The 254,992-nt window shown below is 33.2% G+C and overlaps 23 protein-coding genes, 1 long non-coding RNA gene and 2 pseudogenes across 31 annotated transcripts in view; 15 read left to right on the forward strand and 11 right to left on the reverse strand.

Annotated features, from left to right (window-relative positions):
* LOC128191964 (toll-like receptor 4) overlaps nt 1–2,104 on the forward strand; it is a 2,986-nt gene extending 882 nt beyond the window's left edge. Inside the window, exon 1 of the mRNA XM_052864384.1 lies at nt 1–2,104. This exon is cut by the window's left edge and continues 882 nt beyond it. Within this exon, the coding sequence (XP_052720344.1) occupies nt 1–1,328 (1,328 nt within the window). The 3' untranslated portion in view covers nt 1,329–2,104.
* Nucleotides 2,105–2,334: 230 nt separating this feature from the next.
* LOC128191885 (toll-like receptor 4) lies at nt 2,335–5,317 on the forward strand. Its single transcript, XM_052864276.1, has one exon. The coding sequence runs from the start codon at nt 2,545–2,547 to the stop codon at nt 4,678–4,680; it is 2,136 nt and encodes a 711-aa protein (XP_052720236.1). The 5' UTR covers nt 2,335–2,544; the 3' UTR covers nt 4,681–5,317.
* A 10,200-nt stretch (nt 5,318–15,517) lies between these two features.
* On the forward strand, nt 15,518–17,669 carry LOC128192045 (toll-like receptor 4). Its single transcript, XM_052864496.1, has one exon. The coding sequence runs from the start codon at nt 15,518–15,520 to the stop codon at nt 17,645–17,647; it is 2,130 nt and encodes a 709-aa protein (XP_052720456.1). The 3' UTR covers nt 17,648–17,669.
* A 5,141-nt stretch (nt 17,670–22,810) lies between these two features.
* Nucleotides 22,811–25,782, forward strand: LOC128156014 (toll-like receptor 4). Its single transcript, XM_052817971.1, has one exon. It carries the CDS (start codon nt 22,843–22,845, stop codon nt 24,937–24,939), a length of 2,097 nt encoding a protein of 698 aa, XP_052673931.1. The 5' UTR covers nt 22,811–22,842; the 3' UTR covers nt 24,940–25,782.
* Nucleotides 25,783–29,939: 4,157 nt separating this feature from the next.
* LOC128163837 (uncharacterized) lies at nt 29,940–43,224 on the forward strand. The gene is made up of 5 exons (XR_008240872.1): nt 29,940–30,452; nt 30,659–30,822; nt 31,459–31,601; nt 32,991–33,107; nt 42,337–43,224. It is a non-coding gene; the product is annotated as an uncharacterized LOC128163837 (long non-coding RNA).
* LOC128163827 (myomesin-1-like) lies at nt 40,266–42,160 on the forward strand (annotated as a pseudogene).
* Nucleotides 43,225–60,557: 17,333 nt separating the features above from the next.
* On the forward strand, nt 60,558–63,212 carry LOC128166553 (toll-like receptor 4). Its single transcript, XM_052831806.1, has one exon. It carries the CDS (start codon nt 60,579–60,581, stop codon nt 62,646–62,648), a length of 2,070 nt encoding a protein of 689 aa, XP_052687766.1. The 5' UTR covers nt 60,558–60,578; the 3' UTR covers nt 62,649–63,212.
* Nucleotides 63,213–63,415: 203 nt separating this feature from the next.
* On the reverse strand, nt 63,416–74,502 carry LOC128157015 (condensin-2 complex subunit H2-like). The gene is made up of 20 exons (XM_052819367.1): nt 74,396–74,502; nt 72,966–73,099; nt 72,733–72,834; nt 72,462–72,517; nt 71,885–71,966; nt 71,361–71,429; nt 71,088–71,167; nt 70,776–70,915; nt 70,429–70,545; nt 70,099–70,187; nt 69,724–69,789; nt 69,223–69,292; nt 68,961–69,077; nt 68,221–68,345; nt 67,814–67,862; nt 67,600–67,737; nt 67,352–67,419; nt 65,749–65,850; nt 65,009–65,155; nt 63,416–64,172 (listed from the first exon to the last, which is right to left on the reverse strand). The coding sequence occupies exons 2-20, from the start codon at nt 73,089–73,091 to the stop codon at nt 64,029–64,031; spliced, it is 1,887 nt and encodes a 628-aa protein (XP_052675327.1). The 5' UTR covers nt 73,092–73,099; nt 74,396–74,502; the 3' UTR covers nt 63,416–64,028.
* A 227-nt stretch (nt 74,503–74,729) lies between these two features.
* LOC128157000 (lipase maturation factor 2-like) lies at nt 74,730–98,350 on the forward strand. Of its 2 annotated transcripts, none has more exons than XM_052819348.1 (16): nt 74,730–74,885; nt 76,293–76,346; nt 76,742–76,944; nt 77,255–77,283; nt 77,440–77,633; nt 78,065–78,090; nt 78,419–78,571; nt 89,055–89,166; nt 89,337–89,477; nt 89,688–89,793; nt 90,167–90,263; nt 91,148–91,263; nt 93,433–93,557; nt 94,079–94,298; nt 95,093–95,204; nt 95,500–98,350. In XM_052819348.1, the coding sequence occupies exons 1-16, from the start codon at nt 74,792–74,794 to the stop codon at nt 95,650–95,652; spliced, it is 1,935 nt and encodes a 644-aa protein (XP_052675308.1). In that variant the 5' UTR covers nt 74,730–74,791; the 3' UTR covers nt 95,653–98,350. The 2 variants fall into 2 exon arrangements, with proteins under 2 accessions (XP_052675308.1, XP_052675316.1); XM_052819356.1 differs by lacking the exon at nt 91,148–91,263 and adding an exon at nt 92,732–92,847.
* Nucleotides 80,091–91,226, reverse strand: LOC128156962 (malignant fibrous histiocytoma-amplified sequence 1 homolog). Of its 4 annotated transcripts, none has more exons than XM_052819324.1 (3): nt 91,095–91,226; nt 83,681–84,038; nt 80,091–83,422 (listed from the first exon to the last, which is right to left on the reverse strand). In XM_052819324.1, exons 1-3 carry the CDS (start codon nt 91,128–91,130, stop codon nt 80,427–80,429), a joined length of 3,390 nt encoding a protein of 1,129 aa, XP_052675284.1. In that variant the 5' UTR covers nt 91,131–91,226; the 3' UTR covers nt 80,091–80,426. The 4 variants fall into 4 exon arrangements, with proteins under 4 accessions (XP_052675284.1, XP_052675291.1, XP_052675268.1 ...); XM_052819331.1 differs by lacking the exon at nt 91,095–91,226 and adding an exon at nt 87,376–87,648; XM_052819308.1 differs by lacking the exon at nt 91,095–91,226 and adding an exon at nt 86,534–86,855.
* A 404-nt stretch (nt 98,351–98,754) lies between the features above and the next one.
* Nucleotides 98,755–111,966, reverse strand: LOC128156990 (uncharacterized). Its single transcript, XM_052819338.1, has 3 exons — nt 111,862–111,966; nt 111,019–111,152; nt 98,755–101,817 (listed from the first exon to the last, which is right to left on the reverse strand). Exons 2-3 carry the CDS (start codon nt 111,134–111,136, stop codon nt 99,971–99,973), a joined length of 1,965 nt encoding a protein of 654 aa, XP_052675298.1. The 5' UTR covers nt 111,137–111,152; nt 111,862–111,966; the 3' UTR covers nt 98,755–99,970.
* A 280-nt stretch (nt 111,967–112,246) lies between these two features.
* LOC128157025 (uncharacterized) lies at nt 112,247–116,781 on the forward strand. The gene is made up of 6 exons (XM_052819378.1): nt 112,247–112,809; nt 113,910–114,073; nt 114,210–114,388; nt 114,762–114,897; nt 115,516–115,645; nt 116,506–116,781. The coding sequence occupies exons 1-6, from the start codon at nt 112,434–112,436 to the stop codon at nt 116,667–116,669; spliced, it is 1,149 nt and encodes a 382-aa protein (XP_052675338.1). The 5' UTR covers nt 112,247–112,433; the 3' UTR covers nt 116,670–116,781.
* Nucleotides 116,782–121,000: 4,219 nt separating this feature from the next.
* LOC128165921 (uncharacterized) lies at nt 121,001–127,224 on the forward strand. The gene is made up of 6 exons (XM_052830862.1): nt 121,001–121,410; nt 122,217–122,380; nt 125,764–125,942; nt 126,052–126,187; nt 126,419–126,548; nt 126,922–127,224. The coding sequence occupies exons 1-6, from the start codon at nt 121,026–121,028 to the stop codon at nt 127,083–127,085; spliced, it is 1,158 nt and encodes a 385-aa protein (XP_052686822.1). The 5' UTR covers nt 121,001–121,025; the 3' UTR covers nt 127,086–127,224.
* Nucleotides 127,225–132,905: 5,681 nt separating this feature from the next.
* Nucleotides 132,906–146,047, forward strand: LOC128168111 (membrane-associated tyrosine- and threonine-specific cdc2-inhibitory kinase-like). The gene is made up of 16 exons (XM_052834219.1): nt 132,906–133,163; nt 134,607–134,742; nt 135,227–135,324; nt 135,710–135,792; nt 135,889–136,014; nt 136,592–136,667; nt 136,874–136,996; nt 137,103–137,197; nt 137,711–137,817; nt 137,977–138,080; nt 139,494–139,535; nt 140,799–140,973; nt 141,329–141,428; nt 141,759–141,863; nt 142,367–142,511; nt 144,804–146,047. The coding sequence occupies exons 1-16, from the start codon at nt 133,089–133,091 to the stop codon at nt 144,831–144,833; spliced, it is 1,620 nt and encodes a 539-aa protein (XP_052690179.1). The 5' UTR covers nt 132,906–133,088; the 3' UTR covers nt 144,834–146,047.
* On the reverse strand, nt 145,670–163,125 carry LOC128168099 (transcription elongation factor SPT5-like). The gene is made up of 25 exons (XM_052834207.1): nt 163,022–163,125; nt 162,388–162,461; nt 161,903–162,040; nt 161,326–161,416; nt 161,075–161,210; nt 160,668–160,799; nt 160,449–160,548; nt 160,226–160,360; nt 159,963–160,079; nt 159,661–159,759; nt 159,034–159,098; nt 157,750–157,855; nt 157,573–157,648; nt 157,114–157,424; nt 156,591–156,688; nt 156,319–156,388; nt 156,085–156,210; nt 155,818–155,943; nt 155,483–155,693; nt 155,234–155,339; nt 154,870–155,097; nt 154,434–154,624; nt 149,375–149,619; nt 149,038–149,133; nt 145,670–148,921 (listed from the first exon to the last, which is right to left on the reverse strand). The coding sequence occupies exons 2-25, from the start codon at nt 162,457–162,459 to the stop codon at nt 148,784–148,786; spliced, it is 3,213 nt and encodes a 1,070-aa protein (XP_052690167.1). The 5' UTR covers nt 162,460–162,461; nt 163,022–163,125; the 3' UTR covers nt 145,670–148,783.
* Nucleotides 163,126–164,098: 973 nt separating this feature from the next.
* LOC128168078 (zinc finger CCCH domain-containing protein 6-like) lies at nt 164,099–179,132 on the forward strand. Of its 4 annotated transcripts, none has more exons than XM_052834195.1 (15): nt 164,099–164,221; nt 166,785–167,489; nt 168,339–168,520; nt 168,686–168,900; nt 173,341–173,440; nt 173,767–173,979; nt 174,177–174,284; nt 174,414–174,524; nt 174,613–174,688; nt 174,931–175,099; nt 175,224–175,720; nt 175,811–176,032; nt 176,196–176,284; nt 176,419–176,543; nt 176,792–179,132. In XM_052834195.1, exons 2-15 carry the CDS (start codon nt 166,817–166,819, stop codon nt 178,137–178,139), a joined length of 4,128 nt encoding a protein of 1,375 aa, XP_052690155.1. In that variant the 5' UTR covers nt 164,099–164,221; nt 166,785–166,816; the 3' UTR covers nt 178,140–179,132. The 4 variants fall into 4 exon arrangements, with proteins under 4 accessions (XP_052690155.1, XP_052690133.1, XP_052690148.1 ...); XM_052834173.1 differs by lacking the exon at nt 164,099–164,221 and adding an exon at nt 164,504–164,688; XM_052834188.1 differs by lacking the exon at nt 164,099–164,221 and adding an exon at nt 164,727–164,912.
* A 158-nt stretch (nt 179,133–179,290) lies between these two features.
* LOC128165546 (zinc finger CCHC domain-containing protein 17-like) lies at nt 179,291–181,994 on the forward strand. The gene is made up of 8 exons (XM_052830193.1): nt 179,291–179,482; nt 179,588–179,645; nt 179,861–179,961; nt 180,268–180,347; nt 180,588–180,688; nt 180,986–181,113; nt 181,463–181,549; nt 181,881–181,994. The coding sequence occupies exons 1-8, from the start codon at nt 179,375–179,377 to the stop codon at nt 181,938–181,940; spliced, it is 723 nt and encodes a 240-aa protein (XP_052686153.1). The 5' UTR covers nt 179,291–179,374; the 3' UTR covers nt 181,941–181,994.
* A 1,448-nt stretch (nt 181,995–183,442) lies between these two features.
* LOC128165538 (gamma-secretase subunit Aph-1-like) lies at nt 183,443–186,541 on the reverse strand. Its single transcript, XM_052830180.1, has 6 exons — nt 186,292–186,541; nt 185,975–186,118; nt 185,045–185,139; nt 184,378–184,500; nt 184,112–184,239; nt 183,443–183,757 (listed from the first exon to the last, which is right to left on the reverse strand). Exons 1-6 carry the CDS (start codon nt 186,402–186,404, stop codon nt 183,578–183,580), a joined length of 783 nt encoding a protein of 260 aa, XP_052686140.1. The 5' UTR covers nt 186,405–186,541; the 3' UTR covers nt 183,443–183,577.
* Nucleotides 186,542–186,764: 223 nt separating this feature from the next.
* On the forward strand, nt 186,765–192,510 carry LOC128162440 (F-box only protein 40-like). Its single transcript, XM_052825658.1, has 4 exons — nt 186,765–186,871; nt 188,214–189,829; nt 190,890–191,040; nt 191,316–192,510. Exons 1-4 carry the CDS (start codon nt 186,859–186,861, stop codon nt 191,348–191,350), a joined length of 1,815 nt encoding a protein of 604 aa, XP_052681618.1. The 5' UTR covers nt 186,765–186,858; the 3' UTR covers nt 191,351–192,510.
* A 2,432-nt stretch (nt 192,511–194,942) lies between these two features.
* Nucleotides 194,943–199,364, reverse strand: LOC128183041 (sulfotransferase 6B1-like). The gene is made up of 6 exons (XM_052851863.1): nt 199,164–199,364; nt 196,500–196,709; nt 196,107–196,355; nt 195,615–195,718; nt 195,348–195,507; nt 194,943–195,237 (listed from the first exon to the last, which is right to left on the reverse strand). The coding sequence occupies exons 1-6, from the start codon at nt 199,165–199,167 to the stop codon at nt 195,131–195,133; spliced, it is 834 nt and encodes a 277-aa protein (XP_052707823.1). The 5' UTR covers nt 199,168–199,364; the 3' UTR covers nt 194,943–195,130.
* A 13,372-nt stretch (nt 199,365–212,736) lies between these two features.
* On the reverse strand, nt 212,737–217,517 carry LOC128183030 (uncharacterized). Its single transcript, XM_052851823.1, has 2 exons — nt 217,264–217,517; nt 212,737–215,514 (listed from the first exon to the last, which is right to left on the reverse strand). The coding sequence occupies exon 2, from the start codon at nt 215,491–215,493 to the stop codon at nt 214,153–214,155; it is 1,341 nt and encodes a 446-aa protein (XP_052707783.1). The 5' UTR covers nt 215,494–215,514; nt 217,264–217,517; the 3' UTR covers nt 212,737–214,152.
* Nucleotides 217,518–218,324: 807 nt separating this feature from the next.
* On the reverse strand, nt 218,325–222,734 carry LOC128183038 (sulfotransferase 6B1-like). Its single transcript, XM_052851849.1, has 6 exons — nt 222,480–222,734; nt 220,543–220,752; nt 220,084–220,404; nt 219,057–219,160; nt 218,796–218,955; nt 218,325–218,689 (listed from the first exon to the last, which is right to left on the reverse strand). Exons 1-6 carry the CDS (start codon nt 222,481–222,483, stop codon nt 218,583–218,585), a joined length of 906 nt encoding a protein of 301 aa, XP_052707809.1. The 5' UTR covers nt 222,484–222,734; the 3' UTR covers nt 218,325–218,582.
* Nucleotides 222,735–224,005: 1,271 nt separating this feature from the next.
* Nucleotides 224,006–228,227, reverse strand: LOC128183032 (sulfotransferase 1A2-like). The gene is made up of 6 exons (XM_052851836.1): nt 228,190–228,227; nt 225,891–226,100; nt 225,423–225,743; nt 225,151–225,254; nt 224,883–225,042; nt 224,006–224,766 (listed from the first exon to the last, which is right to left on the reverse strand). The coding sequence occupies exons 1-6, from the start codon at nt 228,203–228,205 to the stop codon at nt 224,660–224,662; spliced, it is 918 nt and encodes a 305-aa protein (XP_052707796.1). The 5' UTR covers nt 228,206–228,227; the 3' UTR covers nt 224,006–224,659.
* Nucleotides 228,228–233,715: 5,488 nt separating this feature from the next.
* On the reverse strand, nt 233,716–236,572 carry LOC128183048 (sulfotransferase 1A2-like; annotated as a pseudogene).
* A 3,870-nt stretch (nt 236,573–240,442) lies between these two features.
* On the forward strand, nt 240,443–243,642 carry LOC128164748 (uncharacterized). The gene is made up of 5 exons (XM_052828745.1): nt 240,443–240,791; nt 241,711–241,792; nt 242,270–242,419; nt 242,597–242,691; nt 243,455–243,642. The coding sequence occupies exons 1-5, from the start codon at nt 240,516–240,518 to the stop codon at nt 243,521–243,523; spliced, it is 672 nt and encodes a 223-aa protein (XP_052684705.1). The 5' UTR covers nt 240,443–240,515; the 3' UTR covers nt 243,524–243,642.
* Nucleotides 243,643–243,921: 279 nt separating this feature from the next.
* LOC128164758 (ras-related and estrogen-regulated growth inhibitor-like) lies at nt 243,922–250,365 on the reverse strand. Its single transcript, XM_052828754.1, has 5 exons — nt 250,159–250,365; nt 249,696–250,062; nt 246,563–246,619; nt 245,848–245,921; nt 243,922–244,654 (listed from the first exon to the last, which is right to left on the reverse strand). The coding sequence occupies exons 2-5, from the start codon at nt 249,787–249,789 to the stop codon at nt 244,229–244,231; spliced, it is 651 nt and encodes a 216-aa protein (XP_052684714.1). The 5' UTR covers nt 249,790–250,062; nt 250,159–250,365; the 3' UTR covers nt 243,922–244,228.
* Between the last annotated feature and the right edge of the window lie 4,627 nt (nt 250,366–254,992).

Raw genomic sequence — 254,992 nt, forward strand, 5'->3', positions numbered from 1 at the left:
ACCTCGACAAGCTGATAGCCACAGGCATGATAGCCGGAACAAACTGCATTCCATTGTTAAGCACAAGAAACACTAGCAAGCTAAGTTACATTGATATTTCCAGAGATGGATATTACCGATGGATCGGTCCAATTCGTGTTAATGCAACTTTAAACAATGTTACAACTCTCAATTTGTCACACAACCAATGCAGTTATATCAACGACAGTTTTTTTGACAGTTTAACAAAACTTAAAACTTTAGATATTAGCTTCAACTACCTAGGAGCTTACTTTCATCAAGAAAACAAAAGCGGAAATGTGCTCAAAGGATTGACCAACCTGGAAAATTTATATTTGCAGTACAATAAAATCAGTTACCTTCCAAAGAAACTTCTAAAGTATAATAAGGGGATAAAGAAATTAGTAATTAGCAATAACGCTATTGACAAGTGGACGCTAGATATAAGTCACCTCGACAGGTTGACCTTTATTGACTGTTCTCACAACAAACTTGGGCATCTTCCCGACTCAGTTACAAAGAAATTAGATGAGTTACGTAAAGATCACAATGTCACTGTAGATTTTCATCACAATAGAATTGCTTGCACCTGTGACAACTTGCAATTTCTAAACTGGCTTTTCACAACAAAAGTAATGGTAACTTTGTCTGCAGGATGCACTGGCTATGACGGAAATATAACCCAGGCATTTTCATATTTACTTGAAGAATGTAGCAAGGACCATAGCGTAAAGGATTGGCTGTATCCTGTTCAGACTATTTGTCTTCTCTTCATTCTATTTGTCATCGCCGTTGTTATTTACAAGAAACGTTGGGCACTCATCTATCGCTGGTACTTGTTTCGTCTTCGACGAAAAGGATACACCCCAATCGGAGGATGCGATGAGGGTTATCAGTTTGACGCTTTTCTGTCTTTTGCTGACGAAGACAGAGCATTTGTTGAAAGAGTGGTGTCAGAACTAGAGGAAAATTCAGAGCTTCATTTCAAGGTGTGTGTCCATTATAGAGATTTTACTCCAGGAAAATCCATTAACAAAAATATAGTTTCGGCTGTCCATTCCAGCAAAAAGACAATTATATTTATTTCACGTGCCTATCTTAAAAGTCAGTGGTGTAAATATGAATTACAAATGGCAATAACAGAGGAAAGACACATGGATCGCAGATTGATAATAATGGTCGTGCTTGAAGATATTCCACACAATCAACTTTCTCTTGAGGTTCTACAATACTACAAAAAGAATAGTTACATTGTTAAACCGAAAAACGAACAAGAACTGAACTTCTTTTGGAAAACTTTGAAAGGCGTCGTTGCAAACGATTTATGAATGACTATCTAAAGTTTGTTGTTATTCTAAGAGTTTAAAGCATGTACTAGTACTAGTTTTTGAAAACGTGTTTTGTGAATATGATTTGATTTTCTTTTTCAATTATTATAAAATAGCTTTGAAAAGGTTCTTCATAAAAAAAAATGAAATAAAGAGTGAAAGAATTACAGTTTGAAAACTAAATAGAAATTAACAATTTAACTTTGACAACAAACTGTTTCATTCCAAATTTCCTTTAAAATGATTCTACATTTTACCAAGTTCTTTAACATAATTTAAAATATTTGATAATGAGAATGTTATAAATATATATTGAGCTATTAAAGATTAATTTTGTTTAGCAATGTTTCCGGAAGATAACAACAAAAAAACTAACTTTTGTTATAAAATAATATATCTTTAGTGGAGGGAAATAGAAAAAGTTAATCAAATTTTCTTTTGCATTAATCTTTGTCAAAATTTATCTTCCTCGATTAATAAAAAGATATTCTAGTATTAATGATTTGGTAATTGGAGTTTGGACCGTGTAGTAATTTTTAAAAACTTCATATCTGTGTGGTATAAACTCAAAGCTAAGCCACATGTCATTGGTCATTTCAAGATTGTTTTGTTACTTGAACATTAAAAAGTAAATCAAATAAAGTTTTTATCCCCTAAAATTCACTTTATAGCGACGCTTTGTTGAGTTTAGTTGCAAGTATACATATTTTCACCACGAAGATGTTCCAACTTTGGACATCATTCATGTATATCAAAAGTAAAATGGCATGCAGTGATCTTTTCGTTGCTTTATTTTCGTCATATCAAATTGTTCTGGTGACAATATTTCCCTTAAGAGGCGACAATTTGGAATATCTACTGAAAGGTGGATTTGTTCCTCATGATTGTCTTTTACGTGCAAATTCATCTATAGGGGAAATAGACGCTACTCTCTGTAATTGTCATTTGATTCAGTTTGACTGAAAAAGAAAAGGAAGTCGTAAACCTATCATTCCTTTCTTAAGACATCAGTAATTTGACACAATAAGCTCACTATGAGTACTTATTTCCTTGTCACTTGTTTATTTTCTGTCTTCCTGCAGTGGAAACATCAATGTAAAATCCCCATTAAATCAGAAATTATATTAAGCAAAAACAAGGAAAACCAGTTTCCTGTGAGCTCTTGTAGTGATACAATTTGTTTAATGTGAGCCGTATTTGGAACAGTGATTACAACATGTTTTTTTACCAGCGCAAGTTTACCATTTCATTCATTTCTTTTTTGTATGTTTTTTTAAATATCAACGGAGGGATTTCTCATGAAAGTGATGTATACACCTTAGATTACAATTCAGATGAAGTGCACGTGAATTGTAGTGAAAAAGATTGTATTCTTCAGGAAAACATTACAAGCTTTACATGCCACCATAGAAACGAATCGTGTTTGGATGACATTTGCTTGAAACCACATAAAACATTGCAAAGATTGGATTTATCAAGAAACAGCTTTAAAAATATTCCCAGAGGCTGCTTTAGTACCCTTTCTTCCCTTGAAATTCTAATAATATCAAACAACGAAAAGCTAGGATTGGCAAATTTGTACAATGCCGCATACGGGCTCAATAAAACAAACATTAAGGAACTTTATGCCAACAATATCAACCAAGTCGGGATTACCTACCCGTTTCCAAGAAATATATCATTGTTGCTACAAAACACCTCGCTTCAAAAACTACAATTGAACTACAACGAAATCCAAACAGCAGAAACTGGCTCCATTTACAACTTGCCCAGATCGCTAGAAGATATTTCAGTCAGAGGAAATCGACTTGAAATCGGACTCATATTTATAGAACTCGTTTGGTTTAAAAATCTTAACCGATTGGACATCAGTTTCCAATGCTCAACTCGAGAATATCGCTCTAGATCACTAAGAAGTGTGCGTTTTAAAGACGATTTCAGTAACCACACAAACGATAAGGATTGTCCAAACATCACTACTGCTATAAATGTTCTCCAGATGCTTCCGTCTAATCTTACCAAATTAATAGCAACAGGCCTAATATCTGGACGAAATTGCATTCCATTGTTGAGTACAAGAAACTCTAGCAAGCTAAGTTACATTGACATTTCCAGAGATGGATATTACCGATGGATTGGTCCTATTCGTGTAAATCCAAACTGGAACAATGTTACGACGCTCAACCTGTCACACAACCAATGCAGTTATATCAAAGATAACTTTTTTGACAATTTAAATAAACTAAAATATTTGGATATTAGCTTTAACTACCTGGGAGCTTACTTTTATCAAGAAAACAAAAGCGAAAATGTGCTCAACGGACTGATCAATCTGAGAAAATTAGATTTGCAGTACAATAAAATTAGTTACCTCCCTGAGAAACTTTTAAAGAATAACAAAGGGATAAAAGATTTAGTAATTAGCAACAATGCCATTGTCAAATGGACGCTAGATATTAGTCACCTCGACAGGTTGACCTTTATTGACTGTTCTCACAACAAACTTGGGCATCTTCCCGACTCAGTTACAAAGAAATTGGATGAGTTACGTAAAGATCACAATGTCACTGTAGATTTTCATCACAATAAAGTTGCTTGCACCTGTGACAACTTGCAATTTCTGAAATGGCTTTTCACAACACAAGTAATGGTTATTTTATCTGTTACTTTATCTGCAGAGTGCACTGGCTATGACGGAAATATAACCCAGGCATATTCATATTTACTTGAAGAATGTAGCAAGGACCATAGCGTAAGGAATTGGCTGTATCCCGTTCAAACTATTTGTCTTCTCTTCATTTTAACTGTCATCGCCGTTGTTATTTACAAGAAACGTTGGGCACTCATCTATCGCTGGTACTTGTTTCGTCTTCGACGAAAAGGATACACCCCAATCGGAGGATGCGATGAGGGTTATCAGTTTGACGCGTTTCTGTCCTTTGCCGACGAAGACAGAGCGTTCGTCGAAAGAGTGGTGTCAGAACTAGAGGAAAATTCAGAGCATCATTTCAAGGTGTGTGTCCATTATAGAGATTTTACTCCAGGAAAATCCATTTCTAAAAATATAGTTTCGGCTGTCCATTCCAGCATAAAGACAATTATATTTATTTCACGTGCCTATCTTAAAAGTCAGTGGTGTAAATATGAATTACAAATGGCGATAACAGAGGAGAGACACATGGATCGCAGATTGATAATAATGGTCGTGCTTGAAGATATTCCACACAATCAACTTTCTCTTGAGGTTCTACAATACTACAAAAAGAATAGTTACATTGTTAAACCGAAAAACGAACAAGAACTGAACCTCTTTTGGAAAACTTTGAAAGGCGTCGTTGCAAACGATTTATGAATGACTATCTAAAGTTTGTTGTTATTCTAAGAGTTTAAAGCATATACTAGTACTAGTTTTTGAAAACGTGTTTTGTTTATATGATTTGATTTTCTTTTTCAAGTATTATAAAATAGCTTTGAAAAGGTTCTTCATATAAAAATAAAATAAAGTGAAAGAATTACAGTTTGAAAACTAAATAGAAATTAACAATTTAACTTTGACAACAAACTGTTTCATTCCAAATTTCCTTTAAAATGATTCTACATTTTACCAAGTTCTTTAACATAATTTAAAATATTTGATAATGAGAATGTTATAAATATATATTGAGCTATTAAAGATTAATTTTGTTTAGCAATGTTTCCGGAAGATAACAACAAAAAAACTAACTTTTGTTATAAAATAATATATTTTTAGTGGAGGGAAATAGAAAAAGTTAATCAAATTTTCTTTTGCATTAATCTTTGTCAAAATTCATCTTCCTCGATTAATAAATAGATATTCTAGTATTAATGATTTGGTAATTGGAGTTTGGACCGTGTAGTAATTTTAAAAACTTCATATCTGTGTGCTTTGGAATAAACCCAAAACTAAGCCACATGTCGGGTTTGGTAATAGCACAGAAAAAAAAATAGTTGTCGGACAAGAGCAAGTTGGTAAGCCGAGGCGCTTCAGTATGAGATCTTAACGAAAATTTTGTATCTTAAACATATTTTTCCGATTTGCTGTGTATATATCAGTGTAAGAAAATTGATCATTATGTGAATGAATCAATATAGGAATATTTTTGCAATGTCCAATAAGCTCAAATAATTGGATACCAGCTAATCTAGTTTCTTTTTCAAAAATGAAAACCGAACTTGAAACATTGGAAATGATAAGCACGGGAGAAAATTCTCAATTCCTTCAATTTTTTTGAACTACAAGTTCTATAAAACCTGACACTTAGCATTAATTATCTAATAATATAAAAAACTTAAACATCAACCTATAGGAAGGCTCTAAATTATAAACTGTTCTAACCATACATTTGTTTTACTTCCTGAACACTGCAATTGAACCTAGTTACAACCGCACTTTACTACAAAATCCGCGCTGCAATAAATTACAATAAAGTAATTTGAAAACTTTCAAACATATACTATCAGAAAAAAGAAACTGTGCATTCTTTAATATATGAAAAAACAGTAAAAGATTACAATGAACACATTTTATTTTTTATAATACTGTTAACATGTATTCGTAACAATATTTCATAACACATAAATGTCAACGTCGAATAACGTCAATTTCAGCACACTCGAAAGTCACTGTTATTTGAATTTGAATCAACAAAATTAATTACGCGTGTGACCACCATTTGCGTTCACGCATGCTTGACAGCGACGCCTCATTGATGCCACTAAAGTGTTCAGAAATGCTTGAGGGATGTTGTTCCAGATGTTGGTTAAAGCCTGGCCTAAATCAGCCAATGTCACTGGCTGATTTGGTAAACGGCGTAAACGTCTTTCCATTTCATCCCAGACGTGCTCGATCGGCGACAAATCGGGGGAAACAGCTGGCCAAGGCAAGACATCGACATTCTGTTGAACAAACAAGTCCCTGACTGCACGTGCAACGTGTGGCCTTGCGTTGTCTTGCTGCAGAGTGATGTGATTTTCATGTCTCTGTATGAAGGGTATCACATGACGCTGAATAATTTCATCTGGATAGCGTACACCGGTGAGATTTCCATTGACAATTTGTAGAGGGGTCCTTCCATGTGCGATATTCCACCCCACACCATAACGCTACCTCCACCAAATTGTCGACGTTGCACAACACAAGCGTCCTGGTAACGCTCCCCAACGCGACGATACACCCTACAACGACCGTCACTGCTTTCCAAATGAAATCTGGATTCATCAGTGAACAGAATATTTGCCCAGTCCTGTATTCTGAATCGCAGATGTCGTGTGCACCACGCTAGTCTGGCGATACGATGACGTTGAAGCAGTACTGGGCGCACCGCTGGACGTCTTGGTCTGATGTTTTGCTCGCGCAGACGATTACGAAAAGTTCTTGGCCTAATTGGTCGAAGCCCTGGAATGCTAAGGGCAGTCAAACTTGCTGTCTGGAAACGATTTCTCAGATGCACAAGTCTAATGTGGTTGTCCAGTTGACGTGACGTTACACGAGGTCGCCCTGAGTGCGGTCGATCCTGGGTGTTGCCAGATTGTTCAAAACGTCTCCATAATGACTGGATGGTGTTCCGATGAACTCCAAAGTGTCTTGCTACAGTGTTTTGTGCCATTCCAGCTTGCAGCATCCCAACAGCACGATTACGTTGGTTTTCGTTGAGTCTTGGCATGACATAGAGGTAGATTTTGTTGAAACTAAAGTGATTTCCTTAACAAAAAAAGTATAAGCAAATCCTTTACAGTTCTTATTCCAAACAGTATTGGCCCGTAAAATTCGTGCGTACAAATTCTTCAATAAACAGCAGGTGCTCACTAACCATGAAAAAGTCCGTGCACCCGGACGGTTACCATCCGATATTGTCAAACACAATACCATTATCGATTGTTTAAATTTTATAAATACAAACAATAGATATAGAAAAATTATACTAAATTTTATAATGCACAGTTTCTTTTTTCCGCTAGTATATCATAAATGATTGAAACTAAATTTAATTTTACAATGGGTTTAACGAAGAAAAGCGAATAACTGCCATAAAATGCCGACAGTCTAATTTCTATATAGAAATATTTCAAAATGTAGGGTCCATTCTTGAATGACGAAAACCAATGCAACCCTTCTGTATGACCCTCCTTGTAATGAAAAGGGCGTCAATATAAATTGAAATCCTAGTTGTAGTTAGATTGATGAAAAAGCGCTCCACTACATTAACTTTTTATTGTCTGGACAGTGCTGTGCGCTTCTCGTGCAAATTCTTCACGGAGCGAAACTCTCATGAAACGTTATGTACGATACGCTTATCATCCGGTACAACGTTGCAGAAGTTTTAATGTTATATGTACATTTAACTTCGATAACTATTGTCAGTGCTCTTTAAAAAATTCTGATTGCCGGAAAAAATCAAATATGATATAAATCAATCGTCTTCGTAAAAATAAACTTAAACGGCAAAATAAAAATTTAAAAAATCCATAAATTAATTTTGCTGGATTTATTTGAATTGCATGATGTATTCTCTAGTCTATCCTCTTTTTTTAAAGACAGTTTTAATGTCTATTACCATTTAAAATTATAATATACATGTACTATATAATGTGTGGTGTTAGTTTTATTGTCCATAACAGAAATTCGTTGATGATTTAGAAATTAAATCTCTCTACTGTGTAATAACTGCTTCACACTATATATCTGCATGTATTTTGGTGATACCATACATCAAATAATTCTATAACTCATCTTTTAATGTTCATACTCAAATTTATTATTATTTTTTTTACCTTTTTTTGAAAGGGTAGGTAGGGACAATCGTTGAAAGTATTGTTTTGGCAAATCGTAGAGTCTTTTCTTAATGGTTGTTTAATAAGAATGATATTTTTTATCAGATAGACATAAAATATAAAATATTAATAAAAGAAAGATAACTGTGAGTTCAGGGTTGTCCCACTACAGAATATTTAGGTTGTATGAAAGACTTCCATTATGCCACATACTTTCTACTGAAAGAAACAAATCAAATATAATTTCATATTTTTCTCTTTTCAATAATTTTTATCGAGCCCTTTGTATATTATATATACAATAAAACATGTTCAAATTAATAATTGTTATCTTACAGCATAGGGCAATAAGACTATATCTACAAATCTGTAAGTTATGAGTTCAAATCCCACTGGAGCTAATATGATAATTTTAAATCTTTCCAAATACTTTAAAACATATTTTTGGTCAAATATCGTAAAATTTGAAAAATTAAAAAATAAGCGGGGAAACTTTATCGATAATGATGTACTTTTATTCATATCAATATCGACCAGTGTCCCATATCATCTCAATATTTTTAAAATTCCTTTTACAGGTGTTGTAGACACAAGTTCAAACAAAGACTTTGGTCTATCAAGTGATTTTTTAACTATGCTTTTTTGACTAAAATATGGTAAATTGGCAATTTAAAAATGAAATTTTGTATTAAAAAAAATTAAAAAAACAAAAAAACCTTGAGTTAAACGTCACCTAACCTAACCAGCGCTCATTGACCATATTTAGTCTCTAAGGTGCATTTCCTCATTTTCTGTCTCAAACTTAGCATAGCACCAAATCCTGGTCTAGACTGAAAAGACGATACATGCACACCATAAAAGTCAACATAAGACCTTTTAATCTATTTTCAGAAATAGTGTTTCCGTTTCTTCTGATTGCATCGATATTCTGAAAAAGAGATATGACATTAGATATGTATTTTATCCAATTGTCTTATCTATTAACATATACTAGCAGATATGATTGTTTTGAACTCCTCCTAGGTTTAAACAGAAAGTATCATATGGATCTTTCTTAAGTACTGGAAAAAATTAAAACACAAGGCTTTTTATGAAAAGAAAGTTCTACTATTAGATAAGCTTGTTTAAAGGGGCATGGTCACGATTTTGGTAAAGATTATTTTTCCAATTTTAATGTTTGAAATGCTTCAGTAGGGCATTTTTAATAGGCAATCAAAATTTGAATGTTATTCGTTGAGTTATAAGCGATTTACAGAACTAACAATTATTTGCTATGTAAACAAACCTTTTGTTTACATTTTGAATGTTGAAGCGAAAATTCCAGTTTTAGACCTAAAATGAATGTGTTAAATGTTAGGAACTGTTTATTTATGCATAACATGAATAAGAAGCTAGACAAATCAGTTTGAACAAGATGTTTTACTGGTATATTGAACCTATGTAAACAAAAACAGGACACAAGCCTTGTTTACATGACAAAGAATTGTGAGCCTTGTATCTTGTTTGTTTCTCTACGACTGACCCTCAAATTTGATTCCATCATTAGAAATGCATTACTAAATCATTGTAAATTAAAAAAAAAACAGAAAAACAGAATTTGACCAAAATCGTGACCATGCCCCTTTAAAGCTGAAAGGAATACTTAAATAGGCATTATTTCCCTTTTATCTCCGACAACCGTCATATTATTTGTCGATTTCTATTGTTCTGCTAATCGCATCAAACCCCCTATAAAGAGCCGAGAGCACTGTTCGTGCATCGCGGCATTCAGAAATTTCATACACCCGATCACGTTACCTTCGACGACACACGTGTTCGATGTGCATGCAAAGTAAGGCAACACTGTTTGTGTAAAATAATACGACTTCCTTAAATTCTTCCAAAAAATAAAAAAGAAATCTTATTGACGCAAGCGTCAAACGGGCCGCAAAAATACACATGTAATCGTTGTTTGAATCATCATTCGTTGTTAACATAAAAATACAGAACGAAGAAGAAAATAACGAGTTGGTTGTACTAATTTAATGGTAGATTTTGATTTTAATTATTATATTTTCAGTAACACGTTTTGAAATTTAACATTTTACTATAATTATTAAGAATAGAGTTCGTTACTGTTAGCATTTCTTATGGTAGTTGTATGAACATTGCTTTAGTATGAATTAAGTAATGGAGAACACATTGATTTGTACATTATTTTAATACAAAGTTCAATTCATTATTATTCTCTTGGAAATTATTTATTTCAAACCATCTTAATTTTTTGGTGGATTGTATTGAATTAAAACCCAATGCATTAGTTTATATAATTTCAAGGGACCACATAATAAAATAGAAATGGATTAAGATAAAGGTACATGTAAGATCATGCTAATCCGGTAGAATCTGTTCAACTTTAAAGGTAAAAATAAGCCGGAAATTTTTTTTCCTAAATGGAAATATAAATTTTATCTACACTACAGTTTATGAAAATAATCATGGTTATTTCAAAAGAATTAAAATTCTGCTACAGTTATTGCCGAGATCAAAGAGATGCCGCGGACATTTTTCTCTAATATACCACGAACGACATCAGTAAATTATCAGATCAGAAATACCTATTTGTCTCGCACTGATCATGAAAGTACAACTTCAAACCGTAAACAGTTTTAAAACCATGTCAATTTCAGGTAATAGTTCCAGTCAAAACGATATGTATTGCCTCAAATGTTTATTTTTAAGGGATCAATGCGGCTGTTCCTAGGACCTCCCTAGCACATTTTTACTGCGTGTTTTTACATAAAATATATAACGTGTAGTAGTAATAATCATATTAAATTGCCCTTAAAATATTAGGAATATAACTCAAAGATATTTTATAAATAAGTGAAGAGATTTAAAAACCAAAGAAAAATTCTGTCTTCTGCATGTGATTCCTTTGATCGATACACATGTAAACATTACTAACAAAACCATTGGGGTTACACGGAACAGCCGTCAAAATGACCTAGATTGTCTCTCTATAGGAGAAACGATCTGTAGAAATACTGGGCTGTTAGTAGAATAGAAATAAAGTTCTTGTTAACGTGAATGTTGCAGGATAACCTCTTCGGTCTCGAAATGTTGTTTGAAATGTAAAAGCCTCGGCTACGCCTCGGCTTTAATATTTCAAAACAACATTTCTCGACCTCGGAGGTTATTCTGCAACATTCACGAAAACTCGAACTTTATTTCTCAAATAAATCAAGTTAGCTCGAATTTTCAGGTCCATTCAAATTTTCAGTTCTTTCATATTATTGCGTAAATAATTGATATGGATGTCATTTCATGATAATGTTCTACTACAAAGTACATGGCAATATAATATATTCACACACAAAGTCATTATATTTGACACAGCACATAGAAATTCAAATACATCATTTATATAAAATTTCATGCCACTCAGGTCATTAGTATTTCAGGTCTTTAGTATGTCCCGTATACCGATACAATGAACAACTCCGAAATTTTCCGAATACATTATAGTCTCGATAAAACGCGTCTAACACGACAGTCTATGACAAAATTTTCATTCACGAGTAAAACAAAAAAATATGTAATATTTTTTAAAAGGCAAAAAACATATTTCTACGTGCAAATTAACTTTTAATTGATAATAATATTCATTCATTTAAAGCTATACACGCTATAATTTGCGTCAATTTTGAATAAAGGGGAAAATGTATGTGTTTGATTACTAATAAAAGTTACCTTTATGCTGTTAATTATAATGCTCAATTCGATGTCGTAACACATATATCAAATATTAAACAATAAAAAATATTTATTTTCCTGCCAGGAAAGTAATGCCTCCTCGTGAATATCAATCGATCACGTGATATCGACAGCTAAATTTAGTCTATCATACCACAACTGGTGAAGGGTCAACATCTTCATAATTGTGATAGTTTCACAAAGGAAAAGATATTTTCAGTAAAGCATAAATTTGTCCGAAATACGAGTACAAACAAAAGAAAAAAATACAAGCCTGTGAGTAGATATGAATACTTCCTTTAAAAAATGACGTAGACCTGTGTTTTTCCCCTATGTGCTATTTATAGATCCTATAAGTTTTAATGCAGAAGTAAGGGTATCGTGAATGACAAATGTATTTTACTCATTATACATGTATGTTTTTCAAATTAACAACTGTTAAGCATATTAAAAATCAAGTTGGATATTTAATTAGGCAAACAATAACGATCATCTAGTTCTCCGCGGACATGCACAATGAGGTCGGTTTCGCTCTTCCTTCATCAATATTCATGAAAAGGTATATTTTCCTGGCAGGAAAATAAACAATTAAAAATCTATATCTTTGTAACGAGATGGAATTCACCATTGTAATTTACAGATTAAGGATAACTTTTATAAGTAGACAAACACATGCGTTTTCACTGTCATTCAAAATTGACGTAAATTATAGCGTGTATAGCTTTAAAAAAAAACTATCCCGCAGAAACGCAGTTAAAATAAAATAACGGACCGCCTCCTGGCAGCCCGTAATAAATTTTGTAATTAATTGGTTGTTGTTTTCTTTATTCTTTATTACATGTACAAAATTTTACTACAATGTGTAGTTCATGCATTTAGAAGTCCGTGCAACCTAATTCCTCGATCGGAAAGCAACCGACTGTAACTTTCTCAACCGGTTTATGTACCCGAGTGGCAGTAGAGGAACGATCGAAATTAAGATGGCAACCAAATGCTTTTATGAATTCATGTCAGCTTTAAGGAGGCTGGATGGTCAACACATTTCTCTTCAGATCTGCGTTAAACTTTTTAAATTCAAATATCGGCATTCAAATTTGAACCATGAACTAAACTTTAACAGATCTCTTTGTCAAAAGGAGGTAAATAGAGCCTTAAATGGCCCCAACCACCGAACCCTCTTCACACTGACATGAATTCATAAAAGCATTTGGTCGCCGTATTAGTTTCGATCGCTCATCTACTGTCACAGGGGTGTATTGTAGAGCCAAGAGAGATAACTGTTAATGCTTATGATACCCAGTAATGATACACAGTACATTATGAATTTACAATTCATTCAAATAAATGAATAACACTGAATATTTTTGCATACAAAACTATTAAGTAGTTTGATGGATATTGAATTAACTCAATATTCAAAGAAATATACAATCATAACATGGATTTCTCAATGTAAAATGCGTACTAAAACTTTGTAATAAAGATATTTCATAGCCTAATTAAGTGATTGACATTGGACAGAAGATGTGGTTGAAGCAAAAATTCTTTTAAAAAATTATAAACATCCATATGTTTTATATTCTTTTTTATTTTAAGACTTTAAAAACCTCTCTTTTTCTCTTCGTTTGACAGTAATTATTGTTCACAAAAAAGGATAAGTTTCCTTGGGCATTTAGCTTCCTAAACTTGAACCAAAGCATTTAAAAATATTACAGCCATGTGTCCATTTTTTAACTAGAAATTTCTCAAAATTAAATTGTGTTACTTATCATTTATGACGGACTCTTCTTAAGTTGTCAAAATAAAAAATTCTGTTTCAATAAAATTTGTTTTTTACTGGGACAGTAAGATTCGTTATGGTTTTTTTTCCTGTCACGTTAAAATTCTTCACAGCAGGAATATCAGCATCGTCGGAACCCACGGGTTTTCTATCCGTTACACTGCTTTTGAGAGCAGTGTAACTGATAGAAAACCCGTGGGTTCCAATGGTGGAATATCAGGTAGAGAATTACTTGCTTATGACTTTACATAGTGATAAAAAAACTCAAAACTTCCTTGTCGAACAAGATACTGTTTGTCAAGCTACATGTAAGTCAGAAAATGCAAAGTCAAAATTTGCAGGTAAAGTGTTTGGTTTGAATATGCAAGATAAAATATGAGGGCTTATTTTTTCAAATACTTTGTTTAAACAGGGAACTGTTTGAGTGTCTGTTGAATTTATTATGACCTTGGGGTCCTAGCTGCGCGGGCAAATACAGGATATCCATGAGTTTTTGAAGTGGGAATTTTAATTTAATTTGAGAGCTCACCACTTGAGTAATCACTCAGAAACAAATGTATAACTTTTTGTTGCGTTTAATCATTAGAAAACAGATTATACATTGGATTTCAATATGAATGTAACGTTTGATGAAATGATTAACATATTGTGTTTTAACATGTTTTTAGTAAAGTTTTTAATTTAATAAAAGCAACGCAACTTAGTAGAATGTTTATTGAAAACTTATCATTTGAGCATTCACTAAGAAGCAGACAAAATAAGGTTTAAAGATTTTTATAACGTTATACATCATTATTGTAAATAATACCATTTATGTAAATTGTGATATGTTATATATGCCAGTACCAAAAAATACTAGTCGTCTTTAACTGTTTACAGCAGCCAATCACAGTGCGGCATTTTGTCGTACGATGTTTAAACTACGTCATTTTATCTGTCAACAAGTTTTTTTTAACAAATGATCTAATTGAAATGTAATGTCGATGAAATGCTTCCACACGTTGTCAAGGAAACTAATAGCTTTTAAAGTAACTAGGTAACTTTTTCTTCTCATATTAAAAGTCAAATATACCAACTCTTAGTTGTTTAGATGGCAGAGTTCTTCTTTCATCATGTCAACTGGTGTTTGAATAATAAACGTCAACTTTTCTTGTATTTGTATGGTACATGCAATATCTATCAAAGAAAACATGATTTGAAAAGATTTCTGCCATAAAGTTGTACAATATATAGAAAATGTTAATATTTCTTTTATTATTTTTTTTTTTTGGCCATTTGGTTTTTCTATCATATCATTTTTTCCCTTTAAAGATTTCTTTAGGGCAAACATTTTTCAAATTTTTACGCCGGTTTTGAATATTCTTCATAATGCTAATGAAAATGAGAGTATTACGCAAATGATATATTTTAAACTTTTTGTAATTTTCTCAATGTATTTAAAATAAAAAGGCAAAAAGGTAGCCAATTTTCAATAACCTGATAGTAAACTTTTTGAAATCCAATCATAAACAAGATTACGAAAGGATGATTGGCACAGCAGCCAGATTTTGATAGATTTACTGACTAAAAATATCGAAAGTGCACAACACTGGGTTGACATAGTAAACTGTTTGGGCTAAATAATGTTGCCAAATTGCACAAATACGGATTTACTGTATATAATGAAATGGTAGATTTATTGATTCTGGAATTTAATAAAATTAAGTCTCGTAATTTTTCCTTAATGTTAATTAATTATATTTGTCCTGTTATAGTAGAAAATTACAAATTCAACTAAATATGTCGCTATATATACACAAACAAGGAAAAACTACTTTCAAATCTATACACTTAAAGATTGCTGCAATTTTGGCAGTATTTGGAACAGTGATTGAGAGGAAACATGCTTTTTTTCCAGGGCCAGCTCAACCTTTTATGCGTCGCGTTTGCTTGTGTAACGATTTTTATCAGCAGTGGAATTTCAGATCATGTGAACTGCGCCTTGAACTATACTGAATTTGGAGTAAAAATGACATATAGTGAAAACGATCTCTGTGTTCTTAAGGACAATACTACAAGCTTTACTTGTAACAGCTTGAACAAGGAAAGAAGTCGTATATGTTTATGGAACCTTTGTTTAAAACCGCATGAAACATTGCAAACATTGGATCTATCAAGAAACCACTTTAAAGATATTCCCAAAGGATGTTTCAGTGAATTTCCATCTCTTGAAATTCTAACCATATCAAACAACGACCAGTTAGGGTTCAACAATTTATATAATGCAATGTATAAGCTAAATCAGACGAATATTCAAATGATTTACGCCAACAATATTAATCAAGTAGGTGTGACCTATCCATTTCCCAAAAACATTTCATTGCTTCTCAACAATACATCGCTTCGAAAACTACATTTGAACTACAACGAAATTCAAACACTTGAAAGTGGCTCTATTTACTATTTGCCCAGAACCTTAGAAGAAATTTCCGTCCGTGGAAATCGACTTGAAATCGGACTCATTTTTTTCGAGCTGGTATGGCTTATAAAACTTACTCTATTGGACATCAGTTTTCAATGCTCAACCTTAGAATACCGTTCTAGATCGAGAAGAAATGTACAATATATCGACGACTTTGATAACACAAACTATGAGAAATGTCTAAACGACATAAGCTATGTAAATGCTCTCAAAGTGCTTCCGTCTAACCTCACAACATTGATTGCCACGGGCTTGTTATCCGGACCAAATTGCATTCCAATGTTAAGTACAAGAAGGAATAGTAAGCTTAGTCATATTGACATTTCAATGGATGGATATTTCAAATGGGTCGGTCCTATAAGCGTCGATCCAAATTTCAACATTATAACCACGGTCAATTTGTCACACAACCAATGCCAATTTATCAAGGATGGATTTTTTGACAATTTGACACACCTTGAAAATTTAGATATCAGCTACAATTATCTGGGCGATTATTTTTATCGAATTGAGAGTGAAAATGTGTTCAGCGGTCTGAAACATTTAAAGAAATTAGATATGAGAAAAAGTAATATTAGGTACCTTCCGAAAACACTTTTAAAGCATAATAAGTGGATAGAGAGTTTAGTACTTAGCGATAATGCTATGGATGAATGGACGCTAGATATAAGCACCCTGGACAGCTTGTCATATGTTGACTGTTCTCTCAACAAACTAGTGACCTTTCCAGAGTATGTCACAGAGAGATTGGATATGCTAAGTAAAGATCATAATGTCACTGTAGATTTTCATCACAATAAAATTCTATGTACCTGTGAAAACCTGCATTTTCTACAATGGCTTTTCACGACTCGAGTAATGGTTCGTTTATCAGCAGCATGTACCGGATATAACGGAAATATAACCCAAGCATATAAATATTTATCCAAAGAATGTAGAAAGGACAATAGCGTAAGGGAATGGCTGTATCCAGTTCAAACTATTTGCCTTCTCTTTATTCTATCTGCCATTGCCATGGTTGTGTACAAAAAACGATGGACACTCATCTATCGCTGGTATTTGTTTCGTCTGAGACAAAAAGGATACACTCCCATCGGAGGATGCGATGAGGGTTATCACTTTGACGCGTTTCTGTCTTTTGCTGACGAAGACAGACCATTCGTCGAAAGAGTGGTGACAGAGTTGGAGGAAAATTCAGAGGTTCATTTCAAAGTGTGTATCCATTATAGAGATTTCACTCCAGGAAAATCCATTTCCAAGAACATAGTATCAAGTGTCCATTCCAGTAGAAAAACAATCGTATTCATGTCACGTGCCTATCTCAGAAGTCAGTGGTGTAAATATGAATTACAAATGGCGATAACAAAGGAGAGGCACATGGATCGCAGATTGATAATAATGGTCGTGCTTGAAGATATTCCACATAATCAACTTTCTCTTGAGGTTCTACAATACTACAAAAAGAATAGTTACATTGTTAAACCGAAAAACGAACAAGAACTGAACCTCTTTTGGAAAACTTTGAAAGGCGTCATTGCAAATGATTTATGAATGACTTCCTTGATATTCCACAATCTACAAACCGTGTTTTTTAAAAACTCAAATCCACATTTCTTCTTCTTAAGTTTAAGTGAAGTTTTTTGGCAAACTCATTTTCTAAAACTTTCTAATAAAGTTTTGTCTTCAATGATTATCTATTATCTTCCTGAGAGAGAGAGAGAGAGAGAGAGAGAGAGAGAGAGAGAGAGAGTTACTTTATCTATTACTTGAGTTATGACGAGGGAGAAATAGAGAGAGGGGGGGTTAGGATAAGTACCCTTTATTAGAGAATCTATCCATACGTGTTACCTGGCCTTTTTCAAATTGTATCAATCGGTTAGAAAGATTTTTTTAAAAACGTTGATTCACAGAATGACAATGGGTAATATTATTAAATACAACACAAGAAAGTCTAAAAAAAATTTAAAAAGAAATCTAGATCGTTTGGAACAAAATTTCAACAAACCAATGGCAAGATCAGCAGAAAATCTAAATTTTTATTATTTGTAAGAAACTACAGAAAGAAGGACAGTTCAGCTATTGAAATAGTTTATTTTGCTTAAAATTTACTCTATTTATTACTCTAGAGTTACAGAGAGAGAGAGAGAGAGAGAGAGAGAGAGAGAGAGAGAGAGAGAGAGAGGATGGGTTAGGATAAGTACTCTTCTTTCGACATTTTTTTTACAAAGACAGTAGAGAAGGATACAAGTACACACAGCTTACAATGTAACAAATTGTTTCTTAAAGTATAAGAATATAGGCTTAAGTCGCATATACTATGTATTACCCATATAACTTATTTACAAATGTACCTGTACATTACTTGTAAAAGGAAATTATATAAAGTCAGGGGAGAAGAGATGAAAAAAAAAAATTCTTGGTGAAAAGTGCGGGGTGTTAGTTATTTATGATGAAACCTATTAAATCTAATTAATTTAACGAATATTTCATAAAAATAAGTCACATATTTTTTGTGCCAGTGCCTCTCAAACTATGAAAATCTACAATATTTAAGCAAAATATATATCTCTACAGATATTCTGTTTTTGTCATATTTACAAATGCGCTGAAATTAAGTTTTTATGACTTCTTTATATCTTCTTGCAAAAATGTACTGCTTTGTTATTAAAATTAAAAGATTGTGCACTTTATACAAAGAACTAATTTCTGCCCCTGTGTTTAATAACGTTAAAAAAAACCTATATCACAAAGATATTTTAATAACATAAAATTAATATGCTAGTTACAGACATTTTCACATCATCGATTATTTCTCGTGCTTCTATTACGTCACGGATATGGACCATTTCCCGCATTTTCTCAAAAGTGTGAAAATTTCATCAATTTTTCTTCGTATGTTCTTCATATTCAATAGTAGAAGTATAGAGCGCGATATTGCTCCAAAACCATTATACATATATTATTATTTGTCTTATTTTGCATATCATATTAAAAATTGTGTTGGAGCAAGCATGCGCTTGATGTTCCCTTTTCAAAAAACTGATAGGAAATCCTCTATTCTTGGCTAAAATACATACTTTTTGGGAAACAAGCTATTTATTAACATATCATATTTCTATTGTGACTTCGATTAGACAATTTATCTTTATAAACCTGAAATAAATATATATTTACCCATCTTTTGGTAAGTTTCTAAATCTCTATTCATAACTTTGAATATTGGGACATAAAAACACTTTACCCCGCACATAGTTCTTTCTCTCTTTATATTTTCCAAATGAAATAGAGTTTTTGTCAAATGTCACTTGCATTTCAAATTTCCTTAGCAACCACTCCTCGCATAGTTCCCAAAGTTTTTTAACACAATAGCAGTCTACAAAAAGGTTCTCAAAAGTCTCATGAGTTCTTTTACAAAATTAGCTGACTGTGGATTCTTTAACTTTAATATTGTGAAGAAAATCATTTGTTGGTATTATTCTATGTAAAATTTGAAATTGTGACCATTTACGTTTTGACTCTTTGTAGTTTAGAATGGAAATTCAAATATTTTGCTCCAGTCTTTGATGTTAAAAATAAACCTCTTTTTAGCCATTTATATACAGATGAAGTTGGCTCTCTTTTCTCCTTAAAGCTGAACACCGCTCGTAAATATGCACCGTCACAAAGATACCTGGTATATAAACCCTTCGATTTCGTTACACCCGATTGCACACCTGAACCTCGTGGCCGACATGTAGTATTCCTTTTGTGGTCTTTAGATTTTATGCATTTTTTTCTTATCTTATGTTCATTTTCTGTTCGTAAATAATGCATTGACCAATTTATTTGATGTTAGTATTCTCCTGGCTTCAAAAAGTGCGTAAAAATTTGATAATTTCATCGCGACCGGGTAACACGGCGAGGCAAAATGTACGTCCACACAGGTGAGACCTCTACAGCGAAGTACTTTGAACTGTTTAGAGGTCTGTCCCTTATATAAGGGTTGTAGGGACAGCAGTGATTAAAGAGAAATATGGCGGACAGTGCCTATTTACGAGCGGTGTTCAGCTTTAATCAGTTCATTATGCATGTCTGTGCAACTTTTTTATTTGTGAAGATGATATTTATGTCACTCGGGTCGGACTTAAATTTGATTTCATTTATGTTGTTTTCAACTAATCTTTCAAATATTCCTTTAAGCTAGCATTTTCAATGAAATTTGTTTTACCGTTCTGATTTTCTCGTTGTGTCTAGAATAAGAAAGACACCATCATTATAAAAAACATCTTGTATATGTATAAAACCAGCATTAAAATAGTGATTTAGAAAAAAAAAACTGTTATTAACTTTTATTTATGGGTTGAGTCAAATGTTTTCAAATGGAACATTCGTAATTTTTTGTCTAGTTGCATTTACAACTAAAATCCAGCTCTTAAAAACTTCTTTCCAAAAGATTTTTTTATTTTTACGTATATTAGACGTAAAGTCCATACTTAAACCCATAATATTTTAATTTTTGTCTGTAATTCTGCCTCTAAAAGAATTACCCATTTTGTGTCTGAGAATTCATTCTTTAAATCCAACAAGATTTTAGAACTGAGCTCAATTCTCTAAAATCAATCATTTTAAAACCACAATATCTATATTCCAGTATAATAGTGTTTCTTTATACTATGTGAATTTTACTTCCCCATAAAAATTGGTAAATTAACAGATTTTAAAAAGTTTCTGTGAAATAGTAGTCTGGGTTAGGTAAAGTGAGTACCAAATGGTTTAATTTTGGCTGAATCAATGTTTTTATCACTGAAGTTTTACCAATTGGGGTGAGTTTCCTTAATTACCATTGGTTTAAAATCTTTTTAAATTTCTGACAGTTTGGGCTCATAGGTATTGCTAGACATCTCATTTAAAGTTACAGAAAATCTAATTCCTAATAAATCAAAGGTTGAGTTATTCCAATTTGGTTTCCAACTTGTGTGGTTAAATAAATCTCTTGGAAAATTTCTTACTCCCAATCCAAACAATTTTAGTTTTTGTGTAAGTAATTTCAGTCCTGATTAGTCTGCAAAATAATCTAAAACTTTTAAACTACCATCCACTGACTCGGAAGAACCATATAAAATAAGAGAGGTGTCATCAGCATATTGAGAAAGTTTAAATTCTATTCCATCTAATAGAGATTCCTCTTATATCCCTATTATGTCTTATTAAAATCCCAAAAAATCTCCGCGCATGATAAAAAGAGATATTGAAAAATGAGATCATGCACCTTGTCTACAGCCCCTTTGAAGATAATACTGTCAGAATTATCATGTGTTTTATAAATAAATTTCCTAGTATCAAATGCGCTTTCGAAGTCAATAACCATTAATAAGCCTTGTATTCTATGTCGATCAGTATAATGCATCAAATCATATATGAGTCTTATATTGTCTCCAATAAATCTTCCTTTGTTAAACTAGTTTTGTCTTTATTTATTAATTTGTCTAATAATGACTTAATTCTATTAGCAATCCACTCTAATGCTATTTTGTAAACAACATTTAGGAGACTTAATGGACGCCATTTTTTAATGGAACTGTTTTTGTTTTCCAGCTATTGGCAAGCAAGTTATAATTCCGAACTTATTTGATTTTTGTAAAGTGCAATAGTTCATTTGAGTTATCAATTGCTCCCTAGTTTAAGATCCAATGTTGAAAAATTCACCCGTTTATCCGTCAGATCCTGGACTTTTATCATTCTTCATGTTTAATTTAAAATTTAAAACAAATGTGTTTGTTATAAGGCCGTCAATATTTTCTGATACTCCTTTGTTTAGTTAAGGAATATCAAAGTTTTCAGTTTTTCATGTATATTTATCCTTTGTTGTATAAAGATTCTCATAGAATTTCTTTGTTTCACTTAAAATTTCTTGTTGATTTCTAATTATTGACCCATTCTGCTTCTCAATAACCAATATTTGTTTATAAGTATAGTTTCTTAACTCCAAATTAGCGAAACATTTTGTTGGTTTCTTCCCAGTCTATCCAATTTGCTTTTGATTGTATACCTTGACCTTTTAATCTAGTAGTCTTAATTTCTTCCCATTATTTACTAGTATGTTTATCCTCAAGTTGTTGAATAGAATCTTGTGTCATATTTTGTTATAAATTTAAAATTTCCTTTTTAAGCATTTCTTCTCTTTCAAGAGTTTTTATTTTTAACTGTAAGTTGAGTATGAAATAGTTTTGCTCTTATATCCATAAGTAATTTATCTGAAAACAATTGGTCGCAAAGATAAACTGAATACATGTATTATCATCTGCTTTTTACTTGAAATTGAAATACAAAAAACATTTTGTATCATTTTACGATGCTACATTAAGTGTTTGTATTATTTAGATTTAATTTATAAACATGCAGAAAGAAGTACAATAACCACATGTGTTACAATAGTTGACTTTACCAGAATGTTACTCTATCCGTTACCACAGAGTTATAACGTCATGAAAATATCCCTTATCAACCCTTAGAAAAAAAAACAACAGACTTTAGGCATTTTATTTTCTTCCGGTTATAAGTTTGTATAAACAAAATAGATGTATCAAACATGTTTAATTAAAGTAGAATGACAGCGACAAAATGTCCTTATTACTTGCTTTCTATTCATACTTCCCCAATATAAAACTAAGGAATATAAAAGAAATTCTGCCGTTTTCAGCATTTTATTGGGTAATCTGAAAACAAACACCAACAGAAAATATCAATCTTAATTTTTTTCTGATAATATGTTGGGACTAACTGATGTTTTCCTATGTGTCTGTTGCCTTTTTGCCAATATCACCATAACGTCATGTTTTTGTAACGTTACATATAATTCAACAGATGTAATTGTGAAATGTGATAACGCTAATACATCTAACGTACCAAAGAATGTAACGATTCTGTTTTGTAATAACAACAAGGATGATTGTAACGCGAGATTGTTTTGTAATCGTGATTTTAAAAAATTGCGTTTCATCGACATATCAAAAAATAGTCTACAATATTTACCACAAGGGTGTTTTTCTTCGTTTGTGGATTTGGAACACTTAATTATATCAAACAATCAACAGCTGGGTTTTGATAACATGTATAACGCGTTCCACGGACTTAACAAGACCAAGATAAAACAAATTCATGCCAGTAATGTCAACCAAGTTACTGTCATCTACCCTTATCCGAGGAACATATCAACTCTTCTAACAAAAACCTCACTCAAAACCTTTCATCTTGCATACAACGAAATTCAAACTTTAGAAAGCGGGTCCTTTTATTTGTTACCAATGACTTTGCAAGACCTATCTATTCGTGGAAATCGATTTGAATGGAATCCAGTTTTTTTAGAAATTGCCAGCCTGAAAAGCCTTCAGAAGCTCGACATCAGTTATCAATGTTCAACACGTAGGTATCGTCAGAGAACACGACGACATATTGATCTGGAAAGAAACATCACAAACCAAACTAAAGAAGACTGCAAAGATAAAACACTAGGGGACCTTTTTCGTGTGGTTCCACCAAGTCTTACAACCTTAATCGCAACGGGCTTGATATCCGAATACTCTTGCATTCCGCGTTTTGGCATTTCAAGGCAGAGTAAGCTTGAGTACATAGACATTTCCCAAGCAGGATACAATACTTGGATAGGTCCTATTGATGTTCATCCCGTGTTTAATAATATAAGAGAGTTAGATTTGTCAAACAACCAATGTCATTTTATCGAAACTGGCTTTTTTCGTAATTTAACTCACCTTACAACTCTTAACTTAAACTACAATGTACTTGGTCCATTCATGTCATTTACAAAAATATCAGCATCTGTTTTCCATGGGCTTAAATCTTTAAAATGTTTGTGGATGACAAACAACTTTATAAAGCATCTCGATAAAAACATGTTGAAGGACAACATTTACTTAGAGGAGCTTCACATAAATAAAAACGAGATTGAATCATGGACTTTAGATATCAGCCATCTGAAATACCTAACACTAATCGATTGTTCCCGAAATAAACTCACCACTCTTCCCAAATCAGTCAGAGATTCGTTGGATGCGATTAGCAAGAACAAAACAGTAATGGTGAATCTTAAATATAATAAAATTATATGTACATGCAAAAATTTGAATTTTCTTGACTGGATGTTTAAAACCCGGGTCAGAGTAATACTCCCGGAGGGTTTTCAATGTGTTGGTTTTAAAGGTAATATATCATATGGCTATAACTATCTAAAGAAAGAATGTGGTAAGGAAAACAGCGTTAAAGAGTGGCTGTATCTTGTTCAGACAATTTGTCTTCTCTTCATTCTATGTGTCATCGCTCTTGTTGTTTACAAGAAACGTTGGACACTCATCTATCGGTGGTATATGTTTCGTCTAAAACGAAAACGATACACTCCAATCGGAGGATGCGCTGGTGGTTATCAGTTTGACGCGTTTCTGTCTTTTGCTGACGAAGACAGACCATTTGTTGACAGAGTGATAGATGAGTTGGAGGGAAATCCGGAGGTTAAACTTAATGTTTGTGTTCATTTCAGAGACTTTATACCTGGAAAATCTATTTCAAGGAACATTGTCACATCGATTCATTCGAGTAAGAAGACAATTGTGTTCATGTCACGTGCCTATCTCAAAAGTGATTGGTGCAAATACGAATTGCGAATGGCTATCACAGAAGAGAGCCACATGAATCGTGAAGTTGTCATAATGACAGTGCTTGAAGATATTCCCCATAAAGAACTTTCTCTGGATGTCCTGCAGTATTATAAGAAGAACAGTTACATTATCAAACCCAACACAGAGGAAGAATTAAAACTGTACCTGAAAGTGTTAGAAAAACTTGTTAATTAATGTAAAATATTCTTCTAATGTGTTTTGATTACCTTTATTTTACAATGCTTACATTGATTTGCTGGGGTTTTTTTGATAAGAGATAGAATTACTTCTGATGAACTGGAATTTATAAAAAAAATTATAATACAGTAATCAGACTAAATAATAGATTGTCCCATTTTGGTTTGATCTCAGTTCAAACAAGTTATAAGAGAAACACAAGGAAATAAAAAAAAATGATGAAAAATCAGTACGAAAATCGATTTATTTAAATATAATGATTTAAAGGTAAAAACTTTATTAACAGTGTGCAAAGAAATATTACTTTTCCCCGAAAATTCCTTTAAGAGTACATAACTGTATAAGGAAACGTGTATTGTATCTGTTTCGAATGTTGAATATATCATATCTTATTAAATGGAAAGAGCTGCGGTTTCTTGTAAAATAAATCATTTTCTTATCATAAAAAGTGCTCTTATTATGAATTATTAAAAAAAACGTATAGAAAAGTGAACAAGGAAACAAGTTTAATGCCTTACTTTTCCTCGAATGCTGTTTCAATTAATTTTATAAAAAGGAAATTTTTCTCAAAGCATAAATAACATTTGTTAACGGTATAATTTAAGAGGTCGCTTTATTACCCTTGTGCAAAGGAAAAAATAGGGGAAGGGGGGAATCTCAAAACGACGTACGGATTTATGGAAATAAAAGTAAATAAAGTTAACCAAAAAACTTATTTAAATCGGAAGAGTTTAACAGCATAAATTACTTTTTGTTTAAGAAACTACATTAGACAAACTTAACCCTCTTTAAGTAACAAGTTACATAGTGTGTGATTGTGTGTGTGATTGTGTGTGTGTGTGTGCGTTCGTAAACACTGGCAAATGAGAGCCGACGTCAAGTTACACAGCAACAACTGAGAACACAAAATTCAAGTGAGGACAAAAATCTGGTCCTCAGTTGAATTTCACCTTAGAAATGCTTAAAATCATGCCATAAACCATATATGTGAAAATTGGTGCATGGACCAGTTGGAAGTATTTTTCCGTTTTGTGTATGTTGTGTGTGTATAATTATCAGCCCGTCAGCATGGCGGTATACACACCACGAAGGGTAACACGCATGCGCGGGTTAAAACGGAAGTTTACATTCTATCTGGATCATTTAAGCGCTTGAAAACATACAGATATCAAGGACGATCAATGTCGCGTAAAAAGATAAAGGTAAGTATTATTTGTTTTGGTTTTTAAAAAATATTTTATAGTGTGTGTTATTTAAATATGTTAAGGAATTTATTCAACAAACGGAAATTTACATCCATACTTGTTTTTTCGATTAAATTGAATCATACCTTCAGTTACAAATACAGTGCAAGAAGCCGTGTATGATCGATACAAACTGGTATAATGGTAAATTATTTCCAACAGTATAAGTCAGTATTTACTTAAAATCGTTAATATTATACATGTACATAAACCATCACATACAATTTCATACAACTAACTAAAGACGTCACAACAAAAATTGCTCATTATCCTCTATAGGCATCAATATTAACAGCCATTGTCTTTGCAGGATGATCATTGTATTCATTTATTACATACAGACGATGTGCAATTTTCAGAGCAATATTAATTAATGTGTTATCAAACGAAAAGCTAGATATGCACAATAAATGTGCCATACAAATATTAATTGCATGGCGTTAAAGAAAATATCCAATGGCATGTAAACATGAAATCAGCAAGTACTGGGGACGTGTAAAGGAAAATAAAAGCAATAATTTCATTTTAATTAAGAAGTTGCTAACCTAGCTATTATGACATGAAAACGTGTTATAACCATTATAGTTTTTGAAGTAGTTTGTACTATGTAAACACAATATATCAACATCATTTTCCCCCAACACCCCTCCCTTAAGTAAATTTTAGATCCGCGCCTGTTTGCATATCATTACATCATGCAACTTATATATGAAAAAATATGATATCCCAGAAAGTTGTCCTTTTTTAAATGAAAATATATCAACGAATCAATTTAAGCTATAAATGCACAATCAATATAACATACCAATCGCAAGGCGTAAAAGATTATTAAATGAAAAGATACCAACGAATTTAATACACACATATAAATATAAAGACTCAACAAAAAAACCCACATTGTAACCGCTGGCAATTGGAAAAAAATGAAGGCATTACAATTAGCGTCAATTATCAAAATTTAATTATGTAATGACTATAAGTATCCATCATCATATTTTTTGAGAAATATATCGTTGTGTATGATTTTAATTTTTGTGATTGATTATTTGTGGTGTATCTTCTCGTCTGAGGCTTTAACTAGGGTTTTAATGCGTACAGTTTTTTTTAAACACAATTTAAATAAATCATGACTTACCTTTAATGTTACAGTTTAATTTATATTACGTTTAATAATATTGCTGTTTTCATTTTTATCTGTCTAAACATTTGCATAAATATAATAACATGTGCTTTAATAAATTATATTATGCCAGGCGCGGATTCCACTAAAAAAATAAGGCCGTGAAGGATCGTAGCGGCTACGTGGGGCTACGTACATGTACATGTAGCAGCTACGCTGTTGAACAGAAATCTAGACAAGCCGCTACGTGGATATACCTAGCTTACATTTTTAATGCTAAGCATCAAACTCGAAATTGCTCCCTCAGTTACCACTTTGTACCAAACTTGATATTTATCCTATTTAGTTATATTTAGTTCATATGATAAGTTATTATGAATTTTAACTTGTACTGTACGTTATATTTCCGCTTGAAATTAACAAAATATGTCGGTTTATTAAGTGGTTGGCTGAATTTAAAGACCTAGCGGCTAGGCTGGTAGCCTATAGTAATGTTCAATATACCTAGATATCCATATATATCCATATCCATATGTTCATTCGCCCTAAAACGCGTTCGCCCTTTGACGCCGTTCGCTCTAATTTCCGTTCGCCCTGAAATGTGTTCGCTCAAGGCCCGTTTGCAATATTAAAATATAATTTTAAAGCGATTTTTTGTAAATAAAGTTTCAAATTATATAAAATAAAAAACCGCATTCAGTGGATTCAACACATATTATAGTGTCCAGATTAACCTACGTGTAGCTGCATGGCCAACTTAGAAGATTAATTATTAATTATAAATAAGATTCTTTTGATAAGATTAGGGCTATAAAAACTTTTATTCTGAATCAAAAAAGCCGCTGCTCGTATCCTCATTGGATTAAATTGTTTTCAAAACAAAGCGAACATATAGAAAAAAGCTTTCCATAATTTTCAGTTTAAATTATTAACCATTAATTAACATTATCCACTGTTAAAATAATTACGTCTTAAACATTTAAAAAAAGAATACTTTGATTTCAGTTAAAGTCAGTTATTTAAAGAAAATTTAGTTTTACTGAACAATTGTAAACATTGTTAACGGAATTAAAAACATAACATCGATGATAAATGTTGGATGAAAAAGATAGAAAAATGAAAACTTCTTTATTTTCTTTAACTGACTTTAATTGAAATCACAGTATTATTTTTTTTTTAAATGTTTAAGACGTAATTATTTCAACATTGACAAGCAAAAAAAAAAACACGTTAAAATGCCTATTTTGTTGATTTGCACCCCCTCCTCCCTCGAACGAACCCGATACCTTTTTTGCGCATGCGTTAAGGATCATCAAAATGGCGAAAGTTGACTGCTTGTCATCTTTCCAACTAGTAAACACTACGTACGAAACACCTTACAATACCTTTTGCAGCTAGAGCCGTTGGAAGGTATTTATCCTTATGTTTGCCTGTGTGAAGGGAGGTTTAATCTATTTTTGCCGAAACGATCGATTCGGTAGGGGTACCATCCTGTCATGGGTCCTGCATGAAGTCCACTCGTTGACGTTGAGAGGATGTACCCAATCCTTCGTCGTTTTTAAACCCTCTCTCTCTCTCTCTCCCTCTCTCTCTCTCTCTCTCTCTTTCTGCTTTTGACGAAGCTCCCACTGGACACATTGAAACATTGAATGTTGTGATGCTCTAACCGTCAGGATTTGTTATACACAAATCCTTGGTGTAAATTAAAAAATAATGTTTGAAAAAAATTAATTTTTAGCTAAAGAAGAAACCCATTTTCACAATAATGAGGCTTATTGTTATTTCTTGCATAAACCCTTGACAAAAGTTGAGCTCATGAGACAGTTATTACACCATCATTAAAAATAAAACACCCAATGAAATCGCAGCGTCTATTTGTTCTTTACATTGTTAAAGTTTAAAGGCCGAACATTTTACAAACGCCCCCTTTTTTACCTATACAAACTTCAAAATGATGCCGATTGTCAATCAAGTTTGAACGATAGCACCCATTTCAATGGACGTGATCGTCCGAGCGTGACCTGGCCAGGTCCGCTGATTTCTGTTTGCTAGCAATTAACAACGTTATCTTCCATCACGTATAAAAAAGGGGAATTAAAATTGAACTTTTAACATTACCGGTATAAACATTGTTTTATAGAAAATAAAAGTCAGTACGGTAATTGAAAATATGCAATTTATATTTGTATGTGACCTACTAAATTCCACGAAGATGCATAAGCAGTTCCATAACATGTAAAAAAAAAAAAAAAAAGAAAAAAAAATTTAAACAATCTTATGAGCTACTAAAGCTGTATTTACTGGAAATACACTCAACTAGAACTTTTTGCACGAAAACGTCACTAAATGGAAAACGAACTCCAATAATACTGTCATCGTAAAAGGGCTGAATTTACATTCCACATTCCTAATATATAGTGGTTTGAATTCTTATACAATTATATTTATTAAAATTGACTTCCTAAACAATGTCAAGTGCTAAACACAATGTACTGAGTTACATTTTTAGAGCAGAATTAATTTAATGATTTTTTTAGATTGTACTTTACACACGTGTAATTCGGACAATGCATAACATTTCCATAAAAAATTGCTTCATATCATTAGAACAACAACATATTCAAACTAAGACCAATTCTGACTGATTAATTATTAATATTATTAGTCCCCTACAGGTTTTCACCGGAGGGGACTATAGCTTTCCTCTGCGTCCGACAGTCCGTCCGTCTATCTGTCTGTCCCACTTCAGTTTTCCATACTTTTTTTCTTTATGTGTTTGAGGAATAATATGAAATTTGCTGAACAGCTTCAAAATGTCAAACTACAGATCAAGATTACACTTTTGTAGCGTCTGGTTGACATATTTTCGAGAATTTTTTAATGTTCGGGTTCGATATTCTTCATAACAGTGCATTGTTTTCACATTTTCCACAAACCGGTAGGGGACGTGTATTGCTTATGCAATACTCTCAGAATGCTTGTTTCCTGTGTATTAATTCGCTTCTTGTGTTTAATGATTAGCAGCGTTCACGACCGCTGGTAGACTGCAAGCCCCGGAGGCTTCTACACCTCTAGAAATTAAGCCCCGCCCTCACCTGAGATTTACCACGCGGTAAAAATGTGCAGCCTTTAAGGACAGTCAAATGGTATAAACATTATTATGTTCCCCCACCCATAACTACTATTTAGACTCATCTATAAAAGTTATCTAACAGTTTCTTGTTATTCGACAGAATGATAAGGGTTTTTTTCTGTTTACTTTTATGATCATCAGTTTAAAATTTGTGATTATACACAGAGAAAACTGTTTTATAAACTACTGGGATTTACTATAATCTCTCAATCTTTGCAGTGTGGAAAACAGTAAACAAACAAAATAATGGATGTGCTTTAGCATATTGAAAACCATGTCAAGAAAAGATCGAAAAAGAGTTAATCCCATTGAAGAGTCAAGGAAATGGAGTGAAAAGAATATTGATCCACCAGGATTTAATATAAGTTTATTTGAGAACAAAGGTAAGGAAAAATTTTTGAATTGCCCTAAATTAAACTTCTGAATTTTGTTTGGAGACCAATCTAGTTGGTATTATTCCTCTATTGTGAGTTAAATATTTCATGAATCCTATTACTTTTGCGTGCTTCATGGTTATCAACAGGTATTACTCCATATTATCAATAAATTCTGCTATATGGCCCGCTGATAGCTGCACAAATATATATACATTAAATTTAAAACCAAGGAACTTCATTTTCCAAGGAAGTACATGCGTAATATTGAATAAAAAATTCAGTTGACTACTGTGGATTCATCATTGTGGAAGAACATTTTCGGTATTAAAATTTTCACAGAAGATGTTCCTAAATTAGTTTAAATAGTCCAAAACCATGTGGAACTTTTTGTGTGCAATAAATATACAATTTTTGCATGGGTGGAACTGTAGCTCTACGGTCTGTCAACCTGAATTTCACGTGGAGCTACTGTTCTGCAAAAATACAAAAATTTTCTTTTGTACAAATTCTTTGACATGATATCAGTGCAATTCATCTAATAGTATATACATGTACATATGACAATAACATATAAATTGAAATCAACAATTTCTTTATAATTTCCATGTATAGCTTCCTGTACGCTTATATTATGTATTATAGGCAGAGGAGTCAGAACAACTGTCCGCAGAAATGCAGGCGACTTTTTGTTAGTGTATACAGGAAAGGTTATAACAAAGAAGGAAGGTGAGAACTTGGAAGAAGGGTTCTCATCTGGCTACAGATTTTGTTTACAGAGATTTGTGGTAAGTGTCTAGATTCTCATATGAAATACTTTTTTGTTTTCTTACGTACCTAAATATATGGATATTGGTTTAATGCCAGGTCATGGCTTAATCAAGTATAGCTAAACATATTTGGCTGGTTTTATGGTGGTAGTCAAGGGTTCCAGCAGTTGGAAAATTCAACATTCAAAGATTTTAGAAAAGTGAACACCTTGTACTAATTATTTGTATGGACTAAATAATGTTGTCACAGAAATAGCTGTCATTTCTCTTATGGTAATTAATTTAAAACATATTTTTCCATCACTGAATCTCGCAAAGACAAATGAATCTATTTACAACTTTTTTTACATCATCCCAGAGGGAAGTCAAATTACATACTTTATTCCTGTGCACTGTTTGAATCCTAAATAAAAATCCCCTATCTGTTATACTACTCTGGCTCCAATTGATGACTATCTCAGATCATTAGCTTCAATTAATCTATATATTGATAAACTAGTTCCATTTCTACATCACTCTAACTCTATAAAAATCTAAATGGGCCTAAAGAAAAAATAGGTTTGTTTCCGCTTTCCCAACCGACCCTGAAAAATACTGCCATCTCAAAACTTTTTTTTTGCCATTTTTCAGTGAGGGTGTTAAATTTTCGGTTTTTTTTCAGATCATCTATTTTTTAAAAATTGAGTCAGAGAAACGTTTGGACAAGTCTGTTTATTGCATCAATGTTGAAAAAACGCTTGAAATTAAAAATGGCAGGACATTCTGCAAACAATAGCACCCATGCAAGGCTCCGATTATCAAAAGCTAACTCATAAAACTTGACCACTCTAGACGTTAATTTGCTTCATTCTTAATTACCCTAACACGTACAGCTTGAATTGTCTGAATAACGCATTCTAAAATCACTATAATAATTACAACTAATACCCTAAAATTTACTCCTCATCACATACATGAAGAAACATCACAACTACTAGTATACAACAGTCTGCATAATATTATAATGAGAGTGTTGTGTTGTGCAGTACTATGCTTATATATAATAATCAGGAATTATTTGCATGCACTTGCTTCTTGTTTGTGTGACAGAGAAAGAAAAAATATAAAAACATTGTCATCTATCTGAAATGCATGTTAGGCCTTACAGTACTTATTAATAAGTACTGTAAGGCCTAACATGCATTTCTGATAGATGTATATATTTTTAAATGTTTAACATGTCTTAAAAAAAATTAATCTGTAATAGTTTACACAAGCCTATATTATTATTATATCTTTGATTTAAACAAAGGCTCTATCCAACTTTTTACTAAAGAAAATGAGTTCATGTAGTATTATAAACATATATTTTGGTATGAATCTTTTAGTAATTAATGGAAGCAATTAATTTAACTCGATCATTTATAGTGTTGATGCATCAGAAGAAGATGGTAGATTGGGAAGGCTTGTGAACCATGGGAGCAAGAAAGAGATCAACTGCAAAATGAAATTAATAGGGGAAGTGCTATGTCTTTTTGGAACCAGGTATTTACAAAATAATTTTGCCTGTTTACCGTGTACTAGGCTTACTGGTACTGAATTAATTATCATGATTAGGCCAACATTTTTTTTATTTTTAAGTTTATGAACCCAAAAGTTTTAAGTCCCATAGGAGGAGAAAATGAAAACAAAAAAATATTTTTTCAATACATTATCAACATTATTCTGTCATGTACATTATATAAGTTTCACTGAAAAGATTTCTTATAACTGTGGTATTTCTCAACTTGGTAAACATATTGAGTAAACATATATGGAAACAGGCTCTGTATATTGTTGAAGCACATTGTCAAATTTTTGTGGGGTTGAAATTTCGTTGTTTTATAGCAAAATAATGTTTTATTGAGATTTAATTTCGTCATTTTAAGAATATCTTAAATGTTAACTATCTGGTTTAAAATTCTCATCTCCCCCTTGGCAGATTTAGTGTAATTCATATAATGCCATATAGCATGCAGTTATTGTTCTTGAAAAAACACAGTAGTGTTTATAATGGCAACAGCAATACAGCATCACTTTAAAGTATGTCACAACAAATACCGAAAATAAATTTCTCTTCAGCTCATCCTGTAGGTGCAGGAAGTAATAGATAACTTGAGATACATGGTAAAAACTGCCAAATGTATATATCTTCCTCAAACTAATTTTTCTGGATTCGTGCAATAAAAGCATGCAAGTATCACTTTGCGCCACCGTTACTGTGAATAAGCTGAATAAAATGAACAATTTGATTGGATGCCCTGAAAAGTCATTATTAATAAGCAAGTTATGTTGAAGCTAAATCTGCCTAGGGGGAGGTGAGAATAATGAATCCGACATTTGGCTAGCGAAGATGCTATGTCTTCCATGTTATGGTATTTTGATATCATTTCAAACTGGTCTAAAGTGGTAACAATTAAAATGTTAACAATATATCAACTCAATTTTTTTATCGGTAAATTATAGTATGTGTAGTAACATTGATGTCCATTCTAAAGGGGCATTATGTTGCATGAAATTTGATTGTATTATTTGACAAACAGTAACCAATCATAATGAATGTCTTATACAGAAATATGTTCACTAATTTTGAATTGAATTAAATCAAAATTGATCTAGAATGAACCGAATATCAAAATTAATTTTGTCGTGAATTGTAATGCATTTGTATCATGATATTTCACCCCTATTGTCCTTATACATGTTATACCCTGTCAACAAGTGTATAATGAAATGTACTTATTTAAATAATTTAAAGTAATTGGTTACAAAACTTTAGTTGACTATCAAATTTTACTATTATTCACAACAGAGATATATATGAGGGAGAAGAGCTATTATATGACTATGGACTCAAGTTTTATCCATGGAATTCTAAGGTAAAGTGAAAATTTGCTTTTAAAAGTTGGATTTTGATAACTTATAGGTAAATCCTCCATCACGAGGAAGCGGGTGTCTGGCATATTCTTTAAAAATAAATAGTCAGATTTTGTATTATTCATTGAATGCAAATCAATTTATTTAGGAGAAAACAAAACCTAGTAAGTCTAGCTTAAATTGTAATATTACAGTGGTCTTTATTACTGACAACATTCCTTTTTAGCTCACCGAGACGAAGTCAAGGGGAGCTTATGCTATACCCCCGGCGTCAGCGTCCGGACCTGGTTAAAGTTTTTGTTGCAGGTCCTGTATCTAAGCTATTACTTGTCCTATCTTCACTAAACTTGCATGGATGATGCATATTGACCTACTTATGGACCTGAAAGACTCGGATGCTGAATCTTGGTCCTAAATTACAGATGCTGAAGGAGGTTAAGGTTTTTGGAGCAGGTTAAAGTTTTTGTTGCAGGTGCCCTTTGATAGCAATATCTAAGTTACTGCTGGTCAGTACTTCACCAAACTTGCATGGATGGTGTGTCTTATGATACTGATGCACCAGACAGGCTTGAATGCTGAATCTGAGCTATAGGTTTCAGATGCTGGAAGTGGTTAAGGTTTTAAGAGCTGGTTAAAGTTTTTGTTGCAGGTGCCCTCTGAAGATAATTTCTTAGTTACTACTGGTCCTTACTTCACCAAACTTGTATGGTTGGTGCGTCTTATGATACTGATGCACCTGACAGGCTTGAATGCTGAATCTGAGCCATAGGTTTTTGGAGCTGGTTAAAGTTTTTTGAGCAGGTGCCCTCTAATGTTATGTCTTAGCTACGCCTATAGTCATAACTTCATCAAACTTGTGTGGATGGTGCGTCTTATTATACTGATGCACCTGAATGGCTTGAATGCTGAATCTGAGCCATAGGTTTCGGATGCTGGAGGAGGTTAAGGTTTTAAAAGCTGGTTAAAGTTCTTGAAACAGGTGCCCTCTGATGATGATACAGTACAGGCAACGCGGATCCCGTATTGGCCCGCGTTACCGTCACGGTATTTTTATCGGTCCCGCGATACACCATCGCGGGTTTTGATCGCGGTATGGTTTGCGACCGTGATGACACCGCGACGGTGTGATTTACCGTTATTCCTGCTACTGCTTGTTGTTGTTACAGTGTACTTTACCTGTACTGTACATTACAGGCAATGCGGGTCGCGTAAATCCACGTCAAATATGCTACTTCAGATTTAAGCATTAACAGCTGCATTGTAAAACAATTCTGGTCCATATTATTATAAAATTAATAAATTATAATTATGAAATAGAATTTCATGAAATCGGAAACTACATTCGAATTACAACATAACATGATTATTACGCTGTTTAATTTTGTGATGTGTAAGTAAGAACACATATCTTTGTATTTGACGTGCTTATTTCAGTTATTATTTCTATTAGTTGAAAATCCTGTTTTTATAACAATCTTAAAATTGAATATTTTCATTAGATGAATTCGTATCAATGCAGAGCATTTTCATCTTCTCATTTTATAAGTTGACACGCATAGCGCCGTAAACTGTCAATACATGTGTATGCTTTAAATTGAGAAAGAAATGGGCAAATGTCAGGAATCAACTAACAAATCTATTTTTCCATTCAATAATAAAATCATCATTCATATATAAAGTTGGTGCTGCGTTAAAGCACATGGAATCATAACGTGTTATGTCAGCATGCGTTTCCTGTGTATACATATAAAGTTTAAGTCACGATCATTTTCTGTGTATACATGTAGTGATTAACAAACTCAGGGTAGAAAACGACATGCCTTGAGGGTTTTCACACCTATTCACGACAAAAGAAAAAGTCTATATCGCGTACGGCTTTGTCTAATCGCACAACACCTTACAGGAGAGAGAGAGAGAGAGAGAGAGAGAGAGAGAGAGAGAGAGAGAGAGAGAGAGAGAGAGAGAGAGAGAGAGAGGCGTTTAGGCATAATTTAACGTACACTTATGTGAAATATACTAATATCCAATACTAAATATTCATAAAATTAGTATTCATAAAAGAATATGGTACACTGTGATTGAATCCATCATGCAATTTTAGATTTGAGTCCACGTGCTGCACCTGTCAATCAAATCAGTCCGCTAGCTCTACCACGTGTTCCCTCCATGATAAAGTTTCGTTCTATTAGTTTTATTTTTAATAAAGAAAATAAGAAGTATGTCTAACAGTTAAGTTTTTTTACAATGTTCGTGATGCATGATATACTGTGTTTGGAAAGTTTAATTCGTTGTGTTTTTTCTCTATCTCTCCTTTAGTTTATAATGGAGGTTTTTTGCGGGAAGGAACATCTTAAACACGTTTAGCGGTTGAAGAACGCAGTTAAATAAATCAATTATTTGATATAACTATTAGTAAAATTGTTTGATATGCATGTAGAATTCTTCTTGGTCAATCGTTACACAACTTATCTACCTGCCTCATTCCTGTGTATTCTGTGCGTTCTAGCGTAGAGTGATTTCCTGTCAGTGCGATGGTTTCACACCTTTGTGTAAAACAATTGGGATTAAAGTCAAATAAAGTTAACTTCGACAGTCATAAAGCTTTGTGGTGGTAGTGGGGGGGGGGGGGGGGGGGGGAGGGGGGAGGGGGGGTTAGGTTACGGAAACGGGTTTACATATTTGTAGTAGCTTTATATTCAATAAGATTACATGTACATGCACACATAAAATGATATCAATACATTTACTGAAATGTTCAAATGTTTTTTTATCGGCATGAAATACTTTCAAAACATGTTCTTAATTTCTTTGAAATGTGTAAGAACATAAGAACGGTTTAACAACATTTCCTCTTAAAAAAAAATTATCGTTATTCTGTTAAGAGAGAGAGAGGGGGGGGGGGGGCTCGGTCGCGAGCGAACGCTAACCTCCGTCACGGCGGGTAGCTGGTACACCATCACAACATGACAAGGGATACCCACAATATCTTTCGATTACATAATTTTATGCAACTCGGGGTATCTCTAAGGCTCCTTACTCTCTATTTGTTATAATTCAGTTCAGAGAGATACACGTTAATTTGATTTTTCGCATCAAGATGGGGCGTATTCGAAGGTGGCAAAAAAGTTGATGTGGAATGGAGAGGCTGGTAGACACTCGGTATCTTCCATCTCTCGCAGCTTGGCCCTCATGTCCTGCTCACATCCAGCATGCAAGACCACAGCTCGATCGACTTCCTCAGGCCGGCCCCACTGAACGTCATACTCATTTCCACACTGAATATTCAAGTCAGACTGAGTCTTGAAGAACACACGGCTTCGCACTTAAAGATTGTCGTCGCAAACGTAACGCACTAGATAGTGGGAATCCTCGCGCAATGACACTTATAGGAACGCAACACAAATTCACTAAAACGTGAATTCACAAAAAATTGTTCTTTACACTAGAAGACCTTGTAAGAAATGAACGGAACGTGCTAAAAATACCGGGCTGGTAATTTTATAGGAAGCCCTAATTTTTAAACACTTGCTCATCATTAGTTGACACGCATGGACTTCAACAACAAACTTTATAAATGTAGGCGGACCAATTAATTGTTAAGAAAAACACAATCACACTGCGTACACATTTATAATTTTATTGGCAATTAAAATCAGTTCATGATAATTTTTAATTCAACGACCTTCTTAAAATATGATAATGGATTCGAAAATATTTTATTTGCAATTGCTGGACAAGTATTAAATTAAATACTTTAATAATTTATTTAATAGCTATGAAATAAAAGAAAAAGACTACAAGTATTTCGATTATAATCTCTGTCAAAATCTGGTTAAATATCGTCATTAAATAGAAAGAAACATGCAATTTATTTTTCATTCGGGGAGATAACTCCCGCTTGTATACGATACTTTTTTCAGCGATAATTTTACCGTGGCGGGGACAGGTAGATGATGAGTTTACCGTGATGGGAACGCGGTATACCTGTCTCACCTGGCCGATCACCTCGATGTGTTTATACCGTGACGGGGCGCGGGAAACACGGGATCCGCGTTGCCTGTACTGTATCTTAGTTATTACTTGTCCTAACTTCACCAGACTTCCATGGATGGTGCGTTTTATGATACTGATGCACGGGACAGGCTTGATCAATGCTGAGTCTGTCTAGCCATAGGTTTCGGATGCTGGATAAGGTTAAGTTTTTTTTAACAGGTCACATGTTACATAGATAATAGTACTATTTCAAACTTATATAGTTGATTAAACTGTAATATGAAAGAATCGCAGAGGAAGCTTCAGATGCAGAGCTTGATCTCCATTATCAAGGATGCTAAAAAATATATCTTAGTTATTACAGGTCCTAACTTCACCAAACTTGACTGAATGGCATCTTATAATACAGATGCACATGATAGGCATGAATGCTGAATCTGAGCCTTAGGTTGCAGATGCTGGAGGAGGTTAAGGTTTTATTGCTGGTGCCCTCTGATGATGATATCTTAGTTATTACTGGTCCTAACTTCACCAAACTTGCATTGGTGATGCGTCTTATGATACTGATGCACCTGACAGGCTTGAATGCTGAATCTGAGCCATAGGTTACGGATGCTGGATGAGGTGTAGTTTTTTGGAACAGGTCACATGTGTAATAGATGATAGCTTGCATAGTTGATTTAACTATATTATAAATGAAACGCAGAGGTTGCTTCAGATGCAGAGCCTGATCTCCATTATCAACGATGTTAAAGAAATCTCCTACCTCAATTAAACCTGCTTGATAGAAAGATGAGGTTGTTGTTAAATGATATAACATGATTCCTATGATTAAGTATTGTATGATATGAAACACTATTGTTTAATATGATACAATATATCATATGTTATATTGTAAAAAGTTATATGATACAATATAATATTGTATCAATTTTTTTGATATTTTATGATATGATATTGTATCATGATATTGTTCTGTATAGTATTGTATTTTATGATACATTCTACTACAGTTATTGCCGAGATCAAAGAGATGCCGCGGACATTATTCTTCAATATACCACGAACGTCTCGAGTAAATTATCAGATCAGAAATACCTATTTGTCTCGCACTGATCATGGAAGTACAACTTCAAACCATAAAAAGTTTTAAAACCATGTCAATTTCACGTGTTGGTTCCAGTCAAAACAATGTGTATTGCCTCAAATCTTTATTTTTAAGAGATCAATGCGGCTGTTCCTAGGACCTCCCTGGCACATTTTCACTGCGTGTTTTTACATAAAATATATAACGTGTAGTAGTAATAATCGTATTAAATAGCCCTTAAAATATTAGGAATGTGATTCAAAGATATTTAATAAATAAGTGAATTTCAAGAGTATTAAATTCCTAAGAAAAAGTCTGTCGTCTGCATGTGATTCCTTTGATCGATGCAAATGTAAACATTACTAACAAAATCGTTGGGGTTACACGGAACAGCCGTCAAAATGACCTAGATCATCTCTCTATAGGAGAAACGATCTGTAGAAATACTGGGCTGTTAGTAGAATAGAAATAAAGTTCTTGTTTTCGTGAATGTTGCAGGATAACCTCCTCGGTCTCGAAATGTTGTTTGAAATATAAAAGCCTCGGCTAGCGCCTCGGCTTTTATATTTCAAAACAACATTTCTCGACCTCGGAGGTTATTCTGCAACATTCATGAAAACTCGTACTTTATTTCTTAATCCATGAATATCCAAGATCATAAAGTATGATTTTCATATAATATGATAAACTTTTAAGGTGGTCTCATAAAGGTGATGTCTCATAAGGGTGCATGATGCCTCGTCTCGGTGAGCTTTGTAATCTGTGATTACCTATGTTTTTATATTCTAGGAACATCTGCATTTTTTGCAGAATTATTGGTTTTTTCGTATTGTTTTACTTTTAAATTTATTTACTAACCAGTGAGATGCCCCTAATTCAAACGAGAGGGGGATATACTGTTTTATCCATCTGCTGTTTGTTCATCTGTATGTTGGTAACACATTTCTGTCACATTCTTCTTAAATTGGCAACTATTATTTATACAGTTGCTTGAGATTTTAACACACTAATTGTATAGGCATATGACATACATGTATGGTGGGAGTCGTTTTTGTACAAATTAGATGTCACTTTCCTATGAAATGACAAATGTATTCTTAGACTTGAATTTAAAATAAATTTTCAATACAGTTTTCTCAGAAATTGCTCATCGCAGATGCGAGAGATTTTAACACATGTACTCTTTGTTTAGTGGTAGGCATTCCATTTAATGGGATTCATTTTTGAGCACATCTAATGTCCACTTTCTGTTACATTATGACTGTGTTTATTTTGTATATATTCACATCAGGGTGGGGTATAACTAGTGAGTACAGTGTATTGACTCGCAGATTTCTTGTTGTTTTAGACAAACCATCTGCCCCTAAGGGACCATTCAGTGTGTCCAATCTCACTGCTTCATCTGCTGACTTGAATGGAAGCCAACAACAAAAGATAACGGTTCTCCAGTCACAGGCTATGTTATTGAGTCCAGACCTAGCACCAGAGCAAGATGGAGCAAAGTGGCCAAGATGGATGACAACACCACCAAATACTCTCCCAAAGACCTCATTGACTATCTGTTCAGGGTGTCTGCTGTTAATGAGGAGGGACAAGTCTCACCACTAGAGACCAAAGAACCTGTGAGATTTAAGAGGAAGATAGGTAAGAGCTTACATATGTTGAAATGTATGATTAAGTGTGTAAGATAATGTATGATTACTGGTTAAATATCTTTGTTTCTCTTTAGATGTTCTATCTTCACCAAGACAAGTCAAAGTGTCTAAACTTGGTACCGATTTTGTGACACTGGATTGGAAATCACTGTCTTCAGATGGAGGCTCCAAGGTGACAGGGTATGTGGTGAAGCAGAAGAGAGGCTCTGATGGTGACTGGGAGGAGGTGGTCACTCTAAAGGCCATTGAGACGTCTTACAAGGTCCCCAAACTTGATGAAGACCAAGAGTATTTCTTTTCTATAACTGCCCTGAACCAGAACGGACAAGGAGAAACCTATGAACTGGACACGTCTGTTGTTCCAAAGAGACCTCCAGGTAAACTTGAGCTAAAACTCATTGTTTAAGCACTTCATACACTGTATTTACAAAGCTTAGTGTATGAATAAGGCTAACCAAAGTTTTGTATTTACATGATCTTTGATTAGGTCTGCCTGACTCTGCCATCAAAAGCACTGGGTTTATTTAGTCTGTAACAATGCCATTTCATGAAAACGTTTTCAATACACATCATGTATTTTGAGTTCTTTGATTTTTTTCTGTTGTTGAGATTTCTTTTCAAATGCATATAAAAAAATGTATTTTATGTGCATTTTCAGAAAAAGCGTCGCCACCGGTTGGTCCAGTCATACTCTCAGACATTCAGAAAACCTCTTTGGTGTTAGCCTGGAAACCCAGCAAGAATGATGGCAGATCTCCTCTAACAGCTTACTATATTGAAATGAGGGACCCTAATAATGGATCCTGGTCTGCAGTCACCAAAGTGACCCCAGACATCACCAGCTACTGTTTCTTATGATTTTGTTTTAAGATTGTCTAGAAATGGTGTTTGGAACTGGAGATGAAGAAGATCCCCCAAGCAAAGAACTTAAAAAGCAAAGAGGTATTTGTCTGAATTAAAACAGAAAGTAAATGAAAAACTAAAGTATAAGCTTCTGCCATACAAAATAGCCACGCAGAGAGTAATGCATGTTTATGTATTTTTGAAGCTGGGTTTTATGTCAATATGTTATTTGATTAAGGCAGTTGAACTTGTAAGTTGTAATTTGTTGTGTTACTTCCAGGTTTTAAAAGAATAAGTGGAAAAAGAAAACCTAATGAACAGCAGCTGAGAAAGCAGCAGTTAAGAGGCAAATGGGCCAGTTTTTAAATCTAAGGACCCTGCCAAAAAACATGACTGTGACCTGGCTCTTCAAAAAGAAGAGAGTTTGAAATATTGAACCTGGAAACAAGTCAAAGACTTTGTTAGAAATACAAACTTGAAGCTACTTAAACAGTAGGATTCAAAAATGAAATGTATGAAGTTTTTAGTGTAAATTGACTTGTTTCTATAATGAAAAGAAATTTTATAATATTCAGAACTAGAGACAGATCAGAAATGTAGTATATGTGCATTGATTTACTTGTTAGTTTTCTAGAGAGAGAGACAGAGGAGCTTTTGCTTTTGCTTTAAAAGTAATTTTTAGTATCTTTATAATGATTTTGAATATTCATTGTAATAGTGGTTGTCTTATGAAGAAATTTTTATGACAAGTAAAATAAGGCTGTAAGTTCAGCTGTTAGCCTTCATGATACACATAAACCTGATAAAAGCCTTTTTATAGTGACAGACTTGGTGTCTCATGTATATCATGTTGGACTGCCTAGTGACATGAATGCTAAAAAATTGATGAAAATAATGCCAGATCTTAGCTGTTATATACATGTATTTAATGATCTTTCCATATGAAATATTTACTACATATATGTACAATATCCTTAAGGATTTAACCATTTCATGCTCTGTTTTGCATGTACATGAAGTTAAAATGAAGGTGAATTTGGAATGATAAAGATCTACAGCAAGAGCGTAGTTGGCTAAGCTATTGTTAATTACGGTAAATGAATTCAGTCAATGTTATCTATTTTATATTAAGAATGAATTTGCTATGCTTAGTGTTCAATTAGCTCTTGTTTATATAAGAAATGTTATTAAAGTTGTATTTTGCCATTTAGTGTGATTTTCGTTTTGATTTCTTTTTCGGTCATTCTTTTTAAAACTAGTAAAGAGATGCATTTATTTATAATAATTTTTTGGTATAATAAAGTTTTGGGGATATTATAAGGAATCACCTTGTCTGTCCGTCTGTCTGTGCAATCATTTAGGTCCATATCTTTCTAATGGAGGAACATTACAATTCCCCACTTCACACAAAGGTTGCTTACAACCTGAGGGTGTGTTGTGATCTTGACCCAAGGTCATTTGTGCAAGTACAAGATCACTGGAAAGAAAATTGTATAATTTGTGTCTGGTCTTTATCTTTCTTATGGAAAAACAAGGGAAGTCCCTACTCCATAAAAAGATTGCATATGACCTGAGGGTGTGTCATGATCTTGACCCAAGGTCGTTTGTGCAAGTTGAAGGTCACTCCAAAAAATTGCATAATTCATGTCTAGGCCATATATTTTGTAATGGATAATGATTAGAAGCTGAAACTTGGCACATGGATTGCCTGTGACCTGAACATATCTCATGACCTTGAGCTTTTCTCATTTGTGGTTCAATGTTACTGGAAGGAAAATGGTGTATCCATTAATTAAAACTTTTTGATCAAGACGAGTAAATTCTTCATTAATACATTAGGCTTTTAATACCCCGCAACTTTGGTAAATCATATTTACCGAGTTTCTTCCCATATTGAAACTGCCGTTACTATTCCATAACATTATATGATTGCCTAAAATGTCCTGCTTTTGTTACTATACCCCAGGGGTGCGTTTTACTACAGAACTAGCGACTAAGTCGTAAATCTGTTAAGTCTCACAAAATGAATCTCGACAAATGGAATTGTTACGTTAACACTCCTGTCAAACAGTTTCAATATTTTAGGTACAGTGTATTTTTTTCTGGCATTAACTTAAAATTCTAAATAAATTTTGCATTATGTGCATTTTTAATTTTGGTCATATTTTTTAAGTTCTTTTGTTAAGCGCAGCCTTTTATATTTTTGTGTAGAACAGCAAAAAAAAAATTCATAGCGGGAGTTATCATTTGTGAGCTTGCTCAAAGTATCGCTAATTTAACATGAAACTGTCATGCGATCAACTATATATCAATGCGTAAATTACAAGAAATTTAGAGATTACGTAATAAAATTTGTATTGTTTATAGGCAGATGACGACCTATTACAGACTCTAGTCTCGTAAGTTTTGCCCCACGTTTTAATCTAAGTTAAAGGAAATCTTTTATGAAAATATAAATATTTACAAACATGTACATGTATTATGAAAAAAAGTACTTGGGCTTACAAGATAGTGCAGATGCCCATTGGTTTAATCACAAAATGCAATTTTTAAATTTCTATTTAGATTCACTTCTATAAATTCAATTGCAAACCTCTAGGCTCTTCTGTGGATTAAAAACTGTAACAGTATTAATAATAATAACCACATTTTAATGTGCATGGTCACAGCTCGGCTGGGTAAAGATCAAATAACCATTTTTTAGGCAAAATTCTTTTTGCCTGTGTGTGTATGTGCAATGAAGTCCTCATTTGTCCGCGTGTGTATCAAATTGGCCTTATTTGACTGTGAGTATATTAAAGTCCCCATTTGACAATTTGTGTATCAGTTTGAGCTCCACCCATGACTCCATGAGTGATCATAAAGTTACGCATGTTTATGTCAAACGAATTAAATCGACGCTGTCGATCAAACCGGTACTTAAAATGCCTGTACATGTTGTACATGTACTTTTCCAGCACACAATAGAAAAACTATTCCGGAAAAATAAGTTAACTATAGGACCAAAAGATAAGCCATGGTTTGATTCAGCTTTGCGTAATGAAATTACATGTATAATAAGAAAAATCTTCTAAACGTCAACAACAACAACCCCCCCCCCGTCATTTGCAAAAGAAATTAAAGATTTTCTACACATTGAGGTTTTTAAATTCTTACTTCCATGCAGTGTAATAACACATTGCCTTGATTAATATAGCAGGGGTATGTTGTTTACATCGATTTCTCATTGCTCATTTTGAGAGCCTGTTTTCTACATGTATATGAGCGCATTTATTTTAATGTTTCAAGTTTTCGTAAATATGGTTAATGAAACAGTTACATTAATCATTCACATCCATGGAATAAATTGAAACAGCCGTGCGTTCATTTGTTTTTTATTTAAAAAGTGCAAAATCTTGTGTGCGTGTCTCTATTAGGTGCCTTGTTTACGAATTTCAACCCGTCTTGCCCTCAAGAATAACAATCACGTGCACGTGATTCAACTCTATTCACATTCACGCTTTTAGCATACCTATTCCACATCGTGATCGAAAATCAAATCACGTATGTCTCGTCAAAATCCTTTTTGTGGGTGCAGTTTGATGCATTGGACAAGGAGGACCCTATCAAATATTGGTACTGCCAGTTCAAGTCTGGAGCACGCTTAGTGAGCAGCTGTGCGCATGTTGCATAAGTACGCATGCTGCATCAGTACTGTGGTACACAGAAATTCAGAGACATGCAATGTACTTCAGAGTCAAATTATGCCCGTTAGTTTTCTGGACTGTACCTACACTGATTTTTTAGAAGTGATAATACTGATATTCAATTACAATTTTTTAAAACGATTTATTCCCTATACAAAGAGCGTAGTTCAATTTAGCCGCATATTTGTCGGAACACTCAGATTTTTCAAAATTATATGCTTAATAAAATAAATTCTAGAAATTCACGGAAGTATAATAAGATCTAATTATCTCTAAAGAAAAAGGGGTTCTGTAAACTATGGAAAATATTGTATCCATTGTCAGGCGTTCTGTTTACATCTTCGATTTGCATTTTAAGCGTACAATTTAATCCAACGAATTATTTGCCGTTAAATAATTTCAAAGACATCTCGTAAGTCAAGCAGTAAAAACAAAATCTAAATTTCTATTATACTCTGTCGGTCTCAAGCTTAAAAAAGGTGAGGTGGGTTTTAGATTGCTTTCTTTGGTATCACTTAAAGAAATGATACATGTATACACCTCGAACACACGCTAAATACTCATGCATACTTTTCGCACGCTCGAATGACGCCCCGCCTTTTTATTCAAATAATACAATGACCTACATAGCCGTAACGGCTAAGTTTGCACTGAAGTATACAATTTTTGTGATCGGCTTCGGTCGATCACAGTGCATCCGGCAAACTTAACTATCTGCGCATACATAACGTCTCGCGCTACTTTATTAACTATATGCTATGTCAGCTTCGTATTAATCCTTATTCGATACTTTTATAACTAAGAAACATTATTTTGATGCATTTATCTTGACATTTAAACATTAATCAATTTACACAAAACATTTATCAAGTTATACACAATGATTCAGAATTTCACTAAATGTTTATATTTCTTTCCATGCGTAAGCCGAAGCACGACCTTGCTATTTCGGACCCCCCCCCCCCCCCCCAAAAAAAAATATAAAAAATATTGGCGTTTAAAAAAGGGAAAAGATCGCAGTGTTTAGAGGATTCATTCTTTGCAAAGAAATTCGTGTATGAAAAGACATTGTAAGAAAACTATGATTTTTGTTATGTTATTATACAGCATAACATTTAAGCCGCATTATGTTCTTTAATAATTCTTTTATAAGACACTAAGTTCAAAATAAGAATAAGATTTAAAAAAAACCAACATGAATCCAAAGGAAGGAGGATCGCTCTTCTGCCTTCGACTTTCACTCTTTCTTGTATACTCGAGCTTTGCGGTCGCATCTTTGCAATATCGCAAATTCATACCCGCATGAATCACCAAAGTAAGCATTTTATTGTTTAAGTTAAGGTGGTATGAGGCACCTGGCGATATTAATGTGAATAAAAGTACATTATAATCAAAATGCTTTCATCGGTTTAGAATTTTTAAATTGTACAATATTTGCCAATACGTTAATTAAATTTTTTTGGAAAGGTAAAAATTGTAAAAGCCTCGAAGGATACGAACTCATGACGTACAGATTCGCAACCGACGCTTTAATTGATTGTGCTAAGCTGTTAGGTACATACTTGTGAAAGAAAAATTATATAGAATTAAATTGAATTTTTTGTTTATTTCGATAGGAAGCACGTCGCAATATGGAGGTGTTCCATACCACCTTAAAAGAAAGATGTAAATATAACCACGCGGGTTATGTATTTTTTCTCCAATGTCGCTTCCTTCATTCCCGCGTAAATCATCAAAGACAGCATTATATTGTTTAAGTGAAAATAATTAGCAGAGATTTTTTAAGAAATATATAATTTTGAATTTGGAGGCATCTGCCCCCCCCCCCCCCCACACACACACACACACACATACTTTGTAAAAAAATGGTATACATTTGGAAATGAACAAAATAAGCACTATAATGCAAGTTTGAGTAACTTTCAGACCCGATTGGCGAATTATGTTTTTTTTGCTTGTGAATTGTGAAGTCTGCCCCCCCCCCCCCCCTCCACACAATTTCAAAAAAAAAACGATGCTACGTGCCTGAGCTGTGTGTATATTTTTTACCGTAATTTAATGTGTTTTTCAGTTATGTACTCACGAAGCGATTGGTAGTGGACTTTGGTTACTAAATTTGAGACATACTGATTCTCAGTTGGCAGTGTGTGTACGTATATTAAAGTCCTCATTTGACGGTATATGTATCAATTTGACCTCATTTGAGAGTGCATATATATATAAGAGTTTTCATTTTGACGGTACATTCTCTAAAAAATTTACGTTCGATCTCCGTGCGTTCAGTCGAGCGTCGCTAACCGTGCGCTCTCCGTTCACAAAGCGCTCGCGCTTACCGTTCATAAGGCGTTCACCATTCGCTCATCGTGCGTTCAACTTGTGTTCTCAAATCGTTCACTCAAAGTTTATTAGTCATTGTCATTCGGAACTCCGAAGTGAAAAGATCGTTCTCAGAAAAAAAAGAAGATATGAAAACACTTGTATGCACGCGATGAAATCAAATTGAATTAATTCAGCGAGATCATCAGAAGCTGGAGTAACTATTGTAAAAACTAAAAACTTAAACCTACTACGAATTGTGCCGATGTCATATAACATCAAAGCCTGCCTTCAAAATACGCTAAATGTACATGTATCCGGGAATCGTTACACGATTGACGAGGTACATTGTTTTGTTTTTATCTTCATAATGCTTTATTTACATTATCATCTGCAATACAAATGAATGTAAAATGAATCAAGTTTTCCAGTATGTCCAAGATCCCAGCGTGTTGTTAATTTTTAATAAATATGACGCAATAAAGAACACGTAAAATAAAAAGCCTTGAAAAAGATACAATATTTTTATAATTTATATTAAAGAATGATATATGTTTAAGTATATTTTCATATACAATAATATGCAATGCAGTTTTAAGATATTTTTAATAGCTCGCAAACATATATCGGTAAATAAAATGGGTTTTTTTCCCGCGATCTTGTCTTTATTTACTTCTTTGATATAATTCAAGGCCCGATTTAAAAAATAATTCTCATAAAGAATTTAAAGTACAATACATGTATTAAATTTATATTTTCTAATATTTAATGTATAGTCTAAAAATGTGCTTCTTTTTAAAAATTGTTCCCTCCCACGACAGGAGAGAGATAAAGAAAGAGAGAAAGGTGTAAATGGAATTTAACACAAACGAACATGTATATCAATTACACTATCTCATCACAATTCATAAAATTTCAGTTTACATAAAATTAATCGTTTAATGATAATGCTTAAATTCAATCAATTAGTTACAGGCAAGTCCACGTACTCCAGTCAATCAAAATCAGTTGTTCATTCCACAACAAATTACCACGTGCTGTATGAAGTACGAGAGACACTAAAAAATACATAGAAAATGTCGCTGTCTGCAATTTATCCACCAACATACACATATAATCAGAAGTCGATTCTCTCATGTATGTTACTTTGGTATTATCTACTGTGCATATTTCTAAATTTTCAAAATTTGTATTTTGAACGTAAACTTCCATATAAGCAATGTATAAATTGACCTTCAAAGGTTTTTGCATGAAAAATGGCCTTAAAAACGCAGTTTGAAAACAAAGTGCGTTGATTTCGTCCCAAATTTTACGCACTTTGAAAAAAATTTTCATTGTGCTTAATTTTTTCAAAGTGCGTTGCCACAAACCAACGAACCGGAAGGAGGGGGTACACTAAGTTACATCTAAAGATGTTACTAATGCAACAACTCGTGCCGAGCAAAACTGTTGAATTTGTCTTTAAAGAACATTACTTGGAAATAATACTTGAGGAAGATGCTGCATAGAAGATGTAGCTATTTCTTTATAAGACAATACCATATACACTGATCAGGGTTTTCAGCTGTGGGGCTACATTTCAGTAACGACACTTTATTTCTTAAATTTCATTTCATAATATGTATAATTTACTCCAATGGCTCTTATTATCCAAAGAAATGAGTTGTAAGTAAACGCATTTGAAGTAATTGCATTGTTAAAAGTGAACTGAGAAATACAAGATGATTTTTTTAATGATAGGAACTAACATTGCGTCCACATATCATGTTGCTCAAACAACGACTATGACATAGTTTATTCTAACTTTACACGTTACGTGTATTGACTACAGAACCAAAGCGATGCATGAGAAAAAAATAACAAGTGGCTTGAAGTCATTGACCAGAACGGAAACTGACATGCTTTTTGTAAAGACTGAGACCAATGCCAGTTCTATATTTCAACGATATATTTACAAAGAAGTGTTCTTGTACGTATAAGCTGAATACTGTGGAATCATTGTATAATTACTATAGTACATATGGTGATGTGCTAATAGCTGGTGACTTAAATAGTAGTTGCTACCAATCATCCGGAACCTCAAACGAATGAAAGCACCTGGCCTAAACAAGATCACGTACGAACATATCATCTTCGGTGGAGAATTAGCAACCCAGGTCGTTGTCAAACTATTTAACGAAATCGTCATCCAAGGTAGTGTGACCCAGGGAAAAAGTATAATTCGATCGGTATTCGTTTTACAAGATTTATTAAAACTCCGCAAACTTATTACACTATTCCGCGAGGTCGGGAGTCGGTGATACGGGCGCCTTAACCGTCGCTCTCCAACTGCCGAATAATTGAAAATGGCAACCAATTACATATAGATAACAAAACATTTTTAACAAAAGATAATAATAGAAAAGTAAATATAGAGCGTTACTTCAAATTAACGGACTACTAAGATAAACTGTGAGTCAATTAGGGGTGTCCGGATCAAAGTCACTCAACGCCAGTGACAGGGGAAAAGGTGTCATGTCCAACGGGAACATTTCACACGGTGATAGAAGAATCCCTTTTTCTTGGAAGAAGGGCTTTATAGTCCCCTTATTCAATGGAGCAGACAAACCAAAAACTTCATGTAATAGTTACAGACCGGTCGCTTTATTATCGTGTTTCCTCAAAATATTCGAAAGTGTTCTCAACAACAGTATAAAACAACATATTATTGACTCCAGTCTGTTTCCTTGTACGCAACAACAGGGATTTCAGGGAAAACTCGGCTGCTTAACAGCCTCCTTTAATTTACATGAAACTATTTATCAAAACCTGGAACAAGGAAATCGTGTGTATGTCATCTTTCTGGACAGTACCAAACCTTTCGATTCTGTGTGGAGGCATGGGCTCCTAGTTAAGCTCTTTAACATGGGTATAAAGGGACAATTGTGGTCTATTCTACATAACTGTAATAACGACACTTGTAAATCAAACACAGTCTAGATGGTTTCCAGTGCAACAAGGTGTTAGATAAGGGGGTGTTTTGTCGACCTTTTTCTATCTAGTATACATTAACGACTTGATTTTAGCTCTTGAGCAGTCATCTTAGAACACAGGGATACTTAATATTACAAGTAACTGTCCTTAATTGGCTGATGACATCTCGTGCATTTGTTTAACGCCACGATCACTACAGAACATGCTTAATATCGCTTATGAATACACTACAAAGTGGCGGTTTAACTTTAACGCGTCAAAATCGTGCGTCCTCGAATTTCACCCCAACTAACGGAAACCAAATTTGGATCATTTGTGGTATTTAGTCAATGACACGATTTCCCCAAGACACATATAACAACTTAGGTATTCTAGTGAACAACAAGTGTAACTTCTCTGACCGCATCAATTCTGCTTGCCGCAAGGGTAATAATACCTTTTACGCACTTTCAGATATTGGTTCTCCCTACCTTAATCCACTGACAATAGCACATATATACAAAACTGTAGTAATACCCTCTATGCTTTACGGATGCGAGCTTTGGAACAACTTGTCAGCGAAAAATACTCAGCGGTTACACGTATTCCAACACTCGGTGTGTAAAACGGCGCAAACAAGGTCCGATATTTGCGAAAGCCTCTTTGGTGTGTACCCCATCAGTTCTGAAATTGACAAAAGAAAGCTCATCTTCTTGGGATGACTTTGTCTTCTAAACTACGAGATTCTAGCAAACAGGATTTTCTTAACCCGCCATTTCTCCTTCCTAGAAAACCTATCTTAATATCAACTTGGATTTATACCGACATTCTGATTTTGCTGACAGAATATAACCTCCAAGAATTTTTACAACAGTGGTTGGATACTGGAACATTTCCCAATAAGCAAACCTGGAAAATAATCGTGAATCAAGCATTTAATCAACGTCACAGAACTCTCCGACAATCCCGCATTTCCGCTGATCCCGGATTCTCACGATTTTTAGCTATATTCCAAGACAAGGATCCAGCTAAGTTTTCAAATTGGCGTTTTCCTACAAATTGCTAAGAAATCTCTCAGTGTAAATTTATCTGCAAATTAATTTCGGATCAACCTTACAAAAACCTAGATACATGTCAATTATGTGGCGCCATACTTTATGATTTCTTCACTCATGTAACATGTTCCTGTTCTGTAACCTACATGTACGCAATCCGTAATGCCTGGTGGTCAGAGATCTCGAACTTATTTAGTGTCTATCTCTGCAGCGAACTCTGTGCTCTCTCATACGATGACCTTTTTAAAGCGCTAAGCATAGCTCAGCGCTTTATTGTCGTTAGACTTCTATTTCCGGTGCAAGGAATAACTGCCCTCTATGAGCAGAAATATACATCATTTAAACTGGTAAGAGGTATAGGGAACCAGTTATCTGGGTAACGGAAATGGCCGAGTAGATACGATTGGTTTGCGGGGCTTACGTACATCAGCACGGGATGCTACGCGGTGATGAAAAAATATAGTGCGTATTCAGAAGCTAAAATATAGAAAAATAAAATCGATTCTTTGCAAGAAAATGTCAAAAACTGTGATAAATTACTGTTCAAAAGGTATAATTCGTGATTTTAACATATCTTTTCTCAGGCAAGTATCCATATACAAGTCGTGTTCAGCTTTAATTCACATCATCTTAAGAAAGTAACATATCTTTAAAAAAATCTGGCCTTCGATACTTTAAATTGATATTCATTAAACATAAACCAAAATTTCAATAAGGCTCATTTCCGTCTACGCTTGCACACAGTAAATTTTCTTAGAACTAAGCTAGGTTAGCGCTTTTCAGTACTTTCAGTACTTTGATTTTGATACTCCTCGGTCGCAAAACGTGTGCGCATTTAGATGAAAATGACACAAGCAATTTCCAAAAACTCAATTATCATCTAGTGCTAGACTGTGCCTCGCTCTACTATCGAACCCTGTATCACGAATCGTCCGCTGACAACGTCAGCAACTCGAACAAATCTCAGAAATGTATTTATTTACTTATTTACATACTGTGTGTAGATATATATATATATATATATATATATATATATATATATATATATATATATATATATATATATATATATATATATATATATATATATATAATAGTTGTATATAGATTAACCTAATATATTGTATGATGTTATATTACTAATATATTTTTGATATGCATGTGTTAACAATCTCTGGAAAGAGGAAATAAAGAATGAATGAATTTACTAAGATTGCATTGGATCATGTTTGTCGTATAAATAGGACTTCGTACACAAACTGCAATCTATCAACGTTGTTTTACAATAATGTAAAATAATACTTTCATCAGTCATTGTAATAAAAACAAAATAATATATAGACAGTTGATTAATACAGTGCAAGAAAAGTAACAAATACGCCGTAAATCATCTTCTAACGAGTACTGTAATTACATAGTCAAACTAATACACATCAAATGAGGACTTTGATACACACTGTCAACAGAGGTCAAATTGATACACATACCGTCAAATGGGGACTTTAATATACACACTGTCAACCGAGGTCATATTGATACACACACCGTCAAATGGGGACTTTGATATACACACCGTCAAATGAGGACTTTGATATACACACTGTCAACCGAGATCATATTGATACACACACCGTCAAATGGGGACTTTGATATACACACTGTCAACAGAGGTCATATTGATACACACACCGTCAAATGGGGACTAAAACAAACGAATGCTGAACGAATGAAGAACGAACAGACTGTGAACGGTATCTGAACGCTAAACGGAATTTGGTGAACAATGATTATACGGAGCGCGCGAACGAAGAACAGACTCTAGCGCTTGGGACGGTGAACGTACGATAAACGCTAGATGAACGTTTGATTTGGAATACATAGGGTGTTTTAATTGATTGTACATATGTTATAATTATGAATAGATAGATAAATAGTATTTAAGAGGGCTGGATGGTAGTGGCCATTTTTAGACTTTATTAATTTCCTAGGAAGAAGAGCTATGTATAAAGATATAGAAAAATATTAAAATTTTAAAGCTAAAATATATGGATTTTTTTTTTTACTAAATGATAGTTTACAACAGAACAAATCATATCTAAAAACTAAAGGAAGATCTGACCACCCAGCCTTCTTGATAAGACATATATTAAGCATCAATATTGTTGTCAGCAGGCATTTATACTACAAAAATATACAAATTACCACCTGAGATTTTAACCTCGACACCAAAGACACGATTTGATTCATGACAAGGTGTTTCTTTGACTGAATACATGAGATGGGTTTTTTTTAAATCAAAAATGCAACACCTTCCTTACCAATGAAACAAACGTTGTTAGCAGTGCTATCAGTATTGTTATCCACTTTTACAATACTAAAATAGTTTTTGTGTATTGAATCAAAATACATTTTGACATTTTGAATGTCTTTCAACTTGTGTTCTGTTACAATAGCAACATCGCATTGTGTGTCATCTAAGAGATTTGACAGACATATTGTAGACGACATAGCGCCCCTTACATTCCAAGACATAATGCGCATAGTATGAGAGGATACAATATACAGGCAAAGAAGTAATGCAGGAAACACAAGTGTTACTAAATATCTACCCATAGTTGTAATATAACAATGTCTAAGGAGATTGTTTTATAACAGTTAGTCTCGATAATCGTTTTTTTTCCGTAACGACTGGCGGACCAATCACGGTCGCGTATTTCACGTCGGTTTTCACTACGGGAGTTTGACTCGTCATCATCACAATCGCGCGCGTTCCAACGGGCTTCCCAGTCTCGGTTACTGAGCCACTTGCGACACCTTACCCCCGAAGGCCAAACGTCTCTATTCTGTCTGCCGGGCCAAGTATAACGTTGATCTTAGCGGTCAGCTGTGATCGGGTAGATCGGGGTTTGAATAGAATCATGTGCGTAACTTTGACACATTTGCTTTCAATGTAGTTAAATATTCCATCCTTTGTTGATTCACTATTAATAACGGAGAGGAAATACCTCGCATTTCGTTTGTAGTTGACCCCTTTAAATACGTCGTTTTTATTGCTAGATTGAACACTATCATTAAGATGAACGGAATGCAGGTTAACATCAGCTGACAGAGCACTGCGAACTTGATGTTGCTGTGGCTGTGTTTGTGTTTTTCGGGTACCGTGTTTTTCAGTCTTGGGTGGATGCTTTAACTGATTTCCGTGATCAGTGCATGGTTTACTTTTACTCGTGGGGATTTTGGGATTTTGCGCATTTCGGCAGTTTTAATACGATTTAATTTATCGTCACCAATGGGCAAATGTGGAGGGTACTCGGTAGATTGCTTTGGTTAAACGAGGTTGGACTTGATGTAGTCCGAGGTGCACTATTTGTGTCTACTCTGAATGGTGAGGATGGAGCGAGGGTTTCCGTTTGTTGACTGGCTAATACGCTTGCATATGATTTCAGTAGAGGCTGGGTGGTCAGATCTTCCTTTAGTTTTTAGATATGATTTGTACTTTTGTAAATTATCATTTAGTAAAAAAAAAAGCCATATATTTTAGCTTTAAAATTTTAATATTTTTCTATATCTTTATACATAGCTCTTCTTCCTAGAAGATTAATAAGGTCTAAAAATAGCCACTACCATCCAGCCCTCTTAAATGCGATTTATCTATCTTTTCATAATTATAACATATGTACAATCAATTAAAACGCCCGATGTATTCCAAATCAATCGTTCATCTAGCGTTTATCGTACGTTCACCGTCCCAAGCGCTAGAGTCTGTCCTTCGTTCGCGCGCTCCGTATAATCATTGTTCACTAAGCGCTCACCAAATTCCGTTTAGCATTCATATACCGTTCACAGTCTGTTCGTTCTTCATTCGTTCAGCATTCGTTTGTTTTAGTCCCCATTTGACGGTGTGTGTATCAATATGACCTCTGTTGACAGTGTGTATATCAAAGTCCCCATTTGACGGTGTGTGTATCAATATGATCTCGGTCGACAGTGTGTATATCAAAGTCCTCATTTGACGGTGTGTATATCAAGGTCCCCATTTGAAGGTATGTGTATCAATTTGACCTCTGTTGACGGTGTGTATATCAAAGTCCCCATTTGACGGTATGTGTATCAATATGACCTCGGTTGACAGTGTGTATATTAAAGTCCCCATTTGACGGTATGTATATCAATATGACCTCTGTTGACAGTGTGTATCAAAGTCCTCATTTGATGTGTATTAGTTTGACTATGTAATTACAGTACTCGTTAGTAGATGATTTACGGCGTATTTGTTACTTTTCTTGCACTGTATTAATCAACTGTCTATATATTATTTTGTTTTTATGACTGATGAAAGTATTATTTGATATTATTGTAAAACAACGTTGATAGATTGCAGTTTGTGCGTACGAATAAAGTCCTATTTATACGACAAACATGATCCAATGCAATCTTAGTAAATGACATACTAGTAGGTGTTTACATATCATTTTTTAGAAAGAAATGATTTTATCAAGAATAGGTGTCAATAGTTCTGTCAAAATATACAGATATATAATGTTTTCAAAATTTGCGTTGATAAGTAAAAAGATTGGAAGGCCAGTAAAATTCTATTGTTTTTACTTTTATTTTTCATAGAATATTTAAAACTCGGATATCATGACAGATCAAAATTTTGCATTTTGACTATAATTACTTTTGCGAAAATAGAGGTCAAACCGAGAAAACTTAAGTCATTTCATTGACATACACTAGCTGTATATAAAACCATTGGTTTTATTTAAAAGTGTTAGTATTTCACGGAAAGCAACGCATTTAATTTTTATTTGTTTGTTTATTTTGCTCAAAGACAGATACGTTGCTCGCACTTTGTCTCATTTATAAGACATGGCCAATATTAAAAGTACAACTAATAAAAGGCCAAATAACTCCACAGAAAGTCTCGTTCCTGTAATGTTCTCAGTTACCACTGTGTATAAGGTGTCCTCAATTGATCTTGTGTATCTTGTGGTCTTTAGTAGGCAGGATGTATCTGAACCGGAAATCCTCACTTGCAGGTGTTTTGTCTTATTATTAAATACTTGTGAAATCAAAATTTCAAATAGCACATGTCAATAGTAATAGTAAAATAAATACGTAGCAGAAAAATCATTGCAAAATACCAGCTAGAAAAGGGGGTTCCCATTCGCCTGTGTTACGTTAGAGGACCCAACTTGAAGGTTCTTACGCGTATGTGTGTGTGTGTGTGTGTGTGCGTGTGCGGATTTCTTTTTATCTAAATAGTTATTAATCTATAAAGATTGAGACTTTTCAGTTAAAAAGGATTTTAAGAATACTAGTATTTCAATTTCTGCTATGCAATTTGTGATTGGTTACTTTAACGTGATAGACTTTAAATGCTGCGATATGATCTATCGGCATGCCATTAAAGGAAAATCTTTTATTATACATGATATAATAATTACTTGTACTAGTATTCGTTTAAAGTTAGCAATTATTGATGGACATTTGAATAAAAGTTCATTAATTCAGTGGCTACTTAATGTGTGTCAGTTTAAACTGCATGGAATACAAATTACTGTAAAGGGTTCCAACCCATTTTCTATTGAAATATTGTCAATAAAAGTCATGCCGATGATGGACCAACTTCAACTTGGAAACCTAAGTATGAACATAACTATTGTTGCAATTGGACGCAAAAACCAAAGCGTGGACTAAGTGGTGATGAGACGTGTAAATTTCAGATAAAAATAATTTTAGAATAGATCGTTTGGCAAAGTTTGTCAGGAAATCGACCACTTATTTGACAATTTAACAAAACAAGACACTCATTGGTCACTTCACTCACCAGAGCAATGACAGCTATGATCGATAAAATCAGATTTTGAGAGTCAAATAAAAAACACCTGGATAATGTAGTCTATTTAAAAAATTTCAATTTTTTTATCCTTGATATTATGTTTATCATTGAGTCCCTTTAGTAACAGGACGGTTTAATAGTCACATCACAAATTGATCATTGTAATTCTCAAAAAGATCTAAATCAAATAGGATATAAAACTACAGCAAACTTGTAAAGCCCAAGAATTGTACAGGGGTTAAAGTCTGAACAAATTTAAAGATACTAGTATTTCAATACAATATTTCAGTACATGATCTATGTTTGCATGAACTTGAGCTTTCATTTCAGGTGAGCTAAACAGTTGGTCCTTAGGATATATTGTTGTTTAAAAAAATGTTGGGCATTCATCTATCGCTGGTACTTGTTTCGTCTACGAGAAAACAATACACTACAATCGAAGAATGCAATGATTTATATCAGTTTGATGCATTTTTTTGTCTTTTGCTGACGAAGACTAAAGTCTCAGAAGATTTGGAGGGAAATCCGGAGATTAATTTTAACGTTCGGTTCATTTCATTTCAAGAAGCATCGTCATATCAATTCATAGTATGACTATTGTGTTCATGTCACGTGCCTATCTCAAAAGTGATTGGTACAAATACGAATTGCAAATGGCTATCACAGAGGAGCCATTCGTAGGTGAACTGAAAGGTAATAATGACAGTGCTTGAGAATATTCACCAAAAAGAACTTTCTCTGGAGGTCCTGCAGTATTACCAAAAGAACAGTTTAATCAACAAACCTAACACGGAGGAAGAATTAAATCTGTACTGGAAAATGATCGAAAAATTGTTTTTAATTTTTAACAATTATATATGAAATACTGTAAAGCGGTAAAGTTATAGACGATTGCATGAGTAAAGCCTGTTAATGTACGTGCGATTTAATTATAAAGAGGGGAAACAGCTTTCAGTTGTAAGATCTTTAAATCCTGCCTATCTGATTGTGTATGAAAGTACAATGTATACATGAAAATATCGTGTTAAATAATAACATACCTATTTATAAATCTAATTTTTTTACATGTCCAAAATAGGGAATTAAAGCAGGAAAATATTTATGAAGGAAAAATAAAAAAACAAACCACACATATTTCCTTGCACTACAAACCTTAAGCTTTTGTTATATTTCACAAATTAAAGCCTTTGGCACAGGAAATGAGATGACCATTATTTTGTTTAATTTAGGATTAAACAGCAAGAGGATATGATCTTCACGGGTCACATGATCAAATCCTGTCAAGACCGAAGAGCTTCTCAAAATATTTGATCACGTATATACCGACTAAGTTCATATCCTAAAGGACTTCATAACATTGCCATTAATTTCTTATCTTTGCATTTGAGAAAAGCAAATACGTAGTTCAAAATTATTAAAATCCATTGTTATGTTTAAAATAATGCATCAGGCAAACGATTTGCGCAAGGAGTACTCATTATGGCGATGTTAAAGGTCATACAGAATTGAACTTTTCTACTATTCTAAAGGTTCATTTAACGAAACATTTCCAAATGTAAATATAAAGAATTGAACCTCCATAGGCTCATCATCGTTGATACCCAAAGACGATTGCGTCTTTTACTTAAACGCGCTGATAGGTAGATATTAAACTTAAACTTTGACACAATATACTTTTGGCAATAACCTAATACCGTTATTTAATGAAGAAAATATGAATATTTTTGTTTTAAATTTTGATCATTTACTTCGCAGATCTCTTCGTCTTTTAAAAAAATGTGACGATCACGATCATTAATTTCTCTTAATGATTAATACTGAAATCACAATTAAGTATTGTAACAGTTACTGAATCTATTTCAAGGTTTATTTGACACGTTATTTCATTTGCATAACAAATGCATTTGGTTACATTGGTAAAATTGATCTCCTTATTTTCGTTCAGTTGAATTGACTCAGACTACGACATTGCTACATGATGTCAAGAAACTTTTATTTACAGATTTTAGCTGAGATATTATTTCTTGAACAATAATCATGAATTTTTTCATATTGTTTTCTCGACTGATTTTCAAATCATAAACAAAATATTCCTATTGTGTTTTATGTGGTATTCAAAACAGTCATGAAAATAAACTAAATCTACTAGTTAATCGGTCGGAACAAGTTGGAATAACCGATTATTCTCTTTCTCTGAATTTACAGACTGCCAGTAAACTAAACTAAAATTTCTTTCAGAATCAATTCATTTCATTTTGTAATGCATGAGAAAAGATAACATCTGTTGTTCAGTGCTACTGAATTTATTCAATAAAATATGTTAATTTAAATAAAATTAAATAGAACATATCTGGAAGATAATAACGATACGTTTAAACTGAGAACCAAAACACGTTGATGATTTCAGAAATGGAATCTACCCTGTCGATTATTATACATGTGTCTACTATCAGAGCATTAGTATTATTTTATCTAATAAAGGAAGATTTGTAAATTATATATCTAATTAATAATGAATTTGGTTGTTCCTTGATGTATAAATTATATTAAACCAATTCCCAAAATAATTCACAGGAAACTCGTCAATTCGTGAAAAGAAACACTTGCTCTTAGCAATCCGAGGAAATCGTTTACCATCATAAACTGGAAACATCAAATTGGTTGTTTAAAAATGTTTAGATTACCGTCGGTTGTTTTCATATTCACCAAAGTTGCTTCGGTGGCCTGTTTTTGCAACATCACATACAATTCATCCGATGTAGTTGTGACTTGTAATACATTTTTTAATGCGTCTGTTATACCTAAAAATGTTACAGTGCTGAATTGCCACGTCAACAAGGTCGTCTGCAACCCAAGTGTGTTTTGTAACCGGGATTTCGAAAAAATGCGCGCCATCAACATTTCACACAACAACTTGGAAAATATACCAATGGGTTGCTTTTCATCGTTTTCAAATTTAGAATGGTTAACAATATCAAACAATGCAAAACTGGGTTTACATAACTTGTTTCATGCAGCCTACGGAATCGACAGGACCAAAATTAAACATATTTTTGCAAGCAATATCAACCGCGTTCAGGTTACTATTCCATTTCCGAGGAATATTTCAACATTGCTTACAAAGACTTCACTCCAAACTTTTCATATTGCATACAACGATATTAAGACTATGGAACAAGGTGGCATCTACTTCTGGCCAAGGACATTGCTAGAACTATCTGTTCGCGGAAACCGATTTGATTTAGATTACTATATGTTAGAAATTGTCAACCTCAACAAGTTACGGAAACTTGACTTTAGTGAGCAATGTTCAACGCGTAGATACTTTTATGGAATACGACGACACACTTATTTGGAGATAGATATGAACAACAAAACCGGCCATTACTGCAAAGATATAACTGTAGGATACCTAGTTCATGTGACTTCATTAAGTCTTAAAACCTTAATCGCAACAGGCATGGTATGGGGGACTCCTTGCATTCCGCGTTTGAACATTGCAAATCACAGTCAACTAGAACACATAGACTTTTCCAGGGGTGAATATTATGAGTGGATAGGTCCCATTGATGTTAATCCTCAATTCAACAGCATAAAAACATTTGACTTATCACACAGCCAATGCCGTTTTATCAAGAATGGTTTTTTCAAGAACTTAACACAGCTTACAACACTAAACATCAGCTATAATTTACTTGGTCCTTTCATGGCCACAAATGAGGCAAAAAAAGTTTTCCAAGGGCTCAAATCTTTAAAATATTTGAAGATGACAAACAACTTTATAAATCATCTCCACAAAAACCTGCTGAAGGATAGCATGTTTTTAGAGGAGCTTTACATTGGCAGTAACGAGATAGAGTCATGGACTTTAGATATAAGTCATCTGAAGTTTTTAACTTTAATTGATTGTTCCGGCAATAAACTCGCAACTCTTCCGAAATCAGTCAGAGATAGGCTGGACACAACAAGTCAAAACAAAACGGTAAAAGTGAATCTTCTTCATAATAAGATTTTATGTTCTTGCGAAAACTTGGATTTTCTAGAATGGTTGTTTACATCGAAGGTGGATATTTTAAAAACTGAAGAATGTACGGGTATTAAAGGCAACATAACATATGGGTATCAGTATCTGAAGGAAGAATGTGGTAAGGACCAACGAGAATGGCTGTATCCTGTTCAGACTATTTGTCTTCTCTTCATTCTGTCTGTCATCGCTCTTGTTGTATACAAGAAACGTTGGGCACTCATCTATCGCTGGTACTTGTTTCGTCTCAGACGGAAACGATACATTCCAATTGGGGGATGCAATGATGGCTATCAGTTTGACGCGTTTCTGTCTTTTGCTGACGAAGACAGACCATTCGTTGACAGAGTGTTAGAGGAGTTAGAGGGAAATCCGGAGCTTAGACTTAACGTTTGCGTTCATTTCAGAGACTTTATTCCTGGAAAATCTATTTCAAGGAACATTGTCTCGGCGATTCATTCCAGTAAGAAGACAATTGTGTTCATGTCACACGCCTATCTTAAAAGTGATTGGTGCAAATACGAATTGCGAATGGCTATCACAGAAGAAAGCCACATGAATCGTGAAGTTGTCATAATGACAGTGCTTGAAGATATTCCCCAAAAAGAACTTTCTCTGGAGGTCCTGCAGTATTACAAGAAGAACAGTTACATTAACAAACCTAACACGGAGGAAGAACTAAAACTGTATTGGAAAATATTAGAAAAATTGTTGTAAATTCCTGACATTTTTATATTAAGTAAGATACTTTAAAACATGTAAGCCTTACATGTGTAATGCCTGTATAAAGTATGTGCAATTTGAGTTATGATGACAGAAAGATAGAAAACCTTGGAGAGTTAAAAGCGTTGTATGATCTTTAAATCCTACTACGCATATCTGCTTGTGTGAAAGAAGTACGATTTACAAGAGCATACCACATAAATTAATAAAATACCAATAAATTGAATTTTTTTTAAAAAAGGAAAAAAAGTTCAAGTAGGAAATTTTAAACAAGAAAATAATTTACGAAGGGAGAATAAATTTCCTTACACTACAAACTTCCGTCATATTTTACAAAAGCTGTTAGAACAGGAAATAACATAACCATTAATCAGTTGTAGTTTAATTATGAAATTAAAAACCAAGTTCAAAAGTTAACTGCGATATGAACTTGATGGGTCACACGATCAAATCATATGTGAAGCCCGAACAGCTTCTCATACATTAAGTTCATATCCCAATGAACTTAATAACATAGCTGTTTATTTCTTATATTTAAATTTGAGAAAGGCAAATAGTTAAGATAACGATCATGTTTTTATGTTTACAATGATCCAACAGTCAAACGAATAGCGTGTGCGGTAATCATTGTGGCGTTGTTAAAAGGTTCACACAGAATTGAACTTTTTTGCTATTCTATAGGTTCATATAAGGAATTTGCAAATGTAAAAATAAATTGAACCTTTTTGCTTTTTATAAGGAAACATAAAAACAGAAGAAAATAAATGACTAAGTATGACTTTATATTTCTTTCAATCATATACAAACACATTTAGTGATCTTTTCTCAGACAATAACCCAAAAATAACATGCACATTTGAAATCATAGTAAAAGAAAAAATTACAATCTTTCATTGACTATTCACTATGCTGTAAACTCCAAATTACCGGTAAACATGATGAATCAATATCAGCGTAAAATCGCGAGAGGAACATCTCTTTGATTATAAAATCTCACTTTTATTTTTCTGACAGACGTAAAACTAATAAAACTATGAAACAAATCTGGTGTTTGCGATTTCATATGCTCTTGATTTGACGCAATACAGTCGAATTGCGAAATAAAGTACTCGAAAAAGAAATCTACAGTAGAATATATTCATCTTTGTCAATGTGTAGTAAGAAAAGCAGTAAATTTACAATAAAAAGATTGTATTAAGTGAATTATCAATCAATTTTATCAATCGTCAAAGAAAGTTTTTAGATTATTTTTTTTCAAACAGGTAAAAATGGGTATAAAGATGATCACAGAAATTGCTGAAAGTTTCCTTTTAAAATTCTGTCAGGCAGAAAACACAGTATTTTTCCTGACTAAAACACAACTCCTTGATTCCATTATCCTTTGTCAGCTATGGATGGGGCTTGATATTCCTCCAAATGTTCAAAGTGTCTTTTTGTGGACAGCAAGTGTAATTCAAACCTGTCCATACCGACCTCTAAATCACCTTTGCTAACAATTTCCACATTTCCTGTGTTGGCCTGTCAAAACATAAACAACTTTATTGTAATTCTCATTTAAGGTGATTCATTAACCATACATATTTATAAAAGTAAAAGAAAAAAAAGCCATATCCCACATAGACTTTTGCATGTCTGATTTCCTTACCTTTTGCCATCAGTTGCACCGAATTGAAAACCTGTTACTCTGGACACGCAGTAATACATTGACAAAATCAATAAATTCTAAACCCTTTTTCATGTTTTCTTTTAGTTGCAATGTATCATATTATGTTTCACATCGCATTCTTGATAAGTACCGAATCAGCGAAGTATGTATCGTCCCAGCCCTATTATATCAGGAATCTGTACAGCAAAATACTTTAAATCATAAATAAGTCAGAGGCAAACATAGAATTGGTGCTGAAGAATACATGTTAGATGTAAACGATAAAAAATATGGTGAACAAGGATAATCCTCTCCTTTTCTGAGTCATATTCAGTTTTATCATCACTGACTACAATTCAAAAATTCTTAGGAATTATTTTCTTCATGGACTGCCTTCATCAGTACTTTTTCAAAGACTGGACATTACTTTTATTGTGTTGACTTCCCCAAAAAGAGGAATTGTGATATCCAATTGCAAGACAAAGTCCAGAAAAAAAATGATACTATAATGCTTAATGAATATAAATGTACTATAACGTTTAATGAATATAAATGTACTATAATGCTTAATGAATATAAATGTACATGTAGTGGTTACATCCCGATGTCATCTTCAATGTCAATGGCTCCTGATCTCAGGAAAAAGAAGTTATTGTGGTAATTTCATCTACACCAACACAGTTTGGCAATCAAGAGAAGCCATACTTACCAGCATGAGGGAAGCTAGAAATATCCTGGAGATTTCATAGGTCTTCTTGGCTTTGACCACCTCCTTGAATGCAGTGTTGGACTCCTTCTTTAAGGATCCAATCAGCAGACTTCCATATTTGTTTATATCAAACGGATCATGGGTGTCCTGATGGAATAAAAGATAAACTTTTATGACAGAAATACATGTGTCACAATGTACAGAAAAACACGCTTATAATGAAGTGCCAGTTACAGGCGTTTTCGCTTCGCTATAAATGTAATTTGTTATATCTGTCAAGTTTACAAAATGTAATAAAGTCATGGGGAATGAAAGTTACTTCATTTTAAGTACAAATACGTAGACAAAAGACAACTATACTTTAAATCAGTCAGTACATGATCATGTACGATAAGTCAACACAGGCACTTATTTTTATTATAATTGGGACATACCTTCCCACCTATTAGAGTAAATAAAATATTTGGGTACTCCTCTTATTCTTCAAAATACCAACCAGGTCAGGATGAAATTGAAACAAAATTTAGAGGGGAAATACCCATGGTATTCTGAGTACCAACTGATGTAACATCAAAGCAAATTAAAAACTGTTGTCATGATAATCTTAACAAATATTGGTTTTCCTTTAGTTAATAGTACTTTAGTCTTGTGATTAAAAAATTCGGTCTTTTATAAATAATGAATCAGAATTAGTAGAGTGAGTGTATTTTTATGTAATATATATTGACTGGATTGCTGACCTCCTCCTCTAGTTTGGGGAGGACCCTCTCCTCCCACTCAGACACCCTCCGAGACAACTCTGTCATCTTGACATACTCCTGGGCACTGGCCATGTACTGCTCCTGTTCACAAAAGAAATTCTTTTCTCATTTCCAATCATCATTGATCATTGACTCAAGTCATTATTTAAATACATTAATATCTCATTAAAATTAGGTCACCTATGAATAATTTAATTCTGGTTTTAACGCAATTTCTGATTGGCTAAAAAATTGTTTAATATTGTATAAAGAATGTTGCCTTTCACAGTTAAAGGGGAAGGAAAGTCAAAAACATAATTTATTTATTTTAATAAATTGGTGTAAATTATCACGTGGTCATGCTGTTTTGAAAATAAAATACGTAATTAAGCCTTAATTAACATTTGAAGTTGGAGATATCGTATTTTCTGGAGGCTGACATGATGTAGAACTCTTTTGTATTAAAAACCAAAAAAATTAATTATTTTGACGTCACACCATCTATTCCGGTTTGGTTTACATATACAAATGAATGTACACAGTGCTCTGAATATAATTAACACTGGTTTATGCCTTTCTGTTACTCAAGTAATCGACTAAACAAAATTGATAATGTTTGAGTTCACACGTCAATCTAAAGAACGTCAATCTAAAGAATAAATACATGTATCATTGTATACATAAATATATGCATTTTTATAAGTAAATGCATGGCAGCTGTTAATCTGCTATCATTCAAAGTTGAAAACGACCTCGATTAAATTTTCTAAATTCAAGTCAAATTCTTTGCTTACTGAAATTTAAATTAAGCGATCGATTTTCTTGATTTATTCATTGTTCCGGGGTTTTTAATGAAAATAAATACCATTTACAATTATAGTAGATTTATTGTACAACATATTTTTAGTTTCCTTCCCCTTTAAACTAACGTCAAAACATATTAATCCACCTGTGTTATGTTTGAATTTTGTACAATTTGATGTCATTTTAAATGTCAAATGACTGTTTCTCTACAACTACATCTACAACTAATTACAAACAATTAAATTATATGCAATGAATTCAATATTTATTAGTTTTATACGATATAAAATGGTTTGGGACAGTAATTAAGTATGCTTTTTTATAAACTGCTTTGTGGTTTAAAGGATAAACTGCCCCAAAACATTTTATATTGTATAAAACAAATAAATATTGAATTCATTCCTTAAATCAAATGTTTGCCCTCTGCTGAAAACAGTGTTAAATCTATTGACTTTTAAAAAATTCTGAGAATGTAAATACTAATATTTACGTTGGTAATCTTTGGATGAATTGGTTGGACGAAAGCAATTAATTGACATATAAAGGTTAAATTAGATCCAATATTCTCTTACATATTTGTTATTCTGTAGGACAAATGGACTTAACATCTGACTTACTGTAAAATTCATTGCAAATCCATGAATAAATGTTGGGGTTTTTTCAACTTGAGAAAGTATATTGTTATTTTGAACTCTGACATAATTTCAGTGAGTGCTGAGCATTGTTGTTATAGAGAATAAAGCATTGGATTCTTAAATATTTTAAACTTATCTAATTCAGCAGATTAAAGAGGACTCACCACATGTTGTTTGACAAGGTCTTCATAGTCATTAATTATAATACCCTTATTAAACGAGGCACTGAAACCTGAAAAAACAGTATGTTCTGCAAACTTAAAAAAAAAAGCATCATAAAGTTTTTAAAAAAAAATATGCTCATTCTCCTTCAAAAATATAAAAATTATTCAGTAGTTTATCAGTTCTTTTTAAATTACATTATAAATTGCATTTGTTGATTGTCTGCCACATGTATAAATCCCTTCCTAACCATTATGTTCCGAGGACCCTGTCACTGCAGAGAATGGGGCATCATCCACTGCAGAATTAATGGCGTCAAACAGCCGATCCTCATTCATCTGCGGCAACAAGATATCGGCCGCATCATTGCCACTATCTTCATGGAAATCTGTGTTAAAATAAACAGTCAATGTATTGAAATTCTGGACATATGTAATTCTTTTCTCATTCTTTAAAATTCTCACCTTCTTGCTCCTCTTGTTCCTCTGTGAATTCCTCCTCCACATAAGCCATCTGAAAATACAGTGAAAATATAAATTCAAATGAAAATATAAATCCCTCTATGAGAAATGAACATTTGATATCATGATTGAAAAAAGTAACTTTTAAAAGGTGAATGCTGCTACCAAAATACTAAGATTTCAGAGTTAAGAATAGTACAGTCAAGCAAAGAATCCATTAACAACAGGAAAGTTTTTCTCATGTGTTTGCAATCTGGGACATCATGATTTCTTTTTTTTTTTTTTGGGGGGGGGGGGGGTTCCAGTTTTTATGGAAGTGTGTTTAATACAATATTTCCTGAATTATAACTACATGTATAATATCAAGCAGTGTCTATCATATATATCTAACATCAATTGCATAGATCTACCTTCACTTTGCTCTCTTTCCTTGATAGGGCCTGTCTTCTTTTGTATTCGGTCCAAAATGGTTTGTCCAGCTCTGGAAATGAAACCACTTTCAGAGGATTCTTTGGGTATTTCTCCACATTTGTGACTACAATACAAAAGTTAAGTTTAATGGTTTACTTCTGTACATACACTCAGAAATGTTTTTGTGTGTAAAAGATTTCCCAACACATATTTCAAACCACTTTGATATACTTTTGACAGAATACAAAGCTAAATGTTACAGTTTTTTCTGATTGGAATATCTGCTACAGTGGGTTTTATTTTAATAGTAGAAGTTTTTTATATTCCCATACTTATTTTAAAAACTATCTTCTTTTTTTTAAAGGATTTGGTTCTTTGTGTGTGCTTAAGGTGGAATGGGACATTTGTCGATACTATTAATGCTGAATAAAGTACATTAAAACTGAAATACTTTCACTGATTTAGAATTTTACTCTTTAAACCCTAAAAATAGCTTTTAAAATTATTTGGAGAGGTAAAAATTGTAAAACCCTCAGCGGGATTCGAACTAATGACTTACAGATTTGTAGTAAACCCTCCAACCCACTGTGCTAGGCTGTTAGGTGACAATATTGGTAAAGAAACTACTTACATGTATGTAATTACACTTTGTTTTATTGTTTATTTTGATAAACAATACGTCACAACATGGAAGTGTCCCATACCACCTTAAAAGTGAAATGTGGTAAAGCCTACATACATGTTTGACAAACAAACTGGGTCAGGGGACATAATTTCTTGATCTCTGGCTGCCTTTTCCTTTTTCTCTTGTTTGAAAGTCTATCATCAACATTTTCTGGGATCTTGAATGTCTTCCCTGTAGAAAAAGATATGTGATTTAACTTAGATTTACAATAAATTCAGATACAATCACTTTTTTACTTTAAACCTCCATTCATCTACAGCTTATCTTTATCCCATCATATATATTTTGTTTCTGACTTGAATGCATTGATATTCACCTCTTTTGACATTCCTCTCAGCAGTATGACCTGGTTCATGAGGGTCAATCATTTTCCAGTGATCAATGATCTGTCAAGAATTTAAATGCAAGTGTACATAATACAGGTTCACCACTCTATTGCGTTAAAAGAATTCCTTGCTGATTTTTTTATATTTACAAATCTAAATGCAATCAGGATGCTTTAATTTTCTACTTAAAAAACTAAGCATCACAAATATTTATTTGTTTCAATAAATTAACTTCACATCACAAATTTGCATTCCTTATTGCCAACCCCTTATCCCCCCCCCCCCCCCCCCCCCTATGATTTGGAAAAGTTGTGATACTATACGAAGAAATAAACTTTAAAAAAAAAATGTTCATTAATCAACTCATTAATTTACCGGTAAGAAAACTTTGGTGTACTGTATATTTTACTTTACTCTTATGTTGTGTATGTAAAATTTTGTTAAACATATCACATAAATTGAATCATAAAAGAATCCAGATGAACACTTACAGGTTTAGGAGGTACAATTTGTACTTTTTTTCTCTCAGATCTTCGCAGAATTTGAGTATCTAAACTCTGAAAAACATATTCAAAAATAGGAAGGTAACATTCACATGATTATCTACCAAATAGTGCTCACAAAATACTGATACATTAAATTTTGAATGTTGTACGAATAATATATTTGTAAGCCTAAGAACTTATGCCTGGAATTAAGTAAAATTTCACAAAATTGTGCTTAAAGTTTTTTACAATAAAAGTCATGCATGGATTACAGGGTAAGTAATGTAACCCAATGACTGACACTTAAAGCATAAAGGAGCATAAAGAATGAAATAAATTTAAAATCAAAATTCATATCCGAATAAAACCCACTACACTTACTTCTCTGTTGTTGGGAGGGACGTTTCCATCCACCTCATCCTCCATGGGGACAGGGTCCAGGGGTTCTACATCATCAGCATGCTCTCCCACTTAGGATGAAATATATGATGAGAACATGTTGATACACAAGTATTTACTTTTTATTTTATTTATAAAATTAATACAACCAGAACCCATAGTACTGCATTCTTTTAAAACCCTCTCCATAAGTATATGTGTAAAATGAAATGGAAGAAGGACATGCATTTCATAGACAAAGAAGAAAGTAAATGGAGAGAGAGAGAGAGAGAGAGAGAGAGAGAGAGAGAGAGAGAGAGAGAGAGTGCCTACTTGAGACATCTGGTGGTTGGCAGGTCTCGGCTTCCACATCCTCTACATTGTCTCTTCCCATCATTCCCTGTGTACACTGGTCAGCACTCTCTTCCTGTATGGTGTCCAAGGATGCACCTATTACACAAAGGATTTTTTTTGTATTCATCTTTCATATATTTTATTAGGTACATGTGTGTATTTTGATTTTGACTTCTTGATTTCTTTTATGACACTTGGTGTTTGTGGTTTAATATTTGTGTACTTGAGAACTCTACTATATTTTTGATACTGGTACATGTATTCTTAAGAACTTTTGTGAAATTATATCTTGAGTTGTGGGGTATATGGGTATAAAATGATCTTACCTTGTATAGATACACAGTCTGCCAGAGCCTTTTGCAGAGGTGCCATGAAAGACATGTCCAGTAGAAGCGTGCCAGTCTCATGGACAGAACAGGTGTTCATATTAAAGTCATTCCTGCTGGCCAAAACCTCTCCCTTCTTACTGAAATAGAAAATTCAATCTTGAAAACATTTAATCTACTGATGGCATATAAGGTAGTTTAAAAAATTTACTTCAAAGGGACTTTACATAAAACATATCTTAAACTAATTGTTGTTCAAAATGTAAAATATGTGTTGGACATGGATGGAAAGACAGAAAAGTTAAAATTTACCTTAACAAAGGGTCATCTCCCTTTTCTCCTTCCTCTAAAGGAGTCAGGGAGAGAGGCATCAAAGGAACAGGCATCACATTCTACAGACAAAAACAAAATACTGGAAATCAAAGTCTGATGACAAACATAAGTCACCCCTCAAAAATAAACTTCTCTTATGTTATTTTAATTGTGAGCTAGGATTTTGTAAAATTAAAGCCACAAAATATTATAATAAAACATCAAGCTTTATAAATTGACTAGTGACAGGATTTCAGCCATGAATAAACAAACCTTGTTTCCATATTCATCTTCCTTCAGGACAATTTTCTTGTGCTGTTGGATATCATCTAGGCTCAGGAACTATAGGTGCAAAGAAAGACGGTTAGTCTATAGAAACATGCATATACATGTACATTTAGTACAAAACTTATAGGAAAAAAAACCTTTTGTAATAAGGGTTTATCTATCGATACATTTAAGGAATAAAAAAAATATCAAAAAACGACCCTTTTTGTAATCCTATTGTTCTTACTGCAGGTTTTTTGTTGTTAAAATTCATAATAGTTCAAAATATAATGATAAGAGGGTTTGCATATTTACATGTATTTTAGAAGAAATGTTATTTTTGGATGAAATAATTAATTTCTGTGATGCATGATCTAAAATGAGTTCTTAGTATTTCATTTCATTTTTCTAACACTAACAACACTTACAATGTTAAATAGATATCTAACATATCCAATGAAATAAATAAAAAAATTCCAAATAGATATTTCTGCTTTCACGGTATCTATATGTATTTCAAGTAAAATAACCTCTTCATCTTCATTTCTGTCAAAATCAGCTGCATCCTCATCATCTCCATTGTTATTAACCGAGGACTGTTTGTTCTGTTTTCTACAAATGTATTGTTAAGTTTATTTTAATAGTTACTTAACTTTTATTTATTGTTTGTCTTGACTCTTGAAATAATGACAAAAAATGAACGTACATGATAAACTGGTTTCTTTACTATACAACAGACCACATACACAACAGACTTGCTTTAGAATTTGACATGAATTATTGTAAAGTCTTGTGTATACATGTAACACCAACTTATTTAAGCCAAAAGCTGCTGAGAAGTGAGGGGTATGTTTCAAATATGGAGATAGGAACAAATATATACTTCTTTCTTTTTTTCACTATGCTTCTTAATATCTGAAGAATTAGTAGACTCAGGTTTCATGCGCCATATTGGTGAGTGTGCTTTCTGGGTAATTCACCAGTATCAGTGTGTGCTATTCACATGACTTTACAGTGAGTATATCATGTACCTCTACTTGATTAGTTCTTTTTTTTTCAAGCAACAAAATAAAGGATTAAAATAAATCAATATATAAAGAGATTTACTTTTTACTTGCCAGCAAGTCCAAAACTTGATAAACCAAGGAATATAGATATTCCACCTGCAACAAAAATCATGTAATTTAACCATTCAATTTAGATTAAAGAAAACAATAATATTTTACAAAAAATCTTGGTAAACTTTATGCTTTTAAGTTCATTAACATATTCCTTTTCAAATCACTAGGTGTCATTATTTCATTTACTTTTGATCATGTATACCGTACATCAAAGAAAAAACCTGATATTCTGTATAAGTAAACAGTCTTATCCAAACCTTTTTGCCAAAAACACAAACAGAGCCTTGAATTAGCATGGCAGCTTCAGCAAAATTCATAGTGGTTATCCCTCCATCGAATGTTATCACTATCTTGTCAAGCTAAGGAATAAATTGAAAACAAAGTATATTGTATCAAAAACTATTTTCCAACCTGTAAAACTAAATCATCACATTTATCTTGTTTATAAAAGATATTTGAGTAAAACCAAATTGACAAAGTAATTTTCTACTTCTTCTAGATAGTCCTCTAGAGATGATGCTATGTCTACATCCCAGTTCTTAGTCAGGTCTCGGATAGGCTGCAGTAAATTAGCAAACCTGGATTCCAAATCGTCTTGCATATTTGATAACCCCATAATTTGATCTAAAAATGAAAAATATATTTAACACCATATCAAGAATTCAAAGTTGTGTGGATGCACAAAGTATTACGTTTACTCGGGTTTGAGATTTCAAAAAATATTAAAGGTAGATTAAAACTGAAACAAACTGGAAATTTGGACTAATTTTTTCATTTTATTTTCTGTTAAAAACTGTTTGTAGCAATGTACAAAAAGTAGTTTTTTGTTTCTATTTGTAGAATTTTTTTGCTCTCTGGTAAATGTTATCCTTAAGATGTATAATCTTATGCATAAGATTCAATACATGTATTTAGATTATTTACATTTGCAAATATGCTTTCTTATATGAACCTATATATTGTGGTATATCTATATGAATTTGTATATATTTGATTCCGGAAATTTATACTCCGTTTATATTTTGTTTAAGACTATTGATGCCCTGTCTATTGTTATTTAAATTCTATTGTCTGTAAGTATATAAATACAGCCGTCAGAGGGCTGTCGAGAGACTCTCTTGTTGGTCTACGGACCAAGCTCTCCCCCTCTCCCCTTTTTCGGCATTCATTAAGGTAAATTTTCATTTCTCCTTCTTAGGTTATAACCGGAATCAAACAATGTTATTTATGTTCAATATTTGATTTTGCTTAATAAATATGTAAATCTTTGTTATCTTTGTTATTTTGTAATTCAGAGGCAAACTGAAAAGAATGAACCTGGGATGATGTTGAAAGACGTTTCCGTCTTGTTTATTTATACTACAATATATAGAATAGTGAAAACCTTCAATTCTGGGTGAACATTTCCGTGAATTAAGTCACAATGATAACCACACTGAAATATTGTAAACGTAAAAAAACAGTCATATTAACGATTCTGATTGCTTTGCCATTTTCAAATGTAAATATAAGAAATAAATAGCATGTTAAAAAGGGATATGAACTTGGTTGGTACCTGATCAAACCTTTTTTTATGAGAAGCCCATCAGGCTTCACAGGATTTAATCACATGATCAACCAAGTTCATATCTCAAATTGCTGTTTATTTTTCTTAAATCTGTAATTATTTATGAAGTAATATACTGTTTATTATCAACACACGTCACATAGCCTAAAAATGTAAAATGAAATAAAGTTAGAAACCCAACAGTTTTTCCATAACAGTTGTCTCCTAAAAAACACAACAACAACTAAAGTGGTTACAAATGCCGTATACTTTTATACCACCATATGGCCTTGAGAGAAACAACCGATTGAATCTTGCTGTTTTTCTCTAATAAGAGCAGTTTATCAATCGCAAGACACTGTAGAACAAATTACCGTAAATACTGCCACTTCAATTTAATTCAATACAGGTGACTTTCCATTTCGTAATGTTGACATTTCTCCATGTTTGTATTCCCGCTTTTGAGCTTCGCCATGGACTTTTAATCAAACTATTTTTCATTGGATAATCCTGAAACTTTTTGAACTAATCAAAATGATCGAAAGAAAAATCTCTCCGCTTTAGCATTGAACAGTTGTATTTTTCATCAGAATATGATTAGTTTTGAAGTTTTTCCTCCTAGATTATTTTTTTTATTGAAAACATAGGATTATCTATTAATTTTTCTTGAATGATCCAAAGAGTTGATGCTAATTAAACATATAACTATTTTTACTCGGAGTCACATCCGGTGATGTGTTCCAGGGCACCTGCTTCCTCACCCAAAGAAAATGACAAGCATTAAAGAAACACGAGATTTTTTCCTGTGGTGCATATCGGTTATTTACTTGATTGCATTTTCATCCCTTTATGTGCAACTACCAGGTAAAGGTTATTCTACCGGTTGTTGCCATCATTTGTTATAAAAAAGAATAGAAATGTCATTCATTTTTTATGATCAATAAACCCCCCCTTTTTCTAGTATACTTTATACATATTTAGTTTAAGTTCAAATGCATTAAGAGTCAAGTGAAATAAGACAAACTAATCAACATGTTATAGACTGTAACTGCTTTGCAAAAATTAAATGCATAGCTAACAAAAACTAGCAAGTCTGTAATTAACATAACATTTTCCTTGGATATGTGTAGAATTTACCAAATTATTGACACATTAGGCCACATTAATTTGATTTCTTGGTCTTCGAATTCTAGGCAAAAATATATTGGGGCGAGCTGACGATTTATTTATCTTAAAATAAAAAAACTGAAATTTGAAAATTTTGGTGCAACATCAAAAATATAGAGGCGAACGATTATATTTCATTTCAAAATGTTGTTTTTTTCCTTTGAAATACATGTAAAAAGCAGTAAAAAGTTGGTCACTGTATATTCACCATTGTATCAGACCCCTCCTGATGGCTAGTTCTATCCACACATATAGGCATTATTTACTTGAAAACCTTGCTGACAATCTATTGGGCCCGCTGTAGTCACTGGATGTTGTGTGTTGTGCACTTAGACAAGGCACTTTATCTACATTGTCTCAGTCCACCCAGCTGAAATTGGGTACCGTCTTTCACTGGGGGTTACCCTGCATTGGACTGGTGTCCCATCCAGGGGGAGTCAAAGACTCTCATCCGCTTAGCGCCAAGGAAACCAGGGATATATGTTACAATGTGATGTATTATGTGATATGATATTGTGTTATATAATGCTCTTTAGAATCATATATTATGATTATGAAATATATGATAAAAAACAATTATTTATAATGTATAATATGATTCAATACCGTATCATATTATATGATACAATATCATATCTTGATACAATGTCATATCATGTGTTAAAATATCATATGATATATATTGTTTAATATAATAGGATGCATTATCATATTTTATATTATTGTACTGATAAACAAAGTATCTTACAATCCCATATGAAATGAACAAATGATTATCGAACTATTTTTTAACATATGATATATGATATTGTGTTAAAACAGTATCCATGAATATCCATTGGCAAGATCATTAACTATGATTTCCATATAGTAAGATAGAGGTTGTCACATAAAGGTGATGCCTCATTAAGGGATGCCTCGTCTCAGTGAGCTTTGTAATCTGTGATTACCTATGTTTAAATTTTATCCAAGATATTTCATCTTCACTAGCTAAGAGTGATGATCCCCGGTGATTCTCTATAATCTATCCACTAGCAGTCGAGCACTAGCCAAAGAATTATGTTGAATCAAAATTTCATCTGTTTTCATTATTATATCTTGTAGGTTTGTTTGGAGACAATGGCATTATGCCAGCAAATCTGGCAATTGGATCAAAAGGTAAATTTTGTTCAAGTGATAAATAATTTTCCAATAACCAAACATGATCTTGTTTTCTTTTTAAACTGTTTACTTTTAAATTCATTACGAAAGATGCTAATTTAATATTTTTCACCGTTACTGATTCACCATTTCTATAATTTTATTATTAATTATCCAAACTTGTTATAACCATACTTTCCTGGGTACCTTTTAAGATTTCAACACCCATGATTTTGCTTTATCAATATTTATACCAAACAAGTTTTGCTCAGTTATCTCTGTTCATAAATTTTTCAAATGAGTACTGAATGTGTTTTGTTTTATTCATCAAGAATTACCGGTATAGTATAAATGTATATTTTAGGGGGGAAAAATTAATGAAGTCATAATCAATAGTAATGTTAATGCTCCAGAAATCACATCATGGGAGGAGTTACTTGAAGGCCAACCGACTTTACTGAGATTGATGCCAAAACTGGGGCTTAGTACAGAGACAGGGATGGATCTGCTGTGCATTCTGGGAATTTTGATCTCGTTCTGTTGTGTGGTGTTCTACAGTGCTAGGGACATGGTCTCCTTCACACTGCTGTGGATGATGTACCTGTCACTCTACCAAGTACATACAATGCTACCATACCATGATAACCATAAAAAAATTGTAGAGGGTTGCACATTGTTTTAAATATTTAATACTTTTTAATTTCCATTCATAGTGTAAAGTAAGCATAGAAAAAAAAATTAATCTAAAAATATTTTTGAAAAATATAAATGCTGTTATGGGGGGGGGGGGGGTGTCATGTTGTAAGATATATGTTGATTTGAAGACAAACAAAACTTGTAAATATATTATCAAAGAATCATAGCATTCATTCTAAAGAATTAAAGGATCACATACATCTTCTTAAATCTCTGTAATTATTTTCCAGGTTGGTCAAACTTTCTTGTGGTTTCAATGGTAAGGTAACAGTTAACAGTCATTTTAATTTGATAAATTTCAAGCAAAATTTCCTCTTATGCCTTCCAGAGTATATTCAAAATATATTTATTATTAAAAATTCAATAAAATGTTTTTCTATCAATGATAGGCTAAACCTTGACATTGTATTTTCAGGGACATCCTTCTATTGGAAACTGGCTTTCTCACAATTCTGGTGGCTCCATTAAACCTGCAGTTTTTCTCATCAAGACACCACCACCATGACAGGATATCCCTTTGGCTTGTTAGGTGGCTCCTATTTAGGCTCATGTTTGCCTCTGGAGTTGTGAAATTGACCAGTGGTTGTCCAACTTGGTGGGGACTTACTGGTACCGTATATTTTCAACAGATTTTTTTGTTTGATTTAGTACTACATGTATTTTGTTGTGATATGTTCCTAAATTAATTAATACATATAAATGGTAGAGTATCACTGATATCTGATTCAAATACATATTTACTAATTGACTGAACTGTTGTCAATAATATTTTGTGAGTTATTATTTCTTGTGATGAATATAGACAAACAACCACTGCTCCTGAACATTTAACACTGCGGTAACATGTACATGTAAATGGTAATTGTCTACTTATTTGTGGAAATTACTTTTGGCTGATCAGTTTTCAATTTGCTATAGGCAAATTTAAAAAAAAATTGATGCATATACAAGGTTACAGTGTTGATTTCAAAGTCATTGTTTTGGGGGTTTTATTGTATTTGAATGAATTTTTTTATTTGAGATTTCTTGTCTTTTTTTAGCACTCACAGTCCATTTCGAATCTCAGGTATGAAGAACTAAGTCAAGAATCACTTGTATACATGTATATAAATCTAAATATTGTTTGAGTCAATGTTAATGTAGAGGTTTTATCTTTTCTTACTTGTATATTCATGGTTTATCTTCTATAAAACAATATCAATGTTACGAAAAATTCAAATTGTATGATAAAACCACTGTCTATGTAGTGTCATTAATTTTCATTTATAAGTTTTTTTTACATTTTTTTATAACACTCAAAAGTTGCATATAAAGTTATTATTCCCCTTTAGATGCTTTTCATACTGCTATTATTACATTAATGTACACTCCACACATTTGTTCCTGTATTTCAGTGTATACCAACAGCTCTGGCGTGGTTTTTTCATCACCTTCCTCAGTGGTTCCTGAAACTCAGCTGTGTAGCAACCTACTTGATTGAGATCCCCATACCCCTTTTGTTCTTTTCCCCTGTGAAATCCATGAGGATGTTTGCATTTTACTCACAAGTAAGTATCATAATTAAGATACCAAACAAAGACTCTTACAGTGAAACATGTTTATTGAAAATTTTAGGCAATAATACATGTATTAGTGAGACCATTTGTTTGACATATTTATTTATCTGTTATGTATAACCAGTAAACTGAATGATTCGGGGTGAATCTAGTGTTAATAGTACTCTTTGATGTATTGTAATGGAATATGATTGATGATCCATATTGATTCAGTATTTGTGGCAAAACAGTTTGCATAAACATATAACTGGGTGTGAATCAAAAGTCTTTATTTCATAAAGCATGAAAATGCATTTTAGGAAGTTTTAATTGTGGAAATTATAGACCATTTTATAGTATTTAAGCTAGATAAAATCATTACCCAATCCAAATGATGTGAGATCTTTTTTATCACAAGACAAAGTTTTAACCCTGTTTTCTTCTAAATAGTAATAGTGCCTTGATAGCATTAAAAGGGACACATTTACTAAGCATATTGTCTAATTCTGAGAGCTTTTGGTGGTCATTTGTAGCCTGTAGACCTTTATGGCCAAAAAAATGTTTATCTTTAGATGACACCGAAAACAAAATTCCCTGAAATATAATTTAAATGTTGTGTTTTAGTATTTTTGATGTTTTTACCTTTTAGGGGAAAAGTTATTTTTACCACTATAAAAACAGCCTTGATAAATCCCCGAGAGTAAAAAATAAAATCCATCACAGTGTAATACGCAGCACTGTTAAGGTCTACTTTGTGGTTGCACCAATTTACGTATGGGAAATGTTAGCTATGACATCACACAAAACAACAAGTCATCTAATATGCTCGGAAATAAAGTAAACCACGATTGTTATCTGTGTGAACATATTAAACTACATTAAAAATTACTCTGCATGCAATTTGGTAGTCAGATAAGTCCAACATCATTAAATATAGAGGTAAACAACGACTGATCAGGATGCACATGAAATTTTTTTTAAGATCTCCATTCGGGAGAACTATCAGCACATATCATGTGACAGTTAATACAGGGGACTAGAGTAAGTGACATACAAAGTGGCATTTACTCTGCTGCTTCAATATATAAATATTAAACTTCCATTATAATAAAATCTTCTAATGCATAAATATTTTATAATAATAAATGCATCGTTTATGAATGTTTTAATCTGTTGATATCTCCATAGTAAATTTAACGGTACTGCATATCTTCAAATTATTTCCGCAGTATAAGATATTTACCACATATCCTCTGTTCCAATACTTTTATTGAGATTTGATGTTAGAAAATCAGAAATACATTAAAATGCTCTTAAATCAATTTGCATTGACTCCTTAATCAAAGTAACTCTCTGTTAAGTCTACTGTGGTTTCACCAATGTTCGTTAAATACCAATTTTCGTGGATTTCGCTGTTAAGTTAATCCACGAAATTAAATGTTCATTGAAGATGCATGTATATTTATTTATGTAAACTGTACGGTAACTTCCAAAAGAAGCTTTTTATTAGTAATAGAAGTGAAGAAATTAATATGATTTACTTTAATTTTATTGAAAATTATAATTACAATAACAGACCTATTCTCTTAAAAAACAATGTACTACATAGCACAATCACTGAACAACTATCACAGCTGAACATCAATGTTTTGTAAATAAGAGAAATTTCATTTAATTATAGTCTGTGTAAGACACATTGGCCCATTAAGGTTCATGAGCTACTGGGTACATGAAAGAACAATCATGAGCATAAGATTTAAAAATTCTCTCTCTCTCTCTCTCTCTCTCTCTCTTTGAAATCTTCTCAACACTTTATCATACAAAGTTCGTCAAAAATAAATAAATAAATTATAATGAAAGACTTCTTTTATTCTTCTGTTGGGATGTTTCTTCTTTGAAATTGAATTGCATGATTTGACCATGCATCTTGGGGTGCTTTGATTTTCCACACTAGCCCTTCAACTTTGTGGAGCGTATTGGCAATGACCTGTGAGACGATTTTTATACTTGACGTAGGAAGGTCATTGGACTGGCCTTTAAACATAAGTTTTATACAGTCAAAGGAGTTGCCCTGTTCACTTGTAGAGGAAAGAAGCAGAAAGCTGGCATCGTCCAAAGTAGCATATACTGCATTTTTCCAATCAATTCTTGTAAGAACATGATCTTGCAGACAAGCAGAAATCCTCTCAAACACACCTTTTGGTAGACAGAGGGGAAACAAGTACTCTATGGTGACTGGATTCATGGTTTCTGGCGGACTTTTTTCAAAGTCTTCAACCACATCATTTTCTGCTGTTTCTTTGTTGTACCAAGGAAGCACCATCAGAGGGAGAGTGATGTTGTTTCCAATGGGAACCTCAGGCTGGGGGATGGTGTAACAAATATCTAGATAAGGCATGAGTTCTAAGAGCTCTGTGAACTTCATATCTGTCAGACGATGAGTAAACCACAAGCAGCTCAAGAGTGGCCGAGAAATTTGTCCATATTTAACAAAGATTTCCACAGCCTCATTGAAAGTGTCTTTGTTGAATTTACCCAAACTCATGAATACTTTGTTTTCATCATAATTGAAGAATTCATTGAAGTTGTGGTGATACAGGGAGGTGATTAAGTCCACCAATAAGCGAGGTTTGTGGAACAGAATTTTTGAAAGTCCAGGATTGTTTTTGAACCACATCACTTCTCCAATGTCATGAAGATACTGCAGAGCATTTTCAATAGCATCCTCTTTGACATGACAATTACTGGCAACTTTTTCCACCACTTCCCAGCTGAGATAATATCCACTTCTTCTCTTCAGTCTGGCACGAAGTTTGTTCCACAGCTCTGGAATACATCTTTGGCCATGTGGGAATAGCTCTGTGTCAATTGCTAGAAGTTCAATACTGTTCACAAGACTACTCACTCCAGGTAAACCTTCTTGAGAGGACACAGTGGCAACTTCTGGTATGATTTTTACTGGTTTAGAAATGAGATATTCTAGTTTCTTTTTTTGACCCTCCAGATGTGAAATGTAGTCCTGATTGGGATCTACTTTTGTTTCTTTCAAGTCCTTTTCAACTTGCCCTAGTTGCATTTTTAATTTACCAAGGTGATTTTCTAGGTGGTCTTTGACTAGTTCTTGAACAAGGTCTGCAGTTTCTTCCACTTCAAAGAAGTCTTCAGACAAGTCTGTTTTGGTGCCCACCAGTTTAATGGCAACACCAGGTGTATACCGACTAAGGAGGTCCAGCCATTGGCCTATGGAGGTTTGATGGGTTTCCTTTGAATACTGACTATGATCGTACACTAGAAGAACTAGAGCATTGGCATCCAGAAAAAGGGGATAACTTATTCTGTATGCATCATCTCCACCAAAGTCATTTATTACAAACTCCACCATATTTTCTGTCTTCCATATTGTTTGTTCAATGAATTCTGTTTTGCTTGTTAGAGGCATGACTTCTGAATGTTTTTCTTCAATTTCAGGAAGATTGTTCTCTGAGTTGCTGTCTAGGTTTTTCTTTTTGTTATCATCTGCTTCTTCCTGCTTGGATCTTCTGCCTTTGTCCTCTTCTTCTGCAGCAGATAAAGATATTCCATGAACTAATCCCATTATCAATGTGGATTTTCCACACTGAGATTCTCCCATAACTAGCATCTTTTGTCTCTGAAGGTTTTCAGTTTTAATGATTGCCAGCTTTTTGAGGAAGTCAAAAATCTTTTCAGTTTTGTCAGTCCTCCAGATTTCCATGGGTGGAGTTGTGAGAGGATTTTTATACAGCCACAATCCATGTTTATTGTACCTGTCATAGACATGGGCATCTTTTAGCTTTGTCAAACGGTGAAGCCTCATCGGTAATGTGTGGATGTTATTTTCAGTCAAATTAAGAGTTTCTAGTTCCACCAGTTCACATATTTCATCAGGCACTGCAGTAAGATCATTCTTTTCAGCATGAAGACATTTCAGATTCCTTAGACCTTTGATATTGATAGGAAGCCTTTTCAATTTGTTAAAAGACACATCCAATTCTTTGAGATTTTTCAGGTTTCCAATGGTCAGGGGTAGAAAATGGATTTGGTTGTTTGCAAGACGAAGCTTGGTCAAGCTTCTCAAATTCCCCAGTTCGTCTGGTAGAGTGCTGAACTGGTTGTCAGATAAATTCAACAAAGTCAGATGGTTCAGATTGTACACACTTCTAGGAAGAGCACTGAGAAAATTTCTGCTAAGATTGAGTTCTCTTAAGCCATGGTTTGTTGTTTCAGGCATGTTGTTAATCTTTGTGCCTTCCAAATCCAGTGATTCTAATGCAGGGAGGTCAAACACAATTTGGGGAATGTAGTCAGATTTCACTTGACCAGTGTTCAGAAATTTTTCTCTCATGGCATCCATTTGACCACAGAAATCACGGTAGTTTAAACCCAATGTTTTCAGTTTCAATAATTCAGGCAGAGTTTCAGGTAGAGTGGTAATCTTGTTTCCCCACAGTAGTATTTCCTCCAAGTCCTGACAATACACAATTTCTGGTGGTAGGGATGTGATGTTCGTGTGCTTTAAATTGATTTTCTTCAGGTTACTCAAGTTGCCCACCTCTGGCACAAGTATGTTGATCTTGTTGCGACTAACATCCAAAACCTGGAGATTTGTCATCTGCCAGATGATTGGTGGAAGCCGCTGTAAGTTGCACTCAGATATGATGAGTTCTCGAAGGTTGACGAGAGTCAGAATTTCCTGAGGCAGGCTTGTATTGTCATTAGCTTTGGTTCTGCGTAGTCCATAATTCTTGCTGAGGTCAAGCTTCTCAAGCTTGTCCCATCTCGTAATCTCCGGGGGTAGGTTTTTCAGATTGTTACCAGAGAGATTCACTATTCCAAGGTCCTTTTCTGAAATTGATAACAGCATAATGTAAAATATGTTATAATGTGTATGATAAATTGTAAGTGGTTTCTCATATGAAAGCTTGTTCTTTAGAGCCACAAAAATACCATGATCTGTTTTGACCAGACTGAAGTACGGTAATTAGTGCTGTTGATAATGAATTTTTTTCAGGTTTTTTATTTTTTTGTATTATTCTAAAATATTCTAAATGAAAATACATCTATGTTAATAAGACAACTTTGAACTAGCAAATGTGATCTTACCAACTAAGAGATTTGGTGGGACAGCAGTAAGGCCCTGATCAGAGAGGTCCCTGATTTTGAGTCCAGACTGGGTCCTTGAAGGGGACTTGACTCTCACTTTCTTCTTCCCCGCTGAGCGGCCCCTGGAAGAAGCTGAGGTGGTTCCTTTGCGGCTTGGGGAGGGGCTCTTGCTTTTCTTCCTTTCATGACCGCTTGATCCTCTCTTTCCAGAGCTTGATCTAGATTTTGCTGAGCTTTTTCTGGATGGGGAGGGTGACTTGGATTTTGCAGACTGTGGGCGAGAGTCTGACATTTTCCCAGAGCCTGCCCGCTTCGGGCTTTTGCTTGAAGCTCGGGTAGGGCTAGGGCTTTTGGATCCCTGGAGAAAAGAAAGATTTTAATGTGTTTATATAACTTTTGAAATAGGAAGTAGATAGAAATAGAAACAAAAAAGTCCAGATATGGCTAAAGTGCTTGTAGTTCTGAACATTTTATTTGCTTTGTTTTTCGTTACTGAATTGTTGTTTACTTGAATGAATGTGATAGTAGCGTTCTAAGCAATGTTGGCATAAATGGCAAACCACAAAACAAAAATTCACATTACCAGTACATGTATTTAGATAATCAAGACAGAATTTTGTTGGACTGAATGTGAATGATTCTGCAATTAAACATTAAAGTTCTTGTTAGATTGATAAATATTATCAGATTTTGCAATCTTAAATCTGATATATGTCTGTTGGAATGCAATTCTATTATACAAATATCAAATACAAATCATGGATAGGTATCAAATATGTGACAAGATTAAAGTGCCCAAGTAGTATGTGTGTGCTGTAAGTTTTCATGGGTACACAAGCAAATATAAGCATGGTTCTTAAATTCTGATCCAATAATCCTGTATTCCTAATTGGATAAAGGTATCTCCCCCTCAGGTTTCAAAGACATTATAGATTAATAATCTAGATAATCCTGTCATACTTGCAGACATTTTTACCTATGTAGATTTGAAAGATAAGAAGATTATAACGCAGTTTTTCTGTTGCATGTGGAGTAAAGTGGAATAAATTCAATAGAAATTATACAACAGTTTTTTATATCTACTTAACACTATATTGATTCACTTTAATAATTTTTGCAGTTGGCAGGCAATGAAGCAGAAATGTTTTTAAACAGGTGGATACTTTGTTTTGTTTTGTTGTTGTTTTTAAAAACTAGCTAAGGGTAATATATCAATTAAACACTGTCATATGATAATGCTGCACAATTACTTTAAAGTGTAACATTGAAATACATGACTCACAATTTTACATAACAAGTTTCAACATGGTGGAAAGCACAAGTGCACACAAACTGTGGGATTCATGATTTTCAGATTATCCCCTGAAATACTGATAACTTTGGCCATTTACATTAGTGCCTATAAAACTTTCCAAATCTCTATTGGAATCTATTTCAGCCTTAGCTCAAGTACATAAATGCATTTGTCAATTTAAAAAAGGATCTAGCGAATTCTAGGTGTCAGGAACTCCAAACAAATTCCTTGGTTTCCAATGGACAACATTGTTAACATTTTGAAGTGAATGCCTAAGCCTGGTATTGAGTGAATAGGTAACACAGGTTTATATGGCTCTCAATCAATAGATCCATCTCAAAAAATCCCATAACTAGCAGCTAAAGCCTAAACACGTCACACAAATACCAAGAAGAAAAGGTCCATTTAGCTGCAGTTTTGGAAGGGCTAAAATAATGATAAATCTATAATCTATTGTTAAACTAAGTTATAATTCAGAGAGACAGAGAAGAATGCTGTCAAGTCAACAAACTGATAGATAATTCATCAACAGACAAAAGCATCAAACAACCAACATAAAACGTTTAATTCAAGAGAATAAGAAGGCTATTAAAAATATTTTTGATATCAAAAAGATAAAATTTCTCAGTCACTCATTACCTTGTGCTCAGGGTTCCTTTCAAATCTAGCCTTTTTAAGCATGCCTGCTCCTTTTTCTTTATCCTTCATTTTTTTAAACTTAGTATCAATATTTATTTTACTTTGAACAGGCCATGTCTTTGAAGATTTTCAATCTGATATTTCAATGAACATATGAATCCATGAAAGAGCTATTCCTTTTAGTAATGACAAGTTCGAAGAGGAATATAGGACTGCTTCAGGCAGTCTGTCACAAACTCCAGAAGTAAAAAAACTAATCAGTCGTTAAATCTTGCATTAATCCTCTGTTAATTAAAGATTTAAAAGTCCCACTCAAGCCAAAAGAATTAAACATGCCACTGCTAAATAATGTCCATCTTTCCTTTGAACTTTCTCTCCATTCATTATCAATTTGATAACGCATTAAAATTCACTCATTAAAATTTCTCTAAGTAAAATCTATTCATTTTTTTCGAGCAGTCGTTGCTTGTAAGATCGTAACCTTGGAGCTCTACTATGTAAACTAAAAGATTATAACTGAGGGGCTCAGCAAGGGGTGATTTAAAACCTTTTGTGAATAAATTGAATTAATTTAAATTTTTCAGTGTTGAAATAGTTTCATTTAAAGATTAAGCAGCATAGAATAATTGACATCTACAAAAGAATTATAATATATTTGATTAATAATAAGAAGGAAAAATTAAATTGAATCCTAGTGTGTTAAAGGTGATTTTTTAATTATTATTTTATATCACAGAGTATTTTAGATAAAGCAAAAATTACGGTATATCATTACCAATTTAAATATATGTTTCAGAATTATCTATAGAGACTGGTTTGTATTTAGACTTTCAGATGAATTCTTTATACTAACAATGTGGTGCAGCATTAGATTATAAAGTACAAAGTACATTGATGGCATAAACCTAGTCCATACCTACCTTTTGAGTACTACCGGTAGTCATTAGCTGACAAGTCACAATAGATCCGTTTTTAGTTGTCTGAATACTCTCTCTGCTTTCACGTCGCATATTGAAGCAGAGACAATAGTCCCAATAATCTCTTGTCCTTTAGAGAGATATGAGCTACATAACGTAGAGTCAATACTTGTTACTAAGTAATGCAGCCAAATTCCGTCAATTATAACATGTTTTATGCACTTAATTATCCCTCGTGGTCAAACTGAATTTTACATGGGTGTTTTAAATTGTGTATTAAAATTGAAAAGCCTGATTTGGCCAGAAACACTTTTTGAAGTCTTGGGGCAACTGTATATCTTAATATTTTGTTTGAAATCAAAAGTAATTGCACTTGTTAGCAGCTTTAATTCAATAATGACCTCCCCTTCTTTACTATGAAAAGTCTGAGCCAAGTTTAATCCTTTCACAATGAATTTAATGTGGTTAGTGATACACAATAAATTGCTTATGACCTGTGAACAGCTCTGGATTAAAAAAAAGGACATTTTATTATTATGAGTACACATGCACACCTTTACTTAATCAGACTTATCTTGGGTTTAATTAATTAATCAGAAGGATTTGATTTCATTTTTGTTTTTCCAAAGTTTTTCAACCTTTCCTTAAAATACTTTGATAACACCTACCAGTAACTGATTCTTAGGCAGTTGAAATGTGATCAACTTTTAATTGACCAGAAGCATTGTATGCCCATAAATGGATAGAAGATATGACTCCATAAATTTTCATATGCAAAATAAATTACCGAGTATGCATGTAAAAGTTTTGGGCAAAACAAGACAGAAAGTTGAAATAAAACTCACCTTAAAATTATGAAAATCTAGTCAACATAGAATTCTTGCATCTTATATGTATGTTAAAAAGGCACTCGTCTGCTAACATGTTTTAGCAGATGAGAATCAAAGCTTAAAATCCTTGACTATTTCACCCTCTATCACTTGACACTCACTAAGTCAACATTATTTGTTATTCAGCCATGGTAATCGTAAAATTTATCACCAGTCATTAAAAAAATTGCTGTTGAAAATATATATATCAAATGTTTAAGATACATGGCTTCACTTTTATTCAAGGGACATTTAAATGCATTGTTAAGTCGGTAAAATGTGTATTTAAGAAAGAGAATTCTTAGCTTGTTTGAAAATGCAAAATCAGAAATGCAGAACAAATTACCAGAACTGACTAGATGAATTGAAAATAATGAATTGAAAATAATGATAAATGAAATGTTTTGAAAGATTAAATTTTTCAAGCTTTTATTGTTATTCTTAAATCTATTTAAAAGTTAAATCATTGTGAATTATGATTAAGGAATTTACTTAGGAATATCATGAAAATTTGTGGGGGCCAATTTTTTAGGATTGCTGAAATTTTATGTTGGTGGGGACGTAATTTTGTGTATTTTCTTATACCTACTGACTCTATAACCCTAATTTATTAATTGTGGATGATGTAATTAATTCATGGTTGAGAGGTACCCACGAAATTCTACAATTGAGCCACCACAAAATCTAATGTTTCCATGGTAAACATGTTTTACATGCATTACAGTTAATGTCTTTATATTACTCCATTTTTCATAGTATTAGAATTTTAAAATGTTCAACATGTATATTAAAGTACATTTAATTTCAATTACATTAATTATTTGATTGGTATTTTAAACTACTTTAGTGACGTCCTAAATGAATATTTACCGTACATTAATATTAGGTTAAGATTCTCTAAATTTAAGCATATTAGTGTAATTAAAACCAATAAATATACATTTAAGTTGTACAATATTTACTCTCCTTCTAAATCTCATTTTAAATAGTAATAAATCTACACTATCAATTCTCCTGTGTGGAACCTCTTTAAAGTTCCAAACTCCCAATGCCCTATCAGTCCATTGATCTATTTAAATATGTCTGAGAACTGGGTGTCAATATTAAGTTATTCCAGTCTGCTGGTCTGACCAATAAATACCTCAGTCATCTCCCTTTGCTAACACCCTAGTACCGCCCTTGGCTTACCAGTGTGCCTCAGTTTAACTTTTATTTGCAACAAATTTCAATTACAGTATATAATATAAAACACATAGAAGTTTTGAATGATAGAATTTAAAGCCATTGGATCAATTGTTTATAAATAGATGTGGTTTTCAGTGTTAAATCAGTTTATTCCTAAATACCAATCTAATTAAAATGTTAACTTCCATCCGCTCCCTGGTTTTTGAAATGTCGCATGTAAGCGACATATCGGAGATGGGAAGCGGATGGAAGTTAACATTTTAATTAGATTGTTTTCAATACAAAAAAAAAGTGGTTAAAAATAATTTGTAAATTTACTTTCTTATAATAAAATTCCAATTTTGAATTTGCTTTAAGCATGCACTCATTCTCATTTAGCTGGGGAATCTTTGTATTATTCCCAGATACATGTAAGTGTAATATATCTATTACTATATAGTTTACAATGATGAATAAATATTCTTTTCCAGATCCTTTTACAGATGTTGATCATCATCACAGGGAATTATAATTTCTTTAACCTCCTGACCATAGCACTCTGTATTTCATTAGTCGAGGATGATTTTTTCAAAAGACACAAAGGTAGATCTTATTGGAAATATGCTTTCCTAACCTCTCCAGTATTCCATAAACAGGAATGACGTATTCAAATTTTTTATTATGATATGCAGATGATCTGTTGATTATGCTCTTTTTTTTCCTTTCCTCCCTTCCCACCACGATTTTGAATAACATAAAATATTTTTTTTTAGTGGAGAAACCATCAACAATACAGAATTTGTTCAACAAGTTATTTTTGTTGGTGGTATATGGGTACCTAATGTATCAGACAGTGATGCAGTTTTCTTTACAAGTTTCCTATAGCCCTTACTTTGAAATCAAGTCCAAAATAGGTAAGATAAAAAAACATTCAGCATTAGATGCCATTGCTCGTTTGTTAAAAGAAATGATAATCTTAAAGAAATTGAGAGAGGGTAATCCTGCTCATTGGATTATGGATAATAGAATGATTTTTATTTGTATGTATATTTTCAAAGATTTTGGTTCGTTCTGGAATATTTTTTTTGTAAAAATGAGAATACATCAAAAAATATTTTTTACAGCTTTCTCTAAAGAAGAGTTTTCCTCGTGGTTAGAAAAAGTCGTCCCAGCAACTATTATTTTGGGAGCTGTTTCTTTGGGATATATCATACTAAGCTCACTTTTCAGGTTGTATGAAATTATGCAATCGATTCTTGCTGTTCAAATAAGATAATTTTAAAAATCTCCACTCCTGGTCAATATTTTTTTAAAAAGCTTACTTTCATTGTGCAGAACATGAAAATCAAAATTCCTACCAAATCGATAGTTTGAATATTGGATATGAATCAATATATAAAATAAAAATGTAGTTTATTAACTGCTAAAGCTGGTATACCAGCAATTGTCCGATTGCTTTCATGTTCACTGTTTCACAATTTCGTTAAAAGTAAGATAATTTAAAAAGTTTGAAAATTTGAATTTGTCCACTTACAATGGGGACAAAAATAGACAAGGATGGAATTTTTTTCTGAGTACATATTGTTATTTATTAATATTGTAGGTGCCTTGCGGAAGAGAAAGGAATATGGAAACTTTGGAGTCTTATGCAATGTGCAGTGATGGGGGTGTTGGCTGTAGCCATGTTTTCAATCAGTTTGGTAAAAAAAAAAAAACCCACAAATTATCACATTTCATTATACAAATTAAACCAAAAAAGTCAAGAAATATTTCGGGATCTATAAAAAAAAGATTTGATTATAAAACTACATGTATTCAGTGTTTGATGATTTGAACATATTTTATTGTTTGCTGGTGTGAACAAATGGATTGGGCATAAGTTCTTAAAACTTCAATTGCTCTTTTCCTGTGTTTGATTTACTGGTCCTTTTCTTTCTGTTATTACAAAAGTACATGTAGTTCAATACATGTACTAAGTTTAAATTACATCCGTGTCAACGAGAGATATTAATATAAGTTGTAGAACTTGCTTATCAATCGTTGTAAAATAAATAAAGTTCATTTTTTTAAAGTACATGAAGTCTGGAGAAACACCCTTACCACATGTGGAATCATGCATGTGTTGATATTTCAATGCTTTTTTCTTTATTTTTGAAAAAATTGTTAAATTTTTAGTTATTTTGCTAGATACAACTATACACTTGTCTTTTCACTTCATCAATTTAAGGATATTTCAAAATGAAAATAGGATGGAAAGTATGAAATCATTTACTGTGGTATACATGTAGACATACTATGAGTAATGTACTGTATATTCGGGTTTTTTAGCATTTGTAATTTGCATCAGTCATTTAATGCGATTTTAAAAGTTTCCTATAGAAAATAATTCAGGATGTAATTTCTGTGTATTCAATATTTTTGCGATTTGAAAGAGATCACGAAAAAAGCAAAAGTTAGATCATTGCGAAAATAACCGGATATACGGTATATGTATGTCATATATGCATAAATTAATGGATAAGATAATGTACCTGACTGTCCAAGGAGCTGATGTCAGTCTGATCCATGACTGGTTGAATTTTAGGTACCACTCACTGTTATAGAGAAAAACACCCAGCAATATGTTTCCCCCGATTTACATAGATATAGGAGTTACCTTAAAGACTACCATTTGACAAATTCCTATGGCTTGTTTAGAAGGTAACTATAACACATGTGTGTTTTCCTGAGCAGTTCTCTGAAGAAATGTAAATCCCACACTGGTTGAGAACAACTGTCTCTCTACCTTGGTTCTTTATAAATATTCCTAAAGAAAGGATGCTTTGTGTAAAGTCTTTTAAATCAGCAGTTTATCTAGAATAGGAAATCTATAATCTTTTCAAATAAACTTTTTTTTCTGCAATTTCCTGCATGAAAAAACTAAGATAATTGAGGGAGATGAATTGATTTTGAGATCAATAGTTTCAACTCAAAAGGTAACAAAATCTGGTATTGAAATATTGACATGCTGAGCTTTATATCGTGTAATCTGCAAGGGATTTCACATATCGGAACATTTTCAGTGATCAGCAGATAACTATTTACCTAGGAATAAAGAACCCATGAAAAATGTATTTTCCCTATCAATAGCGTTCCTGCCCCTGAAAGATAACTCCTTCATTACCATTTTCACTTAACAATTACCCAAAAAACAAAAGGATTCCTTTCCTTATCTTATTTCAAAGAATGTGTCAGAGTAAATTTATGAATGTCTGATCGTCATAAATTACTGAATCTATGATAAAAATACATTTAAAGATTATTTAAGCTCAATTGAGCTGAAGGCTTAAATGAGCTTATCTGATCAAAAGTAGGTCGGTATAATCATCAATGTTGTTTTATGCCATAACTTTTTACATTGCATTATCTTTACATCTTTACATTGACCACTTAGCGAATTTCAGTCAAATTTTGCTTGTATGTTGGGCTTTTCGGTTTGTTTAAATGAAGTCCAATAATTTGACAAAACACTTCCGAAGTAAATTGGAGCAAATTTTTTGAACTTAATAAACTATCAGGCACAGATTAGTATGAAGACTTTTCAAGCTTAGGCGTGCTTTGGACAAAGACTGAAATAGAAGCTTGCAATTGGGTTGAAGCCAGCTGCTTATGTCAGTTTGACATATTATTGCTCAGGTGAGCTATATAACCTATGGGCCTCTTGCTCAAAATTTATTTAACAAAAATGAGTTTTAAACTTTTGTAGCATTTATGAAAGTCAATAGAGTATCCAGTATGCAATACATTAATGTGGTTATCAGCCAGAGAGAAACATCGTCAAAAAAGTTTGATATAAACATAACAGTGCGGTGTCTGAATTGTGATACGAATTTTAGAATGGTTTGACTTTTCAGAATCTCAGGTAGAGAACCTTTGAACAGGAGATGTGGTACTTCGGAAACACCATTATACTAATTAATTAAAAATCAAACATGCAGTACAGCAGATAATGTCTTGTAAAGACAAATTTTTACAGCTTATAAACTGATAGAAAACAAATAACTTTAATGATTTCATGGGAATAGAGACAATCAGTGTGGGATGCATTCTTCAGTGAATTGCTTTGCAGAAAACACTATGCTAATCTGCATGTAACCTTTGAACTTTGACCTTTGCCATGTCATTTCAGATTCCCTATACTGTGATTGATCAAGATTCTGCCAAATTAATTCCTAAACCATTATTCAGAATGAATGAGAAATTAGATTCATTCCAACTCACCAGTTCTTACGGACTGTTTAGAGTGTAAGACTTCAGTATTGTCATTTCCCTGCATGTGTTTCTTGCTAAATTTTGCACACATTCCACTTTTGATATTCTTGTGAAAATCTTTCTTCAATGTAAACAAGGAAAAATATGGGTTTTTTTGCATTCATGATTATGTTTTTTGGGTTTCTTTTTTAATATTAAAAACCAGAAACAAACTGTGAACCATTTTGTGAAGGCATGCTGTGTTGTGTCTTTCATAAACAAAATAAAGATAACTTTTGCTTAGATCAGATATATACAACATTCCAGGGTATATAAAAGCTTGTATTAAAGTTAATGTTTTAGTAAATACTCCATATACATTTGCTAGTATTTTAAGGTAATAAGAATATTGAATTTGAATATAATGGACTCGCATAAATATTCAAGAGATTTATTTATGTATTTTCATGTACGGTATATGTAAAGTAAACTTAATTTATCTTCTTTACTCCTGTATAACTGATATATCATTATACCATTAACTAACCAGTTTTATTTCAAACCAGAGATTGGCTGTGTAGACTTGCTTTACAAATCAGTGTGTGTTTTTATGCTTAATAAATTGTTTAACCTTTGAAGAATGACTGGGGTCGGAGGTCGTCCAGAGGTCATCATAGAAGGCAGCAACAGCCCAGACTCGGGATGGAAGGAGTATGAGTTCTACTATAAACCTGGAAATATCTCTAGAGTTCCACCAATTGTGGGTAAGAAAGAGTTTTCTCATTAATCTACTGCAATAGATTTAGCAGTGGTAAATTCAGTCATCTGACATTGTATACATTGATATTTCCATCTATTGTTATATACCAGTGCATGATTCCAATACTTGAACCTGTATTCTCAAATTATATGTTTTTCTAAGAAATGATATGTAAATAATAGAAGGTTCAAGAGAATACTTTCTAATTGGTAAATCACCAACATGCAGAAATTTCCTCATTTACAGTCATTCAATGTGAAGAAAATGTATTGTACATTTTGTTTCTATGGCACTGCGACATCAGATCAAATCCTGCTGCATTGATAAATTTCATTGTCATATTGAATAGAACAATAGCTCAATTTTTCAATTTGAAAATAGAGTTATTCCCCTTCCCAAATTTTGTGATAAAAGTAAAATACATGCATGCCACATTATACATCAAGTTCTTTATAACTTTTAGCCTGAGGAGCTAAAGATTAAATTTTTTACTAAATATTTTTGAAGAACTATTTATGATTTCAGCTCCTCATCAGCCTCGCCTGGACTGGCAGATGTGGTTTGCGGCTTTGGGCAGCTACCAGCACAACACCTGGTTTGTTCACCTGATCTACCGACTGATGACTGGACAGCGAGAGGTCCTGGAGCTGATCCAGTACAATCCATTCCCCAACAAACCGCCAAAGTTCATCAGGGCCAAGCTCTACCACTACCACTTTACAGGACAAACCAAGAAAGATAAATGGTACATGTAGTCCTTTAAATCCTTGGAAGTACTGTACTGTAAATTCCTAATTAAATGCAAGGAATTTATATCCAAGTAAAATCATGAGAAGCACCCCTCGCCAATTTTAAAACCTCTCCATTATTTTCTGAGAGTTGGGAACTATAATAAATATGGATAAATGTTCAGCGTTCACGATTTTATATTCTTGCGATTTGATTTAAAACGGGGATCGCGGAATTAAGTACTTGCATGATATAAGGAATTTACAGTAGTCAATGATAATCATGCATGTACTTGCATGTTTGTATTAACCAAATTGAATTTCTCTTTCATTGGAATGCATTGCTGATTCAAGTTATCTTGTTGGCAAAATTCATGTACTAGTATTTTATACATATGAAAGGAGTACACTTTTGATCTTCCTTATTCAGAATTTTTGCTTGGTAGAAATTCAACAACTGGTCCTCAAATTACTATATAGTCAAACTTCGTTATCTTGAACTAGATGGGACTGTTTACAAACTTCAAGATATCTGACTATTTGAGATATCAAGAGTAAAAAATTTAAAAAAATAAGTGGTGAGGACTTACAAATCACTTTAACATATCCACTTTATTAGAGATATCAGTGTTCGCGTGTACTTCCTGTTGCACAGTTAATATGTGATGAATTCACAGCAAGACATGCTTTCTCTCGCACCTTTTAAAGATGATACAGACATGGAAATGATCATAAGTTTTGAATAATTTTTAATGTTCAAATATGTGCATATTTTTTATGATTAAAACAAACTGTTGCTCTCTTTTCAAAGGTACTCAAAGAAAAACTGGTGGGTACGAGAAGAAAAGAGTGAATATTTCCCAGCCTTAGAAAAGGATAACTCATCTCTGTTAGATTACCTAAAAAGAACTGGACTGGTTAAGGTTAGTGCAAATGATTGGAATAACTTTATAAAACACAAGTTTATTATTTTCTGACAGTGTATGGTTTTACTTCTGAAGACAAAAAATGAATAAACAGATTTTAATCTTTTATGTCTTGCAAAATTTTTGTAAAATTGATACTCTGTCTGCAGGTTATGTGTGTCCTTTTGATTCTTAAGGACATAAAAATTGTTTTAACCTCACAAGCATTATAATTTGTACTCAAAGTTGTAAACAATATTCTTTACTTCAATAATACATGTGAATATAAAATTAAGTCTAAAAAAATTTTCAGAATGAAAAGAAAGAGAAGAGAACGCTGACCTGGGTTGGGTTTTGTGTTGATTACATCCGACAGCTGATTGGACAACCCGAGGGATTCTCTTTTGTAATGACGATCACAGGAACGGCTGTGATGGCTAATGTATTTAGTCTTATCCTAAAGTGAGGATAAAACATATCTTAAATCTCATCCTGGATCTCCCCTCACACTTTTTATTTTATAAATGATACTGGATTTCATGCAGTGAATGTGTATTAGCAGAATATTTGTTAAGGATGCATTATTCTATAAGGAAATAATCTGTAAGAGAACTGACCTTACATTCTGTGTATGTTTAGTAAATAGATCTAAGCAATGTACATGAGGAATACCAAATCTTGCCTCAATATGTTTTACTCTGAGCAGGTAAAAATTAGAAATCCATTTTATATCTTCTGAAGTGCTTGTACCTTATTATTAGATACCTTGATTGCTTATATACCTGGTACTCTTGATGGGTTTTTTTAATTTAAATGTTTTCTATTTGTATGGGTATGTAATGTAGATGTGTGGGGATAAGTCTAATTTATATTAATATATGTATATGTATGTTAGAGCTGGGTATATTATGTTTTTTCATGGTGCTTGGTATGATATTATTATCATAATAAACATAATCTGTTAATTCGTTTTAGGAGATTTTTGTTACATGTTGCAAAATTTATAATGGTGTATCCACTCATTTCGTCATTTAAGAAATTCAAACGTTAGAGAAACTGTTAAAAAATGCTTGCAAATATGAAATAAAAAAACAAAGATTCTTCACAGGTACATGTAATACAGTGTACATTTAGCAGTGTTAATTGAGAGACTATTGGTATTGTGGCTTCCCTTTCTACAATATGGTAGTTACTTTAATGAATATATAGGCTTACTTTATATAGCCCCTGGTGCAACTTTTCCAGTGTATGCTTGATTGATTTGGAATTGTCTTGTTTGATTAGTTAAATTAACTTTATTCTATTATCAAACTCATTGTTGTATGTAAATGTACCTTCTCTGTTCATGTGCCATATTATATTTAATACTTGCTTCTTTTTTTCTGTCGTGTTCTATTCATTCAATTGTTTGCACCCCTCGTTAAGTCTAATGTAGATTCCTTGTTTTATACGAGCACTTCATGTTGCATTTAAGCCATTTTTTTATAGAATGGTGAACAATGTAAAATTTCAAACACTGAATTTTATTATTATTTTTTACATCACATATGTCAGAAATTTAAATTCTGCAAGAGGTGCTCCTTGCTATATTGAATTCTTGTTTAATTAGAAATCTACAGAACTACCATACTTGTGTTGTCTTGTGTTATGAACAAAATGAAAAAGCTAGCAGGACTATGTCCTCCCATTGAGGTCTTATCTCAATGTCAACTTTGTAAGGCTGGGAATATTTTAGAAATAAACTCTTACTGGGGATTGGGAATTACTTTGAATGGTAGCTATGGATGAAGAGTTGTCACACACAAGTACTTTTATAAATACATTTATACTGATGTTGTCCTATGCATAGTGAACTTTAGATAGTTTAAGATTTAATACATGTATCATGAGTGCGGTATTCATTGAATGTGTAACAGGAATGATTTAATGCATGTCTGTGTTTTATTGTTCAACAGAAATTGTGACAATATATATGAACTGTTATCATGTGACATCTTTTGTTTTATTTACTGTAAACATAATCATTGGTAAATATTATATAAAATAACTTCTATTTAATGCAAATTGCATTTATAATTCATGAATTAATAAAAAAAAATTGCTTTCGTTTTCATGACATTCATCTTTAATTTTAATTCTCTAGTTAGAACCAATTACCAATAATAACTTACATTTGGAAATTGCTCCAAAAAATTTGAACCAGATGCTGAGGGTTTAGCATTAGTTCCCAGTGACTATGCATCATTAAATTAAAGTTTATCCACATGCACAATTACAAAATTTTGTCCTAGAAAAAATCCAGGTTTGCAATTAATTGATAACAAAATAAAAACATCAAGATAATTGAGATGACTTTTTTTATTTACATTTTGTATAAATTACAACACCCTAAAAATTTGGGTTTGAGTATATGCATTGCACAGAAGATGAACAAGTCGAAACATGATATCACTGACAGATAAATTACAGGGTTGACAAACCAAAACAAGAAGACTATGCCTTAAGCCATAAAAAGATATTCTTAAAATAAGCCCTTTTGTTATAATTGCAACAAACACTACACACAAAAGCATAAAATTATGAACATTTTATTTATTTGTAAAAAATGAACAAAATAATGTTTTGTTTTTCAGCAGATAATAAACTAATACTTATTTGCTGCAAGTGACAATTCAACTAATAAAAATATTCACAACCTTATTAATGGACTAGATAAAAAAATAAGATAAAATGTGTAATCGACAGAGACATGAAATTCAAGTTTTATTTCTGGTGTTAAGTACCATTTATTAATATGCCTATGTACTTGTGTTTATCTCAACTTTACAGTAATTCAGGATTTTGACAGGAAAAATTTAATACCACATTAATTATTCATTTTGAGCAAACAATTAATTGTGATTGAATAGATTAAATCTTATATATACATGTAATAAAGTACATTGAAAATACCTTTTTATATAACATGATTATACATGTATAACTAGTACCTAAACACCTGTCAATGCAATTTTGTAGATCTATAATAGTTTGTTCACGACACAACAACTGGTCAAACAAAAAATCATAACAATACAATTTCTTACTACACAGTAGCAAGGTATTAATAAAATGAATCCATCTCATTAAGAATTAGGACAAGCTACATGTACCTCTACTTGTACTCATGAACAAAACACATGGTCCACAACATGCAACACATATCTAATAATGTCTTTCATTTGAGGTAGAGTTTTGGTAGCTGTCCCCACTAAAACCATCTTTTTATTAAACAGGCTCTGGCCCCAGGGCCATTAAAGTTGGATGAGCTCACTTTTGCTCTCTCACTTTTCCCTTACCTAGTATATGGTAAAATTGTGACCAAGATCAAAAGTGAGCTTGTCTAACTTTTATGGCCCGGGGGCCAGATGTCACCAACTTTTCTACCTGAATTTTCAGCCTCAAATCTGAGTTTACACTACAATATTTATGCACTCATCTTTAAAAGATTTGAGCAAGGAAACAAATTATTTCAAAAATGTTGGTAAAACTGAGGCCAGGTCATTAGTCAATATTACTTTTTAAAAAAAATTCATTATAGACAAGCACAAAAATTGCAATTAAAATACTGGGGAATACATTAATACACCAACTTTTTGTGTGCTTGAAGGACTTTCTTCATTATCTTCCGAGGTGTCAGCATATTTCAATTTTTGTCAAAAGTACATACCTGATCAAAGTGACAACAATTTTCAAAAATTAAAAAAAAAACTCTATAACAGAGAAAATGTCTGTTTTCACAAAAAGATTTTCAGTTATTTAGAATTATGATCAATATACTAGTATAGCCTTTAAAATACATGTACAGCCAAGTGTATTGTAAACCAAGTTTTATGTGTGAAAACTTTATTTTGTAATTTACTGGGAATAATCAGATGGCAGCAAATTGTTTTCGTGACCAAGATGTAGATTAACTGGAAAATAAAATTTCAGAGCATTTGAGGTCTAGTTTACAACGAGAAAAGTTTGTGATGATGAGGCTCTTACAAACATCACAAAATTTGTCGCACTTGAATAAAAGTTGGTTTACAGTAACTATTTTCATCAATTTGCATGCATTCGCTTTCCTTCTGAGGGGTTTTCACCCACTCAATAATAAAAAATCAAGACTACAGTGCTTAAACAAAGAGAAAAAAAAACATATTTCAATGCAAGTTATTGTCTCTAAAACCCTCGAACATACAATTACCTGTACATGTACTAGTAATATTATATAAACAACTACTGGTATTTGCTACACAGTTTAACAAAAGAACACCTGCATTGTTCATACTAAGAATCTGGAATTCTTTTCAAAAAGCATGCAATGAAACCTTGGATCTCACTGCTAAGTCTAAAGATTTTTTGTAATCAAGCTAATGGAAATTTTTTTTAAAAATCATTAAACCATAAATACGGTAAATATTTGTTTTCATCTATTTCATTAAAAGTATGAAAATAAATAATTCAAAAAACAAAAAATCTCATAAAAACTATTTTTCTCTAACAGCAATACAGTAAACATGGAATTTTCATGTGTAATCTACCTTTAGGACTTCACCCATGCAATGATTTTTTTTTTCTTATCTTAAATGATACTTTGTATACAGTCATATTTTTATACCCAAAAGTCATATCCATGTAAATTTTTACAGCATAAATTTGCATAATCAACACTACAGGAAAATACCCATGTTTACAATATGTTTTGATACTCTTGCCATTTCAGCAGTTTACAAATTTTGACTACAACAGATTTGCACAGATTAATCGAAACATTTCAGTTCTGGTTCTTTCCTGATGAAATTTAGTAATTCATCGACGTCACAGGAATAAGAAGCCAGCTCGCTGTCCAGGTACGCCTCCTCTAACGTCACTTTGTTCCCAGGAAGTTCCAGCTGAATGATTCCTTCTTCACCCAAGTCCTGCTTCAGGTGAACTGACCCCTGAATGTACACCTTTTTCACAAGTGTCGAGCACTCATTCTCACTGTTCTGACTAGATCCTGTGTTGCCTGATTTTGTGCTCATTCCAGACGTTTCTGATGCACGGTCATCAAACTCTATTGCAATACTGTTACAGCCATCAGATCTGATCATGGCATTGATTTGTAAATCGTCAATGCCAATGATGTCACATTCAAAATCTGAGGATGTCACACTGGCATAACTCGTATCATCACTCAGAACAGATGCTGGTCGTCTGCTCCAGTTGTACACATTAAACATGTCCCATGGCATATTTGCACAGAAAAGTGGAGCTGCAGGGATAGGTGGAAGTTTATATCTGTCTTTGCGAGATGAATAATCAAAACAGTCTGAGGAAGATGAGCTTCGTCTCCTTCTCTCTGCCAGATTAAAGACATTTCTAGCTTGTTCCGCCAATTCCACTTCATCAGTAGTGGAATCATTTTTGGATTCTTTGGCCTTATCCTTAGAACTGACATTGTCCTTGGAATTGGGGGTAGACCCATACCTCTCCTGCATCAGTTGGGTATCCAAAGTCTGGGATGCAGGAGGGCACTGCCCGTTTTTTGGACACCCGATAGATTGGTTGGAGGTAAAGGAAGGTGTCTGAAATGCTCCATAATGCGGACCACTGCTGGGCATCGCAGGGGGATGCAGAGACGGATGCATTCCAAGTCCTGAGTAGCCTGGTAATGACGGGGCAGAAGGATACACTGCCGCATTGTGAGAAAACCTTGACTGCGTAGAATATGGATATCCTGGTGAAGCTGATGGTATTGAGGTGAATGGTCTGTACAAGTCTGGACTATTTGGAAGATAAGTCGGTCCATTTGGGGGTCTGTCTAAATACCCTCCCACTGGATTACGATCAAATGGTGACATGTTCATCGGCGAAACAGAACTAGGAAGAGGTGGACGAAGGGAAGGAGGTGAATACATGCAGGGTGACTGTATGTCTGGCCGGGCTTCGTTCACCATGGCCCTGCCATACCCTGGATAATGCATTAGCGGAGATTCTCGAATGGAGTGGGGAAGAGGAACATGGATAGATGGTCGAGGAAATGTACTGCTGAAATCAGATATTGGTGATGTTAATGAATTATTGGTGAGACTTGGTATCAGTGGTGACTGATGGTTGTTCATCGGCCCTGATAAAGACAAAGTCGGATTCGAACCCTTGTGTTCACAGATGCTGCCAAAAAGATCTGGTGCCACACTAGTTGGTGGCTTGAATTTCGATTCAGTCTGTGTTGTTGGTCCTGATGGTAATCCAAATGGAAAAGGCAAGGGGGGAGAAGACACAGTGTTATTTGGCATCAGTGTTTTTGCAAGTCCATTGTTATCTGGAAACAAGGAGGTCACCTGCTGCGAAGTGGGTCTGGGGACTTCAGTGGGTGGGGAATTGACCAGAGGCCGCTGACTGAGTGGAATGACCTCCTTGGGCTGCCTTGAGTAAGGCTTGGGCTTGGATCTCAGGTACACACATTTTCGGTACACACAAGTTTGTTTAAGCACATCCTTGCGGACACAGTAGTGACACTTGTTGCAGTTCTCTTTCACCTGGCACGGACCACATTGTCCACACCTCCGGCGTCTTTTGAGACGCACTCCTCCAATCTGATCCTCGTTGGATAAAAATCCTTGGTCTGTAATGAGATACAATATACAAATATTAACATAGTTTTTTTTTTTTTAAAAGGAGTAATATTAATCCATTTACCGGCACATGTGTATTGTACATTTTACATATATATTCAAAGGTCAATATGCAATGGTTAACATGAATGAATCTTGACTCTTATTTAATCAATATGAAAGAAGTATTGTACATGCACAGGGCTACCTCTAAATTACTGTAAACCAACTTTTGTTCACGAAAACTTTGTTTTGCGATTTACCTAAGATAAACTGGTTAGCAATAACTAATTTTTGCAATGAAGATGTACATATTTTGTAGAAATTAAAATACCACAGTCATTTGAGGACTGGGTTGCTGTGAAAATATTAGACAAGGTTCTTGCCAACCTCAATAAAAAATTCTCACAAACAAATAAAAGTTGGAGAACAGCATTTTATTCCGATTCAAGTAATGAAAAATGTTCAAAGGATTAGATTTGAATTTGTTTGGTCATTTAAGGGTAAGAATAATTCTGTTTATAGTATAACAGCTTTGAACAAAAAGTGTTTACATAGACTTACAGTAGTGCGTGTTGCAACAAATAGAGCAACTCTGCCTACTCCTGATAAGTAACCCAATGCTGATTTGAATATTTTGATATTAAAGATTTAACAATGCCACTGTAAGTCATTAAGTGTTCAATACAAACATTCCATTTACTGATATGAACAATTAAAATACAAGATTTCAATAGATATCTCTTCACCTTATAGGAAATCTATAAAGTATAATAAGTAATCTTGCGGCACGTCTTTTAACCCCAAGGAACCCCAAGGAAACCCCAAGGAACCCCAAGGAACCCCAAGGAAACCCCAATGACAGAAATAAATAACTATTGATACCCAAGGGGGTCTCATTAGAGTGCAAGGGTCACCCCTTACCCTTGGTACCCCAATTATACCCCAAGGAACCCCAAAGATAACCTAATAATACAGATTTATATAACTCCTGATACACCATAGAACCCCAAGGAACCTCAAGGATACCCTAATAATACAAATTTTAAACTCTTGGTACCCCTGGGGACTCACTGGTATTCCAGACACACCTCTAAGAACCACAGGGAACCCCAGGGATATCCCAAGGAACTCCAAGAATACCCAAATAATACAGAATCATACTGTGGAATCATTAGAATTCGTGGTGGCTCAATTTTCGTGGTATTCGTGGGTAGGCCTCCCCCATGAATTTAAATCCTCAATGAAAACAATTTTAGAAAGTGTTATCTTTGTTGCTGAAACAGTAACAGACACATCCACGAAATAACATCCCCATGAATGAGCAAAAAAGTCATAATCCACGAAAATTGACCCCCACGAATTTAAATGATTCCACAGTAACTCTTGATACTCCATAGAACCCCAAGGATACCCTAATAATACAAATTTAAAACTCTTATTAACCCTGAGGACTCATTGGTATTCCAGATACACCTCTAGGAATCCCAGGGAACCCATGGATATCCCAAGGAACTCCAAGAATACCCTTATAATACAGAATCATAACTCTTAATACTCCATAGAACCCCAAGGATACCCTTATACATTGTAATACAAATGTAAAACTCTTGATAACCCTGGGGACTCATTGGTATTCCAGATACACCTCTAAGAATCCCAGGGAACCCCAGGGATATCCCAAGGAACTCCAAGAATACCCTAATAATACAGAATTATAAATCTTGATACTCCATAGAACCCCAAGGATACCGTAATACGTTGTAATACAAATTTAAAACTCTTGATAACCCTGGGGACTCATTGGTATTCCAGATACACCTCTAAGAATCCCAGGGAACCCCAGGGATATCCCAAAGAACTCCAAGAATACCCAAAAATACAGATTCATAACTCTTGATACACCACAGAACCCCAAGGATACCTCAAGCAACTTAAAGGATAACTTAATAATACAAATTTAAATTCTTGATACCCGTAGGGACTCATTGGTATCTCAGACAAAACCCACGGATACCCCAAGGAACTCTAGGGATACTCTTATACATGTATTGGTTATATAAATTTTATAACTCTTGATATCCTATGGAACTCCAAGGATACACTATATCTCTAGATACTTTTTGGGTCACTTTGATATCCTAGACAAATCACAAGGTATCCCAAGGAACCCCATGGGTACCCCAAGAAACCTAAAGGATACCCTAATAGTACTCTAATAGTAATAATACAGATACCCCATTGTTATCCCTGACACACCCTATGGATACCTCAAGGAACTCCAAGGATACCCAGTAATATAACTTTTGATACCCAAATGAACCCCAAGGATACCCTAATAACACAATTTTATATCTCTGGATACACCCTCGGGGCTTTTTGATATCCCAGACACCATTAGGTATCCCACGGAACCCCATGGATACCCCAAGGAACTGAAAGGATACCCTTATAATACAGATTCATAAAACTTGATACCCCATAGAACCCAATGGAACCCCAAGGATATAGCCTAATAATTCAAATTAAAAATTCTTGATACCATTGGGGACTCATTGGTATCCCAGACACGCCTCTAAAAACCTCTATAAACCCTAGGGAACCCCACAGAAATCCCAAGGAACTCCAATAGATACCCTAATCATACAGATTTATAACTCTTGATACACCATACAACCCCAAGGATACCCTAATATGTAATACTTTAAAACACATTTGGTCGAGCCGAAAAAATTTTGTCTATAAATTTGTTTCGGACTTGTGATATTGCATTACATTCTAAAATATAATGAAATTCATCGGCTATACGTTTTTTGTAACAGAGAGGACAAAATCTTTCATTTAATGGGATACCTTCCCATCTTCCCACTTCAACTGGTAGATGGTGATTTGAAGTACGAAAGAACTATATATATGATATGAGTTAAATTTGGCCCCCATTATTCGCAATTTTTTAAAGTGTTTCAGGTACAATAATGTGTTATGTTATATTTTAGAAGAGTTGATATAAAATTTATTTTTCACCTATTTATTTGATTTTTTTGCACTCACTGGCAGAAAATGACGTCAGAAGTGACGCTATTTCAATCAAAATCAGTCAAAAATTTACATTTTTCATATCTTTTTATGAATGGGAAATATAGAGGGCATGCTTGAACAGGGAAAATTTTTTTGTCACTTATTAGCCTTGGCTAGATACATCTCTGAGTAAAATATTTTGTTTGTTCAAGCATGCTCTCTATTTTTTCTGAAATAAAAACTGCTTGAAAACAAGCTGTTTTATCATGTTTATGCTAAAAATGAAAAATGGCAGGAAAAGGTTGTCTTTACGATGTCATATTTCTAAATTCTGGGCAGTTGAATGGAAATGAACATTATGTAAAAACATCACATTTATATTTGTTCAAAGAAAAATGATGATGTTCATTTTAGGGGGCCATTTTAGGCCCATATCATATATATAGTCCTTTTACAAGAATTTTTCTGAATTTCATGGGTAAAATATTGAAATAGTTCCATCAGTCTGAAAATGTAGTCCTAAATGTACATGTTGTTGAGCATTTAATTCTTTTATATCATAACCACTATAGCCAAATTGTATGATGTACGTGATAATTCCTCTGCATTTCTTATAAAATTAACATTTATAGTTTTTTTCATTATTAAAATCAACAGCCCAAAACTTGAACCATGTAATGTTTATTTTTTCAAGGTTCTTGATAAGGGACATAGAAGGGATAGTAATGTCATAGTTTTCCTTCTCCTCAAAAGAATGAATATTGAGTAATTTTACATGAAATAAAAATTAGCTTGTACGATCAATCATGATAGAACAAACCCTTTTTTATTATCAAAATTTACTTCTATTACAAGTATCTAATTAATTTTTTTAACTTTATTTTAAACATAATCTAAAAAAACTGCCTGTTATTTTTTTTTATTAAAAATTTGCTTAAGCTCAATAACAGACTATAATTTACCTGTAATTAATTTCCTTTGTTCTTTGAAACCCTTACCTGAGCACCATTCCCACTTAGCTAAAATCAGTCACCCATAAAAATTTCAGAATTATAGCAAAGTGGGAAGACACCCAAAATTCACAAGGGTTGTCTACCAATAAACAAGGAGATGTAGGTGTAGGTAAATATATTGCAACAGTGATGGTGAAGCCATTGTGTATACATGTAAAGGGTTATGTTGGCCCTTTAATCCCTGTCCAAGAGCTACCACCAATATACAACAGGTGTCTACCTGCAATTAACAGGTATTTTGGTGCCTCTCAGGTGAACATTCTGCACGCATAATGGGTCAATCCATTGTGTTGTACCCACGAAGGGGAGATAGTCCCACTCCACACTTCCATGATCACTTCTCAAAAGTACTCCAATAAGGGTAACACCCCCTATGTCAATAGTAAAACAAGTTTGGGTCTTTGTAACTGAACAATATCTTTCTCCACTTCATTTGAAAATTTCACCGAAGAAACATTGTCATATTAAGTGTTCATATGAATGGTTCACCGGAAGAATTGCAGACTTCCTTGTGGTGACATAAAATTTAGTGCCTTATTTTCATGAATTTGATATAATTTGTTACTGATTCAATATTGGCTGATCATCAGTTGGTAAGAGACAACAAATTCTGCCAATTAACGGTACTCGATTATGATTTTCAACCGATTTGACAACACTAATTGTTAAATTCATCCAAAGTGAACAGATATTGGAGAAACATTATTTTTATCATACCAGTATGTATTGGGGTATCACAAGTGTTCCTTGGGTTGCCCAGATGTTTTTATGATATTCCATTGAGTAATTGGGTATAATTGGGTATTAATTAGTAATATGTTTTACAGTACAACCATTGGGGTGGTTATTAAATTCTATCAATTGGGTACCTTGCAACTGGGGTTCCTACAGGTATCCTTGGGGTACCAATAGTTGACCTTTGGACTCCAATGAGTATCCTGGGGTATCAATAGTTATCAATTTTTATAATTGGGGTATCCTTGGGGTATCAGGAGTGACCCTTTGATTTTTAATGAGACCGGCCTTGGTCATCAAATTTACTTTCCACCATTGACTTTATTTGAGGTATCTATGGGGTTCTCAAGGGTATCCTTAATGGGTTCTCATTGGTATACTTGGGATTCATTTGGGTTCTTTGGGGTACTTATCACTTTAAATACATATGTATAACTTACAGTAATATATTTACAAATTAATGTATCTGATGATATTTTTTTTTTATTTAATTGTTTTAATGAAAAACCAACAAAATGACAATAATCCAACCCTTTGCAGTAAATGGAAATACCGGTAGCCAAGCAATGCTCTTCTGTTGATAAAACTTTGAATATCTTTCTAATAACAGTCTTAACAGATGCAGTTGGTTGTTTCAAATTTTCCTCACTTTCTGCTATGGCCTATGGTACAATGGAACTCCATATCAGAAAATTGATCCCATAGGACTTTATATATGATTTTCTTTGACAGGCTTTTTAAATTTAATAAACTCCCAAAACATTACCATAATTACCATACTATGTAAAAATATGTAAGAAAGAAAATTTAATATTACAAACAATTTTAAAATTGCAGAAACACTACAATCATATCAGTAATTTTAATAAATCTAATTTAAATTAGATTCCCTATAGGGTCTTTTCATCAATTTACTTGCATGACTAATAAATTTAAACAACTTCTAAAAATGGTTCACTACTTTATTTTAATAATGATATTATTTATTTCCTTTTAAATTAGCCCCAAATCCACTGCCCATTTTACAGATTATCAATTTTCCATACACACATGCTCCATCTAAACCATGGCTCAGATAATGGCCCCCTTGGGACAAATGAATTAAGCCAGCTCCTAAGAATTTATCATTGACAAACAAAAATTCTGCATTGTCAGTTGATAGAATACTTATAAAAGATAAATTTGGTTAACGCATAAAGACAAAAAACCTCCATTTGAATGTATTTTATATAAATATATTTTAGGGTGTTTTAATGCTATAAATTAATAAAATCTGTAAGGATTACCTCCCTTACTTTTCAACATCAGTGAACAATATATAGAATGAGGAAAATGAAAACTGTCATAAAATCATTAAATCTTGTCTGATCCTAAAAAAATTACAGGTGCACATCTTCAGATGGTGATCAACATATGTACAAATTTTCAGACTGTTCCATGCAGTAGTAAAAAATTCTATAGGGGGGACAAAGTTGCATCTACAGAGAGACGGACAGGGTGAAACCAATATACCCCCTTAAACTTCATTTGTGGGGGTATAGGGGTATAATGAGACTCCTGGGGTATCACTAGTTACTAATTTCTATTATTGGGGTTACTTGGGGTTCTAATGAGTATACTTGGGGTTCCTTGGGGTATCCTTGGGGTACTACGAGGTGACCCTTGGATACAAATGAGACCCCTTGGGTATAAATAGTTATTAATTTCTATCACTGGGGTACCTTGGGGTGAGCCTTTGATTCGAATGAGACCCCTGGGGTATCACTGGTTAATAACTTTATCATTTGGGTTCCACGGGGTTCTTACGGGTTTCCTTGGGGTTCCTTGGGGTACCCTTGGGGTACTAAGAGGTGACCCTTGAAGTCCAATAAGACCCCTTGGGTATTAAAATTTATTAATTTTTGTCATTGGGGTTCTTTGGGGTATCCTTGAGGTTCCTTGGGGTTCCTTGGGGTTCCTTGGGGTTTCCTTGGGGTTCCTTGGGGTTAAAAGACGCACCCGTAATCTTGTATGAAAATAAATGGAGACTGGTGCTTGAGATCTTAATAATTGGACATGAAGCCAACTGAAGGTCAAATATAAGTCTGTGGTCAATAGATAATGAATGGCTAGAAGATTTGAGGGGTGCATTGCATGATAGGTATGAAGAAATTGCCCTTAAAAAAGGAGATGGGGGGTCAACAAACTACCCAAGAGATCCTTCCTAAAAATTGTAAATATGATATTCTAGTCAAAACCTGTCATTTCGCAATAAATAGATAAAACCTTTAAGTTTAAGATCTAAATTTTGATTTAATTAAATATTTTTCTATTTATACACCTTTATTCAGAACTGTTCTATTCCAAAACACCATGATAATCCAGCCCCTTTATTGACAGTTTAACCATTTTATCATATGGTGGGAAAATATTTCTTAATCTGAAGAATGAAGAGACAAAACATAGAAAACATTTATTACAAGTTTCTAAAACTGAGGCAAAGATTTGAGGTAAACTTGAATAATATTTTTTTTTTTTTAGCTATTTTCTTCTCAATGTATGGATATTGACAAACAGAAATGTGATTTTTATCTCAAGAAGGAAAAATGCATGACCAACCAAAGCTTGTAGGGTATGGAAATCAACTAGCCTGGAATTGTTTATTACTAGCTTGTATGAAAATAGAACATTTCCATCACAAAAATAGTTTTTATTCACACTCTTGTGCATTCAGGTACAAGAAGTACTCCATTAAAATTTAGAAGGGCTCGTCAAAATCTATTTGCAATCTGAGATATGCTATCAATAACCTGTGTTTTTTATCCACAACAAATTAAAACAAGATGCATAATAAAAAATCGAAAGTGGAAAATAATTTGAATTTGTTTTTTCTCTTTGTGTAATTTCAGTGTACGGTAATAGAGGAGTCAAAAATAAAAAGTTCATGTAAATGATTGCCATTCTATGTCAACAGGAAACAAATTATGCAATGTAAATAAAAAACCAAATGTGTCATTTAGGTTAGAACTGTAATCTGAGGCACATGTACTGATATTTAATAAATATCTTTATGATGGTACAACAGGTATGAACTATGATTTTTTTAAACAATATTTTTTAAGATGAATAAAAATTGTTATACATATATATGTAAAGATCTCTTTGTCAATAAAAACTATGATTTGCATAAATTATTAACAGTATAATTACAGACTGGTCACCAATTAGTCTTTTTAAGTAGACTTTTAGGTAAGGCTGAATGTAAATTTTATTCCTTTGCATTCCTAAAGTTTATATTAGATTAATAACCTGAAGGTGGACAAGTCAATGAAATAGGTAAAATCATTCCTTTTTCTTGATGTAAAAAAACCCCACTAATAATGCTTTTTCAATAACTTGAAACAAATGATATTCCTTCTTTAAAGATCAATGACACTTGTTATTTCAGCACTTAACAGGAGTGTTAATTCCTGATTCCACGAATTGCCGTACATCTGGTGATTAAGCTTAAATTTGAATACGTTAATTTACACAAAAAATACAGTATAAATGCAAAAGAGATCTGCGCTTATAACAGTCAAAGCTCACTCTAGTCTACTGAAAAAAGCCTTTTTGCAGTAGACTAGAGTGAGCTTTGACTGTTATTCAATACCATTTAGAGGTACTAACTGATGGATATGCATCTCATGAAATCTGCCGAGCTGCTCAATAGCTAATAGCAATGCATATTCAAAATAGTATTTGAGTCTGACCAAACACTTAATACATGGAGTCAAAATGATAATTGTGCATCTCTATAAAACAATTCGTTGGATAAGTATAATTAATTATTTTGTCCTATTACACATAGAAAACATAGAGTAGGTACATAAATAAGTTTGTCATGTCAACATGGCCAAGACAGACTGACACAAAGGCTTCTGTTTTGTACTTGTAAGTGGAAATTGTTGATTTATTTAGTGTAAATACAAACATCATCTGTCTGTCAACCTCTGGCCTGCAGCATTTGAAAACAAGAATGTATAGAAAAAATGGCCTTGGGAATAAACATTACACATCCGATAATATCTATTGTAGACATTGAATGTTATAATTATTTTCTTGCTTATATTTCACCACCAATGATTTTTATGAAAAATTTGAATAAGATTTGGAGAAAAAAATGTAAAAATGAGAATGTAATCTATGTTTTTAAAAAGTTTTATTTTTCTTATCAATTGAGTCTTGGATGCAAATTTTTCTTATCTATTGAGTCTTGGATGCAATTTTAAGTTGCAGATAAAACATCTACCCTTGTTTTGGGGGCATAAATTAATCAAATTTTGTTTCCGTCTTTTTCTCATTCGATTTTAGAACAACTGGAATGTACTAGGGCTGAATCACTATAGTAACACTCAGTTTTACAGTTAAACGAGGAGGCTTTTAAACAGCGCATGATTATTCTTAATATATAACAAATACATGTACCATCAAACTGTGGACCATGCGGACTAGTGACATCATCACTGTCTTTCTCGATCACAAACTCCTCATCCTCTGTGCTGACATGCAGAGGAAACTGGAGTGACGCATCCTCAGCACTCATTTTTAAATGCGGCTTCCTACATTAAATAAAATTTGTTATTAAATTCTTATTATATGTTTAAATAACAGATAAACATACAGAAATGTGATCCGTTGTTTATTGACAAACAATACGCATTGAGCTTCCAATACATCAATACATATGAAATAACAAATTATAACAGATTCATATAATTTTAGCTACAAAAACTGCAATTTAGTAAATGAAATTTTAATACTTACATAATTCATGACATATTACATAGACTACTGTGCAAATATCATGGTGTTTACATTTCAAATTAAATCCCAACACAAAAAGAAACAGCTCTGAGCAAGACCGGAATGCTAACAAAGCAACCCATATTTTACGGTGTCTGTCATATCGAGTTTCAGGGCGATAATCTATTTATAGCAACAGATCGCGGCCGTTAAACCGCGCTAACCTGTAATTAACTATGTCCACAATATACACCGTTTTCACGGTCATGTTTTGGTAGAAATAAAATACAAATGTTATCAAAACTGAATGCAATTGTATTTACAATAAATCTGACATAATGATGCGGAATAATAACCGACAATAACACAGTTATCGATTTTAAACAAATTATGAACGGATATATCAGGATGCATATCAGCAAGAACTATCATCGACATATTATTCAATAAAACAACAGTTCCAGACGAATACATTAGTCACTTTAAAATGTAATAGTATAGAACGAATTGCAAAATATATCTTACCTCCAACTTTAAAAAGATAACATACACAAAACCATGTTTATTTTTCAATCGCTTCCTGTCTCACAACACCCGCCATGCTTGTTTACACAAAAGGGTAATATAGCCGATAAACTTGTTGTGATAATTAACTTGACATTTCTTAATCAAGACGACTCAAAAATTAAATTTGTAATTTTTGAACCTCTATTCTTTTTATATTTTATATATTCGACTCAAAAATTAAAAATAATTCTATGAGCATCGTTTAAAAGACAAATTTGATGCTTTACAATATTAAAGTTATCGACTATTTTTACTTTCGGGATTCCTCGGAAAAATTCGATTTGCCAATTTTGAGACGAAAACTCTAGGAAATCTCGAACATATGGATCGGCTAATAGCAGCAAAAATAATCATTCTAATCTCCCTCCCCAAACCAAAAAAAGTATTTCACATTTAGAAAAATTTATTTATTATTTTTAATTTTATAATAATGTTTTTGATCTTAGTGAAGTTAGTCTGGTATTCGGCATGTGCTATATTGCCCGAACCCATTTTGGTCTTACTTATAACCGGTCGTCAACATCAACAACATGGATTCCTGTGTTCTGGAATACGTACAAGTCCTTCAACAAAATGTTGCCGAATTACACCAAATGGGTAAAGAATGGGGTATGACAGAGGAAGAGATGTCAGCCTGTATCGAAAGAGTATTGAAGGAAGATGAGAATGTCGTTGTAGCTCCCCCACCTACCTTTACATTGAGGCGTATCTTACGACGTGTTCCCGTTGCAATTTTCTTTCTGTTTGTGACCATTCTGGTCATTGCGTGTGGTGCGATGGTTCTATTTTACGTTTACCCACCTGCATGGAATTATGTATCAGGAGCACTTAAACTATATGACTACAAAATGTTGAGAGCGGTGCGTCTTGCAGCACTTCCTCTGCACCGTTATTTCAATATCACAAGTAAGTTCTATAGTACATTGGGCATCAATTTTTTTCCAAAGAAAATGGGCATATATTATCATGTGCACATGACATTTGATATGTTGTGAGCACGAGAATGATATGTTTTTCGCATGAGATAATATGTTTAGTGTTCCGATGGGGCCACTTACCGGTAATTCTTCCTTCACACTTTAGCCTTTTAGGGCCAAGATGCAAGAGTACGAAGACAAGGGAGCAAAATTGCAAAGATGCAATGGCAAAGATGCAAAAGGTGAAAGTGCTAAGTTCCGAAGGCAAAGGAGCAATACTTCACAACTTTGAACTCTTGCCATTGCAACTTAATTTGCACTTTCGCCTTTTATTTCCTCTCAAATAATTTGATGCAGGTATCATACTTGCCCATGGTTTGCTTCATGCTCTCAGATGTTGTTGTTATGTATGCATTCTCATTAAAAGGCGAAGGCAAAAGTGCAAAGGCAAGAATGCGAAGTTGTGAAGGTGGAGGAGAGATAGTACTTAGCCTTTTCCATGTCACACTTTCGTCTTAACGACTTCACACTGTTGCCTCTTCGCTCTAAAGGTGAAAGTGCGAGGGTCAAAATGGCCCAACGGAACACCATGAACATATCTAATGTGTACACAACATGTGTAGACATATCTTGCCTGTCATGCACTCAAGATATTTTGTATAACATAAAATATGTGGGAAAAATTTGTTCTAAAGAAAATAGAGGCAATTATCTGTAAAATTTAAGTTAATGCGCAATATAATAGGGTTTCAAGAATTTTCAATTTACTGCTGTATACCTCTGGGTCAGAAAAAGGCCACTATTTGTGTGAGGGGTGTTTGGAGGACAACTGTTCCAAGTTATGTTATACTCATATAACAGTAACATATTAGGTAGAAATTGACTTCATTCTTTATGATTTAATTTTCTACAAAATTAAATTTAAAAAACATTCAATCTGCCATGATTAAAATCATTATACTGTGATGTAGGCAAGTTATGTTATATGATGTAGATAAAATTGTTAAGCCAACCAAATAAGGTGTTACAAGTATTTGGACACAATATTACTCATGTGTGTAGTGTAATGAATGGGCCTCTTGTTTGCAGGTTTGTATGATGCCGAATGCATTGTTGGCAACCCCTGGTTTGAGGGACCTTCTAAAGAATGTATCTGGTGTAGAGATGTGCACAAATTTGAAATTTTAAATGACACTACAGACCAAGATTTAATAACAAATTATCTCAGAGAAGCAAGACCTATGGTTTTTCAGGTAGGTATATGTCCCTCTCTCGACATGAATTATTGTACATTGTAAGAATGTTTAATTTTAATTCTTTAAACATGGTTGATTTATATTTGTGGCATATTAAAGCTAAGTGCATTGGTAATCTGCAAAATAATTACAGGGGTTGGCTAAGAAAGTAACATTTGATGACTTAAGACAATTGTACAGAAATAATAAGGATGTCCTTGACACAGCTGCTGTCTTCCAATCCAATGTGCCAGGAATGAAGAACATTGAGGACCTGTTTATAGATGAAATAGAGGAGGACTTTTTGTACAAGGACAAAACAACCATCTACTGGTAAGAAATTTGTTGAAAATCCAGGATAAATTTTATATTACCGGTAATGATCATATCTTTGTGGTTTTGTATCATATTACGAGAATATGAAATAGCGAGCACCAATTTTTTTTTCATAATTTCATATTGTTCAAAACTGTCTTAAAATTAAAATCTGCAAGGGTTGCTTCTCAAGATTTTTTGCAAATATTTATTACTTGAATTAATTTAGGAAATTACAGTACATAAGCTACAATAATGTAGCCCTCTCCAATTTTTTATATCTGATATCTACTCCCTCCCCCCCCCCCCTAAAAAAAAATCGAGAGAGGGCTACATTATTGCAGCTAACAGTATATGAAATATAAAATTATGAATTTCATTATTTCTTCAGGACGACCAAAAACATCCCTAGCAGTCAGGTGATGAGGAAGTTGTTTCCTCGTCCATCTTTTATTCCTTCTGAGAGTGAAGTGGCTTTGGATAAAGTGGTTTTCGTGGATGGTCATAAATCAGGCCACTATGAAGTAGTGAGTGGTTTAGTCTGTTTGACAATATAAGGAAAGTTAGAGTTCTAAAGTAAACAAAGCTTGCTGAAATACTGTATACAGAGTTATTTTCGCCCCGTGTAATTTTCGGCCTTCTACACTTGCAAACAGTTTTGCCACGTCTAGAATTCGCCCAGACACAGTTCTGATTAAAGAAAATTAATTGAAAACATCGGAATTCGTCCAGTCTAAAATTCGCCCTTAACAATGAGGGCGAAAATAAAACGGGGGCAAATATTTCCCTGTATACAGTATATTTGATTGAGATTTAAAATTTGAAGCAATGTATTTGGATTAGAATGAGTGGATTGTAAATGAATTAGAAATTGTACGCATTAGGACATATGTGTGTAGTGTACAAGTCATCTTTACTTGTTAGACTACAGTACTGCTAAACCATCACCGTAACTATTAATGCACAGTGGATTTGATAGACATATCTTCATTGGCACAAATTGATTTTTTATAAATCTCCTTTGTAACCGTGAAAATTGCCACAACATTAAAACTTACTTAAAATTAATTTTAAATGTTTTAATTAGTAAGTAAGGTGTATCTAATAATTTTGTCTTTAATGCAATTAATTGATTTGTTTTCTAGACAACTGTAAGGTTTGAAATGGGCTATTACATGCAGCTGTCAAGCAGTCGCAAGGTGATAGTCACGCCCTCCAGACATTGTAGAGAGGTGTGCAGCCCCATGCATACCTTGATGAATGAAGGAGACATTAGTATGTATATATAAACATGTCATTTATACCCTAGTCCCATTTCATTAATTAATTAGTTCCTGTTTTAGCTCACTGAGACTAAGTTGGGGAGCTTATGCTATAACCCCGTTGTCGGTGTTCGAACCTGGCTTAAGTTTTTGTTGCAGGTCCTGTATCTTAGTTATTACATGTCCTATCTTCACCAAACTTTCATTGATTGTGCATTTGGACCTAAGACTTAAAAGACTTGAATGCTGAATCTGGGTCATAATTTTCAGATGCTGAAGAAGGTTTTTGGAGCTGGTTTAAGTTTTTGGAGCAGGTGCCCTTTGATGACCGTATCTTAATTAATAATGGTCCTATCTTCCCTAAACATGCATTTATTGTGTGTCTTATGATACTCGTGCACTTGACAGGCTGGAGTGCTGAATCTGAGCTATAGGTTTTGGATGGTGAATGAGGTTCAGGTTTTATGATCTGGTTAAAGTTCTTTGAAGCAGGTGCCCTTTGATCACTATATCTTTCTTACTAGTATCACTGGTCCTAACTTCACCAAATTTGCATGGATGGTGGCACTTCTTATAATATTAATGCACTTGACTGGCTTGAGTGCAAAAGTTTCGGATGCTGAAGATGAGGTTAAGGTATATGGAGCTGGTCAAAGTTTTTGGAGCAGGTGCCCTTTGATAAACAGCCTTATGCAACTAATGGCACAGAGAAGGATTTAACTATCTTTAACTTTATTAATTAAGTCAGATCATGATTTGGTTTTGTCAGTAGGAGTGGTCTGGTGTCTGTATATATGTCTTGAGAAGTAGAGAAGAAAATCACTCAGTAGATGTTTATTTATACATGTATATGATTTCAAATTACCTTTTCAGTGACCTATAACCCCTTGGTCTGGAGAGCAGTGATGATGCCAAATGTAGACAATATGCTCAGCATTGGATATTTGGGGTCCTACTCTTTTGCTGGATTGAAACAGGATGAGATTAATCCAGAAGATCAGCCCCCTTCATCACATGATTGGGAGAAAAAGGAATGATCAATAGAACTGGTTTTTTTATTCATTGACAAATTCTAAAGCAGAACCAAGAATGAGAACAATGAAAGTTTTCTTCAATTTTTTATTTTAATAAATGAAATGTTACATTTTGTCTTTATGTTTATTTGTATCTTTTACTTTCTATGCTTACTCAATGATGTGATGGATGTCAGTGCATAAGATCAAATACCAAAATTCAGGCCAACAACTGAAAGAAAAAATATTTCAAATTCAATTCCAATGAAAATTTCCGGACACAGACTTATACTAAGTAGAAGAGAATATTTTAAAAATTCATGCATGTGTTCATACATTCTGGTCCACACACTCAATTTGCCTGCTAGATTACCAAGGGCAAAAAAAGAACTATAATTGAAAGTTGTACTACCTAACACCATTACGATTTTGGAGCCATGAATTATGAAATTTTGATAGATGCGTCCAAGCTTTAGATATATTAATCATAAATTGCGTAACAAAGCGAGAGGCATTTGAGCTCATTTCCATAGCTAAAAAAATTGTATGGAATTTCATATACGATTATTTCATAATACAACAGTTACTGTCAATTGGCCAATAACGACTGTTTACTTTAACTATATCTACAGGAATTCAAACCTATTAAATTCATTTAGTAAAAATTACAGATGATAAGCTCGCCCCTTCCCGCCCCTCCCACTTAAAATAAAGCAAATAAATAAAATGCTGGATCCGAAGCGGAGAAAATCGACTCCCCATACGTTGAAATCACCCCCCCCCCCTGACTGTTTGGCGACTCCCCCGCGTTAGGGCCTGTATATGGTGTTCAACTACCACTCTGCTCTCACTGCTAGTACTAGTAATGTATTGCTTCAATAAAATACGTAAGGTTGTGTCAGTGTTTCTTTGGAAACATAGACTTTATCATTTGCCATATAGGGCATGAATGTGTATATTTTCTGTGCGTGTATGCGGTTGGGTGGAAGGGGTAGTTATATAATGCTTGCTATGAAATTAACAGTGATCTTCTACGCGGTAATTCACTTTTCTTGAAATGCGTGTATTTTCATATCTTTCTTGATCATCTTTGCACTCTTACAGAAACCATCATACAAATGATAAAACATGTTTGTCGTTGTTATAAAGCACTTCTAGAAAATATCCTCTTAAATATTTTTGTCGAAGTACGGTAATTTGGGACCAGGACATGCATGTATCAACAAAATTTACAAGCCTGTAAACTGAATATATAGAAAGCACTAAAAATTGTGTCTTTGGTAATCTTACATTGTACAATAAGGCACATGCTATAATCGTAATCGATTGTAATGATTGCTCTTTTTCAAGTGCAAGTAATTTAATCGACAGTAATCTGTAATCGAAGAAATTTTCGCATATTGTATGAAAAAATAATCAACAAGTATTGTTTAAAACATAATAAATAGATAAAAAGTGTTTTTGCTTTATTACCGAAGTATTTTGATTTTCCACTTCACTCAAAATATAAAGAAAGGGTTTTCGGTCCACTCCGCTCCCATGGCCATTTCAAATTGCCTTGCAGATTGTTTGATTATTCAACCTAATGTGTCTGAGAAAAATCACTAAAGCTACCTTATGATTAATTATTACAGAGAGAGAGAGAGAGAGAGAGAGAGAGAGAGAGAGAGAGAGAGAGAGAGAGAGAGAGAGAGAGAGAGAGAGAGACAGACAGACAGACAGACAGACAGACAGAGACAGACAGAGAGAGAGAGAGAGAGATTTTTTTTCTATATATTTTGTCAGAAGAAGAGACAAAATTATGTGCGCGTAAGTGGATGTCACTTAGTGTGTTTGTCTGGTCAGTTAAGAAATCCACAAAGCAGGTAATGAGCGACCACCCGAATTTTTAGATAACAAAATTTTTAGATATCAAACTAGCCCCAGTAAGGATATACAGTGAGGTTGCCATTAACGAATCGTCTCCATTAACGAATCACTTTCAGATAAACAATTCTGTATTTTTCTATTAAAGGTTCAATACTTAACTTAACATATCCTGTTATGTAGAGTTATTCTTGTTTTAATTATTTATCATGAAATTATTAAACTTTATATTGTTTTATGTCGTAATTTCTAAACAAACTTGAACAAGCTTTTTGAAGACGCAGACAAAAAGCATGCGTGCAGCTGACTACTTTCACTTTTCGGTTGAGCTCTGATGTGAACGGCTCATTGTATGTAAGCATATTTGGTACAGATGTTTAATAAAATTATCTGTCTACAAGCACTGAAAGCGTCAAACAATTTCTTAATCAGAGAATAATTATATTAGCTATAATGTTGTGGGTAGTCAGGGTTCCAATAACGAATCACCGAGATCCGGGGATCACGGAGGGGTCATGTCAAAATTAATTGATACCGCTACGATTATTTACACATCTGCTTCAATAAAAAAAAAGAGAAACAACAATAAAAGATTTTAAAAACACATTTCATTCCCATTTACTAGAACATTTTTCCATTTGATTATGATTAATACGGATATTTATTGATTTAAAAACCGGCATGCCTTACAAATTAGAGTTATTCGTTATTCGATGACATTTAGTAGTTTATTTCCTAAGAATATAATTTTCCTTGAACATGGATCCAGTTTGCAGATTCACTATACATTTTTAATTTTGTTTTAAAAATATTTCATAAGTACCGTGGCAAACGATCGCTGATTCCATACATGTACAGGTCAATCCTGAAAATATTTATTTTCCTTGAACACCAATCCAGCTTGCACATTCAGTCATCCACTATACATTTCTAGATTTGTTTTAAAATATTTCATAGTACAAATGATCGCCGATTCAAAACGTCTGTCTTCCCGGTATTTGTTCTTCCATTTTTTATTCGATGAGTTATTTTCCTTGCGATATTCTTAAAGTTTCTATATGTTTATTTTATTTTATTTTTAAGTGTCGTTGCTCCGCCTGAAAAATCGATGATGTAGTACATATATGTTATAAAAACCCAATCTGATACAGTATTTAATTAATATCGACACATAATTTCATTGCAAATAAATTAAACCCGTTGCGACACAAACTTCATCATTCTGTGAGTTCTATGAACTGAATAACGTCACTTGTCTATGCTTTGGGAAAACCCTCGTGTGTCATATTTCGGTTTTTTCTCGATCCATTTACATGTATATTTCTTTGTAATTTCATGAAAAGATGTTCATATACATGTATCTCATAGAATTAACAATATTGATGACTTACAATGACTAAAAACTAAATGATTTTTAATAAATTGGTGGATCAAAGTTAACAAATCATGCAGTCATTTTTTTACCATTGAATTCACTGTTATTTTTTCATGAATTGTCGGGTTCAATAAAATGAACACTTCGCTCAAAATGAAAAAAAATTATTATTATTAGTTTTTCCATTTATATTATTCTTATTCATGCTTTAAAGCATATTAAAACTTAAAAAAAATATTTCGGCACTGTCCCTAACAAAAAATAATCGGCTGTATATCACGTGATTCGGTAATGGAGAAAATGATCCGCTAAAGGAGAAAACATCGTTCATCAAAGTACAGCGATAATTTTTGTTTAATCATTGGTTGTTGGGAAAGAAATATATGATGTTATGAGTCAAGTATGATACAATAAAACAATGTTGTATTATGAATTTAACTCGGGCTTGGTTACGTACTATCAACGCGAATTTACTTAGTGATTCGGTAAAGGCAACCTCACTGTACATATATTAAATTCGAACAATTACAATTACCGGTAAGTTCTAAAAACAATTCGTTCAAATCATGATGCAAAGATTCCCTGATAGTTCTATGCATATTGCAAATAATATTCAATTATCAAATTTTAATCAAATTCTAATTTTCAAGAAATCAGTAACAACAGAATTAATTTATGGCTAATGGTGCAAGGTCAAGATTTCACGCAAACTCGTAAACTTCCAAAAATTAAAGAATTGCACCTAATGTAAAAGACTGATTTCTCAGTATTGCTTATAATTTGAAATTTTAATTTGATTAATCAGTAGAAGTTATATAATGTTATCTTATAGGATTGAAACATGAAATCTCAAATTAATGAAATTTATCTCTACAAACAAGTCCCTTGTATGTAGATCTGTGCACCGTGTGTTATTTCGCGAAAATTACGACTAATTCGCGAATGTAACGCATTTATTTGCAAAAGTTTCGCGTTTATTCGCGAATGTTACGTATATGTTCTATCGCAATATCTATCGCAAAGGTTACTAGTATACGTGATATTTTTATAGTACTGAATTCGAGACGGAAGTCTTCTTTAGATCTGTTTTCGTGTATTAGTGAAACCCGCTTTTCACTTTCATTACGTCAACAACCAACATGGATCCATCTCAGGCATCTGTTATGGAGTACGTGCAAGTCCTTCAACAAAATGTTGCTGAATTACACCAAATGGGGAAAGAATGGGGCATGACAGAGGAAGAGATGTCAGCTTGTATCGAAAGAGTATTGAAGGAAGATGAGAATGTCGTTGTAACTCCCCCACCTACCTTTACATTGAGGCGCATCTTACGACGTGTCCCCATGGCAATTTTCTTCCTGTTTGTGACCATTCTGGCCATCGCGTGTGGAACTTTGGTTCTATTTTACGTGTATCCGCCTGCAGAGAATTATGTTTCAGGAGCTCTTCAGCCGTATGGTTACACAATTTTCAGAGCAGTGCGTCTTGCAACACTTCCTCTTCACCGTTACTTCAATATCACGAGTAAGTTGGCAGAAAAGAGTTTCGTGTAGAACAGTAAACACTGGCTTATTTTCAGCCTGATTTTGAGACGTTTATAACTATGATCCGAAGGTATAGGAGAACCCTTAAGAAAATATCCGAGGCTCTATGCTGAGGACAAAAGTTTTCCAGGGCTTGTTCGCAAGCAAGGGACACTCCCTTGTACAGTTGTAGGCATTTATTAATTAATTCTTTTATTAATTAAGGTGGTATGGGACACCTGCTGATATTAATGGGGATTAATACATTTACATTAATATACATAGTATATATTTCACCAGCTTAACATTTCCAAATTTTACAATATTTAACAAAAACATGTTTCAAAAATTTGTGGAAAAATAAAAACTTTAAAATCCCCAGCGGAATTCAAACTCATAACTAACAAATTCATAGTACCGGTAATTTCTCTAGCCCACTGCGCCATGCTGCTAGGTAGCAATTTTGTGAAAGAAACGTTTTGTATAATTACACTTGATTTTATTGTTTAATATTTTGATAAATACTATGTCACAACATACATGAACACAGAGGTGTCCAATACCACCTTAGTGACAGTCTATACTATACCACACTCTAATCAGCTAAATTTGTTTTAAAGTTACCAAAAAATAGTTCATCACTTGACTGGTGAACAGTTTGTTGATAATTAATCAGTATTATTTTGGCAATAGTTGCAGTAAAAAATTGTTATCATATAAAACTCTAACCCTAATGAGAGGCAGATAATTATGGTATTTCTAAGGCAGCAGTAATCTATGAATATCTCTCTCTCTCTTTTTCCACAGGTTTGTATGATGCTGAGTGTATTGTTGGTAACCCTTGGTTTGAGGAACCCTCCATGGACTGCGTCTTTTGTGAGGATGTGAAAAATATCGAAATTTTATATGACACCAATGACCAAGAGTTGATAATGAAATATCTTGCAGATGCCAGACCTATGGTTTTTCAGGTATGACCTCCTCTCTACATGAATTCATGTTGTTTGTACGTGTATGTGATTTTTCAAGAATAAAACTACCCGGTAAGCTGGTTTTTTTTTTTATAATTATATGTAATTTTAATTAAACGCCTTCAGTGTAATACATTAAAGGGTACCTGCAGCCCAGCCGACGTGAAACATATGTTAAAGAGTTTATTTACCAAAATTTGATGCAAAAAACCGCATCGAAATCGGTGCAAAAATAACGGAGTTACGCCTCTTCAAAGTGGCTATTTTTACCTGCTTTGGGAAATCAAATCAAGAGAAAACAGAATTAGGCAATAACGAGGCTTCAGTGGAAGTGACGTCACGAGGTCAACAGGAGGGAAATTTCCTTTCAAAGCTATACAAATTAAATTCGATTTTTCAGCCAAAATGATTGATATAGGTCTGATGTTTTGACTTATCTTGTTATTTTAAGTATTGTAGATCTAGAAATTTGTATCCGTTATTATTTTATTACAATCTGGTTTCTTTTAAAAGGATTTTAAAATTTGTTATTCTCGTCGCCTTTTTACCGATGAATACGATATCTTAAAACGCTTACATAGGCAAATTCATGTTCATTATTAATTTTTTGATTACATAATATCCTTTCACACACGAGTGATCCGAGACAATGACACAGGTAAACAGGTAAACTAACGAAGCCACTGCTCCAGACACACGTGTATCTGGGGTATGTATACACAAGGTACACGAGTCTGGTGAACGAAGAGAGGGTTTCACATCTCTAGGCGGGTAAATTGATTTGTGTATAATTAGCTACTTAATTGTTAAAAGATAAAACAGAGAAATAAATTAGACTGTGTAAAATCAAGCATTCGTCAGCTAAAATGTGTATAGTCCGTCCATCAGTGATCAAAGAATCATGCATGATACTATTAAATAGTAAAACTAATGTTCGAAGTAAATGCCTTTATTGTTACTTATCTAATCACTTAATAATGACTAAATTTATAATTCAGCAATTGAAACCTTTTTTATGTGAACAAGTTATTATTTCGGAAGTAATTACGTTGTTCTTTATAATTTCTTTTTTAATAAAGTGCAACATTCTTTCGAGCGCTATGGTCAGCAATTAAACGCTTTATAACTCCGTAATACTGACAACGAATCATTATGAAATCTGAATAAACTGGAACATTTTGACAAAGGATGTAAATAAATGTAAAATTAAATTCCATTATCGTATTTTTAAAAGAATACAAGACAGACTTAATCATGCAGCCATCTTGGACTTTCGCCTTGATCCGTTTATAATCCCGTGTTTGTTTGTTAAAGAATGCATACTATTTTGATTGTTATTGGTCCGATATCAATATTATTGAATAATTGGGCGACATCATTTGTAATTTTATGCCTTATACGAGGAATAGACCCCGAGTTACCTTTTACGAAATATCATTATGTATTATCAATATTATTAATCAGTTAATAATGTCACTGAGAAATCATTCGAAAGAATGACAATATTAACAAAATATGTTTCTTATAACAATAATGCTTTGATTAATTGTCATTTTGCTACATATGGTGTGCATTTATATGTAAAATGTGTTGCACATTAGACGAAATTCATGAAGCAAACAATTGTCCGAATTCTGCATTTTTGTTCGATAAAATACAGGTTAAACTCAACCAACAGTATAATTAGTCATCCAGGGTTGATAAGGAAATAAAACAACAGAAAAAAATGTTCATATATCGATAAAACAATGCAAGAAAACGAACAGTTTTCATACGATATTCCTGTTTCTCATACAGCGGCGTTGACCCCGTGACGTCACAGTTCATCTCGCGCCAAATCGGCTTGATTCAAAACTCGTTCAGGTGCGAAATCGGGTTTCCCCCAAATATCTCGAAAACTACTTATGCGATCGCTGTAAAATTTTCAGGATGATGTTTTTACACATAGATCTCCATTATATCAAAAATTGACCGGCACTGCAGGTACCCTTTAAGACATTTCATGCCTTTTGGAAACTGACTTTAAAAGTAAAAATGAAAGTTTGTCTATAAATCACAAAATCAATATAAACTTTAATTTGAGTTGCCAAATTTAGAGCTGGCCTTTCAAAGAAGAAATTTAGACATTAGCTCACCTGAGCTTTCAGCTCAGGTGAGCTATTCTGATCACTTATTGTCCAGCGTTTATCTGTTTGTAAACTTTTTACATTTTTGACTTCTCCAGAACCACTGGTCCGATTTTGAGCAAACTTTGCACAAATCATCCTTAGATGAAGGGAATCCAAGTTTGTTGAAATGAAGGACCATTCCTTCTTTCAAAGGGAGATAATTAAGAATTATTGAAATTTTGCTGGTATCTTTAAAAAATCTTCTTCTCAAAATCCAAATGGCCTGAAAAACTATAAATTGTACGAAGTATCCCAGGTAGGGTGGATTCAATTTTGGTCAAATCATGATCCCCAGGGTTAGGATTGGGCCACAATTGGAGGTCAACTTTTTACATAGGAGTACATAGAGAAAAATCTTTAAAGATCTTTTTTCTGAAAAACAAATTGGTTAGAAAGACTATAAGCTGTGTGGAAGCATCCTCAGGTAAGGTAGATTCAAGTTTGTTCAAATCATGATCCTTGGGGGGTAGAGTGGGGCCAAAATGGAGGGGGTGAATATTTACTTAGGAATAAATAGAAATCTTTTTTTTCAAATTTTCTTCTCAAAAGCCAATAGGCCAGAAAAGCTGTTACTTGTGTTGAGGCATTTTCAGATAGGGTAGATTCAAGTTTGTTGATATCATGATCCTAAGGTGGAGCCACAATGCTGGAGGGCAATTTTTACAAAGAAAAATATTATTCTCGTAAACCTTAATGTTTATGGTTGTACTACAATGTGGGTCTTGACATATTATTGATTCACAATTGCTTAGAACCTGGACTTTGGGCCCCACCAGAGGCTCAAAGTTTGATTTAGGTTTAAAGATATTTGTTTAAAATCTTCTTGAGAACTTAAATACTCAGTATGTGATATGACTTTGAAATTATCCTGTTCAAAAGCAGCTCAATGTTCAACATAATAATATCTGAAGAAAATTTGAAAATCTTTTTGTAACTTTATTCTTCTACATGGTCCAGATATTTTGTATTGTATGACACCATAAATCTGATTTCATTATGTCCATTGTTGCTCAGGTGAGCAATGAGGCCCATAGGCATCTCGTTGATGTTATCACATGCAGAATGAACATTGTTTGATAGTTGAGTTTTATAAAACTAATGAATAATCAAGCAAAATGTGATGCAAGAATATCTTTGGACAACGTATAGTACATTTTCAGTTGGTGTATTTACTTTAATTCTAAACATATAGTGTATTCTGCAATTTCATTGCAGGGGTTGGCTGAGACAGTATCATTCGAAGATTTAAGACACCTCTACAGAAATAATAAGGATGTCATTGATACTGCTGCTTTCTTCCAATCCAATGTGCCAGGAATGAAGAACATTCAGGACCTGTTCAAAGATGAAATAGATGAAAATGTTTTGTACAAGGACAAAACGACCATTCACTGGTAAGAAATTGTTAAGGAATGCACCAATTGATTTCAATTGACAGTAACTATTGACTCATTTGAATGAATATATGTCACCATGCTGGTAGGAAATGCATTTGTTTTACAGGTTGACAAAAAACATCGCCGGCAGTCAGGTGATGAGGAAGCTGTTTCCTCGGCCATCTTTTATTCCTCCTGATAGTGAGGTGGCCCTGGAGAAGGTGGTTTTTGTGGATGGACACAAATCTGAGCACTATGAGCTGGTGAGAATTGTAGTCTGTTTGAATACAAGGATTAAATAAATAAGGAAATAAAAAATTAGATAAATTAGAAAGAAAGATATGTACCATAAGCACTTAATCAAACTCATCTCAAAAAGTTTTGTCTTAATGATGCAAATATATTAAATTCAATTTCAACATTTTCATGAATGCTTTAAGTTTTACTGGCATAATTTTGTCTTTAATGCAGTGACTTGCTTTGTTATCTTATAGGTGGCAGTGATTTTACAGCAGGGCTATTACATGCAGCTGTCAGGCAGTCGTAAGGTGATAGTCACACCTACCAAATCTTGTAGAGAGGTGTGCAGCCCCATGCATATCCTGATGAATGAAGGAGATGTCTGTATGTATACGAAAATTTCTTTTTCTTTTTCAATGTCAGTAATCTGCCATTTTCTTCCTCTTTATTATGTAGCACATATTATTTTTTAATGAATATTTTTTAGTTTGTGAGGAAATAATGTCTAGATGTAAATACTTGTATTCTCAGGAAATTCTGATGCTATTTTTTCCCCTGAACTTATGCCCTATTGATTTTATTAATGCAATCATTGTCATTTTTCATGTGTAGAATTGTGCAGTGAAGACTACATGTGTATTACCTAGATTGTACAATCCATCCATAGTTTTTAAAGTTCTCTTAAGCCAATTCTTGCCGATAAGTCTATTAATTAACTATGCTCTTGCTAATCTTGTGATTTGCATGTCATTTTCAGTGACCTATAACCCTGGAATCTGGAGGGTAGTAATGATGCCAAACTTACAGAATAAGCTCAGCATTGGTTTTCTGGGGTCCTACTCTTTCAATGGATTAAATCATGGTGAAATTAAAATAGACGAGGAACCCACAACAGCAAATGGTGGAGAAAAAAGAGAATAATTATAAATACCATAGAAATTTTTTTTCACAAATAAAATTGAATCCTTAATTAAGGAGAACAACATTACAAAGGACAGGAAACAATTCTATTTCACATGAAATTGGCCATCAAATTTGATTAAATTAAATTTTAACTGAATTTTTGTCTTTGTGCTTAATACTTATATTCATGTCTCGCATTTCCACTTTTACCCCAAGAAATCTATTACATATACACTGTAGTTGATATTGTGATGCCCCAAATCAGAGATATTTTGTTGAAACAATGCTCTGTGTATGGATATGAATACTGCTTTTTAAAGCAATATGAGCTGTATTTTTTAAAATTTCATTTTGCTGTAAAAACCTGCTAGTATGCTAAGTCTGCATGTAACTTAATAAACTTTTGTGATAAATAAGGTTGGAAAAAATCATTAATTTTTGTCAGAGGAAAGATATTTTTCTAAGGAACATATAGCAAATCAATTTTTGTACAGGATGACAATAATTCAATTTTGCTCCAATTAAGGCTTCTTAACGGCCCTTTTCACAAAAATTTGGCGAAAAGAAATTTAAAAACCATGATATTTTTGTCATTTTAGTAGAAAATAACATTTTCGTTAAAAAAAATTCATCATGAAAATTGCACCTCATATGGTTTTAAATGCATATGTAGGGATAAAGGAAAACAATTATATTATTTAAAAAATTTGCTGTTTTACCTACTTATTCAAAATACCCAGAATTGATGACGTGTAACATATTAAGGTTACCCATATTAAGGAGACTGACTTAGTTTCATTGCACATGTTTTTGCGCATTCTAGTTATATACAGTGTATTTATCATATACATTTTGTGAAATCATTGCTGTTCCATTTATTAAATAGAATGCAAAAAACAAATATAAATATTTAAATTTATATTTATAAATATTTAAATATGGAAAATTTTATGTTATATGACATGATGATAAAATGAAACTTTGTAGGAGTACGTTTTAAGAAATAGCCTAAAAGAAAAGGTAAAAAATGTACGCCTTTGAAATTTTACACACAGAATAATGTTATCATCAGGGTTATTTTCTTAATTTTTGAATGAATCATTTTACCAAACTACATTTGTAATGCTCCAAATATATAGCAAAATTTGGTACATTTTGATATTTTGAGGTGACATCCACTGAGTACCTGACCATAGAATTTAGTGTTTTTAAAAATATTAGGTAAAAAATGATATTCCTTACCACATGGTACAATTACAGGACAATGTACTCGAATGATTATAATTATTTCAAATAGGATAATGAAAAATGAATTCCATCTACTATTTATGCTACACTGGATACAGAAAGAGCAATGCACTATATAGCTGTCCTTTTCACGGTAAAGCATACCACGTTATCGAATGGGAGTTTCTTCTATATATATGTATATAAATTTTGCGTCTGGTGGAAAGTAGAACTGCCATACATCAATCATAACATAACAATGATAAACTTACGTGCATGAATCTGAAAACATTTCATTAGAGACACAACATTTGGTTTATAATGTCCGTTAAAAATAGAGACCTCCTGACAAGTCACTAAGGGTTATGGCACTCAGGTGACCGTTAAGGCATGTACATAGGCCTCTTATTAAATTTTTATGTATTGCTTATATTAATTCCGTATTTCTTCAAAGAATTACACTCTATTCACCCCCCCCCCCCCCCCCGGACCATCAAAACATGTTTACATCTTTTAGATCATACGATGAAAACCTTTTGCATTTTGTGGTTGTGAAATTGGGAGAACCCTTAATACGTCATTCATACAGGAAAAAGACATTTATATGATATCTTTAAAACATGGGAAATAAAATGTTTGGACTACATGTATGCCCCCTTGGAAATTTCACAAAATTTAAAGGATCTATTGCGAATAACAATTGAATTGACCTATGGGAAGATAGATTTCCCGGAAAAAAAATCACTTTTGAAAATCAAAGGCTTTTTTGGTAATTTTCCATCGTACATATTTCTAAATTTTTCGAGTTTGCACTCTAAACCTATCATATTGCTCTTGCTATTTTATAATTAATCTTCATAGTTAATTGGCTAAAACTGCATTTTCTCAGTAAAATGGTATATTTCTGCATAGTTTTTTTTTTGGCCTAGATATCCTTCAGGACCGGCCTGTCCCTAAAAATATCTTAAGTATTTCGATAGGTTTTTTTCAAAGGAATAAATTAAGAAAAGCGTAAACTGTCCCAAGTTATGTCATATCATATACTTGTAACAAACGTCAAAATTAAATTCATTCCTTATAATTAAAACATAAAAACAAAACTAACTCAACGTACAATTTTCATGCTTTTGTTTTATGGTAGAACTTTTTAGGGGCACCCCGGTCTTGGGGTCAAATTTTGCAGAAAAAAAATTCGGAAACTGATTTCTCTCATACTGGTCTATTTTTACATGAGAAAGAGTAAGTCCTGGATAGCTCAGTAGGTTAACCGCTGACTATGTCACACATGATGTTTTTGTGCCCTGGTTGGATTCCATCTGTGGGCTTAATTTTTCTTTTTTAAATTATAAACGGCATTTATTAACACAGATTTATTTTTTTTTCATTCAGAATTGTGCATTTTATATATTTTTAATCGTCTTCCTTAAATCCACATTTGCTCTTTGGATTAAAGATATCGATGGAAAAAGTTATGTACTTTAGGACTTCACTACATGCAAAAGCAATCAACCGGAACTATACCCTAGTGTAAGCACGCTTTGTTTGAGGACAAGAACCATTCACTCCGTTACTCGAGACAGGTGCCACGTAAAAAAAACATGCTGCGTTTGCCTGTCCAGAACATCTATAGGAAATGGTTCAATGGTGGGAAAAGTACTGCAAAGTAGATGCAGTTCGTTCTTTGAAAACGTGTGCATTGGTGACATTTTAAGCCAAAAATGCATGAAGAAGGTTAATAGATTATTTTAAAAAATGGGGGGGGGGGGGGGTCGGTTAGAGTTTCCCGTCTCCTGTCCTTGCCATTCCGGCATCAGGTTCGTCTCCTTATACAAAGGATGCAGCTGTTAATATGGAAAAGAATTCAGTTGAATGTGAAGTGAATGATGATACTTTTCGAACGCCTCGTAAAAATCCTTCGATCTATATCTAAAAAATACATCACTCTTCTTATTATTCTGTTGGAAAAAATAAGGCGACGTGCATTATTTGTGACAAAGAGTCAAGGGGTTTGTGACTTTTGAAATCGCGTCACGAGAGACGTTCGGTGAACATGTATTATCGAATTTAAACTGAATCAAAATAAAAAAAACCCGTTCATAACTCATATATACTGCTCTGACAACGACAGTGAAATGTTTTTTTTTTCAATTACTATACATTATGAGAACTAAAACTTAAAAGTTTATGGCCTAAAATCAAGAGGTGGAATCGAAATGATTTTTGTAAAGACAGAAACCAATACCGGTCCTATAGGTCAATTTAATTGTTAAACGCAATAGATCCTTTATAGCTACTAGGCCTAGATTTGATAGATATAACTTTATTAGCTTCAACTGAAAATTTAATGATTTGACCCTTTATAAAGCACATTTAATTAATTAATTTTCTTGGTTTAAACATAACGTAAATTTTCACGTATGCAAAATGTTCATCGCGCAAATAAATTCGGTGCGGAATTTCGCAATGAAACGCGAGGCAAGCTTTCGGGTTGTAAACGCTAAACTTTACACAAAATGTTTGAGATTAGACGCAAAACCTTTGCATATAGAGCACATATACATTGTATACACTCCAAAATCCTACGATTTTTCAGTTCGTCTATTTCCTTACTTCATCCCTCGGTGGTTATTCAAGTTTTCCTCAACCGTAGTCAATATCTACATAATATATTTTTATATCATATTGTTATATTTTATTACATTTATAATAATACATTATATTATTATCCTAGCAGCAGCTAGTCTACCTAACCCTCCTACGGCTACACTCGTAACTTAGTGAGGGGTCCGTGTGGTTTTTATTAGACTTTCATGGTAAACAACATTTAATTAAACGTTTATGCGTGTATTTCTAACATAGATTATGTGGCAGTGCATGGTTTTGTTAATACGTTGCTGCTCTGTTTCAGATTTTAATTAAAGAAACATATTCAGATTTGTAGATGCGCTACATATGCATGTATTGCTTGAGGAAATAATCGCTATATTCATTCGCAATTAAAACTACGATATAAATTATTATGAATTTCCCCTGTTGTTGTTTTGTTTCTTGTTTTCTGAATTTATTACATAGACTATGATATGTCATTTTATAATCAGTTTAAAGGTTTTGAAGATTTTCAAAGCTGTTCATGCAAGTATATTTCAGGAGAAAAGACGGTGAATAAATCTCTGTTCGAGCACAACACAAGCTAGATTCGTCGGAAGAAGTTTTTTTCTCCTTGTGTTATTTCTATTGTTACAGATACAATAGTTCTATATATAAAGACAAACACACCAACAAGACAGAACACAAACTTTCACTCTCTCACTCATTCTAAACGTACATTTATGAATGTCATAATTTCTATGCATCAATATATATGTTGATATAAATATATGTGTAATGTTCATCACATGTATAACAAATAACTATAGGGGATGATTAAAAAGAATTAAACATTAAAACTGATACTATTTGAAAGATTCTTTGGATAATCAGATCCTTGCAAAAGCTTTATTTATTTAAATGCGTTTTAACTGATATTTAAAATTCGTGTTGTAAAATTTTATCAAATTCAAATTATACTATGAGATAAAACACGAAGAAAAAATTATCATATAGCATTTGATTGAAGTCGCGAATCCAAACATATATTAATCAGCCGATAGTGGAAAATATTATTACAGGAATAGTATATCATATCGTAAAGAATTAACTTAAGGCTCTCAAATGATATAATGAACCTGATTATAAAAGTATATTTCTTTGAAGAGAGTTCTTCTCTCAATATTATTTCAAAGAAGAAATAAAAAGAATTAAAGAACCAAAAAACTTAAAAGCCGATTACAGCTATGAGAAACTTACATAATGCCTAAATATAATCGTTTTCTTGAAAGCGTTGTCAGTATAATTCATCCAATCTAATTAGAATAAGGCGTTCTGAATCCGCTACCGCTGATGTTGGAAAATTTTAAATTAGATTGTAATATTCACCATAATATGACGCATTGTATCGCACAAGTTTTGCATTCATTCGCTCAAAGATTTGCGTAAATAATCAATCGAAAGTTTCTTGTTTGGTCATTTGGCTTTTGTATCATAAAAAAAAATCAGTAACATTTAGGAAACATATTTCCCTAAAGAATTAAACTGTTGTGTCTCTGCGAGCGATGGATAAATGTATGTCTCGATAAATAAAATATCATCGATATTTAAAATCAACCAAACAAACAAAACACTGAGCTTATAAAAATAGTTTTAATGTTTATATAATAAAACAATGTCTCACTTGGATACAGTAGCATAGTTGATACATAATCTCTGATAATCCCTCTAAATCCCTCTTTTGCGGATTTAAGTGTCACCTACTTCTTGACTACCACGTGATATTGTGGTTACGGTTTGGCAACGTGCCCGAAGTAACGGTACGTGTAATCGGTTTTCATTGGACATTACACTGATCGAGTAGTTTCGTATAAAAATAAAACGAAGTTTTGAAAAATGGCCCTTTCTTAGAGTAAAGAATTGATCTTATAAAGGTTGAATATTAAGTTGAATACGTATGACATTTTTGTTTTTGGAAAATTTTTGAGAATCATTCTCCGTTAGATAAAATGAGCCAATGAAATTTGTTGTAACATCAAGTTTGGCAAAAGACCGCGAAAAGAATTACTGCTCCATTGAGAATTGTTTTTGTTTACAGTTCAATATACAAAGGATTAGGCTCTGAAACTATTTATATAAGTGTGTATGGTAGTACTTTCATGCCTATGTGTTCCATTTATGAAATGGGTTGAGGAAATGTGAAACGAAATGATGGATGTGTACCCAAGTCCAAGACCAACCCCCAAGTTCTTTCAAGAAGTCCAAACATTTTCAACCAAAAAGGTACGAGTTCATGTCGATGTCAGTATTTTCCATAATGCACGGTGAAACCGCACAACATATAAGATTTCTACATTAAATGTAGACACAAGGTTGAACATATTGCTGATGGGCATTTTAACCCCCTCCCTCTCTCTCAGGCACCTGAAATTCAGGTGCCTGTGCTCTCTCCTCCTAGTATCCTACAGGCACACTTTTACCTTGAGGGTACCAGAGTATTCACCCAGTGGCCCTTATAACATATCTTTTGTAGGCTTTGTGCCCTATTGCAATTGTAGGGAAAACTTGGTTTGACTAAGTTGAAATTGTGTTTAATTAGCAATGTTTTCACCAAACCAAACCAGTTTTATGAATTTGCTCATGCAGTGGCACACTTTTTATAACAGGTTGCGATTAATCACCCAAATGGGATACAATATCCCAAATGTAATATATATTTGAAGTTCAAAAATAAGTAATTTTTTGCTAAATATAACGGTAAAAAAATGGTAAATCTGCATTAGAATAGATAAAATTGAAAAGGCTTTGGGTAAACAACTTTTTCTGTAATCGTTTTATTACTCAGATTGATACCTCAGTATATCCAGAACTTCTTGGGGATCATCTTACGGACATTAACTGTTGGCTTATATAATATGAGAACTTGCTGACCAAAAGTTATTGCAATTAATATACAGAATGTAGATATATATAAAAAATTACCATATCAAAAATTTTTATTATTTTTTACACTCTAAATTTATATCCCAAAGTGAAACGGGATCGAAGTATTATACTCCATTTGGGCGATTGGTCCTAATCTACATAAAGGGGTCCATTGCATTTTCCTTTAATGTGAAAGTCATTTCTTCCTGGTTTCAAATGCAACCTTGATTTGTCAAACGTGTATTTTTACCTTTCAATTACACTGTAAGGATTCTCAGGAAAAGAACTATTAATGTTTACATTCATATAAAATAACAAACATATCTTGTATGTTATGGATTTGACAATTGGATAAAGCAGGGATTCAGATAAAATTTTTGATTTAAGGGGAATTGGTACTGTTTGATATTTGTAAACACACCAGAGAACAATATTCATTTGAAACTAGCACAGTTGGATTTGCCTATTGATTGATTACTATGGTATATTAAGATGAAGCATAATCTACATTAGGACATCATATTAGATATCAGTATGATGTACTGATGTAAAACTTAAAGGTTTTCTGTAAATGTGCTATGAAAAATCTCTTCATGCCTGTTAAGGCAATATATAGTACATTTACGACAGGCATAGAAATGTTTGAAAAAAAAATGATAAAAAGCAGTTTTCCCTTCATTTACATATGTTATCAACATCATTGGATGGGAAATTGAATCAAAATCTAAGGAAAGCAAACCCAAATTTAAAAAAAAGTCAATGTATGTACATATATATTCAAACGTAATTACTCCTTCACAGGCCCGTTCCACTCCTAAGAATTGTGGTCCACCCAGACCCCCAGTGAAAAGTGCGCCACCAGTCAGTCGTATCTTCCCACATCGACCAATTGAGAGGGCTCAGGTTGTGTCATTCCGCAGCGATGAAGGCAGCAGATGTATCCTTTATCTTTATGAACAAAAGTTAAGGATGTTATATCATTATGGGAGTGACTTGTCTAGTTGTTCAGCTTATGTCCAGAACACATCATGACATTTAAGCTATACAAGGGAATGGTACCTTAACCCACCCAATTAAGAAAAATAGCCTTGAAAATAGCACAAATGAAAATTATCTTCTTGACTTTGTAAAATGAAAATTTTATAACTAAAATTTCAAAGTTTAAAAATAGGTAAGTATTTAGTCCTCTTGTGTAAAGTTCAGTACTAAGCAAATTATTTCATAGCTGTCCAATTCTTTGCAGCCAACCAAGGACTTTTATTCTCAAAATAGGGAAAAATAATGTTTTTGGCAGTAAAAATGCAATGTACTTTTAAAATGATATTAAAAAACTCATGTGTTTTGTCACTATTGATGTTTTACCTACTTATGAATTTAATAAATGTTATCGTCAAATTCAACCTTCTTTAACTTGTGGGCAGCTTTTTTAGAAAACCAGTACAACAGTCAAAGTAACCATTTGTACTTTGAACAAGGTTTTAAAGTGATCAGTCGTCTAGGTGCTGGGTCATTTGGAGAGGTTAATATTTAGTTATCAACATTTGATAAAGACTAAATAATAAAATTGAAGAATGTTAAATATGCTTGCAGTGAATAACATTACTTTGTAAAATGTTGTATTCCTTGCCCTGTATTGCACATTGCAGCTCAGTGGTCAGATTTTATTATCATGAAAGGTTTCAAATGCAGATATAGAATAGACACAGATGACAGCCGTGTTAATTTGAGTTACATGTCTTTTGTCATTTGAATGTATTAATTCTGCATTGGATATAGTTTTAAAATTTTAAACCACATTACTTTAAGACAGTAATACAACATAGTAATGATATAATTTTGTGTTTAGAACACAATACTACTTCAACTTGTTTGATAAGCTCATGATATAAATCATTGGCTTTTAGGTCTTTAAAGTACAGAGCAAAGAAGATGGAAAACTCTATGCAATAAAAAAGTCAAGAGATCCTTTCAGGGGAGAATCAGACAGGTGAGTGAGGTTTATTTTTTCTTCAAGAAAACTGTAAAAATGTCAGCCACGTACATGAGTAGATTAAAGATTAGTGTCATTTTTTGCCCTGAATAGGAAAAGAAAGTTGGAAGAAGTTGCAAAGTATGAAACTTTACCACCACACCCAAACTGTGTTCACTTCTACAGAGCCTGGGAAGAACGTCAGTTCTTGTATATCCAGACTGAGCTTTGTAAGCTGAGGTTAGTGTGCTACATTGGGTAAATGTACATTCTAAATGACTGAAAGAGAATTATTGAACCTCATTGGGGACCAGTATTATATTATTGACATTTTTTGTAACATTACACACAAGTTCATCTCTTGATAAACTGTATTTTATATATGCACATGCTATTTATGATAAAAGAATATAAAATGAAAATGTCGGTGATGAAATGATGTGTCTGTCAACCAGTGTAAGGCAATTTACCAAAGGTTAGCCTTTAACCTGATTACATAGTACTGTGGTTTCATTAATTTTCAAGGGTATCAATTTTCGTGGATAAAGTGAAAATCACAGTTTCAAGGATACGTAAATTCGTGGCCAATGACCCTATCAATAGAAAATGTTAATATAAATTACATTTCAATGAACATTAAATTTCGTGGATCAACTTAACAACGAAATCCACGAAAATTGGTATTCAACGAATATTGATGAAACCACAGTATTCATTTTAGTAGGAAAAATAGTTTTATGTCTTATAACCTCAGACATTTTATTTGGATGTGAAAAAATAGTTGAACTCTGATTCAATTCCTCTTGTGATTTTGTAGCTTGACAGACTACACAGAACAGAACCATGACTTGTCAGAGGCAACCATAGCAAATTATTTGGTTGATCTGCTTATGGTGAGAAAAGATTTTTGTGTTTCTTTTTCTTCATTATGTTGAATCTGCTTGAAAATGATATTCTGTACTTGATTAAAGTAATATTACATTACACTTGTGTCCCTGTTCCATTAAAGGAAAAACCTTGTTTTATCAAGTTCAAGAACCTATTCTGCTAAGCCTTAATACATGTACATGGTTTAAAATTAGTAACAATTCTCTTTCAGGCATTGAAACATTTGCATGACCACAACCTTGTCCATATGGACATCAAACCAGATAACATATTTATTTCCTTTGATGACATATGCAAGCTTGGAGACTTCGGATTAGTGTTGGACCTTACAAAGGTATAAAAAAAAAATATAGATTTTCTGATGTTCTTTATATTTAAAAGCTGTTAGATCTGATTGTATATCATTTTCTATGGATGTTATAAAACTGGTTATATTTCAGAGCAACGATGTATCTGATGCACAAGAGGGAGATCCCAAATACCTGTCCCCGGAATTAATGGATGGCAAGTTTGGTAAACCTGCTGATATATTTAGGTAATTACAATACACAGATATTACAAGATTAGTATAATCGCAGAACTAGCATGAGAATGTACACTTTTCCTGATATAGCTATGCGTTGAGTGATGACACTATTTTTTGTAACATTTAAACAGGTCATATTACAGGTTGCAGTTTAAAAAGAGAAGTGTTTTAATTGGCTGATTTAGTACACGCATTATTTTGTTGTAGCATATTCCTAGGAATTCACAACAGATGCTGACAATGAATATTACATAAATTGCATTTTATTGAACATCAATTGATCAATGCACCAATCAGAATCTTTCTTGCAAATCGCAATTGTAATACACACGGATTAAAAAGTGTCTTCGCTCAACTCAATGCTGTATCCTCCGTAGTGTATACTCTGATGGGTGATTTGTGATGAAAAATTAACTCTGATGCGTGATTTGTGATGAAAAATTAATTTGATGACAAAAATTGACTTTATCTGAAGTTTGCAATGGATATGAGTTAATGAATTTAATTTTTTTTTTTTTGCAGTCTTGGTATGACTATATTGGAGTTAGCAAGTGACCTTGACCTTCCAAGGGGAGGAGATGGGTGGCATATGCTACGCTCTGGCAAGTTACCAGAAGAATTTTTGAGAGGTAATTCACAATAATATTTCATGTTTGATTACATGTAATGAGTGCTTTAAGTGTTAATTAAAATCTTTCAGGAATATCAATACACATGTTAAATGTATATCATTTTAAATGTATTATTTATTGAAGTCTTATGACCTTACTTGTTTGATTATGTTTTAGACAAGTCGTTTGACTTGAAGTATGTGATACAACAAATGTTAGACCCTGACCCAGGAAGTCGGCCTACAGTGGACCAAGTGTTAGCATTTCCATATGTTAGAAAAGTAAGTGCTATTCACTGAGAGGGTCTCTACCAATTTATTCAAGATTGATATGTACTGTAAAAATCGAAAAGTGTGGAATTCCTTATATTATCGTATTTTCCCGACGAATTGTCGATGCAGAAGACTAGTCGAATTGCTCATTTTTAGCCAAAATTTTAACAAAATCCTACGATACATCGATTCAGACGACACGTCGATCTTATCACTTCAAAATGGCGTTTAAAACTGCAGTAACATTATCAGTGTATGATGCCACGATGTCCCTGATATTGCTACCAATTATTATTAATGATAAACATTTAAACAATTATACTTTATACTTATGCATCATATTTTCAAATACCGGCAACATCTACAAAGTCGCTGGCATTGTAAACAATTCCTGATATCGTGTGATGTGCAAAACTAAACTTACTTTGACAGAAATATTTTATTCCAATGTATTAAAATAATCACCCACTCTGACCATCGCCAGTGTATTGGCCATTACGTAACCAGCCACCTGTTGACTCGGCGCGTGGTCAATGTTTGTTTAACAATTTCCGGTGTTAGAGGCATGCACCTGTCTTGTGTCGGACTTCAAAGGGGGTACTCAAGTGCAGAAAGCTTAGCAATTACTAAGATTTGATGAAACTTGTTTACTTAGTATCCAGTAATGCAGTTACACGCTATAGTTTTACATAAACACTGTTTGAAATAGATCGATCGTTTGTACGACTTGAAAATGACGATATACGACATACCGTATAAACAATAGATTTGATAATTGCCGATTACGTATTTTAAGATTGATTTTAACCATAAAATATTTCTTATTTATACTTTCCACTATCAACTCTTGCCTAATAAAATAATTAAACTTTAAAACATTCCCCGGACCTACTGCAATATTTTTTTCCATTCAAGTTTGGTTTCAATTTTACTGCGCAATATTATCTTCCCACTATAGTGATATATGGAATCATGTGATAATGTGTTTATAAAAACAAAACGGTAAAAGTTTTAATTGATTAAAGACAATGCACCATTGTTTAATAACTGTTATTAATATGTATTCTAGTGTTAACAGATGAGTGAAAATGATAATAATTAAAGATGAACATTGAATTCAACAACGTAATTTTCAATAACACAGCCAGCTCAAGAAGATTAAAACCAAGATTTTTAATACTATATTTCACAATTTTCTGACCTCAAGCCTTAGACAAGTCGATCAAGATGATAAGTCGAGTGCTCTGCTTCAGAGAAAAAATATACCGACTTATCGTCGGGAAAATACGGTAGTTTGTTTTCATTCTGTCTTGTGCATTGCCACATGTAACACATTTGATGATGCAAAATTTTTAACTTGTAGATATTAGATTTGACAAATCAGTGCCCAAGTTTAAATTTTTGTATTGTGATTAATTGTAGGTATGGAAGAGGAGACGGCGAGAATACATGTACAAACGAGCAGTAAGTGATAATTTATCTAAAGACAATGCTAGGAAAAATGCAATTCAGCAGATAAATTAAAGACAACGCGCAGAAAAAGAACAATGCAGCTGTTCTTTTTAGGCCAAAAAAACAAAAAAACAAATATGTGCGTTTCAGGTTTCCCGACCATCCCTATTTTTTATGCGCCGACCCTAAAACTTTTTATTCCAAATCCATATTACCAACAGTAATTGGTTTAAACAATAGTCTTTACAAATCAGAGTTAAAAAACGCTTGTAACAATTCAATAGAAAACGCCACTTATCAAAGCGATTTAAAGAATCCTAAGTGCAGATTGAAGCATGGATGAAAGTTATCCTTGGTTATTTTAGCCAAATTATCAATGCAATAAATAGTTTCTTAGGGCATTGATGTGTTATAAATTAATATAAAGATGTACATGAAAAAAGCAGAGGCAAAGTTTTTTTTTTATTTTTGGGTGTGGAGACTGCAGACATTGTAAGTCTTTGAATAGGCCTAACAATCATTCACATTAAAAATATGATTTTAAAATGCTGCAGTTCAGTTGCAAATGAAAATTTTAAAATTAGTCTTAAACCATTAATTATGTATTCATTAAAAACAAAAAAAATTATTGAAAAGATTTAAGGCTCTCGTCTGATCAACCAAATTTTCCTCTGTTTCTGAATTCAACACCTACAGTTACAATATTAATGTTTAATGTTATGTCAGTTGATATGGAAAATAGAACTAATAACTACTTTATAATATGTTTGTGGTAATGAGTATTATACTCTGTTAATCTATAGTGGCTGTCATATTCATATTTTTTATTAGGGCCCTGCAAGGATTTGCGGGTATACATACTGGTCAGTTTTCTAGTATACATGAAAATAAAGTCTTCATACACATTCCAAATTAATCTTAGATTTAAGAAAGCTTTAATTCTGTAACAGTTGTCACTATCCACAATTGCTCCACCTGTAAAATACATTTTCTTAATGTATAGAAAAATCATATCCTAGGAAAGGGGAAAACTTAAAAGCTCAAACAAAAAAAAAAGAGAGAAAAAAAAAGCCGACCTACCTACCCTATTTTAAAATTTGATAAAATAGGAAACACATATTTTTTTTTGGCCTTAATGTAGTTTAATGTATAAATTATGTTAATTTGATTGTGTTGTAGTCCTATTAAATTTGTCAGTAGAATTTCAAATTTGAAAATTATTTTTTAAAGATAGTTTGTGAGATTCATATGTAATTGTATGTCATGCCTTTGTAGGTCAGTGCTGTATCAGCCATGCTCCACAGTATCTTAGCCTTCCTGTTCCTTTTGACCAGTGTGTTCACCCCCAGCTATTGGAGAGGCTCGAGACTGAGTGTGGGCTCCAGCAGCAAACTCAGTAGTAGCTTCAGCAATCACAGCTCCAGTGGACTGGATCACAGTATTTCTGATGGTAAGTGCTGCACACCTTAAATGCATTGGAAACTGATAAACGTGATCATGTGTATTTTATCATTGTGATCAGTAATGCCATATATTGGAAAGATTGCATATGTTGTTCTACAGCCTGTCTCTAATTTACAAAGACCTCAATTTTTATTATCATCATCTGAATGCTTACCGTAAACTTTGATGTGCATATGATGTGTTAAGATTATTATTTGCAAAAAGTACAAATGTTAAACTGTTGTTTTGAATAAATGATTATTTTAGTAGAATTATTGAGAAAGCATTGATTTCAATTTTAAATGGAACTGAGGTTAGGAAACACTTTGCATTATATTGTAAGATTGATTATTTTTTGATAGATGAATGTTTTGATGATGACATAAGTATACACAACAACTCCTTGGGATCACCACTGGACAGCTCTTCTGGAGATAGCTTCAGTGAATTTATTGTTCCCTGGTAAGTGCTCAAGTGAAAATCAGGGAGGCATCAAGAATAAAAATTAGTTTTTACTTTTTGTGGGGTTTTTTCTGCAACTGTTAAATTTTTATATACATACATGTGTAAAGGCAATAGATATTGTAATTAATGTGATATAATCTTTTTATATATATATATACATGTAAAGTCGATAGATATTGTAATTAATGTAATATAATCTCTTTATATATATACATACATGTAAAGTCAATAGATATTGTAATTAATGTAATATAATCTTTTTTTTATATATACATACATGTAAAGTCAATAGATATTGTAACTAATGTAATATAATCTTGGCTACAGTAAGCCACCTCCAAGACGAGCCTTTACATCTCCAGTGTCCAGACAACGACCCTTGCACTACATCAGTCCCCCTATGAGTTCTTCCCCGGTGCACCTCAAGTTAAGGTACTATTTCACTTGTATACACCACATTCCTATAACATTTGTGATCAACGAATCAATAATTTATGTTGCGGGAGTTACACAAACTTTAAAAAATATTAAAATGAAACAAAATGTACTGAGATTTTTTACAAAAATAAAGAAGAAAGTACATGTAAGGCCATTGTCTATCTCCCTGATATGGGTTTTAATAGAGAATAAATAATTCACGATTAACTAATCAAGTAAGGAGGGTAAACAGGTCTGTACTCAAGGTAATAGAAATTCTAGCCTAAACAAAAGGTACTTTGACTGATGGAATAACTACCTGTAACCAAGTGATGTTCTGAAAGCACACTTAGAGTCACTCTAAATTGAAAAAATATTACTTTAAATAATTGATTGACTTTCTTCATTGTATTAAGTCTTTTAGAAAAATGTCCTGTACATGTGTAGATTTCTTTAAAACCTTAAATAATTTAGTCTGCTTCAATACATATACGTGTTCATTATTCTTTGTCACATAGAAAACCAGATACTCCGAACTCTAGCTTTGAGAGCAGTTTTGAGGATGAGAGATCTGTCACTCCTACATTCAACAGCAGCAACAACTTGGTGGAAGGGGGAGAGGAAACCACAAAAGTCAGCATCGAGCCCAAGAACCTCATGGATGTAAGAAGCTATGAAATACTTTTCAGTGCAAATTTATAAGAAATTGTTAGCAAACTTTTATACACACTCATGTTTAGAAATATTTTGTTTCAATGTATAGCTTGTTATAACAAGGGTTGTCAGTCGTTAATCAGTTACCTTAGTGGACGATATGAGTTCACAGGTACTCTGTAAAATAACCAAAACAAATTGAAATAATTCTTTGTTGGTGTTTATGGATTTATTGCATACATCATACTGTAATTGGGATAACCTGTAATAGCTGTAGTTTAAAATTCCTATCCCATTAGAAAGATATCATGACACCTGTAGATTACAGTTTGCCCTGTTTAATATTTATAAGAATGACAAATCACTTTCACTACTTCAAAGTACAGAACCTGAAACGTACTACTACACCACACGCTCGCTGCACGCTCGCTACACGCTCGCTAAACGGTTCACACGAAACGCTGAACGGTTTACACGAAACGCTGCACGCTTTGCCCGAAACGCTAAACGATTTACACGAAACGCTGAACGGTTTACACGAAACGATTCTCGCACGAAACGATTTGCTCGCTTTTCACACGCTTTGGACACGCTTTTATCCTGATCGATTCGGGTCCTCTCGGATTTTTACCTTGACTCTGTTAGTAAGAATTAATTTTAAGAAAACACGAAATAATAGAAATACTGATATTAGAAACATATATGTACATAAGTATTGAATTGATTAAATAAATTAATTTTGTACTTATATTTAAAGCAAAAAATTATTTATTCACAGAATTAGCCAAAAATGTTACTTCTATAAATATATTTATTGCTCAAAAGAAATATCCATGATTCTTATTAGTCCCGTAAATAATAAAAATTCCAGAGAAAAAAGTTACTGTAACACAATATTCAATACCAAAAATAAAATCCGTATGATTACAAACTGAAATCGGTTTTTCAGTATTCGGCGGGATTTGTTTTTTCTTCTCACATTAATATTTTTATTGGTTTCAGAGAATACGATATAAGAATACTAACTGTAAATAAACCTGTAATTATTTACATTGATAATTTTGAAAGTTATGTAAAATAAAATTGGTCACATAAGTTAGCAAAATGCTATAAAACAACCGATTAATTTTTTTTATGTCGAATCATTCGCGTAAATAAATGTTACGTACATAACATCACAGAGAAAAATCAATGGATTAAACAATAAAGAAAGTTGTCATTACTATTTTGGATTTCGGAAAGAATAAAAAATGATTTAGATTTTTGGCTCAATATTCGTATACATAACAGGCGCCCCGCATAACGGCGTACATTATATCTATCATAATATATTTGAATTAAGTACCATGCATATAGATTGCCATAATAATTAATTGCATGTGTACATTTTAGGAAAATTTCAGTGTGTTAATTACTTGTTGTTTTCCGTTATCAGTGTTTAAATAATTAAAATAATAACTTGTAGAAATTTTTTTATTCGGGATTCAGAAGAATTTACTTCCCGCATTTCATAGAAATGAACAGAATATTTTCTTTCTATGTTTACATTTCATTTTGTTCAAATTAATGTTAAATAATCTATCATTGAAATTGTGTGCATCATCAAATACTGATTCCGACTACCCTGAAGTCATTAAATTTCTATTGGCTATTCACAAAAAGAGACCCGTGACCATCCAATGAAAACGAATACACAGAGTTTGATTGACAGGTTCAGCCAGGTGCAGGTCTTACCCGATGTCCGAGGTTATTTGTACTGGTTGTACACAGCCGAATAGTCTCAGTAACTAGTCTTCTTTCAATACGCGTACTTTTCTTTTGTTTGTTAAAAATTAATTCAATTATGTAAAAAGATTTATCATAAGTATATCTTTTCTTATAGATTTTTTTCACGAGAATATCTCAAAGGAGTTTTGCCAATCAGTTTAAAGTAATGTTTAACACGAGCGCTATTTTGAAACAATTAAATTGTCAGAGAGTTCCGAATGAAATCTGATGAACGTTTCACACGTTTCTCGCACGCTTTGCCCGAAACGATTTACACGCTTTGTCCGAAACGCTGCACGCTTTGCCCGAAACGCTAAACGGTTTACACGAAACGCTTCACGATTCACACGAAACGCTAAATGGTTTACACGAAACGCTAAACGGTTTACACGAAACGTTTCTCGCACGAAAGTCACACGCTTTTTTGGTGTAGTAAAACGTTTCAGGGTCTGTACCTAAAATCAGGGTGCAGTGTAAAGAGAGTCATTTGTAGTAAAATGTAAATAATATGATGGATTAAATTTCTGTTTTCAGATGTTTGATGCCACAAGTGATGAAGACTAGGAAGGTTGTTAAAAGTACATGTAAATGTATGAAGAATTCCACAAGTGTACACTGTAGCAAATTTGTTTCAGCCTTCAGTGTCTGTGTTTTATATACTGTATGTGTTCAACCAGCACAAACTGCCTTAAACTTTTCACCTAGTTGTGTTCAAGAAAATGATGTGAAACAGTGGAAGAATGAGATGAATGGGAAAGCAAACGCTGTATTAGTGCTTTAATATACTGTATCTGTTTTACGTTTTCTTTAAATATTATTTTAGGACCACAAGACTTGTGTGTAAAAAAAAATATTTACATGTATTTTGTTTCTAATGTAATAATTTATTTTTGAAAAATCATGGCCACTTCTCATTTTCCAGAACTTCCAAGGGGTTTAATTATTGATGTATAATTTCGTACATGCAGAAGAGAATCATCAGATATGGAAATTCTTGCCAATTCCATTATTTCACCAAGTATTATTAAGATCACTTAGTTCATTTCACAAATATCATGTACTGATATTATAAACCATGCTGCCATACACGATCTACACTCAGGCTAACCCCAAAAGGTGCTTGGATAGGTATCAAGTGTTATTCATTGGGCCACCAATTGTGTTTCATTCGTTTTGCTGCATATACACCTGAGCAAAACCTACTTAAAACTACAACAGATGTGTTTTGTTTGGAAATTGCTTGGAAAGAATGTAGAAAAGTATTTGTTCATCTGAAGTTTTTTGTTTCTATATCTCTTTTAAATGTAAATTAATTATGTACGGAGATGGGAACTAACAAAATGTGAATAATTCTGTTGAAGAAATGTCTGTTCAAACTGAACATAAGAAAATGTGCTTTGTTATCATTTACATAATTTGTTGCTTCTGTTATTTTTTGTTACTCTGTCTTGACTATGAGTTGGATTATCACAAGATATGTCTAACGTGACTAGTTTTGTTAATTGTCCTGCAAATCCACTGCGTGTTTGTGTAATATGTTTTGCCATTTGCATAGCTTTTGTAAGTTTATGAACCTTTATAAATCTTTTCCTTTCGGAATTATTGTCAACAATTTTTGTAAGCTACATCTGTTTTATTTTTTCAAAGTCCAAGTTGTCACAAAAAGGATTTACAGTATAAACTCAAGGTCACTGATATTTGACCACTTTAAATTATGCAAAAATGACCTTTTGTACTCAGTGCTTTTAGGGTGGAATAAAGCCTATACACCAGCAAAATTTTGTTTTTTTTTTTTTACTTGCATTAATGAAGGTACTTAACGAGACAATATTTGCAATCAGTATATATTTCCGGTTATATTTGCATTGGAATCTGCAACGTTCAATTTCCCATGAATACACTTGGGTAATTCATGCGGCATGAGCACAAATATAGAGGTCGCACGTGTTTTGAGTATATCTATTATTGGAAGATTTACTGAAACATTCAAACATACATAAGTAATAACTGTAATTTGATATGTACTAATGAAAAGTAATCGTTAAATCATATCTGTTGGTCAATAAAAAGATTTTTTTGATAAAGTTTCTAGTACTATATTTTTAGTCGCAGAAGCAAACTCAATAACATGTTAATATGGCTGTTCCATGTATGTTTTATATCCCTGACTAAGAGTGTATATAATGGCTTTGAAGCGACAATACACAAATATTTCATACAAACAGATGCACATCAGTATGAATATAAATATAGCCATTGAATGCTTATTTTTGGACGTCGTCGGTCCTATAACACCAAGCAGTGCAGACAGATGATACCACGCCAACGAGCAGTATTCAATTTGTCTGCACCGCTTGGTGTGTTATAGGACTGACGACATCCAAAAATAAGCATTCAATGCTCAATTGTGATATTCAAACCTATGATTTACCAAATATCAAATTTCTACACGTTTTCCATGTATTTTATATGAAAAGATCAATTTTTAAAATATTGTGATGTTCAGAAGTAAATAAATCCAGTAAAAAAGGAGAAAAGTATATTATTCATTGGCCCAACATATAAATACTGAGTTTTCCTTCTGCTTCGTAATCATACAAGTGCAGGGGAATGTAAATACTGTACATGTACTGCAGAGTGGCATATACATGTAGCATAAGCAAGTGACATCTTCTTAAACTGATGCCTTCAAGAACTAGTATGTATTTATTTATTTATTAAGATACACTCTCTATAAATGAATATTTCTAACTACAGACATCAAAGAACTTCAAATTCCAATTCTTTCCTCAATGTGTCAATGCCACTGTTTAGATGGCATTCGCATGACACACATCAATTTAAAAAAAAACAACTCTGTTTACAAATGCAATTCTTGATGAGTTTTAACAACTTTTTAAAATTACATGTAGTTGATTACTTAGAGTGTGAGAAACCTCCCGTGTGATTAAATTTGTTTTAATTTCCGTTGTCATAATTAAGGAAAATATCTTTTTTGAGTCAATTTGTTAATTTCATGATGGCAATAGATGAGTTCTGACTTCATGAGGTAGAGAGTAGCTATAGAGTTCATATAATTAATGATTTAAAAAACCTTGTTTTGTTTCTGAATTTGAATGCAAGATGAATACATATTTTATTAAGAGAAGAGTTGGGATATCATGATAGCAAGAGTTCTGTCCTCATGTGGGCTACATTCTGTTCTTTAAATGTATTGACATGTAATGAAGACTGAATGCAAATAGTGAAAATGGAGGAGTAAGCCATTTTTTTTTATTTTAAATGCCCTGGGAAAGGTTTTATATCTGGCTCCAGGGAGTGTATACTAAGGTAAGGCTATGGAATTCTGGTGACTGTTTAGGCCTGTGGGCCTATTGTATGATTTCCCAATACTCTATATTGACAAGAATCTAATGCAAAAAATTCTTTGAGGATGGGTATTGTGGTAATAGAGTAAAAGAATTGCTGGTACATGATTATGTTCTTGTGACCAACTTCAGCCAATCAGAACTGATTTTGAAACAGCAACCTAGTCATCCCCACCCTCATTATTTTGTAGAGTAATTGATTGAATATATTTTTAAATGATTAATATCCCCACCACTATACATGTTCATACCTACTATTAGTATGTTATAATGCATCTATGTGGTGTCTAGCATTATATTGGGCAAATGACCCAAGAATCATTTGTCAAATATCTTTGGAAATGATTTTAAATCTCTATCATCATCAACAATATACATGACTGTATATATTTTTAAGTCTCAAGACAGGAAAGTTTATAAAAGCACCCCCTTGGTCATCCCTTACTCCACATTTTATTTACATGTATACCAGTAACCATGTATATTTTAGGAATGGCTGAATTCATGGCAAAATAGTCCTATGACATCACCATTTGTAATTATTTTTTTCCAAAAAGCTATTTTGGGACCCCATTGCTGTTTATCAAAACATTCTAGATCTCAATGGATAGGGGAAGATTTGCCACTCTGAAAAAGAATTGTGTGTTCTAGTACTCAATTTTTACATCATATGTATAGGCAAAAGAAGCAAAATTGAATCCCACATGTAAATTATTTCCATATTGTATGTACATAAAAAAAACATTAAATTGAGTGATTCAAGCTTTATTAGCTATATCAAGAAAAACTGAAGTGCACTCAAAAGCACTCTTGTTTCAATACAAGATAATTCCACATTTGACAACTGTTGATATGACATCCTTAAAAATGTTCATGATCGAAAAATTATACAAATGAATCACATGAAATAATGATTCTGAAAAAAAAAATACATCAACACCCGATTAAAATCAGTGAAAAGCTTATTTCCTGTGTTACTATCTTTTGGAATGAGACAGAAAAAAGTTGGTACATATACTATTAACACAAGCAAGTCATCTGTATGTTGATAAAAGCACATCTGAACGAGTTCCTCTCATGGTAGAATTTTCTATTGCTTCATGATTTCCAGTGGCTAGGTGTTAAAACAAACTCGTGACTGACTGATCAATGTCCGGCCTTACACAGGTAATTGATAGGTAACATCCTGATGTGACCGGCGTCGGTCTTGATCACGCCTTCTGTTCCATCTATACTCAGCAGGGTACCCATCAGTTCTCTCTCCTCTCCCAATATTACTTTAGCCTAAAAAGGACAAAGAAAACACAATCAATTGGATTCCATTTAGTCTTATTATTTGCCTATTCTCAATAGACGGTATACTTTCACATGTATATACACAACATGCCTTCAGTACTTACTCTATCTCCCTTCTCCGGGGACACAGGCTCTAGATGTTCACATGCTATGTTCACCACCTTGTCCTCTTCTGGTATGAATAATGAACACATCCCTCCCTACAACAATTTGAGTTGTATTAAATACACCTTTCAAAGCTCAAGATTACCGGTAAATTACATGGACTATGTTAATTTCTCTAAATTTATCATTGAACCAAGTGAATGTAAAAATAACTCTTTTAAAGCATCTAACAGCAAAACCATAGCATTTGCTTTAAAATTAAAGTGGAAGATACATGTATGAAAAGTTCACTATGGCCGGATACAATATACAGTCACGTTTATTGGTTATACTCACTGTAACACTGCGTATTATGCCTGTCTGGTGAATCAGCTTGTGGTCATCGTGTGTTTCTTTGATTTTGACCTCGATTTCTGTGGTGTGCCAATCAGCCATACTTTGGTCCATCCCTGTCCCTGGGGTGAACGGTGCCCCACCAGGAGTCATTGGACTGTAACCAAGGGGTGAGGGGGTGGTGTTTGAGGGAGAGGGCTGATATCCAAGGGGGCTGGGTGAAGCACCCCCAAAACCTGGACTTGGAGCTGTGAATAAACAACACTTTATCATAGATGATTTTCCATTAACACAATTTTGAAGTAGATACCGCCCGTTGGTGGCCTTATTGTAAGTCAAGACAATGAATTTCCCTTTTGAAGCAACCAACTTTTAACGAGCTATGGATAAATAAATATACAGGGAAATCAACATCAAACCAATATCACAATAACATACAACGATGTTACCGAGAAACTGCGCGAAAAACAATCCCGGAAATAAATAACCCGTTCCGAGTTGGTTTCTCCAAGTGGTATTATGATACCAGTGTCAACTTCCGGTGGCGACTCAGTAGTTTCTGAACTGGCCAACGCAAAAAAATAAAACACTGTGCGATTTCTATAATGGAATTAACTGTAATCGTTTCTCTTTCTGTTTGTGTTTTCTTGCTTCTATATGTTTGTCTCGGAGTGAATGGTGTGTGTGCGTCGCAGGTTGGTATAGATTTTTCCTTAGTCGTGGAGTATTTGAATGTTTTAAACCCAACTCGTCCCCTGAATAACATGTACACTACTCTTACAACTATTTATATATCTGTGTGTACAATATTATTTTTTTATCCACTATGTCTTAACCTATAATGAGTGTTAAGATTATGTCATTGAACTGCAGGGGACTTGCAGGGATTGAAAAAAGAAGAGACGTTTTAAACTATATTAAACAAAAAAATTGCTCTATTTATTTTCTTCAAGATACACATTTTACTGCTGATGATTATGTACAAATTAGATCGTTCTGGGGGCATGATGTTTATATCTCCCCAAGTGCTTCAAATGCCAGAGGCACAGCCATACTTTTTAACAATAACTTTGAATATAAAGTCTTAAATGTACTCAAGGATAATGATTGTAACCTGTTGGCTATTGAGGTCGAAATTGTTGACAAATATACTTTTTTACTGGCAAATATTTATGGGCCCAATACAGACAGCCCAGATTTTTTTGTATCTTTATCTGAGTTAGTAGATAATTTTGATGGTGACTTTGTTATAATGGCAGGTGATTTTAATCTTGTCCAAGATACAACTTTAGATTATTACAATTATGTCAATACTAACAACAAAAAAGCACGTGATGTAGTTTTGAATATGAAAGAAGTACATGGTCTGGTTGATCCATGGAGGTTAAAATACCAACAACGAAAGAGGTTTACATGGTTTAAGGCAAAACCAGTTAAAAAAGCTAGACTAGATTATTTTTTAATTTCTAGTGAGCTGATGTCTTTAGTTGACAAAGCTGATATTAGTCCTGGATATAGATCAGACCACTCAATGATTGAACTTGACATATCTCTTTCTAAATTCGAAAAGGGAAAGGGTTTTTGGAAATTTAATAACTCACTTCTTCATGACAAAACTTATGTTGACTTAATTAAAGACACATTATCAAAAATAAAAGCGCAATATATTGCCCCTCCCTTCAATCCTTCAATGGTCACCTCTATTCAGGACGAACAACTATTATTCACTATTAATGACCAATCCTTTTTTGAACAACTATTGCTATGCATAAGAGGAATCACAATAAGTTATTGTTCTAATAAAAAAAGAATTCGAAATGAGAATACTAAACTCCTTGAAGAAGAAATTAAACGGTTGGAAGAATTAAGAAACTTTGATCATTCCGAAGAAATTTTAGAAAAATTATCCATTGCTCAAACCAAACTGGAAGATTTTCGAAAAGATTATATCAAAGGATTATTTGTAAGAACAAAACTCAAATGGATTGAGCATGGAGAAAAACCTACAAAATATTTCTTAAGTTTAGAAAAACGAAATTATGTAAATAAAACAGTAAACAAACTTGTGCAGAGCAATGGTGATACTATTACAGATCAATCTGACATACTGTCGGAAATTGAAAATTTTTACAAAAATCTGTACTCCAGTTGTGATAACAAATTACATGATGTTGATATTAGTACAATAGTTGATAAGACAAAGGTTAACTTATTAGATAATGATATGTCATGTAAATTAGAGGGTATTATCACTAGAGAACAAGCCCTTGCTGCTTTGAAGGGAATGAAAAATGATAAAAGCCCTGGTACTGATGGCTTCTCTGCAGAATTTTTTAAATTTTTTTGGAAGGATATTGGCCACTTTTTGATTAGATCATTAAATTTTGGATTTAGTAAAGGGGAATTATCTATAACTCAAAAACAAGGTATAATATCAATACTACCAAAAGGAACTAAGCCAAGAGAATACCTGAGTAACTGGCGTCCTATATCTTTACTTAATGTTACATATAAGATAGCATCAGCATGCATTGCAAACAGAATAAAAACAGTCTTAAACTTTTTAATTCATGATAATCAGAAGGGCTTCCTCAAAGATAGGTTTATTGGAGAAAATACTAGGCTTATATATGATGCTCTTCACATCACTAAAGAAGAACAAATTCCAGGAATGATTTTACTTATTGACTTCGAAAAAGCTTTTGACTCCATATCTTGGAGATTTATGTATGATACGCTAAGATTTTTTAACTTTGGTCATGAACTCATCAAATGGATATCAGTATTATATAATAAGGCAAAATTATGCGTTATCCAGAATGGGATCTTCTCAGAATTTTTTGAAATTGGAAGGGGTTGTCGACAGGGTGACCCTGTCTCTCCATATCTTTTTAACCTGTGTGTCGAAATCATGGGACACATGATACGACAAAATATAAATATTAAAGGTATTAAAATAGGAAAAGAAAAAATTTGTTTACAACAGTATGCTGATGACACAGTTTTGTTTTTAGATGGATCAGAAAAATCTCTCAAGTCTGCTCTCGACCTACTCTTCCAGTTTTCAAAATTTTCAGGGCTTAAGCCTAATATTAACAAAACTAAAGCAATCTGGATAGGATCCATGATTAACAGTCAAGTTTTCCTTTGTCAAGATACTGGGCTTCAGTGGACATATGAACCTTTTACAGTTTTAGGTGTAACTTATACAGCTAATCTGGAAAACATGGAACATCTGAACTTTAATGAGAAATTTAATCTGGTACAAAAAGAAATAACACAATGGTCAAAGAGAAACATCTCTCCTATTGGCAGAATTACAGTTGTGAAAAGCTTATTCTTATCCAAGTTTACCCATTTATTTACAGTGTTACCTAAACCAAACTCTCAGTGGATTAAAAAATTAGAGCAAGTTTTCTATAAATATATCTGGGGTAATAAAATTGATAAAGTTTCTAGGAAAACTTTACAGTTGGACTATGATAAAGGGGGATGTAGAATGGTTCATATTGATACATACATAAAATCTCTTAAACTTACTTGGATAAGAAGGCTTCTTCACTCTAATTCGGAATGGTCCATGTTTTTCAATGAAGTAATTAATTGTAATACTGCTCATCTCATACAATTTGGATCAAAGTACTCTAAACAAAAAGCTAATTCAACAACAAATCTATTTTGGAAAGAAACTCTTTCTTACTTTGCTGATTTTCTGGATTCTATAGAGCCAAAATGTGAACATGATATATTATTAGAACCACTTTGGTTTAATGAGAAGATCAGTGTGCAAAATAACTATATTTTTTATAAGTCTTTATATGAAAAGGGTTTTTATATTTTATATGATCTGCTGGATAAGCAGGGGAACTTTATTAGTTATGAACAAATAACCAATGATTACCTAGTTAAGCTACCATTTACTAAATATAAAGGTTTAAAAAAGGCTATATTAAGCTCCTGGCCCAGTATCAGGCAATTTTCACATGAATTAGTAGTAAAACCGTACCAGTTAGAATCTATAATAATTCTGTGTAAAGATAAAAAAGGCTCAAGAACATTATATGACTTTTTTATCTCAAAACTACAGCATAGGCCAATATGTGAATCTAAGTGGGAAATTGACTTAAATCTCGAACCAGACTTTAATTGGAACCTCATATATTGCAACTCTAAGTTAATCACAAAAGATACAGAACTGGTATGGTTTAATTACAGAATAATTCATAGAATTTTAGGTATAAATAAATTTTTGTATCTTTCTAAGATAAAAAACAATAACTTATGTGCAATATGTATGTTGGAACCTGAAACTTTTAAGCACTTATTCTACCAATGCCCACTAATCTTTAATCTCTGGACAAAATTGTCAGACTATATTTTTAATAGATCTGGCAAGAGAATAACATTTGATATCCAGAGTGTACTATTAGGTGATCCAGATATGGATCATGTAGTTAATTTGATTATTATATTAGTAAAAAAATTCATTTTTCAAAGGTCGAGAAAAGATATAAAGATATGTTTTGAAATGTTAATGTCCTATTTACAAACCTATTACAATACTGAAAGGAAACTATTTACTACTGTAGACTTTACTAAGAGATGGTCACCATGGAGTTGTCTCTTTCCAGTATAAATATTTAATCAACACATCAATGATGATGTAGATATTAATCTTCTTCTTTTTCTTTAGATAATTTGTACTGTATGTATCTTTAAATATTTATAGGTGTATACAAATTTACTGTACCAACTTGCTGTGTGTGAGAGTCTGTGAGAAAGGGGTGTTCTGTCTGTCTGTCTATATACTATAAAAATTTGAAAATAAAAAAAAAAAAAAAAAAAAAAAAAAAAAAAAAAAACATACAAGGAGGCTTTCAAAAAATTAATAATCCTCATAAAAAAAGTGCTACATGTACATGTATGTTTAATAACACTGCAGAATAACAAGTTGAAATTAATTGAATAAAGGCATCTTTTTTAAAAATTGTTGTCATTTTAATTCAACAACCTTGACACCAACTGGACTCCTGTAAATCGCTGATGTATAAATGTAGGTTACCTGAATAACTTCCTGGTGAAGGAGAAGGCTGTGCATATGGAGAGTAACTGGTGCCTGGAGTCTGTGGTGTGAATGGTCCCATTGGACTAGGGGTGTCGGCTGTGTAGCCCGGTGTGCCTGGATTGGGGGTGGCTCCTCCATAATCTCCAGGGGAAGGGTTATCATCAAAGTGGTAGTCAAAATCATTGTTCCTATGATCAAAAACATGTATATGCTTATGAATTACTTTTTAACTTGGTCAAAGGACCTCTTATTCCTCTTTAGATTGTATTAAGATACATATAAGTTTTCTTAATGTTTGAGTTTTTTCAAAACTAAGAACAATGTTAAAATAAATAATTACACCTGTATATTTACAATACACAGAATCTACAGGCATCATTTACAGTACCTAGAGCTGCAATAGCTGTCCTTAGTGAACGGAAATGTGTGTTACCTGGTAGGTGTGTTGGGATTGGTGGGGTCCCAAGCACTCTGTCCTGGGGTCCTGCTGCCAGGCTCATGGAGTGGTGTCATACTGCCATAGTTTGGAGTTCGGCTTCCATCATGAAGTGGCGTCTGTGAACCATACATCGGTGTGCGAGATCCATACATAGGAGTCTGGGAGCCGTGCATCGGAGTGCGACCGCCAGGTGTGGCAGCTGATCCAACACTCCTCCCACCACTGAAATCAGACAACAAAGAAAAGCCAGTAAAAACAATAAAACAGTATACCCCCCTCCCTCCATTGGAGCAGGGTATTACATGTATAAAGTAAGTAAAAAACACTTGTTATTAGAACAGGAGATAAGTGCACATACACCAGGTTGCTTAGACGGGCTCTGTCCACGGATATAGTCTTACAGCTAGAGTGAAGCTCAACACGAGCCGTGGAATCTGTGGCATCCTTAACAATTCCAATGTAACCTTAAAAGAGAAGACTTGTTAGGTCATTTAATGCATTTATTTCTATGATCAACTTTATTTCTTTATCTAACCCATAAATGAAAAACTTGTGTTAGGTGTTATTGGACAATCAAAGCAATCTGTAGGGTAATGTAATATAAAACCTTTGAAGGGTCCTTGGATGATTCTGACTGTTGTTCCAATAAGGTCCCTGTCTCTCTTACTGAGTCCTCCTCCCGCTCCTCTACCCCTCCCTGGAGTAGCACCCCCTCCTCCAGGGGCTCCACCAACTCCCCCACCCCCTGGGTGAGCAGGGCTGGATAATCTGGGAGACATGGGAGCAAACCCTGTCACTCCCAGCTGGGCTCTGTTTCCCTACAAAAGCAAATTTTTTTAAGATACATTTTCTTCATCTAATTGTTCGCATTTTGCTAATCAAATATACAAAAACATGTCCTTGTCAGCAAATCTTGGTAGAAAAAGAGTGCAATTTTCTTACCGATGATCCACCTGCTAACACCACATGCCTGGTCCTACACACAAAGTAACCACCATTTTCTGTCATAGTCCTGGACATCAGGAAACAATAACTCCTGTACAGATGTTTGATCTCACCTTGGCGACCCTATTGGCAGGACAAAAAACCCAAAAATAATTAAAAATGCTAAAGATTCATAGAAGCAAAATGTCCATTATTGGTATAATCAAGGATATAACCCCAGTGACCAATTCAGGGTATAAAAATTTCAAATATGAAGGTATTTACCGAGTGAGGTCCATCTATGACTTTGATAACATCCTTGACTTGAATGCTGTTGTTCTCAGAATCTAAAGCTACAGCATATTTTGTGTCTCTCTTCCTTGTCACTGCTGCTGGCTTCAAATTGAGTATCTGTAAACAGAACATAGTTGCAGCAAAACACATCCAGAAACACATGGCAGAGAGTACGGTAATCGGTCAAACCAATCATATATTAGATCAGTGGATTCATCACTGTACCTTGTTGTGCATAGAGAGAATCTGGAAGTTTTCCTTTTCTAATCTAACAATGACTCCAACTGTCTGTGGACTGAAATAAATATTGATCCAGTTTAGATTCATGTGTTCAATATTATCTAGAACAAAATAAGTACACATTTACTTTAAAGCTAATTACAGGTAAGGTTGCAAGCATCCTTTGCTATTGTTTAATGAGCATTCTAGAGGTACATGTAACTTAATTTTCACATGATTATTTGTGTAAGCAGCTAAAGAGCACAGAGCTGACTTACTCAATCTGAACCAGGTCCCCAAACTGATACTGTCCCAGAGAGTCTACACCAGTAGCCATGTCTGTGCACAACTGTAAATCTTTGGGTAACACTTTCATCTAAAAAAAAAAAAACAACCCCATAAAAACAGAATCAATTCCTGTTCCATCCCCTACATGTACATCTGCTTAAAATTTTTAAAATAATTCAATTTAAACAATTTTGCAATACCTAATCTTCATTTTGTAAAAATCAAACATTCTCCCAAGTGTGGCAGTGAAAAAACTATAATGCAGCATACTGTGGAATCACTGAAGTATGTTGAGACTTTATTTTTTAAGGATTTCATTAGTAATTCTTATCCAGAAATCAACATCCCAAACAAAATAATAAAATCCAGTATTTATTTATCATTAATAAAAGCAAATTCCACAAAAATACATCCTAAAAAACTTCCAATCCAGGAAAATTAGCTCCAACAAAATTAAATGATTCCACAGTGTAAAATAATATATTCCAGAAACATTCAGTAAGAACTGTGTACCTCATGCATTGTGAGATCCGAGAATAGAACCACAAGATTCTCCTCCACGCGGACGATCAGTCCAGTGTCCCCCTCGAACCTCCCAGCTATCACCTTGACATGGTCACCCATCTTGAAGTGCTTCTTCAGCTCATGGGACATAAACTCCAGTGGGTCCCGTAGGTCCTCGTGTTTGGGCATCATGGTTATCTTGTTGCCGTCCACACTGATCACCTTACCCTGGAGGTGGACCAACTCCCCCTCACACACCTCCACCACGTCCCCTGGGATCAGGCTGTGATTTACCTCCCCTTGCTGCTTCTCTGGCACCACTGCAAGAAGCAAAAGGCTACTTACACATGACAAACACTTCTTTTCAATTTATATCTTCTGACAGAGAATGCATGTTTCCCATGAATCATGTGTCCATGGTGTTTATTTTGCCAATTATTTTACTATGAACTAACAAATGTAACCTACATTCAACTTCTGCTCCTTCTGGGGTATCCTCAAATTTTTCCAGTTCAGCTAGAGTTGGCTTCACTCCTTCTGCGATCTGTCAAGAAAACATTTTATATACAAATTTTATAATTTTTCAAGTTATATTTTTAATAAAAAAAACAGGTCGTGTCTGTATAAAAATCATTCGGTACTTACAATTGCTGACATGACAAAACTTTTGAACAGAAATCCTTTTCTTGTGTAACGATTGTTCTCAAAGAGTAGGAAATCTCCATCACTTGATACTTCTCCACCGATGGCCCTGTAAATATGAGATTTTTCTTTTTCAAGTTGATGATATAGGAAAATTTATACATCTTAACTCTTTACCCCTTAATGCCACCTTTTGACGCATAGGCCATATCCTTAACACTCTACCCTGGGCTACCCTTAGACTGTTTTAAGATGAACTGAAAACAGCTGGTGTGTGTTTTTGAATAGACTTATTACAGGTCTTAGCAAATCAAACACATAGAAAATTATATATCAATGGATTTGTAATAAATTAAAATTTTAATATTCATTGAAAAAAAAAATTTTAAGTCACTAATAATGCAATACAGGTGCTAACAGGTATATGAAAATAAAACTGAGTGTTCTACATTAAAGTTTTATTAAGAATAATTTCACAACAGATACTTGATAAACATATTTAAAAATGTATGTATTACAAATAATTATTTAATAATTTTTATAGAAAGATTCCATTATCATCATGGAATTCGTTTTTTGATAGTAAATAATTAAATGTACCTGTGGCTGACTTTTCAATTCATGTCTATCGTTTTCAGACTTATATTTACGTTTTTTTCCCAATAAACATGATAAATGTGTAAGAGGATTTGATAAATCTAGCATGTTAACTAAATAAGTGTGTTGACTTTTTGAAAAAAATACAAATTTACCGGTATATTCATGTATTTAGGGGTTGCAGGTAATGCACACCTTGTGTTCCGTTTTCTGTAACTACACAGATTTTTCCACAAAATTTTGCATGAATTTGACATCTGGCTTTCATCTTTTAATCTCGCTACCAATAAATCTAGAAAATTCTGCCTCTAAACTTGATTATAAACAAAAAGTGAAAACATGTGCGATGTCCGCATCGTAGTCCGCCATCTTTGTTTATTGTAGTAATGCATCACGCCACCATACACAGGTAAATCACGTGATATCTTTATTTAGAATGAGTGAACAACCATCCGTATAGGTGTATACCGATCAATGTTTATAATAAACAACAGGTGTTGAGGGGTCTAATTAAGAGCTGTATATAGGGTGCGTCAAAAGTCGTCATTAAGGATATGGCCAGGGTCGTCAAAACGCGTCATTAAGGGTTAAAGGATAGAAACCTCTAAGGGGTAAAGAGTTAAAATATCATTTCTAATGTACGGTGTAAATAAAATTAATATCTATTTATTATATATACATAAATCTTACCTGACAGCATCCACATCAAACAGCTTTTGTGGTGGTCTTCTCTTCTTTTTCCTCTTCTCTACTTCCTATAAGTACATCAACAATAAATAGCACTGTAATTTGAAAACCATCACAACTCACATTCCCATTTTGTGACAACAGCAAATCTACAAAGTGTATTGTGTATAAAATGCATGTTATGCAAGTTCAACTTCATCAAATATCTTTTACTCTAGATTTTTTTTTTTTACCCGAGCACTTTATTTTTAAACAGATATTAATTCCGTATGTTTAATTATGAACCTAAAGTGCTCAAAATTAATTTATTTACTTTTTCTTTGTTAAACAACAAACAAAAAGGAAATAATTTAAAATACAAATAACACTTCTCAGGTTGCAAACACTTAATTTTACTGCATTTAAATTATTACCACAGTTAAAATTGTCAAATGCTCTGTTAAGCTCATAAAAATGGTGCTTGTAATTCTATTTAGCAGAGGAGAGTTGGAAACTACCCTTGAATAGGCATAAATCTAATTATGATTAAAGGTACACTTTTAATGAACTGACACAAACTTCAACTAATTAAACCTATACAATGTAGAGAAAGAGTCAAAAACCCAACTATTTCTGCTGAGTGATACTTACATCAACATGCACTCTCAACACGCCCCTTTTCTTGGTGTAATCAATCCGAGGAATCATCTTCAGGTGGACAATGTTCTGGGCTGGCTCAAAGTAGTCAACCTGTTATATCACATTCTTCATACATAAGAAATAAACATACAATGTAATGAAAACTGTTCATGTATGTTATCATTTTCAATTTCTATCTGAAGATTCATTTTGTTCTCCTAAACACATGTATTCATAAATATAATGAGGAAATGAAAATGCCTTCACCAGTCTTTTTAAAGCACACTGAAATTATAAGATTTGCTAATGATTACCTGAGCCAGGTCGTCTTTGAAGATACCTCTCTTTAAGCGGACCCACTGTCTTGGTTTCAACTGAGCTGTCTCCTTCACAACTTTTAACACATCTGTCATTTCTTTGATGGGTACCATCTACCAAAAATAATTCACACATGATACTAGGGTTCAAGAAACCTATATACATGTAAAAATTGGCAGTTATGTGTAAACAAAAAAAAATGAAACTTTTTAATGAATTGCAATGCAGAGTATATCAACCCTCAGAAGTCTATACATACCTGTTGAGACCACTGTCCCATGCGAAGATTTCCAATTCCATCAATGGCTTGTTTGACATGGGTCTGTTTGTAAGCCTCAATGTAAATGTATCCCTTCAAGCTTTCCTTTGAAATCACTGCTTTGATTTGTAGTGGCTTTAATGAAAAAGATTACAGAAATGTAAAAATAATCTAATACATAAATCACAACTGTTATCACATGTAAATTATTCATATTCTCTACCTCATCAGTGAACTGGTAGGCAATAAATTTTCTCATCAGCTGAAGAGCTGTAGCTCTCTCTTCTCCAATTCTACACTTCACTAACCACAAGTTTGGATCTCTGCAAAAATAACAGGTAAATGAAAGAATAAAGTGATCATCATCACCATCATCATTATCCACATCATTTCATTTAAGCTAAGTAAAAGGATGTTCAAGCTGATTGGATGGAAGACTTACTTTACACCTGGTAGAAGCCCCTGTTGTGTTATTTCATCAGACATTTCCTCTCCCTCACCAAATCTAGCAGCCACTGAAGTCTGTCCATATTTGTTTCTGTAGTATTCTTCTAATTCATCCTCTCTTTGGGAACTGAACAGAATCAAAGCAAGGGGCATTTTCAAACATGTAGATAAAGATAAATCATGCTATAAATAATACATGATAATAGATCAAAATGATGCTTATCTTTGAAAATAACTACCAGTGCTTATCACTTTTGACCTTTTCCATCATTTTCTTCATTGAATTGCAATTGTTATTCTATTGATATCAGTTCATAATCTCACCAATTTTCCTTCATTTTCTTCACACCAAATTTGAATGTTTTTATCATTATTGCACATAATCAAACATAGCAGCAATACCTAAACAAATGTCCAAGTCTCCTGTTATTTTCAATTTCCTTGGCAGTTGGGCCTTCGTAAGAGGAGACCTTGTCAATTAAATCCTCTGCTCCCTCTTCCCATTCTTCTTCATCTTCATCACCCTCCTCATCAACATCTAAGTTCAACAAATAGAAATATTAACAGCATGTACTTTTTCCTTATGATATATATGTTTATAAAGTAAACATGCACATTTAAAACATCCTTATATGTTTTCTAGATAACCATACCAGCTTCATCTAAAATGTATCCAGCATGTCTTGGCTTCTTTTTCTTTCTTCCACTTTCCTCATAATCTTCATCCTCTTCTTCATCATAGTCCTGTATTGTACAGATGCAATTTTAATGATTCATTGAATGCCTGTGTTTTAAATTTAACACTTAATCATGTGACAATGTAGTACATGTAATAGATATGTTTAAGAGACAACTCCTAATAAAAATGGATGACGAGGAAATAAAATTATAATTCAAAAACAACTATCATTCCATCATGTTTTTCAAAAGAAGAAATTGTCTGAAAACAAGATGCTTCCATCCTTGAAATGTTAATATCATAGCTGGCAAAAAACAAAATGTTATTGAAAGTGTAAAATTTGTTCAGTTTATGGTTAAGAGAGACATATCCAATACAAAACTGCCCAGTCTATTGTTAAGCGATACATTTTCAGTAAATACATGAACAACGATTATTCTTGGTTTAATGGTATACCAAGATATCATTCAAACAGATTGTTGGTGCATTAAATTTTCTTTTTCTTAGTGATACTGATACATGTATTAAGGAGGCCTCAGGACAATAATTACATCTTCATCATCAATGATATCGTCCACACTGCGTCCCCGCCCTCTTCTTCTGTTGACTGGGGATCCTTCTTCGCTTCCATCATCACTGCCTACATCACTTCCAACATCACTGCCTGCATTGCTTTTTCCATCTTCATTCTGCATTTCATAACAATGGGAACATTTTTTTGATTGATTGCTTTAACTATGTGTGTTAAACATATCTTCACATCATTCACATAAAAGGAAATATTTTATTTTATGCGGGTATCAGTCAATCAATCTTTATTTATACCCATTCTAATACACAATTCATAATGTGTATCTTTAAAAAAATATTTGTTGTTAAAAAACAAAATAATAATAATTTTTTTTCATAGCTTTAAACAGAGAAATAAAAATTATGTTCAAAATATATTTGTCTTTGTGTTGTACAAAAATCTTAGTGTAGATATATACATGTATGATAACTGAAATATATATTTTATTTTACTTTTCATACTTACATCACTCCCCCCTTCATTTCTTCCACTCCCAGCATCAGAGTAAACACTTCCCTCATCTTCACTGTCAGACATATCTGAAGAAGACGATATTTGATTTTGAGAGCTTTCTCCTCAATCTCTCTTTTTACATAATTAGCGCTGGAGTATTAAACTTCATTTAATTATTTATACCCTCTCCGTTCCACAATACAGTCTGTCTATAATATGATGTGTTATAATTCGAGTTAAAGTTACAAGCTTTCTTCAGAAACCCTTCAGCAGTTATAACTACTGTAGGCCTATAATGCAAACTTGCTTTCTTGTGAGGTTATCAGCACAGAACTTTTTATGATCAGGTTGGGTCCTAAACAGTTTTAATCTTTATTTCAAGCCCATTACAAAGGTATAGTTGTTGATAGTTAATAACATGAAATCGGTAAAAATCTTTTTTTTAAAATACCTAAAACCATCTGTTTAAAATAGTGTCTATCAGTTGATAACACGTTAGAATATGAAAACAGTACGTACTGCAGTTTCAATTTAAATATGAACCATAATACTCTTATCCCCCTGAACATACTATTGTATATCTGATTCTTGCAAGAAAACGCATGCCATTAAGTGTATTGAAATTAACGAAAAATTTAAGCTTTACCTGCTGAAAATTGAAATTTCAGTCAGAATATTTTGCAAGTTCGACAACCACAGTCAATATAGATGGCGCTTCATAAAACGCGTTGAAAAGTTATAGACAATTTGTACGATAAATCTTTCTGCCTTTATTCGTTATAAACGAACTACCTTCTTTTTGCGCAATTTGTGGAAAAATAAAATCATGCAACAGATGAAATTGCTGACCGACTACCATCATAACCTCGTCAAATAAAAAAATCGAATAAAAATATATATTACATATGAAATCAATGCCTGTTGCGGGCACGTAGCATAGTTTTGGAAAGTGTGTGTGGGGGGGGGGGGGGTGCAGATTCATCCCAAAGGGGTTATCGCAGGGCGTATTGTACCTTTATATATACGTTCAATTTCCAATTTCACTGTTCATTTCCTTCCTTTCACTTCAGTTGTTTGCATGCTCACCAAAAAGTGTGTGTGTGTGGGGGGGGGGGGCAACTTTATGTTATAGTGCACTTTTCTTTATATACTGGTACATGTAGTGTTTAAAATGTTTCATGCGAAGGGGGGGGGGGGGGTGCTAGTACGTGCCTATTTTGCTATCAAAGTGTCTTAGTTAAAGGTATATATTATAATTAAATAGATATCATATCACTTTTTTTGTGACTTTTTTCTTCGAGAATCGATGTTTTGTACTGAACATTTAACATAATACAACAGAAAACAGTGGATCCACTCCCTTAATCATAGGATGGACCATCGGTGAACCATATATATTGAAGAATAATTAGGCCACTGTTCCGAACTTTGTTAAAAAAAAACATGAAAATTTAATAATTATATAGATCAAATTTTCAAAAATGAGGAAACAAAGCAAATTCTTTACCCAATTCTTACGTATACCATCATGTGGATGATATGGATTAAAAGTTACTGGCGTCAGTATTTTTTGTAAAAATTGTCAAGATTTTTAGGTAGGTTTTAGGTCTGCCCACCTCTCCTCCTCCCCCTCTCATATGCTATCATCTTCGCTAGCAAAGGGTGACGATCCATGGTGTCCCTCTATTCGTGCATGGTCCGTGACCCTTGGCTAGCGGAGATGAAATGCATGCCTTATTGCCAGTCATTGGCCTAATGCATGTTTATATTTTTGATAAAGTATGACATCGATCATACCATCAGAAATAACCTTTTTCTTTTATAATCATAGTGGAAAAAGCTGTTGGTGAGTGTACATTTGATAAAACTTGACAAGATGGAAGTAAAAAATATGATTCATATTTGTAACAGATGATCTACATTGACCTTAAAATGCAAATATTTGGGGTCACGAAGTAGTGCAAGCGATCTCAGTAATATATATTCAAGAAAGCTCAACATTTAAACAATATATATCTTGATTATATTAAAGTCTTTTAACATGGACACAAATTCACACCGTAGCAAAGGTTTGTGACCACTGATGGAACCTTCTTCTTTCGTGTAAACGATGCAACAAAAATAGATATTGGAGTCACGTGACTGATATCGTTTTATTACGTCGCCATTTTGTTAGCAAGGGGAAATGTGTTGTGCTTGTTGAGACTGGACATACGCATTCAATCTGGACGCAGTTGGACAAATTTCCAAAGCAAAATACGATCAGTTAATTGTACATCCTGAAAAAGACTTCAGTGAAACACTACCTATCCGGTATCTTTCCCTTATTTCATAAATTTAACTCCTCTCTATCTGTGACTCCCTAAATCCTTGTACAAAAGGTGCAAGATTGATATATTCCTAACCACAATGAGAAACACGGATAGGCGAAGGATTGATGAAGAGCAACGATTAAATCATCTTACCTAGACAAAATTTTGGTCAAATTTTGTCTAGTTTGCAATTTAACAGAAAAGGATAAAAATAATCCGCTGAAGGTATTGTAGTAAAGTATGCATAAATTATGCAAATGTGTAAGCCATTTTGAATAGTAATTTATCAGTACGCAGTGGAATCAATGGCTAGGCTTCGAACAAGTCGACTTCTCAAGTTTATGAACAAGGTGTCTTGCAAATGGAATATAGACACTGAAGGTTTCAAACACCAATCTGTTAAGACAAAGTTCTTATATTCAAAATAATTCTGAACGAATTTAACACAGCTTTATTTAAGCGAAGGTAAGCGGGACACGACATATACAAGAGTAAATAACCGTAAAGTCAAATTGTTATGTTCGTAAAATGCTTCCTAACGATAATTGTCTGAATATAAAATTATCGATATGAATGTTGAGAGTAAAATTTAGTATAATTTTACAGAATCGTGTATGTATGTATTTGCTGAAAGTCGATGATCAGGGATGTAAATTTGGGATTTTGTTTTCGTTTCGACATCTTGGGCGTGGTCATCGTCCGGATATGCGCGTTTCTTCCGCCATAGTTACTCAAGGTAATCGCGCAATAGGACCTATAAATAGCTCTGATTACGTGTGTCAAAGGCAAAGCGTCCGTGTTTCTCACTGTGTGGATTAGTGACCCAGATAAACATAATGTAAAAGGGCTCGATAAAATGAAATAGCTGGACAATATTGAGAATGGAACAAAAGTACTGCACATAACCTGAGATGTATTTTTAATGACATATTACATTGAATTTGCATATTTATGGAAGTGAACATTCAATTACAGTAATGGACCAAAAAAATATTGATTTAAAATATTAATGAATGATATACAAAATTGTAAGTATTTGTCCAATCTATCAGAAAAACTCTCCAGCCCACGAGTGCCTTCCTCTTTTTCATATTTTTGGGGTGGGGGGGGGGGGGTGTGGGGGAGGGGGCTGATCAACCATTATTATCATCATTTTAATATCATTTTCAATATTTCCAGGTGTTTAAATGTTATGATGTCGAATTCAGATTATTTATTTAACCCACCTCCATTCCAAGTTCAGCCTTTGGATTCCCAGATTAGTTTACATGTCCACAACAAAACAAATGAAAGCCACATTACACAGATTCAAACAGCAGAAGCATTTTTCTCCCATATTTATATACACATTGTGACCTTATAGTGCATGTTGGACAAAATATCGGGATAAAATGATATTAACAATGAACAAATGACCACACATCCACAGAATACTCATATTTTTTCAGTCTTTTGAAAGTAAAATGTGATAAATTCACAACTGTAAAGCAATGTCAAATCCAATTTTAAGTGAGAAAAAACTAAAAACATTTACAATATATGATTTATAGAATACAGTTCCTGATTGAAGAATAGACTGAAAGATGTACTTGAAAAGATAAACAATGAATTTTTCGAGAAGGGGAGGGGTTAAACGCTTATTAGAGTGTATTTACTTTGTTAGTACTATGCAACTGTCTATTGGACATTATCTTAATACTGTTCAAATTAATAGAATTTTATACCAAAGGTCAAGTTGAAGTTACCGTGGATTCATTAGATTTCAATTTTGGTGGAATTTGTACCTCTCATCCACAAATTAATAATCAAGGGTTACAAATTCATATTTTGGAAACCTTTGTTGTTATATGATAATTATGTCCCCACGAACCTGTTAGGTTTAAGCACACTTTCTTGTATGAAAAAATGAAATAGTATAAATATTACTTCCCCTCCCCCTTCCACCACCACAAAAAAACACAAATATAAAAGCAAAACAAAAGAAAAAATGGAACTTTAAATATAGTGAAAGGAAGTGCCAAAACTTAAGAACAAAATAAAATTGAAAGTAAATTGCAACATTTTGTATGATTTAATAATTGTGATATTTTTTGACAGAATAAAGTGAGACCATGTAACTAGAGAAAAAAATGACAGATGTGATGGAACAAGAAGATGAATATGGAGGAGGTACAACTGATGAGTATGATCCTGAAGAAGACACTAAGCCAAACCAAAATATAGAGGAAGGGGAACAAGGAGAAACAGGTCCAGAGGAGAAGCAGGAAGAGGGTGAAGAAGAGGAGGAAGGAGAAGAAGAAGGGGGCATAGAACAGGATGTAGAACAGGAGACAGGGAAGCATAGAAGAAAACGTCACAGAAGTAGTCAAGAGGATCCAGAGGGGAACCATTATGGAGACTCGAGAAGAAGAGGTCATCGGTCACATGATTCTGAATATAAAAAATTTAAACACTCGGGAAGTGATCGCTCGGAGGGCGAACAGGACAGGCAGCAATATCCAGGGGGAGATTACTCTGACCAAGAGGAATCGCATGAGAAAGAGCGTCGAAGACATAGAAGGTCAGAGGACAGGGGAAAGCATAGGCGTCATGGAAGACGTAGAAAGGACAAGTCCAAGAGCAAAGTGAGGTTAGATGACTCAAGAAGCAGCCAAGACATGGAAGCAGAGGATGGTGAGATTCTGGAGGATGGGGAAATTGAAGAGGAAGGGGAAGAAGGGGGTGACATTCGAGAGGAAAACCATAGAAATGGTTCCAGAATGGAACATCATGGTAGTAGGAGGAAATATGACAGAGATGGAGGTAGGGCAGGTTCATAGTGATTAGTACAGTTTCTGTTTGTTAATTTTCCATTAACTCACAATTATTTTTATGTTATTTCTCATACTGAAATGTCTCTTTATTTAAGAAGTAACAAGTATGCTATTGTCATGAAAATGTCAAAATGATGTAGATGCATGAATATATTTCGTGAGTTTGGTTTTTTGTCCCCCGCCGCAACGCGGTGCGGGGACATAGAAATGCCGGGCGTCCGTCCGTCCGTGGGTCCGTGTGTCCGTGGGTCCGTGTGTCCGTGGGTCCGTGTGTCTGTGGGTCCGTGCGTCCGTGTGTCCGTGCGTCCGTCCGTCACACTTTTTTGTAAGCGCTCTCATGCCTACAAATTTTGACGGATTTTCATTAAATTTATACCAAATGTTTATACCACTATTACCTTGGTCAAGTTCGAAAATCAGCATTGGTTGATACTTTTTGTTGGAGTTATGGGACTTTGACCACAATAATGACTCTGTTTTATCCAAAAATTGACCTTGTAAGCGCTCTCATGCCTACAAATTTTGACGGATTTTCATTAAATTTATACCAAATGTTTATACCACTAATACCTTGGTCAAGTTCGAAAATCAGCATTGGTTGATACTTTTTGTTGGAGTTATGGGACTTTGACCACAATAATGACTCTGTTTTATCCAAAAATTGACCTTGTAAGCGCTCTCATGCCTACAAATTTTGACGGATTTTCATTAAATTTATACCAAATGTTTATACCACTAATATCTTGGTCAAGTTCCTTAATCAGCCTTGGTCGATAGACTAGATACTAGTATACTGCTTGAACGGCGGGGGACCCAGGAATTCTATTCTTGTTATTAGGGAAGTCTGGAGACAACAGAAGAGAAGGAGATTATCAGGACGATGATTTTGAAGAGGGGGGCAGTGATCAGGATAAGGGGCATCCCAGGGAACGGCACGACAGCAGACGGCCTCATCCTCGCAGGGACCGACATGGCAGAGATAGAGAGAGGCGGGATCGCAGAGGAAGGAGAGATGAAAAGGTGAGGAAATTATTCTGACATTATATATATATTTATATATTAACAGACTGTTATGGATTATCCACACATTTATATATTGATAACTTTATTGCGACATCATAAAAGCAGCTATTAACTTTTTTGGTAATTAATTGCGAAATTTATTTTTAACAATAATTTACATAGCAACAAAGAAACAAAGGGAAAAGGTCATCAAAATACCATGATTATGACAATGTTGATGATGAGAATCAACAAGCTTGGATGTCTCACAAAAAGAACTCCTCAGGCTCACACAAGCATGATTACGACTCCCAGAATTATGGAGGAGGAGACAGGCGGGGGGATAGATTCGAGAGCCCTCCAGGTCCCTATGACAGTCCCTCAGATGAAGATGAAGAGTAAGTCAATCTTGTCTATCTAAAAAATAACCATGAATGAATTTATATTCAATTGTAAGGTTAAGATGTTAAAATTTTTTACATGTAAATTGTCTGTAAAATTTTTAACATTTTTTTCTCTAATCACCATATTTGAATCATTTGTAAGTTTAATTCTTATTTGATCGTGAATTAAATAGGAATATTTTTATGTTAATAACACCCTATAAATACATTCTAGTTACCGTATTTTTCGGGGCATAGGCCGGTATTTTTTTTCTCCGATGAGCGAGCCCCGGCCTATCCCCCGGGATTGGCTATTCTTAGACTCAAAGTTAAAAAAAATTTAACAGTAAAATATAAAATCCACTGTTTTTATCCGTAGCAGTTTATTATGAGGGTTGGTTTTTAGCTCACCTGAGCTGAAAGCTCAAGTGAGCTATTCTGATCACATTTTGTCCGTCGTCCGTCTGTCCGTCTTTCCGTCTGTCTGTCCGTCTGTAAACTTTTTACATTTTGAACTTCTTCTCTAAAACCGCTTATCCAATTTCAACCAAATTTGGCACAAAGCATCCTTATGTGAGGGCGAATATAAATTGCAAAAATAAAAGTCCGATCTGTATTCAAAGCGGAAAAAACCTTGAAACTATAGAAAAAGGGGGGTGCATTTTTAAAAATCTTCTTCTCAAGAACTACTGATTCCAATTCAACGTAGTTTAGCATAAATTATCCTTATGTGAAGGAAAATATAAATTGCAAAAATTAAGTGCTAATTCTGTTTCAAATCTGAGTTATTACGAAAATAATAATAAAGGAAATGCGTGTTTCAATCAGTTTAATAGCTTCGGGTTCGGCATCCGGTAATCCGGCATCCGGTAAAATGGGTAGGCAAGACTTGGTCTGGGCAAAACAAAGATTGGCAGTTATTAATCTGCCAAACTCATTAAAATTTCAGGATATTTGATGGACTAGTATATTTGTATTCGCTGTAAATATTGCTGCAAAATAATGCGTATTTGGAATTGACGATTGTCGATCTGCATTGGCTTTTATTTTGCCACGGTTTGCATACCCATTTTACCTAGACTCGTATTCCATACTTCTAAAACGAGGTTCTTTGTTTAAAGCAGCCATGAAATTATACGAAAAAGGGTCGATCTGACTATGATGAATTTGCTTGTTGTGCAACAGTTCGCGTATGAAGGGAAATTTTTGAAACATGCAAAATATATTGTTGCCGATTTTGTGAAGTAAATTGAGGCTAAATATTTCAATGCGTTGACAGTTTTCACACATGACGTTGATGTTAGCTTGTTCCGATTTTCGTTTCGTTTTCATTAATTCTGCTTGTAACCTGGGAACTATCGTTTGTATTATTTCGTGATTTTTACGTATCAAATCGAACATAAACTTTGGTAAATCAAACAGTTAACTGTTTACCTGGGCAAATTAAGCAAAATCTGATGTATCAAAAAATAATGAAATACAATTCATTCTATCGGTAATTCGATCGTCATTATTTTTTGCGTAATGGTAGATTAATGCAATAGGTTTTGTTGCGATGCTCGGCATTTTCTCGAGTTTATTCAGTTTAAATAAAGTTTGACATTGCTGACGGAAATATGTAGGTATATGCATGTATATATATGATTCATTTCGAAAAAATAAATTGTGTTCTTTATTTGTTATAGTGAATGTTTCTTGTGTTTAATTGTTTTCAATTTCTATTTACTAACCATATTTGAGTGTTAAGCTTCAAATTATAAGCAAGATACAGAGATTTGCTCACAATTCTATGTTTGTACACAGATCTTAAAAACTAAAGATTAAAAATGTAAAAAATTTCTCAATATTTATTAAGAAAATTTTCAAAGTCTGTTCGTTCAGAAACCAACTTTAACATCTTATTGTATTGTAAACTTAACATTTTTTCGTCATTATTACTCCTACTGTACATGTGATCCTTCACTGTGTTTGTGTACATTTGTATAAACTGATTTTGAACCTCAAATACCAGTGAACTGGTCTTGAGTGAATAAAAGAATATAAAATCTTAGGCCATTCTTTTTTTCCATTTTAAATGCTGAATAGGAAATACCAAGTTTAATATCATAAGCTGAATGTAATAAACTCATGTGAACAAAATATGAATCAAACCTAGGCGAACTGTGAGCTCTGTATCTTGCTTATAATTCTACAATTGATGCTGAAATTTTGGTTGAACATTAGAAAATCTCTATGAATTAGAGTATGTTAAATACTTGTACAAACAAAATAAAAGAATGATACTGTGAAATCATTAGATTTCGTGGTGGCTCATTTTTCGTGGAATTTGTGGGTACCTCTCATCCACGAAATAACATCCTTCACGAATTGATGAATTAGGGTAATAAAGTCATATTCCCTTTTGTAGATATATATGAATACACGAAATTACGTCCCCACGAACCTGTAAAATTTAAGTCATCCACGAAAATTGGCCACCACGAAATTTAATGATTCCACAGTATTCTGTATATATCTACTCTCTGGGGCCCTCTCTTTATACAATAAATAATGTGAAATCTACATCAATTTTGATAGTTTTTCAGACACGAGTAAATAAAAACGACATCTTTAAAACATTTTTCCATATTTCTGACACATTTCTGTTGCGGGGATAAAGTAATTATCGCTATTCCTAAGAATATCACAGCGGAAAATTATTCTGGTTCGTACGCGAAGTAGATAACAGTCATTTAATTATAATGGAGAAGAAGAATAAATTTTTTGAATGTTTTTAATTTGAGGAATTGAGCACATTGAGGTACAATTTTCTTCTTCACATCTATACATGTAGGGTTTTTAAAATAAAAAACAATAACTATTATTTTTTTTTAATACAATAACTAGTAAGTAGTTGATGAAAAAAATGTACCTATATGCTCTCATATATTTTGATCGCTTTACAATGTGGGGGGGGGGGGGGGGGGCAGAACGAAAGTATAGGGATTTGGAAGTTAACAACTTAACAGTATATCTCTACCAAATGTTTAGTTTTATATCTTGCGTAGAATTTTCTTATTCTGGTAAAAAATAGTATTTCATGAAGGTACAATGTTAAAGATTACATGTATAAAAAAATAAGTGTAAAATTCGAATACTTTACAATATTTATTTTTTGTTTTTCTACCGAGGGACCATATGGCACAATATCTTTTGAACGCCCATTGTTGCTCAGGTGAGCGATGTGGCCCCATGGGCCTCTTGTTTTTTCATCCGTTTGAACTATTGTTCGATAGTTGTCCCGTTGATAATTTTTGTAATGACATCTTGAGTAATAAAATGTACAGTACTGTATGAGGTATTTCTTTACAATCCCAATCAAAAGAATTTTTTTCCCACGTTCGTGTATGAACCCTGGAAACTATTATTGTGTAGTAAAAAAGAAAACGAAACTGGGTAGAATGTAATATGACGGAATTTTTGTGAATTCTTCATGTCTGCGTTCGTGGGAATCACTGGTCTTGGCCAATGGGTGTAGAATAAATCAAATGCTTTGTGTTTTTACAATTAATTTTCTGTTAGATGAAATAATGGTATTCTGGTGTCGTGTGTATATACAAAGGTGTGAAACCCGTGACTAAAACACAGCCTGGGGGCACGTAGCCTAGTGTACACCATTACACTTCATTGCATTAACTGTGTTTTTAACATTACAACTTCTCTGCATAACGGCAAGTCACTATTAAATTAATTAATGGAAAGAACACAAATTAAATATTTTATGTTTGGTATTTCGTTTTCTCATTCATAGCGATTACGGGGGGATAACTCTATTTGAATATAAAACCATGTGTTGAGCTAATGGACGCCATACCCCGTATTTACAAGTAGCTTTCAAAGTATAACTTGATTAAATGAGATTTAGCAATAAGGTATTAATAAAATATGAAAGGTTTGGTAAAATATTATACATTGTACTTAGTTCTACCAGACAGAACCACAGAGGTTGGTGCTGCAATTAAATTTACACTATGTAAAATTACGATACATAACGATACACCGACGAATACGGAAGAGACCAAACAGCCACAAAACACAGATTTATCTTTTAAAATTGCTTAAAATATATATGTTAAGCAAATTAAATAACTTTAATTACTCTTTTGACTTCCTACATCGATATTCTGAAAGTACATACTTAATACGATGCATGACTTCCTTATTCAGCAGTCATACTTTCACTATAGTAATCATCGATTAAAAATCGGCTTATCCCCCAATTCGGCTAGTCTAAGAATTTTTCTTGAATTTTGTCTAAAAAATAGCAATTCGGCCTATGCCCCACATCGACATATGCCCCGAAAAATACGGTAATAACCCCAGGTAATGTAGTTTTCAATCAACATTTTGTTGATCAGAAATAAGATTAAGAGGGGATAACTCTTATATGATGAGATAACTCTTGCACTTCTGTAGATACAATGGACACCATGAAAGATCAAAGAAGAACAAAAGTATGTTAAGTTTAGTAGGAGATAACATGCTTGATCCAAATATTGCAGCTGAAGAAGGCCAGGTATTCATTTATGCATATATTTTGGCAATGCTTATCATTTAAATAAATACAACTGTGTTAAGTTGAATTAAAAAGAGAATTGCATTTTGTGCAAAAGTAACAGGTTTATAATAACAGGTTATTTATTAAATTTGTATTTAGTAGGTATTTGAATCCTTTATTCTCTCTAATGATATATTTTAATAGGCAATATGTGTAGTTCTAGCGTTTGAGAGTTATTCATTAGTTATGAATATGAAAGCTTTATTCTGGCGTGTTTGTTATTATGCAATTCATTGTATGTGAAAATTGTAATGTTTTCCTCAAATCAAATATTTTTTCATCAGGAAATATATAAGAAACCACCACCAAAGAAAAAAAGAAATTTTGACAGAGATGGAAGAGGAGGTGGCCATAATAACCATGACAAGGGAAACAATAAAAGGAAAATGCAGTCTCGAGATCACAACCCGGATCAACCCAAGAAAAAGCCCTTACTAAAAACTCCAATGGAGGAAAGACCCATATGTAGATTTTACAAGGAGGGAAAGTGTCAAAAGGTAAAGATTTATAGGAAGTCTGTTCTGATTTTTTTTATTGTTCATTTTTTGTACTGGAAATTTTTTTTTTAAACGCTAGAGAAATTTGTTTTTGATAAAGAGATGTTGATTTCAGTGTTTTGATACCATTTTTCATGATCGTAAATGGGGTAAATATAGAATTCCAATAATAATCAATTGACTGTTCTCTTTTATAGGGAAGTGATTGTCCATTCAACCATGAGAAAATGCCAAAGAAACCAGAACTCTGCAAATACTATTTGAATTCCTATTGTTCCAAAGAAGATAACTGCATTTTCATGCACAATATCCTTTCTAAAATTCAAAAAATAAAAAAGATGTTTTAAAAGTTTTGTTTTTTACCTGCAAAGACTTGATATGCATTAAGAAAAAAATCCAAATGTTGTTGTGCGTAATATTCCTTAATTGATGTAAGTGAATTTCCTTGCAAGTTCTTTCATACTGGTCAAGAATGCTATGGCGGAGACAACTGTAAATTCTCACATGATCCTCTTACAGATGAAACGAAGCATCTAATTGAAAAGGTAAGAAATGATTGTGACAGGAGAATTTTCTTTAGAAAAACCTATGTGTTTAAACAAAATTATTATACTGCCAATACCTTAATTACAGCGGTACAACAACCATGACCATGATGCTGAATTTGAGGAGGACAGACAAAGAAACAAAAATCGACCAAGTTTATTAGGTATGTGTTACTATATTAAACCAAACTTCTATTTTCCTTTATTTTTTCATAGATTTTTTTTTTTTTTGGAGTAATGTTACATTGACTAGTATTGATTTAGATCAACCGATAATCTCACTATTAGGTGGTTTATTCATGAATGGCACATGTAGTACTTCTTGGACAAAGATGAAATTCACAGTGCATTGTAAAATTTAGATCATTTAAGTTTGCAAGACATGCAGATATTTCCGTTTTTTCAGGATCTCCTCCAAGACACTTACTTGTAGACCCTGCTGTTCAAGAGAGAATAAAGAAAATTCCATCCATATTTGATATTGAAACACACCCACCAAATCAAAGTCCCAACAAACCAAGTGGACATGGGGGTCCACCAAATATGATGCACCCTCCTCACATGCAACCTCCCAGGTGGGCTTAACAGTGTAATTCAGAGTCGATCATAGAATTTTAATAACAAAGAAAATTTAGACTCATTATATGTTCTAATGTTATTTAACTCTACACAAAGGCCATACCATTTATTTGTTTGTAGGCCAGGATTTTACAATGAAATGAATATGAACCGCATGCAGGGCCCAGGACATCAAATGAACCAAGGTCCTCCTGGACATATGGGACCGATGGGCCCAATGGGTCCCATGAACCAAGGACCCATGATGGGTCCCAGAGGGCCTATGAACCAAGGTCCGCACATGGGACCACCAGTTTCCTTGCCCGGACCAATGATGGGTCCTCCACGAATGATGAATCAAATGAATCCAGCTCTGAATCCTGCTGTGGCATTAGTTGGGGCATTACTACAACATGCTGCTGGGGTGAGGCAGCCCAATGTGTCTGCTGGAGGGCCAATGCCCAACCAACAAGGGGGGAATTTCCAAGGTCCCGGTGACCATCAAGAGGGACCATTTGCAGGGCATTCAGACCAAAACAAACCTTTTCAGGAAGTAGATAATCAAGGCCCTGGACCACAATCAGGAGATGATCTGGAGGAACAGAATCAAACATTCCAAGGCAGCAGCAGAGACAGAGGTACAGCATGTTACTTGATGATATTATACAGTGTATTTAATGAAAATGTGTCATTTGATATATATGGGTAATCGATTCATTTTGTTTCAGATGGTGATGGTAGTAAGAGAGATGATAAAATGAAAGACGCAGATCCAAATAAAGAAAAACTTGCAATGCTTGGAATTGAAACTGATGAGTACTTAACATCAAACCAAAGAGAACTGTTCCAAAGAATCAACAAGACCTCAGAGGGAAAAGAAGAAACAAAAGAAAACCAAGAAACAAACTCTAAGTCTGATAACAACACGGAGAGTGATTCTAAAGAAAAAGGTAAAGAGACGAGAATAAAATTATAGCCTTTTGCAATTACGTATATGTACATTATCAGCAATTTCTATCTAATAGTAAGATATAAATTTATCAGTTACACAGAATATGTATTTAAATTATTTTCATTTTGCTTATTTCACAGTTTGTTTTCTTTTTGTTATAGTTGAGGATGACAACTGGTACTCAAGTGATGAAGAGGATCAAAAAGATTCCAAAAAACTGACAGATGTACTCAAGAACATTAACCGACAAGTAAGTATACAAATGATGCAAGTTATCTGAAAGGAATTTTACAAGTACTAAAGGAAGCTCATGATGAATAAAAAAAGAGCTTGTTGATAAGATTGCAGTGAAGATATAAATTATTGTCTCTCTTCTTGTTTCAGTCTTCCACTCCACTCAGTCCACAGTCAAACAATCCTCCCTCTAGCACTCCTAGCACCATGAACATCATGCAAATGATTAATGCTATCAAAACTAGTAGCACTGGGGCTACCTCACCTCCAATCAAGTATGTTTATAATACTTACATGTTTATTTTATCTCTTTATTGTTATGTTGATATACAAGTAGATTTTTACTTTTAAAAAAAAAACCCAACAGACTTGTTTATAAATCACTTTTACTTTAGGATGTAAAATACATTTGTAAAATGCATATGTTTTTCTTATCTGTAATCTATTATCATTGCCTCTAAAAGGTTTGTCTTCCTCATAAATATATGTGTTGGTTATTATTTGATTATTGTATGTTTTGTAGCTCTACTGCTTCTATGCCTAGAGATCCAAGAAAAAGACAAGATCCAAGGTCATTTGGTAAATCGGGGGATAAATCAACTCCTCCAATCATTCCCATAGAATCTCAAGACACTCCATTTGAAGCCCCTCCTCCAGTGTTTATAACTTCAAGTGAAGGTGATGTGGTGTGGAATGTCATACCAGTGACAGTAGAGCGTTCTCCTAAAACACCCCCCACAGGTGTCAATCTCTCTGATCCAAAGTACAAAAGTGATCCAAGGGTTCAAAAACTGTTAAAACACATAGAAGCCACAAGGGGTCAGACTGCAGATAATAAAACAGATGTTCAGAAGCAGGTTGATCCTCGTACTGGCCAGCCTGTCAAAGCGGGGGCTTCCCAAGGAGATCCTCGCTTGAAAGCTGGAAGTGATTCTGTAAACCAGTGGGATCCACGTCTCGGGCGAACAAATTCTGATTCAGGTGCTCGTGCTGGTGACCCAAGGTTACAGCGTACTCCTTTAAATCCACCAATGGGTGTTCAACCAGTGAGACCCACATTGGATCCCAGAATGGGCAGACAAAACAGTCAATCTGACAATTTAGGTTCTGTGGACCCTCGCTTCTCAAGGCAAAATAGTTTAAGTGGTATGACAAGGCCTGCTGACCCTAGAATGGGAAGGCAAATATCTGAACAACCTGTAGAACAAAGGTCACCAGGGCTTCTGCCTACACCCCCCATACCTCCAATGCCAGCAGCCATAGCAAATGATCCAAGACAAAGCAGTGATCCAAGAAAGTTTGGTAGACAGAACTCGACTCCTGATCCAAACAGTGCTATGTTACCTGACTTAAGTCTCAAACCTCTCGGTGAACCATTAATTAATCCAAAAACTGATTTGTTATTAGATGAAGAAAGTCTTCAAAATATGACAATGGACAGGCAGCTTAGTCAGTCTGATTCGGAGAAGGGAGGTGGAGATCCTGCAGACAAACCCAAACTAGACTACCGCAATGATCCACGCTTCAAGCGAAAACCAGCCACTAAACGAAAAGGAAGTATGGAGTATGCCTCTCCGCTAGACAGAGAAGAGCCAGGACAGGATAATGTGTCAAGCTATAACAGTTACAATCGTCCCCCACCAAATAATCCACCCAAAACTGATCCCCGAATGAACAAAAGTGATCCAAGGACAATGCCCAAACCAGAACAGAAAGTAGCTCCAGAAAGTGTAAATGTGGTTCCAGCTGTGGACAATGAAGCAGGGGGCTTAACTCCTCCTGGACCTGACTTGGCTTTCGCATCAGAAGCTGAAATTAACACAAAAGATTTCTTTAAGACTATGGATCCCACAGCATCACCATTTTGTTAGATGTCTCCCTTTACATAACATCTTAAAGCTTTACATAATTTCTTTGAATTGATTGGTATATGTACATGTTGTATGTAATTGTGAATCTGAAAGTTTTATAAAATGTATGAATACATTGATATGAAATGCATGTGACATGGTATCATGATTGAATGATGAAGAGAAAAAGAAAGCTCTGAATAGAAAAGAAATTCATCTTGTTGCCAAATGATCTACTTATTGACATTTTTATGGTTGTTTTATATTTTGGACAACCGTTGTTACATTGTTGATTGTGAGATTGTTGTTGACCGTCTCTGGCTTTACTGGATTATCATTATTAATGTGTTCAGTTTGCAATACTACTAAACATTGCTTCACCAAATTTTCTTGGAACAAATTAGACTTTAGATAGAGTTTATGTACATACAAGTGTTGCATTTACTTTTTAAAGATATTTTTAAAAGTTGTATTGTATATACATGCATATTATATGTTTTAAAGATCAAAAGTAATACATGTGATTGAGTTTATTAAATTTCAATACATTGTAGTTGATAAAACGATTTCTTGCAACAAGTGCTCATGGAAATTAATATGTGAATGTGATATTTTGGTAGAATATGTGTGTTTTACTGACCCATAACAATTCTTAACTCTTTTTCTTAAAGCATACTGCAACATGTTGATAAATTATGATAACTGTAACCAGAAAGTTTTATATGAATGAATTCATGATGAAAAGTTATATGAAATATGGAAAGGTTTTATTTCAGTTTTGATAATTTTTTTCCCCTAGAATATACATGTATAAATATTTTAACCATGGTTGTTTCATGAATGCATGAATTCATGTAAAATGTTTAATGTTTTTCTTGTAAGATATGTGTGAATGAATTGCTAGAATGAGTGTATGGAAGTTTTAAGAAAGAGAAATTGTAGTGCAGAATTGACCTGTGATGTTGTATATTCTATATTCCACCCTACAAAATTAAAAAATATGGACATTTTAAATGTGTTGTGTTTGTATATAGTATACATAAACCTTGATAACACAAGCAGATTAATTAAAGTGAAACAATATATTTTTTTAAAGTTCTTTTTTAAAATTTCCGCGTTAAATCAGGTTATATGTAGGGCGAACGAGTTACCTTTCTTTAATGGCAAAAGGATCTCTTACGTCGGAGGTACTAATAGTCTCATACAAAACAAAATTTTAGCATCTTGAGTTACGATCATCGTAATCGTTTGGTAAAATGAAACGTTCATATTCAGATCGAGAAGGTGGTCAGTCGGCAGGTAGAAGGCGACATAGTGACGAAAATGAACCCTTACCACAGTTGCATACCATATTTTATGGCGAGGTAAAGGCTCCAAATTTCGACACCGACAGCCATCTTGATATGAATTTTACTATACATTAGGCATATTACTTATTGATCAACAATAATAGAGTATTCTATTGACAGGTTGCATCTGTTCAACAATATGGGGTTTTTGTGAAAATTCCAGGATACAGAAAACAGGGTATGTAAAGGGTGTTCTCATCAGGCCAATTGTCCAAATAGGGTATAGCTTTTACAGAATGACTCTCCAAATGTCTATAATTTGGTTTCTGATCAACAGAATTTTATTGAAAGATTACTGTTTAAGAAGTTTGTTTTCTGCTGTTTGTTCTAAACAGAATAGCGTCATTGTTACAGGTTATATTAAACATGTTATAAAATAGTTTCTCTTTTTAGGCTTGGTGCATAAATCCCAGATGTCAAAAAGCCGAGTTGAAGATCCCTCAGAAATGCTGGCCACTGGTGAAAAAGTCTATTGCAAAGTTATATCAGTGGAGGTATGGCAGCAGAATTAATGATAATTAAACAGTTAAATAATGGTTATTATTGCCTTTTGTTATTTTTGCTTGGTTGTAAATGACATCACTATTAATTCTTACATTCACCCTAACAGCTTATTTTAAGAGCAGACTGAACTTGTTCTATTAATTAGCCATTGGCTGAATAATAAAGTACTTCTTTCAGTACTAACTACTTTCAGCTCTAAATACTTGTTCATTGATTAACATAGAAACTTCAATTTGTTTTATCTGTTTGATTTTTCCAACATTATAAAAAAAAACCTCAATGAATTGATCTTTCAGAACAACAAAGTAGGTTTGTCAATGAAGGTAGTAAGTCAAACATCAGGTCGGGATGAAGACTCTGCTAATGTACAGTCATCGTAAGTAATGATAAACATGCAAAAATTAACATTAACATATGGATTAAACTTATGATTATAATCTGAGTCAGTAAAGAGAAGGCTATTAGAAGTAGAGAACATCTGTAATCAATGACTCATTATTATAATAGTCAAAATGTTCTTTTATAAAACTTGAAGCTTTTTTATACATTAATATTGTTTAAATACAATGTTATTCAAGATAATGTATTCATTATATTATTTAGGATGTTATTTTAGAATGGACTTGCAGAAGAACAGAAAGTTTCACAAAGGAGAGAGACCAAAGATTGAGTTAGGGGCAGTTCTAGACACCAACTGCAAAAAGTGTGGGGGTCATGGTAATTCTCAAATTCCTGTACAATATAGTTCTAACAAAAGACCATGTAAAATAAAATGTTGTGTTTTCATAAACATTTTTATTTAGTGTAAAACTTAAGGGACATCTAACAGGGTTGATTATGGTCACGTATCTTCGTAAATAAAGTTCTGATAATGTGCAGGTAGTATTTATACACAATCTTATACTTTTAGTATTACTGTAATTTAAAGCCTAATCCTAATTTAAGAGATACTGTTCATAGAAACAAAGGAAGGAGACTACATGTATCTACTCGTGTCATGATTTTCATTTATAGGTCATTTAGCCCAGGACTGTTTCCATGTGGCTGGAGGAAAGGGGTATGACTTGATAGAAGAAGAGGATGAAGCATTTGAATCACATGAAAAAACACCAAAACAAAAATCCTCCAAATCCAAGAAAAAGGTAGAATGTGATTGAGCTTGACTGTTAACTTGAACAGACTTGTTTGGTGCTTAAAAAGTTGGGGCAGTCAGTAATCAGTTTTGTTTGCAATCAACATTTAATCGCTCTTCTCTACTTAACATCTCATAAAATCAGACACAAAACAATACCGATAACTGGAAGAATCAGTGTTGCTTGTAACATTGCTTTTGAATGTGATGTTATTAAATGACCCTTCCATTATTTCAAACACATCTGCGGTAAAAGGTTCTTACATATGTCATTATTTGTTTATGCAAGTAAATATAATACAACATGTATATAACATTTCTAAATCATTTTTATTTTTATATGAAAAAATAAAAAACAGAAAAACAAAAAAGAAAAGAAATCAAAGAAAGCGAAGAAGAGGCATCACGGGAGTTCCGAGTCAGATGAGGACAGTCCCCGACACAAGGTGGGTCCTTCACTATCATGACATGAGGTATAAAGACATACAAGTCAAAATTTTAGGGAGAATGCTGCTTTACCTTAATAAAAAACAATTTTGCAGCATAAGTTCAGCTATTGTTCTTTTTAATTAAATGATTGGTTAATCTATGATACCAAATACCGGTATCTCTTGTGGTTAAATTTAAAGGTGATTTTTTCACTTTATGATATGTGAATACTTGTGTAAAGTGGTTCATTTTCTGATAATAAACCATATATTTATTATGATAATTATGTTCTATTTATAATAAAAACAAACTTAAACTGATATTCATATATTTTTGTGGGTATTGTAGAAACTTAAAAAGCACAAACAGAGGAGTAGGAAGTCCTCCAGTAGTGACAGTGATGGATAATGCTCTGTAACAATGATAAGAGTTCATATTCAATAAATACTATCCCAAAAATTGGATTGTTTTATGTCTGATAAAGGGGAATTTGGTATAGAATACAAGACACTGCAAATATCTGATGTGTTGTCCAGACTATATATCAAGACACTATTAGCTGAACAGACTTCAAACTTGGCACATAGGCACCCCCTAATGAGTAATTGACCCCTAGTGAATTTAAGGTCAAAGTTCAAGAGTTGAACACCCCTTAATATAAACCTGAGGGTACTGGTTAGTGTTCTTTCAACATCTCAAGAACTATTTGACAGACGGCAAATCTAGTACAAAGGTAACCTTAATGGGTTAACTAGTACGTGTATCTTTGATTTTCAGATCACAAGACAAAGGACGAAACTAATTTGAACATACATAGATGTTGATGACTAAACATCTTGAAAACATTGGCTTGAAATACTTTCAACTTGATACACATACACCCCAATGAATTAGAAGGTGCATTACGGTTTTAAGGATAAACTGGTATTCTTAAACCTGACATGAAGTCATAAATGTGCATTTTTCCCCTTTCATCTCCGACTACTGCCTTATTAGTTGTCAATTTCTATTGTTAGACTCATCGCTACACCTTATACATGTACAAGGTCTAGAACACTATTCATGCTTCACCCTATTATTTCAATCACTTGAATGTGTTACATTGGACACAAAGATTTGTAGAAACATGGTTTTAAAGAAAATATGTCAACCACTGCAATGGTTAGGAACATTCAATGAACAACCAGCAAAACAGATTGAAATCCAGGTACACATTTTCAAAAATCAAAAAAGTCTCCTACTGTTGTAATACAGCACATGTGCAGTGAAGTGTTATGCACTCAATCTGTATGAATGATGCATGTATTTGATTTGCACATGAAGTAAGGCAGCACTATCTATGCATAATGATTCGGCTAGTATTACCATGGCAAGTCATTTGTTTTTAAAATGCTTCCATTTTCTTTTGACTGTTTTTAATTTTTATTTTTTTTAAGTTTTGAAACTTATTACTAAGAAGTATAGTTCATGCATTTAGAAGTCTGTGCATCCTGAATGCGTGGATCAGAAAGCAACATACCATAACATTATCAACCGGTATATAATATACCCCAGTGGCAGCTGAGGAGCAATCATAACTACCGTAATATAGCTACCAAGTACTTTTTTGAATTCATGTCAGCTTTAAAAAAGTAGAGGACCTGTACCAATTTTGAGGTCACAAAGGTCAAAACTCAATCGACATTAAGCATATAAATATATTGTCTGCAATATCTTAAAACACTTTGCTCATCCATTCAGTGTCTTGTTTAAAAAGATGATTGTTTCAATATTTACACAAGGAGGTTTATAGGTTTCTAAAATTAACATTTGATTAACTCATTTACTCAACATGAACACCTATTTCTCCTCCTCAACCAAACTACAAAGAAACATATTAGCTAAACACTAAAAAATTGCATAACAAACAGTACTACAACAATTTTATTTTCTGAAAATGACATTCAAAAATAAAAAAAACAAAATGACAGAAAAGAATTTGAAATAACAAATTATAGAGACAATAATTTCAATGCAAGATGTAATGATATTAGTTCTCATAAAACTCAGTCAATCTCATATTTGCGGGCATTTCCACAAGGGAAGCAACTGCGGACATTAGCCAATGAGCCTCCGGCTATGTAGTATGCTAGGACTCCCATGATGACTGTCATGACATAAGCAGGGAGAATACTAGCCAGGTACAAGGGGCTGTCCCGCGAGGAGGTTCTCTGGTTCAAAAGGGTCTGCAAAAGAGAAAGTTCACTTGTTACTATATATTGTAGCATTCCAAAAGTCATAATATTACTGTAACTTCAGGAAGACATGACAAAAGTTACAAACTACAGAAAGAAATGACAGATTATTTGGGTTTAATAAGTTTGATAATGGATCAAATTTTTAAAATATTCTAAATACATTTCTATTACATTATTTTGTAATAGGAACTGATGAACCGTTCTTAACTTATCAATTGTCAAATTATCAAATTTTTCATTAATCTACAACTATTCTTCTGAGGAAAATGGGAAAATACTTAACGATGTGAATATACATGTTTATTGATAATGCCTCTTCATATTATTTTGATCCTAACTTACCAGACATGACAGAAGCATATGGGATCCAACCACAAGGGCCACCATGTAGTATTGTTTCTTGTCCAGCCCATTAAAGAAAATAACTCCCCAGAATGTGTGTAGAAGTATGAAACTTAATGTCAAAAAAGCTGAAAAAAAAACCAAGACTGGTATGTTGCAGTTAAAATAAGTAAGTTCCACTATTAATTGGCTGCATAATGACGAAATGATTTAAATGTTGAAATTCAGGACAATATAAAACTTAAAACATGTTACATTTTGATTACCTGTAGCAACAAAGAAATATTTTGAGTCCCCATATATACCAATGGTTCCAGGACCAACCATATCGGCTAAAACATTGACAGTGGAGAAAGCTCCAGACAAGATCCCAAATCCAAGACCAGAGACTGAAACATAAATGTAGTAACCGTAATTGAAAAACCAATATGTCAGCCATCTGTAAGCCAATGGTTTTTGACCTTATTACAGTCCCATAAAACACAAGTTTATAACTTAAATGTAAACTCTTAAATTCTTTAATAAATTACTGCAACTTATTTGACAATTATTAGTACAAATTGCAACTTATTTGACCAATAAAAGTACATGTATCAGAATATCATATGTCTTTCAATGTTCTAATACTTTTTGTACAATAAAATACAAGATTTCCATGGAAATCTTAATGACAATGAAATTTTGCAAACAATTTTAACTGAATTAGTTTTTGAAAAATTATAGGTTTCTTCCTTTTGAACATTAAATCATATGAAGAAATACTCGGTAAACACAAAACCAATATGATCTACACTGAGGAAAGTTGATATAGCTAAACATTTGTTAGATGAATTTTTATTTGACCTTCATTATCAACATGTTTTATTAGCATGATAATTGTCTGTACTTATATAATGCCTAGATCATGATTAATCTGGAATAATGCTTCATTACCATAAGCCATAATATGTTTATTTGTGATATCTCTGGGAGTCATGTGCATTTCTTGCCCTGTTTGGCTAACTTTCTGCAAGCCATCATCTGCCTTTCTGCAAAACAAAGAATCAATTTGTTATATGTGTATATTACATATTATTCAACTACAGTTATTGCCGAGATCAAAGAGATGCTGCGGACATTATTCTCCAATATACCACGAACGTCATCAGTAAATTATCAGATCAGAAATACCTATTTGTCTCGCACTGCTCATGGAAGTACAACTTTAAACCGTAAAAAGTTTTATAACCATGTCAATTTCACATGTTAGTTCCAGTCAAAGCAATGTTTATTGCCTCAAATCTTTATTTCTAAGAGATCAATATGGCTGTTCCTAGGACCTCCCTAGCACATTTTCACTGCGTGTTTTTACATAAAATATATAACGTGTACTAGTAATAATCGTATTAAATTGCCCTTAAAATATTAGGAATGTGATTCAAAGATATTTTATAAATAAGTGAAGAGTATTAAAAATTCTGTCTTCTACATGTGATTCCTTTGATCGATACACATGTAAACATTTCTAACAAAACCATTGGGGTTACACGGAACAGCCGTCAAAATGACCTAAATCTTCTCTCTATAGGAGAAACGATCTGTAGAAATACTGGGCTGTTAGTAGAATAGAAAAAAAGTTATTGTTTTCGTGAATGTTCCAGGATTACCTCCTCAGTCTCGAAATGTTGTTTGAAATATAAAAGCCTCGGTTAACGCCTTGGCTTTTATATTTTAAAACAACATTTCTCGACCTCGGAGGTTATTCTGCAACATTCACGAAAACTCGTACTTTATTTCTTAAATATATGTAAAAAAAAACGGTGTAATTGCAGAGTACAATTCTAGCATAAATAATAAATCTACAGCAACATGCCAAAGTATTACCTTAAAAGTTTGTAGAATAGAAATCTAAATGCTTCTTGAAACAGAACTGAGAAAACCAGACCAAAAACCAACTGCTCTCTAAGTGGAACTACAGCATACCACAATATTGAGGATACCAAAAGTGATAGCAACCAAAAAAATCCACTGAAAAGAGAAAGTTTTAAGTCAATAAACATGATAAACAAACAAACATGTTTAACACTGTTCAAATATCTTTAAAAGAAATCTTTGAATATGACCATATGAAAATAACTTTGCACATTAGGGCTACCATTCATATGAAATAAATATAGAAACAAACGGTATAATAAAAACACCTTGCAATAAGCACTATGATTCGAAGAGGATCTCTTGCAATTGTGAAAACAAACAAAGCAAAGGGAGGTCCAAACGCTATAAAAGTACAGCCGAAAAATTCCATCACAGTCATGTTGGTATATTTAAGAAAAGGAAATGGACGAATCCGAACAAATAACAGTTATGAATGTTATTAATAAGGAATTTAAAAGGATAATCAAGATCAGTCAACTTTCAGGGTGCAACTTTCACTTCCTCAATTGTCTTAATCACAAAAGTGTTTTAAAGAATAGTAACTTGTACAATACATGCTAACCCCCATGTTTTCTTTTTTCACCATAAAACATTGTAGAAAGTGTTTAATACGATATATTATATAATGATTTATTCTTTTTAAGGTAGAAATAAAATTTATCATTATAGAAATGCTTTTCTTAATTTTACCTCTGAAATAAAGATTTGTCGAAATATATGATGAATGAATTAGCCAAATAGTAATTTGATCCTGATCAATATCAACAGGAGTGGGAGACAGATAGTAAACAAACTTTATTAAAAGTTTGAATGCAGCGGACTCGATAACAAATATGTCATTATATGGTAAGATCAAGTTCGCCACTTGAATATTTTTTAAAAAATTATGTAGCTGGTGATATACCCATGTTACATAAACTAATGATGTTCTGGTCAAGCTCATCGCTACTAAATCTTGACGATGAGGAGGTTGAATCACGTAATGTTTTAAGATATTCAGTCGATAGGGTTATATTATATTTTCAAAGCAATATATTCCTGCCGTGGCACTTGGTAAAATGGAAATATTTTTTTGGATTTAAATTGAAATAAATTAGATGTAAAGTTTGGCAGAATAAGTACAAGTAAAACTAAAAAGTACTTAAAAACAAAGTACTTTAAAACCAAGTCATGTGTAAAAGTGAAAGATTTACCCCCAAAGTTTTTGCCACAAGCACTGGATTTTCAAAAAAACATTTTCGCTGTCTTAAATGGAAAAGTGTTACTGCAAATATCTCGCACATCTACCTCTATATTCTTTGTTATGTGTAAACAGCATTCAACTACTGTATTGTATGTAAAAATGGCTGGCCGACTGAAAAAGCTGCAATGCAATATTTTTATTAGAATGTATATTTGTTCGCCTTACAATGCATTCACCCTTGACATCATTCACCCTAGTTTTTGCTAGCGCTAGGTCCATTCACCCTTGTTTTTTCCACCCAAGGTCCGTTCGCCCTAGTTTAATACAAGAAAATAAATGTAGTCATAAATTTTGATATTTGTATTATTATATACTTCCTCATTATTTTTAATACAATGATCATTTTATTAATTTATGAAGATGTATATAAATACATTAAACAACACTACTATAGCAGTTATACATAATGATAACCAGTTTACTGACCTGATAATGATATGATGAATCATTGTTTCATGTTCCATCTACATATATATACTGTAGATTCCTAATTAAACGCGAGGAAATAATATCCGCGTAAAATCGCGAGAAGCACCCTTCGCGGAATGAAAAATCTCGCCATTATTTTTCTTGGAGTTGAGAACTATAAGAAATAAGGATAAAAGTTCCGCGTTCGCTATTTTATATTCTCGCGGTTTGATACAAAACAGCGGGATCGCGGAATTAAGTACTCGCGAAATATAAGGAATTTACAGTATATCATTTAGAGAAACAAACTACTTCAGAGCCAACGAACCTAAGGCAAACGGATTTGAGCAAACAGGTAGGTAGGGCGAACGAACCGGATACCTTCCCATTATGGTCATTGCACCCCGATTATGTGGTGTTAATCATTTATCATTTCCCCATCTCTACCAAGGTGATTTATATCGAAGGACGAAAATTCTTCAGCATATTTTATTCAGCACTCTGTAATTTGTCTGATTTTTTGTGAATTATTTTTAGATTTCCATAAGATATCTCAAGAGGATCCTACTAGCAGAGAGAATCTAAAATTGTCAGAAGAGGAGAAGCATGCTGCCACTCTTGGTCTTCTTCATGCCCACTGCACAGCTTGTGTCAATAGATACTGTAACATAACTCCGGATGGACTCAGTAGTTGTTCATTAATAGACTGTCCATATTCTTGTGGTCAGAGGTTTCACAGATGCAAACTTGATGAGCATGAAAATTTCTGCATGAGAAAAAAAGTTCCCTGTATCAACTGTATATATGGATGTCCCTTTGAGATATCTAGGGATCAACAGGCTAACCACATTAGCACTTGTCCTGCAAGTGTTGTTAAGTGTATGATTGAATGGCACAGATGGCCAATGCATTCGAGTGATTTACGTGTTAAAGCACCTCTGCCGTTGAATAATCCACATGTACAATGTGGACAGCTAGATGTTGCCTTAGCACTACGAGATCAACGTATGCTGTTAGAAAAAATGGCTTCAGAAAAATCAGAGCCGTCTGTAAAAGCAAAAGAGGTGGCTGATGACGTGCCATGGAAAACCAGCGAGTTTCCTCCAGGTCTTCAAAAATCTCTATATCATGGAATTTTTTCACCATCACCAAAAGACAATGATTATTGTGCCAAAGATCCAGTCTGTGATGATAGAAATAATTTTGCAAAAGCACATGCCTCCTCAAAGTTAGGTGATACAGGTGTAGATTACATTTCATCCCAAATGGGGCTTGCAGGTCTTCGAAGATTAAGCAGTATTGAAAGAGAAAGACAGAAAAAGATGGAAGAATTACTAGCAACCTCTCGTCAACAGCAAGAGGAGGAAAACATGATGCAATCCACTTCCACTGAAATGAAAGAGGAGAGTTTAGAAGAAGGGGGTAGTGATGAAGACAAATTAGTCAACCTCTACAAGAGAAAAATTCAACTTCATGAACTTTTAGGTGTGTGCCTTACTATGGAAAGCTATTCTAGTGGATCAAAACTATTCCCATTTCACTGTGGTCAGAGTTTTAGGAGAGATGAGATTGCATGGCATTTCAAAAATGTTCACAATGAAATACACAGTGGTTTGAATGGAGTTATGGAGCAAAGATGTCCCCTTGCTTATTTAGGCTGTAGTTTTACTCATCGCAAGCTTGTCCCTCTTATACCAAGAGGAAAGATTATACACAGTTCTCTGTTAGGAAGTTTTGGTCTCACAATTGGAGAGGAAAATGAGTCTGAAATAACTGAATGCATTGATGATCTACCAGCCTCAGGGAATAAAGATTCAGACAAGATTCGACGACTTAGAGAAGCCACTCCTGAAATTGTAACGTCTTCCAAATATGACTCTCTTATCAAGGTCATTCCAAGGTTCCGACGAGCATCTGGACCAGATATACCAAGCAGGATGTCTCAAGAGAGAGAAGCATTGAAACTGATCACTCTGCCAGTGGAAATCTTAGAACATATCATTTGTTATCTGGATGGCTTTAGCTTAAACAATCTGTCACTGACTTGTAGAGGGCTAAGAAATATATGTGCCTCTTTGTTGCAAGAGAAAGGAATGGTTCTGATGGAATGGGAAAAACTTGAACATAGTAACTCTTGGCACGTCAAAGAGAATGTAAGTGTCTTTATATGTCTTGATATTAAAGATGAAGCTTGTGTTATGCAAGTTTTTAATTTGGAAATGATCAGTCAATAACTTGATGAAGATAATTGACAATAAATTGTGTTTAAGGGTATAAATGTTATGTACTGGTCAATATTTGATAAACGATCATGTTATTTTAAATTGGTTCTTTTTTGGGACTTGGACAAGATTTAAGCTTAAAATTTTAAATTTTATTTTTCGATTCTTATTGTTTAGAATGGTTATTAGGGGTATATTTAATGCTTTGTCAAAACTTGAAAGTCAAATATTGAGTTATAAGCAAGATACAGAGTTTAAAATTCTTTGTTTTGTAAAGAAAGATCAAGCCTTGTAATTGTTAACATATGGGCCATACTGGTATAAGTTTCTATCAAATGTTGCTTTTCTCTGTTGTTATATTATTCATGAACACATTAAATCAATTTATCTTGTTTGCCACAAGTCATTTTGTCAATTAAATGATAATTCATTACTTACCATATAAAACTCGAGCTTTGTTTACATAACAAATAATTCTAACCTCTGCATTTCTCTTAAGGCTTGGCTTCAAACATTCAAATTTTGGTCAATCATTCAAAATGCACAAGTAAACCAGTTTATACATATAAAAAACAAAAAATAAAATTTTGAACTCAAATCCTGTCCAAGTCCCTTTAAAATGAAATACAGTAAAATCATGGGGGTTCTTCACATAATTTTCCTTTTTTTTTTTTAAAATTTGACTTCCCTTTATTTTATAATATATAGGGGTGGTAACAAATTTATCATGATGAGCCCATATTGTGGTAATTTCTGGTGTTTGGGGGTAGGGTGGTAAGCAAATGAAAATGAAATGGATCCAGGGTTCTGTGTATCTTAAACTATTTGCACAATGATAATGAAAACTTTCTCATGCATAGTGTATGTCTTTATTTTCTAAATGTAGAAATGGTTCTACTTTCCAGGTACCGGTAATAGAGATACTGTGTATTATGTAGTACGTCCTCTCATGCCCTGAATGATTAACATAACTGGTTTTTTTACACTGTAGAAATGGAGTTTTAGTAAGAGTATGACCCCTATCAGAAAATGGAAATTGATTGGAGATGGAGTCTTGTCGGAACATTTGAAGATATGTGAGTTCAACCAGGAAAGAGACAAGATAATTCGCTCGGAGAAGTTTAAGGTCATGGAGAATTTAGGTGGGTGTATTTTTTTATGTATATGCATAAGAAAAACTCAACAAAAAGTATGAGAATTATTTTCTGATTCAGTCTGTTGATCAGAGTATGAAGTATCGATAATGTATCATGATAGGGGAGGGGGTGGGGAGGGGTTGATATTATAATGATAATGTTCATACATGAAAATGATGTTAATCCCATAAAGATTTTATAAACATGAGTTATTTTTTATTATTATCATATTAAAGTCATAAAAATAGTTTTGATTTTTTTCTTTTAATCATGTCTTTCAGATTTAGTTGAGACAACAGAACAAAAAGTGCAATAGATGTGATAGATCAAATTCTTCAAACAAACTTCCATATATCGTGTTACTAGATGGTAAAGCCACTGTTATCTATATATGGTGCCTTTTATTACTACATGTATTATGTGTTAATTGTTTTATCAAAGTCTTTCAATGTCAGTAGAAATGTCAACGTTAAAACTAGAGAGTAATTTTAGTTAATCAAAGTCAAGATATAGTAAATGATTCCAGAGTGTCTTTTTGATGGCCAAACCATTATGACGTCACAATTGATTTGTTAATTTTTACCCCCATACTTTACGGAGTTAAATGAATTAAGAAAAAAAATAAAACAGTTTCTTGACATTCTATTAAATCATTGGAAGAGTAATCCTGAAACAAACTTATATTCAATTCAACATCATTTTAAAGGACAGGTCAAGAGCTTGTTTATTTCCATTTTTGGAGAGACTGTAGGCATTCCAGATTTATTTCATTGGTCAAAAATGAACAAAACTTTTGAGATTTGTTACTTATTTCCTTCATATTATATATAAATTGACAGTTAAAAACATGACTCTTCATTGTGTTTACCAAACATTTAAGCCCTGATACACCCTATCAACAGAGCTATTGTTATGAAACATCATTCAAAAAATTTATATCCTGAACTTCTAAAACCCCGAAGGCACTTTTTCATTTACTAGATCTTGACCTTAAAGTGCAGATAATCAGATTTTACAGTCAAACATCTTATTGTTCATACCCTCTTCATTTTTTGTTGAATATTTGTTCTATAGCTTGGATTGTGGGATTTTACATGCATGATCATTTTATGAGTGTAACAATATGAATTCTTTTTGTGATATTTTTATATCAGAGGTTACATTGCTCTAAAAACTTAAGAATCTTTTATTTTTATTTAATTTTCCAATCTTTGTAACAGCTGGAATGTCTCTTAAAGTAATTTTCATGGTGAATTCAGAATGATATATTTTTAAACCATTGTAATTCAATATTCTGGAAGAATACTGTTTTCTAATCAGAACATCAATAGCAAGTTGTATGCATCTGATTTATGTATGTATGAACCTTATAGGCATTATATGTAAGGCACCAATATATATGTTTTGATAGTTTTGTCTTTGTTTGATGATGTCCATACTGTTGATTGCAAATTTAATATATTTGGGGGGGGGGGGGGGGGGGGGTGGAGACCGCTCTCTTATGATGCAATGTTTCAGTCACCTGGTACACTTTGTATTGTATGCCAGTGAGGTTATGAAAGCTAAAAAAAAGTGTGTGTGGATGTGTGTATTTATTTGTTCTTCAGAAATGTTGAAGTTTATATTGATATTAACACAAAAACAAATTAAGTCTTTTACAGTTTAAAGCACACTTTTGCAATAATGTTCCATTACGTTGAAACCATGTTAGAAAATTATTGTCTATCATTTAGTACTGGCCTACAAGCCATGTTATACTAGTACCAGCTATTATTTTCATTACATGTGTTTATTGCATGTAAAAATAAAAGTCATTTAGAAATAAAGAAAAAATCTTATTATTTTAAGATAGTAGAAACGTGGGTATTTTAGACTGAGCAATTGGACATGACATCATGTATTTTGTCCAACCAATACTGTATTGATTTTATGGAATATACAAACATTCATTTATCTTGTAATTGTGGTGGATGATTTTCATATAACTCTCATGTTGTTGAGAACAATGTAGCTATCTTAATTTCTGGTTGCGACCCGAGACCTCAGTCTTTGCTGGATATCATGAACACTTCAGGCTAATTTTCTTTTCTTCTCCTACACTTCAGGTTTGGTAGAGTTTTCACCAGAGTTTTCGGATTGTTGTGGGTTGCCAATGGAAATGAAAATGCTCTTTTAGCACAGAAAATAAGTTTATGCCGCCAAATATTTCAAACAATGTGGAGGACGAAATGATCAGTAAATATTAAATTGTCTTAATTGTTTTTACCCCTTGAGAAATTTAAAAAAATCTTCTTATCAAGACCCATTTGGCCAGGAAAGCTGAAACTTGTGTGGAAGCATTCTCAGGTAGTATAGATTCAAAATTATGAAAATCATGACCCCTGGGGGTAGGGTGGGGCCACAATGGGGGTCAAAGTTTTACATAGGAATGTATAGAGTAAATCTTTAAAAATCTTCTTCTCAGAAACTAATCAGCCAGGAAAGCTGAAACTTGTTTGGAAGCATCCTCAGGTAGATTCAAAGTTGTAAAAATCATGATCCTCAGTGGTAGGATGTGGCCACAATTGAGGGGCGGGTGGAACTTTTACATAAGAATATAGAGTAAATCTTTAAAAAAGATTTTCTCAAAAACTAATCAGCCAGGAAAGCTGAAACTTGTGTGGAAGCATTTTCAGGTAGTGTAGAATCGAAGTTGTAAAAATCATGATCCCCTGGGTTAGGGTGGGCCACGGGGGGGGGGGGGGGTGTTGAAGTTTTACATAGGAATACATAGAGTAAATCTTTAAAAAATCTTCTTCTCGGAAACTAATCCACCAGATGATTATTTATAATTGTTAAGACTTTGGGGGGGGGGGGGGTGTTGAAGTTTTACATAGGAATACATAGAGTAAATCTTTAAAAAATCTTCTTCTCGGAAACTAATCCACCAGATGATTATTTATAATTGTTAAGACTTTGGTCCCAGGACAATTCTTTGGCCTCACAAGAAAGTTCAGAGTTTGTTGTAAGTTTATATCCCATACATAAACAGTTGTTAAGGATCGTTTTGAGAAAAACAGTACTCAACATGTGATATGACTACAATATCATCGTGTTAGAAAAGGGACTTATACTTATAAACGTAAGAATATCTAGGGGGAAAACGGATTTTATTTATACAGAATCTACATGTTATAATTGTACATTGTCCAGATAGTTTGTATCACGACTCCATTAACAATTTCCGATCCTCAGCAAGGTTCGATAACTCTAAATTATCCGGATTTCTTTTATTCGTTTACAATTTAAGTAAGGGTCATTTTATAGGTTAAACTAAGGCAATGCGGGGTTCCAGAAATATGAATTTACCAGCCGTGTAATGGAACCAACAGGTTCAAAGTTCAGATAGGAGTGAGACAGGGATACACTACGTGTTATATCTAGGTTCCTGTTCATTATTGTGATCGACGGGATATTTAGGAACAATAACAGGAACAACAGTATCTGCTGGAGATTTTTGTCCACTCTAGAAGACACCGAATATGCTAACGGTCTGGCAATCACAGCGACATGCAATTTTAGAACAGCAGGATTGATAGTCAAAACCACAAGATATACGGGACTAAAAAACAAAAACCACGAGGACAAAAAAGCATAAGTAAAGAATAGTACTATCAACTGGAACAAAAGACTATCATCGGTTAAATGTAAAGTCTTGGTTGTTTTCAATGATTATATCAGATTATTCGAATTCCAGAGTAGAGAAATTGCCCACTCTGCCAACTCTTGAACTATTCAAAGTTATGAAATGCTTCTGTTTTATGAATAAAGAAGCTGGTTACAGGATTGTTTAATATTCAAAATTTAATTTTCAACATAATCTATATCATGAACATTAACAAGAACATGTTTCAAAACATTAAAATACACTAAGTTTAAGATTTTTATTTCAAAAACAAAAAAATTACTTGCACTGATGTATACACTCGTCAGATACATGAAAGAGGAATACATTTTTACAGTATAAAGCGTATTGGTGATTTAATGGACATGTATTTTAGTGACAAAAATTTCATTCATGTATTTATAATCTGACGCCCAGAAAAGTAGTCCTAGTCTAGATATCATACGTATACACCGAGGTCGTCGGATGACGATGTAAATACTGGTCAAACTTCTCGTTAAGCGCGACGGTGAAATGAGTTTTCCAGTCTCCAACCTTTCCTAAAAATAGTATTTGAATAGTGAGTTATAAGGTATATTTATTCGTTAAGGTATACTGACCAACACTTTTCAAAACAAAAGCATGGCGTGAATCAAAAGTAAAAACGCACCCTTTCTGAAAACTGTCCAGCTCTTTCCCCCATTTTTGACTTTCAAAGTTGCGTCTTTAAGATTTTGAAACGAGCATTTTTCGGCAATGAGATTGGCAAGTTTATCGTCACATGGTATCTTGAAAAAGGTGGCAAGACGCTTGATTTCTTCGACTGCATTCTATCAATGATAGTCTATACATAGTACATGTACATTTTTTAGATAGTTGAACAAAAACATTACTTTGACAGCAAAACCATTGCGACATATTTCACCAAACCAGACACCTGTTGAAGTTGCTCGTACATGATGCAATGAACAGGATGATCTGGATTTTCTTTGATGAACTGTTCCCATTCTAATGTATATTTGTACCAGGCGCAGTGATACACTACAATGTAAATATCATAAATTTGTAAAACTGTTCTTGTTTACATTTCTTTAATGATAAATGTCGCAAAAATATTTTTCAATTTTACTCCCAGTAGTAACAGTGGTGTTAATGGTGCCACTGACACGACCGAATCACGATCTAACTGGTTTAAAACACTTTATTTGCGTTTATGAACAGAAAAAAGGTTACTTGTTATAAGTAAGTGAAAGTAAAAATTGTTCTTTCGAAAATACGCATTTACCACTCTTCAATGGTATACACAATACTTTCAACAGCTGCAGCACACCTTTTTGCTGCTATTTTAATTGAAATTTACCTGGTTCATCTTTCAAAAAGAAATCCATAAACTGTTTAAAAGTGCCACCAAATTGGATCAAGTTCTTACAGTGGTAATAATATGATACCGCTATATCTTTAGGGTTACGTTGAACAAACACAGTTTTGCATCGTTTCTCAAAGAACTGTTCCGGTAGGTTATTTGGACGGACGTGGGTGTTGAACACACGGGGTCGTTCTAAAGCCTGTAGCGTCTCTGGAATATGGAACTCGTACATGTGACTGTCTTTTTCGCGGGGGTGATATTCAGCACTCTGTTGCAGAAGCATGGTCATAATTTCCCAGGTCCAATGTGTTCCTGTTATGAAAAAAAACCAAAAACTAGCTACTATATATTATCAGTGTTTCAGTATGCTCTATCATGCTGTTAGTCTATTCATTCAACTTTGTCATTAAAATATTACAGCAGGATTTTTGCTCTTTTTTTCTCACTACATCATACCTGCTTTTGGATATGCACAGAGAAAGATGTCATCTTCGTTGACGTTCATCTTTCTCAGCCTAGGGATGTTAGTGACGGGGTTAGGGTACCTCCCAGACCTGACACTGCTCGCGCTGAGGTACTGACCCCCGCTCCCCAGTAACTCTATGGTGTTACCATGGTTGTCGTGAATTCTGATGATGTCATCTTCTGATACATTTGTTTCGGACGCTAAGAAATAGGGAAAATAATAAGTAGCTAAATAGTTATATGGCGAGAGCCTATAAAATCTGAAGAAAACTGTTCAAATAACAAATGACAGGCAAGGGTTTATCTTCTCAAAGACAATTTTTTTAAAAAGGAAGAAAAAAATGTTACACTCAAAAATGCATTGACATGTATTCAAATTGGTTTTGTCACTATTGGTTTGGAAGATTTGCCTTATTTAGGCATGAAATAAATTCAACGGAGTGAATGATACTGTATCCATTTACTTTTGTCTATCCATCACATTTTTCAATGCTTTTTAAGGTGAATTGCTCTACACACCCATTCACTATTTGATAGATTTATTCATTAATTTTTTATTCATTTTCGGTTTTTTGAGGAAAACTGGTAAAATTGTCTAGCTTGCTGATAATATTTTGAGTTGAATACTAGTATTTTCTGTTCATTGATGTATGATGTAATTACTAGTATTTTAAAATGTAATTATTTTAAAATCAAACGTGCCAAAAAGAGTCAGGTATACTTTTTAATTTCTGAATTTAAAAAGTATTGCTTTATATATGACTGTCGATAATTGTTATACATGTATATAAGTCCCAAACAACTTGAAGATTACATTCTGAGTATAAAATATCAACAATTTATTTTTCAATAATAAGAGCTTCAATGTTTTACTACTAAATTGACATAAAAGATTTAATGGTCTATTTATAAACATCTGACGGTAGTTGTTTTGGTAGGGAAAGTTATTTAGAGGGTATGTTTTAAGCTAAATTACATAGTTATTGTCTTGTATAAAAATTGGTTTGCTAAATATTCCTTAGAAGAGAATATTATTACTTATTTGGTTAGTTACTGACTCACTACGGAAATATATTGAGTTGATCAATCTCATAGACGGCTCGGCTTCGCCTCGCCATCTATGAGATTGATCAACCCAATATATTTCCGTAGTGAGTCAGTAACTAACCTAATAAGTGTTTTGTTTTCTCGAGGACTATCAAGCGATATACCGGGTATTCATTCACAAATAGCGGTGATCTACGCAAAGCCATGTACAAGATGCCTTACATCTCGTCCAATTAAACTCATTTAAACTTTTCAAAATTATCAATATCACCTTTCAAATACGCTTAAAAAAATCTTCGCTTCACCCATATTACTTACAATGTTTTGTTGCTATTCAATTTTAAACCTCTGCAGAGATTTGAGCTTTAGACGCTGCCATTTTGTTCTGCTCCAGACACAACAATGTGACGTCAATATTCAAAGGGCAACTACTCTAATTTAAAAATAATTCCAAAGGGCCACTACTCTAAATATTTAAATGACTTACTGAACACGATTTCTGTGTTAAATAATATGAAATATCGGGTGAGGCGGCGGCCAATGACGGCCATATTGCCTAATATTAATCCTCAAAGAACCTACATAGAGATATATGAGGCAATCACGTGCCATGTTTAATCTAATGAAAATGTGACATTTCAGTCCGAGGGAAAACAATTCAGTAGGCCAACCGTAATTTTAGTGTTCTTTTTTTTTTTAGTGCAGACCAAATTTCTAGATAGTTTATGCATTGGGATATCTTCGTGTTGTTTCAAAAAACATATTTTAACAATATTTCAATATTTCTATCGGCATATATCGGCATATTCAACTAATATTTCATAAAAGTCAAGAAAAAATAAACTACAATTTTCCCCTAAAATTTAGCTTATTTCATTCCATGTCTCGTAATTTACATTATAGACCAATTTTATTATTTATTTTTTTTTGGGGGGGGGGGGGGGTTCTGAATTTGTAAGTTTCTTTTGACAAGTCTGTCATAATTTGAGAAAAGTATGAGACTTTTAAATAATTTCATCGCATGTTAATTCGTTTATAAATAGTGGGTTTTTTTCAGTGCGTAAAGGTCAAAATATCAATTAGGTGAAGAAATTGCAAACTTTTTCTTTATGATAATTTTGATTTTATTAATTCTAAATAATGTAAATTTGATTTTGATACCATGATTCATTTCGATTAAAAATTATAGAGGGAAAAGCGATTTATGTGCAATTTGTTCTTTCAGTGCAGAAAGGTCATAATAAATACACAGTAACACCAAAAGGAGCAAATAGACCCCACCATTTTGTTTTGAATTTTGGTTTAGTTATATGTGTAGATGTTAAAAAATACTTAAAAAAAGACTTAGAGACGGTTTGATCGCAGGAACCAACGTCCTTAAAAGTAAAAACGCAAGGTAATGCAAACCCTACTGAGCTTTCGTAAATGTTTGACCCAGATAAGATTCACGAAGCGGTATAAGTCGTATTTGATATAATTATATAAACCAAAAATAATTTTTAAGTTTCAATATTGACAAAGAAGGCTAAAAACATTCATTACTATTACTGTAATCGCATTCGTATGAGTTCTGTATTCAAACATTGCGTAATTGATTAGTTTACATACCCATTTCGTCACCCAAATGGACTCCTATGTGGGACCGTGTGTACGGTAATCATATGTACTCGGAAGGACGAGCGTTTTATGTGGAAAGTCTCAACAGTAAACCGTTTGTATATAATAGTACACCATATATTCTACAAACTACAAGATTCAGCAAGTGCTCAATACCCATTGATCAGGAAATGTATCAAGAACATAATGTTCAAAGTTATGGGGCGCCGTTTTAATATTTTTGAGGTATTTTCTGATATCAGAATGAATTTTTGATATCAAGAATTAGAATTTCTGATATCAGAAAATGATTTTTTGTTATCAGAAATTCTGTTTCTTGATATCAGAAATGATTTTTTTATATCAGAAATTCAAACTGATTTTTTTATATCAAGAATTTTATTTTCTGATATCAGAAATTCAAATAAAATGGTTAATGAATTTCACATAATTTATGAATACTCCCTTGAGCCAAGATTAAATTGCTGAACTACAGAGTCCGGTTTGCATTTTATTGAATATTTATTTAATTAAGTAAAAATCTATCAAATGTTTTTATGTATTGAAAGCGCTAACTGTACGCCAGTATATTTTCCTTTACATTATGCGATGTCATCATTTCTTAAAGGGAATTCCATTCAATATTCACAGTGAATCGCAAAGGAAGCAGTGCTAAACATTGTATATATGGACAAACTTGCCAAAATGAAACCAGGTTAAACAATTAGGCATTCAATATTATTTTTAACAGGCATCTACAGGTTTTTCTGATATCAGAAAATACAAATGATTTTCTGATATCAATAATTCAATTTTTTGATAACAGAAAATCAGCTTTAAATCTTGATATCAAAAATCTATCTTGTGATATCAGAAAATCATTTTTTGATATCAAGAAATCGAATTTGTAATATCAAAATGATTTTCTGATATCACAAAAAAAAATTTATATCAATAATTGTTTTTATGTCAATATATATTTTATGTATAATTCGAATTATTGATATCATATCAAATATATTTTTTTATATCAGAAAATACCTCAAAAGTATTAACACTGTACGTGCCTCATACAAAGTATGCCCATGGACTTATACAGGTTGTTCGGAAATCGGGGTCAAAAAAATAAATGCTTACTTATTGAAACATGCACTGAGCTTGGATAAATACCGGTCATGAAATTGTAATGATAAAGGCCGCTTTATAGTTTATATTTACGTTAAAATGATTTGTCCACATCGATGGCCAAAACGTCTGTACAAAAATACAATGTAATGTACTATTTGAGTTTTCTATTCCAATTTTGGATTTTTGTTTTAATTTTTTTTAACTTGTTGATATTTATCTTTTGAAATTTTATCATAACAATCAACTCTAACTTTTGCATGAATAAGGAAGTATATACTAGTATATCGCCTACCGTCAAGAAAACAACGAATACGCGTTTTCTTCTATCAGGCTACATTCAAATAAACTGAACATTAATAAAACATTGATAAAATTTAAATTTTCAAGAATGACGGATGGCAGTGAGGATTCGATCCTAAATGGGACTTTTCTCATGCATAGTGTATGTAGTGTATGTATTGTTATCTTGATTTAACTTTAAAATGTAATGGAAGTTTCAACTTAGCTACAACAGTTCTCATGGGAAAGGCCAGAAATACGTACTTTAAGATGAACTAGATAACCCGTGTAAACTTTTAGAAAAACTGTTTAACTCTATAGTAACACCAGTTCTTCTCTATTGTAGTGAGATATGGGGTTTATTTACTAAAATTGATGACAATTCTGTTTCAATCCTTGGGCTGATATTGGAGTCTCGGGCTGATACAGGCTGATACAGGCTGATACAGGCTTTGATATGGAGAAAGGGTATGTATTATTCTCTGTGTGATAAAAAAATACTTCTGTTTATGCATATATCAGGCCTTTGCCAATTATTGTAATTGTGTTTGTCAATAAAATATTTGTATTTGTATGTATAAGGTATACAGTTATGCACTGGTGGCTATTGGTACTTTGCGGAACGGAACGGAACGGAACGGAACGGAACCAGTTAAGAGGCCCCAAAAGGGGAAACAAGATTTCTTTTAAACGTCATTATTTCAATTTAACTTATCGTAAATGGAAGATTGTTTTACAAATTTTGCTGTTTTAATGAATTGTGTATTACATAAAATATGCTACTCATTGCTCTATAAGTCAATACACGCTTCTTTCCCGAGAAAACCTAAAGTCACTTGTTGTTTTATGATGTTTGATTGACACTGTAAATATAAAGTTGAGGTTTAAACCAGACTCAATTAATCTGTGTGTGTAACGTCGATAAAATTACTTAAGTAATCTTTCTCCTGAATATATTTCTTCTGATTCCGTTCCGTTCCGCAAAATACCATTTCCCGTGTGGATATTGGTATTTAACGGAACGGAACGGAACCGTTTAAAAATTTTTAAATAAAGGAAAACATCATAACAACTACTATCTGTTTGTTTATTTCTATGTTCTTTTGAGATAAATGAAGCATATCATTTCATCAATTCAAACATCTTGCATATGTGCATATCACTCCTGTGTTGTGTACAGCTATAACTTTTATTTCATCTATGATACTACATTACTTACACGGATGATATTACTAGTTTGTTCACAAAGCTAGCAATAACGCAATGTGCATCCCATATTACGTAGAATTCTAAAATATAACGAGCACATTCGCAAGGAAAAAGTTTAATATTCATCACTTACCTTCCGTCTGAACAATTTTCTTCTGGTTCCGTTCCGTTCCGCAAAATACCATTACCCGTGTGGATATTGGTATTTAACGGAACGGAACGGAATCTTTCAAACTTTTTAAATAATGGAAAATATCATAACAACTACTCACCGTTCCTTGAATTTTTCATCAGATTCTTTAAAGATGAATGAGTCTATCAATCAAATCAATTCAGTCATCTTATGTATTTGCTGATTATTAATTTCAGCGTTTGTGTGCGTGTGCTGCATACAACAACAACTTTGTTTTCATTTTTTGTTTATCAATTTTATATCATTGTCACGGCAGAACTAACTAGTTGGTTAATTAAGCTAGCAAAAACACAATGCTTATATCAAGTAGAATTCATATTATACCAAGATCATTCGCAGCGCAGGGATAATATCGATAAAAATACTTGATAGTCTTATTTGAAATAAATTTGAATGAATGTTGATATAACAAATGTTGTTACCATACTTATAAATAATTTTCTTCTGGTTCCGTTCCGTTCCGCAAAATACCATTACCCGTGTGGATATTGGTATTTAACGGAACGGAACGGAACCGTTTAAAAATTTTGAAATATAAAATATATCATAACAACTACTAGCTGTTTGTTTATTTCTATGTTATTTTGAGATAAATGAAGCAAACCAACAAATCATTTCATCAATTCAAACATCGTGCATATGTGCATATCACTCCTGTGTTGTATACAGCTATAACTTTTATTTCATCTATGATACTACATTACTTACACGGATGATATTACTAGTTTGTTCATCAAGCTAGCAATAACGCAATGTGTATCCCATATTACGTAGATTTCTAAAATATAACGAGCACATTCGCAAGGAAAAAGTTTAATATTCATCACTTACCTTCCGTCTGCACAATTTTCTTCTGGTTCCGTTCCGTTCCGCAAAATACCATTACCCGTGTGGATATTGGTATTTAACGGAACGGAACGGAATCTTTCAAACTTTTTAAATAATGGAAAATATCATAACAACTTCTCACCGTTCCTTGATTTTTTTTATCAGATTCTTAAAAGATGAATGAGTCTATCAATCAAATCAATTCAGTCATCTTCCCACGGTGTATTTGCTGATTATTAATTTCAGCGTTTGTGTGCGTGTGCTGCATACAACAACAACTTTGTTTTCATTTTTTGTTTATCAATTTCATATCATTGTCACGGCAGAACTAACTAGTTGGTTAATTAAGCTAGCAAAAACACAATGCTTATATCAAGTAGAATTCATATAATACCAAGATCATTCGCAGCGCAGGGATAATATCGATAAAAATACTTGATAGTCTTATTTGAAATAAATTTGAATAATTGATGATATAACAAATGTTGTTACCATACTTATAAATAATTTTCTTCTGGTTCCGTTCCGTTCCGCAAAATACCATTACCCGTGTGGATATTGGTATTTAACGGAACGGAACGGAACGGTTTAAAAATTTTGAAATATAAAATATATCATAACAACTACTAGCTGTTTGTTTATTTCTATGTTATTTTGCGATAAATGAAGCAAACCAACAAATCATTTCATCAATTCAAACATCTTCCATATGTGCATATCACTCCTGTGTTGTGTACAGCTGTAACTTTTATTTCATCTATGATACTACATTACTTACACGGATGATATTACTAGTTTGTTCATCAAGCTAGCAATAACGCAATGTGTATCCCATATTACGTAGATTTCTAAAATATAACGAGCACATTCGTAAGGGAAACGTTTAATATTCATCACTTACCTTCCGTCTGAACAATTTTCTTCTGGTTCCGTTCCGTTCCGCAAAATACCATTACCCGTGTGGATATTGGTATTTAACGGAACGGAACGGAATCTTTCAAACTTTTTAAATAATGGAAAATATCATAACAAGCACGGCATTTATTCAATCTATAACGAACATGTATTTGTTACGGGAGTTTACGGGAGATTTAACGAGTTTGTTTATCAAATTAAAAATACACAATGTTTACATCCAGTAGAATTTTATATTATATCAAACATATTCTGAGGGATAACATTATTTCCAAAAATAATTGATGGCTTTATTTGTAATACATTAAAATAGATATTAATATAAGAATATGGATTCCATACTTATTAATAATTTTCTCATGATTCCGTTCCGTTCCGCAAAATACCAATACCCGTGTGGATATTGGTATTTAATGAACGGAACGGAATCTTTTCCTTTTTTTAAAGCCATCTCAGGGCTTTGTTCGTACGATCAGTTTTATAATAGAGATTAACTGCCACTGATCATGGCTAAATATACATTTACATGCTTTATATGTTAAAAATATAATGTGCACATTAAATGGATTGCATGTCACTGAATTTTCATATCCATGATACAGCAAGAGACAGATTATCATAATGTTGATTAAATGTGCTTAATCATGTGTCTCTGTATTCCGCTTGTAAGTTTGTGTTACTAATCAGTGTAGTCTAATTGCAACTTCTCGGGCCTTCCCGACAGGCTCGGAAAAAACATGAATGCATTAACATTACCGGATGTTAGAATTTTATACAAAATGGAGTTGCTTCCCATTTAAATAAGGATAGACTAAACAGCCTTGTGTGTCGTTTTTCGTGGTATAGTTTAGGATATATCGTTGGCTTTAATGAAGTCTATGTCAGATCTCAACAGATCATAGATTGTGTTGTATTTATATCAAGTTTTATAAAAATGGATGTTACCATGTACGCCTATCTAATACTTCCAATTGTGTCAATTTCAACTGTTACCCTCCAAAACAGGACTATTAATTTTTTTATACTGAATGTTTTAATTTTAGAGAACATTTTACTGCTTCTACATAGAAATGACGAGTATTATACAGCAAACCGTACGCGTATGTAACAATTTGTGTGTTACCCGTTGCCAAGGGAGTTGCTAATGCTGAGGGTAATATAACGGATTATCAACTGCGTCTAAACCAATCAGATTTCAGTAAAATGAACATGTACAAGTTATTCACATCTTATATACTAGTATTTAGTTTTACAGTGCGTACACATCATATATTCACTTCATTTGAGATTTAGAATATAAGTATAATATAGACACAGTCACATACCGAAGATAAAAAAGCACATGTACAGACAAGTGTATACACCGACAGACAGACGTATATATGCACAAACAATCTCGAAAACTTGCTTTCAAAAATTAACATAGAATTATAATAAAACAAAATATTCGGAAATGTATTTATTGACCAATAAATCTCTCATCGACGGTAGAAACTAAAATATACATATAAAGACAAATGAATTCAAAGCACAAATCACACACCAACGCTAGATCAACATACAGACTTGAATCACAACGACAACTGATTACCCTTATGTCACGTCATACTATTACTTATTAGGTTAGTTACTGACTCACTACGCCTCGCCATCTATGAGATTGATCAACCCAATATATTTCCGTAGTGAGTCAGTAACTAACCTATAAGTGTTTTGTTTTCCCAAGGACTATCAAGCGACATGTTTATTCACAAATAGCGATGATCTACGCAAAGCCATGTACAAGATGTCTAACATCTCGTGCAATTTAACTCATTTAAACTCTTCAAAATTTTGCTTTCGATAAGTTTGGCAAGTATCTAGTACATTTCGGAAAGATGCGTTTATTATGCAGCGTACAGATGTAGTCAGACGATAGGAATAAGTAATTTTAACATTTTACAACCTATATATCGTCAGAAATCGTTGGAGAAACGGAAGAACTTGTTTAAAACATAGCTTGAAATGAGGACCCCCCTATAAATCCAAAATGGCGAGTGTCGTCCCTTTACTTTTTTTAATGTACATTGAATAAACTTTTTTAACATGATTGAAACGGGGGGTTTCGGTGAATTTATTTATTGCAATACACAAAAATACACATAAGATTACCAATTTTAATCAATTTTTTCTTCGGGAACAAATAATTAGGAAATTCACTATCCAACAACCAAGCCCCTGTGATTAAAGTATTCTCGTGCAAAATGTGACATAAAGTAAGCATTAAAGATTTTAATTGACAGAAAACTGCAATGCGATAAGAATCTGTAATAAACAAAATACAAATAAAAATGACAGGTATTGGTTTCCATAGAAAAACAATCCAATAAAGCTTTCACATAGAATTAAGTAATGCAACATATCTTAAATATATTCTATAAATAAATTCATTAATTGAATAGAAAATAATGAGTTAAAACCGTAATCAATTGACTTTATTAAACTGACAGTACGTAATTATCAAGTTCAAAATGTAATGTTTGTCGACGAAATGGCGCACCATACTTGAAGCACATGGTAAACTAAAATCCATCGGTAACAAGAATATGCAAATCTAAGCATAGTTGACTATAAGGACAGAGGTAAATTACATCACTAGAAGATTAATAATACCTAATTATAACAGTCAAAACACTTACACAGTGGAATTCAAGGCTTACAAAAAACTGTAGTAATCGAGCGTTTAGAAATATGGCGCAGTACTCCCATAAACAAACAAGTCGTACACAAAATCTTTCGTACAAAATACATGTAGTAATCAAAATAACATATGCACAAGACATAACAGAAATAAAAGTTAACGTTGTACACAAGATAAGCACACAAGATATTTATAATTTTATATTAATGAAATGGTTTGTTAGCTTGCTTCTTATATCCCAAAATGATGTTTTGATATTTTCCATTTTTTTTTTTTTTAATATTCCGTTCCGTTCCGTTAAATACCAATATCCACACGGGTAATGGTATTTTGCGGAACGGAACGGAATCATAAGAAAATTATTCAAAAGTTTCGTAACAACATTTGTTATATCATTATTCATTTCAATGTATAACAAACAAGCTATAGGTTAGCTTTTTAAAAAGAGAGTTAAGAAAGTCAGCCAGCGGAATATTATTTTAGGTCAAACGTGAATACACAATCTATTAAAATACGGGTTATGTAGTTTTCAGAAGAATGATAATAGGCAAGTGTATTTTTAGTTTGCACTCTTATTTTCATGTCTGTTTGCATATGTGCGGAGAGAAGCTTATATATTATAGCAAAGTCCTTACATTGTACGATTGCAAATCTACTTATTACTTAAAATTGTAATTTGCAAGATTGCACTCTGAATTTCATGGTCCTGTCGCAAACTACTGCCAATGCATTTTCTCTCCAATCTCACTAAGCTGATTCCGAAGACCCCGGCCCGTGAATGCAGACGATACTTATGGGCAGTCTTTCAAGATATATACAGTATCCAGTTTGACCTAGAATCTTCGAGTTTCTCTAACAAGGACTGTCTAATTCCTTCCCAGAATTTTAATTTACGGAAGCGCAATTGAAGTTTAATCCCAACTTGATAAGTCAGCCCACTCATAAGGCTATCAAGTATTTATTTTTAAAAATGATTATAACCCTGCAAATGGATTTGATATAAACTTCGACTTGATGTAAACATTGTCTTTCGCTAGCTTGATTAACCAACTAGCTAATTCTTCCTTTAAAAAAATCGAATGATTTATTATATAATGAATAAATGTTGCCTTTGTAAAAATATGTTTCACATTTTAAAAATTTTGAAAGATTCCGTTCCGTTCCGTTAAATACCAATATCCACACGGGTAATGGTATTTTGCGGAACGGAACGGAACCAGAAGAAAATTGTTCAGACGGAAGGTAAGTGATGAATATTAAACTTTTTCCTTGCGAATGTGCTCGTTATATTTTAGAAATCTACGTAATATGGGATACACATTGCGTTATTGCTAGCTTGATGAACAAACTAGTAATATCATCCGTGTAAGTAATGTAGTATCATAGATGAAATAAAAGTTATAGCTGTATACAACACAGGAGTGATATGCACATATGCACGATGTTTGAATTGATGAAATGATTTGTTGGTTTGCTTCATTTATCTCAAAATAACATAGAAATAAACAAACAGCTAGTAGTTGTTATGATATATTTTATATTTCAAAATTTTTAAACGGTTCCGTTCCGTTCCGTTAAATACCAATATCCACACGGGTAATGGTATTTTGCGGAACGGAACGGAACCAGAAGAAAATTATTTATAAGTATGGTAACAACATTTGTTATATCATCATTCATTCAAATTTATTTCAAATAAGACTATCAAGTATTTTTATCGATATTATCCCTGCGCTGCGAATGATCTTGGTATAATATGAATTCTACTTGATATAAGCATTGTGTTTTTGCTAGCTTAATTAACCAAATAGTTAGTTATGCCGTGACAATGATATGAAATTGATAAAAAAATGAAAACAGAGTTGTTGTTGTATGCAGCACACGCAGACAAACGTAATTAATAATCAGCAAATACACAAGATGACTGAATTGATTTGATTGATAGACTCATTCATCTTTAAAGAATCTGATAAAAAATTCAAGGAACGGTGAGTAGTTGTTATGATATTTTCCATTATTTAAAAAGTTTGAAAGATTCCGTTCCGTTCCGTTAAATACCAATATCCACACGGGTAATGGTATTTTGCGGAACGGAACGGAACCAGAAGAAAATTGTTCAGACGGAAGGTAAGTGATGAATATTAAACTTTTTCCTTGCGAATGTGCTCGTTATATTTTAGAATTCTACGTAATATGGGATGCACATTGCGTTATTGCTAGCTTGGTGAACAAACTAGTAATATCATCCGTGTAAGTAATGTAGTATCATAGATGAAATAAAAGTTATAGCTGTACACAACACAGAAGTGATATGCACATATGCAAGATGTTTGAATTGATGAAATGATTTGCTTCATTTATCTCAAAAGAACATAGAAATAAACAAACAGCTAGTATTTGTTATGATGTTTTCCTTTATTTAAAAAGTTTGAAAGATTCCGTTCCGTTCCGTTAAATACCAATATCCACACGGGTAATGGTATTTTGCGGAACGGAACGGAATCAGAAGAAATATATTCAGAAGAAAGATTACTTAAGTAATTTTCATCGACGTTACACACACAGATTAATTGAGTCTGGTTTAAACCTCAACTTTATATTTACAGTGTCAATCAAACATCATAAAACAACTAGTGACTTTAGGTTTTCTCGGGAAAGAAGCGTGTATTGACTTATAGAGCAATGAGTAGCATATTTTATGTAATACACAGTTCATTAAAACAGCAAAATTTGTAAAACAATCTTCCATTTACGATAAGTTAAATTGAAATAATGACGTTTAAAAGAAATCTTGTTTCCCCTTTTGGGGCCTCTTAACTGGTTCCGTTCCGTTCCGTTCCGTTCCGCAAAGTACCAATAGCCGCACTGGTCAATATAAAATCAAAGGGTTTATTCACATATCTTTTACTTTTTAGCTCACCGAGACGAAGTCAGGGGGAGCTTATGCTATACCCTCGGCGTCGGAGTCGGCGTCCAGACCTGGTTAAAGTTTTTGTTGCAGGTCCTGTATCTAAGCTATTACTTGTCCTATCTTCACCAAACTTGCATGGATGATGCATCTGGACCTACTTATGGACTTGAAAGACTTGGATGCTGAATCTGAGTCCTAAATTTCAGATGCTGGAGGAGGTTAAGGTTGTTGGACCAGGTTAAAGTTTTTGTTGCAGGTGCCCTTTGATAGCAATATCTAAGTTACTGCAGGTCCGTACTTCACCAAACTTGCATGGATGGTGTGTCTTATGATAATGATGCACCAGACATGCTTGAGTGCTGAATCTGAGCTATAGGTTTCGGATGCTGGAGAAGGTTAAGGTTTTTGGAGCAGGTTAAAGTTTTTGTTGCAGGTGCCCTTTGATAGCAATATCTAAGTTACTGCTGGTCCATACTTCATCAAACTTGCATTGATGGTGTGTCTTATGATACTGATGCACCAGGCAGGCTTGGGTGCTGAATCTGAGCTATAGGCTACAGATGCTGAAGGAGGTTAAGGTTTTTAGAGCTGGTTATAGTTTTTGTTGCAGGTGCCCTCTGATGATTATATCTTAGTTAGTACTTGTTCTAACTTCACCGGACTTCCATGGATGGTGCGTCTTATGATATTGATGCACCAGACAGGCTTGAATGCTGAATCTGAGCCATAGGTTTCGGATGCTGGAGGAGGTTAAGGTTTTTAGAGCTTGTTAAAGTTTTTGAAACAGGTGCCCTCTGATGATTATATCTTAGTTATTACTTGTCCTAACTTCACCAGACTTCCATGGATGGTGCGTTTATGATATTGATGCACCTGACTGACTTGAATGCTGAGTCTGAGCCATAGGTTTCAGATGCTGGATATGGTTAAGTTTTTTGGAACAGGTCACATGTTTAATAGATAATAGTACTTTTTCAAACTTGCATAGTTGATTAAACTGTAATATGAATGAATCAAAGAGGAAGCTTCAGATGCAGAGCTTGATCTCCATTATCAAGGATGGTAAAAAATATATCTTAGTTATTACAGGTCCTAACTTCACCAAACTTGAATGGATGGTGTGTCTTATCATACAGATGCACCTGACAGGCATGGATGTTGAATCTGAGCCAAAGGTTGCGGATGCTGGAGCAGGTTAAGGTTTTAATTGCTAGTGCCCTCTGATGATGATATCTTAGTTATTACTGGTCTGAACTTCACCAAACTTGCATGGAGATGCGTCCTATGTATACTGATGCACCTGACAGGCTTGAATGCTGAATCTAAGCCATATGTTTCTGATGCTGGATGAGGTTTAGTGTTTTTTGGAACAGGTCACATGTTTTATAGATGATAGCTTGCATAGTTGATTTAACTATATTATAAATGAAACGCAGAGGTTGCTTCAGATGCAGAGCCTGATCTCAATTATCAAGGATGCTAAAGAAATCTCCTACCTCACTCAAACTTGCCCGATAGATAGATGTGTTTTTTGATAAATGATATAACATGATTCCTATGATATAGTATTGTATGGTATGAAACAATATTGTTTAATATGATACAATATAATATCATATGTAATATTATAAAAAGTAATATGATACGATATGACATTGTATCAATTTAATTGATATTTTATGTTATGATATTGTATCATGATATCGTTATATATAGTTTTGTATATTATGATAAAATATTGTATAATATTATATTCTATTATTAATTTTATTATTTTATCACATGATACTATTACATAAGATATTGCAAAATATAATATTGTATCCTATGATACAATATTGTATATTCTATAATATTGTATCATACGATATTGTATAATATGATATTAGTTTCTGTAATATAGAATTATATCACATGAAATTGTATAATATGATACTGTTATATTATATATTGTTATACTTTCATGTTAAATACTGAAATCTTATTGGTTAAGACGCAGTTAATAATATTTACTATTACCCTCAGCGTTAGCAACGCACTTGGCAACGGGTAATATTAAAAAATATTACATGCGCGAAAATTATGCGCGTACGGTTCGCTGTAGAATTCACGTTATTCCTATATAAAAGCAGTAAAATTTTCTTAAAATTTTTAAAAAAGACATTCAGTATAACAAAATAAATAGTGCCTGTTTGGGAGGATAACAGTTGAAATTGACACCCCTCGAAAACCATTGTCAACCTCCGCTTCGCGTCGGTTGACAATGGTTTTCTCGGGGTGTCAATTTCAACTGTTACCCTCCCAAACAGGCACTATTTATATAATATCGTATCATACGATATTGTATAATATGATATTGTTTTATAATATATGATATATTATCACATGAAATTGTATTGTATGATATTGTAAAATATATTATTGTATCATATGATACAATATGTATAATATAATATTGTATTATATAATATTTTACTTTATGACATAATATTGTATTATTTGATATGATACAATGTTGTATCAAATTATTTTGTATCATATGATACAATATCATATTATATATAAAAAATGATACAGTATCATACAATATCATACTATATTATACAATATAATATCATATGTTTCAATGTTATGATGTATTATGCAATATGAAACTGTTATATAATACTATATTGTTTTTTATATTATGATATTGTATTATGTGATCAAATACAATAATGTATAACACAATACAATGTCATATCATACGTTACAATATCATATCTCATCATTGTTTATTATGGTATGTTATTGTATTATATGATATATGTTGTAAATATGATCGGATGCAATATTTAATTTTATATTATTGTATTGATTAACATATGAACATATGATTATCATACAATTTTTTAACAGATGATATACGATATTGTGTCAAAACAGATTCATGAATATCCAAGATCATAAAGTATGATTTTCATTAAATATGATAAAGGTGGTCTTATAAAGGTGAAGTCTCATAAGGGTGATGTCTCGTCTCGGTGAGCTTTGTAATCTGTGATTACCTATGTTTGACAACTCCTATACTTTAATTTATATTACATTGGGGTAATCAAAAATATATCATGATTTAGGTATGTTGAGAGGACATATAAGTTACAAAAGATTGATAAATTCATTTCATTTTATTACATGGCTTTCATATTACTAGTATTCTATATATCAGGGTTAACTCTTCAAAGTTTTGTTAAGTGTTAACCTACTCCATACAATTATATCTAGAATATTCATTCTTAAATCTGACATAAATGTATTTATCCATAATTGATAATTTTCAAAGTATACCATTACTGCGTATAGCATTATTTCTCACTCATGAAATAATTAACCTCTATCCGCTCGAAATTGAACCACCTGAGCCCTTCATCTTTGTACAGTAAAACATCACATAACACATAGGTATGTTGCACTCTGCCACTTTTGTGACTTTATTGTTAACCAAATTTGGTTTGAAATAATCAGGAAAATGACAATAGATGATTATATAACAATAATTAATAAGTTCATAAAATTAATCATAAAATTATGAATATTTAATTCTTTACCCATAATATTTTACAACTAAAATAATCCATAACTCCCATTACTGATGTAATCAATGATGTGATTGATTAGATAATTTATGAAAAACATAATCCTTGTGGTCTGAAAGCGCCATGCTTAATAAAGAAAAAAGAAAATACACAAGAATTTTTCTTTTTTATAAACATGTTCATAAAAAAGGAAGGTGGAGGGGTGGAGGTGGTTTATAGATCTCTTTGAAAATTTTCAATGCTTAGCTATCGGCGTCCTGAAAGAAGTGAGAACCCACGCTATTAAAATGACGCTCCCAAGATTTTACCGCGGAATAAATTCATTGGTTACCTCCGACGACGTTGATTTTGTGTCCATATATGAAGATGCTGTATAACTTTGACAATACCGCAGGAAAGATAACTCTCGCGAACTTAACAGAAATCATCAATATGCATAAAATATTTTAAGAAATCTTAAAAATCATTTATCCATAATTGATAATTTTCAAAGTATACCATTACTGCGTATAGCATTATTTCTCACTCATGAAATAATTAACCTCTATCCGCTCGAAATTGAACCACCTGAGCCCTTCATCTTTGTACAGTAAAACATCACATAACACATAGGTATGTTGCACTCTGCCACTTTTGTGACTTTATTGTTAACCAAATTTGGTTTGAAATAATCAGGAAAATGACAATAGATGATTATATAACAATAATTAATAAGTTCATAAAATTAATCATAAAATTATGAATATTTAATTCTTTACCCATAATATTTTACAACTAAAATAATCCATAACTCCCATTACTGATGTAATCAATGATGTGATTGATTAGATAATTTATGAAAAACATAATCCTTGTGGTCTGAAAGCGCCATGTACTTGATTTATTCTATTTAAATCAAGTTCAGACCCCAAGGAGGGAGGGAGAAAATTTTAAGTGGCAAAGTGCATTCCTATACCTTTAAAATGGACTAATATTTGCCAGGATATACATATGCCTTACAAACCTTAGTCCCATATACATGCAAACACATTCAAATACTGTTCATGCATGGGTAAGGATATACATATGCCCCACCCAAAAAGATGTACAATGTAACCTAATACTTGTAATATATAGTAATCATAGGTAGGAACATACATATGTCCAGCCCTTTCAAAGCTTTGACATGAAAATAACAACTTATATTTCAAATTATTTTAACGCATTATAAGTTATCAAGAAATATACATATGTTCCTGAATAACCGTGTATATCCATAAGTTCACAGTCGGTCTTTGCTCTCTCTATACTAGATTAACTGGTCTAAAATAACTTTTGAATGCATCTGATTTCCATCGACCTAACAGTCTGATTTTGCTGTCACTCATGGCAATGTCAGCACAGTGCGACGCCATGCCTATCCGGAAAGAATGGCTAGTAATGCGAGTCATATCCAACTTTGCAAATGATAGACAGTTTTTTAATACCGCCGAAAGTTTACCCCTGGAAACTGGAATATTTGGTACATAACAAAAAAGTGGCCCATTTTGTACTCCTCTTAACTTGATGTAGTCTTCTAGGCATTGAACTGGACAATACTTTTTGTTACTTGCAGAGTGAATAGTGAGAAAAAATGGTTTGCCAATGTGATGTTTATATGTAACAAATTTGATAATTAAATGATCTTGCTGCCTGGAAATTTGATTAAACTGAATTAAATTTTTGTTAATTACCTTTTGACATGATGTTATTTCCCCAACTCTCAAGAATCCATAAAAGGCCAACAAAAACATTGCTTTAAACAAGGCCTTTTCAAATGCATTGGAAACTGTAACTGGTAAAAAGTCACAAATTTGATGCAAAATATTTTTTGTAATAGGTATTCTAACATCTTGTGAAGGTTTAAGTTTGCGTGTTGATAAGAGCAATTTTTGTATTAAAAAGGACGAGCATGGATCCCCAAAACTGTTGAGCTTATGGATGTAACTAATAGCCGAGAGATATGAAGAAATAGTTGTTGCAGCATAGTCCTTTGAAAATAGGTAGGCAACATAATATACCAATATGTGTTGTTTCACTGGAAACTCAATAATTAACTCGTATTTCTCGGCAAAATCTTTAAAAACTGTCCAAGCATGGGAGTACGAAGCTAAAGAAGAATTAGTAAGGCTCGCATCCAATAGTCTTTGTATGTCACCTCTTAATTTGGAAATGGCGGTAGTGGAGGTATGTTGACTGGATTGCTGTCGGCCCAGGGTGCCAGTTGTAAAAACTGATTTACCAGCGATTTTCTCAGTGTGATCCACAACTACCGCTTCAACTGAGTGTTGAATAGCGTTGTCCAGATATCTAGATTCTCTTACCAACCCGTCATTATCATCGTTGTTAGATGCCCCTAGAGGGTTTATACTAATACTCCCCTGAGAATTTGAAGCACTGTTGCTGTTAATGTTGTTTATCAGCGTTGTCAACTCGTCTCTAATTGTGGCCGTCACCCGCTGGGTCACCTGTGCTGTGATGGTTTCCAGTACATCGGGGGATAAAGCTGGCGACACCACTTCCAAGTTCATTGATGTCCTGCGTTTCTTTTGTTTTGAGACAGTTGATGGTTTTGCGCGAGCTTGGCTTGTTCTTTTTGGTGGCATACTTATTCTTGATGACGATAACTAAAATTACAAATTTCACTGATATTGGTTAGAAAACCATTGTCAACATCCGGTCTGAATAGAATCGGAAAATATATGATAAAACATGAAAATTCCGGAATACTTAATTTTTTTTTTTTAATTTTTTTTTTTAATTATTGTGTAGTTTATTGAATATTAAATGACAAACCTAAGGAAAGCATAAATGAAAAGAAGATTTAAAATTAAAATCCACTAACAACGCATGCATATAAAATTGTGGTAAATACATTGTATTGTAATAAAATAAACCTCTGGGAGTTAATTAAATAAGTAAGGAAAACACAAATAAATTTGTGTTAAACACAGGAAAATTGTGTTTATTCCTATGCAATGAGATCCGCCTCAGGGAGGCAAAATTTAAATTTGAAAAATCTCAGGAAAACACAAGTAAATTGTGTTGATTCCAGTGCAATGAGATCCGCCTCAGGGAGGCAAAATTAAATATGAAAAATCTCAGGAAAACACAAGTAAATTGTGATGATTCCAGTGCAATGAGATCCGCCTCAGGGAGGCTAAAGAAATATGAAAAATCTCAGGAAAACACAAGTAAATTGTGATGATTCCAGTGCAATGAGATCCGCCTCAGGGAGGCTAAAGAAATATGAAAAATCTCAGGAAAACACAAGTAAATTGCGTTGATTCCAGTGCAATGAGATCCGCCTCAGGGAGGCTAAAGAAATATGAAAAATCTCGGGAAAACACAATGCAAATTGTGTTGATTCCAGTGCAATGAGATCCGCCTCAGGAAGGCTATACAAATATGAACTATCTCTGGAAAACACCAATAAATTGTGATGATTCCAGTGCAATAAGATCCGCCTCGGAGAGGCAAAAAATACATATGAAAATTATAATGAAAACACTTGTAAATTATGCTTATTCCAGTGCAATGAGATCTGCCTCAGTGAGGCAATAAACATTTGAAATTTTACAGGAAAACACAAGTAAATTATGATGAAACTATGTGATGGATATCAAATACGGAATTACATTCCTTGCTTATTACAAAGAAATAAAACAATACAAAATATGTATGTAGATCTACATATATAACGTTATAGATATATATATATATATGATTACTTTGAAATTACAAGAGATAATCGCCCGAAACTCTAACGCATTCTAGACAAAATAAGTCCGCGCAAACTTCTATAGAGATGAACGTTGCCTTGTTTATTGAGGTGGACGCCGTCAAAAAGAAATTTATGGTCACACGCCTTGAACGTAGGCGAAGGGAAGAGGTCATTATGCTCCCAAAATGAAGCGAATTCAAATCTGTGCAGAGAAGATTTGAGAAGGATATTTACTTCATCCACAGTACTGTTGTGATCAAAACATTGCTTAAATCGTGGCAACAATTTACACACATGGATCTGAGCGACTCCAAATCTATAGTGCAGTACCGATACAAGAGATTCAATATTTGCTGCCAGTTCTTCGGAAGACGTCGCACGTCGAACATCATTGCCCCCAACAATTAGAATTATGTTACGAGGTTTTACTTTTTCAATGAAACTCGCATCCTCGCGGAGAATGCCCGAAATAGTGCGACCTCCCACTCCTCTATAAAATATCCTATGATTTGCTCTTAGACCAAGATCCTCACAGTACCTAACATCCTCATTACTTACTAGGAATTGTTGAAAGCGGCGTACAATAGAATGACCCAATATAAGTACTTTATTGGGCTCCATCAGTAAAATAAATCAAAAATATAAACCTTACCGCTTTATAGATCTCTTTGAAAATTTTCAATGCTTAGCTATCGGCGTCCTGAAAGAAGTGAGAACCCACGCTATTAAAATGACGCTCCCAAGATTTTACCGCGGAATAAATTCATTGGTTACCTCCGACGACGTTGATTTTGTGTCCATATATGAAGATGCTGTATAACTTTGACAATACCGCAGGAAAGATAACTCTCGCGAACTTAACAGAAATCATCAATATGCATAAAATATTTTAAGAAATCTTAAAAATCATTTTACTGAAAAAAGTACCTATGGGATTTGATAATCAATTCTGTGTTCAACCCTTGTTGAAGGCACACATTTTGTTAAAGGAATCGAAAAAAAGTTTTACAATACTTAAAATTTGGGATTTTTGGACATTAAGATAGTTATATCACATGGATAGCTGCCGTTGTGATTTATTTATTTGCATTTTAACTTCATTTTATTAGGATACAAGTCATATTTCCTCCAAGAAATACAAAGAAAACTCTATTCAAAAGCTCTGTAGAGTGCAAGAAAGTATTTGACAGCACAGGGACAATTTATAGGTTATATTAAAGCATTGGGATTCAAGAAACATTAAATTACAAGATGTGTTATTGAGAATGGGAGAACAACAGACTAGTTTAAAGTTCAGAGAGGAGTGAGACAGGGGTGTATTATATCTGGGTTCCTTATTCATTATTGTGATCGACGAGATATTAAGGAACAATAACAACAGGAACAGTAGTATCTGCTGGAGATTTTTGTCCACTCTAGAAGACAATGAATATGCTAACGGTCTCACAATCACAGCCAAATGCAATAGAAGAACAGCAGGATTTATAAAGCCACAAGATGTGTGGGACTAAAACACGAAAGCATGAGGATTTAAAATAAAACATCAACCTATAACGAAACAACAAGGCTATGGTCTGTGAAATATAAAGTCATGGTTGTTTTCAATAATTATAAAGATAATTTGATTTCTAGGATAGAGGGATTGGTCACTCTGACATTCTTGAAGTATTTCAGGTCTTGTAATGCTTCTGATTCATGAAATAAGAAGCCGATTACAAGATTGTTTAATATTCAAAATTTAATTTTCAATACAATGTACATGTATATCTTAAACATTAACAAGAACATTTAAAAACATTTATAATAAACTGAATTTAAGATTCAAAAAAATCACTATCTGTGATGTACATATATATCGGAACATGAAATAGCGATACACTTTGCATATTGCTGATATGTTGGACATATATTTTAGTGACAAACATTTTATTTATGTATCTATAATCTGACACCCAGTAAAGTAGTCCTAGTCTAGATATCATACGTATACACCGAGGTCGTCGGATGACGCTGTAAATACTGGTCAAACTTCTCGTTAAGCGCGACGGTGAAATGAGTTTTCCAGTCTCCGACCATTCCTAAAAATAGTACATAAGCAGTGAGTAATAGGATATTTTAATTCTATACTGACGAACACTTTTCAAGATAATATAAGCATGACGTGAATCAACAGCGTAAACATACCCTTTCTGTAAAGTGTCTCGCTTTTCCCCCCTTTTTTGACTTTTAAAGTTGCGTCTTTAAGATTTTGAAACGAGCATTTCTCGGCAATGATTTTGGCCAGTTTATCGTCACATGGTGTCTTCAAAAAGGTGGCAAGACGCTTGATTTCTTCGATTGCATTCTATCAATGAAAGTGTCCATAGTACATGTACATTTTTTAAATAGTTAAAAAAACATTTCATTAATAGCAATACTTTTGCAATACTTCACCAAACCACGCACCTGTTGAAGTTGCTCGTACATGATGCAATGAACAGGATGATCTGGATTTTCTCTGATGAACTGTTCCCATTCTAATGTGTATTTGTACCAGGCGCAGTGATACACTACGATGTAAATATCATATCACTGTTAAATTGTTCTTATTTACATTGTTATGATGATAAAATATCGCCAATAATAATTTCAATTTTACTCCCTAACAGTAGTATTCGTGATGCTACTGACATGGCCAATCCACGATCTAACAAGTTTAAAACACTTTATTTGCGTTTATGAACAGAAAAAAAGTTACTTGCGATAAGTAAATGAAATCAAAGTACTGAAGAAGTACTGAAAGCCGGGCTCATTTGATGTGTCTTTATGCATATTTTGAAGTAAAAACTGACAATCTCTCTCTCTCTCTCTCTCTCTCCCTCTCTCTCTCTCTCTCTCTCTCTCTCTCATGCTTTTAATGTCGGAAATGCGTCAGAGAGCGACTGAATTATTTTGTTAGCGGCAATAAATAAAAATATGCCTGTCTAGTGGAAAAAAATCAATCGTTGCATTGAAATTTGAAACACGCGTTATAAAATCAACCCCCTTCCCCGCATTTTTTCTATGTGCAGCTAAACACCAATGCTTTGTAAAGTAGATCAAAGAAATTCATGTGCATTGTTTATGTGCCCAAAACGCATAGTCTTGTTTAAAAAACACGTTATTAATAAGAAAGGAAAAAATTCAACGCTAAATCTATTCGCAAACAAATAAAAAAACAATACATTTGACAAAACATGGCTCTCTGTGTAACTATTTGGTATAGCAGAATATTTTACTTTGACGCTGTTCGGTTTTTTGTTTATTTTTGAAGTTGTGCTATTCATTGTATCGTTGGCGATTTGCCTGCCTACAGCCAGGACTCTGTTTTCAGTAAAGCCCGGCTAAAAAAATCGTACTTTCGCAAATATGCATTTTACCCTCTTCATTGGTTTACATAATACTTTCAACAGTTTCAGTACAACTGTTTACTACTATTTCAATTGACATTTACCTGGTTCATCTTCTTTAAAAAAGAAATCCATAAACTGTTCAAAAGTGCCACCAAATTGGATCAAGTTTTTACAATGGTAAAAAAATGACACTGCTGTGTCTTTTGGGTTACGCTGAACAAACACAGTTTTGCATCGTTTCTCAAAGAACTGTTCCGGTAGATTATTTGGTCGGACGTGGGTGTTAAACACACGGGGTGGCTCTAAAGCCTGTAGAGTCTCTGGAATATGGAACTCGTACATGTGACTTTCTTTTTCGTGGGGGTGATATTCAGCACTCTGTTGCAAAAGCATGGTCATAATTTCCCAGGTCCAATGTGTTCCTTGCATTAAAAAAATAAAACTAGCTACCATTATCAGTGTTTCAGTATGCCCTGTATCATAATGTTGGTCTATCTTTTCAACATTGTTATTAAGATGTTTCAAAAAGATTTTTGCTCTTTTTTCTCCTTTTATCATACCTGCTTTTGGATATGCACAGAGAAAGATGTCATCTTCGTTGACGTTCATCTTTCTCAGCCTAGGGATGTTAGTGACGGGGTTAGGGTACCTCCCCGACCTGACACTGCTTGCGCTGAGGTACTGACCCCCGCTCCCCAGAAACTCCATGGTGTTACCATGGTTGTCATGGATTCTGATGATGTCATCTTCTGATACATTTGTTTCATTCGCTATGAAATAGGAACAATAATAAGTAGCTGAATAGTTAAAAGGCGAGAGCCCATAAAATCTGAAAAAAAACTGTTCAAATAACAAATGACAGGCAAGGGTTTATAAGAAAATGTATGGTAACCGAAAAAATACTGATACGCTTGCTATATCCAGGATACTATAAGTTATACACACAAAAACATTAAATAGCTGACTTTGTCATTGACTGTTGTGATTTTTTTTAAAACAAGACCCGAAAATCACCCTTGTGAGACGATGCTCTTTTAAAACATGAGTTGATTTCATATTTTGAACCTAAATTTAATTCGATTTTTATTCGTAATATAGCTTGCAGATAATGTTTTTAGTTGAATACTAATATTTGCTATAAATTAATGTATGATGTATTTACTAGTGTTTTAAATGAAACATGCCAAAAAATGTTAGGTATACTTTTAATTTCTGAATTAAAAAATATCGCTATAAATATGACTGTTGATAATTGTTTTAAATGTATATAAGTCCCATGCAATTTGAAGATCATAGTCTGAGTATAAATTAACAAAAATTTATTTTTCAATTTTAATAAGAGCTTCAATTTTTTACTACTAAATTGACATAAAATATTATGATCTATTTATAAACATATGTCGGTAATTTCTTTGTTTTGTGGGGAAAGTTATTTAGAGGCTATGTTTGAAGCTAAATTACATAATTATTGTCTCGTACAAAGCTTGGTTTGTTAAATATTCCTTAGACGATAATATTTCTTTTTATACATCTTTTTTAAAATCCTATTTATGATAGTGATTTGAGATGAATGCAGAATTATTATAATAGCAGATTTTTGCCTCAAAATAAAATTCTTAAAAAACCCCGCTCAAATTGCTTTTAATATTATTGAACTGAAATTTCAAAAACTGCTTTTTGAAGACTTGGTTCATTTATAATGAGAGCAAAGTATCATGTTAATAGCTATCGAAGCTATTAAAGGGACTTGGACACGATTTGAGATCAAATTTTTTTTATTTTTTATGGATAAAATGGTTTATTGGTGCATTTTAAATGATTTACCAAAATATTAAAAGTTAACGTCAAGTTACAAGCGAGATACAGAGGTAAGAATTGATAGTTATGTAAACAAAGCTCGAGTCTTATAGTTGTTTACAAAACAATGTAATGTAGAGAATTACAATTTCTTAGACAAAATGACATGTAAAAAACAATTTAAACTAATTCAATATCTTCTTAAATACTTTTATCAACAAAAGAAAGTTACATTTGATTGAGATTTACATCCACACAATGAACATGATAAAATGACAAAATTCGAGATTTGTTTACAAAAGAAAGAATTATAAACTCTGTATCGTGCTTAAAACTTGATATTTGACTTTCAACTTTTGACATAGCATTATAAACTTCTATATTTATCAGTATAAACATTGAAAATGGAAAAATAAAATTTGAAAATTTTAAGTCAAATCGTGTCCAAGTCCCTTTAAAAGTAAAAAACGCAAGTAAATGCCAACCCTTCTGGGCTTCCATAAATGTCTGACCAAGATAAGATTAACGAAGACATTAAATGCGGTAACGTTATAAGTCGTATTTAATATAATTGTATAAGCCAAAAATAATTTTAAATTTCAAAATTGGCGAAGAAGGCTAAAACATTCATTACTATTATTACAATCGCATTTGTATAAGTTCTCAATTCAAACATGGTGTAATTGAAGTGTGTACATACCCATTTCGTCACCCAGTTGCACTCCTATGTGGGATCGTGTGTACAGTAATTATATGTACTCGGGCGAACGAGCGTTTTATGCGGAAAGTCTCAATAGTAAACCATTTGTATATAGGCCTACACCACATGTACTACAAACCACAACAACCAACAAATGCTTAATTCATATCCATTGATTAAAAGGCGAAAAGGAAATATATCGAGAACACGTACGTACAATGTTCAAAGTATGCCCATGAATATATATACAAGTTGTCCGGAGATCAGGGTCAATACATAAATGCTAACTTATATTTGCTAAGCTTAGATAAATACTGGTGTTGTAATGATACAGACCGCCTTATATTTACGTTAAAATGATTTGTCCACATCGATAACCCAAAATCTGAACAAAAATACAATGTAATGAACGATTTAATTTTTCTATTCAATTTTTCCAAAAATTTTTGTTTTAATCTTTTTTCAACTTGTTGATATATTTTTCAATATTTTATCATAACAATTAACTCTAGGGTTGTCCCAAAATAGTATAGACAGAGCACAAAAATTTAAATCAGCCTGTTTAATGCAATTTCATCAGACTTCAATGAAACATTAGTAAACAATTTTCAGGATTTCATATCTGTACTTTATTTATTTAGAGAAAATGAATAATTTAAATTAAACAACAAATTTTGACGGGCGGCGCAATGTGCGACGTTGAAAATTTCCAGTCTTTTTTTGCTTTTTTTTCTTCCACAACGTTTTCGAAAACATTTACATTTTATTTCCGAAAATGTCTTGGAAAACATATTTTCTTTGAACATGTACCATGAGTGCACACCCACAGTACATTTCTAGTTAAATAAATATTTTAAGTACAAACGATCTGCTAATTCCAAACTTGCTTGTATTTCTTGTTGTCTAACGTCTGCTTACCGAAATGTGTCGTTTAGCATTCTGACATCCATTGCTATCGCTCGGGGTTTCTTGTTTCACTTATTGTCATCTGAATTTCTTCAATTTTGTTAGACCACTGATTCACAAGATGCAGTTTTAAGTTATGTTGGATGTTGTTAATTTAATGTACTTTAAAAGTCGCTTTGGACTTGTTTCAAGGCCTTTACAAAACTTGTTCCGTTACCGCTGCGCCACCTTATAAAACGCCGACGTCGTCATTTTACAATGAGTTAACAGTTCAACTTGTCACATAACGCGCTATAAAATCTTGAAAAGTTATTTTATAGTCAAATCATTTTCTGGTAAAATGATTAAATTGTTTTCAAATTTTTAACTTCGAAGTTTAGGAAGAAGTAAGGCAGGGAAGTGAATCCAATTTAATCTGGGTTCCTGTACAAATATCACAGAGTTGCATGTTACTTAGATTTCTGATTTTTGATAAAATTAATGCATTTCAGTTTTCAACCCAAGTTGATGGCACTTATTTTGTTGAAGGAATCGCTATACATTATACAATAATAAGAATTTGCTATTTGGACATTGAGATAAGTATATCACATAGATATGTACCTTTATGATTTATTTATTTATTTCATTTTTAACCTTATATATGTGATCCACAGCATTTTTTAAAAGGAAAAACAACAAAGAAAACACCTTTAAAAGCTCTGTAGAGTGCAAGAAAGTAGTATCTGCTGGAGATTTTTGTCCACTCTAGAAGACAATGAATATGTTAATGTTCTGGCAATCACAGCGACGTGCAATAGGAGACCAACAGAATAAATAAAGACATACGGGGTTAAATAAAAAAGAATGGGGATTATTTTTTTTAAAGTACCATCAATTTAAACAACAAGGCTATCATCTGTGAAATATACAGTTATGGTTATTTTCAATGGTAATGAAATTATTCGATTTTCGGGATAGAGGGATTGACCACTTTGCCAATCTTGAACTATTTCACGTTATGAAATGCTTCTCTTTCATGAGTTAAGAAGCTGGTTATAAGATTGTTTAATATTCAAAATTTAATATTCAACACAATGGATATCATGAACATTAACGAGAACATGTTTCAAAACAAATAATACACTGATTTTAAGATAAAAAAAATCACTAGCAATGGTGTGTACAGAACATGAAATAGGAATATATGTACATTATACTTACTGACATATATTTTAGTGACAACCATTTTATTCCTACATTTATAATCTGACACCCAGGAAAGAAGTCCTAGTCTATATATCATACGTATACATTGAGGTTCTTGGATGACGCTGTAAATACTGGTCAAACTTCTCGTTAAGCGCGACGGTGAAATGAGTTTTCCAGTCTCCAACCATTCCTAAAAATAGAACTTTATTAGTGAGTAATAAGTTATTTTAGTTCACTGAGTTAAGTAAGATATACGGAGGAACATTTTTTATAATACACATGACGTGAATCAGTATGTAAACTCACCCTTTCTGAAAAGTATCTTGCTCATTTCCCCTTTTTTTACCTTCAAAGTTGCGTTTTTGAGATTTTGAAACGAGCATATTTCGGCAATGAGATTGGCAAGTTTGTCGTCACATGGTGTCTTCAAAAAGGTAGCAAGACGCTTGATTTCTTCGACTGCATTCTATCAACAAAAGTGTTAATAGTACGTTTTCATTTTAAAGATGTAGGTTTTTTTTTAAAGTTTCATTGATAGCAATACCATTGCGACATACTTCACCAAACCACACACCTGTTGAAGTTGCTCGTACATGATGCAATGGACAGGATGATCTGGATTTTCTCTAATGAACTGTTCCCATTCTAATGTATATTTATACCAGGCGCAGTGTAACACTACAATGAGAATGCTTGTATTATACCTTTAAAGTGTTCATGTTTAAATTTTGCAAATGAAAAAAAAAAGTACTTCCGCAAATAGGCATTTACCCCTCTTCATTGGTTTTATTTACATTTGCAACAGCTGCAACATACCCTTTTGCTGCTATTTCAATTGAAATTTACCTGGTTCATCTTCTTTCAAAAAGAAATCCATAAACTGTTTAAAAGTGCCACCAAATTGGATCATGTTCTTACAGTGGTAATAAAATGATACCGCTATATCTTTTGGGTTACGTCGAACAAACACAGTTTTGCATCGTTTCTCAAAGAACTGTTCCGGTAGGTTATTTGGTCGGACGTGGGTGTTAAACACACGGGGTGGCTCTAAAGCCTGAAGCGTCTCTGGAATCTGTAACTCGTACATGTAACTTTCTTTTTCGTGGGGGTGATATTCAGCACTCTGTTGCAGGAGCATGGTCATAATTTCCCAGGTCCAATGTGTTCCTGTTATGAAAAAAAATCCCAAAAAACTAGCTACTATTATCAGTGTTGCAATATGCCCTGTATCATTATGTTGCTCTAGTTTTTCAACATTAACATTAAAATATTTAAGTAGGATTTTAGCTCTTTATTACTCTCACTACATCATACCTGCTTTTGGATATGCACAGAGAAAGATGTCATCTTCGTTGACGTTCATCTTTCTCAGCCTAGGGATGTTAGTGACGGGGTTAGGGTACCTCCCCGACCTGACACTGCTCGCGCTGAGGTACTGACCCCCGCTCCCCAGTAACTCCATGGTGTTACCATGGTTGTCGTGAATTCTGATGATGTCATCTTCTGATAAATTTGTTTCGGACGCTAAGAAATAGTGACAATTATAAGTAGCTGAATAATTAAAAGGGGAGCGCCCATAAAATCTGAACAAAAGTTTGTTCTAATAACACAAATGACAGGCATAAATATAATTTTAAAGTAACTAGAGGAACTATGCAAAGGCCAGTGTAGTTAAGGTATATATATATATATATATATATATATATATATATATATATATATATATATATATATATATATATATATATATATATATATCTATCTATCTATCTATCTATCTATCTATCTATCTAAAGCACTGAATAGAATCAACAACACTAGCAATCTTTAAAGTGTCGGATATAATATATAGATACTAAGCCAGTAAACTGAATATATAAAGCACTAAAAATGACTAACGACACGAACAATAGAAATTGTCAAATTTTCGGGACAACCAGTCCCTTCTTCAGGACCAAAAAATACATGAGTACAAAACAAAGAAAATAAAATCTAAAGCTACTACTAAACTACTTAAAAATCTATAAAAAAAAAAAAGAACAGCTACATTATAAACATTTGTTCACATTCTTAAAGAACGTGTTGCTACTTTCGCCGATCGCTATAAAGTCTATATCCCTCAATCATCTAAATTCAACAAATTTCTCAAAATTGATGTGTTACATGTAAAACCCTTGTTTATTTACGGATCGAAATGGTTTTGCTTTGCGAAATAAAGTTACTATACTGTTGTACTGCGAATGTCTAAAAACATAATAATATGTTAATAATGAAATAACTGAACAAATGTACATTGAGTGAAATGACATAAAGTGTATTACTGTTATTCATATATATGATTATGTGAGCAATTATACAAAGCCCATTTATTATACATTAGATCATTGTCGGGTCCAGCTTTTTTAGAGGTAGTTCTGAGAAGGACCCCATCCTTTTTTCAAGGCATATGTTTTTGCTGGTGTATTACTGAAGATTCCTTATTTTAAGATTTTAAGCGAGTACCTAAAGCCTCAAATTTCGATTCAACGGTTTTGCATCAAATTGCGATCGCGTATAATTATGGGAGATAAAACAAAAAGTGGCAACATGCCTATTTTCATTTGCTAAATGTCTGTTTGAGGCTAAAATTCCCAGATTTAAAAAAGATATGATGGTTATAGGTAATAGCAAAGTTGGTTTACATTGGAGTTGATGTTTAAGCGTTATCGCATTGTTACTTTTTTTTTTGGTAAAATGATTATGACGTAAATTTTAATGAATATGATCTATTACACAGTTTTAGTGTCGGACAAGCGCAGACCAGGAATTACCATTAAAATCCGATTTTGTGTATACAAGTATGCATACAAATAGATTACTAGTATATTAACAAGAACCCGAAAGTGATAATTTGGGTTAAATATATAAGCACAGTCTAAAGTGTTGTTTTGCACTAAAACGAGCGATATCTATTTAAAAGTGTAATCCATGTAAAGAAATGCACATGTTTACATACGCGCATTTTTTTTAACTTTCGTTGCGTTTCAAAAGATACTTGTTACTTCTAAATTATACACTATGAAATATATTTCAAATCAAAATGGACTGGTTAAAAATATTTTATTTTCCCCGAATTTGTTTTGTTTCGTTTCGGTAGGTTTCTTTTCGATTTGATTTCGTTTTGTTTCGTTTTGGTGGATCTCGTTTCTTTTCGGTAGATTTCGTTTTGTTTCTATTTCGTTTTGCACTTTACAGGTACCCGGTTTTTGCAGCAAAATATGAATCTTAAAAATACGGCCCAAGTGCTTAAGATACTATTTAAGATAATTTTTTTTAAATTTAATGATATTTGAAGATTTTGTTCATTTGTAATGAAAGCAACGTATATGACATTAACTATCGGTAAAAAAGGAAGGTAAACCATACTGGATTCCGTAAATGTCTGACCCAGGCCGTAAAATGCTGTATCAGTCATATTTGATATAATCATATAGGCCAAAGATAATTTTGAAGTTACGTTATTGGCAAAGAGGGCTAAATAAAAAAAAAACTATTTACTACAACATTGTATTAAACAAATCGCTTTCGTTAAAGTTCTTCATTCAAACATGGAGTAATTGATGTGTGTACATACCCATTTCGTCACCCATATTCAGTGAACTTATACTTGGAGTGACGAGAGTTTTACTGATAAAGGTCACCTTATATTTGTACGTTTAAATGACATGTCTAGTCTTAATTTCTAAATTAGAATTACGTTTTAACGGCAAATAATTATTATTTGGTCCAGCATGGTATTTTTTCATAATTAAAGTATGCTGAGTCTGAAAAAAATATGCTGGTCTTCATGAAAATGGCGTTAAGTAGGTCAAGTGATGCTTTTTATGTCAGAATGGCGGACAGCAAAATTTTATATTTTTTTCTTTAAAGTTTCTTAAAACGGAAAAAGCATGAGACCAACAAGTTTTTGGTCCAGCAAAGTTGTTCTGAGACACGCTGAGTCTTAAGAAATATGCTAGCTGTGACGGAAATTCCCTAAAATAGGTAAAAATGGCGTTTAAAAGGGCCTACAGCCAGATTTTTTTCATTTTCTAGGTAAGTTTTTTTTTAGCAAGAAACAAAGCATTAAAACAATTATAGTCCGGTCCAACAAAAAGTTTTTATTCATAATTACGGTATAATGAGTTTGACGATATATGCTTACTTTTACAAAAATGGCGTTATTTGGGTCAAAATGGTCGACAGCCAGAATTCATAATTCTCTTTTAAAGCCGTTAACAGGGATGAAACGTGTAAGTATTACATAATACAAATATGCACATGAAAAATTAGATTGGAACACTTTAACGAAGAAAGAGAACAGTTCAATAATTTACTAAAAATTGTTAATTTCTTCCGTTCTGTAAACATTCTGTGTTTATGATTTTCAATATCCGTCTTGTTCCTAAAACTTTCTGGGTTTTTATTTTAATTATACTTTATGAACCGATTTCTTCGACCTGCAAGTTCGTGAAATACAACAAATGCTTACAAAGCAAAGTTTGAGTGAGGACTATAAAACTTGTGTTCAGGCTTAAAAGACATCGATGTCATAAGCTAATATGATAACAGAGATACAATCAGGTACTGAGGAACAGTGTACGACATGAAGAACTATTCTAGTATGTGTCTGTCTCTTCCTTTAATACCTTTCCAGCAAATAAATCTAACTAAATTAAATATATCATCATATACACCGGAAAAGCTCGTGATTCAAAATAAGCCGAGATCAACATATCGTCTAGCTGTATTTATAGTAATAGGTATGCACAATATGTTTTGGGCAACACAAAGAATTTTACTCTTTTTAACATTACTAGGGACAATTTATATATTGTATAAGGAATCAAGCTGTCTATGTCTTTGTTAAAGATAAAAGAACCTCTTGCAAAATTGTTAACATGTGTTTGGCCAAATGTGTTGAGGAAAGTATAGCAATGCGTGTCCATATTCAAAGGAAAAGTTGAGGCTTTTTTATGCTAGACCATGCCAGTGCTAATTTGCAACATATCCTCACAACTAAGTTTGCTGATGGATGTATGGACCTCTTTTAAGCCGATAAACATCCCTGACAATGTTGTTGAAGAGAAAATGTTCCCCTTTTATAGAACTTTGAATTAGCACTTGGTTCATTTCATTCACTGATATGGTGTGACACAACTTCTTATTTCTACAGCATGTCGAGAAAATCGATATAATATGTGAACAGAAACAAGTACGAAAAGGGGAATTAACTGACCAGAAAATCAAAGAGTTCGAATAGTTCTTTAGTTATATGGATAACAATGACATATTGCCCACTGACACGGTTTAATTTGCTTTCTTCCTAAAATCAGGGTTAATTTTTTTTATCCCATCTCGGCTGGGCATGGTAATATGGGCATGCTTATATATGTCTGTTTTCGTATCATTACCTTGGTGTTTGTTTGTTTCATAAGCAACGTAAGGCAAATCCTAAGTTGGGACATGTCCCAACTTAGGATTTGCCTTACGTTGCTTATGAAACAAACAAACACCAAGGTAATGATACGAAAACAGACATATATAAGCATGCCCATATTACCATGCCCAGCCGAGATGGGATAAAAAAAATTAAGTGGTGGTTGTTTGTTGCTAGAACTGATGACCTTAAGATCTTCTACCTAAAGCTTACTTAGATTTGATAGCTTGCAACTGCCCCACAGGTTGAAGAACCTTTATGTGTGAATGTAAACGTGCCTACTTCCCGGGTAAAGACATTTGCAAATTTCAAATCAAATATTATCATTTAAAACTAAAATTGTATAAATAACATAATTATATACTGTAGCTTAATAAGGGAAAACAGATTTTTTTCAAATAAAAAGCTGGTGGAGTTTTTTCTATTAATACAAGTGTTCAAATTTGATTGTCAGTTACATCATTAGCATTGATGGCCTTTTTGACCATTTAAGAGGCCTTTAGTAGTCTCTATAGAGTTTAATGAAATTTGGCTACTAGTATACACCAATTTGAAGTGCTATTTTGACAAAATTAACGTCATTTTCATGAAGACCAACAAATTTCATCAACTTGCCACAACCTAATTATGATAAATATCTTTGCTAGACCAATTTGTGATTCTGTATAGTTATTTTTTTCCATTAAAGAGACGAAAAATGATGAAATCTGGCTGTCCACCATTTTTAACTATTTATCGCGATCAATATATTTTGTGGGCTCAGCACACCTAATTATATATATATATATATATATATATATATATATATATATATATATATATATATATATATATATATATATATATATATATATATATATATATATATACTTAAGGTAATACCAAGGTAATGATACGAAAACAGACATATATAAGCATGCCCATATTACCATGCCCAGCCGAGATGGGATAAAAAAAATTAAGTGGTGGTTGTTTGTTGCTAGAACTGATGACCTTAAGATCTTCTACCTAAAGCTTACTTAGATTTGATAGCTTGCAACTGCCCCACAGGTTGAAGAACCTTTATGTGTGAATGTAAACGTGCCTACTTCCCGGGTAAAGACATTTGCAAATTTCAAATCAAATATTATCATTTAAAACTAAAATTGTATAAATAACATAATTATATACTGTAGCTTAATAAGGGAAAACAGATTTTTTTCAAATAAAAAGCTGGTGGAGTTTTTTCTATTAATACAAGTGTTCAAATTTGATTGTCAGTTACATCATTAGCATTGATGGCCTTTTTGACCATTTAAGAGGCCTTTAGTAGTCTCTATAGAGTTTAATGAAATTTGGCTACTAGTATACACCAATTTGAAGTGCTATTTTGACAAAATTAACGTCATTTTCATGAAGACCAACAAATTTCATCAACTTGCCACAACCTAATTATGATAAATATCTTTGCTAGACCAATTTGTGATTCTGTATAGTTATTTTTTTCCATTAAAGAGACGAAAAATGATGAAATCTGGCTGTCCACCATTTTTAACTATTTATCGCGATCAATATATTTTGTGGGCTCAGCACACCTAATTATATATATATATATATATATATATATATATATATATATATATATATATATATATATATATATATATATATATATATACTTAAATAAATAAAACAGAATGCGACAGTCCAAATTAAATAAATTGTTTGTTTATACAATTTAAATTTATTTAAACAATTTATTGAATTTGGACTGTCGCATTCTGTTTTATTTATTAAAGTATTTTTCGCTGTACCAAGGCTTTATATATATATATATATATATATATATATATATATATATATATATATATATATATATATATATATATTAAGACTTAAGATTATTATAGAATTTGCAAGTCGACCATTTTGGCCGCCATTTTGACCTAATTAGCGCCATTTTTGTCATAGCAAGCATATTTTTTAGACTAAGCACGACTTAATTAATATGCAAAATTGACTTTGCTGGACTAAATTATTATTGGTTGTTTTTGCGTTTTCCCTAGTTAAAAATTATTAGGAAAAAAATTATAAAATCTGGGTATCTGCCATTTTGAATCGCCATGTTGACCTAATTAACGCTTTTTGGGGAAGGCCAGCATTTTTTTCCAAACTTAGCACACTTTAGATATGATTAAATACTAAACTGGATCATTTCATTATTGTTTGTCAATAATGAAAAGACTTTAAGAAAAAAAATATAAAATTTGGGTGTCCGCCATTTTGAATCGCCATTTTGAGCTACTCAACGCCATTTTCATGAAGGCCAGCATATTTTTTTGGAATCAGCGCACTTTCATGAATTATGATAACAAAATCATGCTGGACCAAATAATAATTATTTGCCGTTAAGTTTTTTTTTTCGACTAAATCGGACTAGACTACATCGAAGATCAAACATTTGTGAAAAATTACAACGTTATGCACTTTTAAATATTTATCTGTTTAAATTATTTTATTCAATATTAATCGGTTTAAACTTTCTTCAACTTGTTAATATTTTCCCCCATATTTTATCCAACAGTTCAATTCATGTATCAAGGTCCGAAACAGAAAAGAAAATTTGAAGTATATATACCAGTATATCGTCAAGAGTACGAGAACTGTTAACAATATTAAGCGTGACCTCTAATGACGGCGATGTCTTGAACACAAAACTATTAATACACGTAAAAACAATATCTTAGTTTTACCTAAAGAAACTGTTTTCAACTTGAGTTGTTTACCTGACACAAGGATTTAAAAAAAAATTGAACATTACTTTTTTATTCATGTTTTACGCAGAATTGAAAAGCGTTTGGTTTTTTTCCCAGTTGCAAAGTGGTAATTCTTTTTTTCTTTTTTATATACCGTCTTTTCATTCCAGGGGAAAGTATTTTGAAGTTGAGCTTCATTATTGAAGATTTTATATATTATTATCGAATATATTCCGAATCATATTAAATATATATTAATATATTAAATGTATCTAATATTCAACATTCGACGAGTTTAATTTCATATTTCTTTAAAGTTAAGTTTATCAACGCACGGAGAATATATTGAATCAAGGACAAATCCATACATGTAAACCAACAGTTTAGGAATTCTAACAGTTTACAGGTGTTTGGGGGGAAAATGACATTTAAGAGGTTTTTTGTAGTTGATGCTCTTTTGATAGTATTAATATGTATGCAATATATTGCACAGACAGTCTATTTTAAAAAGAAAATGATAATTTACGACAAAAGATACACATGGAAACAAGTTTTTTTTTTTAAACCTTTTTAAAATATTCGCGCACGCGATAAATAAAAGCTAGTCACAAATCATTTAGAGTCATGTAAAAAATAAAATGCTTAGTTTCAAAAGTAGTTACTAATAGTTACTCTATATATGTACATAAATTCCACTTTACACAATCAGCATGCTATACATATAATGCAATTTCACGTTAAAAATCTGTTGCCAGCTCCAATCATGATTTATACTCATCTAAGCAAACAGTACACTTTTCAGCTTAATCGTTACACACATCCTTGATCTACAATGAAGCATTCAATCCATCACATTCAAAACAGACTAATCAATTATACTTTCTCTAAGATGTTATACACAGTTTGTCTCGCGTTAGTTTTAAGTAAAACATTGATACCTAAAATGAATAAATCATTAAAAAAATACTTGTAGTCATATACGTATTTGAACAATAATTCTACATTGCACTGGGGAAAAAACTCTACTGATCAAAAGGTCATAAACGCATATAAAACATGAAGATCATAGATGGGAGATCCTCGCTACTTAGGAATGCCAATAAAGGGTATTTCTTTGAAAATTGTATTTGACAAATTAAGAATTAAAAAAGGTTGGAAAAGTATACAGTTATGACTTGGTATAAAAACAATGATTTGTTGGATCTTCAGCAGAAAAATATCGCCCATGGTACATGATGCAATGAACAGGATGATCTGGATTTTCTCTAATGAACTGTTCCCATTTTAATGTATATTTATACCAGGCGCAGTGTAACACTACAATGAGAATGCTTGTACCATACCTTTCAATTGTTCATGTTCACATTTTGCAAATTTCATGAGGAAAAAATGTCAAAAAGGGGTTACTTATGGTAATAAAAAAAAGTACTTCCGCAAATAGGGATATATCCCAATTCATTGGTTTTAATAACATTTGCAACAGCTGCAGCATACCCTTTTACTGCTATTTCAATTGAAATTTACCTGGTTCATCTTCTTTCAGAAAGAAGTCCATAAACTGTTCAAAAGTGCCACCAAATTTGATCAAGTCCTTACAGTGGTAATAAAATGATACCGCTATATCTTTTGGGTTACGTTGAACAAACACAGTTTTGCATCGTTTCTCAAAAAACTGTTCCGGTAGGTTATTTGGACGGACGTGGGTGTTGAACACACGGGGTGGTTCAAAAGCCTGTAGGTTCTCTGGAATCTGGAACTCGTACATAATATTTTATTTTTGCAGAAGCATGGTCCTAATTTCCCAGGTCCAATGTGTTCCATTTATAATAATAAAAACCCATAAAACTAGCTACAATTATCAGTGTTGCAGTATGCCCTGTATCATAACGTTGCTCTATTTTTTTCAAAATTGTCATTAAAATGTTTAAGTAAAATGTTAGCTCTTTATTACTCTTACTACATCATACCTGCTTTTGGATATGCACAGAGAAAGATGTCATCTTCGTTGACGTTCATCTTTCTCAGCCTAGGGATGTTAGTGACGGGGTTAGGGTACCTCCCCGACCTGACACTGCTCGCGCTGAGGTACTGACCCCCGCTCCCCAGTAACTCCATGGTGTTACCATGGTTGTCTTGGATTCTGATGACGTCATCTTCTGATACATTTGTTTCGGACGCTAAGAAATAGAGACAATAATAAGTAGCTGAATAATTTAAAGGGGAGAGCCCATAAAATCTGAACAAAAGTTTGTTCTAATAACAAAAATGACAGGCATAAATAGAATTCAGAAGTAATCAGAGGAACTATACAAAGGCCAGTGTAATTAAGCTATTTATACAAGCTTATACACAAAGATCATTAAATAAATACTTAACTTTGTCATTTTTCCCATAAAGCCCTGAAAATCACCCCTGTGACATGAAGATTTGTTAACTGCCAAAAATTTGCACAACATTTTATTCGTTGAAATATTGTTTAGAGAGAAATTTGCTGCATTGCCTATCAGGATATTTATGTATGTACAAAATATAGCCACCTTCTAAGCGTCCTTATTTGACTACAAGTATTTTTTAATGATTTATTCATATAAGCTATCCAAGTAGGATCCCACCAAGCAGCTATTATTGATAGCAGCCTTTAATTATAGTCTGTCCCAAGATATTTATGCAGCTCATTTGGACGATTTTTAATAAAAATATACATACCTGTGAAAGAAGTGCAATTGAATAAGTTGAGAGGGATAATTTCCAAGATAAATTCATTGACACATCATCTTTCACTCGGAAAAATTCTCAGGAACGAAAACAGACTCCTTACGGAGATTTATAATGGGGAACATGTACATCTTTTCTCTATTCGGAATACATTCGGAATACATCGAACAATTTTTGAACGTTATCATCCGGGTTTGCTGCAATACAAAATTCTCGTAGACATCACATTTTTTAGCATTGTATTGAAACCTGATAAGCTAACAGGGGCGTTTCGACTGAGAAATCTTGAAAAAATTTCAAACTTTTGAATTCATAAATATCAAGCAATTAAGCCAAATGTGAATCCAGGATATCTTGGGACAGAGTACAGGATATTGATTAATTTACAAACAATTTAAGAATCTTCGAAAATATAAAACATGTGTATTAAATGTACACCCAAAGAGTAAATGTTCCAAATTTTTTCTACTTAATTGACATTAAAATTCACAGTCTATTGATAAACATCTGTCAGTCATATATTTTTACAGATAAAGCTTTTTAAAGGTTATGTCAGGATAGAATTTAATTTACATAAATGTCGTCTTGTACACTAATTGGTTTGCTAAGTATTCCTGAGAGGAGAATTTTTCTTTTTTTTTTTTCGTAAGATTTTTGATAGTGATTTGAGTTAAATGCAGAATTTTTAAAATAGCAGGTTTTTGCAGCAAAATAAAATTCTTAAAAATACGGCCCAATTGCTTTAGATACTATTGAAATTAAAAATTTCAAAATTTAATGATACATGTATTTGAAGATTTGGTTCATTTATAATGAAAGCAACGTATATTACATTAACTATCAGTAAAAAGGAAGGTAAACCCTACTGGACTTCCGTACATGTGTGACCCCGGCCGTAAATGCGGTATCAGTAATATATGATATAATTATATAGGCCATAGATAATTTTGAAGTTACATTATTGGCAAAGAGGGCTGAATAAAAAGACCTATTTATTACAACATTGTATTAAACAAATCGCTTTCGTTAAAGTTCTTCATTCAAACATGGAGTAATTGATGTGTGTACATACCCATTTCGTCACCCATATTCAGTGAACTTATACATGGAGTGACGAAAGTTTTACTGATAAAGGTCACCTTATGTGTATGTTTAAATGACATGTCTACATGGAAGATCCAACATTTGTGCAAAATTAAATTGTTATGTACTTTTTAATTTTTATATAATATTTTTTTTAGATTATCGATTTAAACTTTTTTCAACTCGTTAATATTTTTCCCTCATATTTTATCTGTTAAATTTCATGTATCAAGGTCCGCAATAGGAAAAGAAAATTTGAAGTATATATACCAGAATAACCAGTATACCTTCAAAAGTACGAGAAATGTGAACAATAAGCTTCTTTCAGTCCACACTCAAATAAACTGAACGCGGATAAATACTCGATGGTGACCTCCGATGACGACCCTGTCTTGAGCGAAAACTATTTCTACACGTAAAAACAATATCATTTGGTTTGGGTTTTAGTTTCACCTTAAAAAACTGCTTTCAACTTGAGGCGTTTACCTGACACATGGATTTTTTTTTTATATCTTTACATCTTTTATATTATATACTTATATATACTTAAATTACTTTTTTATTCATATTTCACCCAAAATTGAAAAGCGTAATATGTTTTTTTCCCAGTTGTAAAGTGGTAATTCTTTTATACATAGTTACCGTCTTTTCACTCCAGGGGGAAAATATTTTGAATTTGAGCTTCATTATTAAAGTTTTTTTTTATATTATTGTCGAATATATTCAAAATTATAAAAAATATATATTAATATATTAAACATATTTGATATTCAAAATTCGGATTAAATTTCATATTCCTTCAATGTTAAGTTTATCAAAACGACGGGAAATATATTGAATCAAGGACAAGTCCATTAACGTAAATCAACAGTTTAGGAATTCCAACAGTTTACTGGTGTTCGGAAGAAAAAAATGACATGAGGTTTTTTGCAGTTGCTGCCCTTTTGATATTTATGAGGAACATTGCACAGACAGTCTATTTTATTAAAAAATGATAATTTACGACAAAAGATACCCATGGCGACGAGTTTTTTTGGGGTTTTTTGTTCGCGTCAAAATGTTCGCCCACGCGATAAAAGCTAAAAGCTAGTCACAAAACATTTAGAGTCATGTAAAACAAATAAAATGCTTAGTTTCAAAAGTAGCTACTACATGTAATAGTTACATGTACTCTATATATTGTCTTTCCACAAATTTATTTAAAAATTAAATTTGTTGTTATGACTACTATGTAGTCATAACAACAAAAAAATTATTTAAAAATTAAATTTGTTGTTATGACTACTATGTAGTCATAACAACAAATTTAATTTTTAAATAAATTTGTGGAAAGACAATATGTACGTAAATTCCGCTTTACACAATCAGCATGCTATACATATAATGCAATTTCACGTTAAAAATCTGTTGCCAGCTCCCATCATGATTTATACTCATCTAAGCAAACAGTATACTTTTTAGCTTAATACAATACCCAATTAGTACGTATACAGAACACAATAAAACAGTATCTTCTGATAATCAGGTCATAATCGTTACACACATCCTTGTATATAATAAACCGGCCCTGGAAACATCTACAATGAAGCATTCAATTCATCACTTTCAAAACAGACTCATCAATTATACGCTCTCTAAGATGTTATACACAGTTTGTCTTGCGTTTAGTTTTAAGTAAAACATCGATATCTCAACTGAAGATTCACCCAACTGAATTAATCATAAAAAAAATACTTGTTGTCAAATACGTATTTGAACAATACTTCTACATTGCACTGGGAAAAAAACCCTCTACTGATCAAAAGGTCATAAACGCATATAAAACATGAAGATCATAGATGGGAGATCCTCACTCTATACATAGGAATGCCAATAAAGGGTATTTCTTTGAAAATTGCATTTGATAAATTAGGAATTAAAAGGTTGAAAAAGTATACAGTTATGACTTGGTATAAAAACAATGATTTGTTGGATCTTTAGCAGAAAAATATTGCCCATGGTCAAAGGTCAAGGTCAAAACACTTTCTGAGAGTCCTAAATAAATCATATCATGTCTAATTCAAGTATCAGCAACTGTTATCCTTCGCTATAGATATATGTACTAATTTTTCATGTAACAAATAGTCTTTCTCATTATTTTATTTTTGCACAGCATTTCTGCCATTTCCGTTTCGTTTCGACGAAAATTTATCATATTTTTATTATATTTCTTAGACCAGTTGATTAAATATTCCTTTTGATGGATTTTTTGTTCGTAAGAAATATAAAAAGGAATATCTATAAGCTTCTTGACAACCCAGTAGATCAATTCAATTTTGTTCCAATGATTGTAAAGTGTTGTTATTTAATATAGCATTGAATGATTTATTTTTGACGTCGTCGTGTCAATAACTGCCGTCAGGTGAGCAGACAAATTGAATAACGCGCGTTAGCGCGTTATGATAATTTGTCTGCTCACCTGACGGAAGTTATTGACACGACGACGTCAAAAATAAATCATTCAATGCTTATATTTACATTCCCTTACTGAAGAAATCAATTGTTTACTTAAATAAATCGATATAAAGTGCAGATCACGGAGGGAGTGAATAAGTAACAGCAAGAACAGCTGTTTTGTAAAACTGGTTTAAACTGGTTTTCACATAGACTGTTGAGATGAGATCGACGAGCATGAAAATATAATCCATGATAAATAACTCTTGAAATGTTGCTTTTAACAATAAAGTCAACTTTTTTGTTGAATAATTATAAAACATGGTGTTTTGACAACATTCATGAAATACATTTTTTAACTGATAACATAGAAATCTCTGTTTGAGAACTACTTATGTAAATTACTCGTTAATTCATACGCAGTGAATAGGTGTTGCATTTATAGGCATTTAAACATCACGGAATTTAATGGGAAAACACAGTAGAATGTAAATATCACCTAATGCGATATCAACATTTAAGTTTTATTCTCAGGATTGGCAAAACACAAAACATCAAATAAATAAATCTAAATCCAACCTTTGATATAAACGTTTCGGTTGAAGAATAACTTAATTTACAATAGATACAGCAAAGACATTGGTAGGAACCCCATCATATCTCAGCCCAGAATTCTGCCAGGATATCCCTAATAGCTCCAAGTCTGATATCTGGGTAATTTAAGTAATCTTTAAGTATAATATCTGGGCAAGTCATCTCCTAATTCAGTATCTTAAGTCACTTTCGATCAAATATCTAAGTAAGTCATCTCTCAGTCTAACATCTGGCCCCTGGGCCATAAAACTTAGACGAGCTTACTTTTTATTTAAGTCTCACTTATACAAAAGGAACCTATAGTGGAAAAGTGAGACTGAGATCAAAAGTGAGCTCGTCTAAGATTTATGGCCCCGGGGCCAGGGTAAGTCATCTAGTCCATTATATGGGTAATTCCAATATCTAGCCCAATATTCATAAACTAGTACTCATAATCCAGTTGTCATAATATCACAATGTCAATCCAAGGTTAACAGATCATTAACTGTCCTACCCTGACATCGTTAACCTCTCAGAATTTCTTACTAGTATATGTACATGTTTGCAATGCAGTTAGCTTTTAAAAAGTTTTGTTATCAAGTTGTTGTGATGCTGTCTGTAATAACAACTTTTCTTTTTCTTTAAAAATCCAAGTATTTTTATTTCATTTTCTATTTTTTCGCAGTGGTTGACTGAAATCCTTGTTTTTAGGAACTTTGTAACTTTAAGTGAAAACTCGAATTTTTTCAAGGACAAACACGTGCAGACAAAATATTACAACACTGAACAATTATCTTACTCATCAGCCGCCTGGAGAGCTCTCACCCTTGTTTTGTTTGCGCTGAAATAACTCAGTCAGATAACATCAAAGTTCACCCGATAAAAGCAGTTTCAACCACCACCTATGAATAGCAAAAGAGGACACTACTAATACAAAACACAATGGTCCTCCGATTTGTATTCACAGTTGTCTGCTTAATTGGTGGTCTTCATGATGTAATCTCGCGACAAGGATGTTGCGGTCCAAAACAGTGGACTGGTGTTGCGATTCAGAAACTTGGGAGATACGACCACGATTTGGATGTTGCATCTTTGGCCGATATTTCAACGAATGTTGCTTACGACTATGTCGCGAAAAAAATATCCCTTCAACAGAAAATACACAATATTACAACGGATAACACGGATTTAGTGCATGTTATATATGACTTCAAACAAGTTAGTATAGTCCAAATTTTAACTATCATGTATTCAGATTTATATAAATAGCTAAATGATTTCTAACACCAACCCAACTACACTAGAGTCATTAATTTGAAAACTTCTCTGAAACTCCACCAACTCTCGGCTGAGCGATATTTGGACTGACGCTTTCGTCGTAACTCGAAACATTCCTTCATAATTCGTGTCAAGAAATTTGACCCGAAATTAGGAATATACTTTGTCTTATCCGAATAATTTCTACCACTCCGACGTCCGCAGGATCAAATTTCAAAGGGATGAAGAGCGAACTTTTTGGTGGTGTCTTACTAGTTAACTCGTAATAACGAGATCGTTTCTCCTAATAACGAGAAAATTAACTCATAATAACGAGATATTTTCTCGTTTTTACGAGATCTTTTTTCGTAATTACGAGATACAAATATTTTTTATGTGGCCCTATTCGTCTTCCGTAAGGTTATGAGAAAATACAAACTTCATGTGAAGAAATAATTCGATAATTCTTCAAGCTGCAAAATGGGGACAAGAAAGACTTGTATCCTGATTTCGAGTACGACAAGAAACCAAGGTTGGGGCCGAATTTTAAGAATTGAATTATGAAGGACTGTGCCGGGTTCAGTGAAAGCACATCGGTCGATATGTACGAAGAAAATCGTATCCGTTAACAGTTAAATTATGAGAACAAAACTTTGACATCATACTTATAATATGAGGACAATGTGCCTAGAAGTGTGAGTGGTTTTCCTATTCTCTTCGTGTGAGTCTTGGTGAATGGCATTTCAGCACGTCAGTTCAACACGCCGGTCTTTCAAGTAACACTTCAGTCAATGAAGAGATACTGACAACCACTGATTACTGTACTTCTTGATGCCAAGATCTTGTAGAGTACGACGATCCAATGCTTTTTGTATTTTAGAAAACAGAGTACACAATAACTAATGGAAAAGTTTGCATCGCGACCCCGATCAGCGGAGAAATGTGGCCCAACTGTGTACCAGGCATGTACAATTACACATTGTTGTGTTTAAAAGATCGTAATAGATGTCCTTCTAATCATGAGCTACAATTGATAATAAAATGCTCAATGAGTTTGATTTACGGTTCTTCCCAATTGAAAAAATAGATTACTTGGCTGGTGCATTAATAAGTGAAAAATACTCTAGACGGGACTTTAAACATCATTTATTTAGCGTTTGCACAATAGTGATACGATGTCTCGTTTTTAATTGATAGCACAATGCCTATAGTGATACTATATTTACACTGAATTGATTATAACATGGTCGTTTAACGTTTAACGTACATGTATTTCTGTGAGATATTATTAAAAGTGTTGAATAAACTTGGTAATTAAGCCCAAAAAACAAAAACAAACAAACAAAAAACGTGTTAATAGGAAAAAAATGTTTGATTGAATTTGCAGTCGGAACTTGGAATTCTTTTAATTCTTTGTTTTATGCACTCTACACGTACAGAGAACGCAAGTCACTTGGGAACTTACAATATATCCGGGCCTGTTGTGGATGTCTACAGGGTGGTGACACCAGGTGGCGCTACAGTCAGATTCAGCGTTACGTACGAACTTTGTTATCCGGGCACCGAGAGCTTACTTACTTCCGGTCCGGGTGAGTAATTGTTAATATTGTTAATTGCTGACGAATTGTTAATAATATTGTAATTGTCCCTGTTGGCGCGCAAGCGGGATTTGGATTTGATCACGACCTGACCAAAATTATTACATAATGAAACTCAAAGAATGAACGAGTCCTTGTTCTTTTAACAAATTCCTGTCTGTGTTTCAGTGTATGATTTAACCGTCAGTGTGTATGAAAATGTGACAAAAGGAATCACCGATCCTTCCGTGTTCAGTGTTCCCGTGTTTTGTCATCATAGACAGGTTAGTACTGGCCGTCATCAACTATTCTCATCTACACGTAAATTTTCAGCCTCTTAAAGTAAATCCACCCTCCTGTGACGTCATACATTTTACATAAACCATGAATTCATTAAAATTCTTGCAAGTAGATTTGTAATTTCTATGTTATGATAGGTGCACATCAAAAACTCCAATCATTGTTTACTTGGAAATATTTAATAAGCATTTTTCATCCTTATATTCGACATAATTCAATAATGACAAAGGGAAATGACTCTTTTCTACTTTTCCCTAAGCGATATATCTAAATGCTATAATTTTTCTAATGTAAACAATTTTTTTCTTTTTGTAAAATTAATTTTAGTTTTTTGGCATAGTAAGCAATAAAATTTAAATACACAAACAAATATCCATCCACTTATATTTGATTTTTAAACAAAAAAAAGTGTGATTTTCAGATGATAATTTCAGCCTTTGGTTTTTATTCCCTTACATCAGTATGGATACATATATATTTTATTTAATTTTTGATGAAATTCAAGTCCATTAAGTTAAAAAAAAGTTAATTTTTTAACTTTGAACCCATGATTTTATCGGTACGGAGTTACCTTAAACACGAGGTTTTACCTTAAAAAAAGAACTTTTTCTTGATTTGAAATAAGAGCGTAGTGGTTGAGTAATTATATAATGCTGATGACAACAAGGCAAGAAACGACGTTACTTATACATTAATTGTTCGAGCATCCTTCTTGCGGATTCTATAATGATGTTTGTGTACTTATAGATGAAGACAAATTATACTTCCTCCACCATCACAGAGCTGATTCACAGATCTTTATTATCCTGGAGATAAAGAACACTACTCCGACTATCCTTTTTACATGATGCCAAAAAGATGACGTCCGGAGGCAGATGCAATCGTTGAAAGATTTGTCTGATTAATGTATAATTTATAAAATATCAGTTTTTAAATCAACTTTTTAGTTTACATTTATAACTTTAACAATTTTACAGCGTAATAAATGTGTGTTGATTTTTATGCACTATTCAGGATCGTAATTCATCAACTGCCTGCTTTTAATGTTCTTTCACGTAAAATATATGTCATGTTCAACACGCCCTTCACTTTTCCCTATTCGTTGCATATGAAGATAAGTTTTTTAATTTTAATGAAAGAAGAAGAACAAAATTTTAAGAGCACTTAGATTTAGTAGGAGTTTTTGTTTTGTCAGAGACGAGATGACGCATCAGTTCACAGTGTAATGAATTTAATATAAATGACGCGTGAAATCGGTGTCGCGTCACTGAGCGTCAATAGGGCCGCCATTCACGTGACACCTGGTTTACATCTGGAACAGGAATATCATAATGTTCAAAGTTCATACAGGATAGGCAGATTGTGGTAATCTTAGGATTAGATGTCTAAATAAAAGTACATATGTAAAGTCAATCCAAATGATTCATAGTAGGTTTTTACACCTAGTGATACGGTGGTTCAAATAAAATTCTATCTATTTCTTGCAGACTGGAAGGGAATTCATAATATAAATAAGGTATATCACATAGAGCTCTGTCTGTTTGTCTGTTTGTTCGGGTTGAACATTTTGGTGAACACCTGCTTCACTTGAGCGGCCGAGCTTCGTCGGCGAGATTTAGTTTCTATCAGTTTGCGCCTTTTGACTTCTCGCGCCACTTCGTAGAATAGTTCGTAGATCTCCTCACTTCCCTCACAGACGGAAGTCTCGAAAAAAGCACACGCCATGTCAGTTGCGAGTTTCATTCCCTCTGCTGTACTCACATCACGTTCACGCATGAGGTCCACTTTGTTTCCGACTAATACACACTGGACGTTTGTTTTCTTGACATCGTCTAAATGATCCTTGAGTTTCACGATCTCCTCGAAGCTTTGTCTGTCATTAATGGCGTAAACAAAAATAAACCCGTCCGCCCAACGTATGTGGCCCTCTCTTTGCAAGGTTTCAATCTGAAAAGAAATGTCAATGATAAGGTGAAAAACAACAAATTCAGGTTAAACAGTTAAGATTTTGAATCTGATTACTAATTGAATGGTCAAGTGAAGCAAAAAAATAATATTTTTACATGTTATAGCTAAGGATTAAGTTGTTTTGAAACTTAAAAAAACCCAACTAAAACTAAACTTCGTCATGATCGTGTTGTAAATAAGCTGAAACCAAGAACATAATGATATAAAGATTAAAACTTTACAATTAATCAAATATTGATGTATTTGAAAAAAAAAACCCATTGGTTTTTTCTTTTCACCCAAAGGTAAAAACTATAAAAATGTGACATTTTATTTACAAGTTTTTCTTCATTGCATAGCAAATATTGTTGATGAAATGATATTTAAATGCATAGAATTTAAGCGTTGTTCTTGTTTGGTTTGGAATCAATACATGTTATTAAATCGCTCCCAAAGTACTAAATTATTGCACGTATGCTCATTAAGTAGTGGTTGGTGGGGTGGGTGGGGATGGTAGGTTAGAGAACACTTACCCAAAAAAATCTTGCCAAAGTCATACTTGTATATAATTCGCCACAATCCATGGGTGTGGGCTATAGATCGTTTATCTAAATAAATCTGTTTTAAATACCAACGATTGAGATAACTTTTAAACTATCTACAAAACATGGGAGGCTAATAGGATCTAATTTATCAAAATATCAATGTGAGAAAAAAAAATTGTTGCCGAAAAACTGGTAGGGTCATCCTCCCTCCCAAAGGTTGCTACGTGTCTGACGTCTTTCTTTGATTCGAGATGCTTTTCATTCAGCTATATACTTTAAACTTGATGTTAACAACTTGATGTTAACAAATAAAAACGGACGCAATGTTAATATGGTGAATTTGAATGTGAACACGACAGGCGATCTTTACTACCAAATGATATTTAAACAACTGCTCTAACCTTGACCGTTTCACACGATCGTTTGAGAGATATAATTTTAGCAACTTGACTCTCTTCTTCCGATTCGGTGAATTTACATCTTGTAAAATTAACATATTAATATAAAAAAAACCTCTATCAGACTAGACGTACATAGGGCACTGTCTTGAGACATACGACCGTCACCCGGTTTTCTCACGCTGGGCTGTGAGGCGTTATAATTCTCGCCATTACACAACTAACTTATCAACTTTCTCATTTTTTTTACCTGTCCTGCCGTGTCTAATATCTCCATGGTAACCATTTCGTCGTCTAAGGTCGCCACATGCTTGTAGGTACATTCTGCAAAATCGGCAAAAAAAGTGTAAATAAGTAAATGTATGTAACATTTATATATTAATTCAAAATTACCTGGCGTGATTGTTAAACTTCATATTAAGTGGATAATTTCGAAAGGGAGCTAATTGGAAGAAAATTGATTTTATAGTTTGATTATTAATGATAGAGAGAGGAGAATTTACAGCGAACAGCTGTTGAAGCTTACAATTAATTGCAAATATTTAAGTAGGGTACTTGATTTAACTGGTAAAGTACAGTATGAAAGAGAGATTTGAAGATTTACAGAAGAGTTACTGCAATCTTAACATCAGGCAATAGAAACCAGTTGTATGAATGCACTTGTTCCGTAAGATAATATTTTAAAACAAAGGCGTGTCCAAAAGTTCATTTTTTGGGGTGGGGTGGGGTTACACATTTTTAAATTCATTTGATGTTATGTAATTCATTCTAACATGTGTCATATGGAGTTGAGCCAGTGACAAGAAAAATGAAATGTTCTTAACCCTTGGCTATGAACTTTACATATACATGTATCCACGTGTATGTTTTCTAGTAGTATATATATGCATGGCCAGTAACGATAACGGAATAAGATGCAAATGGCCGAACCCCCCGTGAAGGGACAGCGACTGACTGACACTCACCTAGAGTTGGGTCGTACTCCCAGATGAACCTCCGGGTCAAAAACCTCACCACCAGGGCTGTCAGAAAACAAGAATTAATCACGCTTAATAAATTACAAATTAAAATCATGTCACATGAATCAACGAAACAAATAACATGAACTGAGAAAAATCGCCGCCCAGGTAGAAAATGCCGAGATGGTACATGTACAATACAAAATGCGTAATTTGAGTTATGATTTTTGGGGAAACAAGGGGCCAAGATTCGTTCCGTTAATGTCGGTCAGGTAGATAACCGGTGGAGTCTGAGGAGACACAGATGGTCCGCGTTTCCTGGTGATTGGTCAAGATTTGTATGTAAACAAATATATGGGTGATTAGAAAATTCTCCGCGTCAGCATTATTTAGAATCGCATTGATTCAACACTTCAAAAAAAATCTTATCTCGGACTGCTAACATCAGTGTCTCGGACTAGGAAACTTGGTCGATGATTTTTTTTTCTTTCCTATCAATGAAACATTTTACGGAACCATGTCCGAGATGAAGAAATATGGTCGGGTTTGATACATTAAAACCATCGATAGCTCTACTAGTATTTAGACAACTAATCATTTGGGTGTCAGCTTCCAGTTTAAATGTTGTCTTTTTTTCGGCTTGTGGGATATCTTAGCCGGTTTCCAACCAATTAGCTCTAATCATCGTTGTAGAAAATCCATCTTTGTTAATTAACTTTTTTTTATTAACATAAGACATGCTGCATGCCAGACTATGGGTTGTTCTTTGTTTATATATATATAGCATTTTTGTATTGATTTATGTCCTAGATTCCAACTACGCATCCATACACCTGTTTAAGAAAATGAAGCAGGTTAGGTTATGTATCTATTGTGCACATTTATTATTTGATCATCGCTATCAGCGTACTTTGCAGTGGTGTTCAATGTGGCATACCGCCCATTTAATTTGGCGTATAAATGCGAAAAGGCACGCTCAACACATGAATCTTTGAGTAACAATTACAGTGAAATTACAGGTTTCATCTGTCTCGAATATTAGATTTTTTTGTTTCTGCAGACGATTGCTCAAAACTTGTAGGGATGCCACGATTTAAATTGCCAACTTGATTCATTCATTCTTTGGTGTATTCGAAAAATCGGTCATTTTGTAATTGCCTTTTTATGTAAGAACCCTTTCTTTCATGTTTGTTGATTTTTCCTGAAGTAGTTTTCATTGAAAGAAAAATGAAAGAATGCAGTTTTATGTCTGGGTTACACAGATATTTTCACGGAAACATATAGAGACGAAGAACAGTATTTAGGTTTACGGGGTTTGGGGGTATATTCTATAAAATATGAGTCGATTTTCCAATGAGGCCTTCGTTGTGTCTTTATTATAGAATCTGGCGCTGTGGTAATTACTGGCTATAAGCATTCAAGTCTCATCTACTCCTCCTAACTGCCATCATTTTCTCCCTACACGTCCATCCCGTAATGGTGCCCCGTAAAATACCAGAAAAGAGGCGAGGAATTTCTTACCCTAGTCATAACGAGGTCATGATTCACATCATCACAGACCTTTGACAGACATTATTCTGACATTTTGAACTCATTTAAAAAGTATATTTTTATCTCCAAGGAATCTGGCGTTGGTAGAACATCCAACAAAAACGAAAACAGCAGACTCGTTGCTAATATCATTTCTCGACGAGCAAAGTGTATAACCAATCGTTCAAAGCAAATAAGAGAAATCCAATCTACAGGGAAATTGATTGATAAAGTTAAACTAATTTAGAATATTTATCATATCTTAATTAAATAGTTCACGATTTTTTCAGGTCGATCATTTGGTAAAGTGGCCAGAAAGCCTCACAGACTAAATTAATATTAGCCATTTCCCGTTTTAGAAGACCTTTAAGTCGTTAAACAGATTGGCGTATTTATTGTAACAAATGCAACGTATAACCACACATTTAACTTCAAGATAATCCTAATTGGCCGTTAGATCTTCAGAAACACGGAGCACCCAGCTCTTTCGACCCGTTGACCCTTGAACCCGCAGTACTTGCACGTACTCACACTGCACGCAACCGCGGGCGTATAGTAAAGATAAGTAAGATCAATTTAATTGAAAATGACGATTCTGGTTTTTGGTGTAAATCGCTACGCCTTGTGGTGAATTTGCAATGAAGACATTGATCCATTAAGCTGCAAGTGCTTTGAGATTACAAACTCCTTTAGACATAGACCTAGCGAGAGTACTGACACACAGATACTGGTGAGGCAGGGTCGGGTCTTCAAGTATCTTTCCTAGCTGTCTTACCTTGCACTTACAATTCTGAAGGTTGTCATGCAAGCTTCGGTTTAAAAACTCTAGCAGTGCCATCAGTGAATAATACATTGCAAAACCGTTAACACAGTTTTGTGATGACGAATTTCTCTTTTCATCGTTCCACATATTAAGTAAACGATTTCAATTTGTAAATGGCCAAAAAAAAGCTTTTATCATGTTATTAAAAGATGATTGGAATTTTAATAGAGTTTAATCTCTACCAGACGAGACCTCTTCATAGCAGTTCAACAACTTGCGGTTTGTTCAAAAGCCAGGCCAATATGTCTGAAGCATTATTTGCATAAAATATTGATAAATAATGTATTTTTTATGAAATGACTTTAAATTTATTGATTTTTCATTTCAAAACAGGAATATATTATGTGTGTAATGGGATATCAGATTCTTCAGAGGAATATGGGACGTTTTAGGGAAACATGTCAAGTTGTTAGATCGTTTAAGATCACAAAACAAACCGATTATCAAAAATGTTCAATCTTGTAATTACTCAGTAATTTTTACAGTAATTCTTGAAGCCTTGTCTGTCCGTCTGTCATTTTCGTCTGTATATTGTAACTGTTTGAACCCCCTGTCTTTCTCCTCTCTCTCTCTCTCTCTCTCTCTCTCTCTCTCTCTCTCTCTCTCTCTCTCTCTCTGAAAAAAAGAGATCAGCAATGTTTTGACATCAACTCTCTCTAGATTAAATAGGTTTGTACTTTTCCCGTTGTTTTTTCAAAACATAAAACTGCACTTGTTTTAAGAAGAGATGTCATCTCGCAAAAAATTCAGAAGAGTTCTTAATCGAAAAAACAAATGCAGACTTACCCGACTTCCCGACTCCGGCCCGCCCCAGAACGGCCAGTCTGACCTCGGGGGTCGGCTTCGTCTTTCCATTTGACGTCATCGCGGACACCGGCATGAAAATAAAACTGTCGATTTGTTTTGCAAACTGAATTGCAGGTGACTTGTCAAGTTGAGAGTTTGAGGCTGATAAGAGGCACCGATGTTTGATATGAAATCACATCCTCAAGGAGATGACAGTCTCACCAGCTTGTCAGGTAGCCCCGGCGTGGTGCATTTTTGCTGATCCGAGTTACAGTCCAATACGTAAAACCTCCAGGGACCGCGGAGGAGCTTAGAGCCTCTGAAAGGTCACCCTCTTTGATCGGGAAACAATGAGAGCATAATAATCCTAAATACAAAAAAGACGAAAATATATTTTTTTGTCGAAAGATTCACTAAAATACCACCTCTAAGCCGATTTTTAACCGAGCTATTCAATACATACGGTGTCCTGATTAATAATCCGAGCAAAAACCCGAATTCTTTAAATTCATCAAGATGAAAAGGAAATATCCATGTCTGCTTCAAGAGGTCTAAATTTAGAGTTATCTTTTGTTGCTTTGTGATATATATTTTACACCGCAGCTTAGTTGCACTGTCACAATCCACTGTAAACATGGAGAAAGCGAACTGAGTTAGGATTTTCCCCCGCCGCGAAGGCATGCGCGTTACATATCATGTGATTTAAACCTCTTTTAACTTTCTGGTATATCTTTTTAATAGTGAAAACGCAGTCTCAGTACAGAAATGTTGTATCGAATATTGTAAAAATTCTGAATCCTTATAAATTCAAATTAATCCTAGCCTTCCCATACTTGATTATTGACCTTCAAAGTCAAAGCATGATTTTTTTCCCAAATAGTTTGTTGCTATGAAAGGGGGAAAATTGCGGGCACTAGATTCCATTTCATTTATAAAATGCATTTGTTTAAGTCATACATTTCCACATTTACAGAGTACTAGTGTCTTGATTCATTATTTACTAGGGAAGAATATTTAATTTTAATTTCATGTTTAATTAGTGAACACACACTTGAGGGAGAGAGAGAGAGAGAGAGAGAGAGAGAGAGAGAGAGAGAGAGAGAGAGAGAGAGAGAGAGAGAAAGAGAGAGAGAAAGAGAGAGAGAGAAAGAGCGAGCTTGAGGTTTGATATTACTCCGCACAGTGTCCAAAGTTCTGATATGTGTGCATCCTCTAAAAAAGAGATAAAAAGAGATAAGAAATTCTGACCATGTGGCTTGAGTTTTGGAATCACCGTGTATTGAAATCAACATTTCTAATTACCACCTTGGGAGTTTTTAAATAATATGATTAAACAGAGTTCGTTTGGGTATTTGATTTCTTTAACGTGATTTATTTTAAATCTAATTCATTTCATATCTTCCTTTCTTTTTCACAATTCTTTCATACGGTTCAATGGTTCCTCGAAAAAAATATTGACTTAATAGTGTCAGGTGTTAAACATGACAACTGCCACCTGTTAAATTTAACATACCTGTTCAATTAGGGGTTTCAAAAATATTAATTCCGAATAAAAATTGTTATTAGGAAAGCTTTCCACTGGCTTTAAAATTTAATTTATCTGTCTGCTATGCGTTCCGACGATCCATTTCGTAAATTTGAGAACTTTTAAAACGTTCAGACGATTATTTCAGATAGAAATGAATGAGTAAAGATATTCAATGATAAAAATCTATTAAACATCACTAATTTTATGCTGATACATGATAACACAAATGAAGTATATTTTGAAAGAATGTTTTATGTAATAACTCTGAACTGTATCTTAGCGGATATATGTTGGTCTTTTTGTTCTAGATATAGAGGGGAAAATATGAACAGATGCAAGAACGATCGCTTGAAAAGAGAGAGAACAAAAGCAACTACAAAAATATCTCTCGAATATTAAAACGAAATAGCAATACTAACAGCAAAAATAAAAAAAAACACAAACAAACACAAAAAAGAAACAACAACACCCCAACCCCCAAAATAAACACCTTCCCCCTCAAATAAAATAAATGAAAAATAAAGAGAACCCTCAAATAGAAAGAAAACCCCAAAAAGTTATTAATAAGAAAGCTCGCTTGTCTCTGTAGAGGGAAGAAAAAACCCCAAAAGTAATACGAGTATTATCAAGAACGGTCGCTCGAATAGAACGAAAAAAACCCAAAAGCAACATTACTAAGAATGGTAGCTTGATAAAAAGACAAAACAAAAGCAACATCGCGCGAATATAAAAAAAAAACATAAATGCAATACAATAGATTAAAAAATAATCTAAATAACAATATACGTAAATAACAACAACAAGAGTGATTACTTGGCAACAATAACACAAAACAACATTTAGAACTGTATTGTACTATATAGAGTGGTCCCTGGAAAAGAGAGAAAGAGAAAACGAAAATAACAGGAACAATCGCCCGACACAACAGAAGCAACACGAACAGACAGAAAATTTAACATGTTCGACTGCTCGAAAAGAGAGATAACACATACACCACATCAAGGGCGATCTACTCAAATCAGCCGAGTTGAAAGCGAGACAAATCAGTTTGCAAGCAAGCAGAAGGTTCGCCTCAGTCTGCTGCATTAGCTCTATCGGAAAATTGTCATGAACAGGTCGCCTATTAATTGCATGTACATACACAACTGAAGTGATGAAGAAGTTAAATGCAGAAAGGCATGACTGTCCTAAATATAGATTATAGTTTGACTTTCTTTAAAACTCGTCAGTGATGATGAATGTCTATTAATATTAAGATCTCGCAAGTTTCTTCCGTAAAATTAAATTCCTTACCTCAACTGAGCTACGTTGTACATTGTTATCTAATTCATTATATAATTAAAAATATTCATTAATAATTTTGCTTTGGATCGTCTTTCTACTAGCATTCAACAGCCATGTACCATTCGATTCCATTAAAATAAAACCATAAAACAGAAGTCGCTTTCTTTTTGCAGCTATTATGTTATTATGGACTACTGTTTGCTCTGCTGACACATTTAATACCATGATGTGCTATAGCTGCAGTTCATAACGTTGATTCATTGAAATAAGATCGTTTATTGCTTCAAATGACAGGTCATAAAAACTGTCACATTCAAGTACAAATCCCTGTTAAATCATTTGCAATCGACCATAACGTGTCTGGCAGTCTTGACCTGAAACAATCTTCATTTTACAAATATTCCAATTGTTAAAATTGTTGATCTGCAATTGATCAGGAATCGTTCTGATTAACAGTATTTTGTCCCAGGAAGAACACACCCACATGTACGTTTCAGAGCAGCGGTGAGTATATATACGAGTTGAATTCTATGTATAGGTCACTGACTTTAGGTCTGATGGTGGGAGATCTTACTGATAAATGTATATACGTATCTCGATCAAGATCTAATTGCTTTTTTTTACACTTATTGAAAGTAGGATTTACACCATGCTAAGCAATAGGTTATTATCCACTTTACAAGTACATCGCAAATTTGTACTGTATGCCTTTTCACTAACACCTTCAAGAAGTACAACATAAGTAAATATGCATATACATGTATAAGAATATAATCTTATTCTGTTATTTCTGAGAGAGAGAAAGGTTTATGTTATACCTATGATAAATTTTCATAACATACTTTCATACCACTAAACTTAATTGTGGAATGTTACAAGGGTTGATGAGGTATTGACGAAACCGTGCAAATAGCTTGTAGCATGAAACAAAAAGGAATATTAAAGGAATGAATTCGACGCAGTTTTTACAGAATTGCAAACGATTTCAACCTAATTTACATGAATATGATTTCAGTAGCTTTTGAATTTCAGTTTTCTCCAACGAGTGCATAAAGTGATGACGAATTATGTGTATCAATATCAATGATTTTACAAATTTAAAAGTGCTGTCATGCGGATTGATTTTTCGTGTAATAGGGAAAAAAGTTTACATATGTATAATTTATTTTTCTTAAAGTTAAGTGAAAATATACTAAGTTACAAAAAACCAAAAAAAAACTAGAACAACAACAACAACAACAACACAAACACAAAAAACACCCAAAAAGGACACAGAAAAAAGCTAGTAATGTCAACTTTTTATTTTTTTTTAATTTTTAATGGGTTGTAAAAATCCTTATTTTACATATAAATGTCTATAGTGTCTTATATCTTTATACAGCTCTCTTCTTCTAAAGGAGATCAATAAAGTATCAAAACGGCTATGACCAACCAGCCTCCTTAATGATTAAAAAGGATAAATTTAAATGCTCTGCGTTCTGTTCGTTAGAAAATAATGATTTGTCAAAGTGAAATGATCAGCTCCCAAGCAAACGTTCTTGTCGATCTAAACGGCGCGCTGATTTGTCGCTTGTTTGTATATATTCATCATCATTGTCATGTTTCTGAAAAAGAAAGCTCCGCGCTTTTCTTTTTGTGTTGTTTCCATTTTGATAAGAAGTAATGGTACAAGAGAGAGGAACAAAGATGATCGTTTTGTTTGCAGGACGTCCTCTTGTGATTTTCTTCCAAGATAACGTAAAAGCAATGAAATGCCAGATGTAAATGCACAACAGGATTTTATACGTTGTTAGGACAAAATTAATTGTGAACAATTGATGTCGTATAAAATAATGTTTTAGCAAGTGTAGAAAATTAAGTTCATTTATTTTTATAAATGACAGTAAATTGCACAAAATTTAAACTTCACGAAGTTAACGTCATGCAAATATGTATCACAAAAATGCATATATTTGTTCAATAAACATCATATTCAATTTAATTAAGCACACACAACGATTTTTACATTAAAACTTAGGTTCACCCATGCAGGTACAGGCTAAACTGAAACTTCAAAAAAAAACTTTTAACAGATTCAAATCAGAGGATTTAATTTGCTTTTATGCCGGAGGTCATGTACAGTAGGAGTTTAAGTGCCAAGTTTGACTAGGAAGTAATTTACATTAAGGACTTTGCGGTTAGCCCGATCACTCCCAGATTTGCCGGTACTAAATGAAGTCGACAAGTCCTTGCTGTACTTTTATGGAAACTAACGAACCAAGCTCACCTAGTCCGTCCTTGTATGTTTGTTTCCTTTACAAATAGTTGGCTTTTGTTAAATAGATTTTTATTTGTTAAATAGTATATGTTCGACACATATATACTAAACGTAAAGACATTCGTCAAACCCATTAAAAAAAGAAAGGAAAAGATTAAAATATATATATATATACATGAATAAAACCTCAAGTTAAAAAAATCAAAGACTCCCTCGGAGGAAGAAATA

This window comes from Crassostrea angulata, chromosome 1 (genome assembly GCF_025612915.1).
Source record: "Crassostrea angulata isolate pt1a10 chromosome 1, ASM2561291v2, whole genome shotgun sequence".
Classification (NCBI taxonomy): domain Eukaryota; kingdom Metazoa; phylum Mollusca; class Bivalvia; order Ostreida; family Ostreidae; genus Magallana; species Magallana angulata.

Bases quoted from the DNA above. Each gene is read 5' to 3' on its own strand.
- LOC128191885 (XM_052864276.1), top strand. From the start codon at position 2,545: ATGTTTTTTTACCAGCGCAAGTTTACCATTTCATTCATTTCTTTTTTG.
- LOC128192045 (XM_052864496.1), top strand. From the start codon at position 15,518: ATGCTTTTTTTCCAGGGCCAGCTCAACCTTTTATGCGTCGCGTTTGCT.
- LOC128156014 (XM_052817971.1), top strand. From the start codon at position 22,843: ATGTTGGGACTAACTGATGTTTTCCTATGTGTCTGTTGCCTTTTTGCC.
- LOC128166553 (XM_052831806.1), top strand. From the start codon at position 60,579: ATGTTTAGATTACCGTCGGTTGTTTTCATATTCACCAAAGTTGCTTCG.
- LOC128157015 (XM_052819367.1), bottom strand. From the start codon at position 73,091: ATGGGGTTATCAAATATGCAAGACGATTTGGAATCCAGGTTTGCTAAT. The intron at 71,967-72,461 runs GTAAATCTCTTT...ATACATTTGTAG, and splicing joins GACTTGCTGGCAAGTAAAAA to AAAACAGAACAAACAGTCCT. The intron at 71,430-71,884 runs GTTATTTTACTT...TTGCACCTATAG, and splicing joins ACAGAAATGAAGATGAAGAG to TTCCTGAGCCTAGATGATAT.
- LOC128157000 (XM_052819348.1), top strand. From the start codon at position 74,792: ATGACAAGCATTAAAGAAACACGAGATTTTTTCCTGTGGTGCATATCG. The intron at 78,091-78,418 runs GTATGAAGAACT...CCTGTATTTCAG, and splicing joins CAGTCCATTTCGAATCTCAG to TGTATACCAACAGCTCTGGC. The intron at 89,167-89,336 runs GTAGATCTTATT...ATTTTTTTTTAG, and splicing joins TTTTTTCAAAAGACACAAAG to TGGAGAAACCATCAACAATA.
- LOC128156962 (XM_052819308.1), bottom strand. From the start codon at position 86,623: ATGCGACGTGAAAGCAGAGAGAGTATTCAGACAACTAAAAACGGATCT. The intron at 84,039-86,533 runs GTAGGTATGGAC...TCTTTTCTCCAG, and splicing joins CTACCGGTAGTACTCAAAAG to GGATCCAAAAGCCCTAGCCC. The intron at 83,423-83,680 runs GTAAGATCACAT...TATCAATTTCAG, and splicing joins CCCACCAAATCTCTTAGTTG to AAAAGGACCTTGGAATAGTG.
- LOC128156990 (XM_052819338.1), bottom strand. From the start codon at position 111,136: ATGAGTGCTGAGGATGCGTCACTCCAGTTTCCTCTGCATGTCAGCACA. The intron at 101,818-111,018 runs GTACATGTATTT...ATCTCATTACAG, and splicing joins GCATGGTCCACAGTTTGATG to ACCAAGGATTTTTATCCAAC.
- LOC128157025 (XM_052819378.1), top strand. From the start codon at position 112,434: ATGGATTCCTGTGTTCTGGAATACGTACAAGTCCTTCAACAAAATGTT. The intron at 112,810-113,909 runs GTAAGTTCTATA...TCTTGTTTGCAG, and splicing joins CCGTTATTTCAATATCACAA to GTTTGTATGATGCCGAATGC. The intron at 114,074-114,209 runs GTAGGTATATGT...AAATAATTACAG, and splicing joins CAAGACCTATGGTTTTTCAG to GGGTTGGCTAAGAAAGTAAC.
- LOC128165921 (XM_052830862.1), top strand. From the start codon at position 121,026: ATGGATCCATCTCAGGCATCTGTTATGGAGTACGTGCAAGTCCTTCAA. The intron at 122,381-125,763 runs GTATGACCTCCT...ATTTCATTGCAG, and splicing joins CCAGACCTATGGTTTTTCAG to GGGTTGGCTGAGACAGTATC. The intron at 126,188-126,418 runs GTGAGAATTGTA...GTTATCTTATAG, and splicing joins AATCTGAGCACTATGAGCTG to GTGGCAGTGATTTTACAGCA.
- LOC128168111 (XM_052834219.1), top strand. From the start codon at position 133,089: ATGATGGATGTGTACCCAAGTCCAAGACCAACCCCCAAGTTCTTTCAA. The intron at 133,164-134,606 runs GTACGAGTTCAT...ACTCCTTCACAG, and splicing joins AAACATTTTCAACCAAAAAG to GCCCGTTCCACTCCTAAGAA. The intron at 134,743-135,226 runs GTATCCTTTATC...ACTTGTGGGCAG, and splicing joins CAGCGATGAAGGCAGCAGAT to CTTTTTTAGAAAACCAGTAC.
- LOC128168099 (XM_052834207.1), bottom strand. From the start codon at position 162,459: ATGTCTGACAGTGAAGATGAGGGAAGTGTTTACTCTGATGCTGGGAGT. The intron at 160,800-161,074 runs GTATTGCTGCTA...GATTCTGTTCAG, and splicing joins AGACTTGGACATTTGTTTAG to TTCCCAAAGAGAGGATGAAT. The intron at 155,944-156,084 runs GTAAATACCTTC...TCCTGCCAATAG, and splicing joins TCATAGATGGACCTCACTCG to GGTCGCCAAGGTGAGATCAA.
- LOC128168078 (XM_052834195.1), top strand. From the start codon at position 166,817: ATGACAGATGTGATGGAACAAGAAGATGAATATGGAGGAGGTACAACT. The intron at 173,441-173,766 runs GTATTCATTTAT...TTTTTTCATCAG, and splicing joins TTGCAGCTGAAGAAGGCCAG to GAAATATATAAGAAACCACC. The intron at 174,689-174,930 runs GTATGTGTTACT...CCGTTTTTTCAG, and splicing joins AAATCGACCAAGTTTATTAG to GATCTCCTCCAAGACACTTA.
- LOC128165546 (XM_052830193.1), top strand. From the start codon at position 179,375: ATGAAACGTTCATATTCAGATCGAGAAGGTGGTCAGTCGGCAGGTAGA. The intron at 181,114-181,462 runs GTAGAATGTGAT...AATAAAAAACAG, and splicing joins CCTCCAAATCCAAGAAAAAG to AAAAACAAAAAAGAAAAGAA. The intron at 181,550-181,880 runs GTGGGTCCTTCA...TGGGTATTGTAG, and splicing joins AGGACAGTCCCCGACACAAG to AAACTTAAAAAGCACAAACA.
- LOC128165538 (XM_052830180.1), bottom strand. From the start codon at position 186,404: ATGACTGTGATGGAATTTTTCGGCTGTACTTTTATAGCGTTTGGACCT. The intron at 185,140-185,974 runs GTAATACTTTGG...TTTGTTTTGCAG, and splicing joins CTATTCTACAAACTTTTAAG to AAAGGCAGATGATGGCTTGC. The intron at 184,501-185,044 runs GTAATGAAGCAT...TTTATGTTTCAG, and splicing joins TAAACATATTATGGCTTATG to TCTCTGGTCTTGGATTTGGG.
- LOC128162440 (XM_052825658.1), top strand. The intron at 189,830-190,889 runs GTAAGTGTCTTT...TTTACACTGTAG, and splicing joins CTTGGCACGTCAAAGAGAAT to AAATGGAGTTTTAGTAAGAG. The intron at 191,041-191,315 runs GTGGGTGTATTT...CATGTCTTTCAG, and splicing joins TAAGGTCATGGAGAATTTAG to ATTTAGTTGAGACAACAGAA.
- LOC128183041 (XM_052851863.1), bottom strand. The intron at 195,719-196,106 runs GTAAGAACTTGA...TTTACATTGTAG, and splicing joins GGTATCATATTATTACCACT to TGTATCACTGCGCCTGGTAC. The intron at 195,238-195,347 runs GTGCGTTTTTAC...TACTATTTTTAG, and splicing joins CTGGACAGTTTTCAGAAAGG to GAAAGGTTGGAGACTGGAAA.
- LOC128183030 (XM_052851823.1), bottom strand. From the start codon at position 215,493: ATGCCACCAAAAAGAACAAGCCAAGCTCGCGCAAAACCATCAACTGTC.
- LOC128183038 (XM_052851849.1), bottom strand. The intron at 220,405-220,542 runs GTATGATAAAAG...TTTTAATGCAAG, and splicing joins CTGTGCATATCCAAAAGCAG to GAACACATTGGACCTGGGAA. The intron at 218,956-219,056 runs GTGCGTGGTTTG...TTTCATTGATAG, and splicing joins TGTACGAGCAACTTCAACAG to AATGCAATCGAAGAAATCAA.
- LOC128183032 (XM_052851836.1), bottom strand. The intron at 225,744-225,890 runs GTATGATGTAGT...TTTTCATAACAG, and splicing joins CTGTGCATATCCAAAAGCAG to GAACACATTGGACCTGGGAA. The intron at 225,255-225,422 runs GTAAATTTCAAT...TTCTCATTGTAG, and splicing joins TTTGAAAGAAGATGAACCAG to TGTTACACTGCGCCTGGTAT.
- LOC128164748 (XM_052828745.1), top strand. From the start codon at position 240,516: ATGGTCCTCCGATTTGTATTCACAGTTGTCTGCTTAATTGGTGGTCTT. The intron at 242,420-242,596 runs GTGAGTAATTGT...TCTGTGTTTCAG, and splicing joins CTTACTTACTTCCGGTCCGG to TGTATGATTTAACCGTCAGT. The intron at 242,692-243,454 runs GTTAGTACTGGC...GTGTACTTATAG, and splicing joins TGTTTTGTCATCATAGACAG to ATGAAGACAAATTATACTTC.
- LOC128164758 (XM_052828754.1), bottom strand. From the start codon at position 249,789: ATGCCGGTGTCCGCGATGACGTCAAATGGAAAGACGAAGCCGACCCCC. The intron at 246,620-249,695 runs GTAAGTCTGCAT...GTTTTCTGACAG, and splicing joins GGCCGGAGTCGGGAAGTCGG to CCCTGGTGGTGAGGTTTTTG. The intron at 245,922-246,562 runs GTGAGTGTCAGT...CCGATTTTGCAG, and splicing joins GGAGTACGACCCAACTCTAG to AATGTACCTACAAGCATGTG.